The sequence below is a fragment of the Euprymna scolopes genome, chromosome 6 (assembly GCF_053919585.1).
Source record: "Euprymna scolopes isolate OS-2025 chromosome 6, ASM5391958v1, whole genome shotgun sequence".
Lineage (NCBI taxonomy): Eukaryota > Metazoa > Mollusca > Cephalopoda > Sepiida > Sepiolidae > Euprymna > Euprymna scolopes.
The window spans coordinates 83308658-83566406 of NC_136487.1; the positions used below are offsets into that span (position 1 = coordinate 83308658).

The following is a 257749-nucleotide window of genomic DNA, read 5'->3' on the forward strand; positions in this document are numbered from 1 at the left end:
CAATCTCCCCATGCTTTCAGAATAACCCCCTCTCAACCTCCCCATGTTAAGAACGGCTTTTGGAATATACACCCATATATCTCCCCATCTAGGAACGGCTTTCGAGGTTGGGGATGTTTATTCTAAAAGCCGTTCTTAACGTGGGGGGGGTGTATATTCTGAAAGCCGTTCTTAACATGTGGAAGTTGGAGATGTTTACACTATGTTGGAGCAGGTCATAAAAAATACCAAAATAACTTTCCATACACATACAAAACCAAAAATATATTTGTTCACTCATTCAAATAAACAAAACTTTTACTACCCCCCCCCCAAAAAAAATAACAAATAAACAACACAGTTATCATAAAAAAATAAAACAGTAAAATTTATGAAATTATTACGGTAGGTTGTTTTGCAGAATGTGGGTCAGAAGGTCACCAATTTATAATTGGGATTTATCAATTCATAGAACCAAGGTTGTGTGTGTCGCAATTGTATTGAACTTGAAAGTAAGAATATATCCATGAGACCATTAAAGATAAATTTAACCAGATCACCAATTAATAAAAAGGTTTCACCAATCCACACCTTTACATAAAGAAATAAAAATTAAATCCGGAAAATAATGACACTCAACAAAGAACACAAAATCACAATATTAACATGAAATAAACAACATTTATTTACGTGTTAGATATATAGATTAATTTAAATTGTTCCAACATGTGTTTTTTTGTGTGGAATGTTTATAATGAAGGATTAATGAAGTGAGGATTTGTGAGAATAGCACGATGCTTAAAATTACTCATTTTTTTTATAATAAATGCGGGCTTAAGGTCCATGGGGCTATTTTTTGAGAAGAACAATCCATAAATCATATAAGTGAATACATGTGTGTGTTTTCGTATCATAAGAACTGTAGTTCGAAATAGATTGTTTAAAGGAAAATTTAAGTCCTCACTCAATGTGGTAAGTTTCCACAAGGGTAATAAAGTTCATGTCTGTCATGTGCAAAATCATGGCTCCTGGGACAGAATTTACTCAGCCACATGTTGCACTTGAGAAATTGAAGAGAAAACTGATTTAATTTTTGGCAAGCAATCTTTATATACAGGTCTTCTCGAATGTTCCAGCCTGTTTACTGTATTTATATGTGAGGGAGCCTAACATAGTTCCTTTTATTTTATGTGTGTAGTGGCCACATCACGATGTCATGTACCTATGTGTTCTTTATACACGTGGGTGTATTAAAGTGATCGCTGTGAAATATTCCTGCCGGGTATTTGTTCCTGCTGGGCATAGAGGTTACTACAGCTTGTTTTATTTTCTTTCATTTTTGTTCGTTTTTTTATTGACTTCCGTTTGCTCAGTATAATCCGGCCGTTTTCATTGTCTGCCGGGCGTTGCCAAGCGAGACTCATGGAAAAACAATCTTTAAACTGCAAAAGTACCCAATTCACATTTACAAGCCAAACACACTTACTTACAAAACAGATGATACCAATTATGTTTGCAGTGTAAAATTAATAATTTAAATGTAATAAACCATAAAAGTATTCGACTCAAAGTCAGCAGCAAACGAGGTTATGTTAGACTTAATTCTTGATATTAAATTTCATCCATAACATCTGGCAAGAGCGTCAGTCTCCCACAGTTATTAATTTTTTTATTAAACTGTTAGCTGAAAGTACAGAATAATTAACAAAGCCTCCTCCCTATGTTAAGAATGGCTTTCTAAATAATAAAGTTATTTATTCTAGTACAGCCTATAAACTGCAGAAGATTATTTAGAAAATCATTCTTAACATGGAAGGGGGCGGGATTTATTAACTATTTTGGTCTCATTTTGTAGGGTAATCAATCTAGATTATAGTTAAATACATAGATAATGATAAAAGTAGCAGTCAAAGACTATGAGAATGAGGAAACAAATTATGAAAAAATATATATTTATAAAAAAAGGAAAAACACTATGATGTTTAATGTATGACTATTCCGCTTGTCAAGTGTTATTTGTGGGGAGGTGTGGGTGAGCCTTAGTAATCAAAACAAAATGTTTGTATTCCTTAGGATGACATGATATTTTTGTGATTTTGCATTTTTTTTTTTCTTTTGTCTGTGTAATTTTTTTGTTGCTATGTACAGAATAAACAACAAGATTTATTCAATGACATTTATGTATCGTATAAATGCGTTTCTTTTTATGGACAAAAAATCAACGTCAGAGTATTGTGCTAAGCAAAAATTCACATTGAGAAAATTATTGACCTCCAAGAATTTAATGAAAATTCCTGAGTTTTGATAACAAATTCTAGATTTGGTTGAGATATGCAGGCAATAAATGGCCGGTATAAATTTCTTATTTGTACCCGTTTTTGAATAAAAATGATCACCTAACCTCCTATAGCAGCCGAAACTCACTACAATCATAGGCAGGAGCTAATTCTCACGGCTCAAGATTTGAAATCCATTTTCTCCCTGGCTTGTCCAATCTCAAACCAGCTGTCAATCACGTGATCGAGTACATAAAAGGTGAAATCTGAAACTCTTAACTCTCTTTCTCACTGGCTCCAGCTGACAGCAGACTTCACGTGGAGCTTTCGCCCCAGGCTGAACGTGAGTACAAACTAACATGGCGACCTTTCAAACTCCCATTTATTTCCACATGCGTTACCCAAACAAACTTTGTTTATCATGCTACAGAACGGCTATTGTCGATACACCGACACACGCACACACCCATGATAACACGTCAACACACTGAAGACCTTTCCCTTTCTTTCTCCTTTAACCACTTTCCTTCGTCCCAACAACTACTAGCTATAAACACGTGTAAACGGAACTATTTTCTTCTTCAACAAGCCTGACTAATGTCTAATCTTTGTCTCCATATTAGGAACCCTTTTCATGACTACTATAAAAAACATGTGCGCACACGAACACTGAACTCTCATACTAAGCTGTTTCTCTCATGTACATGCTACTAACGAAGATGACAAATAAAGTTGTTTATTAAATGTTAAAATGAGACTTCCTTTATGTTGTCTTCATTTTTAACTTAACTCTTCTTCTCCTTCTTCTTAGACAACATCACTTCATACTAATTCTTTACCTTTTTCATCTTCTAATATTTTGTAAATATGTCTAAAAGGTCGAACGATAAAAGTATCACCCTTAACAAAACAACACTACAGCTTTATTTTAAAACTTTTATTGAAAAAAAATCAATTCTGGTAACTTGATTATGTAGTAGAGATGATATCTATTCAATATAGCCGCCTTCAGCCTCAATTACTACCTCGATACGAGTCTCGAACTCAAAGCATGCCTTTTTCACAAGCGCCGGTGGGAGCTCGGTGAATACTCAGCAGATGGCAACGATCAAGCTGGCTTTGGTGTTGTGGGAGATCATGTTAGTGATATTCTCGACGTATGACCAAATGAAATAGTCCAGCAGATTCAAGTTGGTGGAGGAGGCGGCTAATGAGAGAATGGTACAAAGTTGTAGTACTCCTTCTGAATTCAAGCCTGGGTCGCTTTGGACTTGTGGGCGGCACCGAGTCCTGCTGCCACACCCAGGGTATGGCAGCGGCCACCTGATTGCACCAGGGGATCACCACACTCTTCAGCACATTCAGGTACATTTTGGTGTTGACTTTCAAGCCAACTTCGAAAATGTGATGTGACATGATATGGTTCTCACTTGAAACCACACCAAAGACCATAACTGTGGCCGGAAACTTTGTTTTCATCACCCCGAGAACGTCCCTGTTATTCATGGCAATCCAGTGATACTTTTTGAGGGTGCTGGCAATGGTCCTATTGTCATAACTTGGATCGGATGAGAGCATGAGTTGTACAACAGCGCAACTCCGATCTCGCTCGTTGAATATTGTGTCACTTTCAGACATGTCAGATTGCTCCTATCGCTTTTGGGATTTCTACACAACTGGCTAACTAGTAGATAGTCCGCAATAAAAAAAGAAAACCGGTTTTCATCAAATGAAAATAAGATCATGTTGTCTTTTCTAGGGCAACAATTTTATCATTCCACCCTGTAATTACAATTTAGTAACCTTTGTCCTCCATTTACAGTTTTCCTTTCCCTAAAAAAACATTAATTCCTTTTAAATCTCTCTCTCTCTCTCTCTCTCTCGCTCTCTCTCATACACATGCATGTGATTTCTGTCTCGTTATCCGGTTAAATAAATTCTTTAAACCCAAACAGTCATCCGCATGGTTCCTGATCAACTGTTGAGGAAGAGCAAGCATTGACGAAACCTGGATTACAACAAAGATGCACGGATGTAAAATATTATACACCTGTGATGGTAAGTGTACACAATATCAGCATGAAGATCTGAAATAAAAACATTTATTCACGTAAACTAGCAAATTCTAAATCAATGAGAAGGATTTCCGCTCATTTGAAATGGCTTGTCTAGGATCCTTGAAGAGCTGGCGTGTTTCAATATAAATAACTACTTACTGATCAAAATGAGTTTTTTTTTTTCATATCGGCACACTCACATCACCATTACTTTAATAAGATGCTAAAATCAACAGCAAACAATAATAACAATAACAATATGCTTAATGACGGCAGAAGATGCACCAAAGTACCACTACCCATGCCTCTCTGAAGAGTCATCTACTACTACTACTACTACTACTGCCCTCACTACTATTACAGTTAGCAAAAAGGTAAAAATATACACATACAAAATGAAACTTAAACAAATGGATACCTAAACGCACATAAATTTAAACAAGTACCAAAATATCACGTTAAATAAACTTACACACACCATCTTCAGCTAACTTTCTTTGTAACAACAAACTATTATGTATTAACACAAATACAGCGTTGTTCATTTCTTCTAAATTATTCACTGTCATGAAGAAATAAAGTGAATTTATCACTTGCTAAATGGTGACCCTCAATCATCATCATCATCATCATCATCATCATCATCACAATCACCATCATCACACTAATCATCTTATATTCTTTGAAATTATCGATTCTTGATTAGATAAGAGTCTTAATATAAACACCTTATTTTTCAGCCAATTAGAAGCATTGGAATTATACTCCTTAGTGTACATGCATCCCTAAAATATGTATATGAGATTCATTTCAGGTGTACTGCTTTACAACGTAGTGTTGCTTGCATGTTGTGAAGAGTCTATAAATACAAATGTACGGTACATCTATGTAATTTTGTAGAAAATGTTAGTTTGTTATCTTGGAAGTAGAAAAGCAAGTGTAGATATTTTTAGAATCTTCTTCTCTTTCTTCTTCTTCAGACAGCTATCCAGGACTATGCTCAAGCTTCTATTTACTTGCTTCCCCACAAGGGTAAAGTAAACCCAAGATCGGTTTTTAATGTGGGAAAAAAGCCATCTCCTCAAAACGGAGATTCGGGATTGGATAAAAAAAAAAAAAAAATGCCTCAGTCTGGAAATACTTCTCCTTCACCGACCAAGGACAGAATAGATTAAGTGTAGTATCAAAACAGACACTATACTTTGTTCCCAGTCAAAAGACCAAGGAATTAGTTATCATAGTCTTTTAAAAGCTATAGGGTGACCATCAAAAAAATGCCACACATGGAATTGTTAATAAAATAGACAACCATTCCTGCAATCCAACCATATTTAGTACAAATAGGCTTCAATCTATTTCTGACTTGTCCACCAAGTTTCAATCATAAATGTCTAACAGTCTTTATTTTATTGAGATAAAGTTGTGCCAGGATAAGAAGAAGACAAGAAGTCTTCCCAATCACTGATAGCCATGACAAATAACACCTTACCTAAGAATTCTTTCTTTCAAACTCCTCGACTTAACACTCACAGGAAATATGAACTGGAACAAATACACGGAGGAAAGTTATTGCAGCTTTATTGACGATCAATCCTACGCACGTTCGATAGTCAGACTGATTCGAAACATTTCTTTCTTAACTTTCATATCTGTGATGTCATGCATAATGTCGACTGACGTCTCTTTGTTTTAATTCTACTTTAACCTATTAACCGCCACTGACCTTGCACAACATCTTTTCCTGCCCATCTTTTGTGGGAAGTGATTTATTTCCCAAACTACGTGTCACTTTAACCTGCACTTAGTTTGTCCCTTGTCAAGATTAACACTAGCTGAAGTAATTGTTATCCAACACAGAGCCATCTGTTATGTAGCATGCCAAACCTATAGATAAACGAGACGCTGTGTATAGTTAATTCTATTTAGATGCATTACTTTCAATAATAATTGTAAAGCTGATGTAAGTTTTCTGCAAGTTCATTTTCAGTCATTATCGATTATAAAGTTTCTTTGATGTTGATGTTAAGTTTATTTGTTTTTATCTCGTTAACAAAACTGATTTATCATAAATAAATGCATAATCTGATAATCTAAGTTTTTGTGCAGCAAAAATATCTACCACATTTTAAACTATTACCTATGTGTTATTAATGAAGTTATACAGCATAATCACGTTGACACACTGGCTCTCATGAGATCACTGACGTATCGGTGACCATTTCAGAATAGCAAGCACTGTATCTAAGAGGACATCGACACCTCCCTGCAAGAACTGCAAAATCATAGCATCGTCATCTCCCTCAACTGGGATAAACATGTAACTGGGGACTGCTTGTGAATTGAATATGCCCTCGATACTTCCTCCTTTGGAAAAAGTAGGTTCAATCTTCCTCGGATGAATGCCACTGGTATACATAAATATACATCATTAGCAAATGCTAATGATGTTTTCATTTAGCTAATGACATACAATTTTTTTTTTTTTTTTTTCCAGATAACCTCATTAAGCAATATGATTTGGACTGGCGTGCATCAAGCTTTTGCTGTAGAAGCGATTTTGAATAAATGTAATTGCAACACAAAGAGTTTTTTAAGCTTATTACATGTTAGGTCGGAATTATGCTGTTCCGGATAGAAAATCAATACTGCCATGAGTTGCAAATTTCAGAGTCATAGATTTAACACTTAAAAAAAAGCCACCTGGAAAACCTCAAAGTACTCAAACGCCAGACAGTGTTTAAGTTATGAGACTTTGTTTCTCAGTCTCCTACACATTCAGCTTGCACACATGCAACTGTCTGATCGAACAGTAAATAAAATTCCATCCATACAAATTAATTGAACCGACACGACTTGGTGCAATTGAAGAATTAAAAGATTAGCCCAATGATCTTCTTTTGTGAATCATTTTCTTCCCTTGTACTGGCCTTTTATTACTTCCAGCAACCCTTCCCTTTTCGGTGAACCACTTCCTAACTTCCTAGGGCTCTGCCATGGAAGCAGGGCAGGGTCGTCCGTAGCACCACAATTGATGCTATTCATCAAATGATTGCAGAAATACCATTTACAATGACTCTTCGAGTGATAGAAAACTTCAGGCTACCATTTAGAGGATATAATTTTTAAAACCAAATGAACAAATATTGTAAAAATTAAGGGTGGTTGTCGATACTCCCCCCCCAAAAAAAAAACACAAAAAATTTTTTATGATGTACATACTCGTTATAAAAAGAAAATAGTGTATACTAAAAATGAGGTAGATTGATCAAGCAATTTATTTCCATAAATGAAAACGTTTTTAAGTAATTAATGGGAATTCGTAGGTATTACAATGCTGATTTTACAAGGCTGATTTTAAATTATTTCTGAAGAGCTATTTTAAGGAGGAGTTCACTGGTGATGCATTTCAAAATGGCATTGTGAGATTGTCGATAGTCATTTAGTCATAAAATTTGATATTTTCTTTTTTTTTTCCATATAAAACTACTCGATTTGTGTGATTTTTGGTGTATGCTGTTTTCTTTCCATCATCAAAGATTTTCTTTATTTTTGTTTTTAACTGAAAATCAACTCTTTTTGGATTATTTAATCAATACAAAAACACAATGTTAAATATTCATGAATACATCTGCTATTACAAATATTAACTGAATATGTTGGTTTAAATAAATTTGGTGTAAACAGGATGTGTTTTAGAAAACGATTTGACTGGAATTGAAAAGCAATAAAAATTGGGTAGAAATGGCGTGACTGAGAAGATGACAGTCGGAATTCAGGATGGAAGCTTCAATGAGAGGAGATGCCCTTTTAAGATGGGCTAACACACGATTAGCTTAAAATAAGTCTTTCTCTTTTTCTATCTCTCTACTTTCCTCTGTTTGACTTTGCAGCTTACTAGACATCATGATTAGTGTTGGGGCGATTACTTAGAATTGAAATCGGGAATCATAAAAATCAGAACTCTTGGGAGGTACCGGAATCTGTAAAAATTTATGCTTATTTTCCGATGCCAAAAATTATTACTTTTTTTTTTTTTTAAATCTAATTTATTTGAAACTTAATTTTCCATTGCTGATTTTAATGATGGAATGATAAATATTTATTGATTTTAAACTAATCTGTAACACTAAAATCTAAACCCGCACCTCCATAAGTGTACTTTATGTTTGTGAAAATATATGCACATATTACATAGGTTCAACCTTCCTCGGATGAATTTTACTGAATATGTATAAATATAATGAACTTATGCAAATACCAAAAATTAAAAAACAACAAAAAAGTAACCTCTATAGCTCAATATTTAGAGGTTTCAAAAGAATTGGACATAGTAATTTTATTGGAATCTGGAATTTAGAACAGAATTGGTAATTGTATCGGAATCAGGAAAAATATTGGAATCATCCCATCACTAATCATGATAAATAAATCATTTATCTGCTAAAAATATCTTGTGAATTAATTGAATATACTAAAAGTACAATGCTACGTCTGTTTTAGCTAACACCATAACTCAGTTTGGAGGATAACAACACACATGTACTATGCCAACGATGGTGAGAAGAAAAGATATGATTTTGAATTTATTAAATGTTTTTTTTTTTAAAGTAAATGATCAAGCTATGCATCAACAATACTTATTGTGAATGATTCGTTGTATACGATTAATCAAACACAAGTTGCTATTTTTCTGATAGCTAGGAGGATTGTGGATTTATACTTTTCCTAAGAGTATCAGTGCATAAATGGTCGCAATATATCCGATAAGATTTGGTGAAAGAAGAAAGAAAAGTCAGATGTAATATAACAATAAATTTATTGCAATTATCACGATACATGTTTTAATGGTTTGATTTGTTGCTTTGGTGACATATTAATATTTTAGTGACTTACCTTTTAAAATTAGAGTGATATGCAATATTTATATTTTTACCATTTTCTTTTTATGCTTCCATGGGAATCTTATTTTAATCGATAATATCATTTCAATTTGAAAAAAAAAATATTTTAAAATTTCATAGAATCAACTTACTAAACCTGATTTAATCAACATTTGTTTCCCTATAGCTCCATTTCTGTATTCTTTAATCGCAAAAAAAATGCTAAAATATTCCTTGATTTTTAACTATAAGTAATAAAAAAAAACATATATATATATATATACATACATATTTCAATTCTTTAGCCATAATTTGCAAGGTAATCATGAATTCACTCACCTCTTATAAAGTTTCTATTACTCTCACCCTCTCTCAATTTATGATGTTTAACCCCATCCTCCACCCAACGTTCTTATTTTATAGTGTTTTAAGATTTTCACTTCTGTCACTCTCACTTTCTATTTATCAACAGTCAAAAAATAATTTAAAAAAAAAAAAAAAGAAAAGAATAAAATGATTCGAATAGTCCATTATAAGTAAAAGGGAATAGCAACACGAGTAGGTAATAGTATTTAACCCACAGTTGGAGTGATAAATAGAAAGAGAGAGGGAGATATAGTGAATGGAAAGATTAATTTTGTATTTTATTTTTTTATTTAACTAGCTTTACAAACTCACTTTTTCGTGATTCAGACAACCTAACCCTAGCCCAATGGATGACTTAGAAGGTCACAGATTTTTCAAGTATATACTATGAATATACAAATTTTCTCAAATATTTAGGTTTTTTTTACCATAATTTTCGCATTCATCCAATTCATTCTTAAAGTGAGTTACATTACAGTTAGTTTTAACTTAAATAGACAATCTATCCTCAAAATATCTTCATATAGATAAGCTAGAAAAATATCAGTCTTTGAATAGAACAGTTTTTCGCCACTTTTACGCCACTTGACAAAGATTAAAATCAAGATATAATGCTCCTAAACCTTATGTCTAGAATCCTTATTCCAATTTTGATCAAAATCCATGACATGATTTTGATTCTAGAAAGTGTCTAAAATATAATGTTTATGGAAATATTGCTTTATTTATGTTTAATGGCTACAGATCAAATTTAATGCAAATCTAAAATATTTCAATTTTCAAATAGAGGGTTGTGCCCATACTATATGCCCTAAAACCCCTTAAAAATAGCCCAAAAGAAACTGAAATTTTGAGAAATATTTATTAATTGATGCCTAATACTTATAAAATAATGAGCTTTTGGGCGGCCGGGAGGGGTTGTTGTTGTTATATTAGATCCTGAGAGATTCCCACCCATCTTCATTTTTGTTTTATTCACACCCCAACCTGGCAACTATCTCTAACTGTCCCCCTTCTTCACAAGCCCCCATTCTCCCCAAAGATAAGCTCCACCCCAACCAAGGAACTGACTGGCTTATTTTTGATGATAGAAAGACTCCCCATCCTCCCCCAGAAAACAGTGAGCAACTCATTCCTATCCAGATCGGATCAATTTAGGTGAGTCTTACTAACTAACTAACCATCTAATACATCTGTTTTATTGTAAATACTGCCTGCTTTTTAGTAGAAACCCCTAGCCTGACCTGATAGAATTGAAATTGTATATATATTTTTTTGTAAATAAAAAAACCTGTAAATTGGGGAGGGGGGCAATATTAAGTAGGATTGTCCACAGCGTGAATGCGGTATTGTGGTGAGTGAAACTAATTGAAGAGAATAGACCAAACGACCCGCTCCCACCCCACCCAATTTGGCCTTGTGCCGCATTCGTTGTGCAAGTTTTTCGATATTTTTTGTAAAATTCTCTTTTTGTAATCATTATATGCGAATAAATATAATCTACTACATGGAGAGTGTTCAGGCAACTGTTGACAATTTGAGAGCAACAGCATACAACACACATGTCCGACCAACACACTTGTATGCCAAGGGTTTAAAGATCAAAAGAATTAACCTTTGCAATCTCTAACAAACTATTCAGCTAATTTTGGGTCTAAACATTTGAAATTTTCATAAACGGTATTCAAACATGCAGCAAGCTTTTTAATCAGTTTTTCGGCAAAAATTTGACTTCCTAGAGGTCAAGGTTGAAAGAGTCGACCATTGCAGACTCTACCAAACTCCTCTGTCAATTTTAGATCTAAATACTTTAAATTTTAGATGTAGGTTACCTGGACATGAGTCAAACTTTTTAATATATATATATATGCACATAAAGTTATGAACAGTACATAGCGCTCAAGCAAAGCCGGGTTGAACTGCTAGTAATTAAAGAATAATATAATTACAGCTTTTGTAATATACACATTTTGAGTTTAAAACATTTAAAGTAAAAAATTATGATCAAAGAAAAAGAAAGAAAAACAAATTATGGTAAAAAAGAAAAGAAAAACAAATGATATTACAAGACCATGGAGATGGATATCTTTTTTATGAAATGTAAGTCTGGCTTTGCCATTAAAATGATAACACATATATGGATTTAGAATTTTAAGCCATGATGCCACAGAATGGAATTCATATATAGGCATAAAGATCAGGAGGGGAAGGATAGGAGAGACAAAGACAAAGATTAAAAAGAAATGGAAAAGATGCATGGCGATTAGGAAGTTACGCTCTACAAGCACGCGCGTCTGTTCCTCTTACTCCTTCGAAAGCGATCCAACCATATGGCCTGGCAGCTGTATCTGATCCAGTATATCGAGAGCCAGCTGTGCCTGGTGTTGTGCATTGAGAGTGGTTGACATGGTGATCTGAGAGAGAAAAGCAACACTACGGAAAGTGAAATAAAGAAAATGCCTGAAAGTGTACAAAACAATTCAACATTTTAAGAAACTACCACTTAGCGACTTGGATTTGGAGGGCGGGAAGAGAGGATTCTCTTGATTACAGAATGTAGCTGAGTATATGGTGGTGAGAATCCAGCAACTCAATCTGGTATTGTCCAGTCCTCTTCAGACTCTTTCTCTCACTTCAGATGGGACAGGTTCTTCCTTCACACTGTATCAAATTATTGCATCGTCTGCTTCTCCATCTCACTGTTATACTTTTTTCTAAAAATGGAATTTATTCCAATTTTCTCAATTTCTGGGAGGAAAAATGTCAGTCATTGGTGTCTATTAATCTTAGATGACCCGCACTAGATAGGAAACCAGTTGGACTGTTTGTAAACAGAAATTTATATTAACATGACGCAAGAAACAATTCATTTTGGTTCAAATTGATTTTGTTTTTCTCTTCATTAAATTGCAAGTTTGTTTGTTTTTTTTTTGGGGGGGGGGTCAGAAAAAAATCTGGATTAGAATCAACCCTTTTTGATGTCACACTTGGATCAAATAGATTCCACAGAATAAGCCATGACGATAAGGCCACATTGTTTCACCACACCATTTTTTTTTTTTTACTTCTGATTGAATTATAAACAAAACAATAACTTTGCAATTAAAGATTTTTTATTAAAAAGAATATTTTATTTTAAAAAAGTTTTACTGATGATCTAAAGACTACATAGTTTTATTTACAAGCATGTTTTGAGATAAAAAATTATTTGCAAAATGTTTTGTTTTATAAACTCTGGAAATTTATAAAATAAAAATATAAAAATACTATGTATTTTTAAAAGTTTTTATAAAACATTTTATAAACGAAACTTGTTTTTTTTTTCATTAAAAATATGGATATATGAAAACGTGCTTGCATATAAAACTAGTCGAAGAAAGAGGAAGCGAGGACGGAATTCCAAAGGCAAGTGATCCAAGGAAAATGTTATCCATGTAGAAAATCTTCCAATATCTAGGGACGTAGATTTTACTGCTAGTCAGATGAGTATAAGTTCAGCAAGTTCATTGGAGCACATTCCTTGGAAGTAATTGTAAAACAAGCATAGGGTTGCAATGTTGTGGTGATAGGCCCAGGTTTGGAGCTTAGTAGATAGTGTGGGACCTATCAGGTTAGAAATTCCTTTTTGCGACCTGTCCAAGGCTAATCGTTGGTGAACCAGCCCAGATGTGGCAACAAGACTTCATACACAAGCGAATAGTGGCTTTATAGAGATATAGGATACCAACAGATTTAAAAATATTTCTAGTCCGGTAGAAGGAGCCTACCTTCTTTGCAGCAAACTTGTGAGTCATAAAGACAAGCTTAGATCTGACGACCTCAGAGAAAATTAAATCTGAACAGTATAGGTAGATGGGTGCAGAACAAGAGACTTTGTTGGTTTGGTCACATTGAAAGAATGGATGAGTTTTTAGGTTGGTAAATGTAGGACAATTGAGGTAGCAGAGTCAGTTGGCAGTGGAAAGCCAAAGAAAACCAGGAACATAATATAGATTTTAAAGAAAGATAAATATATTAAGTTTAGAAGTCAGGTTTGACAAAATGTTCAACATATGGCAGAATGTAAACCGAATGTTAAACCGAATCAATATGATTAACTTGTATACTTTTTTTTTAATACACATCTAGTGTTATCGGACATTTATTTGTTGAATATAATGCCTGTACTCTTGTTAATGTATTTTCCATGATCACCTAAGTAGTTTTATATGAACTCCAAGTGTCGAGTGTGTCCCATCTAGAATTTCAGCATAGTGGCTGTTTTCTGTATTGAAATGAATTGATGACTATCTATATAATTATAAAACTTTGTGCACTATCCGGGCAGCCTTCCTTGCTTGCTTGAATCTTATCTTCAACAATCAGACGATTCCATATTTTAAAAAAGTGAAGGTGAATTTCCCCCCAAAATCTAGCCTTGATGGAGGGGAAACTAAAACTTGCTGCTATGGTTTCAAATGATCTGAAATAACAGCAAGGAGAGACTTGATTCCAAATATTTCTCATATGGTATATCTCCTCTCTTTTAGAAATAGGGTAAGATTATGAATATCTGCAGTATCAAATAATCCTTACACACTGGGAAATTTATTTTATGTATGAACACCAAAGAGAGGAGACATAACATATAAGAAATATTTGGAATCAAGTCTCCCTTTGCTGCTATTTCAGATCATTTGAAACCATAGCAGAAAGTGTTAGTCTCCCTTCCATCAAGGTTTTAGGGAAATATCAGATATTTTGTAATTCATATGCAAAACTAGGAACACAAATGACTATGATTGAAACATTTTATGGCTGTAAAAAAGTGCCAAAAATAGGCTCTGGATAATGGATGATCCAGTTAATGTGCGACCTTAAAGGTAAATATCACATAGCCCACTACACAATTCAGGTCATTACCTATCCAATGAGCTTTCATTTGTTAAATTCTGATCAATAGTTGCTGAGATTTCGAACTTATAAAATTGCCAAAAAATGTGGTGTCTGTATATATATATATATATATATATATATACACGATCCGCCATCCGCCTCTAAAAGAATTTCTACTCTTTCTGCCAATAAAAACAACTTTAATCAAAATGCTACTTTCTTCAATAATACCTTAAGGAATTCAGGATACAATGAAAAGATTAAATACAACCATTATGCCCCTCCTGCTGGCCGCCTTAAATCTGTAATCACACACAATATGACTTGCAAGAAACCAGTTCAAATAACAAGATCTGCCGCTATCAGTAGCAATGAACCACTCTACATATATAATCCAAACCAACATACTAATCGTAATACCTCTAACCCACCCAGTCGCATCAGGAGAAAGAAAAATATTTGTTTTAATCCTCCATTTAGCATAAATGTCAAAACCAATATACCTAAAGAATTCTTCAACATTGTACAAAACTCTTTCAAATACCCACACAGATATAGTTCTATTTTCAATAAAAACTCAATCTTAACATCTGATAACAAAAAAAATTAAATCAGCCCAAAAAATCCCTTTCCCAATTAAACCCAAAACTAACTGCAATTGTAATAACAAACATCTTTGCCCACTCAATAATGATTGCATCCATAAAGATGCTTTATATTCATGAACAATTACAGAGCTCCCATGCAACCCTTCCATGACAGACACTAATATTTTGTCATCAAGTTATCCCTCTTCCCACCCTCCATTTGATAGAGTTACTAATCCAAGAAACCATTCAAGCAGCCCCTCTATTTACAACTACACAACTAGCAATAATAATAATAACGACAACAATAATAATGAGAATAATAATATTTCTCCTAACAGCCATCCTAACACTAACAACACTCATTATCCCATCCAAAACAGTCCTCCTACAACATTGTCCCGCCCTTTGTTCATCACAATGAACAAAATTGAAACTGTTTCCCCAGTACAAATCAGCAAATTAATATTAATTTCAGACCTCGAGCTGTTAATAAAGTACATACATATATATATCAGCATTACCTCAACATTAATTAAGAAAAGAATATCAAACCACACTTCTTTTAACAACCAAAATTCTAATAATAACCAAGGAACTTTTCTAACCACTTTAATTAAAAAACTTAATTCTAATACCCCCTTTTCAATTAAATGGACTATCCTAAAAAAAGGTTAAGTCTTATACTCCAGGCTCTAAGTCATGTCGCCTCTACACAACCGAAGCTATAACTATGATTACTTCCCCTCAAGGTAGTAATATAATAAACTCTATAAATGAAGTTATCTCCTACTGCAAACATAAGTCTAAATTTAATTATGGTAAATTTGAAATTACATACCTATTAAATTAACCTTTCAGATATATATATTTTTTCTATAACATTATCGTTTTTTTCTACATACTTTCTTAACATTTGATAACTTTCTAATTTTGATTGTAATTCTTTATTTCTTCTTTGTTTGGCTGGTTTTACATCTGCAATCTCCATTTTAGTGTTTAAATATTCCTATCAATCAAATATATCCATCTACCTACACATTTATATTCTGCATGTATGTTTACTTATATTTTACTATGTGCATTTACTTACATACTTACTTGCCTTGTTCCGGAATTTGCAGATACCAGCCATCCTCTCCCCATAAATTTTTTTTAAAACTCTTTATTTATTTACTCATCTATTTATTTATATGTATGTATATATATATGTGTGTGTATATGTGGGTGTGTTCGTTGTATATATATATATATATATATATATATGTGTGTGTGTGTGTAATTGTATGTATTCGTATGCATGCATGTATTTATTATATACATATGTATGTATTTATCTTTCTTCTCAATTCATTTGCTTCCTTTAATAACTCCTGCTGATAATTTAATTCTGAAGAAATAACTTGTACATTTCAGTTGACCCCTTTTTTTGCTTTAAATTTGGCGCATTTTTCTTTGGTTCTATGGCTGAAACTACATAAAAATTTGCAGACTTTTTGAAGATTATAATACTATTCTATGGTTAAAATTTTTTATAACAATTGGTAAAAAAGAACCTATATTTTCCAACCAATAAAATATGTGTACATTTTTATATATAGTGTCCTGCAGGCCAGCTTCAGTTTTGCTACTTTGGTTTTCTCCCCTGTAGCCTTGCCAGGCCACTAATATATATATATATATATAAATAAAATATGCGTATAGGCGTGGCTCAGAGGCTAAGAAATGAGGGTGAAGTGTTGTATGTTTTGGTTTTGATTCTAGCTGATGGCACCCAAATCATATATATATTTTTTAGTTTTGATCTCACTATTATATGTTAGGTTTAATATAATTAATTATCGATAGACACCTTCTTTAGTAACATTACTTCCTACTGCATCTTCTAATATTTTATAAATATGCCTAATTCAACGCCTGTATAACAATATACTTATGCCTTTATTTGTGTGTACATTATCACTTTACACCCCCATTTTAAAATATGAGGCAAGGATTAATTTATAATCGGCTGTCCTCCATTTGCAGTCTCCCAACACCATCACCACTAATAAAAAATACAGGAACCCTGCTATTAACTGAAAGCTAATCTTAAATCCAGGTGGCAAACAGACGCTATCTTCCCCCAAAAAAACAAAAGTATGATAAAAAATAAAATATAATTTTCAGCCTCTGAACTTCATTTGCAATCTTCCACCAACCAACCAACCAGCCCCAAATATTAAAATTTATACATTGCGTTTTTGGGGGTATCAAAAAAGTCCCAATAAACAAAAAAGATAATTGTTTTCCAAATGTCCAGGTAGCTACATGCATCAGGACTCGGGAATCTCTGTTGTCTTGAAATTCTTGATCCTTAATCTGCATGAGCATTCCCAGTAATATTTTGGTGTATAGTTAAACACAATAGATCCGATAGGATTTCAACAAGGCAATGCAGAATTCCATTGTTTGTAATGGTATCATTAGGCTAATCGTACACCTCCAAGAAAGTGAAAAAAGGAAAAAAAAAATGAAATTGCAAGAATTGAAAGAAGGAAAATAAAAAAAACAGAAAGAAAAGGAAAAAAAGCGAAAAAAAAAAGAGAGAAAGAAGTAAAGAAAAACGAAAGAGAGAGAGAGAGAAAAAGAGAGAAAAGATAGTTTTATATTGCTATCTTCAATAATTTGCTTTACCCTATTTTCATTTTATGTCACAAGAAACAATCCACCCTCTTCTATTTATTTTCTAACTACATTAAAAAAAAAATTGATTATAGAAAATCAGTATTAAAGTTTAAAAAAAAAAAACAAAAGAAAAACACGGTTTTCGTGACAAAAGTTTGAAAAAAAAAAAAAAAAAAAAAAATCCCCAATATTGAAAAATAAAAAACAACAACTCCCAAATCAATATCTTACAAAAAACATCTATTTTCTTACCAAATTTGAGTTAAGAAAATATTGACCAAGTGTAAATTCATAACTCCATTTCTAACAGCCTTTGATGGTATAGATTTAACATTTATCATGACAATGGATCTAACATCACTTGAATATCAACAAATCATTTTCAAATTGATTTGATCAAGAATTTTGTTTTTAATTAAAAAATTCAAACATTTGTCTGAACTAAGATACTCATGAAAAAGGATTCATTTTTCATGAAGCATATTTTTCTTTTGAGATGAACAGAAATACATATGAAAAGTTTATACATAAAATATTGACTTTATTGAAAGAATAAAATGTCAATTAGTAGTAGACAATTGTAAAAAAAGTATGTATATTATTTTTTACTTGTGGCTTTTTAAAAAAATTCTCAACGTTTCATCCCCATTTTTGGAGGACTTCCTCAGGAGAATGATAAGAATGATTGAGGAAAATAAAACATATCAAAGATGATCTTTAGTATATTTTATTTTCCTCAATCATCCTAATCATTCTCCTGAGGATGAATGGGGATAAAACATTGAGAAGTTTCTAAAAAAGCCACAGGTTTTTCTTTCCCTTTTTCCATAATGCTATAATATCATACTTGTGTGTGTGTGTGTGTGTGTGCGTGCGTGTGTCAAAAAGAAGAAGAAAAATGATAATTTATTCCTCTCAGTGAATCAGGTTAAAAAAAAAAAAGCACAAAACAAAAGGAAAACAATTTCACTGTGATGAAGAAAAGACTAGACATAAAGGAGAGAAAAAAGACACAAAAATAAAGAAGGAAAGGGGAAAGCAAGTGCAACAAGTAAGAAGGCTAGAATGGTAGAAAGAATAAGATATACCTTGACAACCATCCCAGGTACATATATTGCAAAAGTGCCTAAACGCCTGTACAAAAAAATGTCTGGAAACTTATTGAAGGCACCTTGTATATACGTATGTATCTTCACTTTGATGAATTTAATCAAAACAAAGCACGAATAAATATTTTTACATTAAATTATTTAAAAAACGAGTGCTTCTTTACTATTAGGCACAATTGAAAAATAGCATTTTAAATAAAAAGATTTTGATATCCTTATCCTCAATAAAAATTAGAAAAAAAAATGATTGAATAGAAGATCACCTATAACTTTATATTAGAAATAGACATTGGTCTTATTGTATTTTCTCGATTCACCATTGATAACAGGGAAATACCGGAAATCACTGTAAAGGGAGGTAAGTCCTTCATTCATTAAAACAAGTAAAAATGAAAAACGTAAGATGATAACACTAAAATTTACAATAAAATTTACTCATAAATTAATCCTCTATTCGACCATTTTTTTTCTAATTTTTGGGGTGGATGCTTATTTCAGCATAAGACAGAAGCAAATCAAAATGTTTTTACTTGAAATGCAATTTTCAATTGTGACTAATATTAAAGAAGCACCAAAAAATGAATTCTTTTGAAATATTTTTTTGGGTAACGAATGTTGGAACAGAGTTATTTCCCATGGAGATCACTGGTTGGATATTGTTAAAATTGAGACCCTCAAGCCCCCACATAAAATGGAAAATGCTATTAACCTTCCTATTGGTGCAACCTTCAAATCGGATGGATGCTCTGACTGATGCGCTGCGCTTTAGAACTATTTTAAAACCCAAACGAACTTTGTAAATCTGTTATATTATAAATCCTTTTTAAGAATTCAAAACACAACAACCATTGGTGTAAGCAACAGTCCGTTTTTAATTTCTCCTGTTGTTCTTGCTTATGGTAGATAGAGAGTGGGGGAGCGACAGAGAGAATTATCGTGTCCACTCGGTTGACAATCAAATCTCCAACTGCAATCTTTTTCCTTCTGTCACTTTTTCCTGTCAATCTTTTCAAAACATCCACATAACCAGATTCCTTTCTGTTACATTTTTCATAACAATAACAAGGTTTGTTTATATTTGTGAGAAATATTGAAACAATTCCTGTTTAGCTTGTCAATTTCTGACATTTCATCCGCAGACGTGTGCCACATTTTAATTCATGAACATACATATATGTATATACACCTATACACATATATATACTAGCATGTCAACCCGGCTTAGACTGGGTCATTCGTGTAACAAATCCTCCTAGTCGCAATGTAAGTATGTTTACATTCTGTGCGTTCACATATTTTTCTTTCACCTCCTTGACAATTAGTGTGTTCAGTTTTGTAATATGCCACCAGCATTCATCCTAGGCAGGTTGAACTGGCTTCCTCCAAAGGAGGAAGTGTCAAGAGAATATTAAATTCACAAGCGACCCTCAGTTGCATCCCAGTAGGGGGGAGATGATTATGTCAGGTTTTTGCAGTTCTTGCAGGGAGGTGTCAATATCCTCCTACATACAGCACCTGGTATTCCCAAATGGTTACCTATCTGTTACTGACCAGGCTAAACAATGCTTAACTTTGGTGATTAAATGAAAATAGGTGTCTCAACATGATTATGTCGTATATAATGGGACAAATGTACTCTTTATTCCATGTTTTTTTTTTGAGTCACAACTACTACTGTTATTTATTCTTTGAAAAATTTATTCATTTCAGAAAATATTACATTTATCAAAACAAATTAGGCACAAGGTCATTCGAAAGTGTGTGGAGGGGGAAGGGGTCTATGGTCATCCTTGTCATTGTAGCTAAGATTTGTATTATCATCTTCCCAGCTAGAATCCTCAACCACCATAATACCACATTCACTGCAGCAATCATTCTACTTAAGATTCCCAAGTAAAATATTTTTCAAAAATAATTATATACATAAATTAAAAATCGATTTTATTTATAGCTTATTTCATTAGCGTGAGGTGGGAAACAAACAAAAAGTAAAAACAATTGTTCGTAAGACCCTCCCAACCCTTTCTAAATGATAGACTGCCCACTGTTTTCCAGCTTGTTTGGAACTGAAAACAAGCAGGCTAATCTTTAAGTGGGGCTGAATTCTAGGTAGGAAAAGAAAAAATTGGGGTGGGGGAGTTGGAGAGTATGTGATGTCCTTCCAAGATGAATACAGGAAGACAGGTAGTTGGATTTTTGACAGCAGAGAAAGAACGTTGGAGATGAGATTTATTGGTATTTATGGCAGTGCTGTTGAAAAGTTCTGTCAATTTCGTTACGAGATTACATATTTATTTTTTGTATGGCACATTTAAGTTAGTTTAGATACAGCATTTTATTCAACCTATTTCATACCGCAGAAGTGGGAGAAAATAATCAAATAAAACAATAAATCATTAACTAAGTTTTTTTGTTGTTGTTTTTTTAATTGTATGAAAGAAATCCTCCAATAAGTTAAAGAAAAAAAATATCTTTGAGATAAATAATACCACACATAATTGTGCCGGCTTTTGCCCAATTTTATTTTGAGTGACATCACATACGGTGTCATGCTATTCATTCCTTTCAGAGCCCAGCAGAAATACAGAATTTATACTTGGTCAAAAATAAGTTAAAGCAAAAATAAAACAATAAAATCATTAGCCCAACCCCCTTTCAAAAAAAAAAAAAAAATTATATTTAAAAATATTTTCCGATCATTAGCCCGACCCATTTCAAAAAATATAAAAAAAATAAAAATTATATTTAAAGATAATTCTCCAATAAATCAAAACAAAAATAATATTTGAAATAAATAGTACCATACAAAATTGCTTGGCCACTTTGGCATATTTTATTCTGGTGGGATAAAAAAAAAAAAGTAAAACATCACACAGAATCTTTCCGATGTATATGCTGATTTTTATGTATTTTTGCCCAATGAGACATGAGCTACAGTCTCGCTTGAGCAAATATCTTCCAGTTTATGTCCAAATAGATGGTTGTCATATGGTTGAATCCAAATCCATCTTCCACTTATTAAAAACAATGATTCATTTTGATGGAATAATGTTTTAAAATATGATGGGAAAATCTCTGGGATTTGAATTACTTATATAAAAGGAAGAAGAAGAAAAAATACAGGAAGTGATGTCATCTAGACAGGAAGTGGTGTCATCTCTTGTCAATGAGTTCTGCCATTAAAAGCATTCCAAATGTTACCCACACATAAAGTCCACCTGCCAAAGTTGTCCAGAAAGTACGTCCTTGCCGTTCTGCTACAAAGAACAAAGACAAAAAAAAAAAAAAAAATTAAAATAGTGAATAAAAGGATGCCTGACAAGATGAAAAAAAAAAAAAAAAAAAAAAGAAGATTACTGTCATGTTAACTGCCTTTCCTTCTCTCATTGCACTTCACTCTTTATTTTTTTCTTCCTTTTCTTTTCCCTGCTTAAATCAACACTCAAATAAAGGTGTAAATAAGAGTGAATGATTTTCAAATACAGGAAGATTGACATTTTATTTTAAGATCCCAAAGTAACCATAATTCTTGCATTATTATTTAATAAAAGGAAGACAACCAGGAAAATAAATCTTATTCAGCAGTAAAGGAGTGGGATTTTGCTGCTTGCCATGTTAGTCGGGAGTATGTACGCCAGAGAGACAGAAGTGTTTAGAGTTCATCAGAGCACATTCCATTTAAGTACTTGTAAAATAGGCACAGGGATGTGACATTGTGGTGATGGTCCCCTAGATGCCAGAAGGCCTTCTACTCTAATAGTTTCTTCACTCAGACCACTGAACTTTGGAATTCCCTCCCTGTTTACTGCTTCACTGACTATATTAACCTGCAGAAGTTTAAATGCAACATGAACAAACATCTTGCTGCTCAATTCCCTCAGTCCCTCATTAGACAAGGTCCCAAATAGTAGTTCATTATGTCTAAGTGGCAATATGCCTTGTTTGGAATGAAAATAAAATAAATTAAAATTTTTAAAATTCCAGAAATTTATGTTAAAAAAGAATACTGTTAACCAGCAAACCTTTATCTCGTAATTTAATGGCAAAAAAAAAAAAAATAGTATTAATGAACATATAAATTAAATGTGCTAAAAATTAGAAAAAAAAAAAAAGTATTATTTAATTTAATTTGAAATCTAATATATAAAAAAGGCTATATGTCTGTCTCCATATTTTCAAACTATCTCCTTCAAAACTAAAAGTCGTAGAACGGTGCTAAGGGCCTCAAATGATTGGATTTTTTACGGGCCATTCTTTTATGGTTCTTAAGCTAATTAAAATAGGGGTCAAAAATGAGTCAAAATTGAAAAAAAAAAACATACATTTTGTATATTCATCTTAGTTTATTTTTAATTTTTATTTAGTTCATGTGTGTGTCACAGTGGTAACATTACCAGCTTTGAATGCTACAGTTTCAGTTTGGATTCTAGCTGATGGCACCTACATACATTTTTTTTTTACTTTTGAAATCATGACTCTATAATAATATATACAAAATCTGGACAAATTAAAATATCACATTTAAGCATATTTTACGTCCGGGCAATGGCCTCATCCCCACTAGTTGTGAGTAATAAAACTCAGATTTTTTTTTTTTAATTTTAACTTCTTTTTCTTATTAATTTCTGAAAATAACAACAATAAAGATAAAACTTTATCTGATGAGAGATATTTTAAATTAATGAAAAAAAGTCAAGATTAAAAAGAAAAAATCTAATGATTTTTAGTAAAATATTTGCATCTTAAGCAGTTTTAAAGACATTTTGTCTGTTTATTCAAAATTTCAAATTCATTAAAGATGCTTTCATGGACTTTTATCCAATTTTATTATTTTAATTTATTTGTATATTAACACTTCGCAGGAGAGCAGGTTTTAATGTGGAACACTGTCATTTTTTTATTATGCTTATTATGCCGCTGTCATCAAAATGCTAATTAATATCTTGTCTAGACAACCAGTTAACTTAGACTTACAAAAAAGGGTAAAACGTTTTCCATTTTAAGAAAAACAATTTATTTCTCTCAATGAATCAGGTAATAAAAAAAGGAAAAAAGGGAGGTGAGTTTCGATGGAAAAATGAGTAAACGTTAAGGAGAGACAAAAATAAAAAGAAAAGAAGGAAAGGAGAAAGCAAATGCAACAAGTAAGAAGGCTAGAATGGTAGAAATATATACTGTGACAACCTTCCAAGGAATTACCATGCTAATAAGAAAATAGTAGCAAACCTAGCTAGCTTTAAATTGAATAAAAATAAAGCAAACATATTGTATTACAAAAGCAAAATATCATCAAAGACAGACACAAAAGGCTAGACAAGTAAATTCAACTTTAACAAGCAATGAAGAAATTAAAATAAAACATATGAAAGTTATGTAGGAAGGCAGAGAAAATGGACAGACGTCCATTTAGTGGAGGGAGATGAGCAGAAATGGTTGAAAATCCCAATAAGAAGAACCAAGTCTCGTAGCAATCATGTTGCCGAGAAATGGATAAGAAAAAAAATGTTTTGTGAGACTGAGACTAAAAACCTAGAAAGGAAAGCTTAAAGTAGTATAATGAAGTTTTAACACACAAAAGAGAAAAGGAACAGAAAAAAAAATAACGAGCAATTAGAAAAAAAAGAAAATAACGTTGCAGTGAGACAAAAAAAAAAAATCAATGTAAACATGAGAAACAGTGAAGAGTGAATTTTTCCCTGATAATAAAAGATATTGTTACAAAACATGGCACTCATAACACCATATTTTCTATTAAACTACATCTGTTTCGTCTCACCGCTCCTTTGAATATAGTCGGAAGAAACTAAAATTTTTGGAAAACTCTGAATTAAAGTCTTATGCATATAATTTAAATCTCATTAACGTCAGATAAACATGTTTGAAGTTTTAAGGAGTTTCTCCTCCCATATGCCCTTTAGAGGGGAACATAAACATGTGGCATATTGAGGAGCACAGAGAGATTTGGGACCATTTCCATTATCTTCCTTGGAGAATTTACACATATGATTTAAATTTTATCAAAATAGGATGTACTTGAAGTGTAAAGGAAGATTCTGCTCTCCTAGCTCCCTTAAGATGGTATTTAGAGATTCAGGACCATAAAAAAATAAAAAACCTCTGTCTCTTCAGACCTCGCCTCTAAAAAATTAGAATGTACCATAAGACATGACACAGGTACATTTTTTGAGTACGAGTAGTAGTTATTTATATATGTCCATATATAAATATATGCTCAAAAGCCATTACCTTGATTCATACGGGAATCAGAACAAGGGTTATGTATAAATGTGGGCAAAATATCATAATTTCATGTATTTATCTAAAATTTTATATATTGATTTTCAGTATACACTTAAACAGTGCTCAATACATGAGTAGAGCTAGGTAGTATATAGTAAGTTGTGAAAATATATGGTTATTTTCTGTATTTCATTCTTGTGACGATTTGCATGGAGTTGATATTGCTAGGCATTTTTATATATAGATGTGGAGTTAAATTTGTTAGCCAATCAGATTCTATGTTATTCCCAGTCTCATTTGCAGAAGTCAATGATCACACGTTTATCAGACAAAAGTTCACTTAACCTCTATGCAATAACCTGATGAATTCTCACAAAGATAAACCACAAAAATTCTGTGTAGCTTAACTGCCATATATATTTTTATAATACACACACACACACATATATATACATACTAGCTCGTCCACTACCACTTCAAAGTTTGCTAAATAAAATACTTGAAACAAAAATTTAAAATAATAAATATTTGCTTCTATCTTTACATCATCAATGCTCTGATGCCCATCTGACATCAATTTAAATAAAGGGCTTTCGTCTTGGGGAGGCTCCATGTTTTGACAAGCTTCTGGATTTGACCTTTACTCCTGATCTGAGATGGAACATGTACATCAAATCTGTTGCCAAGCCTGCTGGAAAAATGGTGGGATCATTCTACCGCTCCAGTAGATATCTCACTGTTGATGCAATTCTCTACCTGTATAAGAGCCAAGTATGTCCAAGGATAGAGTACTATTGTCACATTTGAGCAGGAGCTGCTAGAAACAGCTTATCCTGCCTTGACAAAGTTCAAAATAGACTTTGTAGCCTAGTGGGGGATGCTCTTTTCTCTTCCCTGCAACCTCTTTCCCACATAAGAAATGTTGCGACTGTCTTTGCTTTATTATTTTTTTTAATGGCAAGTGCTCGTCTGAGCTCCAATCTATGATCCCCCTGTCCTGACTTTCACAAAAAAACATTTGTCTAGCTGAAACCATTATCAATAATTTCCCCCACTCTTTATCTGTGCCTAAACCTAAACGTAGATTCTTTCTTAGAGCTGTACGCCTGTGGAACTGTTCCATTTTCCTGCTTTCCAACAATATGGTCGTCTTCAAGTCCAACATAAACAAGTTGTTAATGAGCCATCCTCTTAAGTAATCCAATTTACCAAATTTCTACTACTAATGATTACTACGATATTTTCCCATTGACTACTGTACATTCATCCTCGAGTGACCTCCGAGACTTGATAAGTGGTGAATCCTTTGTAAAAAAAAAAAAAAAAAAAATTCCTTCATAACTTTGTTATAAACATGAAACAGAAAAGTTGAATTTATTCATACAGATAAGCATTGATATTTTAATTTCAATACAAATTCATGAAATGAAATAAAAAATTGCCTGAGTGATGGTGTGTGTGTGTGTGTGTGTGTGTGTGTGTGTTGGGGGGGGGGGGTTCAACTTAGAAATAGATCACAACTTATTGGAAATCATGTCACTCTTCCTAAATTAAAATGGAGGAAACGAACAGTTGAACACAAATGATTAACTTTTTTTATACAATGTAATCAAACAATATGCTCAAACAGAACTATTTGTTATATTAAAATCAAAACAATCATAGAATTACAAAACATTAACAAATAATAATTAATTCATTAAAAGTTTTTTTTCAAAACTGGTATGCAAATTAGTTAATCTTGAGATTGATGTTGCACATACATAAGCAGTATATATAAAAAAAAGATGGTGTGATGCAAAGTTGAATCAACTTGAAATTGGATGGGGCCGAACTTTCACACTTATTTATTTAGTATGCAACATAGCAACGATGAGACAGGGGTTGGAGTTTGGTTGACAGTGCAGGACCTATTAGATCGGAGACTCTTTTTTGAACCCTGTTTAAGAGTGAGAAACTAGTGGTAGATGCACCAGTCCAGATGTAGCAATAGTACTTCATGCATGGATGGATAAATGATGGGTTTGTGGAGATATAGGATATTGTCAGGTGTGAGTAATTTTCTAGCACGGTAGAGAGAGCCCACCTTCTTTGCAGCAACCTTGGCAATGTCTTTAATGTATTTATTCCAATTCATGTTGCCTGTGACTTTCAAACTAATCTATCTCTGGCCAGGTTTTTATTCCTCTTTCTCTCCAAGACATCCTTATCATTTCCTCCCATGTTTTTCTTGGCCTTCCCCTGTCAATTGACCCTACCACCAAGTTGATGTGGTAGGGTCAGAACATAAGAACTCTCATTCATCCTTTCAATGTGACCCCCCCCCCCAAAAAAAAAAAAATGAAGTCTCCTGCTTTGCACACATCTCCCTCTTCCTCTGAGATCATTAAATCTAAGCCTGGATATAACTCTTATCTTGGTCGATAGGATAGAATATTTTGCAAATGTTTACTGAATATTATTCAAAATTCTATCAATTAAATAACACATTTTCACAAACATTTTAATGTCAGTAATCGATAAAAACAAACTTAGAAAAAAGGAAAATGTCATACATGTTTGCCAATGTTTCTTTTTTAAGTAATGCTTCTTTAAAAAAAAAAATTTCTTCTTTATAGTAAAAAAAAAAAAAAAAATTTCTCTGTAAAAAATGTCAATGAAAATAGCAAAAACTCATCTACAAAGATATTTTTTAATTAAACAATTTGAACAAATAAACATACTATTACTACTTTTATAAGTAAGAAGTATTTCAAACAGGAAAACTGTACTCATATTTTTTCATAAGAGATAAATAGTCCTACATTGACTACAGTTTCCAATATTTTTATCAATAATTTCTGCCAAATTCAATCTAGGCTGCTAACTTTATTCAATTTATGTAAATAATAATGGTTCTTTCATTTACTTCTATTTCATTGGATAATTTACTAAATTTAATCGTTTAACTAAATAAATGACAATTGTTTTGTTGCTTCATTTTCAGATGTATCCATAGAAATGAAAAAATTTAGAAATAATCATAGCTTTTTAATATCAGTTAAAAAAAAATATCAATGTTTATTAACTATATCATTCCCTTGGACAATCATGATTTCCTTGTATATCTACATTGAATTGATATTAAAGCGGATAAATGATGTGAATAATATAAGACATTACTTATCTATGATTAAAAATAAAATTATCTGAAATAAAGTTCAAGATAGTTAGCGACATAGATTTGGTTACAGACAGACAATCTTATAATAATAATAATAATAATAATAATAATAATAATAATAATAATAATAATAATAACAACAATAGTTACTTAGTTTAGGAGTGAATCCTATACATAATATAAATATATACATAAATAATTGATTAGTAATATCTACTAAAAAACATTTTCTTGTAATAATGTTAGTTATAAAAATGCATTTTATGTGTAGATAATTGTTTTCTTATAAGCATATAATTTGATATTAATCATCGATAAATGGCATAAAATTATGCAGATTTCCTAAAAATCTTTTTTTTTTTAAATCAACAAATTTGAACCATTTTAAGAACCTTTAATGTTTACAAAGTCTATAACTTTGTTACAGTAATTTACATAAAATCTTATGTAAAATCATAAGATTTTTTTTTTAAATAAAATATTAAAATTAAAAGATTTTGAAAATTATTATGAATTTAGATTATGCCTGTATGTGTTTTTAATAAATAAAATATTTGAAGTTCCTCATTTTTTGACATTTATGCCTTACCCACAGAATGTTCTTTTTTTTTCTTTTTATTTCTTGTTGAAGGAATATTTTGAAAACGATTTATAAAACTGAAAATTTGACAAGATTGGGATAAAATAAATTAAATAAAAAGAAAACAAAAAAGAAAACTTCTTTAATAAAACTTAGTTTTTGATAATAAAAATGGGGGAAAAAGGCAAAACAAAGGAAAAGTTTTTTTGAAAATTGGAAAAAGTTTTTAAGAAAAAAAAATGCAAAAAAAAAAAGTGTACAAACAAGAATACATAAAACGTGAATAATTAAAAAAATATTAAGTAATAATAATTTGTTTTTTAATTTAAATCGCTATGGAAAATAAGTTAATTTTAATAAATTTGTCTCACAATCAAATGTGATAGTCATTCATTCTCCAAATCTTTTACTTACATCATAAGGATGTTATCATAAAGATTGTCATAAGATTTTATGTATTATTTTTATCATCAGGTTCAATCTTACTCAAATTATAACAACAATCATAGAAAACATGACAAACTGTAAATGGGTTTAAGGGATCAAAAATAGCTTATAAATATTTGTTAACTGCTTGCCAAAACAGTTATAAGTAATTGACAAGCAAGCAAGAGTCATAAATTCAATTCTTACTGAAAGTATTTTTTGGATTGTTCCTTAGAGAAATTAAATTAATTATTTTTAAAAATAACTTTATTACTTTAAAACTGAAACAAAATAGCTTCTGATATAAAATTATTTGTTGAATAAATAAGATTTGAAAAGTAAAAATTAAATTAAAAAATGTCAGGAGAGCATTATGAAATAAAATTTCAAAAAAATAAAATTCTACAGTATCAAGTCTATAAGTAGGTAACCATTAGTGGTCAAGAATTAGGTGATCAATCTACATTGAATTTATAGATGAAAGTGATCTCCAATTAAAGCCCAAGTGTTTTTTTTTTCATCATATTTGATTTAACGTAATCATTATTTTGCAAATATTTTTCCAAACTGTTCACATATTCTTTTTATTTATCTGAATTTTATTATTTTATGAAAATGCAATTGTTTTTTACCTACTTCACAAGGATTGGATATGACATGTGGGGTGTGGCTATTTTTAAACACCATATGAGCATTCATGACCAACAATAATTTCAACAAAGTTATGTATGTGAATATGTTTATATATTTGTATATATAGGATTACTATTAAGTATGAAAACAGGATTTAGTTTGCAATCTTGAAAAAAAAAACTTGAAAAAACTCTGTGAAAAGTGGATACATCTTCAGGAACTTCTCAACACCAATCCAACACTCTCTGACCTAAATCTTTTAGACTCTTTTTATAAAAGACAATTGTTATCACTTTTCTTTATTTTCACATATTTCATCAGATATTTATTTATAGAGACAAACAATTTTAGTTGCAAGCATGAAAACCTTATGAAGATATGAAAAAAATATTTGAAAAGAAGTAAATATAAATTTTATCATTTAGCAAGTAATTGAAATCATTATGAAAATGAGAATAAATTTGATTATGTAATCAACCTTGCAAGATCTGATATATTTTTCCTGTAAAATAATGCACGGATCTTAAAAAAAAAAAATTAACAAAAAAGAAATGCATATTTAGTATGGTGATATTTCCATGTATAGTCTGGTGCAAGTTATTTTTTTTTTAGAGGTAGTTGATTTTTAATATTCTAACATATAAAGTTATTATTAAAGTCTCAAAGTTAGACCCAAATATCATTTTAATTGACATAGCAAACTTTGCAAATATTCATTTGTTATAGTTGTAGTTTTATTGACGCTATAACAACATACTTCACTACATGTTAAACATTAATCTGGCCCAGGTAACTACTACTAGTGACCCCCCACCTCTCCCCAATAATAAAACCTTACACAAACATATTTATTTCAAACAAAATATTATCATTAAAAGTAAATTATGCATATAGATGAAAGAAGGAAGTGAGGAATTTCTACAAGCCTCGCTAGTGATCATAATAATACACATTGTGTATATCTTTGTATATCTATATTTTGTATGTGACACTAAAAAAAATGAAATGATTAAAATATACTGTAATTTCTTCCAAAGTGATTTAAAACCTAACTGCCAAAGTATAGAGTTCGTTTCTTAAACATTACACCAATTCAGTGAGATATGGAAAGAAAATGTGCTTATTTAGAACATCGCTTTTTAACAAATTTCAATTTTCAAATATGTTCAACATTATTATATTATGTTTTCATTTTTCATCTTGTCTCATGCTGAGGTTAGACGCTTCCAACTTTTCTTGTCTGTTGCCATTTTGCTTGTACTGCCCACCAGGATCAGGTTATCATTAACTAATCCCCTCCATGTCTTAAGTGATTCACCTCATGGCTTTAGGCAATCGATGTAGGACACATTTTGAACGTTTCAGATGACTGACGGTGGGTAACATGGCTGTACCAGTACAAACGTCGTACAATAATGTCTCAACTAGTACAGTCACATCACCTGTCACCAACTTTAAAATGGTATTATCTATCAGTTTAATATCACTAAATTATATTCAAACAATTTAAAAAATATATCGAAATACGAATTCAGAACATGCTTTAAAGAAATATTTCATTTTCATATTTCCCAGCATGCCACATGCTGTTACAATCCTTAATTAAGAGCGGTTTCAAATAACACTGTTTAATGATAACACACAGATCATGACAATAATCAATGTGAAAAAAAAAAAGAAAAAAAAAAGAGCTTTACAAAAAGAAAAAAGTAATAATATTACTAATATGAAATAACTATGTCTTCTAAAAATTTTCCAAATACAAATCTAAAAGATGCCTCAAAGATATATTTGGTTTTCAGAAATAAATTGATTTTACTTGAAAATTAAAAAAAAATATCAATTGAACAAAAATTCTAAAGCAATTCAATAAGATTATTAGCTAAAGCTTTTTTTCAAATGGTCTAAGAATTTAAACAAATCTGTCATTATTGACAGTACAAGAATACAAGTAATAACTCCAGTAATAGTAGTAGTAATTAAAATAAAACAAAATCGAGGGTCAGGCAAAAGAAAGGAATGTCAATTTGGTTAAATGCCCCAGTTACCAAAAGGAGGAAAGGCAGTTTGTTTTAGATGAGCAAAGCACATAACCCAAGACGATTAACATTTAACCTGGAAGTAATTGCAGGCAAGATGATTTTTTTTTTCAAAATAATTACCTAATATAATGAAGACTAACATAAAAAAAAACCCCGCAAAATTATCACCTTGTTCATTTTTAATATGACTTACAAAGTGAACACTAACTTCTTTAAAATGTTCATTATTCCATTTACATATATCCTTGGAGAAGATTTTTAAGTTTTTAGAAGTATTAATTATATTTGATCCGATATCAACAATTGACCACAATTTGTCCATCAGGGAGATATGATTTTCTAAGCATTCAAATTTGTTTGAACAAACCATCCAAAAATGTGTGTTTTTTTGTTTTTTTTTAAAAAGGTATTTGAAGTATTTGGTAGTCAGCCATCTTAAAAATCATATTTGTTAGATTGTTGGACATTGATTAATTTTGGATATCATCACACTCATCTAATGTTATTGAAAACTAATTGAAAACTCTTTATATAATAATTATGCTACGGTATTTCATGTTTGTATGCAAGTTACCACCATTTGCACACAGAGATCATCTGATGAGCAAAGATGACGATTTATGATTAATTTGATCTGGTTATGGTAAAAATATTTCTGAGTTTATCCATTTTAAAATGAATTGTTCTAAAATCAAAGTATGTATAATTTTAAATACATTTCAAAAAGTGACATTTAACCAACAGTTATTTATACATTAAGAAGACAAAATATTTATTGCTTTAAAGAGCATTAAATTACTACAAAGGTCAAATAAATAAATATATTCATTTTATTTAACAGTAAATTATACAGATTGATATCAATATATAAAACACCATGGAATTTCTATATAATATTCTGCTTGTTCTTGCCTTAGTCCATATATTATGCCTTGAAAAAAAAACAAAAACAAAAAAACAAATACAATTTTTGAAGTTTAAATTGCTCCAAAAAAGGCCAAATTTAAAGAAATTTGGCTTTAAAAAAGCTAACCTGGCAATCCTGGACAAGAATATAACTGACCCCCACCCCCCACCCCCGATGTAGCCTCATTTTTAAATATTATAATAATATACGATCATTGTTGTCATGGTGTGAAAAAGAACTAATTTTTTTGACATGCAGCAGTTCTTCACCAAAGAAAGAAATTAGTGAAATATTACATAAAAAAGAAAAAAAAATTGTTTGCCAAGGAGTGCTGGAATGAAGGAGTAAATTAAAGATTGTTATGAGTCCTGCTATAAAGGAATAATAAATATTTTTAAGTAGATGGCATCCATAGACTTCACACACGTTGAAAATTTGAAGAATTTTAATATGCTATTCTTCATTATATTAGGAAATATTCCGGAAAAAACCCCCAACTTTGTCTGCATTTACTTCCAGTTTTTAAGACATTTTAGGTTTAATGATCTTGGAGTTAAGGTTATTCAAAAATTGCTTGATAGAAAAAAAAAAGACAAAATGGTGAAAAGCAACAAAAACAGGTTGTGTAGGTTAAAGAAAATAAGTAGAGAATTGTAGAAAGAGGTAATATGCACTTTAAGAACAGTTTTCTTCGGTGATAGACACAGTCACTTTAATTGCTTATACAGATGCACGCGTTATGTATGTATGTGTGTGCATGTATTTAGGATTCATCTTCACATTCAAACAAGTTTTCATTAAAGAAAATTGGCAACTTTTCGTGCATTGATCTTTTTATTTAACTTTTCAATTCTTCATTGACATCTTTTAATTACCAGGGTTACAAATATAAACCTATTTGTGCCCAAATTGTTTTCCTTGAATTTATTATTAAAAATTTTTTGTAAATACGATATTATATTTATAAACATGCATAAAGACCAGAATTTCTTGATTGAATAATAGATGAAACTGACTGTATTCTTTCCGCTCTAGATTTTTAGTGGTCTGATAATAAAAATACATCAAACAGGGGGTATAATATTTGAAATTAACTCCAGTCTTTATGACTAATATTAGATATCTCTGAAAAAGACAGAGGTTGCTGGCTGAAATATGGTTACAAAAAAGATTAATTGGCACTAATGTGTTAATGAAAAAAAAGTTTTATTTAAATACCAGTAAATACATAATTTAATATTTGATGAAATATGAAAATTAGAGTCAAATTTAAAAGTTCATGAAAATCTTTTACAATCAACAAAGTTAAAAAGTCTGCATTTGTAACATCAGGAAGTGTTAGAGCGTGTTCTTCTGGCTTGACAGGTTGGGATCAATACAAGGCGTTCTCTCAAATAATGGTGATGGAAAAGTATTGATAGAACTAAATCAATTCAAAATGTCCTCCAGCCTGGTGTAGCATATCAATAGTAGACCAAGGTGGTTAAGAAAGTCCCATGTGATTGATCAATCATACCATTCATCTTCATGGTAATAGGGTTGAATAAAAATCTGCTGAGAATTCAAAATATGCTGGTCTACTCGAAAGCTACTACATATCCATGGCTTCATTATTGACAAGTGTACAAAAGTGTCTACATAAGTCAAATTCACTATTAGTGACCTATCGTTTGAAAAGAGAAACACAGTTAGGCCATCAGCCTATTTGCCATCTCTTCTGTCAAGATCAACTAATTTGTGGATCGATAGAAAACGAATGATGTCTAGGGACTATCAGACATTTAAATACTTAGTATATATTGACTCCTAAAAAAAATGTCACTTATGGAACGTTAATAAAATTAACACGGTTTTCTGCAATCCAAACATATTGGGTACAAATAAACTTCAGTCTATGTTTGACTTGTCCACCAAATTTCAGTTATGAATACCCAACAGCTTTATATTATCACCATTTAATTATATGTTTCAAATGTGTAAAATTGTCAACACTCTTCTCTTGGCACTGCCTTGATTTGGGAAAACAACATTCTTCAGTTAGAAAAATAATCTGTTGATTGTTTTCATAGACATTATTTTTGAGATAATGCCACAAATCTGAGGAGTTAACATCTGAGTGTAAATCCCATTCAGGATTATATATACTGATGAGACGATCACCAAAATGCTCTGGAACTATTTCAATGAGTCGTTTGAAGTGTAGGAAGTTTCTCTATTCTATTGAAACCAGTTTATCTCTCATAACATTGCTTAATTTAGCCAAGGCTGTTCACAACTTCTTAATGACCATAAGTGTTTTTTTGTTTTTTTTTTTTGTTAGGAGTCCCTCCACATTTTCAATATTTATATTATATTGTAAGTTAATACCTTGAGGATGATTCTCGATTTAATTAAAAGTACTAGGTGTTTAAATAATCTTGATTTTTGTTTGTAACCCTAATATCAAAAGATATAAAATATTAAATAAAAACCTCAACAAGGAAAAGTTGTCTTTTTTTTTTAACGAAACTTGTTTGAATATATATATTTTATGTTTTCAAATATTTTCATGTGTATCCAAAATATGCGATGACTAGTGGCAATGTATATTCAACAATATATATTCAAAATTGGAAAACAAGTGTTCATTTTGTAATGTGTTGTCCAATTTGGACATTTTCAAACAATTAAATAAAAATGCTAAATATCTACTCAGTATTACAGAAAAATAAACCTTTCTTAAGTTAATCTTCATTGGTCTGTGTCCGAGCTGAGGCAAAACTAAGAAAAATGAGAATACTAACGCCTGATCTGCTTTGCAGTTGAAAAGAAAAAGAAACAGATGCTAATTTTTCCATTTTTTCCTCCCATATATGTGCTTTGACCATCACTTAACCTTTAACTTGATTCATTTTCTTTTACTTGTGTACTCTTCAACTTTGTATCCATTTAGATAAATTTTATCTGGTTTTATTTTTCATTTGCCTCACAAAAAGGTTGCTGACTTTGAACACTTTTACAAGCATATGTTCATTAAGAGAAACTAAAACATAACACTAAAGAAAATCTACAAAAAAAAAAAAACATCTATGACCTAGGAGTATAAATTGAAAAATAGTGTATAAAGTTTGTTGGTCTTCATGATTTTTTTTTTTTTTTGTGAATTTATTATGTTTTGGTTAAGATTTTTCAAAGACTTTAGGTTGGGGTTGAGACTTTTCAAAGACTTTAGGTTGGGGTTGAGACTTTTCAAAGACTTTAGGTTGGGGTTGAGACTTTTCAAAGACTTTAGGTTGGGGTTGAGACTTTTCAAAGACTTTAGGTTGGGGTTGAGACTTTTCAAAGACTTTAGGTTGGGGTTGAGACTTTTCAAAGGTTTTAGGAGAGTCGGGACTTTTCAAAGGTTTTAGGAGAGTCGGGACTTTTCAAAGGTTTTAGGAGAGTCGGGACTTTTCAAAGGTTTTAGGAGAGTCGGGACTTTTCAAAGGTTTTAGGAGAGTCGGGACTTTTCAAAGGTTTTAGGAGAGTCGGGACTTTTCAAAGGTTTTAGGAGAGTCGGGACTTTTCAAAGGTTTTAGGAGAGTCGGGACTTTTCAAAGGTTTTAGGAGAGTCGGGACTTTTCAAAGGTTTTAGGAGAGTCGGGACTTTTCAAAGGTTTTAGGAGAGTCGGGACTTTTCAAAGGTTTTAGGAGAGTCGGGACTTTTCAAAGGTTTTAGGAGAGTCGGGACTTTTCAAAGGTTTTAGGAGAGTCGGGACTTTTCAAAGGTTTTAGGAGAGTCGGGACTTTTCAAAGGTTTTAGGAGAGTCGGGACTTTTCAAAGGTTTTAGGAGAGTCGGGACTTTTCAAAGGTTTTAGGAGAGTCGGGACTTTTCAAAGGTTTTAGGAGAGTCGGGACTTTTCAAAGGTTTTAGGAGAGTCGGGACTTTTCAAAGGTTTTAGGAGAGTCGGGACTTTTCAAAGGTTTTAGGAGAGTCGGGACTTTTCAAAGGTTTTAGGAGAGTTGGGACTTTTCAAAGGTTTTAGGAGAGTTGGGACTTTTCAAAGGTTTTAGGAGAGTTGGGACTTTTCAAAGGTTTTAGGAGAGTTGGGACTTTTCAAAGGTTTTAGGAGAGTTGGGACTTTTCAAAGGTTTTAGGAGAGTTGGGACTTTTCAAAGGTTTTAGGAGAGTTGGAACTTTTCAAAGGTTTTAGGAGAGTTGGGACTTTTCAAAGGTTTTAGAAGAGTTGGGACTTTTCAAAGGTTTTAGGAGAGTTGGGACTTTTCAAAGGTTTTAGGAGAGTTGGGACTTTTCAAAGGTTTTAGGAGAGTTGGGACTTTTCAAAGGTTTTAGGAGAGTTGGGACTTTTCAAAGGTTTTAGGAGAGTTGGGACTTTTCAAAGGTTTTAGGAGAGTTGGGACTTTTCAAAGGTTTTAGGAGAGTTGGGACTTTTCAAAGGTTTTAGGAGAGTTGGGACTTTTCAAAGGTTTTAAAAGTATTGAGACTTTTTAAAATTTTTGGAGAGTTGAGACTTTTCAAAGTTTTTAAAACTGTTCAGACTTTTCAAAGTTTTTACGAATGTTAGACTTTTACATCTTTTTGGGTTAGCATAGATGCAGAAATTTTCCCCCCAAATTCATTCTTTGAGTACATTTTCTTTTCTTTTAATAAACTGAGCGACACAACAATCATTTGATATGCTGAAACAAAACTATGTCAGGTATGTCGACGGACACATGTAAAGACAATGATTACAAATAAACATATTTCCGCTTATTCTATAATATTTATAAAATATATTAAATTGCTTGAAAATGCTGCAATTGGTTAAAATATTACAATAAATAATAATTTTAAAACCAAAATTCTTTTCCAATTTTGAAATATACATAGACATTCCCATGCAGAGAAAATGGTTATTTTCTGCCAGCTTTGCCCCCATCCCCCTGAAAAAGGGGAGAACAGGGTTTCAACCTACCTCAAGTTGTGGAAATATTAGTTGTTTCACTCCCACTTGGAGAGGAACGTATTGTACCTGGGGAAATAGAAGATACATCCATAGATAATCTATTTCTGAACACCTTGGAGATTCTCTGACTTCGTGGCAGTAGAGGAAAATACAAATACAGTAGGTCTGTCTCTGTCTCCCTCTCTCTATATAAATGTGATCCATTTCAGAAACCCCTCCCCTTTTTTTTCAATTGAATCGTTCATTAAAAGAGTAACGGAAATGCAAAAAAAAAAAAACATGGATCTTTGGTTCAAAACACAGTTTGAGCTGAATATTTAGAAATAAAGAATGGATTCCCAAAAATCCACCCAAAAATCCAACAAATAATTATAAGAGCAACCTGACTCATGAAAATAGACTTCAAAAACCACCTGCTGAATATACCCAGTAAACCAAGTGCAAGAGAATTGCAAACAATTGCACTTAAGGGAACGGTTAGAACTTTAAAAAGATCTCTTGGTTGGAGTGACTGAAATTGCGGGTAAATGTCTGGCACCTGGTAGAATACCCCATACCCATGAAAAAAAAAAAAAAAAAAAAAAAAGAAAATTAAAACAAGAGTATAACCAGACATGTACATACAGACACTCATACATACACACACACATATGCACATCTACATATACCTACACACATCTCTATATATGCAAACATATACACACACATTTATATATGCAAACACATAACTATATATGCAAACACACATGCACACACACAACTATATATGCAAACACACATCCGCAAACACATAACTACATATAAAACCACACATATGCACACACATGACTAAATATGAAACCACATGTATTACATGTGTCACATTGTATAGTAAACATGAGTAACGCTACATCTGTAAGCAAGCAATTAAATATTTATTGTTTACTACACAATGTGGCACAATGGAGTGTGTAAATATATTCACTAGATCATCTGTAAAAAGTTGAATATTTAATGCAACAGCAAATATTGGAGACATATTCCAGAAAGAACAGTTGGAAAGAAGTCATACATTATCCATTATGACTATGCAATTCCTGCGGCTACATACCTAGAAAACGGAGCTATTAAACCTGACATTGTGATATAGAACAAGAAGGAGAAAGAAGCAACCTTAGTAGAAGTTAGTGTCTCCAATGATGCTGGGTTAAACAGATCTGAGGGAAAAGATAACGAAAATACCAAGGTCTTATGTATGACATGAAAAGAAACTGGAATTTCAGGAAGATCTTCATCGTTCCAGCAATTATAGGAGCAACTGGACTCATGAAAAAGAATTTCAAAAACTACCAGGCAAATATACCCTGCGAACCAAGTGCAAGAGAGATTCGAACAACTGCACTTAAAGGGAGGGTTAGAATCTTAACAAGATCTCTTGGTTGGAATATATGAGATAGCAAGTGAATGTCTAGCATCCAGTAGGATGTCCCATTCCTGGTTTGAACAAAGTAATAAAAAAATTGAAAAAAAAAAAAAAAAAAAGAGGTTATATGCACATACATATCTTTACATGCAAATGCATACATACATCCATATATGCAAACACACATACTCACACACACAACTGTAAATGAAACCACACATACACACACATTTATATATGTAAGCACACATCCATATATGTCAACACTTGTGACCTCTGACTCTGTCGAAGTTGCAATGGTCGTGATCATCTTTGCTCTGAGAGCTCTCTACAGGATTCTTCCGTGCCGCAGGCCTCCTTTATCGGGTTGATATGCCGGTGTCCGCTGAAAATAATTAACTTCTTATGCAGGCCAAAAGAAGACAAACTCAGATATTTCTATTCAACTCAAATTAATTCAAATGAAATTTACAAAGTGTGTTCACATATATGTTTAGTTCGATCTCATTACGTTCAAAGTGTGTTCACATATATTGTTCAGTTCGATCTCATTACGAAAACACTTTTAAATCTTATTCTCCATGAGCTATGGTGACAGTGGTCGAGGGGGTGGGCGTCTCTTTGGTTAGTGTTCACTTCTCTCGAGATCCAGCTCAATCTGAGATTTTTGACAAGTGTATTCGCTTATATTGGGAGGTGACAGAGTGGGTATGGTCGCTTGCCAGATCAATCACCAATCAGCTCGTCATTTCAGGGAAGTCCTGATGCCTTGCACGGCCTGAGAATCTGTGATCACAACTCCATTCCATTCACACGCTCAGAGAGGTCAACAATTTGACCTCCCGGTCTGGCCTTGTACTCAGAAGCCAGACATCCGTGAGTTGGGTTTTGCGAGGCCAAGAACAAAACGATATTTCGTTCTAGCTTTCAAAATGACATCACTTGTCGTTTTTCACAAACAATAAAAAGTGTATGTCTGTTTTACGAAAACACAATAAATTCATAATTTAACGCTTCCTGTCAACCAGGTTACTCGCTGCTGCCAGGGCAACCAATAATGCTTAACAGTTAATACCAGCATAGTTGCCTGGCCTTACTCAGCGTTTCGGGGGTCTCAATCTCCCCCCCAATGGGGAACTCCACTGCTCCCAGAGGCAGTCACGCCACACACTAATATATGTCAACATACATGCATGCATATATGAAGTAGAAATTTAACTAAATAATAAAGAATAAAATGACCAAATGTCATCTCTTTCTGCCTGGTCAATGGATCAATGATCCTGTAAACAGAGTGAAGCGTCTGATCTCAAGACGATGGAGAGGGAAGGGTGTGAATTTACTTTCCTACCCACAAAGGCAACATATAACACAAGACTGGTTTAAATGGAAGAGGCCTAATGCTATGACACAGCTGGAAAAAAAAAACTGGTCTGACATCTGAGAACCTATTTTTGAAATTAGTTTGGTTTGGTTTGTTTTATGGCATATCAACCCTTTTCCAGTTATTTCGTGCCAAATCCAGTAATTTTGAAAAAAAAATATTTTATGTTTCAAGTTCTTTATATCTATTAATATTTATTCATGATGTTTGGTTTGCTTTTTCTTGCATAAGAAAATTGTTTTTGCAAAGGGAAAGGAAAAAGAAACATTAACATTAATGTTTGGTGCATTTTAGGTTAAAAAAACGGTATCTTCATACAGTCTAATCTGGTAGCACAGACTATCTCAGATTAGTCAAAACATTTCATGGTTGCATATACAGATGAGTATATGTATGTGGGTTTGCATGTATGGAGTGTATGTTTAGTAAATGAAAACTGAGATTATTTAAACCAAAAATCCTTTCTCTAGTTTTAATCAACAAACCAACAGATGTCAGATGAGCGATCAAGGAGAGAAAAAAAAATCAATGACAATTCAGAAAACGAAGAAGGAAAGAGATTCATTGTGAAATGAAAGAAAAAAAAAATCACAATATATCAACAGTTCTCTCCCTCTTTTATATAACGGTTTCTTGACATATAAGATGGTGTAAACAGTAAATATTTAATTGCTTACTTACAGATGTAGCGTTACTCACATTTACATAGAGGACCTACACGTTGTAACAGAGTACGTCGCAAGGAACATAAGACCAGTAATAACTCGACTCTTTTTTTCGCCATGCATGACTTTTCTTTACAGCTGTGACGTCACCCACTGTCTCTTATGGAATTGTTTGCCTTTTTATAGTCTTTCCTTCTTTTTCCTTACCATGACATCATTTTCACACATGGCTTGGAATTTGGATATGTGCGTTCACGCTGTTACACAGAGACAAGATCTAGCAAAAAGCTAGTTTAAATGGTTAAGGTTTACTGCTGTGCCACACTCAAGATAGGTCACACCTTTCTCACTCACACGTGTGTGCATGTGTGTGTGTGAAGGGAGGGTAATAGGCATCAAAAGTTAATTCTTAGCCTTTTATTTAGGGTAATAACAAGGGATGCTTTCTGGGAAGTGTAGTTCTCCTGTGGCTGGTTACAATATTGGGTGTGTACCAGACTATCTGTCTTAACCATGAACAGGAAGAGTTCCTCAGAACCGGACCCAAATTCTTTAAAAAGTGTTTTTGTTTAATTCTGTGTGAAATTGATGATCTCATGCTTACATTTTTTTTATGAAAATCTATTATATAAATCTCACCTGTCTGTTTAAATGTATGTATGTATGTATGTATGTATGTTTTTAATCCTTCAGGGAGACTAGCCGCCCTCCTCACCAAACAAGTCTGGTGGGGGAACCCTGAAGGATTAAAAACAAGACCTTCCAAAGGGCGAATGAACTCTTTTTCTGGGTTAACGGCCAACTAGCACCGTGTATATTTGTGTGTGTGTATATGTGTATTGGGGTAGAGAGGGCTCCCGTAAGACGTGGTGAAGGCAACCTTTCTAGGAGAAGCAAATTTCTGATTTAAAAAACCATAAAGCGGAAGACCAGTACCCACATTAAGCTGGTCTGCAGTTTAATTTGTTGCTGGCTATCTTGCTCTTGCTTGTTGCTGGATCTCAACATTTTGAACCGAGAGAGAGACTTAGTTGTCGTACAAAGCTAAGACTCTGTAACATCATATTTATATAGATACTCCCTCAGACATTTGGGCTCATGGATTTTAAACGTCTGAGGGAGTGGCACTCGTCTGACAAGACGTTGCAATCATCATGTATGTATGTATGTCTAAAACTTTTGACAGAGGCGACGGATTTTCACAAGATCAGTATCATTTTGAAGCTCGACGTCTTGGACAACAAATGTTGAAAAATTGAGCAAAAACATTAATTCCTTCACTCTGAATTCGGCCGGTCGATTTTTTTTGACAACATTTTAGCAAGTCATCGTCACTGTTGAGTTCGGTTGATTTAAATGCTTTTGACTTCAGGTCACGGCTAAGACGTCAGATTTTCTTTCATTTTCTTTTCCGCCTTCATGTCACGGATTCGAGCCTGCCTGCCTACTACCACTTTGTTTTTTTTAACACCTCTCTTCAGCCTGGCTGCCTACTGTTGTTTTGATTCCCTCTCCACGCTACTACCATTTTTTTTTTAACACCTCTCTCCACATTCATGGGTTCGAGCCTGCCTACTACCATTTTTTTTTTGTTGCTCAACACACACCTCCAAACACCCGGGCAATGCTGGGAACTCAGGCTAGTTACATAATAAGTGGCAAAGAATGTGACTTAGTTTGTAAAAACTTGACTTTCATAACCAGACAGTAAGATGGTCATGGCATTTTATACCCAAAGGTCAAAAATTATTGTAACTTCACTTCTCTTACAGTAGCTACCCAATGATGGCTTGAGAATCTATCTTATCATTTCAACATGATGAGAAGGAAAAGAAATAGATCCATACAACTTTAAACTTTAATTTGAAATTAAAGACTATATTTTTCCAGGGTTATCTGGAACATCAAATACCTTTGCATAAATACTTTCTTTGCTTATATATTGCTATGGGATGAGCTGACCTACCATTTCAGGAATATTGGACTTACCCAGAGACAATAAATAATAAAGAATCACCCCCCCCCCCCATAAAAGGAGAACATAATACCTGTGAATGGCAACATATACTTTACTACTCCCACCCTACAAAAAGTGACATCTATGACAACAACAGAACAGATACATTACCCCAACCTGCTTAAAAGAGGAAGGTAATTTCTAGAAGGATGACTTTAAGACAACAGAACTAATATGACACTACCCACCTCCATTAAAAGATAATACAATAATAAATTAAACAATTTTTTTTTTACATTCATGTAAAAATCTCTAGCCATAAAAATATTTTTAAGATTTCTTGTAGTAAAGTGTAGTAGCTGTTTTCAGTATCTCAGCAACATCAGATGTTTTCCTATTGATGAAAAAAATGGTGTATGTAAACGAAAATATAATAACACAAAATTACGACTGTATATTAAAGAATGTTAATTTATTAGAAATTAGTTTATAAAATAAATATGCAAATTAGGGAGATCCAAATGTGTGTTGTGCGTGTTTGCAGCATACTATATAAGTAGTATTACAAAATATTATGTTGTTGTATCATGGAATTGAATAAGCACAACCTGTTTTGATGTTAATACAGCTCGAATAGATTGAAAAATACTTTTACATTTATTCATTTACTAGCTGTTAAAATGTGGTATTACTTGGGATTAAAACAATATGGATTTTCAAAAAAATAAAATAAAATATGCATCAAGTGCACTTGAAAGCCAAATTACAATGCAATTTGACAAAAATAAACAAATATTTTACTTGTTTGAAATTTATATTTATTTATAAATTTCAAACAAGTAAAATATTTGTTTATTTTTGTAAAATTGCATTGTAATTTGGCTTTCAAGTGCACTTGATACATATTTTATTTTATTCAAATTAAATCAATGCTTCCATAATGGAACTCACACTCCGACATTAAAAAAAATATATTGATAGAGATGGCTATGATTAAAAAAAAAATGGAATCTTAAGATGTTCTGTGCAATCTGCTAGCATATGAGCTATATACAGATGCTTGGTTATTCGGTAAAGTTAAGTCTTGATAAATGTAATTGCTGCTGCTGCTTCTATTGGTTTGTCAGTTATTATTTAGATGTGCTACGATTTAAAAAAATTTTTTTTTATTCTTTTTCACCCCAAACAAGGCATATTGCCACTTGGATGTGAGGGACTACTAATTGAGATTGTGTCCACAGGGAACAACATAAGGAGTTGAGCCACAAGGACTACTCTCATAACATTTAACCATCTGCATGTTAGTACAGTCAAAAAAGCAGGAAATGGGTAAATTCCAAAGTCTAGTAGTCTGTGAGGAAAAAACTATTAGAGTAGAAGACTACGGACCTCAATAGTAAAGAGGTGGGATTTTGTTGCTTGTCAAATTAGTCAAGAGTATGTATGTTGAGCAGGCACAAGTTCTATGAGTTCATTCGAGCACATTCCATTAAAGTAGTTGTAAAACAAGCACAGGAATGCAACATTGCAGTGATGGAACAAGGATTGGAGTTTGGCCAATGGTCTGAGGCCTATTAGATTTAAGACTCTTTTTTGGACCTTTGTGAAATAATAATAGGATACAACTTTATATGACAGAAAGTGAATAGAAATACACGTTTTTGCTACCACGGGTCAAGTTACCACAAAGTTTCCACAAAGAAAATTTAAGGATCAGAATAAAATATTCAGTTTATAGGTTGTATGTTATCAATGAAAATATGTGAAATAAACAGGCTCTCCCTATATGGGGGTATATATTCTTTTTAGCCCCCACTGAAATAGACAGGCTCTCCCTATATGGGGGTATATATTCTTTTTAGCCCCACTCCTAAAATTGAATATATAATGTGAAAAATAACAATTAAAAGATTATATGGTGTTATGGGCTGAATAAAAAGATAGGGTTCTCTATTCAATCCCAGGCAATGCTAGGTCACATACCCAGTGTAAATCATATTATTACCTCCCCTGAACAAACTTCTTAGTCTCTTTACCACTAGGCATGAAGATTATTTAATTTCCTATCCTCTCTACTGCCACTATTGCCATATTTGTTTGTGATTAAAACGGTCCCCATAGAATTTAATCACAAACTAACACAATAGTGACAATAGGGAAGAATTGGGAATTAAATAGTATCTCTGCAACTAGGCACAAGGACTAATAGATTGAGTTTTTAGTATTTGATCAAGGATCAAACCTCTGTTTAACTAACAAATTTTATTCTTTGAATTTTTTTTATTTCATTATTTTTCCTACATTATAAGAAAGCTATATTACACTGATTTTGAGCACTGTATATTCCTTGTTGATATATATTTTACTGTTTTTACTTAATGTGTTGAATTTTTCTGGAGGACTCAACATGATTTAGTTTTTGTAAAAAGAACAAAATGACAAGGGGTGATGATGATATTATAATAAACTAACAGGATTACCTGGCATAGTCTGGGGCAAAAGTGTAACATATCTACCTCTCTCTATCTGTCACTATCTCCCCGCTCCCTTTTTCTCCTCCTTTCTTCTTTGCCTATCTTATTTCTCTCTCATTGGACATATACACAAACAGCAGAAGGAGTCAACATAATAGAATAAGAAAAATCAGAGTTACTTTCCTTATGTAAATAAAATGACTGAAAAACCAAGGCCCCCTAACAAAACCTGGGTTAGTTAATCATCAAGGAATGGATTTTTTTTTTTAAATTTTAAATATTATTGCAACAACAATCAAGAAAATACCAACTTTATTGGTATTTTTTTTTTTATAGACCTTAAATTCTAGCTGGAAACACATATATATATATATGCATACGTATATACAGATAACTACCCTTTATATGATAGAAATCATAATTGCTTTTGTTATGTTGATTAATCGGATTATTGTTCTTATCAAAAGTTTTTCTTTGGCTCAATTTTTCGGGATATCTATATTAATTGTTAATATTAGTGAAAAAAAAAAGTGTTCTACAAAACAGAGGATCGATACCCATGGGTATTTTTTTTTTTTTTTTTTTAAATAAACATGATGTAAGGGTTAAACTCTAAGAAAAAAATTTTTTTTGTTATTGTGAAGTTACCTCCCATGGGATGGACATATATCATGTTTTCTTTTTCTGAGCCAATAGAAAACTTTTAACAAATATCTTAGTGATCCCTAATGATTGAATCTTCTTTATAATCTACGGAACCATCCCCAAACAAACGGTTCAAATTCTTGTAATGCAGAGCCAACCGTCTTTTCACATTAGTAGAAAAAGAAGCATGTTCTCAACACCCGAAGAAGGTCGCAGGTTGTTGTGACCGAAATGTGCTAATAACACCCAAGTTGAGAATAGTCCGATTAATCAACATAACACAAGCATAAATATAGATGTTTATTTAAAGTATTAATGATTTAATAGAAGCATTACAATAAAGTACTAACACTTATATACTTATATTTAGTTGATATTTCTTTCACGGTTTTAATGCAAGAACCCTTTTCTGAACTGATCAATAGCATGCCTAAAAGAGTTCTGACATTAAAAAATTCAAGAGATGTCAAATATTAGTACCCGTTTTGTAATTCTTTTGCTTTAATTACAATCTATTTTATTTGGTACTTGCATTTTTTCACTTATAGAGCAATTTATACATGGTTCGGTAAGAACATCTATTGCAGGACTTTCCATCCAAACCTTTCCCCCCACACTTCGTCAGTCAGTCAGTTTTTGAGAGTAAAATCAACAAGACATAATATTTCTTTTGTCGTCTCTCACCATTACTTGGTCAAGAGACAAGATGAAAGACTAGGACTTAACCATTCTTTTATAACACATGCATGTCTACTGACTCAACATATTTTGTATTTCTGTTTTTATAACTCTTTCCATACCATGTTTTATATGTTGATGAAACTCTAGTAATAAAATTGATTTAAATAAATGGTTCAATTCCATATGGATTCCCTGACTTCGACAATATGAACGTGAAGAAGGTTAGAGGTTACAGTAGTTGAAATGTTGCAAGAAGAACATCCAAAATGAGAATAATAGTCCAAATGATCCAAATGATCAATCCTCATTACACAATGTATAAAACAAATTTTTTTTTCTGGTTTGAATTACAATAATGTTTTCAAATAATTTATAAACTGACTGGTTAGAACTTCCTACATCTCTGCACACTCTCCCATTATAATTTGGGGGATTTGGCTTACAGCGTTTGTCTTCAAAGAATTCTCATCCAACTCTGAAAATCTTCCAGACTGCAGAGTTCCAAACAGTTGAACATTTTCTTCTAAGCTAGAATCGCTGTATCTGAATTTGGAAAACCACCTTCAAACTATTCATTCAGATGCAGGACTTTCACCATACTTTTCAAACAGTTTTACAAGTTTCTGGTTTCACCTTTTTCATCTCTTTCTGTATTTTTCCCTTGAGATATATTTTTATTAATGTTTTTTCTATTCATGAACAGCTTAAGGCATTTTGTGAAAATACTTATGTTACAAAATAAACCATGTAATGTGATGTCTTCTGGTTTTCCTAGCTTGCTGCATCATTCTGCCAGACACAAGAGTTGCCAAGAGAATTGTATAGCTCTGATAGTGAAGGGTAACCAAGCTTTTTTTTTTTTTTTTATTAATTTTGTTGGTTTCCACTTACAGCTTTCATAGAAACAAAAAGCTTGAAAGAAAAAAAATCTGATTCCAAATTAAACATTCACTAGAAAGAATTCATGTTTAAAAAAAAAGCATAAAATACTGAAAATGCAATTTTTGAAAAAAATAAATAAATAAAATAAAAAGTAATAAATATATTGACCTCTCTTTTTTTTTTTTGCTGTGGGATGTAACCAGTCAGGCTAATAAAACACTATAAGGTGTGCTAATATTGAGTTGAACCAACTTAGTTCAGACATGTTTAAGAAAGGGCTACCTTATTGCTAATTGCCTGAGGCGCCCTTCCCAGGGAATACCAGCAGGGTTGCTCAGGCAACTTTTCAACTTGATATCTGACCGTATGTATAACTTCCTGAATAGGTAAATAAAACAAGTTAGGCCAACATTACAGACATTATATAAATTATCTAAAAGACAGAAATGTCAAAATTTGTCAGCGCTTTCTATACAACCTAATAAAATAAGATGCAACTGTGTATGCATGCACAGCTGTTTATCTACAACTTACTTTTAGTAGGCTGTTAGACCTAGGAACATGAAACTTAGTAGGAAGGGTCTCTTACCTAAGCAGAATGTCTGAAGGTTATATAGATATATTTTTTTCTTATAAAGGAGTCGCCAAAGGAGCATGATGTTCCCTTCACCCTGAGTTTTTAATAGAAATTTATTTGTAGATAAATTATACAAAATTTTATAAAGTTTATAATTTTTAGATCATCTAGTGTGGAGCTAACACCAGAAAATTAAACATTTTCTAAAACCATAATTTCAGTTGTATGAACTATTATTTTTACTAATTCAAATTTACAATATAAACAATACTTTGAGATAAGGACACTAATCCTTATTCATTTGACACGGTCACATTCTTTGCTATTAACTCTTTCATTCAGTATTCACTTCCACACCAAAGGAATTGAAAACAACAAAAAAAAAAGATGAAAAAAGAAAAGGTATTTTACTATATCTTTATTTGAAATTCTGATGAAGTATATTTGAAAATTAAACCGAAAAATAAAATTAACAATACTCAGCTGCACTGTTTAGTGTTCTAACGGCTTATTAATTCTAATAATTCAAATTATCAATATAAACAATGTTTTCTAAGACGGGGATACTATTTCTTATTTTGACACAGTTCTCACCATAGCACTATATTTAGATTGTTTTGAACAATATTAGTGACTGATACTTCCCACCCACACTTATCTAGCCTTAATGATGAAGAAGGCTAAAGCAAACCACCCTCTAGAGGAGATGATCAAATGAAGATATTAATTGAGAATAACTCACACTAAACTTCTGAATTAGCAGAAAGGCTTAGGCATATCAAAATCCACCATTTAAGACTATTTAGGAACATTTCAGACAACCTGAAAATTAAAAGTGGGTGGAGGTTGGAAATCTTAACAGTTTACTATATTTTAAAAACTGGATAATCAGAAGCACATTTTTCATATAATTAGCATTACAAATCATCGTATGAAAAACAAACTGAATAATTTCTCAGTAAACGTAGAGTTACGTCCCTTAGAGAAGTCCCTCTGTATCATGTTTTTTTGTTTGTTTGTTTTTCTAACATTTTAAACATGTTTTTTTTATTATATTTTTTATGCCAACTTTGTATAACAACATTTGCCTCTGCAACAAGAAATATAAAAAGGAGTGATTAAAAAAAAAACAACAAAAATCACATGCATAAACTTACCTGTTGGAATAGGAGTTTCCAGCTTCCAACCTAATGAACGTTCCACAGCCATTTTCCACCGATTGAATCGATCGTCGCGATCTGAATTTAAAACAGAATATTATGTAATCAATTCTTTGTTTGAAGATAACTTTTTAAAATATAGCAAAAAGTACATTAATATTACTTGATAGTTATTAGTGTTGGGACGATTTATGAGAATTGGAAAAATCGTAAATTTTTTTAAGCATTGGAAAACAATTCTTGTTTGTTTTTGTTTAAAACTTAATTTTCAATTGCTGGTACTAATGATTAAAAAATTGATTTTAAACTACCAGTAAAATTAAAATCTATAGATCACACCCTCACAAGTGTAGTTCTTACATTTGTAAAAATACATGCACATATTACATGAATTTTTATGGTAGTCCCTTTTACTATCAACCAGGAAGGTGCAGACCAGAAAAGCACTATGATTTTGCCTTCTACCAGAAAAACACTAGGACTTCTACTAAGGATACTTAACAAACTTCATTATCAGTCAGTTCTCGAACAAACCAAGTCTGAAAGAGATCCTACCATCAGTGCTCAATCCCCTGGGCACCAAACAGGCTAACCAAAAGGTAAGCCCTTCAAGAGCTCAATATTGAAAGACTGGGTTACAAGGCTAGATAACAAAAAAATCTAATTAATTGGAATTCTTTTTGGAGATGAGTAATTTGTATTATTTATCCATTTATTTATTGTGGACTATTATCTTCATCTTTTAGTTGTTGTTTTATGATGTTTCGGTCAATTATTCCTCTGGCCTATTTCACCCCTTTGGAGCCTGTAGCACAGTGGATAGAGACGTTGAATCTCTATGGTTCCAGGTAAGCATTGTTTAAAGACAGCAGTTTCAATCCTACCCAAAGTCGGCCAAGACCAAAATGTGGGGAGATGACAACAACTATGGAAGGCAGTAATTGCTGAGGATAGAGTTAAGAGATTCAGCATTCCTATCCCGTCGTAGTTAAACACCTGATGAAGATCACCACCAGATCACTGAAGTTAAGCAACAATGAGTTTGACTAATACCAAATAGGTGACCATTTGGGAATACTAGGCATTATATAGTGTGGCAGGACAGCACTACTGTTAAAGGAAAGTTAGGCGCTTCTTTCCCTCTGCTAGTTTGTGAGAGACTCTTGGGTAAGGTCAAAAACCTACTTTAACCTCCCGATCAGGGTAATGTGAGGTCATGGAAAGCAGGTGACTGATGTAATATGGAAACAATCAGGAATAATTCTGTTCATGGTTTTATATCTAGTTGTGCTGGGCAGAAGATCTCTTTGGGTACAGTGGTCGGTTCAATCGCCCAGTATGTGCACTGCTCGGACAGAAAGAAACTGCAATCTACTGTCTGTACAATTGTAAAGAAAGCTGTGGCAACATATCAAACACTTTCGAGAAAACAGCGTGAAAGGGGTCGATCAACAATAAATTCACGAATGCCTCGAGGGAGAGAGATAGATAGAGAGTCATAGTCGTCGATACCTGAACCAGGCAGGACACCACTTGAATGAATGAATCTTTAACAAAATGGTAAAAAATAACCATAAAATTTGATATTTAGTGTTAAGTAACTGACCTTTAGATGGGATCGAAGGCACAAAGGTGTCAGTGATGGTTTTAGAGGCTTTTGAAGGGTCCAAATTCCAGACATTGATTTCTTCAGCAGAACCAGCAGCCATTGCAGCTCCTAATGCTGTAGTTTCAGGCATAGAAGGACGAACTAAAAAAAAAAAAAAAAAAAAAAAAAAAAAATGGATAAACTCATCATTTTTTATAGATTTGGGAGGAGGCAGTGAGATGGTTAACAGGGGATCGTTTTTAAAGTGGTAAAAATTTAATGTTTTTCCTCCAAATTCTGGATGCTTCTATAATATTATAAATTACATAATTTCTTGATACTCTTCAATACCCCCATGCTTCCGTTCATTCTTGAAAGACAAAAGATACCCCTTAGGAACAGTAGCGCGTGTAATTGTGAGGCAAGGGTTGTGCAATCCCCAACCACACCTCTCCTGAATCAGCACTGTTTGAGTCCAGTGGCAAGGAGAAGACCAGGACGACTGGAAACAATGCTGAGATAAGTGGAGAGCACATACAGCACCTGAAAGTCCCAAATGGTCACCCATTTAGTACTGACCAGGTTCAAAATTGCTTAACTTTGGTGATCCAATGGGAACCGGTGTGTCAACGTGACTATGCCGTATCTCTTCAACACAATGGATGAAGAAATAGCTTTTTTTTGTGTGCGTGTGCTTCCTATAATATGATGCCATTAAAATAATAATTTTTTTTTAAGAAAGAGGAAATACTTTATCCTATAGTGATGTGTTGAAGGAAGCATAGAAAGCAACCTATATTTTTTAATTTAATATTGGGTGTTTTTTATAATTTTATCAATATTTTTATTTTCAAAAATAAAAAAAAAAGAAATTAAAACTAAATAAAAGGTATATTTTTAGTAACATGAAAGACCTCCAATCTATGAGCAAGGATATTTTACCAAAAAAAAAAATTCAAGACCAAAGTTTAAAAAATTTTTTTCAATAACAAAAATTTTTTTTCAATAACAAAATGGCTTTATAACAGATTTTTGCTCAATTTTCAAATAAAAAATTTAAATGATGTCCGAAAAGAACTTCTCTATTTCCACTATATTTCTTGGCATGCCACTTTACTTAAAGTTCTGAATAATAAAGGATTGCTTCAATCACACCGTTCCATGACAACAAAGAAATACTACAACAAAAGTAGAAAGTGACCTTAATAAAAAACAAAGATAACTTTTCACTAACATGAAACACCTTCCGTCTTTGACGAAAAAATTTTTATCTGAAAAATTTAAGATCAAATTAAAAAAAAACAAATTTATTTTTGTACATATTTGCATGTTAATCATGGCTTATAACAGACTTTTCCTCAGTTTTCAAATTTTAAATTGTTCACTATCAAAAATCCAAAAACAACAAAATTATATCTTATATCTACCCCCACCTCTGCTACACACAGCCACATAAAAAAAAAACTTCAATTGGGGTAATGGTGTCTCTTATTGAAGTTTTCTTTTTCTATGCATATTTATATATTTAAAGTGTAACAGGTTATCTGTCTATCTACGCTTATTTCAAAATTCATTATGGTGGTTAAATTTGTTGAATATTACTCGTTACTGAACTCGTTCACTCCTTTTAATAATATTTTTAAAGGGAATAGATTGAGCTCATTGAATTCAAATGATTGAAATAAAAAATAGATAAAAATAAATAACAAACATACTACGAGGTGCCTTAAATACGCTTCCAGACGTTTTTTGTATGGGCACTTTTATGAAACTCTTGTCCCCTTTAAAGTAATCTTCTCTGGATGCAATGCATTTGTTGTACCGTTCCAACATCTTTTGGAAGGCCTCATAGAAATCATCTTGTGTGAGCATGTCAATGACCCTTCTCACAGCCTCTCATCTTAATTGTCTCATAACGACAGCCTCTAAGGTTTTCCTCGAACTTAGAGAATAATCAAAAGTCACAGGGAGCAAGGTTTGGACTATAGGGAGGGTGAGAAAATGTATTCATACCCATCTTGGTCAAATTGTTTGTAATTTTCTCTGAGCACCCCTGAGACAAACTTTGCACAAATCTTCTGCATCTTCAGCTCCTTGCGAATAATTGTGCGTACAGTTCCCACACTGACATCAAACTTTGCACTTACTTTTTCTATAGACACATGACGGTTCTTATCCATGAAATTCTTTATTTGGCCAATCAAGTCTGGTGTTCTGACTTCCTTACTTCTCTCACTCTTATCATAGTCCCTTACAGACTCCCTGCCTTCTTTGAATCTCTTATGCCACTCAAAAACTGATGCCCGATTCATGCAAGATGGTTCAAAAGCACTCTGAAGCATTCCATACGTTTCTGTGGCATTTTTTCCAAGTTTTAAACAGAATTTTATCGCATATCGTTCTTCTAAAGTGTCCTCACGTCCAGATTGCAGTTTTGACATTCACCAGCTGTGACAATCATGCCTTTAGTAGGGTGTATTCCAATTCCTGCTGTAGCTGTTCATTTGAACCTGAAATCATAAAAATTGGTCAGTCATATCAAAAGATCTATAGCAATAACATACTGAATTTTCAAGAGTCTACAACAATTTTAAATACCTGTACATAAAGTTCAGAAACTTATTTAAGGCACCTTCAATTTTTAAGCTTTTGAAAATTATCTTCATTAACAGAAAAGTATCTTTATTTCTTTTTTTTTTTTAAATCGCTTCTTGCTTTTTTCTTGAAAACTCACCGACATTCATACCCAATATGTCAGCTTGGAGTTGCATAAGGAGGGAATTGACAGACATGCCACCATCAACCTGTAAACTTTTTAGAGGAATTCCACTGTCACGGTTCATGGCATCAAGAAGCTAAAAATAAATTTTTAAAAAAAGTAAAATATCTTTTTTCTGTAAATGAAAATTTTTTTTGCAAAATGGGGAAAAAAAAAAATGGAAAGAAAAAATTAGAAATAAAAAAGAGAATTAATAGCAAGAAGAGAATAGAATATCAACTATTTTTAAATGTAGACATCACAAGTTTTTCCCTCGGCACCAAAATTAATAGAGTCTAAGTCATTTCAAAAATGGCTTTTTCCCTGTGGATTACAATATGATACTAGTCCTGTGTAGTTTTAAAAGGTTCACTCTCCTAGGCTTTGCCTTCTCTCTTAGAATATTGCTAATCACCTGAAGTGCTCCTACCGGGGAATGCAGACAGGGTTGTCCAGGTATTTTTTTGTGGGTCAGAGTGCTCCTCTTTGAGGGTGCTGACTTTTCAATCCCACTTTCCGACCCTTGTGTCACATTTCTTGCTGTAGGAGAGAAATAAACAGTAGTGATGGGACGATTTAAAATTTTTTCCCGATTCCGATACAATTAATGATTCTGTTCTAAATTCCTAAACATTTGATTAAATGGTTTTTAAAAAGTTCAAATGATGGTAAACCCTTGTGTAATGTCTGCATATATTTTGCAAAACATAAAAAATACACTTGGGAGGGAGATGGAGACATATATTACAAGAATAGATCTTTATAAATATTTTTCTCATATTTTCCTTATAATTGATTTTCATAAATTGGTATGCAAAATAAGAAAACAGTGTAGGAACAGAATGGTTAACAAAGTCTGTTCCCATGTCAAGGATGAATTTCTACATAATGTTATTATTTAGAAAACCATTATTAACATGGGGATGGAGAAGAGCTTTGTTAACTATTCTCCACCTTCCTGCTACGAATAGTGGGAAGGTGGAGAATAATTAACAAAGCCGTTCTCCATGTTTATATATTTTTTCTTAATTAAAAAGTTGTTTATATATTTTTTATATAATTTATATAAGTTATGTTTATATATTTTTTTATGTTTATATATTTTTTTACGTATAATTCTTGTATAATTCATATAATTTTTTATAATTTATATAAGTTGTTTAGTTTTTTTTATATAATTTATATTTTAATTCATAAAAATTATTATTATGGTTGATTATTAGATTGATTTACTTTACTGTACAAAGAAAACCAAGATAATAATAGTAATACTATCAGTGAGTTAAAGTGCTAAATATTTATTTCTATTCATTTATTTTTTTTATCTATTTCTGTTTTATTTATAAGTAGATTTCTTTTTCATTAATTTCTATTTTATTTATAACTTTTTTACATTTTATTTCATTTATAAACTGTATATATAAATACTTATTTCAGTGAGTGTGATGCAAAGCAAGATTTGATTTTCTTTAAAGTGGAGTATTTAGTTTGTATATTAAAAGCTTCTAAAATCCTAAGTCGTTTTTGCAATTAGACCTGTGTAATATTTGACTATCATTACTGATACTACTTGGATTTATATTGTTTATACATTTATATTGAAACTCCGGTGCTTTTCTTACCTCTCTTGTCTGGAAACAAACAGCTTCTAATGCAGCTCTTGCAATATGAGACTTTGTCGTAAACTGAGAGAGACCACAAATGATCCTAAAAAGAAAAAAAATGGGCATAAATTTCAACGGATAAATAATTATGCTTCTGAATATTTTAGATGTGGATTAATAATTTGTACTATATCAAGTGCTATTTTCACAAGGTTTTGGCCAATGTAATCTCCAATCTTCTTCAGGTGTCTTTTATCGGAAATCATTCTGTTGATCATCACCCCTGTGGATTAAATAAAGTGTTTTATTTGAAATTCAATGCAGATTCCCTAGGTCAACAGAAAGATTCTCTAAGTTCAACAAGAGACATCTGAAGAAGGTTGGAAGTTACATCAGCCGAAATGTAGTGAAAATAATGCTCAAGATGAGAACAGCAGTCAGAATAATCCAAATAATTGGAGATAAATAATTTCCTTACAGAAAAAGAGTAAAAAAGATACATGGGTTAAAAAACTTTTTTTTCTTTTGTGTCTATTCTCTTAAAAAACTAATGGAGGACATTATGAAAGAGACATCATTTTGTTTAGTATCTTTTGATATTATTTTTGGTGATTTGCCTATATCCTATATAAGAAAGTAGCCAAGAACTTTTTCCATTTTTTTTTTTTTTTTTTTTTTTGAAAAGAGAATAAAAGTGAAACGAAAAGAACAATTTTGAAGTTTAATTTAATGGGAGAAAAAATTCACAGCGGAAGTCTTTTGAAAACATATCTTTAATTTATTATTTATCACTAAAAAAGTATTTTGAAATGGGCAGTTGAAGACAATTGTATGAATAAAGATGTTTCTTTTTCTTTTTCTTTAAAACAAATTTAATCATACTTTTGTGCTTTTATTTTTCTTATGGTTATGGGTGTTAATTTTTCTAATCATAATGACATGTTTTTAATAGAGATGGAATATCTGAATAAAGAAGTGTCATTTTCGCAGGAGTCTAAAGTATGATTTTGTTTTTAAAACTAACAATCGAAGCCAGGTTTTATTTAAAAAAAAAAACAAAAAAAATAACCAGGTTCTTAAATCAAGAGTCAAACTTTTACAGCCTTCAACTGACTCCCCCACCTCAGGTTTTTATTATACGTTGGAAACAAATTGAAAACAAGATTGAACACTCACCCTCGTGCGTCTGATCGCCAGTAAGGACAGAAGAGACCGGAGAAAGCAGGAACAAAATAACAACCATGAGTACTGTCTACTTCACTGGCTAATTGTTCTGAATAAACCAAAATATAAACGTTATTTTTGTAGTTGGGACAATTAATTGTAATTGGGAATCGTAAAAATCATTTGTTTGGGGTATCATAAAAATTTGTGCCTATTTCCAATGCCAAAAATGATTCTTTTGTTATTTTTGTATTTATTTTTGAGGGGGAAACCTTATTTTCCATTACTGGTACTATAATAATAAAATAATAAATATTTATTGATTGTAAACTACCAGCGAAACTATAATCTATATATGACCTCCCCCCCCCCCACACATACACACTAGTGTATTTTTACGTTTAAAAAATTCTATACACATATTACCCGAGTTTTTACAGTAATCTGAAAATTTAAAAAAAAAACAACAACTTTATAGCTAAAAACTAAAATCGAAGATTGTATCAGAATCGGGAATTTACAATAGAATCAGTAATTGTATTGGAACCAGAAAAAAATATTGGAATCGTTGCATCCTAATTACTTCTTTAGTTTCATTAATATTACACTTCTCTTAGTCCATCAGATCCATTTTTTCTTGGAAACTACAAGACCAATTTGACTGAAATTTTGTATGGACCTTTGAAATAGTAAGGTGCAGCAAACTAAGTATTATGGTATTTGTTTGATACACAGTTAGAGATTAACAGGGATCAGTATTTATGCAAAAAATGAGCACAAATTTAACTATATCCAATCATCAAATTGGCACAAAGCACTCATTCTAAGTCTATGGGTTTTAATCTTTGCTGGTTTTTAATTGGCAGAAACTCTCGTACATCTATAATCACTCCATTCAAAAAGTAAGTAAAATTAGCTTAATCTATATGGCATTAATCATATTGCATTTTCATTCTTTAATTTTTCAAACTTCAGAATCATTTTTGTAAGCAAAGCTAGAAAATATTTCTACATTTTAAACTTATATTTTGTTTATAAACAACTCGCTTCAGCATGTCTTCTCTCCTTTTTAAAGAGCTTTATTATTTAATTAAATAATAATGATTAGAGTTTTTTTTTTAAAATAAATTCTTACTTTTTTTTTTTAAATTAAAATTTAAACATATCATGAAATACTTTTTTTCCCAATTCATATCTTAAACGGTCTTTATTGTTCTGGCTCCTCTTACTATATGAGGGATGTTCCAAAAGTAATGGCAACTATATTTTTTTTTATTCCATCCGAATCCTGAAGAGGGGATTGCAAATTGCATTGTTATGATGACTGAATTTATGCATTCATGTAGCAATACACATGAAAAAATTGAAATGGCTTAAAATATTTCAATATTGGTATACATAGAAAGAGCCTGATGAGCTAAGAAAGAATCTTTTTAAAATTTTAAAATCTGATTAAAACTAAGGAAGTTATGACTATTTTTGTGCCTCACACGTTTGGATATTTTCCCCCTCTTTAAGACCATATGCGTTTCATCACATTTTTTACACAGTAAAAATGTCATATCTTTGTTAAAACACAAGATTAAGTAATGAAATCTGCAATAAATGTGCATAAATATGCTGCAATTCCTTAAAAATGCCATGTATCCATAAACAGAAAAGTTTACAAGTTGAATTGTAACGTGCTTTATGTACAAAAGACTTGAATCTAAACATAGGACCATTTAAAAATGAATATATTGCAATATTTCTTTGGTATTATTGTAGATTAACACCATCTGTTTAACCCCACCCAACTCATTCTGACCACCCCTCCAAAATGTGATTCTACCTTTTTAGGCAATTATGTATGAAATGTCATGAAAAACTTTAATGAAAGATAAACAAATTATTTTAGAATTTAATGTAAAATAATTCCCCATTACAGGTCATTCTAGTGTTTTAGGGCAGTTAACTGTTTTTTTTTCTATGGGAGATAAATCCTGTATGCTTTTTGTTTTGTTAAGACAATTATTCCTGGTTTTAAGAGGGTTTCTATGCAATGAGAATATGGGGAGGGTTGCCATTTGGACTTTGAATTAATCATAGGGCTAAGGAAAATTATGTGTGAACATACTGAAGACTTGACAGAAACAAAACCAACAAAAATAATATTAGAGAGGGGGGCGGTTAGTTTCACAAAAATTTAATGTAAAATAATTCATCATTTCCAGGCCATTCTAGCATTTTAGGACAGTTAATTTTTATGGGAGATAAATCATGTGCATTTTTGTTTAAGGAAGGACCTATTGTTTGTTTGTTTTAGACGCTTGTATGTAGCTTACAGAGGTATTTTGTTGGGGGGGGGGGCTTGCCACTCGATCTTAGTGTTATTGTTAGGGCTAAAAACTGTTTTAGGAGGAGACTTGCCACTCATAACTGGGGTTAGAGGTGAGGTTAAGAGAGCTTTTTTCAAAGAGAGCATTCATCCATCACTCATTTACTGTTAGTGGTTCATAATTATTGGCTCTTGAAAATGTTATGGATTAAATTTGGAATATTACATTACTATTAAATATGTAAACTTGTGTCAAAAAAAAAAAAAAATGTGTGTGTATATATATATATATATATATAAAACAAATAAATGTTATGCAAAGCATTAAGCAAGATAAGTTACTTTTCTACCTAACTGAATAAGTTTTTACTGTTTTTATTTAATGTAAAATATATATTCGATTTGAAAAGTAGGTAATATTCAGCACTACCCGAAAAGAAAATATGGCCGCAATTTCTATTTACATTTTTCAAGTCCTGATAATCACTTCAAAGTAAGAAATGAAACAAAATGGTGAATGAAATTCATCCAATAAATGTCATGGTAACATTTATTGGGTGGGTTTCATTCACCATTTTGTTTCATTTCTTATTTTGAAATCTTTGAGACTTCAAAAATGTAAAGAGATATTGCGGACATTTTTCTTGTTCTTTGGTAGCGCTCGCTCAACACTAATTTTTTTTTTTTTTTCTAAATTACATTTTCACCCAAACAAGGCACATTGCCACTTTGTTGTAGGGGGCTACTATCAGGGATATAGGCATCAGGGGTACTGTGTAGGGAGTTGGGCAGCAAGATGTCGGTTCACGTTGCACTTGAATTTCTCCATGTCAGTACGATTGGGGAAGCAGGGACCCGGAAGAGAATTCCAAAGTCTAGCTGTCCTGGGGAAAAAACTACTGGAGTAGAAGGCTTTCTTACATCTAGGGATCTCTACTGTGAAGGGGTGGGATTTCGCTGCTTGTCAGGTTTGTCGTGGGTATTTACATCGAGGGGACACAAGTACTTGCAGTTCGTCAGAGCATTCACCGTTAAAGTACTTGTAGAACCGAATAAACATTTTACATTAAAAAAAAAAATAAAAAAATAAAAAGTATCCGGTTAGGTAGAAAAGTAACTTATCTTGCCTTTGATAAAATTTGTTTTCGACAACTTTTTCGTACCTCTATGGATTGTAATACCGAACCATTACTTCATTTTTGTTGTCTTAACTGCAAAATGCTGTTTCAATTTCAAATAAATATCTTACAGAAAGTGTATATATATATACATATATATATATATATAAATAGTGTGTACATTTGGCCGGTAAATAAGTCAGCAAAAGTTATATTTAGTTTTAATTTAATTACGAAATTTCGAAGAAAATTCCATAAATTTGTTGATTTCTATTTTCGAGGTTGAAGGTGTTTATTCCATAGGCCATTTATACTATGCTGGAGCAGGTCGTAAAAATACCTTTCGCTTAATAAGTAGAAAAAAAATAACGAAATAAAAAGCTTCTTAATTGTAGTTTGATGTGTTTTCTAACTGCTTTTAAAATAGAATATTGATATAGATTTTTAGGGTTTGTATTACTATACACAGATTCGAAAAAGTTGTCAAAAAAACAAATATATAACAAATAAATGTTATCAAAAGTAAGATAAGTTACTACATTTATATTCATATTTTCATGTCTTTCTTAATTCGTTCTTGAATAAAAATTAAAGAACGCGTGTTGTTTACACTGTGCTAATGCTACAGCTGCTGCTGCTACTAATATTAACTTCATTTGTCCAAATTCGAGAATTAGAAACGTTTTTTTTTTGGAGGTAGGTTCTTTTAAATTATTATCAATTACGGCGGTCCTACTCAACATACAATAATACTTTTAATTGATAAAGATAGTAAAAAGATTGATTTACTTACTAGTGGGTGTCCAAAGAAATTTTTTTTCAAAATGTTCGATACTCGTCATATTAAAGTCTTATTTTTAACATAAAAAAAAAAAAAAAAAAAGAAATGGTCAAAAATATTTCGGACACTTGACAGTATTAAGATTAACACCTCTTTTGATTGTTTCCCAAATTTCATGACGAAATTCTTCATACAATCACGGTAGGGGCCTTTAGAAAACAAGGAGAGTCATTACAAAACCTTACCGAAAATGCCATTTTATGATGACGTTCACATTTTTAGCACTTTATTTACTTAAAATTAAAATTCTTAAAATATATAATGTACATTTATTTATTAATTCATGTGAAAGTATATTCATTTCCAAACAAAACAGTAGTAATTTGAAGACTTGAAGTGCTTTGGTTTAAAAAATATGGCTATTTTAGTAGAACTACCTTGAAATCTGTGATTATCCAAAGCGTTTTTTCTGTCCGAGTATATTACTACATTCATGACCTGAACGTTTCATCCCTCTGTTGAAGATATTGACAATGTAAGGCTCTAATAAAGCAATCCCTGTCATGGATGTACATCAGAAGCAGAGATGTGTCATTGAATTCTTGGCAAAAGTGCATAGAGAATGGTGGTAATTATGTAGAAATAATCTGGAGCACAATAGGTTGCTCGTTTAATAATACCACTTCCGTCTTTGTAGTTCAACTTTAAAAAAAAATATATAGGAAGTTTTACTTTTGGAATGACCCTCATAGAAAATGATGTCATTTATAGCATCAGATCTATATCAATCTCTATTTATATAAAGTTAGGTATGTGCATAAATTTATATATTTCTATGTATAGGATTCTCTCCTAAACTAATTAACCAGTCATTATGAATTTTGGAACACAACTGCTAGGTGTAAGGGTGGGTTATTTGGGCTATATTTAGTTTAACTTGGTTTTTGGTTGGTATTTGATACTTCCAATTTTTTGTGAAATTTCAACAATAGGTATCTGACATTAATTAATAAATATTTTCCAAATCTTAGTTTATTTGAATCATTTGTAAAAGGTTTTAGAAGGCATAATATAGGTACATCGCATTTAAAAAAATGTTATTTTTAAATCAAACATTTTAGATTTGCATTAAATTTAATCCATAGTATTTAGATAACAATTAAGCAAGATTCTCTGAATTTTAATTTCTTCTTAGAGCTCCTTAAGCTTAAGCTTTAAATTTTAGACATTTTGTAGAATCTAATGTAATGTATTTTGATCTAAATTAGAATAGGGATTCTAGACATGAGGTTTAGATTTTAATCTTCATAAAGGGATATAAAAGTGGTGCAAAATGGTTATGTTCATGAAATTTATTTTACCCATCCTAGTTCAATATAAGATCAAACTCTTTCAGAGAATAAACATTAATGTGTCTATAAATATTCAGTATGAGTTATCCTTCTTGATGATATCTTGTTCAGAGGTGGCACTAGCAGCTAATTTATGATTTTTTTTTTTTTTTTTTTTTTTTACAAGGAAGTCACTACTTATCAAGGCCCGAAGATTACTTGAGGATAAGGTGGTAGTATAGTAATCGTTAACAGTGTAGATTTGGTAGAATTTGGATTATTTAAGAGGACAGCTTAACAAGAACTTGTTTACATTGGACTTGAGGGCTACTATATTTTAATCAGCAGGGAAGTAGGCCAGTGGAACAGTGTTTCTCAGGCAGTCAGTTCTAGGAAAGAAGCTTTATTCATGGAATCTGCATTTAGATTTAGGCACAGAGTGGAGAAAATTGTTGATAGTGGCTGTAGCTAGTCGAGTGTTTTTTTTGTGAAAGTTTGACAAAGGTGGGTATAGATTGGAGCTGAGACAAGCACTTGCTATGAAAATAATGATAGAGCCGAGCTAGTTTCACAACATCTCTTGTGTGGGGAAAAAAGTTGTAAAGAAAAGAAAAGGGCATCATCTACTAGGTTATGAAGTTGGTTTTGAACTATATGATAGAACTATTGGGTGATTTGAAGATAAATACTAACCTGGTAAAGTAGGTATATTAAGTGAATGTGCAGTTACTGAGAAATATTGATAGTAAGAAAGACGATGAGTAGTAAAATTAATATAACATTTCTCAAAGTAACAAAAGAAAATTACTGTTAAAAAATTACTTACCAATTTCTGCTGAAGTTTTAATAATTCCAAGATTGTCCCTTAACCATTGTACACAGGCGCCAGCAATAGCAATAGCCCCCTTTAAAATATCAAAAAAAATGTAAGAAACAAAAACAATTAGTGACTAAATGAATGAGAAATTGAATTACAAAAAATTCATTTTGTAGGAATTTGTAACTTATTGTATAAATAAAACAAAGTACGTAAAATTATCGGCACTCTTTCACTTATGCCTAGTAAAGTCGAAAGTAAGTTCTCTAAAAGGATCATATCAGTATTTTACACCGTCACTTGATTAAATAAAGTAAACGAACAAAATATACATGTTTATATACTTATAACTATTTAACAGAAAAAGGAAACAATTTTTAGAAAGTGTATTATTGTCTTAACAGAAAAACAAACGGTATTTTTTTTTAGATTAGATCCACCTCCACAATTTTCTTTTAAATGACAACTTTTATAGGTTTTCGACTATGCTAAATACGAAAATCACATTGAAATTTTGCAGAAATAAGTAGTTATCGAGATATAAAAAGTTGCATTATGCATCGTATTCTTTGGCGGCCATCTTTTTTACACGCATGCGTGCGATAAACAAATCTACTCATCTATGACTGCCACTGCATGCGCGGAAAAAGATGGCCGCCAAAGAATACAGTGCATAATACAATTTTTTATATCTCGATAACTACTTATTTCTGCAAAATTTCAATGCGATTTTCGTATTCAGCATAGTCGAAAACCTATAAAAGTTGTCATTTAAAAGAAAATTGTGGAGGTGGACCTAATCTGAAAATTTACCAAACAAACAAAATAAAACAAAATAAAATCTGAAGTAATGAACCACATAACAAAATATAAATTTATACAAAATAAAACAACTATGAAAATTAAACAAAGTGTATTGTTGTCTTATGCTTTTAATAAATAATAAAAATATTAAAACCACAAAACATTGCTGTGCGTAATAAAAGAAAACATAAAACTAAAAATATTTATATATTTTTAAATACCCTATTTATTTTAAGTTTTAAAACTTAAAAACTTTAATAATTCGTAATATCATGATTTGACGGTGTAAAATACTGATGTGACCCTTCTAGAGTTGTCAAACTTTGCCGGGCGTAAGTGCAAGACTGACAAGTTATCATAATTATTAAGAACAGAATGAGAAGGAGGGACAGAATGAAAGAAACAAAAAGAATGTAAAAAAAACAAAAAAAAAAAACAGATGAGTAAAAAAGGCGAAGAAAAATGAAATTTAAAGTAGAAATACTTTTTTTTTTAGTGTAGATAAAGGAATTCATATAAAAGATGGGAATAAGCATAAAAAGTAAAAAGAAGGAATTTGGTTGTTTGCTTGTTTTGTTTTACTGCATATTAACCCGTTTCAGGTTATCTAATGCTGAATCCAGTCATTTATGTAAAAGTTTTTATGCTTCAAGTTCTTTATATATCTTCAAACATTTATCCATGGTGTTTAGTTTGATTGTTTTGTAGAGGAAAATTGTGATCTTTGTTTTTGGCTTTGCACAACATGATTGAGTTTTGCAAAGGAAAAGAAGAAAAAAAATAATAACATCAATGTTTGGTACATTTTAGGTCACAGGAACCCAGTATATTTAGATAGCCAGATCTGGTAGCATCAGGAGAAATGAATAAGGGAAGGAAAATGAAATAAGTGTAAAAAAGAATAACCATGAAAAGGAATATAAAAAAATAATAATGAACAAGAGAGAAAAAAAAGGTGTATGTTAAAAAAGAATGAGCATAAGAAAAGCAATAAAGAAAGCAAAAAGGATTAGTAAAAAAAAAAAAAAAAATGAATAAAAAAAATAAGAAAAACAGGTGCTTATTCAGATTGGCACTTAAAAGTTTTTAAAAAAATACAGAAAAGTCTGTATGAAGTACATAGCAGTTATGGTACAAGATTAAATATTCCAAAAAGTCACATAATTTGATCAAGTAATTTTTTTTTATTCAAGAAAATCAAATTTTACCCAGTGTCAATAAGGGAGGAAAAAAGTAGTGGCGATAGTAAAATCAAGGGCAGATAAAAAAAAAAATTAATGAAAATTGTTTTTTTTTTTTTTTTTTTGATGGAGAGGAGATAATGTTGGAAAAACAACCGAAACATAAGATTTAAAACCGAACAATAATTTATTGACATAAAACATTTCTTTTTTCTTTTTAAGAAAATAACATTTTCAAATGATGAAAACATTTTTTTTAGAAGAATATTAAAATGGTTTTGGCCTTCACTTATTTGTAAAAAAACAGCAAATTTGTTTTTAGAAAATTTAAAAAAAAAAAACAAAAAAAACTTCATCAATGTTTGTAATTTTTGGAATGTACCATCTTCATTCCATAACAAATAAGTACACAATAAAAGTTTTTCTTCAGTTTTGTTTATTGCCATAAGTGCCAATTTGAATAAGCAACAAAAAACAGAATAAGTGTTAAAAGGAAAAAAGTATTAAAAAGAAAACAGTGTGAAAAAAATTGGAAATATGCTAGGAATAGATGTAAAATAGAAGAAAAACTTGTCATTTAAGGTAAGATACATTGCGGCGGGTAAGGATGAGAGACATAGTACAAATAAATAAAGGTTAAAGGAAATCATTTCTACCTCAAGCGCATAAGTAACCGGTTTTCTTTTGCCTAATTGATAAGCAACTGTGGTAAGCAGACCATGGGAAGATTCGATTGGCTGAAAGGAAGATAAAGCCATTGAAATACAAAGAAATTTAAGACAATGAAATCAATTTTAAATTATTTTGACTGAATTATGAGAAAAGTATTGGTTTTACATAGTAATTAAAATAAAAATAACTAATGAAAGAAATAAAGAATTCACCTGCGAACCTGTGTTGTATAAAAGAAAGCAACCAGTCCCATATCTGAAAAGCAAGAAAAACAAGAAAAAAAAATTAAAATTAAATACAGAAGAAAAAGAGAGAATAGTAAAAAAATGAAGTAAAGAGACAAAAAAAGAAAGAGACAAAAAAAGAAAGAGACAAAAAAAGAAAGAGACAAAAAAAAGAAAGACATAAAAGAGAAAGAGACAAAAAAGAGAAAGAGACAAAAAAGAGAAAGAGACAAAAAAGAGAAAGAGACAAAAAAGAGAAAGAGACAAAACAGAAATAAAAAGAGAGAATGGTAAAAAATGAAGTAAAGAGACAAAAACGAAAGAAACTAAAAAGACAAAAAAGGACAGAAAAAGAGACAAAAAAGCAGCAAAAAGAAAATGAAACAAAAAGAAAAAGAGACAGCAAAAAAGAAATAGATAGGAAAAAAATAAAGATAGAAAAAAATAAAGACTGAAAAAATAAGACAAAAAGAAAGAGACAAAAAAGAAAGAGACAAAAAGAAAGAGACAAAAAGAAAGAGACAAAAAAGAGGTAAAAAGTGAAAAAGAGGTAAAAAGTGAAAAAGAGGTAAAAAAAGATAAAAATGAGTCACAAATGAAAGATAAAAAAAAAATATGGAGTGAAAACAATTTTTTTTGAAAGGGAAAAGAATTTTTTAAGACAAAGAATATAAAAGTATTTCTTTCATTTCAGAATTTAAAACCAAAATAAAAATCATAAAACAAAACAATTTTGATTACAACCTCATCATCGTGAGTCTGAATTTCATGTGTTCAGAAACAGTAACATTGGCTTTTATATATAATAAAAAAAAATGTTTTTTGGTCATTTTTGTTCCGAAATATTTTGAAAAATTGTGGTTACTATGAACAATTCTTTAGCTGATTCGCTAAAGAATTAAAACAAAAAAGCAACTCACGTGTTTTTAGCAGATCCTTGCTTGAAGCACATTTGTCCAACAAGAGCTGCTTGCTGATCACCTAAAATCTATAAAGAAAGAAAAATTACGATAAAACAGGAAAATATTTGTACGATTTCATTTAGTTTCAAATCTTTTTTACATCATATAGTCACTGCTTATCAAGGTCCAAAGGCCACTCAACAATAAATGTTAATGGAAATTTGATAATTTATTTTAGAGGACAGCTCTTCAAGAACCTGTTCACGTTGGACTTAAAAACAACCATGTCATAGTCAGCTGGGACACAGCTCTGTGGTAGTGTGTTCCACAAATGAGCTCATAAAATTTTCGCTTAGATTTAAGCATAGACGGAGACTAAGGGAAATTGCTGATAGCTGTTATAGATAGTCGAATGTTTGTGGTGAAAGATTTACCAGTAGGAAATCCTAGAGTGAAGCTCAGTCGAGCACCTGCTATGAAAATAACAATAGAGCAGAAAGAGGCTTGCAACGTCTTTTCTATGATACAAAGGCTGGAGAGAGGAAAAAAAGACATCACCCACCAATTTCAAAGTCAGTTTTGTACCCTGTCGAGGCAGAAAAAGATGCTCTGAACAGCTCCTCCTCAAATGTGGCAATAGTACTCTCTTCTAGGATGTACTTAACTCCTATACAGGTAGAGGATTGCACCAGTAGTGACATATATTTTTTTAATTATTTTTTTATTTATTCAATTTTCACCCCAAACAAGGCACAGTGCCACTTTGAAGTAGGGGGCTACTATCGAGGACATAAGTTGCAGGGATATTATGAAGGGAGATGAGCAGCAAGATGTCTGTTCACATTACACTTGAACTTCTGCATGTCAGTACAGTTGTGAAAGCAGAATCCTGGAAGGGAGTTCCAAAGTCTAACCATTCTGGAAAAAAAAAACTATTGGAGTAGAAGGCTTTCTTACACCTAGAGATCTCTACTGTGTATGGGTGGGATTTAGCTACTTGGGTTTGTCGGGGGGTATTTATGTTGAGGGGCACAAGTGCTTGTAGTTCGTCAAAGCATTCACTATTAAAATATTTGTAGAACAGGCAGAGGGATGCGACGTTTCGTCAATGGGACAGAGGCTGAAGCTTAGATGGCAGTTCAGGACCTGTTTAGGAGTGAGAGACTAGTAGCAGATGCACCAGCCCAAATGTGACAACAGTACTCCATACATGGGCAAGTAGCGACCTTATAGAGGTACAGGATAATTTCAGGCGTGAATAGCTTTCTAGCACAGTAGAGAGAGCCCACCTTCTTCACAGCAGCCTTGGCAATGCTCTCAATGTATCTGTTCCAACTCATGTTTCCTCTGAATGTACTGGAGCAGTAGAATGATTCAACCATTTTTTTTTTTAGCAATCTTAACAACAAATTCGATATATGTGTTCTATTTCAGCTCAGGAGTGAAGGTCAGTTCTAGAAGTTTGTCAAGATATGGTGCTTCTCCAAGACAAGAGCCATTCATTTCAATTAGGGCCATGCCGGAGTCAGAGCATTAATGATGAAAAGAGAGAAGCTTGGTTTTAGATGCATTAAAATGAACCAGCCACCCCTTTCCCCACTGCACCATATGCTCAAGGTCAGAAGAGAGAGAGAGAATCAGTAAAATCATCATTGCTGGCCTTTGAAGTGTTGCCATAGATGGTAGTGCCGTCCACATAAATGTCTACAAATGATCTAAGAATGTGATTTGGGAGATCATTAATGAAGATTGGGAAGCAAGTTGGGCCTAGGATAGAACCCTGAGGGATACCAGTACTGACACTATGGGCTTCTGATTTCTGTCCATCAAGTGCTACTCTTATAAACCTATCAATGAGAATGGATTTAGTAACTGAGGACCTTTTCAGCTATTCCGTAGCTGGAAATCTTGTGAAGTAGACTTTTATGTCATACTTTATCGAAAGCCTTTGATATATCAAGAAACGAATCCCCCATCAAGAGATTCTCTAATCCTGTGTGATATTACAGTTAACACATCAGTTGTAAATCTAGCAGAATGTAAACCTTATTGCATGTCGCTGTGTAGGTTATTTTTGCTGATGTGGTTGACCACTTCTCTATTTATCACAGATTCCAGCAATTTAATCATGACACACAGGAGACTGATTGGACTGTACTGTGAGACAGATGACTGATCTCCAGAATTTTTAAATACAAGGCAGACTGATAACATTTTCCAAGGTGTTGGTAAGTATTTCTCCTGTGGGGCAACATTTAAACAGCTTTGAAAGTATGGGTGCTAGTTCCGGTTGAAGTTTTTTGAACACTATGATTGAAATGCTGTCAGGGTCAGTTGCTTTACTGGAATCCAAGTTTTTGCTAAGTTTAGCAACATCACGCACATATATTTGTATATACCATAGTGCTTTTTCAGTCATAGAAAAAATATGGCAGGTAGGTGGCCCCATGGTGGCCCTAATCACAAAGGGAAGAATTTTCTGCAAAGTTCTTAGCAAAGAGTTTGGCTTTGTTAAATGTTGATGAAATTACCTTCATTGATGATAGTTACAATAGAGGACATGCTTCTGTTCAGGACCGTGTTTGTTATCCGTCAAAACTCGTGGGCACCAAGCCACTGCTCAGTTACTTTAGACTTGACAGACTGAACATACAACTCTCGCGCATTCTTTATTACTCTTTTGCAGTGGCTACTAGCAGTCCTAAAGGCGGCTTTAGTTTCAGAACATCTATTTTGTTGAAAGCAATGGAAATAGTAGTTTATGTGCGCAATGGCAGCGGAACATTTTGGAGTAAACCATAGCTGGCTGTTAGGATTTTGCTGGAATTTCTTGAAGGTTATGAAGCGGTCTATATCTACAGTTAATCTGTCAGGCAGGTCTAATACTATAGAGGATATGTTCTTTTTAAACATGGAATGCAGAGATATATCTGATATAAATATTTGGAAACTATCTCAGTCAATCAGAGAGTATCAATATGCCGTATGATAGAGAGGTACATCTGAGGACATTACATTTTGCTCTTATCTTAATTGAGACAACCGAGTGATTGGCAGATTCCAGTGAAGACAGAACACATACTGTCCATCAGTGTCGGGCACACGGGTGAGGTTTTTCATTTTTAGTTATAAAATGTCATTATCTATTATATAATGATTAGTTATCTTTTTCTATTTTTTTTTCAGCTATTTTGAAGAGATCAAGAAGCTCCCTCCTGAGCTAAGACTTGATTTTTTTACAAGTTAAATTTATATCCATATTCAATTGATATAACTTTTTTGCGTTCAACTCTATTGAGGCCATAGATATTCAAAAGGCTACATCTATAATGAAAGCAATATTTTCAGGTTTGTTCCGAATGACAATGTCTGGTTTGATGGCCTTGTCTTTTATGTTTTAATGTATCTGCCCGCTTGTATGTCTTTGTCATAATACACTATCAGTTGTCCGTGTGTGAATTTTGGTTTTATTAGTTTTGTCTTCTTTTTCTCATCGCTTGGTTTTATCTTATTGGTTAGTTTTTTCTTATTTATTTATTTATTTTTGAGTAGTTTTGTTTCAATGATTTCAAGTAGTATATAGGAATTAGTTAACGAACAAAGCCAGCTACACTATACTAAATTTATACCGTCTCTGTGTCTGCTTATGAAATTGAAAACAAAGCCAAATACCAAAATCAAATGACTTTTTGTGCGTAAAATTTTATAATAAATCCAATGGTAATTTCAATTTTTGTGGTAACGGTGCAGAGAGAATATGCTTGCTGTAAGGAAACAGTGGCATGGGTACCTGGAACCATTAAGCAAGGGTGATTATGCAAATTGAGGTGCTGTTGGCAGTTTGAAGTGGCATAATGAAAGGAGACAGATTTTTTGCTTGGTTGACTTGTTTTGAGATGCCATGTCGTTTATGTGCATTTTTTTGTCGGTGAAAAAAAAAAAAAAAAAAATGCTGCTGCTGCTGCTTATGAAACTGCTTATCATTGTTAGTGAAGAGAACAAAATAATCCAGCTTGTGTTTACTTTCAGCAGCTACATAATAATCACCGTTTTCTAGGTTGGCTGTTGCTTTGAGTAGGTGATCTGAAGAGATTTTCAATCCTTTCAACTGTCAATCTATCTTATTCTTGAGCATATTTTAGCCTTGATAAGTGACTTTTTAGTAAAAAAAATATATAAATAAATAACATCTCTGTCTGCTCATATGGAGACAACTACAATATGTCAATAAGAAAGATGAACACTTGCTTCTATCCACAACATAATGCCAGACAATTGTTCACAATCAAGTCATTTATTACCATAGTAATGTTATAATCTCTTATAAATATAAAATCCTATTAAATTATCTATTAAAATCAAAAGATATTTTCAAAAAGATAAATACAAATTTCGTACATGCTTATTTACTTACACCAGAAATTGGAATACCTTTAAGAGAACCATCCATTATGTGACCATAGACTTCTGATGATGAATGGATTTCAGGTAGAATGGACATGGGAATATTGAAAAAGCTACAAAATAAATTTAAAAAAATATATATATGTATAATTTATTAATCCTGAATGTAATTCTATAGTTAAAATCAAAAAAAAGAAAAAAAATCATAGCCAAAACCAAATGAAAAGCAAAACAAAAAACAGAAACAAACATTGCGATGTTTAAATAAAAAAAGATTTACGTTTCCGAATTTTTTAGATGAGGATTGGTTATTTGTATTATTTGGATTCTTCGGACTACTGTTCTCAACTCGAGCGTTATTTTCACGTTTCAGTTGATGTAACCGCTGACCTTTTTCAGGTGTATCTTGTCAAACTCAGAAATGTTTCTGTCAAACTTGGGAATTTGGGACAGAATGTTGAGTGACAGAACGAGAGCATGCTATCCTCATGAAGTAAATAAAGGGTTATTCGAAATTCCATCCAAATTCCCGAGTTTGACCAGATACACATCAAGAAAGTCAGAGGTTACATCGATGTTGTGAAAGTAGCACTAAAGATGAGAACAAAAGTTCGAAGATTCCAAAAAAATATTTAAAAAAGAGCTTTGTGTTCAAATTTATAAGTAGTTTATTAGTTTAGGAGTGAATCCTATACATAAAAATATATAAACATATACTCGTACTTCTCTATTTACATAAAGTTAGGTAACAAAACAATGTGTGTTTGTGTAAATTGGACAGCTATCTGACAAAAATCAAAATAATGACAAGAAAAACAAATAAAAATAATGAAAAATATTCATATGATGTACATTACACTTGATGTAATTGTCTCCACAGTAATTTAATGAACGTGCATGAAGTGAGATGGGATTTGTTTTTGTTCTGAATTTTTTAGATGAAGAGTAATAATTTGTATTATTTTGAATATTCAAACAACTGTTCTCATCTTGAGTATTTTAATATTTTGCTTGATATAATCTCTGACCTATTTCAAGTGTATCTTGTCAAACTCTAGAATCTTTCTGTTAAACTCATGGAATTTCAAACCGCATCTTTTATTTAATTAATGGGGGTAACATACACTTATTTTGTCAGCCATGGTTTGGTAGAAATCCTAAGTAAATTGCAATTGTATTTTGAGTGTCGCTTGCACTAAGGATTGAACCTTCAATCTTCAGAAGAGTGTAACTTACAACTGAATTTTGCCAAGTACTTTATCCACTATGCAACAAATCCTTCCAGACCTGTAGTGTAATTTCCGAGATTCAACAAGAAGATTGACTGTTACATTGACCGAAACATTGTGAAAATGCCACTCAAGATGAGAACAATCATACAAATAATCTAAATACTATGGAATTTTTTGTTTTACATTTCATCAACACTGTAGATAACTATTACTATTGTATTTATAAAATAGTCATTTTCAATTTAAGTGGCACAAAAAAAACAAAAAAACAAAAACAGCCTAAAATCATTACAAATGGAAGTAAACCTTACGTGCAGAGTTTTTCATCCCATCTTAAAGAATGAATGTTCATCAACATTGTGCGGCTAGCATTGGTGACATCCGTGATATGAAAGCCATGATCTGGACCTCCAGTTAAGTTCTAAAAGGAGGAAGCAAAATATAAAACAAAAAATATTTAAGACAAAATTTGAATATGACATGGCAAAATTTTTTTTAATATAAAACGTCCACCATAGGTAACCATATAATAAATGCAACATTTAAAAAAAAAAAACATACAACTGTGATACAAAAATTAAAAGGTAACATAAAACATGATGCGTATTATTTGGACTACAGCATTTTGGCCGATGTAACTTCTAACCCTTGATGCTGAAATTGGAAATTTGCACAGATTTTCGAATGAGACCCTTTATTTAATCCACGAAGGTTGCATGATCTCATTCCATCAGCCGTGACTAGGTAGAAATCTCAATTCACAAGTGGATTCTTTGAATAGCCCATACTGAAGATTGAATCTTCAACCTCCAGAAGAGGATCACAACGGAATTTTACCTTGCACATTATCCATCATGCCAAGCATTCGACAAAATATGCATGAAAAAGGTCAGAGGTTACATCAGCTAAAACATTTAAACTTCTACAGATTAATGCAATCAGAGAAGCAGGAACAGAGGGAATTCCAAAAGAAGAAGCTATTAGAGTAGAAGAATTTCTGGCATCTAGGGACTTCAACAGTGAAGGGAGGGAATCTTGCTGCTTGTTGGGTGTATGTACGTCGAGGGGACACGTGCTATGAATTCATCAGAGCACATTCCATTATGTACTTGCAAAATAGGCACAGAGATACGACATTGCAGTGATGAGACAGGGAGTTAGAGCTTAGCCGATAGTGTGGAACCTATTAGATTTGAGACTTTTTTGGATCCTGTCTAAGAGTGACAGACCAGTGGTAGATGCACCAGCCCAGATGTGGCAACAATACTCCAGGCATGGCCAAATTGTGGCCTTGTAAAATATAAGATACTCTTTGGTATGAGTAATTTTCTAGTACATTAGAAAGAGCCAACATTCTTTGCAGCAGCCTTGACAATATCCTCAATGTATTTGTTCCAATTCATATTGCCTGTGAATGATAACCTTAAGATAAAGGATGAGCTCTTAGGTAGGATGTTATTGGTCATTACAATTGGTAATTGAGAAGATTTTTGTAGTTGTTAGAGGAACAAAGCTTAATCTCAGTTGCAATAAATGTTACCAACCATTTACATCCTCATTTCGCTACGGTCTGGAGATTGTTTTCTAAGTTTTCTTCCATTGTCTTGGATATGTGTACATTCGCTTCTTCCTCTATTATAGAGTATGGTGTCATCAGCAAATATACCCATCTTGGATACAATTTTATCAGGGAGGTCGTTTATGAATATTAGGAACTAGCGGGGGTGCCCGGCATTGCCCGGGTGTTTGTTGATGCGAAGGCGGAAAAGAAAGTGAAAGAAAAGCTCAAACTTAACCGTTGCGCCATGACGTGACAGGAAGTGAAAAATGTTCAAATTTAGAGATGTCAATCAAAAAGTTGACTTGCAGAAATGGATAGTTAAGTGAATAAGTTCACGCAGGTGCAGAAATGAACATCTGGCTGGAGGCCAGTTTATTTGTTTCCCCACAATGTTTGGGAAAACCAGCTCCCCCCACCCCCAAAAAAAGGGGAACTCTGGCAGTGTCTTAATGAATAGCAATTGTCTGATATGAAGGGTTTCCCCCACATTGATCAAAGCTGATTGCCTTCAAGACGTCCTGGCCAGAAGGCCAGGCGGTGTGTCGTCGCTTTGATTAGTTTCACTTTATTTATATGAGAAAGATGATAACGGCCCAAGGATTGAGCCCTAAGGTACACCTGCATTAATATGATGCTGTTCAGATGTATGGTTATTGAAGAAAACATGGACTTTTCTCTTGTCTAATCCAAATAATCCAAATTATCAATCCTCATCTCCAAAATTCAGAAATATAAAAAACAATGTTTATGTGAGCTCCACATGTCTGCCATAGAGCTAAATTTTTGTTAATCTTTCAGTGACTGAGCAGCATACTTTGGTGCACAGTTTCGATGGAATTTGAATAATGGCAGATCAGATTTTAATCTTAAATTTAACAATGATACAGGTTTTGTTAAGTAAACTCTTTTTGAATGCCTCACATGAAAAGGTTGAGATGGGTTAAATATGGTAAACAATGACCACTTCAGCAGTACAAACCATTAACTAAACAGGTTGCCATCCAGCCAGTTTCACAAAAATACATCATAATGATCTGGTGCTCCATCCTGCTGAAGGTACAAACCTTCTGCACTATCATGCTGTTGTATTAACAATAAAAGCTACTGTTGTACCATATATATATATATATATATATATATAAATAAACTTAATCATGGCAGACACATATTTTTCTTCTGAGAAATTTCTTTTACAGAATAGAGAAGTTAAATTGTCTATTTTTTTTCAGGTTTAACCAAGTCAAACCATTTTCCTAATCAGCAAAGATAAAACGAATAATGAACATGTTTAGTTTAAACATTGTGTTGTTTTTTTTGTCTATATTAATTTCTATGAAAAATAAATTTTTTAAAATTCTTGCTTACCCAAAGCAACCAGGTATCCACCGTCCCAAACAAACACCGGTCTTCAGCAACTGCTCTCTTTACATCAGAAATGTTGTCGAGCAGCCATCGCAATTTCACAGCGCTGAAATATGTAGTGATTGGAAGACCACATTGCGGCTAAAGACAAAAAAAAATTTTTTTTTATATATATATATTAATACTTGTATGGTTATGTCGAAATTAAGAATGTGTGTGTGTGTGTATATATATATATATATATATATATATGTGAAATTGGTAGATTTAGGCAGCATTTTTTCATGCATGAAAATAATCTTAAAAAATTAAAAATTCTTGAAGCGCTATACATTAAAACTCATCACCCTACTATAAATTATATTGCATTTGAGAAAAGCAGCAATATGCTAAAATGTCTTGTGCAGTGTGTAATGGACGGACTTTGCCAATAGTGTCCACTAACTTGCTGTAGCTGAAACATGTATACATATATGTAGCCAATAATGTATATTTGTTTTTTGGTAAAATATGTTTTTTCCAATTATATTTCACACTTTGTGTATACCAATCTTTTTCATTTAGAAGCTCGATATTTGTTGAATATAACAACAGATTATATATGAAATAATAACAATATAGCTATTTCAAGTTCTAAATATTTATTTTTCTTACCAAACAATTCTTTCGGTACGTTAAAATTTCAGTACATTTTTACAAATCTGTTTTTTATGCAAAAACAATCAATTATTATGATGTCAATATCGAATTTTTTCATATGCATACTCATCAGAAACAGGAATTTTTGATTAGAAAGAAAAGCATGATAATCGGAAAGAAAACTACATAGTAGATCCAGCAACATGCATTTATTTAGGTAGCCATCATTGCTGGGTTTTTATGTATGTTTCTTTCCAACATTATATTATCATGCTTTTTTTTTTTTCTAAGCAAAAATGTCTGTTTTCTTATAAGTATATGCATAAAATGATCTGACATTGACAGAATAATAACTGACTGTTTCTGCATATCAAAACAGATCTGTAAAAATGTACCAAAATTTTGATGTGCTGAGAGAACTGTTTGGTAAGAAAAATAAATATTTGGAACTTGGGATATAGCTATATTGTTATTATTTTATATATTAGATATTATATTTATAAAAACATTATTGGCTACATGTGTGCATACAAGTTTCAGCTGCAGTTTTCCAGGCAATACAAACACACAGCATAATCGCACTGACACACCAGTTCTCGTCAGATCACCAAAGTTAAGCAACATTGAACCTGGTTAGTACCAGATAGGTGACCATTTGGGAATTCTAGACACTGTATGTGCTCTCCGCCTGTCTTTGCATTTGTTTCCAGTCGTCCTGTACATACACTTCACTTACCACTGGTATTTAATAATGCTGACTCAGGGAAGGTGTGGTTGGAGATTGCTCATCTCCTGCCAAAAACATTTCACACGCAGACACCCATTCGTGGGTATCCATAGTCTTTCAAGGACTGAAGGAACCCTTCTTTATACACACACATAAATACATACTACTTTGTACATTGTTATCCAGAATTTTTTTACTTTAACTTTTGTTTCGGTCATCATTTAACATTAATAATCAACTTCTAGATCAAATAAGGAAATTTTGAATAAGTCAGCTTATTGTTAGAATTTAATTATTTTAACATGTACTCATAATGTAAATTAAGTAAAAGAAATAAAGAGATTCCAGACGCTATTTTGAATCTTGCAAATTTAAAAAAAATGGCGCAATTTTATTGAATGAGCATACTGGCAGATTATCCAATAGAAAATTAACAATGAATCTCTAAATTTCTATTGCTGAAAGATTTATTGAGTTGGATAGATGAAATCAGTTGGAATTTATTTTAATCAAAAAGAAAATGGACTGAAAGTTTCTATATTTCAATGGCTAATGAGAGCCAAATATCAATTTGTTAGAGAAATTGCTATTTATAGTTTAACTTGGAAAATTTGACCCACTTATATATATATATATACACACTAGTTGGTCACCCAGCATCGTACAGTCGTAAAATCTGCTTAAATATGAGATTTTGCTTAATGTGCATTTCATATTTATCATTATTATATTGGGCCCAAAATATAGTAATGATTCAAAAAGTTAAAGAAAAAAAAAATGACCCATGTGCCACTACTGAGAATCGAAACCAAAACGTTTAGCTTACGATTTACTTTCTCCTTTGATGTTAATGACTGTACTATGAGGACCTGTTTACTGTAAAACTAAAAATTAAAACATGAACCAATAGCTATTATGTCATGTATGCATATTTGTAAAGCCGTCATTCGACCTTCACCTAGCAAATTTCATTTTTTTTCAATTTTCACACAGATTTTCCCCAGGTAAAACACAAATATAAAGTTTCACATAGGTTCAAATACCCTATATATGAAGTTTCTGCAGACCAAAGACTGATGGAGGAGCTTGGTGGGCAAAATTTTTTAAACAAAAATATATATGCATACATAAATATATATAGAAAGAGGTTTGTGTTTACTATAAGCTTTTTACACAACTACTACGCAGTAATAGTTAACTAAAAATGATCATCCAATGAGAAAACCAAGAAAAACTAATAGGGAATTAATTAAAATGAATGTTTAAAAGAATATGTAAATTAGATAGATCTTTAGCAGATAAATGCAATTCAACGACCCATATATAACAAAGTTGTATTTTCTTTTTAAATTAATAGAAAAAAATGTTACTTTTTTTCCTGTTGTTCTTGGCCTTAAGTGTTTTTTTCGACTGGACAATGCCAGGTGGCCTGCTAGTATATATATATATATATATATATATATATATATATATAGAGAGAGAGAGAGAGAGAGAGAGAGAGAGATCGTTTCACTTTTATTATGTTTAAATGAAAACTGTTCATTTATTAATTTGGTAATTGTCCAGTAAATCAGTTTTTTCTTTATCCACTCACAGAAAATCCTAATATCTTCAGTATTGATGCAGCTTACAACCTGTGCTGAAACCAATATTTCATTGGCATCATCCAGTAGTTTATGGAAGCAGCCAGGAAAAAACAAATTAAAACTTTATGATCTCAAAATTCAAATAAGGATAAGCTATTAAACTGGAAAAATTAAGGAAACATTTAAATCAAGAAAACAAACAAACAAACAAACAAAAAACAGTCATTGTATGATAATTTTAATGAAAAAATATTTACTGCTGTAGCTTTTGAACCTGACTGACTTAGGGTTAAATTGTTTTTTTGTAAGGTTAGAGCGAAAAAGATCATGTTCTGCATCTTTTAGTGTATAAGTTTTGTTTTCTGAAAAAAATTCAATAATTCCTATCAAACTCAATGATATTTATGATTGTTTTAATCAAATTTATGATCATTTTAATAAAATTAATGGTTCTTTTAATCAATTTTCTTAACATATTTAATTTTAAATTCGCTATTGACAATTTTTGCCTGCTGCAATCTGATTGATTAAATATTTCAGCATCTTCTAGCTGTTTACATGCACTGCCAGAAGATGCAACCGAAATGTTGGTTTCAGCACAGGTCGTAAACTGCATCAGTACCATATCTTCAATAATGGTTTTTAGAATTCCTCTTACCCTCAAGAAATCCTTGCTTTTTCCAGGTACACTTGCCACCAATTTATCAACTGTTGCTGCTGTTCTCATATCCAACCAAACTACAAAATAAATTAAAGCAATCAGGTTTCTTTTACAACCACAAAAAAAAAAAAAAAAAAAAAAAAAAAAAAAAAACTGATTAATTAGAATAACTAAAAAATATATGCACCCTCAGGGTAAAATAAAATTTCAAAGTTCTATATATTTCTTATGACATGTTTTCATAAAACTGTTATATGCGTAAAAAAAAAAAAAAGAAAACGATCGTAAATAAATGACATCCAATATTTATTCAATTTGTGGTACTTATGCAGTTTAGCAAAGATATTAAAAAATGAAGATAAAGAAAAATATCTATAATGTATGTACACATTATGGAATGAAGTTATCATACAAGAAAAAAAAATTGCTTAATTTAATCGAGCAGTTTGTTTTTTTATAGAGGAAAATTAACTTTTAGTGCAACCCATTACGATGCAGCCATCTTGGCAATTTCAGTTACAAAGAGGAGGGGGCACTAGGGGAGATAACTGCATCTAATTATTGAAATTTACTAAAATTTGACGAGATTATATTTACAGTTTTGAATAATTTTAGATATTTCTCTTTTCCTTCTGCCTTTTCTTTCTTTAAAAAATCGTTCCCAAATTTTTTAATAAAATTATTAGAACTTCATATGTGTTTTGACAAACTTCAAAAATTAGATGGAGTTATCTTCCCTGGCGTTCATCCCTCTCCCCTTTACATAGCTGAAATTGTCAAGATGATTGCATTCCAATCGGGCTCACTAAAATTTGATTTTCCTATATAAAAAAAAACCCAAAAGACTTCTTGATCAAATTAAGCGATTTTTTTATTTGAGAACTTTATTCCATAACTGGCATGTACATCATTGAGATTTTTCTTTATCTTCATTTTTTTTAATATCTTTGCTAAATTACATAAGCACCAAACTTGTAACTACTTCCAAATCAGTTTGGGCTTGGAATGGCAGTACATGTCAAAGTCCCATTTATGGATTAAATAGAAACTAGAGAAATGGAATAGAATTTGGGGTCCTCCTCTTAAATATATTCCCCAAAAACGTTTTTTTTTTTTTCAAGTAGGATCTTGCAAAACTCTGGTCTACACGTGGTTGGTCTTTAATGGAATCTTCAGACTAGGGATTGATTGTTTTATGTCCTCACATGTGTAGTTTATCAGATTATATGATGCTTCTTTACTAATAGTCACAATTGAAATTCGCATTTTAAGTAAAAACACTTTCATGTGCTTACATGTTACGCTGAAATAGATATCTTCACCAAAAATTAGAAAAAAAAATGATCAAGTAGAAGATCATCTAGAACATTTTATTAAAGATAAACATTGGTATCATATTTTCTCAATCTACCATTGCTAACAGTGAGATTACTGGAAGTGCCGGTACTTGTACAGTTTAGTCAAGACATTAAAAAATGAAAATATCGAAAAAAGTTAAAATTGTATGTATCCGTTATGGAACGAAGTTCTCTGAAAAAAAATTTCACTTACTTTCATGAAGTAGTTTTTTTTTTTACAGCGAAAAAACAATTTGTTATGATACCGAGCAAAATGTTCGATTTTTAGGAAGAAAAGCTAGTATTAAAAATGGGAAGGGGTGTCAGCGCTTTAACTGGAGTTATCTCCCTTTGGCATTTCTAAAATTCAAACAAATTTTTTTTTTTTAAATCCAACATGGCTGCCTTCAACGCGCTCTCATAAAAATGTGTTTTTCCGCTGTAAAAAAAAAAAAAATTAAAAAAAACTACTTGATGAAATTAAGTGAAATTTTTTTTTGGAGAACTTTGTTCCATAACGGATACATACAATTTAAACTTTTTTCGGTATTTTCATTTTTTAATGTCTTGACTAAACTGTACAAGTACCAAAGTGCCTGTAAAGCAGAGGAGATACATCCGTCTGTCATTTAAGCAAATAAAAACGAATGATGTAATATTAGGTGGACATGAAAGTTCTTGCGGAATTTTAAATTTTGATTTCAAACTATGTATTTTCAAATAAATTTTCGTTATACTTTTATTTCATATATCATTTTAAAGAGCAATTTATCGCTCTATCTAATCCTTTAAATTACAATCATTTTAAAACAATTATGTCTTCTTATCAGAACGTTGAATACAAGATAGAAAAAAGCAAATTCGCACAATTTTCTTATTTCAATTCAAGCTAGGCTAAAAAGCTGTTGAAACAGCTCACACTATAATTCAAGCTAGGCTAAAAAGCTGTTGAAACAGCTCACACTATAAACAAAGTGTTTGGCCCAGGAACCACTACTGAACGCACAGCACAATGGTGGTTTAAGAAATTTTGTGGCAGTGACAAGAGTCTTGAAGATGAGCGTAGTGGTCAGCCATTGGATGTTGACAACAATCAATTAAATCAATCAACCGTTCAAGAACTTGCTTCTGAATTAGACATAACATATACAACGATTTCCAACCATTTGAGAGATTAAAAAGACAAAAAAACTTGATAAATGAGTGCCTCACAAATTGAACGACAACTAAAAGAAATGCGGTTAGGAAATGTCATTTTCCCTTCTTTTGCACAACAAGAAGGGCTCATTTCTCAACCAGGTTGCAACTTGCAATGAAACATGGGTTCTTTACGACAACGAGCGATGCTCAGTTCAATGGTTAGATGCTGACGAAGCTCCACAACTTTCCTAAGCTAGAATTGCAACAAAAAAAGGTCATGCTGTTTTGTGGTCTGTGACTGGTCTCATCCATTACAGTTTCTTGAATGTAGGTGAAGCCATTACTAGAAGTACTGTCAACAAATGGATGATATGCATCAGAAACTTCGACAACAACATCCGACATTAGTCAACAAAAAGGCCCAATTCTCCTCCACCACAATACCCAATTGCATGTTGCTAAACTGACTCAGCAGAAGTTGAATGAATTGGGCTACGAAACTGTCTCATCCATCATACTCTCCCAATCTCTCACCTACTGACTACCACTTTTTCAAGCATCTCAATAATTTTCTGCGTGAGAAATGCTTCAAAAACTTAAGCGATATCAAAAACACCTTCAGCGACTTCATCGCAACCAGAACACAAGAATTTTACGTTACTGGCATAAATAAACTTGTTTTGCATTGCAGAAAGTTGATTCTAATGGTGCTTATTTCGATCAATTTCTATTTTAGCCGAAATACGTTCATCTGAATTATAAAGTTAAAAACCACAAGAACTTTCTTATCATCCTGATAAGATAAAAATGTCATTTACATTAAAATTGTTTTTTTACTTTTAATTAATCTCCCACTCAATCATTTTTTCTAATTTTTGTGGAGAGTACTTATTTCTGCATGGCATGTAAATACATTAAAGTGTTTTTATTTGAAATATGATTTTCAATTGTAAAGAGGCACTGATTATTTTGAAGTACTTACTAAAAAGGTATCTTATTTTTTTTTTCAAATATTCATTTTCTTTTTTTTGCCAGGGATGGGGCATCCTATCAGATATCAGAAAATTCACCTGTTATTTTAGAAACTTTGTCAGAGAGATCTTTTTTAACTGTCCTTTTAAGCGTAATTGCTTTTATTTCTCTTGCACTTGGGTTGCCAGATAGTTTTTGGTATTCTTTTTCATGAGCCTGATTGTCCCTATAATTATTGGAATGATGGAGATCTTCCCAAGATTCCAGTTTCTTTTCATGTTGTACATATGACCTTGATATTTTGTTATCTTTTTCTCAGCACTGTTTAAACCAGCATCATTAGGGACACCGACTTCAGGTAGGGTTGCTACTTTCTCCCTCTTATCCCATATCACTATCTCTTTTTTATGTGTGTGTGTGTTATATTGATGTCAGTCCACATGCATGTGCTTGAATTTACTCTCTCTTGCACTTGGTTCACCGAGTATATTCACTGCTCACTAAAACAGCATATTTTCTTGTTAGGAATGATCTTCGGAGATGTTGCAATGTCAAAGCATCCGAGACGGGGGTGGGGAGGGGGTACATTTAAATGGCGTTTTCCCTGATCAAAGCAAGAATAACAAATTTTGAACCATGAATAATCTATAGTCTTTTTAATGGATTGGCTCACATGCCTGCATGAAACAATTAAAGATTACAATAATTAAAGACAGTACTAGAATAGATACTTACCAATTGCATTATACAACGGTTTGCCTGTGATTCTATCCCAAACAATTGTTGTTTCTCGTTGGTTAGAAATGCCCACAGCTGAAAAAAAAAATGAAAAAATTGAAAAAAAAAAATGTGTTTTGATCGTATAGTTTGAGAGAAGATACAAGAATAAATATTTATATGACTTGATTTTTTTTTTTATTAGGAGGGGTTACCACAGAGGGGTGAATGAATGTCGAGTAAATGAGGAAACAACATCATAATCGGTTATTGTGGAATTTGGGTAGGGTTGAATTATTTAAGAAGACGGCTCAACAAGAACTTATTTACATTACACTTGAAAACGACCATCCTATAATCAGCTCAAAAGCAGTCGCACAGTATTGTATTGCACAGACAGTTCTAGAAAAAAAAACTTTGCTCATAGAATCTTTGTTTAGTTTTGGGTATCGATAGAGAGCACAAGAAATTGTCGACAGTTGTTGTAACCAGATTCATATTTTTAGCAAATATTTTATGTGAAAGGGGTGGATAGACCGAAATTCAGTCGAGTACCTGCTACAAAATTAAGGATAGATTAATTTGGCAAAAATGAAAACAACTCAATGTGCATATCATTCCATAAACACACTACACATTTTGAATTCTAATGATTATGGTTAATAAAAAACAAAAAACATTCTTTCCACCATTCACCAATAAGAGCCATTGTCAAGAGACACTTGAAAGAAGTCAGAGGTTACATCATCTGAAACGTGAGAATAACACCTAAGATGAGAACAGTAGTCTGAATAATCCAAATAATATATATTACCAATCCTCATCTAAATCAATTCAGGAACATTTCATCAAATAAGTTTTTGTATTCCAAGTCAGTCGGAGCAAATTCCTTAAAGTAGGCATCAGAGTCACCAAATTTTCACTTTAAAATAAATGTGATAAAGAGAGAGAGAGAGATTTACCTTTAAGATCATCAACATTGATATTTAAGGCTCTCAGATTTTCCACAGCCTTACTCATGCAGGTGTAAACAGAATCTAGAATTTCTTTCGGATCTTCTTCAACCCAACTGAAAGTAAAAAAAGACAATACAATTTCACATCAGTTGTAAACATTCCTTATACCCAAATCATTTCACTTACAAAAAAAAGGGGGTGGGGTGGGAGGTTAGGTAGCAAAATTGTTACCATATAAGGATCTATAAGATTAATAAAGTACAGTGTGAATTTAGTTATATTGATTTATACTATTGGCAAAGTCTGATGAATGAAGTTATGAAATTATCGAAACTAAGAGAAATGGAAGTGGTCAAATGGATAGTCCTGACTTCCACAAAAAACACTCGTTAGCTGAAATCACTATCAATAATTTCCTCCACTCTTTATCTGTGTGTAAACTTACACGTAGATTCCATGAAAAAAGTTTTTTTCTTAGAACTGCACGCCTGTGGAACTGTTCCATTTTCCTGCTTTCCAACTGACTACAATATAGTTGTCTTCAAGTCCAACAAGAACAAATTCTTGATGAGCCATCCCCTGAAGTAATCCAATTTACCAAATTCCACTACTAACGATGACTACGACATGTTCCCTTTGACCACTGTACACTCATTAACCCTTATCCTCGAGTGGCCTCTGGGCCTTGATAAGTGGCGACTCCTTTGTAAAAAAATACCAGCACCAACTTGGCACATGATGTTTGAATCCTGTTGGATTCATAGTGCCACATGAATGTTGGCGGGAGGTGACAGTGGTTCAGTGGTTAACGACACAGATCAACAACCTAAATGTTTCAAGTTTGAGTTCAGTTTATTCCACAAAAAAATCACTTTCATCAAGGATGTTGGCAATTTCAACGTGATCGCTCGTGATCCTGATATTTTTCTAGAAATAATTCTGACTAAAAAAATATCGGGGAAACCAATGCCAACAATAAAATCTTCAGATTCATATGATACGATGATGATAATCGATGTTGGCAACCTTCACATAGTCCTTCTTGTCATTACCTGATTCTAAATAAGAATTTGTGTAAAACCAGTGCTAATAACAGAATTGAACAGGTTAAAATAAAAATAACCTAGCATGCTAGGAATTCTCATAGAAGTCATTATCAGTAATGATTCACTGATATCAGCAGACCATATTCCCTGGAATTCAAGTGACAAGAATTTTCCAAGATTTCCAGCATTTTCCGTTCCTTCAATCATTGCTGTAAATCATTTCATGTCCTGCAATTGTTTACCACTGAATTCTCATTGATAACAGTCATTGATCTTTCCTGGCAATATGTCACCTCAGGATATTAATAGTCTCCATGTCCTTCCAAGTGAGATCTGAATGATTTGAGGCGGTATTCACTCAAGATGGGTTGAGTCGGCAGCATGAGCTTAAACTACACACAATGGTCCGCAGCAGCCAAGATAGTAATGGGCAGCCAGACCTGGGACCAACAGTGAACACTGTAAACCTGTGAACCGGAGCTAAGTTCAAAGTTGGTTTTGATCGTGCACAACTACATTTTCATTAGGCCCTCCAGGTATCTTTGCCAACCTTGCAGTGGTTCTTGAGGTATTGCTTCATAGATAAACTCTCCTCAATTGGTGCATGCAGCATGGCCAAACCAGCAAAGTCTCCTTTTTAAAGAGATTGGCTGAAGGGGGATGATCCTGCATCGCATCCCAACTGAAGAAATGGTGCCAACGGACTAACAAAATCCGGCAGAGGTAGTATAGATTAAACACTTCTAGCCTTTTAAAATCCAAAGCTCTTATATCGGCTGGGTTTCACAGCCAGAGAAAAAGGCTCTGAATGGCATTCTTCTTCCTCTGTCTTTCTCTTGAATTTCATGATCATTTTGTGTAGTATCGATAGATGGCCTGCTCCATGTATTAATTTAGTGTTTCTGCCTCCATCAGCTTCATCCTGTGATCTGTTGGGTCGGCAAGATTTACAATATAACAAGTGCAAACATCTGAAGCATAATTTTTCTTTTATTGTCATATTTTGATAAAGGGTGTACACTAGTTGTATATTCTTCACAAAAAACTATTCTTCACATAAAACTATTCTTCATATAAAACTATTCTTCATATAAAACTATTCTTCATATAAAACTATTCTTCATATAAAACTATTCTTCACATAAAACTATTCTTCACATAAAACTATTCTTCATATAAAACTATTCTTCATATAAAACTAGAAATAATTTGATAACCATTCATAGATATAAATCAGTACTTGTAAAACTACAGCCAATATGCAACATAACCATGTTGGTACATCGGTTTTATTTACATCACCGAAGTTAAGCCACGTTGAACCTGATCAGTACCAGATAGGTGACCAATTTGGGAATACTAAGTGCTGTATGTAGAAAGACATCGATACCTTTGTGCAAGAACTGCAAAATCTTAACGTTGTTGTCATCATCTCCTCTGACCAGGATATACATGCGACTGGAGACTGCTTGTGAATATATATATAAATATAGTCATCCACAGATATTTTTTATTTTATTTAAATTTATTCTCTGTGTAGTCAAATGAATAAATAAAAAACAATCTTACTACTTTTATGCAGATGTCTTTATTTTATATTAAACTAAAAGAATACCTGTCCCAGGACAGATAAAATTAACTCCCCCAAATTGAACAATTTTGAACCACTTATGTCCCTTTATGAAAATTAAAGTCAACATACAATACTACTAAACCTTATGTCTAGAATCCTAATTCCAATTTTGATTAAAACCCATAACATGATTTTGATTCTAGACAATGTCTAAAATTTAAAGCTTAAGCTTAAGGTGTCTTAAGAAGAAACTGAAGAATCTTGCTTAATTAGTGTATTAATAACTATTGGTCAGATTCAATAAAAATTTGAAATATTTTAATTTTCAAATATGAGGTTGTGTCGATATTGTGTCCCTAAAAAGCCTTTAAAATATATCCCAGAAACAAATTTTGGGAAGATTTATTAATTGATGTCTAATATCTATTGTTAAAAATTTCACAAAAATTGTCAGCATCCTATTTTTCACAAAGGACTTCCACCCCCGTTTGTATAAAAGTTAACTAAATATAACTCACATTATCCACCCTTACTTAACAATGTTCCGAAATTTATAATGAAATGAATCCTATGCATATAAATATATAAACATATATACATACCTTAGTTTATATAAGTAGAAATTAGCTGTCTCTACTCAACTGTGGCAAGATGCAGTGAAATTATTATTTTTTTTTTTGATTTTTATGTTTACACCTATTTTAAACTTATACAGATAAAGAAATAAAATTGTAGTTGTAATTGTTTTCACTCCCTAATTCATATGCACTCTTACTAAACCCGAGACTATTTGGGGAGGAGGGAGACAAATAGTTTACTGAAATACTCAATTTTTTCTTGAATTTTAATTTTGCAACATGGTAAGCAGAATAACTTTTCTCAAAATATTTGCATGCTTGCATATAAATATGCGATTTAAATGTTATTATTTATTAATTACATTTTGCTTTGAAGAGAGAATAGGGCGTTATTTACTTCTTTCCCACTGAAGAAAGATTTGACAAGGTTGGAAGGTTGGGGAGAGTCAAGCTAGCAACCCTACAGGGGATGCACTCTGGTCTATTAAAAATTACCTGGATAACCATAGGTAGGAGTGCTTCAGGCAGTATGCAGTTAAGTTACTCTGTTTGAAAGATGGAAGGCAACAGCATGGGAAAGTGGACCTCCTAGAATTGCACAAGACATCAATCGTTCCTTAGTCAAAAATGACATCTGTTGGCTTTGGAGCTGAGGTAATTCCTAGCCACAGATTCTTTTAACTTTAATATTCTTTAAATTAAATCTCACTTTCTTATGGAACTTATTTGAAAAAAAGAAAAGTAAGTATAAATAAAGATACTTACCCCTCCTGAGGGTAAATGTGTTTAATGTCAACATTGTGGTAGGTGACAAGTTCCCCTGTACGACTGGCGAAAATCTAAAGGAAAACAAAGAAAAAGTTATATTTCTACATATAACTTGTTAGTTTATATGTGGTTTTGGAAATAGTTCTCTTTTTCTTTTTTACTGGAATCAGGATATACCTATTAATATATAAAATGAAGTTAGCCAAATTTTTTTTATCTTATACCCATATAGATTTTTTATGTTATTCCCATGCATCTAACAAATCATTATTTTGAAAAACTAATTTTCCGTTTTTATTCTTCAACCATGTTTTTTTAATATAGAAAACTGTTTTTTAGTTTCTTTCAAAAATTAATTTATCTAAAAATATTTTTAAATAGATGTTATCCTCATTAGCTATTCAAAATTCAAATGGGTGCCATCTTTATAAGCAAATCCAGCTGCTAATAGTAAATCTATAAATATTAATTTGATTCATAAATAATTTTTTTTTTTTTTTTTTATACAACTGCAAAGCATTGCTTGGTCATGTTAAAATACCTCAAATTTTTGTTTACCAACTTTTAATAAGAAGAGTCTTTCTATTTTTCAGATCTTTTTTATCACTTGTATTGCAGTAAAATTATAAATTTATAATGTTTAATATGGAAGGACTGAAGCTGCATATTCAATATCCAAGGTTATGAAAGTTTAAGAAAATTCTTTTCTTTTTCTGCATATTTTCCTTTTAGAGACAGCAAGGAAAATATGCAGCATATATGGTCGAAAGGTTTTGGTTTGAACTTTGAAGATAATCCTAGAACTGATCGTCCATCAGATGAAGTTTTAAACATGTTAGTAGAGAATGATCCAGCCCACCATACGCTACCACTTAAAAGAAAAAATGAGTAAAGTTAGCTGACTAGGCATCTGGGTTTCACATTCTTTGTGGGAAAAATGAGGCAGATTGTTTTTTCATCGCAACAAGTTATCTTATCAGGCAGTGAAATAATCACATCATAAAAGGTGAGGAAAAATGAGTTTCCTATGACAATATTTAACGCAAAAGGCAAGTGAGTTAAAAGAAAGGTAATTCTTCACAACCTATGTCAAAATCCAAGCTCCATGGAATAAAGATTTTACTGGGTGTTTGGTAAAATACTTGTGGAATTATCTATTATGTGTTTTTAGGACACAACCAAACACTAAATGCAAACTTGTGTGTTAAGCAATTGCTGCCTGTAGACTGTTACGCCGTATCCCAGCTCTACTGGGGATGGTAGAGATGGGTGATGTAACGAGATATATAAAAAAAAGAAAATTTCTCAGGTTCCTTGATAAGGCGTTGTTATGGGAAGGGATAACTGTCTCAAAAACAATAAAATGAAATGTACTGGACAATAAAATCACATAAGAAATAGCGAGGACAAATATCAATGAAAAATTAACAAAATTTTATTTATATAAAAATAAATAAAATTCAATTCAATTCAAGAAAAAGAAATATGTCTAACTAAATGAAATAATTTTATGTTATTCAAATTCTACCGAGAGAAAAATATATAATCGACACATAACACAGTCAATGTTCATGTCAAAGACAAAAGTCGTCTGCTCAATTTAAAATGGGTTATAGGATAAGAGAGAGATGTTAGAGAGATGAAAATTTTTGGTTGGAAAACTCACTGAATTTCTTTTGAAATGTGTCCTTTCTTCTGTTTTTATATCTTTTTCTTTTGGATTGTTTACGTTTCATTACACGCACATGTTAATTGCTCCAAGTCTTTGTTTCTGAAGCTCACCGAAGTCCTTGATCTATAGTTAATATTTTACAGCTCCTTTGATCCTTCGCTCAGCTATATTGCCACTGGGTTCCTTATTTTTTTTTTTTGTTCTTTGTTCAGTCAGCATTTTTGCTTTGGTCGCTAATCAAATCTCACTTTCGCCGTCATCGCTTACAGCCAGTACCATGCCGCCGTTGTCTTTTGCTGCTCTTGCCACCCCGTCGTTTTGTACCTATTTTTTATGAAATGTCAGGAATTAATGTGAAATTCTTGCCTTCAAAAGACTACTTAGTCTGTTTTTTTACCTTTTATATTTATATTTGTATAAGAAATAAATAAAAAAGCATGAAAACAATAGTAAGGGCTAGTCATTTTCTGGTGTTAGTTTATTATTAAACATATAGCTATTCATCACTACAATTTAAAACACCAAGAAAATGTTAAGCTGGCTTGGGGTGGGCCCTGTGTGGGCTTTCATGCGAAATTTTTATTTTTTATTTCTAATTTAATAAAGTTTTTTTTTTTTGTCAGGAAAAACGTTTATTTTTTTCAGTAATTGTCAGGAATAATGGACATACTTGTCAGGAAATGTCAGGAATTTTATGTATCGAAATTTTAATGTTGTTAAGCTGGATTTTAAAGATGATGGTTGTTGAATCCTCTCAGCAAGGTTAATTGTGTTAAACTGTTTTATCTGAAAGAGAGGTTATTCATGTCCAAACAGATTAAGTAGTCTTTTTCAAGACAAGAATTTCACATTAATTCCTGACATTTCATAAAAAAATAGGTACAAAATAAGTACAATTTACAATAAAGGAATGGTCAGTTGATTGAATGCTAGGGCAAGGCTCTTGCATAAAAAAACTTTTGTTAGCATTTTATTTGCTGTTCAGCCACATTTTGACTGGACTATTATATCAGTTATTTCCTACAATGCATCTTTCATAAATATTTAAACAGTTCATTTCTCCTCTGGCCGCATGTGACTTTTCATCTCTTCTATGAATACACCCACATATCTGAACACATCTCGAATACCTCTGCTTCTCCGAACATGTCTAACACATCCTTCTCTGAACAACCCTTCTCTGTCCAAATGTGTCCTTTTGTCTGTGGTGTCACATCGTGCAACCGGCTTGGTCATGTGTGTATGTTAGCTGCTGCTGCTACCAGCATCAGCAGCTCTGTTACACAAGCAGGTGCAACGAGCACATGGAAGTTTTTTTTTTTTTTAAATCAAAACTATCTTTGTTAGAAAGTTAATTAGAGCATTGGAAAAAATGGCAAATATAAAATTGATTAAAATTTGTTAATTTGATTTGTACAATAAATTGAATCAAATACCTTAAGACAGAAATTATTTAAAAATCAATCTAATAGATTCTTTCAAATTTTTTTATTGATTAATAGCATTTAAACATTATCAATTTTTTTTATTCCATATAGCAAAAATAGGTGGAAACAATTAGGAAATCTTTGGACTCTTTGAAATTTCTATGTACAGTCAAAAATCTTAATTAACCAGTGCATGAAAAAAAAATCTATTTTATTCAACATTACACTGTCTTTAGAATTGTTTTTATATGTAAGGCATCGTTTTTGCTACTTTTTGGTTTAATATTAATCAACATTTCCTTGTAAAAGTCAAACCATTATACCTTTCTATTGTTTTAGATGTTAAAAAATTACCTTTTTATTACCGTTATTTTACCTATGTAACAAGTGACATTTGAATAATTGCATGTAAGGTTTGTAAAAAAAAAAAAAAAAAAAAAAAAAAAAAAGAAAGATCCTTTTTTTTTTTTTCTTTTACATATATTTTCAATGTTTTGGTAAAAAAGTTTATTTCATTTATAGTTTTCGAACCCTTAGAATTATAAAATATCCAACTCAGAGTCCTATGAATCCAAAGAGATTGTCTGCTGTATTTTGCAATAAATATTAGAATCTTTGTGAAAATTGTGATGAAACATTTATGTAGCATTATCGATTGCTAACATTTTTTGCCATTGTAAACAGCTGACCAGCAGGTGCCATCTAGTGTGGTTGTGATGTCTTATAGTAATAGCAAACATATGAGGGGCATTCCAAAAAAATGCCTCCTTTTTTTTTTTAATTCCACCCGAATGGATCAGATGGAATTGCAAATTGCATTATGATGATGACTGAACTTATATGCATTCATTACATTTCTGAATTTTTGAGATGAGGAATGATTATATTATTTGGATTCGTTGGACTACTGTTCTCATCTTAAAACGTTAAGACAAAATTTTGGTTGATGTAACCTCTGACTTTCTTCAAGTCCGCAAGGACCCATGGCGCAGTCGTCAAATTACTTGAAAAAAATCAATTGATACTGTTCTGAAGGCTGAAGGGTTCAATTCTCAGTATGGGCGACAGAAAAATACAATTGCAGATTGCTTAGGACTTCTATCAAGTCATGGCTGATGGAACGAGAGCATGTTATTTCTGTGAAATAAATAAAGGGTTTGTTTGAAATTCCGCCCAAATTCCCGAGTTTGACAAGATACACCTGAAGAAGGTCAGAGGTTACATTGACTGAAACGTTGTAAAAATGACACTTAAAATGAGAACAGTAGTCCGATGAATCCAAATAATACGAATTATGCATCCATGATCGGAAAGTTTTATCTTTCTGTTGGAAATACTGACTGTGTTAGATTAAGAAAGCAACACCTGTTATGAACGTGCATCAGAAGCAGAGATGCATCATTGAATTCCTCCATGCAGAAAAATTTAAACTGATCAATATTCATCAATGCCTGCTGAACATTTACAAAACTGATGCAGTTAATATCAGAACAGTTAGGAGACAGGCTCGTCGATTTCAGTGCAAAGTGCACTTCAGATGTCCATGTTGGTAAAAAGGCATTGAATATGGTGGTCACCATGTAGAAGAATAAATTCTGGTGCACAAAAGGTTGCTCGTTTTAATGGTACCATTCCTGCCTTCTTAGCCCTTCAACTTTTTTTAGTTAAATAGGATGTATTACTTTTGGAACGACTCATAGTTATCATATATATATATTATAGTAGTCGTCTGGGTTTCACAGTAGCCGAATATGTATAGCAGTCTACATATTAAAACATACTCTGTTTACATTTGCAGGCTTATTTATTTTTTTTATTACATTTTCACCCCAAACAAGGCACATTGCCACTTTGATGTAGCGGGCTACTATCAGGGACCTAAGCTACAGAGGTACTATGTAGGGAGTTGGGCAGCAAGATGTCGGTTCACGTTACACTTGAACTTCTGCATGTCAGTACAGTTGGGGAAGCAGGGACCGGGAAGGGAATTCCAAAGTCCAGCAGTTCTGGGGAAGAAACTACTGGAGTAGAAAGCTCTCTTACATCTAAGGATCTCTACTGTGTAGGGGTGGGATTTAGCTGCTTGTCGGGTTTGTCGGGGGTATTTACATCGAGGAGGTACAAGTGCTTGCAGTTTGTCGGCGCATTCACCATTAAAATACTTGTAGAACAGGTAGAGAGATGCAACATTTCGTCGATGGGACAGAGGCTGAAGCATTCCATTTTTTGCATTTATCTAAAAGAATTGTTGAAAACATTTTATGGTCATTATTATAAAACTCTTCCATATCCTAAGCCTCCCACTCCACTCCACCAGAATGCTTTTCAGTAAATTCAAGTGAGAGAGAGAGAGAACTAATCTTTCATTTTTTCCACATACTTCTGTTTTCAGATATAATTTTCTGAGAAGCCATATCAAAATCCTATTATTATACTTAATTTAGGAGTAAAACTTCAAAATAAAAAAAAATATTTAAAAATAAAAATTTCATCTATATACTATTATAAAGTTATAGTACTTTTGAAGTTTGTTCTTATGCAAACAGAAATGCGAGAGTTGAATAGGAATAGGCAGAGTATAAGGCAGCAGTTTTTTACAATGTCAATAGCAGAGTTCGAATCTGACATAGATCGAAAGAATCTTCTTTTTTTTTTAAAAAACTGGATACATGTTTTATAAATTTAAAGAAATTAAGATAAAAAAAAAAACATTACATTTTTTTAAAACTGAGTGACCTTTGTTTATAATCCGTAAAAATACACACAAAGGGTATCTGGTATTAGTTCAAAAGCAAATTATTTTTGTTTAAAAATAATTTCTAAATTATTTTAACCAACAAAAATGACACATCATTCATCATAGTTACTTTCTCTCTGATGCAAATAGTAAGTAGCATATGTTTTTTCCACAAAATTATACCAATATGGAAATTGACATGTGCAGATACTGTAGCAACACGACTGTGTAAATAATTATACAAATTAATTTTGGGATACATTTCTCTTGGAATCATACACAGAAAGAAAAGAAGAGGAAAGAGGAAAAAAAGAGCTTATAAGAGACTGAAATTGACGAAGCCGATGTATAAATAAACATTTAAAAATATTAAGTAAGAAAATAAAGATCTATAGGCTCCAAAACTATCGGATAGAAGAACATCTGGGACATTGGATATACTAAAATTAAGAACACTAATGATGATGATGATTAAATAAAGCACTAACAGCCAAGCACTAGGTTAAAAGCCGGCCTTTCTGTATGCAATACACGAATGATCAAATATTTTAAAATCAAGAAAAATAAACAAGTAAAAACCATTGCTTGCTAAAAAACCTGCTTAACATCATTCCTGAACAAGTGACCTAAATAATAAAAGTTCAAGATTGTAAATATCAGATTTTGTTTGCACACAGACGTTTGAGATTTGAGTGATGGGATTTTAATGTAAATTAAAAAAAAAAAACAAATGAAGTATGCATGGACCTCCGTGAGTGCACAGTGAACGAGGTGTAAAAAAAAAAAAAAAAAAAAAAAATAACTAAGTTCAGCATTGTCCCCACCCCTCCATTTAGTCACAAAAGTCCTTGGGGGACGTCAAATCCTGGTGAAAATGAACAAACGGTGCAGTTTTAGGCCTTAACATATCAATTTGAGTTCTGCACCATGCAAAAAAAGAAATGACTAAGTCCATCATTTGCCCCCCTCACTCCATTTAGCCCCAAAAGTCCCCAAGGCTTTTACCTATTTAAATTTGAGTTCAGCACCATGCAAAACTTCTAAATAGGCATACACTAAAAATTTTGGACAAATATGGTAAAACAGTTCCAAAACTGGAGTGTTTTTATTATTATTTAATTTTTATTAAAAGAGCTCAGAGGACACACCTAAGAGTTATCGCGAAGTATAGACAAACAAAATTGTATAGAAATCAGTTAGTTAAAACTTTTCAAAAATTTTTATAAAAATTCAAAGCATCAATTTTGTTTAATAAGCACAAAAGTGTCAATTTTAGTCATTTAAACCTGAAAGGCATCAGGAGGGGGGGGGCACCTGAGTTTTCCTGGAAAATCTGTTCGGTTAATTTTTTTTACTCATATCATGTTTAATGTTTTTCCAAAAATTCCAAGGCGTAGTTATTGAGAAAAGTGTGACTGGACGAATGGACAAGGGTGAATTTGTTGGGGGACCAATGATTAATATTATCTGCAATCTGAAGTTAACAACTTTACTATTGTCAGTTTTTTGTAACCACGCGCAATGCTGACCCTAAAGACACACAACTCCTCCATCCTTATTTATGACACAAGCAATATAAGGTACAAAATATGTCTTTTTATATTTGGGTCTATTTTTGCCTTATTATTGCATTGTATTTAGACCTATTTTTGCCTTATTATTGCATTGTATTTAAACCTATTCTTGCCTAGTTATTACACTGTAGTTAGACTTGTTATCGGGTTGTATTTATACCTTGTTCTCGGTCTCCATAGCAAATGGAAAAGGGGGGAAGTAACTTCACCTGAAACAGAAAAGGAGTTAGTGCCACATGATTGGTGTTCTATCAGCCTAACAATGTTTTTGTCTGTTAGAAAAGAATTCTTCTTAGTCTTTTGAATTTCTGTCTTTGATTGGCCTCAAACTTTGGTGCTTCTCTCAGTCTGTCTATCTCACTGAACAGATGGATTCTTTTCTGGCAAATTCTCCATGTGTCCGTTCTTTTACTGAGAACTTTTATTTGAGAGGAGTTTTATGGTTTATTACTCAACCACAATTTATATCATATTTTATGCTTTCTTATGATTGGTTGAGCAATGAAACTCCTTCATTTTACCTAAAACGGATGGGGTTTAATTATTAGCTCTGATATGGTGCTGAGTCTTATTTCGAAATTTGCACGTCTTTGTACTTGTTTATAGGCAATTATATTTATCAGAAGTAACTGTACTCTGGCATTTTTAATTTGCCAACCTAAAATTGTTTTCCCGAAAATCATTCCTTGATAATTTTATCCAAGTCAGATGATTTTTCCACTTGTGGCAGATTTTAACCTTTCAAAATATAAGCATAATTCAAATTGAGTGTTTTCTCGTAGCTGTATTTTAGACCTGAAAATACAATATCTCAACATTACGACCTTTTCAGCCTTTGTTATTTACATAATCAAAAACAGGTGTCCTTGAGTTGTCTGTCACTCTAATAGGACCTTTTAATTCATATCATTTGGTGTTATTTTGTCACCCCAAAATAACATACTATATAATAGGAACTAAAATCTGAACTCTAGATAGTATTAAAAAAAGGAGGAGGCAATGCCTGGAAGAATGGTATTATGGCAACAGAACAGATACTACACTACCCTCACCCAATACGATGCGAGGATAGAATTATGACTAACAAACATATGCAACACTAACACTACCCCTATAAAGGAGAAGGTAATACTTAGGAGAATGGTCTGACAATAGAACTATACTATGGCGTTTTCTTCAAAAAAATAAGGAGAAGGTAATCTGTGAGGATAGTATAACAGCAGAATAGTTACTACACTACTCCTTTTTAAAAAAAAAAGTAATGCCTGGGAGGATAATACTTTAATGAACAAACATATTACACTGCTCTCTGTCCAAAAAATAGAAGGTGCTAATGCCTGGGAAGATGGTATCATGATGAATGAACATATATTACACTACCCCTAAAGAAGGGAAGGTGATAATTCTTGGAAGGAGGGTCTCATAACAACAGAAGAGATACTACACTATCCCCTGTACAATTTCAAACTATTGTGAAAAGATGTTGGTCTGTCGGAATAATTCTACAAGGATGATAGATGGCATGCATTGAATTGTGAAGTAATGGTTGTTCAGTTTTCTGACCACTCCTCTCTGCTTGATTCTGACAGCAAGGAGAAGTACAGGACAACTGGAAATAATGCCAAGATAAGCAGAGGGCACATACAGCGCCTGGTATTCCCAAGTGGTCACTCATTTTAGTCTTGACCAGACTTAGTGATGCTAACTTCTGTGATCTAATAGAAACTGGTGTGTCAATGTGATTATGATGTATATTGCACATTAGTTTAAAACTGTATAGTTACGATTTCAGACAGATATAAAATGCCCATTATTATAGGGTGACCCCCCCCCCAAAAAAAAGCTAAATGGAGGCCATCTAGAACATATACTGTAGAACGGAGAAAAAAAAAAAGGCCAAAGACCCTAGTGTTTTGATGTGAGGTCTTGAATATAATAAACTAGTTATGACCAAAGTTTCATTTCATTCAGACAAAACATTAAGAAACGGGGCCTAATTAGAGTTGGAGCCCATTTTTTTTTTTGGTCACCCTGTAATAGTTTATTAAGGCTATATCCATGCAATTTCTACTAAATCTGTTACTAGTAAAACGTTGCTTGTTTATTATGTTGTCCCTATGTACACTTGATGTCACTAATGACATCATCCATTAAAATAGAGAAAGTGATAACCATCCATAAAATAAAAGAAGGTGAAAGAGATCCTTTATCTAAGCGATTTATGACCTGAAGGGTTGGAGGTCATCCAATAGACAAACGTCTAGACTCCTGGGGGTCTGCTTGGTAATATAGTTGTGTAGGGACAATGGTATTAATATGCAAATGATCATTCTAAATTTAATTCTTAAAATTTCATGCCCATCATCATATACAGTTTAATGTCCATTTTACATGATGGCATGTGCTAAACAGCTTTTTGAAAATCAACTTCAAAACTAACCTATCTTGGATCAGATCCTTATTTATGCCTCTTTCTCTCAAATCCATTTTCATCATTTCCTCCTGTTTTCCTTCGCCTTCCTCTGTGAACTGAACTTTCTACCTCAACTTTTCTACATCTACCAATCCAAAGAAACTACATTACAGTATCTCCCTATACAGTTCAGATTTAATTACCCTCCGAGATCATCAGATCTAAGCCCATCTCTAATATTCACATTACACATACATCATATCATTCTCATAGCATTTCTCTCTCCATGCAATATATATCCTCAACCCTTACTGGCCAAGCTTCACTTCTGCTATATTCTTCCCTTGATCGACAATGGTAATGCTCTGTTGGTTAGTAATTGCAGAAGTTTTTTTTTTTTTTTTTTACAAAGGAGTCACCACTTATCAAGGCCAGAGGCCACCAGAGGATAAGGGTTAATAAGTGTACTGTGGTCAATCGGACAATGTCGTAGTAATTGTTAGTAGTATAAATTTGGTAAATTGGATTACCTTTACCTTAAAAGGGAAACAGCTCATCAAGAACTTGTTTACGTTGGACTTGAAGACGACCATATTGTAGTAAGCCAGAAAGCAGGCAAAAAGAAGACAGTTCCACAGGTGTGCAATACTAAAAAAGAAGCTTTTTTGTTTAGGAACAGATAAAGAGTGGGGGAAATTATTGATAGTGTTTTCAGTAGACGAGTGTTTCTCGTGTAAGTTTGGCAAGGGGGGACCATAGATTGGAGCTCATACAAACACTTGCAATGAAAATATCAATAAAGCAGAGACAGGCTCACTTCTCTTCTGTGAGAAAGAGGTTGCAGGGAAGAGAAAAAGGCACCCCCCACTAGGCTACAAAGTCTATTTTGAACTCTGTCAAGGCAGGATAAGGTCTTTCTAGCAGCTCCTGCCCAGATGTGGCAACAGTACTCCATCCTTGGACGTACCTGGCTCTTATATAGGTAGAGAATTGCATCAGCAGTGAGATATCTACTGGATCGATAGAAGGATCCCACCATTTTCCCAGCTACCTTGGCAACAGATTTGATGTACGTGTTCTTCAAACTTATTCAATTCACTCTTACTATCACTCCAGGACTAGCTCATCCCTGTGTTTTAAATATGACTCAAACAACTTGGATGTTGTTGAATAAGCATAAGTAAGTCGCCCCCCCAAAGTGGGCGTTTCATAGCAAAATAAACCTGACAGATTCTTGGGCATTCTGTGCTTGGGTAGGCTGTTCTTTGTCAGTCTGAAATATAGTCCTGTACAATGTAATAAGTCCCCAGACGTACCCCTCCACCGTACTGTATACCGGTACTCCATAGCTGACTGGGATAGCTTCCGTACATTCATATCCGATCTACATCTGCATTCCATGTTTAAAAAGGATGTGTCCTCTATAGTATCAGACCTGACCGAATGGTTAATTGTAGGCATAGACCGATTCATACCATCTAAAAAATTCCAACAAAAACCTAACAGCCAGCCATGGTTCTCCCCAGAATGTGCTGCTGCTATCACACACAGAAATCACTTTTTCCACAGCTACCAACGTAGTAGATGCACTGAGACTAAAGCTACTTTTAGGAACGCCAGCAACCATTGTAAAAGAGTAATAAAAAATGCAAGAGAGCTATATGCCCGGTCTGTTAAATCCAAAGTAGGTGAGCAGCGGCTTGGTTCCCACCAGTTTTAGCAAATAACAAATAGGATCCTGAACAGAAGTGTGTGTTCTATCCCAACCATTATCAATGGACCAGAGGTCATCTCGTCAGCATCAGACAAGGCCAAACTATTTGCCAAGAATTTTGCAGCTAATTCTACCCTATACGACTCCCCATATTTCCTCCTATAACACAGAACACGCTAGGTAACATACAAATATCTGTGCATGAGGTCGCCAAGCTAATCAAGAACCTTGATTCCAGTAAAGCAACTGGCCCTGACGGCATCCCAATTATAGTGTTAAAAAAGCTTCAACCAGATCTTGCCCCCATACTTACGAAACTGTTTAAGCGTTGCCTTAACGAGAAGTGCTTTCGAACACCCTGGAAAACCTCATCAGTATGCCCTGTATTTAAGAATTCAGGTGATAAGTCATCTCCTCCTCAGTACAGACCAATAAGTCTCCTGTGTGTCATGAGTAAGTTGCTGGAATTCATATTAAATAGAGAAATAGTCAACCACCTCAGCAGGAATAACCTTAGTGACACACAATATGGTTTCCGCTCTGCAAGATCTACTGCAGATGTGCTGACGGTTATATCCCACAAGATTAGTGAATCTCTTGACAAAGGCTTCCTTTCTAGGGCAATTGCTCTTGACATATCAAAGGCCTTCGACAAGGTATGGCATAAGGGTCTACTTCACAAGATTTCCAGCTACGGTATAACTGGAAATGTTCTCTCTATCATTAAATCATTTCTCTCTGATAGGCTCATATAGTAGTGGTTGATGGACAAAAATCAGAGGCCTGCAGTAATAATGCTGGAGTCCCTCAGGGGTCAATCCTAGGCCCAAGTCTCTTCCTGATCTACATCAATGATCTCCCCAAACACATACTTAAATCATTCGTTGACATCTATGCTGATGACACGACCATCTATGGCAACACATCAAAGGCTGTAAATGACAAAGTTCTCTCTGATTCTCTCTCCTCTGATCTCGAGCGCGTGGTTCAGTGGGGGAAGTCGTGGCTGGTTACTTTTAATGCATCTAAAACCAAGATCCTATCTTTACATCATCAACGCTCTGATCTCCATCTGACATCAATTGAAATGGATGGCTCTCGTCTAGGAGAAGCCCCATGTTTTGACAAGCTTCTGGGCTTAACCTTTACTCCTGATCTGAAATGGAACACGTACATCAAGTCTGTTGCCAAGGATGCTGGAAAAATGGTGGGATCCTTCTACCGCTCCAGAAGATATCTCACTACTGATGCAATTCTCTATCTAGATGTTGCGAGCCTATCTTTGTTTTAGCATTATTTCCATGGCAGGTGCTCATCTGAACTCCAATCTCTGGTCCCCCCACCTCGCCAATCTTTTATGAAAAACACCCGTCTAGCTGAATTCACTGTCAAAAACTTTCCCCACTTTTTATCTGTGCCTAAATCAAAACGTAGATTCCATGAACAAAGCTTCTTTCTTAGAACAGCACGCCTGTGGAACTCTGTTCCGTCTGCCTGCTTCCCACCTGACTACAACCTGGATGTCTTCAAGTCCAACGTAAACAAATTCCTGATGAACCGCCCCCCTTAAGTAGACACTTTATTAAATCTCCACACTAACGTACTGTACTTACAATAACCCTTATCCCTGAGTGGCTTCAGGGCCTTGATACGTAGTGACCACCTTGTAAAAAAAAAAAAAATAAATAAAAAAAAATTATAGGAGGTTCACCCTCTTAAGCTTTGCCTTCATGTCTTTTGAGAAGGGGATTAGTTTATTGCTAATGGCCAGAGTCACTCTTACCAGGGAATGTCAGCAGAGCTGCCCAGGCAGTTTTTGCCTGGTCAGAGTGCTCTTCCTCGAGAGTGCTAACTTTTCAAATTCCACTTCTTGTCATGGGAGGGAAATAAATAAAACCAGTTTAGATATGTATACGAATAGATAAATTAATAGATATATAGGTACTGGCAAGGATATTAATATACTTGTATAATTTTATTACTACTGTTGTTTTCTAGATTAAACTGATGTATAAACATCAGTTTAATTGTGCTCAATAACAAGGAGAGCTATATTATTGTATAATTTTTTTATTTATACACACATTATTGGCTACATATGTGCATACATGATTCAGTTGTGATTTCTTTCGAACGCCAGCATCATGAGGCCACTAGTCTCAACTAGTTTCAAATGTGAATGTCAGAGTTCATTTTTTTTTTCAAACCTTTTCTATTTCTTTTTTTTTTTCTAATATATCATTTTTTTTCTGTATGCCAAATTATCACCATTAATAAGTAATTGAATACTTTGCCAGAATCACCCTATTTTTCTTCATAAAAAAAAAAAAAAAAAATGGGGCAAAAAAAAAAGAACCCTGACATTTGCATTTTAAACCAGTTGATACTAGTGGCTGAATGATGCTGGATTTTGAAATAAATAACAGCTGAAACATATAATAAGTAGCTAATAATGTTTGTATAATAATAATAGTAATAAGTAGCTAATAATGTTTGTATAAATAAAGAAAATTATACTTCATAGAGAGAGAGAGAGGAAGGGAAAGAGAGGGAAAAGAGAAAGAAAGGAAGAGCGAGAGAGAGAAAGAGAGAGATAAGGAGAGAGAGGGGGGAAGGATAAGAAGAGAGAGAGGGGGGATAAGAAGAGAGAGAGGGGGATGAGAGAGAGAGAGGGGGGATAAGAAGAGAGAGAGGGGGGATAAGAAGAGAGAGAGAGAGAGAGAGAGAGAGAGAGAGAGAGAGAGAGAGAGAGAGAGAGACAGACAGATTCCTAGATAAAAAAACATGTTGAGTAAAGTTAATCTGATTTTCTTAATCCAACTGAAGGATCATCACAAATGAAACGGTGGATTATTACAGAAATACAGGGTGGTCAAAAAGTCAGGTAACATTTTAAAGAAAAACGATATTAGCAATACACGTATATTTAAGTACCATACATTGAAATATAAAATGAAACAAACATGAAATATGTTTATTTTGTTAATTGTCGTCCATTTCTCTCTATCAATCGCTGGAAGCGATTAACCACTGATTGTGTAACACGTGTAATCATGTCAGCTGATATCCGCGCAATCTCCTCTTCAATAAATAACTTTAAAGACGCTATTGTATCAGGCTTCTTGCCATAAACGCTATCCTTTACATAGCCCCAAAGCCAGAAATCAGGAGAGGTAAGATCCGGAGATCTGGCTGGCCATTCAACTGGGCCATGGCGACCAATCCATCGTTGTGGAAAAATTTCATCCAAGAAATAATATTAAACGAATAGAGATTATAATGGATCATATTGTTTTTTCTACCTTTAACATGTTACCTGACTTTTTGACCACCCTGTAGATATTAAAAAATGATTATAAATTACAATAGAAAAAAGGTTTCTTGTAATAGTAACAGTTCCAAAAGGATTGGAAGGGAGAGCATGAAAAGAAAGAAAGGAAAAAGAGATAGAGAGAGGGAGTGCATTTACTGAAGAAGCCTCTATGTTTGTAAATCCGTATAAAAACAATATAATGTTGTTTTTTTTTCATTTACAGAGTTCTTATTATAATAGTTCTTAGTCCTTTTGACAACATCTTTCTGAGAAAGTATTTTTTGTTGTATTCCCTTTTAGAGGTAATCCGCTTTTCCTTTTAAACACTTTCAATATTCATTTTCGCTTTTAACGTTCTTGCATGTATTTTCACATGGTTGAGAGAGCAAACAACGGTCAAATAAATCTTTTCTAATATTCTTTCTTTCACAAGGATTAAAATTCCATGTGCCGGCAGAATATCTTAGTCGATTTTTCAGTTTTCTTGGAAAAACCTTGAGACGAATTTTCTTCATTTAATCCTTAATTATCTTTTTCTTGATAATCATGTTCATGTATCTCTGCCATATTCTTCCCTCAACAATTTTAATGTTTTGTTAGAACAGAATTGTAGATCGTCTTCAATAATCCTTCAGATCTCCTTTTCTCTTGAAACCTTAAAAAAAGGTATTCGGTAAATTGATACATCTTTCATGTTCACTCCACGGTGTCTTTTCTGCAACTAAAAATATTTCTTCAAAAATACACCTCATGCTTCAATTTGGCGCAAAAATCTCCTTGTGCAATTAACGAGCAGAATGATATCACATGACGTAAAGAAAAGGAAAAAAAAGGCACGGATGCTAGAGAGGAGGCAGGAAGGAAGGAAAGAAAGAGCAAAAAAAAAAGAAAGAAAGATGGTGGAAATAATTTCCACAAGTATTGTACATTTATGAAAAGAGAAAAAAGTAAATTACGTCTGTTCAAATTTTATCAAAATGACCCCCAGAATGAATCAGTTATCACAAGTTGAAATTTAAAGGAATTTCACTATATTTACCCATTTTCACACTTTAAAATAGGCTGGTTTGTGATATCCAGTTTTAAATAGTTATAAAAATTTAAGATATATTCATATGCCTATGTCATTTTTTGTTTACACATTAATGTTTACTTAATTTCCATAGTAAACAGATGGTCCTGAGTATGATATTAAAAGACATCCAATAGTGAGGTCCCATTTGGAAAATATGAAGTTGCCCCTTAATTAATTGCTCCTAGGTCGATTTTGGCCCAAAGTGGTAATACTTGTGAGGGTATCTGGTGCTACCAAATCAGGCTGTCTGAAGATACTGGCTTCCTGACCCCAAAATTCACCCAACATTGACGTTATGATTTTATTCCTTTCCCTTTGCAAAACTCAACCATTTTCTGTAAAGTTAAAAAGCAGAAACAATATTTTTTCTATAACACGATCTAACCAAATGTCATGAATAAATATTTGAAGATACAACAAACTTGAAGAATATAACCTTTTCCTAAAATTACTGGATTCAGTATTTTTATTTAATAACTCGAAAAAGGTTGATATACTGTAAAACAAAACAACCAAACTAAACTCCGTGAATAAATATTTGAAGCCTAAGAACTTTCTCCAAAATTACTAGCTTCAGCATTTAATAACCCAAAAATGGTTGATATGTTCTAAAACAAAAACAATCAACCACAGCAAAAAGGGTTTAGTGGCAGCTGCCACCAGACTTATTCAAACAGAAAGGAAAAGTGCCCAAACATATAAGGGAGGGTAAAGGGAGTAATTCACATATGATGATATCTGAGAAAGAGTGATCAGTAGAGAAATAAAGCAAAATAATTTTATATTTACAAAATCAACAGAGTCTAAACCATTCTTGTAATGACCTTTTCCTTGCTGATTGAGGGTGTAAAAGCTGGTTCTGTGCAGTTCTAGGAGGTTCACACTCCCAGGCTGTATCTTCTCTTTTTGAGTAGGGGGTTAGTTTATTGCTAATTACCTGAGGCGCCTCTACTGGAGAATGCCGACAGTACTACACCGGCATCTTTTGCAGGGTCAGGATGCCCCTCCTTGGAAGCGACGACTTTTTAATCACACTTTCCAACCCTAGTGTCATATTTCTCTCCCACTGGTGAGAAATAAATACAATAAAATGATCTTACTTTTTCCTTTTCTAGATTCTGCAATTATATGCAGATAACCGAAAACTTCCCATGTACCTATTTACTATGCCTCCCCACGGGACAGAGTTAGACACCAGGGTCGTTTTTTAACGTGGAGAAAAGGTACAAAAATAAAAATTGTCTCAGTCATGAAGGATTTCTCCTCCACCGAAAGAGAACAAGAAATGGAAGTGCAGCATCTGAAGAACAGATGGTATTTATTTGCTCCCCCACCGAGCAAATTAGGCACAAGGCCGATTTTTAATGTGAGGAGTGAAGGGAGGGGGAAGGGGAAAAGGGGACCAGCTCCCGAGAGGTGGGAAATGGGAGCTGGTTAAAGGTCAGACATGTGGGGTTGCCCCCACATCTGGTCTTTGCTAGTCATAGCTAGTCATAGCTTGCAGTATCTGCCGGAACAGATGGTATTTATTTGCTCCCCCACTGAGCAAATTAGGCACAAGGCCGTTTTTAATGTGAGGTAAAAACCAGCTCCCCTAAAAGGGGTCACTCTGGTTACCAAAAATAATAATTGTCCCAGTATAGAGGGTTTCCCCTCCATTAACTGGTACAAATTATCTTAAGTGCAGCATCTGCCGGAACAGATACTACACTTTGATCTTGTTTATATATTTTATTGAGAAAGAAAAAATTGAACATAAAAAACGTACAAAAAATTCAATTCAACAAAATTAGGCACAAGGCCCTACAAGAAATTGGGAGGGGGAGGGTACAGGGTCTTTTTGACTATGTAACAGATGAGACTTTGAAGTCTTACTCTTGACTGGCGACATTTACCAAAATACCTCAATCACTCTGTGGATCCTAATCTAACTAATAACCCCAGCGTTCAATGTAAAATTTAACTATGTACAATTTGTATATTCATTTCTGTATGTTGTGTGTGCATTTTTTTTTTTTTTTTTTTTTTTTTTGTGTGTGTGTGTGTATGTGTGAGAAAATAAAGTTCGATTTCATTAGAAAGAGTTCTTGAATTAATTGGCAGAAAATGTTCGTGGAGTGGGAAAAAACTAATGAAAATGTTCATTTAAAAAAAAAAAGGAAAATCTACTAATGTGTTGTTAGTAAGACCCCCCCTGTACTATTCTATGTGGCTAGATCCCCCACTGTTTTCCGGGGAACCGAAAACAAGCAGAGCATCCCTAATGGGGTTTGGGGAAGTGGCCTTAATGGAGGTGGGAGAAAATAAAGCAACGGATGGAGGGGGTAGGAAGGTGACCTCTGAGTAGGGGGATGATCGGGGGCATCAGAAAATAAAGATGAGGAGCAGGGGGGTTGGGCAGACTCAGAGGTTCTCTAATACCAAAAAATAAAATCAGGAACAGGATCTCATTTGTACCACCAGTCAAGAGTTACTTTACTGAACTTATAATGCTAACCTAGGCGGGATGGGTTCCGTAGGACCCAGCACCGCCCATGCCATGCCTAAGGAGGGAACACGTATTGAAACTTGGCTCCTCGACGGATGCACAAACTAGTGCTGTGCACCCACCTCTTGTCAAATTCCACTCTAGGCAACCTCTTCCAATCGCATCTGATCTTTACTTTAAGCAAATGTTTAAAGTAAACGATCAGATCCCGATCAGGAACAGATGTCCCTTCGTGGACCAACTTGAGGCGCGCGATCCAAATGGTCATGCGCGCTACTGCTAGGATCGCCAGGAAAACCAAACTTTCCTCCCTGGGGAACGGCGGCTCCATGTTGTACACAAAAGTTCCTACGTCGAGATCGAGCAGACACTCGGCATCGATGCGAGCTGTTACCCCCTCGACGTACCTTAATAGGGGCTGTATCCGGCTGCAACTAAAAAACGCGTGCTCGATTGTTTCGGGCTCGCGTTCGTCACAGCACGGACAGAAGCGGCTAGTATGTTCTTTATACCGGAAAAGTACGTCGAAGAGGGGCAGCGCATTTCGGACCAGTCGCCAAGTCAGGGAGAATTCCGAGTTATTCAGAATCTCCCGTCCCGGCGCCCAACGCCATTGAGAACGGACAACCTCCATCGACCATCCCATCCGCCTACAAATCCTTCGCGGTCCCCTCCACTAAATCCCGATACAGTTTCTTCCTTGGCTGATCGAGGACATTGGTCCCCGGCAAAGCTCTAAGAGCGGTTCGGCATTCGGAGAAGAACTTGGACTCCCCCTTCGGTCTACGACGACCTTCTACCGAAGGGTTGGGTTTGAGGTTGGGAAACGAGTTCTCAACCACAGGGACCCAAGGAGCGTCTCCTTCAAGCGAACGACCCAGGAAAGCCAATCTCTCGGCGTTTCTATGACACAAGAGACTGGGCTGACCCAGGCCTCCCTCGCTCGGATTTTGAACACAGACCTCTCTGCAGACATAATGCTTACCCTCGTTCCACAAAAGTGAATCGAGGCGCCCTTGTAAGCGGGTTAGTCGTTCTGCAGGGAGAGGAAGTACAGACAAACGGTAAAGGATGAGCGGAAAGACGTATGTAGCACACGCCTCCGCCCGACCCTTCAAGGACAATTTCCTTCCAATCCAAGTCTTTACTGACGATTTGACCTTAGACTGTACTTCCGACCAATTCTTTTCCAGCTGAAGTCCCGGTCCAAACCAGACACCGAGAATGCGGACCGGTCCATCGGTCCAGCTGAAAATACCTGGAAGCGAGTTTACCCCGGTCCAGGCCCCCAACCGCAGGCCAACAGACTTGCTACGGTTGAAGATGGCCCCTGTTACTTCTTCGTATCGAGCGAGCGCCTCGACCACCGCTTGAACGTCCGTGAGGCAAGACACGAACACGGTGACGTCATCGGCGAACGCGGAAACCCTGGCTCGTGTGCCTCCAGGGAGAGCTATTCCGCGCAGGACTGGTGTAGCCGCCTCGTCCCTTAACTTGCGAAGGAGGGGTTCCAACGCCAGGACATACAACAGAGGCGACAGCGGACAACCCTGTCGCACCGACCGAGAGACAGCGAATGACTCCGACAGCTTACCGTTGATCTGCACCGCTACCGTCGGCCTGTCATACAGAACAAAGATCCACTTGCGGAAGTCCGGATTAAATCCGGCAGCCTCTAGCACAGATCCTAGGAACCGATGGTCGACCCTATCGAATGCCTTGGACTGATCCAAACTGATCAGCGCGGCTTCGGCGTCGTCTTCTGTCCCCTCTATGATCGAGCGTATCAAGTGCAAATTGTCTTGAATCGATCTCCCCTTCACAGCATAAGTCTGGTCCGGTTCGATCAAGTCAGTGATGACAACCTGCAAGCGATTCGCAAGAATCTTTGCCAAAATCTTTAACTCTGTGTTTAGCAGAGTCAAGGGCCTAAAATCATCAAAGTTTTCCCTCCCACCATGCCGTTGACCTTTCCTCAGCAATGTGATCACACCCTTGGTCACCTGTCCAGGGATGGAACCCTGGGCAAACCAATGGTTGAACATATCCTTCAGAATAGGGACCAACATGGGCGACAGCCTCAAGTAAAACTCGTAGGGTAAACCATCAAGCCCCGGGGATTTGTTATAGCCGACCTGCTTCAACGCAGTAATGACCTCATGTTCAGTAATAAGACCATCACAGCTAGCCGCCCGAGCCGCCGTGAGGCGGGGCGAGTCAGCCAAATAGCTGCCAAACTCATCAACCCTGAGTCCGGGTAGTTGGGTGAAGCGCACCGATAGATGCTCCCGAAACCCCTCGCAGATCTCCCGAGTCGATACTAAGGGGTGTCCTTCCAGGTTATGTACTTTACGAATGTACCCATCCGAACCGCGCCTTAAAGCAGCCTTACGCTCAACAGCGTCAACATTCACAGCCTCGTTAGAAACTTTGTTTAACCTAGCCCTAACTACTTGACCTTCATACCGCTCGCTAGCCAAGCGGTTGAGATCTTGTTTAGCTAGTGCTAACTCTAGGGGGTCCCCCCCCTCCACCGCCCGGGTCAGCTTATCCTCTAAACGCTTCTTTGCCTTAGCCTTATCTATCGCGAGGCGTTGGCTATACTGGACAGAGAAGCGCCTAATTTTGGCCTTGAGACTAACCCACCACTTACTCCCTGTAACCGCCCCCACTAAAGCCCGCTGAATTAGCTCAGTGACCTTCAACCGGTAGTCCTCCAGCTCCAACAAGGTGCTGTTGAACTTCCAGTATCCGGCCAGTTTAGGCCTAGCGCTTAAGCTCAAACGGGCCATAACAAGTTTATGGTCCGAGTGTCCTAGCAAGTGGAACGTGGGGCAAGATAGGAAGTCTACATCGCCTCTTCTAACTAACATCCGATCCAAGTAAGTGCTTGGATGGGAAGGCACTACAGGATGCCACGTCCACATCTCCCGCCCCGGATGATCCAGACGAAATCTGTCGACGAGATCGCACGAGGCCATCAGGTCAGACAGACTGCTGTCACACCACGCCGACCCGCTAGTCCCCCCGACCTTATCTATTTTGGGATCAAGGATTGCATTCCAATCCCCCATTAAAACTAACCGTTCCGGATCCACTAAGAAGCCCTCCAACCGTCGAAAAAAGGTTGCCCTCTCTACAGCAGCATTGGGAGCATAAACAGCAACAATCCGAAAAACACTACAATTAACAGCAACATCAACAACAAGCGCCCGCCCGTCCTCGCCTGCGTGAACAACATTCACCGACGCTGACAGGGTGCGACTCACTAGCAAGGAGATTCCACGACTATAGGTATTGCCATATGCTGAGTAGACATCGTAATCGTTTACCAGCACCTGACAATCCGCGTCACAAACAAAGTGGGTCTCCTGGATAGCGGCAATATCTACCTTGAGGGACACCAAGTCTCTCACAACGCGCGAGGCCTTGCTTCGACACCTGATGCCCCTCACATTCAATGTAGCCAAGTTCAAAGACATGATCACTTACCTCAAGCACTGTCACAGACGGGTCTGAAATCCTGGGCAGTGAGGACATGGCAGGCCTGGCCAAGGCTGCCGGTAAGTAAATCCGATGAAGGTGATCCATCCTTGGCCACGCCCCCCACGTCCAGGGGGAAGGTTAGTTTGAGTGCCCTGTATAGCGATGGGTGTACATACATGGGGATTCTACCCTCACATTTAAAGAAAATGTTGGTCAGTGAAGGATGGTCCCTATCCACCAGCTGCTGGCCTGGGATCGCATTCTTCGCTGCCTTAATCATTGCCCACATTCCTCCAGTCCTACCGTCCTTGTTGACCCTAACGAAAGTGGTCAACAAGGGAGCGTCCTTGAATTTAGTGGGGTCTGTTACTAGGTCTCCACCGACTTTTTCAAAGTTTTTGAGTTTATTGTACCGGACCTTCTGTTGTCCTTTAAGGTCCGGAGCCGGTTGGAGAGGGTCTGTTTCACAAATCCTGCTTCCTGGCAGGAAGGGGAGCTTTTTGGTCCGTTCAGTGCGGACTTTGGGAGTGGGGGAGGGGACCTCTTTTGGTTGATGGGGAGGCTGAGCGCTTGGGGAGGGGGTAGCCTGCTCGTTTTCTTCTTTTTGGCTCCTGTCACGGGATGAGGGGCGGGAAGAGTTTCTTGGGGCCTTTATAGGAGAGGGGGAAGGTTGTTCGGGTTGCTGGGGTGTTGGGATCACAGGGGGCTCATCCTGTGTTGTTGTTGCGAGGGAGTCCTTCTCAGTCTCAGTGGGGGTAGGAGGGTTTGCGCGTGTCTTGCGGCTTTTCCTCCTCCTGGCCCTCCTGATCTCTGTTGCGCTCAGGGCCATAGAGACTGTTGTTGTCTCTTCCTCTGCCTCTGACGCGGCCTCCTCCTCAGATTCTGGTAGTTTCCTCTTGTTTGAGGAGGAGGGTGTCTGTGTGTCCATTTTCTCCGTCTCGCTCTTCGGTTGTTCTTGGTCTTGGGTGACTGTCTGCAAGGATGGCTGTTTGTTGATCTTGCCTTTCTTTACGACCGTCACCCAGCCTGTCGGTGCCTCTGGAGGATTTGCGGCCGGCGCGGGAGCAGCGGCTTGATTTGTTGTCACGCTTGTTCCCGCCGCTTTTGTGGGCTTCTTCCCTCCATTTCTCTTTGGACAGTCCTTCGCCATATGCCCTTGTTGTGTGCACAGCCAGCAATGAGGCCTCCTCCCTTCCACTATAAGGGAGAGTGTCCACTCTCCGAACTTGAGTGTGGCTGGGATGGCGTAGAATCCAGCCTTGTCCAGGACCATCTGTACTTTGTAGTCCCCGGTCATGATGTTTCTTAATCCGCGGACCGGGGTGACTTCCTCTACGTCTCCATACTGGCTTAGGATAGCCCCCAGTTGTTTGGCCTCCATATAGCAGGGGACGTTTAGAGCAGAAACATTTGCTCTCCTCTTGTTCATATAGATGGGTTGGAGCTTTATGTTCCTGCTCTGATGGCAGGTCCTGGACAGCCTGACTGCGTCTTCGGAGGTGGGGAGCAGAACATCCCACTGTGCGTAACTCCTTCTACAGATGTAGTTGGCGGGAATGTTCTGCTCCAGCAACACGTTCATCATAGTGTCCTTGTTGACGCCCGTCAGACCCCTTGTCTTGGTGTCTGAAGTTATCAGCGAGAGCACTCTTTTCTCCAGAACTTCCACTTGACCCGGGAGGGGTTGGATGTTGTTCCCCTGGGTATACTCCTTGTAAGTGGAGTCGAAGAGTGCTCTGTAGTCTTCGGGCGTCAACTTCCCTTGCTGCTCTTTGGGGCCCCATGCCGGTCCTCCATCCTGGTGGGTGTCAGCTGGACTCGGGTTGGGGGGCGTAGCTGGTGTTGTGGGGCTCTCCATTGTCATGGGCATTTTTGGTTTCGGAACTGGCCCGTTACCAGGCAAAGTAGGCCATTGTGTTTTTGGCGTTGTTTCGTCCTGGCTTGGTTTGCTCTCCGGGCCGCTCCCCTTTCTTATTTTCTTCCTTTGCTGGGTGGCTGTCCCCTTAGGGGATGGAGGTGTCTCCCCTTCTGGTGCCGTGTTCCCAGCTGGAGCCTTGGTGGGTACTGTCAAGGGTGTCTCTCCTTCCAGCTTGCTTTTGTTACCACTGGCCGGAGAGTCACCCCTTTTCCGTATTTGGTCCTCTTGGGGAGTGTTGGGGGGCCAATCACTGTCTTCCCCGCCGAATAGTGAGCAGATGGAGGCTATTACGTCTTCATCCAGCGCCTCGGTTTGGTCCGCGGTGCTGTTTTCCTCCTTTTCTGTTGGGGAGTCGCCCTTTGGGGGAGCGGGGGATGGGTTCCCCGGTCTTCCTCCCTTGGTTCTGCCGTCCTGGGGTGCAGCTGGTTGGCTGGGTTCTGCACTTTCCCCAGCTAGTGACTTAACGGCAGCTTTTTCCGCTGGGTTGCCCTCGTGGGGAGCGGTTGCAGGTGCTTTTCGGGGGGTCGCCGCGGGCTGCGGCCCTACCCTCCCGCTTTCTTCCAAGGTCGCCGCGCGCCGGGGCCCTACCTTGTTTCCTGGCGCCGTCTCGCCGGGAGATGCATCAGCTCCCTCACATAGGGAGTCGTTAGCAGTTGAGATGCTGCGCATTTGGGGTGACGTACCCCTCCTGCCTGGCATCGTGGCGGTTGCACTGGCCGCTGGCGCGGACCAAAGTGTAGTGGGGGAAAAGAAAACCCAGGGGAATGGAGGGGGAGGAGGGGGAGGAGCGGACTTTGAAGAAATTAGAGTTTTTGACTTCCCCTCACGGGGATGTCGGGTTAGCAGCTCAGATCCCCCCGCGAGGGGGGAGAGCAGAGAAGAAAGACGCAGTGGGTGCTAGCGGGTCAGAGTGCCGCGTCGCAATTAAGAGAGAGAGGGGATAGGCATCCCTGCCCACAGAGGGGAGCAGAAACGAAGCACCCGCCCTACCCCACGTCACCCTACCCACTAACTTACCCCAACGGAAGCGAGAAAGAGAACCCTGTCTGCTCGATCCACTGGGAGAGCAGCGAAGATAGACAAAGTTTGGGCCTGGCAGGTCAGAGTGCTGCTCAGGCAATTAAGTGTGGAGAAATTAGACCATCCCCTGTCTCTAGAGGGAAGAGACCGGAACGAAGAAAAAAACGCATGCAAAAAACAACAAAAGCAGGTCTCAACTACCAGCTAGTGGTGCTGGTCCCGAGATTCCAGTCTCCCAAAAAAGGGGATCGGTTTCCGGGTCCAAGCTCCCACAAATGTGGAGTCGGTCCTTTAGGTCCTGACTCCCCAAAGGAGGGGGTCGGTCCTTGCTAACCAAGGTTAGTATGAAAACACCTTAACCTAGCCCGAAAGCCCGGTGGCGGAAAGTTTAGTAACTGAGAGAACAGATACTACACTTTGATCTTGTTTATATATTTTATTGAGAAAGAAAAAATTGAACATAAAAAACGTACAAAAAATTCAATTCAACAAAATTAGGCACAAGGCCCTACAAGAAGTTGGGAGGGGGAGGGTACAGGGTCTTTTTGACTATGTAACAGATGAGACTTTGAAGTCTTGCTCTTGACTGGCAACATTTACCAAAATACCTCAATCACTCTGTGGATCCTAATCTAACTAATAACCCCAGCGTTCAATGTAAAATTTAACTATGTACAATTTGTATATTCATTTCTGTATGTTGTGTGTGCATTTTTTTTTTTTTTTTTTTTTTTTTTTTTTTTTTTTTTTTTTTTTTGTGTGTGTGTGTGTATGTGTGAGAAAATAAAGTTCGATTTCATTAGAAAGAGTTCTTGAATTAATTGGCATAAAATGTTCGTGGAGTGGGAAAAAACTAATGAAAATGTTCATTTCAAAAATAAGGAAAATCTACTAATGTGTTGTTAGTAAGGCCCCCCCTGTACTATTCTATGTGGCTAGATCCCCCACTGTTTTCCGGGGAACCGAAAACAAGCAGAGCATCCCTAATGGGGTTTGGGGAAGTCGCCTTAATGGAGGTGGGAGAAAATAAAGCAACGGATGGAGGGGGTAGGAAGGTGACCTCTGAGTAGGGGGATGATCGGGGGCATCAGAAAATAAAGATGAGGAGCAGGGGGGGTTGGGCAGACTCAGAGGTTCTCTAATACCAAAAAATAAAATCAGGAACAGGATCTCATTTGTACCACCAGTCAAGAGTTACTTTACTGAACTTATAATGCTAACCTAGGCGGGATGGGTTCCGTAGGACCCAGCACCGCCCATGCCATGCCTAAGGAGGGAACACGTATTGAAACTTGGCTCCTCGACGGATGCACAAACTAGTGCTGTGCACCCACCTCTTGTCAAATTCCACTCTAGGCAACCTCTTCCAATCGCATCTGATCTTTACTTTAAGCAAATGTTTAAAGTAAACGATCAGATCCCGATCAGGAACAGATGTCCCTTCGTGGACCAACTTGAGGCGCGCGATCCAAATGGTCATGCGCGCTACTGCTAGGATCGCCAGGAAAACCAAACTTTCCTCCCTGGGGAACGGCGGCTCCATGTTGTACACAAAAGTTCCTACGTCGAGATCGAGCAGACACTCGGCATCGATGCGAGCTGTTACCCCCTCGACGTACCTTAATAGGGGCTGTATCCGGCTGCAACTAAAAAATGCGTGCTCGATTGTTTCGGGCTCGCGTTCGTCACAGCACGGACAGAAGCGGCTGGTATTTTCTTTATACCGGAAAAGTACGTCGAAGAGGGGCAGCGCATTTCGGACCAGTCGCCAAGTCAGGGAGAATTCCGAGTTATTCAGAATCTCCCGTCCCGGCGCCCAACGCCATTGAGAACGGACAACCTCCATCGACCATCCCATCCGCCTACAAAGTGGATCCTTCGCGGTCCCCTCCACTAAATCCCGATACAGTTTCTTCCTTGGCTGATCGAGGACATTGGTCCCCGGCAAAGCTCTAAGAGCGGTTCGGCATTCGGAGAAGAACTTGGACTCCCCCTTCGGTCTACGACGACCTTCTACCGAAGGGTTGGGTTTGAGGTTGGGAAACGAGTTCTCAACCACAGGAACCCAAGGAGCGTCTCCTTCAAGCGAACGACCCAGGAAAGCCAATCTCTCGGCGTTTCTATGACACAAGAGACTGGGCTGACCCAGGCCTCCCTCGCTCGGATTTTGAACACAGACCTCTCTGCAGACATAATGCTTACCCTCGTTCCACAAAAGTGAATCGAGGCGCCCTTGTAAGCGGGTTAGTCGTTCTGCAGGGAGAGGAAGTACAGACAAACGGTAAAGGATGAGCGGAAAGACGTATGTAGCACACGCCTCCGCCCGACCCTTCAAGGACAATTTCCTTCCAATCCAAGTCTTTACTGACGATTTGACCTTAGACTGTACTTCCGACCAATTCTTTTCCAGCTGAAGTCCCGGTCCAAACCAGACACCGAGAATGCGGACCGGTCCATCGGTCCAGCTGAAAATACCTGGAAGCGAGTTTACCCCGGTCCAGGCCCCCAACCGCAGGCCAACAGACTTGCTACGGTTGAAGATGGCCCCTGTTACTTCTTCGTATCGAGCGAGCGCCTCGACCACCGCTTGAACGTCCGTGAGGCAAGACACGAACACGGTGACGTCATCGGCGAACGCGGAAACCCTGGCTCGTGTGCCTCCAGGGAGAGCTATTCCGCGCAGGACTGGTGTAGCCGCCTCGTCCCTTAACTTGCGAAGGAGGGGTTCCAACGCCAGGACATACAACAGAGGCGACAGCGGACAACCCTGTCGCACCGACCGAGAGACAGCGAATGACTCCGACAGCTTACCGTTGATCTGCACCGCTACCGTCGGCCTGTCATACAGAACAAAGATCCACTTGCGGAAGTCCGGATTAAATCCGGCGGCCTCTAGCACAGATCCTAGGAACCGATGGTCGACCCTATCGAATGCCTTGGACTGATCCAAACTGATCAGCGCGGCTTCGGCGTCGTCTTCTGTCCCCTCTATGATCGAGCGTATCAAGTGCAAATTGTCTTGAATCGATCTCCCCTTCACAGCATAAGTCTGGTCCGGTTCGATCAAGTCAGTGATGACAACCTGCAAGCGATTCGCAAGAATCTTTGCCAAAATCTTTAACTCTGTGTTTAGCAGAGTCAAGGGCCTAAAATCATCAAAGTTTTCCCTCCCACCATGCCGTTGACCTTTCCTCAGCAATGTGATCACACCCTTGGTCACCTGTCCAGGGATGGAACCCTGGGCAAACCAATGGTTGAACATATCCTTCAGAATAGGGACCAACATGGGCGACAGCCTCAAGTAAAACTCGTAGGGTAAACCATCAAGCCCCGGGGATTTGTTATAGCCGACCTGCTTCAACGCAGTAATGACCTCATGTTCAGTAATAAGACCATCACAGCTAGCCGCCCGAGCCGCCGTGAGGCGGGGCGAGTCAGCCAAATAGCTGCCAAACTCATCAACCCTGAGTCCGGGTAGTTGGGTGAAGCGCACCGATAGATGCTCCCGAAACCCCTCACAGATCTCCCGAGTCGATACTAAGGGGTGTCCTTCCAGGTTATGTACTTTACGAATGTACCCATCCGAACCGCGCCTTAAAGCAGCCTTACGCTCAACAGCGTCAACATTCACAGCCTCGTTAGAAACTTTGTTTAACCTAGCCCTAACTACTTGACCTTCATACCGCTCGCTAGCCAAGCGGTTGAGATCTTGTTTAGCTAGTGCTAACTCTAGGGGGTCCCCCCCCTCCACCGCCCGGGTCAGCTTATCCTCTAAACGCTTCTTTGCCTTAGCCTTATCTATCGCGAGGCGTTGGCTATACTGGACAGAGAAGCGCCTAATTTTGGCCTTGAGACTAACCCACCACTTACTCCCTGTAACCGCCCCCACTAAAGCCCGCTGAATTAGCTCAGTGACCTTCAACCGGTAGTCCTCCAGCTCCAACAAGGTGCTGTTGAACTTCCAGTATCCGGCCAGTTTAGGCCTAGCGCTTAAGCTCAAACGGGCCATAACAAGTTTATGGTCCGAGTGTCCTAGCAAGTGGAACGTGGGGCAAGATAGGAAGTCTACATCGCCTCTTCTAACTAACATCCGATCCAAGTAAGTGCTTGGATGGGAAGGCACTACAGGATGCCACGTCCACATCTCCCGCCCCGGATGATCTAGACGGAATCTGTCGACGAGATCGCACGAGGCCATCAGGTCAGACAGACTGCTGTCACACCACGCCGACCCGCTAGTCCCCCCGACCTTATCTATTTTGGGATCAAGGATTGCATTCCAATCCCCCATTAAAACTAACCGTTCCGGATCCACTAAGAAGCCCTCCAACCGTCGAAAAAAGGTTGCCCTCTCTACAGCAGCATTGGGAGCATAAACAGCAACAATCCGAAAAACACTACAATTAACAGCAACATCAACAACAAGCGCCCGCCCGTCCTCGCCTGCGTGAACAACATTCACCGACGCTGACAGGGTGCGACTCACTAGCAAGGAGATTCCACGACTATAGGTATTGCCATATGCTGAGTAGACATCGTAATCGTTTACCAGCACCTGACAATCCGCGTCACAAACAAAGTGGGTCTCCTGGATAGCGGCAATATCTACCTTGAGGGACACCAAGTCTCTCACAACGCGCGAGGCCTTGCTTCGACACCTGATGCCCCTCACATTCAATGTAGCCAAGTTCAAAGACATGATCACTTACCTCAAGCACTGTCACAGACGGGTCTGAAATCCTGGGCAGTGAGGACATGGCAGGCCTGGCCAAGGCTGCCGGTAAGTAAATCCGATGAAGGTGATCCATCCTTGGCCACGCCCCCCACGTCCAGGGGGAAGGTTAGTTTGAGTGCCCTGTATAGCGATGGGTGTACATACATGGGGATTCTACCCTCACATTTAAAGAAAATGTTGGTCAGCGAAGGATGGTCCCTATCCACCAGCTGCTGGCCTGGGATCGCATTCTTCGCTGCCTTAATCATTGCCCACATTCCTCCAGTCCTACCGTCCTTGTTGACCCTAACGAAAGTGGTCAACAAGGGAGCGTCCTTGAATTTAGTGGGGTCTGTTACTAGCTCTCCACCGACTTTTTCAAAGTTTTTGAGTTTATTGTACCGGACCTTCTGTTGTCCTTTAAGGTCCGGAGCCGGTTGGAGAGGGTCTGTTTCACAAATCCTGCTTCCTGGCAGAAAGGGGAGCTTTTTGGTCCGTTCAGTGCGGACTTTGGGAGTGGGGGAGGGGACCTCTTTTGGTTGATGGGGAGGCTGAGCGCTTGGGGAGGGGGTAGCCTGCTCGTTTTCTTCTTTTTGGCTCCTGTCACGGGATGAGGGGCGGGAAGAGTTTCTTGGGGCCTTTATAGGAGAGGGGGAAGGTTGTTCGGGTTGCTGGCGTGTTGGGATCACAGGGGGCTCATCCTGTGTTGTTGTTGCGAGGGAGTCCTTCTCAGTCTCAGTGGGGGTAGGAGAGTTTGCGCGTGTCTTGCGGCTTTTCCTCCTCCTGGCCCTCCTGATCTCTGTTGCGCTCAGGGCCATAGAGACTGTTGTTGTCTCTTCCTCTGCCTCTGACGCGGCCTCCTCCTCAGATTCTGGTAGTTTCCTCTTGTTTGAGGAGGAGGGTGTCTGTGTGTCCATTATCTCCGTCTCGCTCTTCGGTTGTTCTTGGTCTTGGGTGACTGTCTGCAAGGATGGCTGTTTGTTGATCTTGCCTTTCTTTACAACCGTCACCCAGCCTGTCGGTGCCTCTGGAGGATTTGCGGCCGGCGCGGGAGCAGCGGCTTGATATGTTGTCACGCTTGTTCCCGCCGCTTTTGTGGGCTTCTTCCCTCCATTTCTCTTTGGACAGTCCTTCGCCATATGCCCTTGTTGTGTGCACAGCCAGCAATGAGGCCTCCTCCCTTCCACTATAAGGGAGAGTGTCCACTCTCCGAACTTGAGTGTGGCTGGGATGGCGTAGAATCCAGCCTTGTCCAGGACCATCTGTACTTTGTAGTCCCCGGTCATGATGTTTCTTAATCCGCGGACCGGGGTGACTTCCTCTACGTCTCCATACTGGCTTAGGATAGCCCCCAGTTGTTTGGCCTCCATATAGCAGGGGACGTTTAGAGCAGAAACATTTGCTCTCCTCTTGTTCATATAGATGGGTTGGAGCTTTATGTTCCTGCTCTGATGGCAGGTCCTGGACAGCCTGACTGCGTCTTCGGAGGTGGGGAGCAGAACATCCCACTGTGCGTAACTCCTTCTACAGATGTAGTTGGCGGGAATGTTCTGCTCCAGCAACACGTTCATCATAGTGTCCTTGTTGACGCCCGTCAGACCCCTTGTCTTGGTGTCTGAAGTTATCAGCGAGAGCACTCTTTTCTCCAGAACTTCCACTTGACCCGGGAGGGGTTGGATGTTGTTCCCCTGGGTATACTCCTTGTAAGTGGAGTCGAAGAGTGCTCTGTAGTCTTCGGGCGTCAACTTCCCTTGCTGCTCTTTGGGGCCCCATGCCGGTCCTCCATCCTGGTGGGTGTCAGCTGGACTCGGGTTGGGGGGCGTAGCTGGTGTTGTGGGGCTCTCCATTGTCATGGGCAATTTTGGTTTCGGAACTGGCCCGTTACCAGGCAAAGTAGGCCATTGTGTTTTTGGCGTTGTTTCGTCCTGGCTTGGTTTGCTCTCCGGGCCGCTCCCCTTTCTTATTTTCTTCCTTTGCTGGGTGGCTGTCCCCTTAGGGGATGGAGGTGTCTCCCCTTCTGGTGCCGTGTTCCCAGCTGGAGCCTTGGTGGGTACTGTCAAGGGTGTCTCTCCTTCCAGCTTGCTTTTGTTACCACTGGCCGGAGAGTCACCCCTTTTCCGTATTTGGTCCTCTTGGGGAGTGTTGGGGGGCCAATCACTGTCTTCCCCGCCGAATAGTGAGCAGATGGAGGCTATTACGTCTTCATCCAGCGCCTCGGTTTGGTCCGCGGTGCTGTTTTCCTCCTTTTCTGTTGGGGAGTCGCCCTTTGGGGGAGCGGGGGATGGGTTCCCCGGTCTTCCTCCCTTGGTTTTGCCGTCCTGGGGTGCAGCTGGTTGGCTGGGTTCTGCACTTTCCCCAGCTAGTGACTTAACGGCAGCTTTTTCCGCTGGGTTGCCCTCGTGGGGAGCGGTTGCAGGTGCTTTTCGGGGGGTCGCCGCGGGCTGCGGCCCTACCCTCCCGCTTTCTTCCAAGGTCGCCGCGCGCCGGGGCCCTACCTTGTTTCCTGGCGCCGTCTCGCCGGGAGATGCATCAGCTCCCTCACATAGGGAGTCGTTAGCAGTTGAGATGCTGCGCATTTGGGGTGACGTACCCCTCCTGCCTGGCATCGTGGCAGTTGCACTGGCCGCTGGCGCGGACCAAAGTGTAGTGGGGGAAAAGAAAACCCAGGGGAATGGAGGGGGAGGAGCGGACTTTGAAGAAATTAGAGTTTTTGACTTCCCCTCACGGGGATGTCGGGTTAGCAGCTCAGATCCCCCCGTGAGGGGGGAGAGCAGAGAAGAAAGACGCAGTGGGTGCTAGCGGGTCAGAGTGCCGCGTCGCAATTAAGAGAGAGAGGGGATAGGCATCCCTGCCCACAGAGGGGAGCAGAAACGAAGCACCCGCCCTACCCCACGTCACCCTACCCACTAACTTACCCCAACGGAAGCGAGAAAGAGAACCCTGTCTGCTCGATCCACTGGGAGAGCAGCGAAGATAGACAAAGTTTGGGCCTGGCAGGTCAGAGTGCTGCTCAGGCAATTAAGTGTGGAGAAATTAGACCATCCCCTGTCTCTAGAGGGAAGAGACCGGAACGAAGAAAAAACGCATGCAAAACAAAAACAACAAAAGCAGGTCTCAACTACCAGCTAGTGGTGCTGGTCCCGAGATTCCAGTCTCCCAAAAAAGGGGATCGGTTTCCGGGTCCAAGCTCCCACAAATGTGGAGTCGGTCCTTTAGGTCCTGACTCCCCAAAGGAGGGGGTCGGTCCTTGCTAACGAAAGTTAGTATGAAAACACCTTAACCTAGCCCGAAAGCCCGGTGGCGGAAAGTTTAGTAACTGAGAGAACAGATACTACACTTTGATCTTGACCAAAAGGCCAAGAAGCGACGACTTTTTAATCACACTTTCCAATCCTAGTGTCATATTTCTCTCCCACTGGTGAGAAATAAATACAATAAAATGATCTTGTTTTTTCCTTTTCTAGATTCTGCAATTATATGCAGATAACCGAAAACTTCCCATGTACAGATTTTTCACTCAACACAATCACCACTTCTAACAGCATGTCCACGGAAAAACATTATGCATTTTTACTTGATATAGAAAATGACATTTTTTTCTGACATTTCTGCCTATCCCAAAATCGTCTTCCAAAGAGAGAGTAGCAACAATTTTTACTCCATATACTTAATCACCTTCCACACAACCAGTTAACATCACAGCAGAATTTTATAGAGGGGATACAATTTCAGAGCATTGTCACATTCCATAGCAATAATTGTAAGAGTTACCTCCCTTATACTCTTGATGAAGCCGAAACGGGTTACCTCCCTTTGAACACATAACGTGAGTTGCACGAGATCTCATTTTTGGAAGAACCGCCTCTTTGTTTTCTTGATAATGTAACATTGCCGTGAGCACGTGTAAAATAAATCTACTTTTAATCTACACACATCAGTGTTGCTTATTTCTTTCATGGTAGCAGAGCTACCGATATGGCATCTAATTACAAAAATCCACCGGTTTTTAAGGAACAATGCTATGAGGAGTGGGAAAATGAGCTACTTATCTGGCAGCTCATGACGCATATTGACAAGAGGAAACAAGCTCTAGCAGTCACATTATCTTTAACCAGGAAATTCAGGAAAGCTGCATTAAACTGCGACAAAGATGAGTTGCACCAGGAAAATGGCATCGATACCCTCATATCCGCACTATTCTTGCACGAAAATACTGACACAGCCTATGAAGCATACAGAAACTTCAAAAGATTCCGGAGTCCAGAACACATGGCAATTTCTGACTATATTACAGAGTTTGACCAACGATACCAAAGGAGTACAAAATATAAAATGAGTCTGCCGGATGCTGTACTAGCATGCAAGCTTCTAGACAATGCAAATTTACCTAACCAGCAAAGACAGTTTATCCTGACAGCATGTACATCAGATGAATTACATTATGACAGGATGAGGTCTGCCATGAAAAGAATTTTCGGCAACGTCTTGAACCAACAAAATCCGGTCACACAACCACAAAGTCAAAATAATATTGAGCAAGAGATGGCACTATTCACTGACCAAGGTAAGATAAGAGGCGTAAGCCACGTCATTTTTTTACAAAATCTAATGAGAAGGTGAAAGGAACCAATCTGCCCAACAGGTATGGGAAAACGAGTAGATGCCGGATTTGTGAAAGCGTGCTTCATTGATGGAAAGAATGTCCACATAGGAATAAGTCAGTAAAACTTACTGAAAATTTTAATTCAGACAAAAATGATTCTCCAATAGATAAATGTAATACTACACTTTTCATGCAGAACAACGCTTCTGAAAATGAAATTTTTGTGGTGGAATCATTAAACACTGCAGTTATTGATACAGCGTGTACCTGGACAGTCTGTGGTAAGAAATGGCTTAAACATTATACAGACAGTATAAAATGTGATATTATTTCTACTAAAAGTCACAAGACTTTTCGTTTAGGTGATTGAAAAATCATAAACTCTTTAAAGGAAGTTATTGTACCAACCAAAATAGGGGATGCCAAATGCAAAATAGAAGCGGAAGTGGTTGATGTAGACATCCCTCTTCTATTAAGCAAAACCTCATTAAAAAAAAGCAGGAACTATTCTAAACCTGAATTCAGACAAGGCTGTAATGTTTGGAAAACCAGTAGAACTACAATTCACATCTACTGGCCACTACTGCATTAATATCACTGACACTTCTATCTGAAAAGTGTTAATGACAGTTGAGAACATAGCTGACAGCAGTAAAGTTAAGATGCTGACTAAACTGCATCAACAATTTGGCCATGCATCTGCAGAGAAACTGAAGCAACTTTTGAAATCTGCAGGTTCAGATAACTTAGATATTTTCAGTAAATTGGAAGATATTATCCTAAAATGTGACACATGCAGAAAACATGAAAAACCATCGCCTAAACCTATTGTTGGTTTTTCATGGGCTAATGACCACAATCAAACAGTAGCTGTAGACCTGCATCAGTTGGATTCTAACCTGATGAATTTTCTCGGTTCAGTGCTGGATGCATAACAAATACTAAGCAATCATCTGTGTTTGTTAAAAATTTTATAAAATATTGGATAACTATTCATGGGGCAGCACAGCGATTTCTCAGTGATCTTGGGGGTGAATTTGACAGTGATGAGGTGCGAGACATGGCTGAGAATTTCAACACAAACATAGTCACTATTCTCCCTGGAGCAACAGTTTGCTAGAAAGACATAACCAAACATTAACAGAATCTTGACTGGGAAACAGCATTGAACTGTGCACTGATGGCTAAAAACTCCCTACATAATGTACATGGATATAGTCCATATCAACTGATATTTGGGAGGAATCCAAATATTCCATCAGCTCTCAGCAATCAACCACCAGCTCTAGAGGGTACCACCGCCAGTGAAATTGTGAGAAACCACATAAATGCATTATACTCTGCGAGACAAGCCTTCACTAAAGTCGAATCATCTAAAAAAATCAGAAGAGCTCTCCGTAAACAAGTACGGTCCACACCAGACGCCTGTGTGGCTGGCGATAAAGTCTATTATAAGAGCCCAGATAACAGAGAGTGGAGAGGACCTGCTGTAGTAATTGGCCATGATGGACCTGTTGTGTTTGTCCGACATGGAGGAATACTGGTGAGGGTGCATAAATGCAGACTACGACTAGTTCCCCCTACAAATGAAAACAGGAACTCCGATCTATTGTCAGATGCACCAAACAACCATGAGCCTGAGGGGCAAACCGACCCTACCAAAAATGTTGACATTGCTTAATATCCATTGCTTAATATCCATTAATATTGCGGAAAATTCAAATGTGATATTCGCTTTCAGCATACCCGAAAACTTAAAAAGGTAGTCATTTTAAAGAAAAATGTTAAGGTGGAAACAAGGTAAAAATTTACAAAATGTATAACAATGAAATTCTTTATCCGCCTAATTATTATTATTTTGATATCCTCAGTTACAAAAAAAAAAAAAAAAAAACAGGTTTGTTTTACAGATTCGAAAAATGGTCTTGACAATGAGTTAAAAATAAATTCAAGTTTCACAATATCTTTTTTATTTAATGGTTAAACTACTTGTTTCCTGGAATTTTAAATGTCATTTTCGTTTTCAGGACCCCTGAAAACCTGTAATAGTGATCATTTTAGAGGATATTTTTTATGGTGAAAAGACATTGTACCTTTACCGAAATGTCTCAAGGAATATATATATATTTTATATATACTGGGCCAGTCAAAAGTCCCGTTGCACTTTTGTATTTTAGAATTTAAGTTAATATTTTCATATCTAATTTTTGTTTCTGCATTACAGATTAAAGTTTGTGCTTTAATAAAGTGATATTAGCATTTACTGTACAATTATTTATCAAAATGGAAGCAAAAAAAATTGAAATTGATACTATGCTGCGTGCGTCCCATAAAATAACAAACATTGCAAAGCTCCTTGATGTGAGTTGTATGATGGTGCATAGAGTTGCATGTCATATAGCCAATGGAGAAAACTTTAAGGATCGCCCCCGTAAAGGAAGACCCTGAGTTGTGAAGACCAAGATGATCTTCAAAGCATTCGAGAACAATCCAACTCTTAAAATGACACATCTTGCTAACATGAAGGGGATCTCAGTGCCCACTGTCAGGAGGGCTGTTAAACTAGAAGATGGAAAGAGCTTGAAAATGATAAGAAAACGCCTGTTGATGGTTGGGATGAAAAAGAAGCGCCTTGAATGCAGTAAAAGCTTCTCAACAACATCAAAAGCCATGGAAACCGAATCATCATTTTTTTGGACAAAAAGACCTTGACCGTCGATCTTGTTGTGAATAAACAAAATGACAAAATAGTGTCCTTCAGTTAAGATGTCTCTATGACAAAACATCTGGCGTCAGTTATGATGTTTGGAGTTCAAATGGGGAGTGGTTCCCCACTGGATACTGGCTTACCGCCCATGACTATAAACATGTCCTTGAGACAAAACTGCTTCCTTGGATCAAGAGGGTTCTCAAAAAGTCTGATTATGTTTTCCAACAAGATGGGGCACCATCGTACATTGCCAAAATCGTCCAGGACTGGTTGAAGAAAAAACATTAATTTTTGGTCGAAGGATTTTTAGCCCCCACAATCACCAGATTTGAATATGTTGGACTGCAGCACCTGGACGCATGTTGCGAGCAAGGCGTGCAAGTGTCGTCACAGTAGCGTAGAAGACTTGAAGGCTGCCGTGAACCGTATGTGGTCCTCAATGAGCAAGGAGTACATCCGTAAAGTTCACATCACAGCTGATCATATTGAGTAAATATACAGTTTGAAGATCATATCACACGTATTTAATGATTTTTGTTTTAAAGTAAATCAATACAACTTAAACCAAAGATACAAAAGTGTAACAAGACTTTTGACCAGCCCGGTATACTAAGCACGGTACCTTCTCTGTATAAGCACCTTTTTTGTTGTTGACATCATGGGTCGGAGCAATTTTACCCATTTCGGCACTTCTACACTATTGAGACGAAATTTCGGAAATCGTAATACTGAATTTCACATGAAAACAATGGTATCTATGTATTCCTCGTATTTCTAAGATGATTATATCCCAAAATTATGAAAATCGATAAGGTAGAAAATTATTTATTAAAGAAAATAAAAAATAGAATTTGATGAAAACGACACAGGAAAGTTTAAAAGGGAGGTAATTTTCCGTTTCGATTTAAACAAGATGGCGGCAATTTTTCACCTGCTACCACGATTAAAGTTGTTGTTTTTTTTTTAAATAATAATTCAGTACTTCCGACTGCATAAATTGGAAGCTACCATTGTAACTTATTAGAATTGACAAAAAAAAAAAGTCAGTTGAAACCATTATTTTTTTTTCTGAAAACTCCATTTATCGACTACAAAATCTCGTCCCAATAGTGTAGAAGCGCCTCCATTTCTTTTCTTTTTTTAAATTAATATTGTACCTATTTACTATGCCTCCCCACGGGACAGAGTTAGACACCAGGGTCGTTTTTTAACGTGGAGAAAAGGTACAAAAAAAAAAATTGTCTCAGTCGTGAAGGATTTCTCCTCCACCGAAAGAGAACAAAAAATGGAAGTGCAGCATCCGAAGAACAAATGGTATTTATTTGCTTCCCCACCGAGCAAATTAGGCACAAGGCCGATTTTTAATGTGAGGAGTGAAGGGAAGGGGAAGGGGAAAAGGGGACCAGCTCCCGAGAGGTGGGAAATGGGAGCTGGTTAAAGGTCAGGCATGTGGGGTTGCCCCCACATCTGGTCTTTGCTAGTCATAGCTAGTCATAGCTTGCAGTATCTGCCGGAACAGATGGTATTTATTTGCTCCCCCACCGAGCAAATTAGGCACAAGGCCGATTTTTAATGTGAGGAGTGAAGGGAGGGGGAAGGGAAAAAGGGGACCAGCTCCCGAGAGGTGGGAAATGGGAGCTGGTTAAAGGTCAGGCATGTGGGGTTGCCCCCACATCTGGTCTTTGCTAGTCATAGCTAGTCATAGCTTGCAGCATCTGCCGGAACAGATACTACACTTTGATCTTGACCAAAAGGCCAAGAAGAATATTGTAGAAGAAAAACAAGACCAGAAAAAGCAAAAGGGGGAAGGGTGGGAGGAATGAAACTTAGCAACTCCAACCAATACCAACAAGATATAAATAAAGCAGATGTGGAGGGGGGGGGGCAAAAAAATTAAGTTTCAAGAAGGAGTTTAGATTGATTAATTATTGAAAAATAAAAATTAAAAAAATAGGGGTATAAAATAGGGGTATATGAAATGCAACAGGCTAGCTAAATTTGCAATTCGATCGTGCTTTTTATTAGGTAAACGCAAAATATGTTATCAATTGACAAACAAACAAACAAAAAAGGTCAAGAAGAGAGATTTTCCGACTTTCCTGGCTTAAAAAAAAAAAAAAAAAAAAAAAAAAGATCGATTTGGAAATCTAAAGTAAGACGACTTCTGTAGCGATTGAAGAATAGCTAAGATAGTTATAAAATACAAAAATACAGTGACAGGATGACTATAGAACCCCACCCCACCTTCTCACGCTTTTGAATGGCCTTGTACCTAATTTATTTATTTATGTTTAATTTTCGTAAATAAATACATTTTTCGAATTGTATTTTTCGTAAATAAAATTGATTTAAAACCATTGGAGACATTTTAAGTCAGTAGTCTATGGAATAAATGTGGTATTTTGGTGATTGCTGAAATGAAAGTGACAAATAGTGAAAGAGAAAGGGACATCATCTTTTCTGCCTTCGGTCAGTGGTACTTGCGCATTTTAACATTCCCGTGAAAATTTAGAAAGCCATTCTTAATATGGGAAAGTATGAGAAGGTTTTTGTTAGTTCTTCCTTTGCCACGGATGAGACTCTTAAAATGAAAACGAAAAAATGTTAAAATGCATAAGTGCTATGAAAATTTTATTTTAGTGCTTCTACAGAATTTGAACCAAACCAAATCAAATCGATATTTGTTGAATTAAACCTAAAACTTAGGTTAGGTTAGAGTTTGGTTGGAATTTTAAAAAGGAGGGGGTAATTTTCATAGAAGTACTTTTAGTTTTGTCTTAATCTAGCATAAATAAATAGGGACCGCGACCCGTTGAGATTATTGGGTCTAGTTTGTTAACTTTGTTTCCTGTTTTATTTTCTAATAAATAATTCAAAGTGTAGCATTTGTTTCTGTCCTCAGTCAAGAGGGAAAGAAATCCTTCACGACTGGGCCAATTTTTGTTTTTGTCTTTAATCAAGTCGAGCCTCAATTTGGAAGAGCTGGAATTGGGGGTGGGGTTGCTTCAGACAAGGCATGAAGTCACTTTATGTAAAGGAGCTTAAAAAAAAATAATACCTCTCATACACACACACACCAAAAAAAAAAAATCTAGAGAAAAAGAAATACTACTTCAAGGTAAAAAATTAGCCAACAATAAGTGTTAGATGGAAAGAAAACAGCAATTTTTCCTCCTTTGTCGCTCATGGAATGTGAGGATTTAAATAAAAGAAGTGAGTTTACGAGGCTACCGAAAGTAACCCAAGGTCCACTTAAAAACAAATCTTCTGTCTAAATTTGACTCCATGGGGAGGCAAGTAAATAGTGTACTACTTCCTCTAAAATAATGTTTATTCTGAGTTTGACAGTTAAAGACTTTAATTAGTGACATCATCAAAATCATTACATAATGCACTTTTAGCAAATCGTCCGTATTTTTTGTTTGTTTTAGGTAATTAGGGACGTTCCAAAAGTAGTATCTCGTATTTTTTCCGCCTGAATGGATCAGAGGGGATTGCAAATTGCATTATGATGACTCAACTTATGCATTCCTGACCTCAAAGTCTCATCTCTCTGTTGAAGATTTTGACGGTGCGAGGCTAGGCTCTTAGAAAGCAATTCCTGCAACGTGCGTCAGAAGCAGGAATACGTCATTGAATTCCTCCGTGCAGAAAAAATTGAACCGATCAACATTTATCAACGCCTGAACGTTCAACAAAGCCAATGCAGCTGATGTCAGTACAGTTAGGAGATGGATTCGTCGATCTCAGAGTAGCAACAGGGATGTTAGTGAACACTGAACAAGTGCGCTTCGGGCTTTTACAGCCGAGTCATCAAAAGAGGCTGACAAAAAGTGCATCGAGTCAGTGGTGTATGTAGAAAAATAAATTCTGGGACACGAAAGGTCGATCGTTTTCATGGTACCATTCCCGTCTTCGTAGCGCTTTAAGATTTTAGTTTTCAAGTTAAAAAATAGGAAATCTTACTTTTGGAACGACCGTCCTATATAAAAAGTAAAATAACGTAAATGGATTTTTCAAAACTTGATGTGATGATGCATCAATTTCTAGTTTAAGTTGGTTTATGTGTTTATACGTTTTACTTTGTTGTTGCTTTTTTTTTTAACTTTTAACAAATACAAAGTTTCTGATTTTTTTTTTTTTTTTTTTAAGATGAAATTTGTTAAGTATTGCTGGATTGTTTCAGACTACTGTTCTCACCAAAGATATCCGAACAAACTAAATAAATACAAAGTAGTTTAAAAAAAAGCAAAAAAAAAGCTCTGTTTTCACGTATTTTCTTAAAATAAAAAAAAAAGGGAAGAAACATACTAATTTTGGCATTTCTGTCTCTTCCGGTCACATGTTTATTTATTTATTTATTTTCTGCCCTTTCTATGCCTGTCTCGAACTTGTATTTAAAAAAATAAAATAAATAAAAACTGATATTAAGCCAGGTAAAAAGATCAAAGCAAAAGGAAAAAAAAAAGTAGGAGCCGTATGAAATTATTATTTTACCGTGCGTCTAAAACTATACCCCCACCCGAAAAAAAAAAAAAAAAAAAAGATTCATTAAGCTCAATGTATATTTATCAGCATTTACGTTAAAACAAATTAATCTTTTTTCTTTTTGTGTACTTACCAGGAACCTAGTACTACTTGTTCCTTGGTCTACAGCCCCGATCAAAGGACCATAAGACGTGGGAGGGTCGATGGACATGCCGGACGGACTTATCCGACAATATGCGGCTTTTTGACAAGAGGGGACACTCACAGATTCTTGTCATAAAATGCCACCCTCAGCAAACTGAAAAGACTAGCCAGTCGTGTACTAGTTACGTAATAATGTGTAAGTGTAGCGTGTCAATTTTCGTTCCACATTATTACATTAGTCTCCAGTAATTTGACCTTGGCGTGCTTTCGTAACACAACGCGGCGGACGTTGTTAATGTTCTACAACTTGAACCGGATAAGAGAGAGGGGGGGGGGTACAAACCAGCCAATCGCAACCTTTCAATTTCTACACCGCCTCCTTGAATCATTTCTTCCATTCATTCATTCTCTCTATCTCTCTCTTTCGTATTGACAAATGTATACTCTCCGTTAAAAATAACGAGAGGAGAGGGGTATTATACTTCGCCAGTATTCGCACTTACCGTCTCACTACCCAGTGAACCAAGTGCAAGAGTGATTCAAACAATTACACTTAAAGGGACGGTTAGACTCTTAACAAAAGTTGGAACGTATGAGATAGCGGGTGAGAATGTCTGGAATTTGGTAGGATATCCATATCCATCCCCATCTAGAAAAAAAATGATAAGAAAATTAAAAAATAAATAAAATACCGTCTAAGTCGGGGAAGTCAATAAAAAGAAAGAAGAAAGAAAGAAAACGTCTCAAACTGCAAAATTGAAAAAAGAACGAAAATCATATCAATCGGTATATAGAAAAAAGAAAATTATGAAAATAAAATCTTTCTGAACTTGCTCCCCTAAACACTTAAAATAGTTTCATCCGACAGTTTTTTTTGTTTGTTTTTTTAAATTTTTTTTTTATCATCAATTAATCAATTTTCACCCCAAACAAGGCACAGTGCCACTTTGAAGTAGGGGGCTACTATCAGAGACATAAGTTGCAGGGGCATTATGAAGGGAGATGAGTAGCAAGATGTTTGTTCACGTTACACTTGATCTTCTGCATGCCAGTACAGTTGGGAAGGCAGAATCCCGGAAGGGATTTCCAAAGTCTAGCAGTTCTAGGGAAGAAACTATTTGAGTAAAAGGCTTTCTTACACCTAAGGATCTCTACTGTGAATGGGGTGGGACTTAGCTGCTTGCCGGGTTTGTCGAGGGTAGTCACGTCGAGGGGGTACAAGTACTTGTAGTTCGTCATAGCATTCACCATTAAAGTACTTGTAGAACAGGCAGAGGGATGCAACATTTCGTTGGTGGGACAGAGGCTGAAGACTAGATGACAGTTCAGGACCTATCAGGTTGGTGACTCTTTTGAACCCTGTCCAGGAGTGAGAGACAAGCAGCAGATGCACCAGCCCAAATGTGACAACAGTACTCCATACATAGGCGAATGGTGGCCTTATAGAGGTACAGGATACTTTCAGGCATAAGTAATTTTCTAGCATGGTAGAGAGAGCCCACCTTCTTTGCAACAGCCTTGGCAATGCTCTCAATGTATCTATTCCAGTTCATGTTCCCTGTAAACGTTAAGTCGAGGAGTTTAAAGGAGGTACTTTCAGGTAATGTGTTCTTGGCCATTGCTATTAGTGGCAGAGAAGGTTTCTTGTAATTATTGAAGGAAATAAGTTTAGTCTTGGCAGCATTAAATGTGACCATTCATTTTTGTCTCCATTCCACTACAGATTGGAGGTCATGCTCTAGTGTTTCTGTCATTTTCTTGGATATGTGTTCATTTGTTTTTCCCCTCGTGACTGTTATAGAGAGTGCTGTCATCAGCAAACAGACAGTTTTTTTTATTCGCTAACTTTTGTGTGCCGGAAAAGATATATATTTATTTATACACATCTTTATTATAAAGTATTAGTAGAAGAAGAAGAAGATTATTATTTTTATTTTTTTTATTATTTATTTTTGCTCACTCACTAGGAGTAGTCACACAAGCCATCATCAAAGATTGCTCTTTGAGAACAACGTGTGGTGTTCCCTGGAATCTGAGTGACAACAAGCCTCTTCTGATTTCCAGTAATCTCTACCTCTTTCGATAACCTTTGCAAAAGTATTTTCGTTATCACAACAGACACTTACCATTGGTTTCTCGTTGGCAGCAACCATTGGTCTTCACTGGAATTTGGGTGGTAATTAGCCTCCCCAAGGTCCCAGTCCTCTTTGCACTCAACCAGCAGAGGTCTGGTTAGTGCTTTCTCTCCTCTGTCTTTCCATCCTGCTTGACCCTCATTTATTTGGTGTGGTGCAAGTTTATGGTGACACACACTGCAAAAAAGGGGAGGGGCAGGATCTTACAGTTATACCGTTGATTCCATAAGATGTTCCTTTGCCTTTTACATCTGTAGTCATTTCTGTGTGTCCAATTGTGTCTGTAGTTCGTGTGTATTAGTCTCCACATTCAAGAGCTTTTAAGATTTCTGCAGTTTTCATTATTGCTATCTGTTGTATCTTCTCAGCCATCCCTCTGATTTCGATCTCTCTCATTCTTTTTTCAAAGTTTTTCAGTATTGTTCCTAGCACTCCTACTATTTGTGGTGTTATCTTAACTTTCTTCATTTTCCAGATCCTTTTGAGCTCTCTGGCCAGTTCCGTGTATTTGCTCCACTTCTCCGTGTCCTTCATCTTCATTCTGTTGTCTGCTGGAACGGCAAAATCTACAATCTGGCAGGACTTTTAGTTCTTGTTAGCTATTATATCTGGTCTTGTTTGGATGGGTTTATCTGTTTGTATATCCATGTCCCATAGGATATTGTGATATTCATTTTCCAGTACTGCTGCCAGTTTGTGTTTGTACCATTTGTCTGGGTATTCAAGATGCAATTGTCTGCATAATTGCCAGTGTACTGCCTTCCCCACTTGATCGTGTCTATTTTTATATTCTTTTGGGGCTAGTTTGCTGCATTCACTTATTATGTGGTTTATTGTTTTGTTTCTTTGTCTGCATTGTCTGCATTTGCTGTTTTCTTGTATCTCATAGATCGTTGCTTTGATGTGGTTAGTTCTAATCGCATTATCTTGTGCGGCTGTTATTAAGGATTCAGTTTCCCTGTTTAGGTTTCATTTTTGTAGCCATTTGTAGGTGTTTACGTTAGTCTTATCTTTTGTCATCCTTATGAATCGTCTGTGTAGCTGTTTCTCTTCCTATTTTTCTTTCCTGATCTTATTCCTTGTCTCTTTTTCTATTTTGCTTGTTTCTTCTGTGTCTCTTGCTGCAGTAATTATTCTTTTGGTGTTTTGCATTATGTATTTTTCTAATTCTTTTTTGTGTCATTTACACAATCTTCTATACAAAGCAGCCCTCTTCCTCCGTCTTTCCTTTTCACATATAGTCAGTCAGTATCATTCTTTGGGTGTAGTGCATTGTCATAAGTTTCCTGGTCTTCTGGTCGAGATTCCTTAGTTCTTCTTATAAACGGTCTAAAGGGTCTTACTAGTGATACTACCCACATGTTTATTCTTTTAATTAGGTTTCTACTATATTGTTTAGTTTTGAGGAGTTTTCTTGTTCTTCTGAGGTATTCCTTTCCAATTTTCTCTTTTATTTCTTTTGCTTTGCTGGTGCCTGCTTCCAGCACTTCCAAGTATTTATAGCTATCCTGTTCATTTTGTGGCCTCATCTCTAGTACTATACCTTCTGTTGCTTCCAGTTTTCCCCTCCTCATGGTCAGCAGTATGCATTTTTCTATACCGAATTCCATTCAGATATCCTGGCTAAAGATTCTGGTCATGTTTATTAGTATCTCTAGTTCTGTCTTAGTTTTTGCAACCAGTTTCAGGTCATCCATGTACATTAGGTGGGACATTCTTTCTTCTGTGTTAGTGAACTTGTATCTGGCTTGGCATTTTCTTAATATATTATTCAGAGGCATCATGGCGATAATGAACAGGAAGATCTCTCTTTGTATTTTGATTTCAGTTATGCATTGGCCACCAGCTGTCAGTTCAAGTCTTCATGTTCTCATTGCAATTTCTATCAAGTTGATTATTTTACCTGGTATTTTGTACATTCTCAGGCTTTCTATCATTAAATCTAAAATATACATATATTAAATGACAGTTCCTTTTTCTAAATAAATTATTTTTATTGCCACATTGTTTTAACTAAAATAGTTTCATGAAAAACTGTTTTTGGTACATAAAATATTTTAATTTATATATTAATACGATGGCATGTGTGTTATTTTGTGTGTCACATTTAATTTTTTTTTTCTTTCGAGTGTCTGTCGTTTAATTGATATGCCTTTCCATTTCTTGTAATAAATAATTTTACCAAGAATTCTTCATAAGTTTTGGTTTCGGTTTTGATTATAGCTGATACACATAAGCCTTATGGATATATATTTTTATTTTTGAAAGCACAACTTTATAATATATAAGAATGGATCGAAAATTGACTCTATAATAATATATACGAAATCTGCATAAATTAAAATATGATATTTAAGCATATTTTATGACCAGGCTATGCCAGGTGTCCCTGCTAGCTTAGATATATACTTTTGCAGTTTTAACAAAAGAGCTTCAATAATATCAGAGCATCTCCATTTATGCTGAACATCCACAGAATGCCAACATCAATATATTACATATGAAAGAGTTCACTGTGGAATTTCCACAGGTCCTGCTAGTTATTATTATTATTATTATTATTATTATTATTATTTCATAATAGTCTCAAATTTTTATGTTTTTAGTTGAATTTTTTTCCTTGAATCTCTTTGCTTTTAGACATTCAAGCTGTAACATGGGGTTGCACCTAAAGAAAGTCGTAGGTTTCATCGACCGAAACATTGTGCCAATAACAGCCATGATGAGAAAAAGTGCCCGAGCAATCAAAACAATGCAAACATTCAAGTTGTACCTCTTTCGCCATTCCTAATAAACAACTGATTATGCTATTTAGTTAGGGGTTACTCTGGAAAAAATAGCTTGGATATGACTCAACTGTATTTTCCTGTAGGAGGTTATGCCTGAGGGTGTGGGGGGGGGGTGCTTCTGAGTGGGAGCAGAATCATTTGCCTCTACTTCTCTTATTATTCACCCTTAGTTAATTCATGTTCTGTGACATCATCCAGTGTGAAAGTGACAGGATAATGAGCAAAAGCCACAATTTTAGTAGTACATATTAGAGCACCCTTGAGCCGTTGGGTCAGTAATTTTTTTTTATTTTGATATTCACCCAAACCAAAACACATTGCCACTGGGGTATAAGGGACTACTCTGAATTAGGGATCAGGTCTACAGGGATGCTCTAAATAAGGAGTTGAGCAGTGAGATGTCTGTTCACATTACATTTAAATTTTTTGCATCTTAGTACAGTTGGGGAAGCAGGAAGCAGGGAGTGAATTCCAAAGTGTGGCAGTTTGAGGGAAGAAACTATCAGAGTAAAAGGCTCTCGGGCACTTACAGAGCTCTACAGTGAAAGCGTGAGATTTTGCTCCTAGTTGGGTTATTCGGGGAGGGGAGTATTTACGCTGAGAAGGCACCAGTTCTAAAAGTTCATCAGATCACGTTCCATTAAAGTATTTATAAAACAAGCATAGGGATGCAATATTGCAGTGATGGGACAGAAGTTGGAGCTTGGTTGATAGTTCAGGACTTATTAGACTGGAAACTCTTTTTTAGATTAAAGAAAGACTAGTGGTTGATGCACCGGCTCATATGTGGTAACAATATTACAAGAATGGGCAAATGGTGGTTTTGTACAGACATAGTATACTGTCAGGTGTGAGCATTTTTCTAGCACGGTAGAGGGAGCCCACCTTCTTTGCAACCTATGTATTTGTTTCAATTCATGTTACCTGTGAATGTTAGGCAGAGAGGTTTGAATGATGCAGCTACAGTGTTGGCAATCGGTAGCTGGAGGTATTTTTTTTTTTTTGTATTTATTGAAGGAAAGGAGCTTTATTTTAGTAGCATTAAATGTTACCATCGGTTTACGTCCCCATTCCACTACAGATTGACAGTCATTTTGTAAAGTTTCAGCCATTGACTTGGATCTGCATACATTCATTTTTCTCACATCTCTGGTATAGCGCATGGTGTCATCAGTAAATGTATGCATTTCAGACACAGTTTAATCATGAAGATTGTTCATGAATATCAAGAATAATAAAGATCGAAGGATTTTGTAAAAGGTAGATGAGGCATTTAAAATGAGTGTGAATCTTTCTCATTTGGTTGAGAAATCTCGAGTTCACATGATTTAATTTTTTAAATTATTTTTGTGTATGTGAGCATGAGTCAGAGAGAGAGAGAGAGAGAGAAAGAGAGAGAGAGAGAGAGAGAGAGAGAGAGAGAGAGAGAACAATTGATCTGAGTGCATCCCATTTCCACTTGGTACAGAAAGAGAAAGAAATGAAAAAGAAAAGAAGAGAAAGGACCAGTGGGGTGCAGAGGTCTGTTGATTTCTGAGAACTCCTTAATTGTACCCCCCCCCACCTTAAAGGTTCAAGTATAAATCCAAGTATTGAGAAATATTATAAAAATTGTCAGATAGTTTGGATACGTTTGGATGCCCATCTTCCAATTTGAATGCCTAGTCGCCCCGGCCCCCACGTCCTGCATGTCACTGGGAAGGAGTAAGCTGAAGTAAGAGAGTAACTTAAATAAGCTGGTCGTTCATCTCCAATACCTATTTACACCATAGATTCTCATTCAAATATTTACTAAAGATGAAAATTAGGACGGCGAGGGTGAAACTCTATTAGAATTCGGTAAAAGGTGATGGAGAGGTTTATGACTGCGTTAAGTGAATGGTGATGACTTTATGTAATATTTAGATGCCAAATAGGCATGAGGAATTAAGACTGCCTAAATGAATAAGACATTTTTTTTTACATGTTCAAACTAGTTTAGAGGTTTCTTTGTAATTGTTGATTGGAATGTTTGGCTCCATGACATGAGTTAGTAGAATGGAAAGAGAAAGAAAGAGAAAAAAGAAGAAAACTAATTGGTCTCTAGCTTTATGGTATGTGTTCTAAAATAACAATATCATATTCGCTTTCTTCTTCTTCTTCTTCTTCTGTAACACGTCTTTTTATTACATCAGATTAGCGTTACACGTTGGTAGTAGCAGTATGAAATGATTTTATGGTGCTTCTACAGAAGTGGGACGAGATTTTGTAGTCGATAAATGGAGTTTTCAGATAAAAAAAAAAGGATGGTTTCAACTAATTTTTCTTGTCAATTCTATTAAGTTACAATGATAGCTTCCAAATTATGCAGTCGAAATTACCCGAATATTACTGAATTATTAAATAAAAAAAAAACAACTTTAATCATGTTAGCAGGTGAAATTTTTTTAAAGCAAAACGGAAAATTACCTCCCTTTTGAATTCTCCTGTGTTTTACGATCGCTTTTTATCAAATTCTATTTTTATTTTCTTTAAAAAATAACTTTCTACCATATCGATTTTCATAATTTTTGGATTAAATCATCTTAAAAATACAAGGAATACGTAGATACCATTGTTTTCATGTGAAATTCCGCATTATGATTTCCGAAATTTCGTCCCGATAGTGGAGAAGCGCCGATTTTATTTATGAAATTCTGATTTCAATGTGGATATCAATTTGACATTCATGTCCATTTCATTATGACGATTTTGTTATTAATTTATTGACTAATATGCTCCTCTTTTGATTTTTAGCTTGCGTTTGTGTATGAGTATCTTGTGTAGGAGACGGGGAGTCTCGTCGTGGGCGACGAAGCGTTTCACTGAAGAACCACGGCAACACACAGCAAACCAACAAACAATGACAGCCACGGCGCGAAGGTAACTAACAAAGCTCAGCTGACTGCACGAATAGAAACGGAACCCAACGGTCACTAACGGAACCCAACGGTCACTGTACTGATTGCCACGAACGTCAGAACCCGACTGCCTCGCACCTCCAATGGACCGATTTTTATTCCTCAAGATGGCCTAGCTAATTTGCATCCTCGCGCAATCCTGTGAGATTCCGTCTCTAATAAAAGCAGGCAGGCGCCATCTTGAAACTCTTTCTTCCGCTGCCTCGACCACAGGATCAGCCACCACCCCACACGCCAGGCACACACGGACCCTCTTGCGCCGAGGGCTACGGTTAGTCTCACACTCCCCCCTGGTCTCCAGATCACATACGTGACACGGCGGACGTGACCGTTTGATTCGAGCACTCCTGCGGAGGGGTATTGCTGGGACTTCCTCATCGGAGCTCTCAGAAGTGGCATCGGAAGCATCAGCATCAGCATTAGAGCTCGCAGTTGAGTCATCAGGTTCGTGGGGCACAGGTTGGATCCATCGCTCATCGTTGGATGACTCGCTCCTTCCACTGCTCGCAGTTGAGTCACCAGGTTCGTGGGGCACAGGTTGGATCCATCGCTCATCGTCGGATGACTCGCTACTTCCACTGCTCGCCGATTGGTCAGCGCTTAGAGCGGGCCGGACATCCCTTACGTGGCGCGGAGTATCATCGACTAGTATGGCCTGTTCACTGATGACGCCGGTGACCCGCCCCCTCCAAAAGCTGCTGGTGCACCGGCCGCCGGGTGGCTTCACCCAGACGGTGTCTCCCACTTGGTACGTCCCCTGGGGTTCTTGTTGGTCGGGTAGACTTACTTCAACGTCCTTGACGCGCACGTGCTAGTGATGAATCGCATCAGCGGGCGCACTGCCGCCAGTCACGGCGTCCTTAGGCGTTGTGTTGTATCTGTAAACCGCCTCCGCGATCGTACACTTCTTCCTGGCCGTGATCCTCTTCACGGTTCGGTGGCACCGCTCCGCTATGCCGTTGCCGCTCGGCACATACGCGCATCGGTGTCGAAGGCGGATCCCCCAGTTGTCCATAAAATGCCTAAATTCCCTGCTGCAGAACGCCGTGTCGTTATCCGTGAGGATCTCCTCAGGCGGCCCCCTTTCGTAGAATATGGATTCCAATTCATGGATGACACTGGTGGAATCCTGCCTTGCTAATTGGCGCCAAATCGCGAACCTCGTTGGCCCACAGTCTATCAGCGTGAGGAAGTGTTGGCTGCCGTAGTGGGTTATATCCATACCCAACCGACTCCAAGTCGCGTCCACTCCCAGCTGTCCTTTCCGCCATCTGGCTGGGGCGGGGTCGATGGACTGGCACGTTTGGCACTCCCTGACCACTGCTCTTACTGCGCTTTTTGGTATTGATGGTCTAGCCAACTTCACAAAGTAGTAGGTCCGTTGTACTCCGGGGTGCCCACTGTCGTGATGTATCTTCCTGATTTCGTCCTCCTCGACGGAGGCAGCACACAGAGGCAATGGCTTAGCTTCTTTCTTCATAGCCTCATACCATCTCCGTGGTACCCGAGTGAGCTTGTCGGCGAGGTTGTAGTCCGAGGTGACGAGCACTACGTCTACGGACAGGTTGTACTCCGTCACCAGTTTTTTCACAGTCTCCAGCCTCCGTCTTATCAGCATTTCGCTGGCTGCCTTGGTGCGTGCCCTGGCCTTGCTCGTGAGTGTGTCCGACACCCAGTGGTGCATGCAAAGTGAGTCAGTGTGCACACACAGTTTCTTCACTTCCCATTGAAGTGCCAGGTTAATGCCCTTTATTACAGCGTCGAGTTCTGCCAGGTTGATATGGGCAGCATCATTCGCCGGTCGCAGCCAGCAGGCATCCTCAACTACGGCCCCATCTTTCTCCAAAACTACACCGATCGCTAGAGAACTTGCGTCCACCCACATGCTCAGTTCGTCTCCCAGCACGCACCAGTCCCCTGTGGCGGGGTCATTCTTTTTCACACTAGCGATGGTCTCCTTTAACATTCGAACCAATAGTTCGTCGGTTATCTCATCGTCCCAGCCTTTGGTGACCGCATTTGCCCTCCTTTTTATGACGCCTGTCGCCGCACGAACCCATCCGCATACTGGAAGGTGCCCCACAAGTTTCCCGCACAGGGAGAACACCGCACGTCTTGTGTAAACGTCGGGTACATCGGGAACTGCGGTTCCACGCCTCCACTTCAGGATCCCTCGCTCCTTTTGAACGCTCAAGCCCAATACGCGGGCGCCATCCTCAAGCCGCTCAGAGTCCTTGCAGTTTAGACCAAACTCGGCAAGTTTGGATCTTACGCGCGAAGATGACACGATATCTTCGTTCACGTATATATCGTCAATATACGCTGATGTTCCCTTTCTGATCCATTCTTCTTGTGACAACACGGCATTGACGATAGCCTTCATTATCTGGGGTGCTACGTTTAGCCCAAATCCGAGTCGTGTAAGACAGTATCTCTTCCCGGAAAACATCACTGTCTGGAAAGGCCACATCGCCTCGCCGATCCGGACCTGCAAGTATGCTTTTCTCAAGTCCAATAGGGACACATTGGACCCCTGCCGGCGCCACTCTCGCAGCTTGCTGGCACAGACGTCGGCGTCCGCTGTGAACGCATCAACGTGCGCATTCAACTCGCGGTAGTCCATTACCGGCCTCACCTTTGACTTGTTAGGTTGGGCAACTGCCATCAGCGGTATCAGGCCCTTGGGGGGTCCAAGTTTGTCGTAGGGGTATGGAATCAGCCAACCGTTCTTAATCCATTCACGGAGCTCGCTTTCGTATGCAGGCCTTATCTGGTCGGGCATACGGTACTCTGCCACTTTGTTTTGTAGTTTGGCCGGTTCCTTGTCTTCTGACCACCTCCAAATGGCAGTCCACGCCTTCTGTTGGTCGTTGAATTCCGCACTGAAGTCCGGCTGGTCGACTCTTAGTGCTGCGCACACCGGGGGCCTATCCTGAAACTCTACAACGCCAGCGCGCGTTATGCGCACGCCACCCAGGGCTTTGATGGCATCGTAGCCTAGCAACAGTCGAAACTCAGCGGCTTTTCGCGTGTCACCAGCGCTTCGACGTTGGCCGAGTTCCCAGTTCTTGTGCGAATGTGTACCACACCCACGCCGCAACACATTCGTATTTTTCCAGTAATGGTAGTTATCCTGACGTTCTTCTTTTTCCATGCCCGACAGAAGTCCGCACACACTATGGTGCGGGAGCAACCGGAATCAAGGAGGGCTGAACATAACGTGTCATTAACTCGGACCTGAATGACAGGGAACGCCTTGTTTATTTTCTGTTCGGGGAAGAGGTCGGCACTGGCACCTTGTCCCCGTCCCCGTTTCCCGCACAGTCTCGGGCCATGTACCCAGTCTTGTTACAGCGGTAGCAGCGAACAGCCGTCGACCACCTTCTACAATTTCTTGCCATGTGGCCCCGCCCGTTGCATCTGTAGCAGATGACATCACCTTGCGGGCTGGGTCCCTGAGACGGTCCTTCGCCACTTGGTGGGGCCTGTGCGACGGCGACTACCGGTTCCTGCACCGTCGAGTCATCCTTCATTATTGTCCTGACTCTGTCCACTAGGTCACTCAGCGGTAGTGAGGACATGGTAGAGGTTGCTCGCAGGAGCTGCTTTGCTCCAGCGAGGAGTCCTGACAGGAATTTGTAGGCTAGGGCCCTCTCGGGAAGACCGCCGAACAACACCGCCAGCTTCTTAAGTTCGGCGAGATACACGTCCACAGTTTCGCCCAAGCGTATAGACCTCGTCTCAAACTGCTCCCATGCAGTGGCGGGGTCAGTGGCGAACGCCCTGTACAACGCCGCCTTGATACTCGAGTAGTCACACTTCTCAGCGCTGAGTTGCTGATATACAGCGAAGGCCCCGCCGGTCAGCCGCAGAGGAATCACGCGCTCGACATTTTTCACGCCGGACAACTGACAATGTAACTCGACCTTCTCAACCCAGCTGAGTACCGGGTCGGATCCGTCGAATTCCGGTATCAACTTTATATCGAACCTATCCGCCATTGAAGAAAAGAAAACCAAGTTCGGAGTGGGGGGGGGGGGGCGAAATAGCTTGTATGAGTATCTTGTGTAGGAGACGGGAAGTCTCGTCGTGGGCGACGAAGCGTTTCACTGAAGAACCACGGCAACACACAGCAAACCAACAAACAATGACAGCCACGGCGCGAAGGTAACTAACAAAGCTCAGCTGACTGCACGAATAGAAACGGAACCCAATGGTCACTGTACTGATCGCCACGAACGTCAGAACCCGACTGCCTCGCACCTCCAATGGACCGATTTTTATTCCTCAAGATGGCCTAGCTAATTTGCGATCCTGCGAGATTCCGTCTCTAATAAAAGCAGGCAGGCGCCATCTTGAAACTCTTTCTTCTGCTGCCTCGACCACAGGATCAGCCACCACCCCACACGCCAGGCACACACGGACCCTCTTGCGCTGAGGGCTACGGTTAGTCTCACAGTTTGTATAAATTAAAAAGTAAAAAAAGAAGAATTTCTTTATTTTTGTCGATGGAAACTTTCAAATGTTTATTAAAATTACATTGGGCCCGAGCAAAGCCGGGTGGAACTGCTAGTCTAAACTAAAATTAAAGTAATAGGCAAAAATAGCTGAAAAAAAAGCAGGCCTCTATGCTTCTTAAAAAAGGCTTATAATTATTTTTTATAGTATATGTTAGAATAAATTGCTTTGACTCTTCCAGAAATAAAGGATCGTAGTTATTCCTCTTGGCCGGGATTAAGGATTCCGCCATATTGATTCTTGAAAACACGTGTATGCTTTTAAGTTGATAAAACCTTTACGAAAGGCATTCCTGTTTACTCTTTTTTTATCTCTACTTATTTCAATTTTATCAACTTAAAAAAAAAAAAAAAAAGTAAGCAAACAAACAACAGAAAAAAAAAAAATGGACAAATTACTGCGACTGGACAGATTCAGCTCCGAATTTGGAAAAAAATCTATAAACTCTGGAAATTGACGTTTGAGTATTACTTACGCACTTTAAACAACGGGGAAATAGAAAATAATGCCCAAAATCTCTTCACCTTGATTAATTCAGTTTCAGCGATAATATTCAAAATAATAAGCGATGCTACAGATTACAACGGCGCTATAGAAACGCTAGACGCTGTTTACATAAAACCAGCAAACGTTATATTTAACCGACATCAACTTCTGACGAATAAACAGAAACCAGCACAAACTATCGACGATTCCATGCAACAACTGGAAGTACTTGCCAAATCTTGCGAATTTCAAGCAGTAACCGCTGAGAAGACCAAAAAGCAATATATCCGTGACGCTTTCATTAGCGGCATCTCCTTCTCGTCTATTAATCAGTACCTACTCAAAAAAACATTCTCAACTCTACAAGAGACCGTTACAAGTGCTAGGTCTCTAGAACAAGCGGAGAAGCATACGATAAACTTCGATAACCACCCAAACGTAGCCGCTACCATGGAATCTGTCCAGTCGCAGTAATTTGTCCATTTTTTTTTTTTCTGTTGTTTGTTTATGGTATACCATAATTAAACCAGAAGACACTCCCTTAGCCACTATAAAAGGAAATACCCTACCAAAAGCTACTATATATTGCATCCAATCTATCTACCTATATATATATATATATATAAATGAAAATATCTGTCTGTCTTTTCTCTATGGTAGTTAAGGAAGACTTATACAGAAAGGCATTACTTTACATATTCACACTTTTTAATGTATACATATGCACATAACCTTATGAACAGTACATGGGGTCCGAGCAAAGCCGGGCGGAACTGCTAGTCTAAACTAAAATTAAAGTAATAGGCAAAAATAGCTGAAAAAAAAGCAGGCCTCTATGCTTCTTAAAAAAAGCTTATCATAAGATCATGGGAACACACAACATTCACGGGCCATGTGTCCTGCGCGTAACGCCGAGTGTATGAAATGTAAGAAAAATGGCCATTGGGCGAAGGTATGTAAATCTTCCTCCTCCACTGCTGCTGTGTTATACGACCCAAACTCCCCCCACCCAATCTCTCCTGACTAGGAACGGGTGCCAAAGACATTACATACACGAAATGCAAAATAAATGGGCAAGTAGTGAACACTAAGGTGGACTCCGGCAGCGTGGGGACGTTTATCAGCAAAAATACAGCAAGAAAGCTGAAACTTTTTATTATTCTCAAACAGAAAACCGTAGTATTGGTGGACCCTAATTATCATGCCAAAATCATCGCTGAAACTATTGTTGACATATCCCTAAACAGTAAAAACCACCACGCCATCACAGTGGAAGTAATTAAGGACCTGTTCATTGATATGATTATCGGAAAAGACCGCTTAAAACAATATAAAACTGTGACCCTGAAATTCGACGGTCCTGGGGAAGAACTTGTTATCGGAGCAATGGGTAAGAGGGACAGTTTTTGGTTCTTCCTGAGCACTTCTTCGATCTTTGGTTGGATACAGTTGAGAAGCATGGCATTATAGATTTTTGCTGCAATTGGAGTGAGTGTTATTCCTCTGTAGTTGCTTGGTATGCTTAGGTCACCCTTCTTGGGGAAGGGAAGTATGCATTCTTCCCTCCATATATTAATAATTTTTTGATTATATACAGAATTGCATGAATTAAGAAGTATGTCATTGAAACCACCTGTCTTCCATACTTCAGGAGGTATGTTATCTAAACCTGCAGTTTTATGATTCTTGGTCTTCTTTAGTACATTTAATAGATCGAATCCAGAATGCAGCAGATAACAAACAATCCTATCTGGCTTGGCAAGTAGTACATGAGAAAGTGTCATATATACTGTCATAAATATGCACTAACAATATTGTTATACACACCCAACGGCTACATTACAATAGGATTGTATAGGACCAAAGCCAACATCTCAACAATGGTGGCTTTGATGACGAAAGAAAAAAGCAAGCTGGACTGTCTCTATTTTTTTAGTGTAATCTTTCTTTTGAATTTTATCATTTCTCTCCCCCCTCCCCGTTCTTAATGTGCCTGAGTTTTGCAAATAGATATGATTTTTTCACAAATATTAATGTGTTGCTATTTAGACTCAGTCGGAGGTTTTGCTTGTGTAAGTAACAAATTATGAAATCACAATTTTTATAAAAAATAAGTTGTTCTTGGCCAAAAGAGGTCTGGTCCTGGATATGACCTTAAACTATATCCGATGGTGAAGTCCCAGCTTGCGGGCTTTGGGGAGTGTGGAGCCATCCTTTAATTGGCATTGCTCCCAGGTCCACTCTGACCCAGAATGGTAGGACCTGTTATGTTTATGGGTTAAATAAAAATCGACTTGAAAAAAAAACCCCAAATATATTCTATTAAAAAAGTTTTCTTCAAAATCACTGGATTTGGCATTAAATAACCTGAAAAGTGTTGATATGCCGTAAAACAAAACCAACCAACCAACCAACCAACCAACCAAAGAGGTCTGACTATTTTTGACCAAAACATATCTGAATGTATATGTAGGGGAATATGGGCAAAGAACACTGGTTAAGATATACACCAGAGAGTTACTTCCCTTGAGACACACATGGACAACGAGTCCCGGCCTTGACAAGGGAAGGCACGTTTTTACCTCTCATGGGAACTATGCCCACTTGAGAAACTGAGTAAAACTCTAACCACTTCTAAAGTGAGTACCGAATTATTGTTGTTCTATATTGTGATGTTAATTTATTCTTTACGTTTGTCAGTTCGTAATAAATGTGTATTTATGTACTTGTGAACTATTTGCATTTGTTAAGTATTTGTGTTTGTTAAGTATTTTTAGTTTCAGTGAATCAATAGACTATGAGACCCCTAACACTTGCTACATATGTATCTAAATATCGTTTGCATGTATAAAATTTTATCCAATATATAAACTTAAATAAACATATAAAGTCGAACGTGCTTTTGTATAGAAAGCGACCAATGCATGGATAATAACTATTTGATTAAGAAATTTATAATTTTTTTAGAAGAGAATTTACGACGCTAAAACCGACTCATCTTAAAAGAATTGTACTTTTTTTTATTAAAGAAATGTCAAGATCTTTAATATTAAGAGAAAAAAAATGAATGAAAATGCTATGACAGTTGCAAAGCAATTAAAATTTTTATTAAATAAAACTGAGACGACTGGTATTTTTTTAATGGCACCTTAATAAAATGTGTTGAGGTCTTTAACATTACAGATCAACCCTCTTAATCATCCATACTGACTGAATAAAATCCGGTAACTAGTTATGATAATTGAAAAGCGTTCACACAAAATTAAACTATACCGATTTATTTGTATTTTAATTTTTCTGATTTATTTATTTATATATTTTTGTAAATCGTTACCTTTTTGGGATAATTATTGTTTTTCAGAGTTATTTCAAAGAGAAGAAAAAAAAATTTCTTGTCGAGTTATAAAAATAAATATAAACTACCTGCATGAAATGCAATAATTTACTGTACTTCTATAGTATTTGAACCAAACTGTTTCCTTCTATTCATTTATGTTAATAACCTTAACATTTTTATTAATGTTATAAATTTTGTTACATTAAAAAAAAAAAAAAAAAAAGAATTGCAGGTTTCTTTTAAAAAAAGAAAAATCCAATTTGTCACCAATTGTTGTCGCATTTGCATTTTTTTTTTATGTTAAGACCTTAACATTTTTAAAAACAAATTGCGTTAGTTTCAGCATTCGAAATTCAATTCTGAGATTATGATCAATCCCTTAGTCACACAGAATTATTTCTCTGGCATTGCTGAATTTCTATACAAAGCGCTCATTCGAAACATTCTACGCATCTGTCATATGTCTGTCACATGTGTTTGAATAAATGAGAGTGGCCTTCTACTCGTATGCAAAAACTAAACTACATGCGGGGGTGGTACATGCCCTGTGACGGACATTCTTCTAGTTTGATGTGAACTTTACTTTGTAATAAATATAACAAACGAAGGGGAACTAATTTATACTATATGAATAAAGAGTTATTTCCCTTGTACGATTGTTACACCCCTTTATGAATGACCTTTTTAATTACCTATCATTTTCTTCCATCTATACAGTACTAACCCAGTCTACAAACATTAAACCAGCAGCAACAGTTTTGGTAAAGGCGGAGAATATTACATTTAAATTGAAATATGTGAAGCTAAGAAAGACGTTTATATATCTACTAGCGGGGGTACCTGCATTGGGAGGTGATATAGTAAGGAACCCCGAAAAAAAGTGGTAGTAGCAGAGGCAGGGTGAGGGGAATCAAAACAACAGTAAGCAGCCAGGGTGGAGAGAGGTGTTGTTAAAAAAAAAAAAGTAGTAGCAGGCAGGCAGGCTCGAACCCTTAACACGTAGGAGGAAAAAAAAAATATAACGTCTTAGCCAAGACGTCCATGGCGAAAACGGAAGTCAAGAGCACTGAAATTAAGCATAGTCAATCCAATGGAGACGATGATTTGCGAAAATGTCGACGAAAAAGGCAATCCCTCCTTGTAAAAAACGGAAATATTGAGGGCGAAGGAATGAATGTTTTTGGCCAATTTTTCGATATTTGTCGTCCAAGACATCAAACTTCAAAACGATACCGATCTCGTAAGGATCCCTCATGTGTCCAAAGTTTTTGCAACACACACACACACACACACACACACACACACACACACACACACACACACACACACACACACACACTTTGCCTTTTATATATTAAATATAAAATAAATAGTATTGAAGAAGAAATGAAAATTGCAAATTTTCAAAGTGAAAAGAGCTAGTGTCAAGAATAGGATAGCTGATAAATGGCACTTATATCGTATGGGACTAGGAATGCGGTTTCCATATGTGTCCTAGGTAAAAATTCATGGTACACTTACGTATTAGGCAAAAGATCCACACAAAACATTAGGAAAAATTATCGAGTAGAAGTTCAATTAAAAATAAAAATCAGTTTTCATATTTTGTCGAGCCACCATTGGTAAAAGTGGAACTTCCTATGAACCAGGGGGAGATAAGTCAGTCTGTCATTTAACTAAGTAAGGATGAATGGCAGCTCAGCAAAATATGAAAATTGATTTTTATCATAATTAAAATTATATTCAATAATTTTTCCCAATTTTTTATGAGTATACTTATTTTTGCCTGATATGTTAGAATGCTGAAGAATTTTTACTTAAAATACGATTTTCACGTATGTCTCATACTGTATAAGCGCTGATGAATGACTGTTTATCCCTACAAAAGTAATTCATGTTTGCTGACAACTTGTTAAAGAGCGAAAGATGATAGGTTAAGAAATTAATAAGATTTCAAAGGGCCAAGAACAGTTTGTATGGAAGGGAAGTTGTTCTGTCTACAAAAAAAAAAAAAAAAAAAAAAAAACTAAGTAAATATCTTCATCCAGTGTTTACAGCATGTAGATAAGATAGGCATGAAAATATTTGTGTGTGTGTATTAATAAAGCTGTTTTATTAGTGGTGAGAAAGCTTATATGTTAATACTCTATTTGTTGCATCTACAAAGGGCCTTTCACTTCCCAAAGGGGCTAGGCTAGTCTGACACGTGCACATGCATTGTCTGCAGAAGAAAAAAAAAAAAAAAAAAGAGACAACTGTATATTTGGTTTTTTATAGTATGTGCTGAGAATTTGGGATGAATATTCTGTGCATCTGTGATTTACTGAAAGGAACTACAAGTTGGCAAATTTCGTCCAATACAATCCAATGCAATTACAGTACAATCCAAGTCGATACATGAAAAGAAAATAGCATTCGGTTCCACTGCTATTTCTAACACTACAACAAGACATTTAGAGTATATTTATATATTAATGTAACTACAGGAGCTAATCTTAACATAAAATATAAGGCTATCTTTATAATAATCTGTAACAAAAGAGTTACCAAAGGAAGAAAAACAAGGCCTTTATATAAATAACAAATGAGCTATTTATTTGTATGATCTACACAGTTGGGTGTAAGTTGCTAGAAGTTAAGACAGTGAAGAGAAGAATTAAAGCAAATTAATAATAATAATCTATATATTAATATGATAGCATGTGTGTTATTTTCTGTTTCAGGTTTACATCCGGGTCGTTTAATTGTTATATACTTCCATTTCTTGTCACAAATAATTTTACCGAGAATTCTCCATAAGTTTTGGTTTCGGTTTTGATTATAGCTGATGGTACTTAAGTCATGTATTTTTTTAATAAATAATTTTATCAAGAATTCTTCAAAAGTTTTGATTTCAATTATGGCTGAAGGAACTCAAGGTATATATATATATATATATATATATATATATATATATATATATATATATATATATATATATATATATATTCATAAGTTTTTATTTCGGTTTCAATTCAAGCTAATGCACCCAAGTCATGTGGATTTTTTTACTTTTGAAATCGCAACTTTATAATATATAAAAATCGATAGAACATTAACTCTATAATAATATATACGAAATCTGCAAAAATTAAAATATCATATTTAAGCGTACTTTACGACTGGGCTTTGCTGGGTGTTCGTACTAGCTTAGATAGATACTTTTGCAGTTTTAACAAAAAAGCTACAATAATATCAGAGCGTCTCCATTTACACTGAACATCTACAGAATGCCAACATCAATATATTACATATGAATGAGTCCCTTGTGGAATTTCCACAGGTCCCGCTAATGATAATAATAACAATAAAAATCATGAAACGTCAAGAAGGATGGAAGAATTAAGGAGTGAGAACCAGACATCCGTTAGACGATGCGAAGAGTACTGGGATCTTCAGGAGGCTTATTGCCACTCAAATTCCACTGAAAACCAATGTTTATTGCCAGTGAGAAATCAATGATAAACGACTGTTGAAATAATGCAAATTCATTTGCAAAGGTTATCAGAAGACATGGAGTGTGCAGAAAATCTCGAGAAACTTGTTGTCAACCAGACTCCAAGGAACACCAGTTATTGTCAGTAAAAAATCTCAGATGATGACCTATGTGAGAACTCCTAGTGAGTACACATAATAAATGTCGGGCTGTCAAAAGTTTTTTCTTGGAGTACTATATCTTCAAGTGAAGATAACCTTACTCAGTGTATCTATTTGACAGGAGTGAGAGAGAATGTCGCCTTTCTTTGTGACAACCTGAAAGCTCTCTGATTGCCTGGCAAATCCCTAGAGGTCTCCAGATGGATTCCATAAAAGTTCAGTTAGAATTGATATATGTCCAAGAGTCTGATTGGTCAGGTCTACCAAAGGAAATAAATGGGTGGTTTTGTATTATTAAACTGACTTAATGTTCCAATATGTAAAAAAAAGAAAAGAGCCAATAGGCTACGTTCCCTTATACATTATTTTATGAAATTATCAGTATCTCCTTTGTTTTCTAAAATCACCCCATTTGATTGACAAAGAAGAACATTCTTTTTAGTCAATCCCCAAACACTTAATTTTAGAAGAATAAAGGCAAAAAGCTGAATTTTAGGTTTTTAGAAATTAATTATACTTATCCTGGGACGGATATTCTTATCTAACTAAGGATATTAGTATTTGCAAGATGGCAACATATCATGCTTCCATCTTGGAAATATGTGCACTGTACTTATTTAACTGTATTTACTCATTTAAAATGTGTCGTTTATTTTCTTCTTCAGATTTCATGCATAGATTTTAAATAGATTTTAACTCAAAAAAATGTTCACCATATCATCATATTTTTAAAAACATATAAAAGCCATTTTTAGTGTCAGTACATAATTTTTTATCACATTGTTCAGGCTGCTAAACGGCAGTTTTACCGTTGTTCCTTATTATGTGCCCAAATTGTATTTTTAAATTAACATTATAGATGAAGGGAGGTAACCTATTGGCTCTGATTTTTAAATCTACTGAACAGTCTAATAATACAAGACCGTAACTAAAAAGAAAAGTCTTATTTTCATAAATAAATGCTTGTACGAACAACAAACTGCTTATTATCACAGTCATTGATAATTGATTGTTGATTTCAAAAGATAAATTAGTGAATTAATAATTAAAAGTTAAAGTAATGCCAAAGTTTATGCTAATATATTTTATCAACTTTATTCCAAGGTACAAGAATTTCGAACACATAGGGGAATTTAGAACACATTGATTGGTTAAGGTTGTTCCGATTTACTTGCACCTCCCCCCCCCCCCACGAGGGCAGAGTTATACATAAGGTTTGGTTTCAATGTGGGGAAAATCCAGCTCCTCAGAATGGGGCACTCTGGATAGGAACAAAAATAAAAATTACCTCGGTCGTGAAGGATTTCTCCTCCACTGACCGAGGACATAAAGGTGAAGTGTAGCATCAGAACAGATACTACACTGAGATCTTGTCCAAGATTGGTTAGTGGTTGTTGCCTTTGTCTCTTTAAGAGTCGCATTGATTGGTCCACAGGTAAGCCATGTTTCCTTAGTGGTCATATGATCAGGTCTGTATAAACCCAAGCACACTTCTTCTTATTATTATTATTGTTATTGTTACTACTACTACTACTACTACTACTACTACTACTATTACTACCATAGAATAATTAAAAAACATAAATATATACTTGCAAAGTCAAGTACTCATTATGAATTATAGCCTATCTTGAAGTAGTTAGTTTCTAAAGAGCCTGCCGTATTTTACTGATTAGCTTTGACTATTTTTCATAGTGATGACAGGTAAAATTAATTCACTCTGCAAGTTAATATTCTGCGCTCTTTTCATATACTTTTTTCAGGATGGAGGGTACAATTGATCAGTTGAGGATTGGGGGCTATTAGTTTTACTTTTGTCTTCATGCTCATATTATACCAAATATAATTAATTGGAAATTGTATTTCTGAAAATGTTGTACCAGCCTTCAAACTTTGTTTTCTAAATCTTTTCTAAGCACCACTATATTAAAAGATTTCTTTGGCAATATTCTACATCAGATACACCATTATTATGATGTTTAATTTGTTATATATTTCAATTTCATTTTTTTATTAAACGCTGCTTGATTTTATTATTTATTTCTTGTAAAACAAACACACCTTCCTTCTGACTAATCCTATGTTCAAGTGGCAATATCCTTACCCTAAAAAATCCTTTGAACGAACCAAGAAAGAAAGAGAGTAGTTGCCACCAAAATTTTGCATCAATGGTAGTGTTAAGGAAATCTTTTTTATTGCTTTTCAAGTAAATGCTAATATTTAATCATAATTCAGGATATTTGAAAAATAAATAAGAAATCTGCAAAATTCAGAAAAAAATGGAAATGTGCAAAAAAAAAAAAAAAAAAAAAAAAATCAATGAAAAAAGCAAAGAAATCCACAAAAGTCAGAAAACAAATTATTAGGTTGGTGCAAAAATTATATCGTTTTTTATCAGATATAAATACGTCTAAAAACGACATAATTTCTGCAGCAACCTAATAATATTTGCATAAATAAAATTTAAGAGATAATCGATTCAAGATAGCCAAGTTATGAGATTGTTAAAGGGAGGTAACTCTTGCATATTCTGAGCCCACATTATGAATTATGATTTGTGTATTGAAGATAAAAATGATTAATAAAATTGCAAGGCGGTAAAGAATATGTATTATAAAGTCATGAAACAAATCAGTTTTATAGTGGTTTTGTTGGTGTCGATTATTTCCTATATATTTAACATAATAGAAATTTTTCTTCCTTTTTCCATGTTTTTTAAGCACATAGTCAGTTTCACAGTTTTTTTTACACAGTATTCTGTATTCTGAAAAACCTTTCAAACTACACCGGTTAGGTAGTAAAGGGAAGACAAGGCAGTGTTGGATCGTATGGTCCTCCTCTCTACATTCACAGATTATTGGGTCAGTTTTGTAGCCCCCCCCCCCCCGAGTCATAGCAACTTTTCATCGTGCTATTCCTGTTCTCGAGTGGTTGAGTCTTTTTCACTGAAGCCAGAGTATTACTGAATCAAGAGATAGAGCTTCAGAAAGGGGGATTCCCATATTAATAGGAGGGAACAGGCATTCTCTAGCCGTCTGATTCGCAGTTGTAATCTGGTCTTTTTCTGAGCTGTTGCTAGGGATTAGACATGGCTGAGGAAGCTTCTTGACTTCAGTCATTGGGTTGTCTGTTTGTGTCAATGAAGGAGTTAACATTCATCACTGATAGTCTTTGTGATCTCTACTCAGCTGGCAACTTTTCATATCACATCTGAAGGAGCAATGCTAGTGAGAACATACAGACTGTTCAGGTTGATAGGTTTCGGGCAACCAGGTTTTGAAGCAAGTCATAAAATGAATGATGTCTATAGTACAAATTAAATATAAACATGCACCAGTAATGGTGTTCTATCTCTTCTAGCTTGAGTAGGTACTATTTCTATGAGTCAAGGATACATCGTTGGCAGTCAGTCCAATAGAGGATAGGCAGCTTTCTTCTGCCCTGCTCTGTTAGGCTGAGGTATTTGTTCTGAGTGAGCTGAGAAAGTCTTATCCTTCCAGGTTTTACCTTCTCTCTTTGTGAAGGGGTTGGTTCATGGTCAATCACTTGAAATGCTCAAACTAGGGAATGCTGATGGAACTGCTCAGGTATTTTTTGCAGGGCTAGATTGCATTACCTCTTATACACTTCCTTACCATTTCTACATTCCAGTCTTAAGCTACATCTTCCCCCAGTGCGAAGAACATAAACACTATGTCTATGACAATCAGTCTGACAGTGGCTTTGTTGCTATCAGGCTGAGGTATAGATCTGGTTAGTCCTAGGAGGTCCATATTCCCAGGCATTACCTCTTATACACTTCCTTACCATTTCTACATTCCAGTCTTAAACTGCATCTTCCCCCAGTGAATAATGGATTGATTAGGGCCTTCTCTTCTAAACTTAAGTAGCAGCTTTAAATCAAATTTATGTCATCACACAGCCGGAATAGATTGTAAGATGCACATGTGCAACACTGTGGAGTGTGTGTGTGTGTGTGTGTGTGTGTGTGTGTGTGTGTGTGTGTGTGTGTGTGTGTGTGTGTGTGTGTGTGTGTGTGTGCATACGTGCACTGGATTGCTACTTTCACATTTATGTGTAACTTTTTTGTGATTTGGAACGATTTTCATTGGTTGAAAATATTTTGAGTTCACACGTTTCTGTGAAAACTTCCTTGCTCCAGAGAGTGAAGAGGAAAGTAATTGCTACCCACTCACATGCACCTACAAGAACCAGTGCACACATGCCGCAACGTGATGAAGAGAGTGAATCTCAAAAAAATGGAGAAAGAAATTTATTTTGTGTGTGTTAGTATTTACTGCTAGAAAATCCAAAATGTATTAATGAAGAACTTCATTTTCTTTACTGGCTTGTACTCACTCGTATGTATCATAATCCTACTGACTCCTGTCTGGAATACTTCCTGTTTTCTCACATAACCAACAATATATGTAAAAGGTAATATGAAGTAGCTAAGATATTCACTAGTTAACACATGCATTTTAATATCTAACACAGCCATTAAGCTAACACGGGATAACCTTAAATTCTTTTTAGACAGATTTGAAGCCATATATTTAAACAGATAAACTTGGAATAGAGTTGTTGGCAGCATAATTAGTTGTGTTAGTAGATGCAGGACAGTGGCAAGGGGAAGCCAAGGAAAACATGGGAGGAAATGATAAATAAGTACTAAGATTAAGAGCGATAAATAAAGACCTGGCAAGGCATAGGTTACTTTGTAGGTTAGTTGGTATAGGACAGTTGAGGTAATAGTTGTTAGGGGGAAGGACAAGCAAAAACATGGAAGGCAGTGATAAGGAAGCATTTGAGAGAAAGAGGGATGAATAAAACCTGGCCAGAGAGAGGTTAGTTTTTGAGTTAGTTGAGGTAGCTAGACCAGTTGGCAGAATAAGGACATGCAAAAGTATGGAGGGAAATGATAAGGATGACTTTGAAAGAGGAAGAGAGATAAATAAAAACCTGGCGAGACATAAATTAATTTGGAAGTTAATTTTTAAAAGCTATCCAATGCATGACAGCATGTAAAGCGGACATTAAACCAACTATGACAACAGTGATGAGAAAGAGTTAACTGATGATGATGACGACGATGATGGTGATCATCATCATCATTGTTGAAGAAATAAGTCAGCAGAACTGACAGAACCTATCCGCAAAATAATAATAATAAAAAAAAAAAGAACAAATTAGAAAGTAGCCAATATGTTGGTGTTGTCAAGGCATGACAATGAGGCTATTAATTATTTTCCATGGAAGTGAATGCTGTCTTTGTTTTGCACCTTCAGAAATACCAACAACCTGTCAGGAAAGATGTACTCACTGTCAATATGCATTACATTATGCATTTGTTTGTGAAAATCAGACTTTTATAAATACAGATGGCTCAAATAAGCTACAATTGTCTCCTAGACAAGTATAACAATACTGAACGAGTAGTGATTAATGAGGATATTAGCATAGAATATCTCTCAATATCTATATAAAAGTGATCTTATCTGTCTGTCTGAAGAAAGGTCTCTATTAAACTACTCTGTCAATTTTTGGTTGACAGACTTGAAACTTGATATATAGAAGATTTGAACTTGTGGAACAAATTCGATTTGATTTTTAGCTGGTAAGTATAGCTACTAATGTATCAAAATCAAAAAAAAAAAATCTGGAACTTGGCAGGCGTAAGTTGACTAAATGTGTTATTTCTATGCATGCATACATTTATATCTTTAACAACGTTATTTTTATTTTTTTCAGTTTTTGTATGCGTATGGATTTAGGTCAGGCAGTAACAAATAAGATTGGAGAGCTATATATTTTGGTTTCGATTTTAGCTAATAGCACCAAAGTCATATATATTTTTTTTTCATTACTTTTGAAATCACTACTATATATTGAGTACAATATAATAATCGATAGAAAATTGGCTCTATAATAATATATATGAAATCTTCATAAATTGAAATATCATATTTAAGCATATTTTACGACTGGACAATGCCAGGCGGTCTGCTAGTAAAATATTGATTCAAATAAGTGACATTAAGACAGACATCTATAAATGCATTTATATCAAGACTAGCCTGGATGCTCGGCATTGCCCGGGTGTTTAGAGGTGTGTGTTGAGCAAAATAAAAAAAAAAAAGAAAAAGTGGTAGTAGTAGACAGGCAGGCTTGAACCCGTGAAGGAGGAAAAGAACATGAAAAAAAAAACAAAAAAACGTGACATCTTTGCTGTTGCACCAATCGCCAAACCAGAAATTACATAGGTTTAAATTAAGGCTAGTTAATCAAAAAGAGGGGGATGATTTTTGAAAAAAGCGACCCCTCCCTGTAGAAAAGTGCCCAGTTGAGGATGAAAGAATTCATGTTTTTAGCCAATTTTTCGATAATTGTCATCCAAAGGGTCGAGCTTCAAAACGATACCAATCTTGTGAAAATCTGTCGCCTCTGTCGAAAGTTTTAGGCAGACATACATACATACATACATACATGACGATTGCTGCTTCTTTCCAGATGATCGCCGTCACATTAAGTTCTCCCAATCGTGTCGTCCATGCCATCTCAGATGACTCTGCACTCCCACCGCAGATTTGCACATCTTGAAGCCGATGTGACATACAAATTGAACAATTTTCATCGAGTTGACTTCCTCTGGAGGTTGAAGGGTATTACTATGAACAATCACGTCTTCTCAAACTAGCAGTAGACTTGCAAACTTTTGCTGCATGTTAAACAGATATTTTGGTTCGGACCAATAGGTGCAAAGTTGACCTGAACAGGAGTTTTGTGCGAATTAAGGTGGTTGACGTAGCCAGCTTTTGACAAAAGCACTCGTTCACAAGTGTGGCATTTCCAGCTTTGTGTGCCATGGTTAAGACCATCAATTAAACCTTTGCAAAGCTCTCGCTTCAGATTGCTGTGGGCCTGCATACATACATACATACATACATACATACATACATACATACATACGCACTTAAATTCTGGCAAAATATAAAATGATATCTGGCCCCCTAATGGCTTCCTAATATAATTTGATTTTCTTAATTAAAATAAAACAAAAAAAACAATAGATCAATTTGGATGATTTTTTTAATGTTTTTGTCCTGTGATGAGTACGGACATCATAAAAAATTTTTTTTTTTCGTTTTATAATCAAGTGTAATTCTAAATAAGCAACATATAAGCAACATTATGCAGAACATATAACATAGTGCAAATGAATTATCTAGATATGACCAGCGTTGGAAAGGACGGGGGGGGGCAAAAAAGATCTTGCACCAGCAATTTTTTTCTTCTGAAGGGACCTGTAAACATTCCTGGGGCCATGCCAGAGGGACTTATATTTTGCTGAAACCATGTAACCAACATTTTTGTAATTTTTCAAGTTTTATAGGTTTAAACATCTATTAATTGATGAAAAATTCACAAGGTGTTTCCATTATTTTGTGCGACTCCTATATATATATATATATATATATATATAGGGGTCGCACAAAATAATGGAAACACCTCGTGAATTTTTCATCAATTAATAGATGTTTAAACCTATAAAACATATATAAATTATATTAGGAAGCCATTAGGGGGCCAGATATCGTTTTATATTTTGCCAGAATTTAAGTGCGACAATTAAATTTGACTACAGAGATTTTGTTTGTATTCAAAATAATTAAAACATTTTAATCGCTAAAAATGGTAATTTATATATATATATATAAAATATATTTTAGTCATCGACATACAGTCCTGTTTCGTTGTATCACAACTCATCAGTGCCGCTAGACTAACACCTATCCCAAGCCGAGGATCGAACCTAGAACCGTCGTGATGACAGTCGGCAGTTCTACCCCCTGACCACGGAACCGGTGCTATATATATATATATATTAGCAGGCTGCCCGGCATAAAATATTAGATTTTAATTAATGCAGAATTCTTATCTATAATATAAATCTCACCTGTCTGTTTAAATGTATGTATGTATGTATGTTAGGGTGGTTTGGAGTTCTTCCTGAACTTCGGGGAGTTTTAGCTTGTTGACATTCATTCGTTTGGCAACTTTTTGACCTTGTGGTCTTCTTTTGGGCTTTATTTGCAATCTGATTTTGGAAACAATGAGGCGGTGGTCTTTCCAGCAGTCGGCACTGCACAAAGCTTTTGTCACGAGCACATCTTGCTTGTCTTTAGCCCTGATGATGAGGTAGTCAATCATGTGCCAATGCTTGGAGCGAGGATGCCTCCATGTAGTTTTGTTTCTGGTTGGGAGACGGAACATTGTGTTGGTTAAGGTCAGTCCATTGGTGGCACAGGTCCTAAGCAGTAGAAGACCATTGCTGTTGCACTTTCCTATCCCATGATGTCCGATGATACCTGACCACGCTTGGTGATCCTTGCCAACACGGGCATTGAAGTCACCGAGGAGAAGGAGCTTGTCGGTCTGTGGTACAGAGGAGAGGATGGCTTTGAGGTCTTCATATAATTTATCTTTGGTTTCTTCGGGGTTGGTCATGGTTGGAGCATAGGCACTGATGATGGTTGCAAATGTTTTCTTACTCAGCTGGAGCTGTAGCTTGAGAGTCATGAGGCGATTGTTCACGTCCTCAGGAATGCTGTCGAGTTTGCCCACAAGATGATTTTTGATGGCGAATCCAACGCCAGCCTCATGGCGCTCTTCATTGCTACGTCCGCTCCAGAAGAATGTGTAACCACCGCCAGATTCAATGAGTTGACCAGTGCCGGGGAGCCGCATCTCGCTGAGAGCAGCTATATCTACTCCATATCGTCCGAGTTCTCTGGCAACTAAGGCCGTTCTCCTTTCTGGCCTTCTGGTCTTCGTCGTGGTTGAAGTTGGATTGAGTAGTGTTCTGACATTCCAGGATGCCAGAATGAGTTTTTGTTTGTTCTTTTTATTTCTACCGCAAACAGGGAAGCCCACCAGCCACGGTAAGCTGGCCAGGTTGCAGTGGAACAGGCCATGTTTGGAGCACCTTTTCTATCTCCGTCCTCAGGCTAGGAGGCAAGCAGAGCTGATCCTAAAAAGGACTGCTTGGTCGCTCAGGTGGCTGCCGGACCTCGCTGCTGTTCCGAATTCAGAGAAGAACGACCATATGGCCTGAGCCGCCTATGTGCAGGTTCGCAGCTAACAGCTTCCAGTGATTCCGCACCTGCTACCACCACTGCTCACCCATCACCACAGGACTTTTGTAGTAGTTGTCAATGACTAGCGCTGGAAGGAGATTTAAGTGAAGGAGGTTTGCGCAGGACCAACCTCACTCTCTCTTCCTCGCCCAGCGGCAGGGTCGAGACAGCTGGAGACCTATCCGGATGCAGGAGCTGCCGGAGGGATGCGCAGTGCACTGGCCAACCGCCTGAGGGGCCCCACTCCTGATTTTCTGTCTGGGTTTACTCCCGTAGGTGGACTGTCGTCCAGGACTGATGAGCTCCATCTGCCCAGCTGTAACCCAGCGAAGGGAGGCTTATGGGTACTGCACCTTGCCCAGAGGTGGCCCAGCACAGCAGCAATCAAGAGGTAGTGACATTCTCCTCAGACACCAGATCTCCTGATCTGGGTCTTGCTGCCGGATGTAGTTTAGTGTCATACCCAGAACCGAAGTTCAGGAAGAACTCCAAACCACCATAACAAGGCAACTCTCTGAACTCGAGTCCAACAATTGGGAGTCTCTCAGCAAGACAGTCCACGCCGCTGCTCTCCAGGTACTGGGTCTAAAAACGAGAAACCATCAAGACTGGTTAGATGAGAATGATGCAGAGATACAGAATCTGCTAACAGAGAAACACCGGCTCTTCAAGTTCCACCAAAATGACCCAGACTCCACTTCAAAGAAAGACGCCTACTGTGGTAAGCGAAGTGAAGTCCAGAAAAAACTGCGCATCATGCAAGATACCTGACTCAGTAACAAAGCCGACGAGATCCAAGGCTATGCCGATAGGCACGACATGAAGCATTTCTACGAGTCCTTGAAGTGTGTCTATGGACCAACGACATCAGGCACATCTCCCCTGCTCGGTGCAGATGGTTCACTCATCACTAAGAAAAATGAAATCCTCGAGAGATGGGCTGAACACTTTGACAGTGTCCTGAATCGTCCTTCAGACATCAATGATGAAGCCATTCAACGACTACCTCAAGTGCCAATCAACCATGCCCTCGACACACCACCCACAGAGGAGGAGGTTGTAATAGCTACCAGGCAAATGTTGACTGGCAAGGCACCTGGCTCCGACGCCATCACAGCCGAAGTATTCAAGTCTGGTGGTCGCTATCTCATCCTCAAACAAACAGAACTGTTCCAAGAGTTGTGGCAAAGTGAAACTCTACCTCAAGACTTCAAAGACGCAACAATTGTTCACATCTACAAAAGGAAGGGCAACAAACAGTCTTGCGATAATCACTGAGGTATCTCTCTCCTCTCAATTGCAGGCAAAATACTAGCTCGTGTTCTTTTAAACAACCTTCTGAAACACCTGGAACAGGGTCACCTTCCAGAAAACCAATGTAGTCTTTGCACAGGTCGCGGAACCATCGATATGATATTTGCCGCTCGCCAACTCCAAGAGAAGTGCAAAGAACAATATCAAGACCTCTACATGACTTTCGTTAATCTCATGAAGGCTTTCGACTCAGTGAGCAGGGAATGCCTGTGGAAGATCATGTCAAAGTTTGGTTGCCCGGACAAGTTCGTGAATATTGTAAGATAGTTCCATGACAGCATGATGGCATGAGTAACTGATGATGGTGACATCTCAGCCCCTTTCCCGGTAACCAACGGTGTAAAACAAGGTTGCGTGCTAGCACCAACACTTTTCAGCATGACGTTTTCGGCAATGCTGACTGATGCCTTCAGGGAAGTTACTCCTGGCATCCAAATCCGGTACTGGTGTGATGGGAAGCTCTTCAATCTCCGCCGTCTACAAGCTGTCAGTAAAGTCAACGAAACAATAATCAGAGACTCCTTTTTGCTGACGACTGTGCTCTCAATGCCACCAAAGAGCATGAAATGCAACTGGAAGTGGACAAATTTTCTTCAGCATGTGAAAACTTCGGTCTTACAATAAGTATGAGCAAGACAGAAGTCATACACCAGCCTGCTCCTGGCAACACGTACCAGGAACCGAACATCCAAGTAAATGGTCAGAGCTTGAAAGCAGTTGACCATTTCATCTACCTTGGCAGTACACTCTCTCATGCTGCCAACATCGACATTGAAATCACCAACCACATTGCCAAGGCCAGCAGCTCCTTTGGCAGACTAAGGAAAACAGTCTGGGAACGAAGAGGAATTCAGCAGTACACAAAGGTCAAAGTGTACAAAGCAGTTGTTCTGACATCTCTTCTATATGGTTGTGAACGTGAGTCCTCTACAGACGTCACAAAAAACAACTAAACCACTTCCATCTTTGATGTCTTCGAAACATCTTGAACATTCGCTGGCAAGACAAGATCCCAAACACTGATGTTCTCCAGAGGTTCAAGCTCCCAAGCATCATCACTATGATCCACAAAGCGCAAACCCGCTTGGTAGGCCACGTGTATCGGATATAACAGACTCACGCATACCAAAACAACTGCTCTATGGTGAACTCCGGTATGGAATGAGAAGAGCTGGTGGACAGCGCAAACGGTTCAAAGACACTCTGATGTCCTATATGAAAGACTTCAACATTGACGTGAACTCATGGGAAAGCAATGCTTCCGACAGGCCAACCTGGCTCCGCTTGGTACATGAGGGCTCTCTGCTCGCAGAAGCAAGACGAACTGAATCTGCAAAAGAGAAGCGCGCTGCACAAAAAGCCCAAGATGCTGAAGTGGCCGTCTTCAGCCACTGGTGTCCAACATGTGGCAGGGGCTTCCGTGCCCAGATTGGACTGATCAGCCACCTGCGGACAGACAACTAGTTATCTATGGTCATAATCGACTCCAATTGACGAACACACACATGTATGTATATATGTATGTATGTCTACTTAAAACTTTTGACAGAGGCGACGGATTTTCACAATATCAGTATTATTCTGAAGCTTGACCCTTTGGATGACAAATATCGAAAAATTGGCCAAAAACATCAATTCCTTCACCCTCAACTGGGTACTTTTCTACAGGAAGGGGTCACTTTTTTCACCAATATTTTTGAAAGCCATCTCCTCTTTTTGATTGTCTAGCCTTAATTTAAACCTATGTTACTTCCGGTTTGGCGATTGATGCAACAGCAAAGACGTCACTTTTTTTTTCATGTTCTTTGCCTCCTTCACTGTAAGGGTTTGCGCCTGCCTACTACAACTTTTTTTTTTTTTGCTCAACATACACCTCCAAACACCCGAGCAACACCGGGCACCCAGGCTAGTTTATTATAAACAGAAATAAAGTAAATATTAACGTAGCTATAACTTCCTTAAAAAAATAAATGAAGTAAAAAAAAAAAGAAAGAAACTAAGACCTGTACATGCGAGTATTATGTTTTTTACTAAACAGTCCACTTCTTGTAAGTAAAAAATAAATACTCAAGTTGAGATCGAAACCAAAACCTAAAGACAGTGAGTCAAGCACGATCTTTGTAAAAATGTTTTCAAACTTACTTATCCTTAACATAAGTAACCTATCATGTGAATGATTTATGCATTTACATTCATGAAACAGTTGACAAATAGATAAAAATCTGACGACCTCCACACATACCAATTTAACAATTTTGAGTCCTTAGCAGCTACTTTTTCTGGATGAAAACCGATTAAAAAGTTTTCCACATGTTTGAATAACTTATATACAAAGTTTAGAGACGGGCCTATTTCTGAAAAATCTGAACAGTTAGGTCACGTGACATGTGACACCGGTGCTTCTACCATTATTGATCCTTTGAATGAATTGTTCGTTATGTTTCACTTTTCTTTGTTTTGTTTATAGTAATAAATGTTCGAAATTTCTTTGAACTTTTTCTTTCTTTAATTCTTTGAATTGTTTTTTTTTGTTTTGTTTTTTTTAACTTTTAGCTTAACTTGTTTTATATTGTATATTTCACCAATAAATGCTCATCTTGTTCAGCTTGGCTAGGAGCAAAATGTTATTTATACTACACTTCACCTTTTCTGTCCTCAGTCAGGGGAGGAGAAATCCTCCATCCAGAGTTCCCCGTTTTGGGGAGCTGGATTTCACCACATTAAAAACTGACCTTGTGTCTAACTCTGCCCTCATGGGGGAGGGAAGTAAATAGGAAGAAATATGGCGGCTGAAAAAAACGTTTTTCGACCCCAATAAAAGCATTACAATACATTTAAACCCTGAAGAATTTCCGCCATGAGCCCTTTTTGTTCTAAGTTAACAACTAGGCACTACTTGTGTTTCAAACTTAAAAGAAATCACTTTAAAATAATAAAAACACTAAAGCTTTTTCAGTTTGTTGTCTTTTTTGGAAGAGGAGGGGGGGGGGTGAAGTGCCTCTATTATCCCAAAGAGCCAGGTATGTAAGCACTTTCAATAATTATACACAAAAAATTTTCTTTATGTTTACAATCAATTTTTATTTAAAGTTAAGAAATTATTTTCTAAAATATATTGTTCATATACGTTTACATTTTTTTTCGAAGTAACATTAAGAAATTAATTTAAAAAATATTGTTTATATCCATCTTCATTCAAAAGGGTTACTTTTCGGTAGCTTCACTGGTTTTTAGTTTAAATTTTCCGAATTTCAGAATGAGGCTCGTCTGCGGGACCTACTTCTTTAAGCTGCACCCAAAATTTCAAGTTTGTAGAAAGTTCATTGAGTATATAGGTTGAGAAGTGCCCTCACACACACACACACACACACACACACACACACACACACACACACACACACACACCTCACTTTATATACATATATATATATGTATGTCCACATAGATGACCATAACCCGTTTACCCTTCATGTCACAGGTTGTTTATGTGGATGACATTATTCCTTTGTAATGTCCAGTAACAAGCAAGAAAACTCCACAGTATTGTTGTAATATATTAGTCGTTCGTTCCTCCCATTCTTCCTTTTCTAATTTGATGGTTGACATTTTCTGACATTGTTCCACATTTGTTTGAATAGATGACGTCATCTCATTATGACTTCATCAAATGTGCACGAGAACAAATAGCATACTAAACCCTCAAAGGTCTAGAAGGTACATTTAGTAGGCGTCTCATAGTTCTTCTAGTCAAGGGTCGTTTCTCACGTAATAAAAATCTGGTCGATGTCCCCCCCCCCTCTTTAATATGTGCCATCATTCACCATGCCTGATTGCCTCTATCCTTGTTTTAATGGATGACATAATTTAGTGACATCATCGTTTTAATATTGTCGTCCAATATAAATGGTGACAAGTAAGCAAGATCCACAATTTTTTTAATATACTAAATTTCCGGGGATCCCGGATCCAGAAGATCGTCTAGTAGATAATAACCCTTCGCGTCACGTCTGTTTGAATAAAGGATCTCTCCCCCCTTCTCTGAGGGATGGTGGCATCATTTTATAACGTCATACTCTCCACTGCGTCTCTGTTTTATTGGATGACGTCATCATTTTGTGATGTAATCATTTCGATGACGTCACTCAATGTGCAAGCAAAATCTACAGTTTTAGTATAATATAGGCTCCTATATGGTTGACTATTATAGAAAACTGATCACATATAATGATAGAAGATGTATCAAGACACAGGAATGGGCATGTTTGATCTGACATAATGATGATTCATTAAAATTGTGGGGTCTGCGTATGCGCCTGGTCCACAAAGTATGGAAATAAAAAATTTAAAAATTAAAGAAAAACGTTTACAAGTGTTTTCGATATAGATGTACATAATAATACTTTGATAAGTATGTTTTAACTTAAATAGGGATGGTATAATGAAATTGTGGGGTCTGCGTTCGCGCCTGGCCTCCATAGAATTGAAATAGGCACAAACTTTAATAAAGACTTTTCATATCTATTTGCGTAAGTATATATTTGATAATTATGTTTCAGTTTGAAGAAATCTTGTATAATAAAATTATGGGGTGTTCGTTCATGCCTGACCTCTATAGAATGGAAATATGTCACAAAGTTTAACAAGGTTTTTTAATATAGATCCACAGAATATTGTGATAAGTGTTTCAGTGTGAACAGGTATGGTATAATAAATTATGGGTTTTATCTATTTTATTTTTACTTTCATCATATTTTTGCTTTGGTTTTGATACCCCCAAATTCAATCCAAATTTACAACCCTTCCTTTTCATAACCTATCATACTTTCATAAATCAGAGTCCATTTTCTGTAGGCTGTTTTTGAACTCAGTCAATGACAGGTACTTTTGCTAGTATATATACATATATACATAAAGAGAGGGTACTCTTGCATAATTTTACTCGGATTCTCTAGAATTCCCGTCAAGCATTGATCGGGCAAGACCGGCAATCATCGGTTTAAGCCGAGTGTTGTAACAGATGCGGACTAATTTAAAAACAAACCGGGGGTGGGGTGGGGGATGCAAATAATAAAAAAATAACAAAAACCTACCTTTAAAGGATTAAAGAAATATATTTAAAATTTATATATATATATATATATATATATATATATATATATATATATATAAGAACAAATAGTTAATAAAACATGTAGAAAAACACTTTGAAAAGGAGTTAAAAACGTATTTAATCTGAAAAGGAAACACTTAATAAGTGGATAGTCTTTAATCCTCCAATCTGTAGTGGAATGGGGACAAAAATGGATGGTCACATTCAATGCTGCCAAGACTAAACTTGTTTCCTTCAATAACTACAAGAAACCTTCTCTACCATCAATAGCAATGGCCAAAGACTTTACCTGAAAGCACATCTTTTAAACTCCTCGGCCTAACGTTCACAGGAAACATGAGTTGGAACAATTACATTCCGAACATTACCAGGACCGCTGTGAAAAAGGTAGGTTCTCTGTACCGAGCTAGAAAGCTACTGATGCCTGAAAGTATCCTGTACCTCTATAAGGCCACCATTCACCCATGTATGGAGTATTGTTGTCATATTTGGGCCGGTGCATCTGCTACTAGTCTCTCACTCCTAGAAAAGGTTCAAAAGAGAGTCGCTAACCTAATAGGTCCTGAACTATCATCCAAGCTTCAACCTCTGTCCCATCGACACAATGTAGCATCCCTCTGCCTGTTCTACAAGTAACGGTGAATGTTCCGACGAGCTGCAAGCACTTGTACCCCCTCTACGTAAATACCCCTGACAAACAGTAAAATCCCACCCCTTCACAGTAGAGATTCCTAGATGTAAGAGAGCCTTCTACTCCAGTAGTTTCTTCCCCAGAACCGCTAGACTTTGGAACTCCCTGCCAGGTTCCTGCTTCCCCAACTGTACTGACATGCAGAAGTTCAAGTGTAACGTGAACCGACATCTTGCTGCCCAACTCCCCATCTAGTACCCCTGTAGCCTGTGTCCCTAATAGTAGCCGCCTACATCAAAGTGGCAATGTGCCTTGTTAGGGGTGAAAATGTAATTAAAAAAAAAAAAAAATCCGCAGAGTTTTGAAGAAATACTTTCCTTCTCATCAGGGGGTAGAAATTAACAAAATGCGGGATCGGATTTTGCATACAAAAGTATTTGATGAAACTGCAAGTAAGTCAAAGATCTTACTTAATAACAAAAAGTGAAGCAGAGGGAATATGGTGAAGAAAAAGGTGGTTGAGATAACTTTATAAATATTAATTCTTTAATATTTATAATATACTTTAGTTTTACCATCTTGGATCATTTTGGTAAATTTAATTGTAATTTTTATTTTATATATATTATATGGAGGTCACCACTTATCAAGGGCCGGAAGCCACTCGAGGATAAGGGTATGGCAATAACCCTTATCTTCGAGTGGCTTCCAGCCCTTGATAAATATAATTTCTGTTGACCCCCTCCCCCTCCCCACAAAAAAAAACAAACTTGACAGAACAAAGTCTTTAAAAAAAATACTTGTACTTACACCTAACAATTTACGGTTAAAGAAAAAGTAAAACTTATCTTTTCTTGAAGAAAAGAGAAAGAAACTTTCTTTTGATAAAAATACAGATAATCAAAAATAACAAAAACCTACCTTTAAAGAACTAAAGAAATCTACTTTTTAAATAAATTTTATTTTATACATATATACTAGCAAAAGTACCCGTCGTTGACTGGGTTCAAAAACAGCCTACAGAAAATGGACTCTGATTTATGAAAGTATGATAGGTTATGAAAAGGAAGGGTTGTAAATTTGGATTGAATTTGGGGGTATCAAAACCAAAGCAAAAATATAATGAAAGTAAAAATAAAATAGATAAAACCCATAATTTATTATACCATACCTGTTCACACTGAAACACTTATCAGAATATTCTGTGGATCTATATTAAAAAACCTTGTTAAACTTTGTGACATATTTCCATTCTATGGAGGACAGGTGCGAACGAACACCCCATAATTTTATCATACCATATTTCTTCAAACTGAAACATAATTATCAAAGTATACTTACGCAGATAGATATGAAAAGTCTTTATTAAAGTTTGTGCCTATTTCCATTCTATGGAGGCCAGGCGCGAACACAGACCCCACAATTTCATTATACCATTCCTATTTAAACATACTTATCAAAGTATTCTTATGTGCATCTATATTAAAAACACTTGTAAACGTTTTTCTTCAATTTTTAAATTTTTTATTTCCATACTTTGTGGATCAGGCGCGAACGCAGACCCCACAATTTTAATGAACCACCGTTCTGCCAGATCAAACATACCCATTCCTGTGCCTCGATACATCTTCTATCATTATATGTAATCAGTTTTTTAAAATAGTCAACCATATAGGAGCCTATTCGTGACCAGACACACACAGACATTCAGCTTTATATATATATATATATATATATATATATATATATATATATATATGGAGGGCACCACTTATCAAGGCCCGGAAGCCATTTGAGGATAAGGGTCATTGTCATAACCCTTATCCTCGAATGGCTTCCGGGCCTTGATAAGTGGTGACCTCCATACATATATATATAAAATTTATAAAGTAGATTTCTTTAGTCCTTTAAAGGTAGGTTTTTGTTATTTTGGGTTATTTGTATTTTTATCAAAAGAAAGTTTCTTTCTCTTTTCTTCAAGAAAAGATAAGTTTTACTTTTTTCTTTAACTGTAAATTGTTAGGTGTAAGTACAAGTTTTTTTTTAAAGACTTTGTTCTGTCAAGTTTTTTTGTTTTTTTTTTTTGGTGGGGGGGGGTCCACAGAAAGTATATCTTTTAAGAAAATATGTAAAAATATCTTTACGAAAAGCGTAAATTGTTAGATGAAAGTACAGGAAAAAAAAAATGGTAGAATCCATTGAAAGCGGTCGGTGGTTCTATGAGAAAATAAAGCTGTGTACGCATTATAAATGTTTCTTTTCTGTGTCTTACGTTATACATTAGTACATTAGGGGTCATTTCGAGTTAAAAGTTTATTTACTGCACCCATCTGGACTAGAGAAAATCATGATTTAAATGTGTATGTCTCGTCTAAATGACTAACGATAATTCTCGGATATGGCCGACCAGACGGGTGATCAAAAAGTCAGATCGAGCGTACCGCGTACCGGAAAACGAAATGAGACTAACGAAATGAGCCAAATCGAAATTGAATTTTATTTACGTTTGAATAAAAAACAGTCGAGTTATTTTTTTTATTCAAGACCCCCCTCCCCCCCCCCCAAAAAAAAAAAAAAACGTGCAAAAAAAACAAAAGAACACGGCCAAAAAAAAAATTATCCAAGAAAATAAAACATAACAAATTAATCTGAAAAGCGCAAAGTTCAAGCCAAGCAAAAAAAAAAAAAAAAAAAAAAAAAAGGCAAATTTTCAATTTGATCTCATTTCGTTTTCCGGTACGCTCAATCTGACTTTTTGATCACCCGTCTGGTCGGCCATATCAGAGAATTATCGTTAGTTATTTAGACGAGACACACACATTTAAATCATGATTTTCTCTAGTCCAGATGAGTGCAGTAAATAAACTTTTAACTCGAAATGACCCCTAATGTACTAATGTATAACGTAAGACACAGAAAAGAAACATTTATAATGCGTACACAGCTTTATTTTCTCATAGAACCACCGACCGCTTTCAATGGATTTTACCAAAAAAAATTTTTTCAAGAAAACTTAATATTTTTATTTATTTATTTTTTTTTTCACTTTTTTACGGTCGTTGTTCATTGTCGGTGGAAGACGAGATGAGGAATCTTTATCTTCGGTCGACTGTTGAATGAACGGGCATGGCATCGACGGCATAGAGGGTGAGATGGGGATAGAGAAAATGGAAGGAAACTCTTCAAAATCGGGTAGCTTTCGGAAATGTGATTTATGATGGAGACAAAAGGATCGTTTCCGAATTTTTTGTCTCCACATAAATTCAGATAAATATGTACCCAGAAGCTCCCGGTTGGTCCCGCATTCTTGCTTGTTTCGCTGTTTTGCTTCCTTTCTACATCCTCTCGGTGTGGTTCGTTGTTGCTTTTGTCGTCTGCAAAATGCATACTTATGATTCACTGTCAGGTGATTAGTGGAATCTTTTTCCTCCCTACTTTGTTATAGGCCCTTCCAACAATCGGATATACGACTGTAGTCCCCGGCAGAATATATTTATTATTGGAAGGAGGGTTTCGGCGTTGCGATTTGGTAAGGTTGGTAAGGTCACACACACACACACACACACACACACACACACACACAAAACTCCTTGTCGGTGATGTACTATGCCTCCCCACGGGACAGAGTTAGACACCAGGGTCGTTTTTTAACGTGGAGAAAAGGTACAAAAATAAAAATTGTCTCAGTCGTGAAGGATTTCTCCTCCACCGAAAGAGAACAAGAAATGGAAGTGCAGCAAAAAAACTGCAGCATCTGAAGAACAGATACTACACTTTGATCTTGACCAATGTAAATAAAAAAATAAAAAGTCGATTTAGCGTTTCAACATTTGAACAACGAACAACGCTCGGTTGAAACAAATGATTGCAGATGCAGGTCTCGCCCGATTCATACTTGACAGGAATTCCTGAGAATCTGGGTCAAATTATGCAAGAGAGAGAGAGAGAGAGAGAGAGAGAGAGAGAGAGAGAGAGAGAGAGAGAGAAATGATAAGCTTGAATAATAAAGTCGCATGCTGTGCAAAAGCATTTTATATGACTTGCTGTCACTTGAATCCCACGAATTTAAGCAATATACGTAACGTAGGTATGCTAATTGTTGTAATAACCCACACACTGACGATGATACTATTTTTGCTTTATGATATCATTATTGAATTGCTTGTAACGAATTGATTGAATAAATTTAGCATCGTAAGACTTCTTATATAGAGAATTAGAATATTTTCAAAACTTGGAAACGTGTGCAGTTAGTTGAGCTTTTAAAACAAAACAGAAATAGGTAATAATCAACTGGTTGTTAATAGAGTCGTAAACCACATTTTTCACGAATCAACTCAAATTTAAAACAAAATGTAAACTCCTTTACTTAAAAAGAAGAGGAAGAAGAAGAAGAAGAAGAAGAAAACGTGTCATATACATGTACTCGTACAATACAAAGATTGTCATGTGATTTTGTAATGATAATACTGGGGAACGTTTATTGATTATTATGGTGCCTGGTATAGAGTTTTGATTACAGCTGTCGTAAATAATAAAATATTTGTGGAAAAATATCTATAGATATTATTTCATTTGATTTCCAACAAAGCAGTAGTATATCTTTGAGACAGTTTGAAAATTGCATCATTTCAATTACTTTATTTAAATCGGAATTTTCTTATCAAGCGTCGTTAGATTCGTTGGGTGGTTTGGTTTGTGGCAAGTAGCGTCTGTCACGACGCTTGCTTCTCGCTCTTTTTCTATTCAAAAATGGTAAAGTAAATAAGAAGAAGACTACGCCTGGATTTTTTTTTTTTTTTTACAAAAAAAGGGAAGAAAGAAAAAAAAATAACGCAAGGACTTTTACATTCACATTGGTGGCGTTAGAGAAGGTGTAGCTGTGGTGCCGGGTAACACCTGAGGTGCTCACCCCGGGGTGTTTAACCCGGCATGGAGCGGCTGGACGGAAGGGATAAGAAGAAGAAAGGACCTCATCACCAACAACATAACATCATCCCCACAAATGTCGGATTGTTAGCAAGGTCAGGGACAGACAGAAGTCGTGGTTGTGTTTATAAAAACATTATCTCTCTAATGATGAGATTATTTTATCATTCAAAGTTCTCACAGTCAAACAATGAAGCCATTTTAATTGCAAAACAAATCTCCCAAGCTTTGATTGTTTTGTTTGCGAAATCATTGTTTACAATATCTAAGGATATTAGTTTTCCCAACTTTTGTTGTTTTATAAGGTTATGGTAAATGTTACTATTGACGACATGAATTATTTTTAAGGAAATGGAGTTGTGAAATTAGTCAAAAACAACTTATTTTAATTTACTTATTCATTCGTGACATAGTGCCTTATTTATCTTCTTTTTTTTTTTTTTTTAAGCAAAAAGAAAGTTATAAACAATAAAAGTTTATGATTGTTGGTTGCACGTAAAGCAGTAAGGAGTCATATTTTTGGTACTTAAGTTATGCAATGCAGTAATGAATGCACTGTGTTGAAATAACGTTATTATTTATAAACCCATTCTTAACACGGGGAGGGCAGGGCGTTTTGTAACTAACTAATCTGTTATTTCAACAAACATTTTAATAAAGTTTATTAAATAAGAATACCGTAAAACTTTAATTTAACTTGAAAAGACTAATATATATATATATATATATATATATATATAGCAATGTGTACCTTCTCCGCATAAACACCATTTTTTATTTTATTTTATTTTACCCCGCAATATATTTGGCTTTTTATTATTTTACTTAGTATCTGTTCTTCAGATGTTGCTGCACTTCTATTTCTTGTTCTCTTTCGGTGGAGGAGAAATCCTTCACGACTGAGACAATTTTTATTTTTGTACCTTTTCTCCACGTTAAAAAACGACCCTGGTGTCTAACTCTGTCCCGTGGGGAGGCATAGTAAATAGGTACAATCAATAATTACGGAACAAAAAAATACTTATAAGTTTTGTTTATTATTATTATTATTCTGTGTAGGAGATGTAGGTGTAGACAACTTCTACACAATTTGAACCAAACTATTTATTTATTTTTTTTTTAAATTCCTACGTTTTAGGTTTAGTTCGACAAAACTCTGAAGTAGTACGGTGCAAATTCTGCAAATTAGTAGGTAAACATTAAAAAAATTAATTGCCTTTTGATTAATTTCTCAACTGTATTTCTTATGTACGGGCAAAAAATGTCGGTAAAAAGATAGGGGGACATATTTCTATTCTATATAATAATTTTCTGTATAATAATTTATGTCCCCAATAGTAATATTGTTACTTTTTAATGCTTTATTTAGATTGACGGTTTTCGTTTTCTAGCATAAAAAATAACCACAAAACGAAAAGGTTAGCAAAAAGCGATGATTTACAGTCAAGATTGTCTGAATTTTTGGACATGCGGAGCCGGAGCACGGAGCAAACGTGACGACACAGATGGTCCCTTCTGATTAATGATTAGTATAAAATCTTTACCATAACCGTAATTGGTACTAGTGTAGAGAGTGCCGGACGTAAATAATAAAGTTATTGTTTAAAAAGCCATTCTTAAAAGGGGAGGGGAGGATGTTTTGTACCTATTCTATACTTCAACCTTACGATTGAAGAAAAAAAACATATAAAACTTTAAATAAACTTGGAAATACGATTTAAAAAATAGCGCGAATCACTCTCTGCACTGCATGCACTAGCACCCCGTAATTTTATTACAAATATTTTTTTTATGATTGAAAATGTAATAGTTTTTTTAGCTGACGTATACGAGCCGAACGAGTTTTTTTTTTTTGGGGGGGGGGGGTACCAAATACTTAAACGTCTGTTAGTCAGAATTTAATTAGTTTTTTTTTTTTTTAAGATTCTATAACCAACCAAATTAGTCTTTCTTTTTGCTGATCACATTTTTTATGGAATGTTTTGTAATAAAATATATTTTCTTAAAAAATAGTTTTTAAAAGTTCTGAATAGTTAAATAGACAAAAAACAAAAACACTTCCCAGGTTAAGAAGTGCTTTCTGAATGTATTCTTTAGAAAGCCATTCTTAACATGGAGAAAGGGAGCTTTCATGTTAAGGGACCTTATCTGGGTCGAAACTAGCGTCCCCCTGTCCTTCCCCGCATAAATCTAGTCAAAAAGAGCAGGCAATCTGGATTCTAATCCTAATCCAAAAGTACAAAAAAAAAAAAACACTAGAAATGTAATGTTAATCAATGTTATTGTGTTTACTGTTACGTGTTACGTTACACTATACATAACAACACTAGACATTTTTTTAAAGTGATAAAAAATAAACAAAACAAATATATAACAAATAAGTGTTATCAAAGGAAAAATAAGTTACTCTTCTACCTAGCTGGATACGTTTTAGTGTTTTAACTTATTTTAAAACGCTTATTAAGTTCGGACAAAATGAGTAGTGTCGAGGCCACCGAGGTAGCCGTGAGAACAAGAAAAAAATAGCCGATACGAGAGGGTCCTCAGGGTCACATATTTGGAGTCTAGATAATCGCTGAAAAATAGAAAATTAAGCAAAATGTCACGGTAACATGTCTAAACAAATCTTTAGAAAATTAATTTATTTGGTTAATATTAACTTTAAACTAGAGGAATCCTAGTAAAAAAAAAAAAAAAAAAAAGTACAGGGGATATTATAAAATAGGCTTATCATTGCATCAATATTATTTTTACCTTGTGTATCTGCTTTTCAGTATTTGTGCAGTTTATGGACCGTGGTATTAAAAACAAAAGTTTTGTTGTCAGATAAGATTTAAGTTAAATTAATTTTTTACGGTATCTTTTGTTCATTAAATTGTTAGGTGAAAGTATAGAATAATCAACAAAGCCCCTACTCGCTCCATGTTAAGAATGGCTTTCTAAATGTTATTTCCGCACTGTTCGTAAACTGCCCAAATACCTACTTTTTTATATTCACTTTAAAAATACAAATTTTGATTATTATTTTTATTTATTTTCAATAATGTTAAAAATTTATTCACGGTATCATGAGTAAAGTACAGAATAGTTAACAGTTTGTAAACAAAAGATAATTATAGCAAATGTAGTAGAATAAAATTCTCTACCGACCAGTATACTTTTAACTTAAAAAAAACAAAAAAATACATACTAAAAGTTAAGTTGTTTGTAAAGCAAAAACGAACTCACACTTCTCAGCGGTTATTGTTTCCTGTGTTCTATGCGACTTGAAAACGAAATGATTTTATTTATTTTTTTTATGATTGTCTAATCTTATTTTATTTTTTCTAATTAAAATATGCGTGCAGATTAATTGGAATTTTATTTCTATTTTAAAACTATTTCTTCCTTAAGTAAATAACTACCTTGTTAATAGCAACAGGTTTTCGACAATATAACCCACTGTCGTGTCTCGTAAAAAAAAATCTACCTGTTTTATTAGTATTCCGAGATACGAAATTGGGTTAATGTCATTCGGTTGATACTTACCATGCCTCATATTGCAAGAAATTTTTTTAAGGCTGTAATGAATTGAGATTTTTTTTTTCTATTGTCGCTTAACACCTTCCGTTAAATCCCTTCATTATGAGATTCTGCTTTTTTAGTTGATTGCGTGTGAAACCCGAAATAAACATTTTAAAGTGGAGAATCGGTTTTGCATATGAATACATATTTTCAAGTCATTCTAGCGTTTTAGGACAGTTAACCATTGCGCATTTTTTTTTGGGTGGGGGAGGGAATTTAAGGGCTAGTGTTTTGGAGCGATTACCTATGGCTTTACGACTTTGCCATTCGAAATTAAGCTTAGCCATACAACTTTTGGTTAACTGCACAAAAAAAAAAAAAAAAAAAAAATAGAATAGCCTGGAAAAGAAAGATCATTTTACGTTTAATTTATATATGAAAATGATCTATTTTAAATTCTAAAAAATTTTTTCCTTCTGCCAAATTTCTTAGAATGTTCAAATGTAATCACTTAAAAAAAAGAAAAAGAAGTATAATTTCATTTTTCTTTGAAGAGGGATGTCTACCGAATGATGTTAATCTACAAATTTACCCTTTTTCCTTTTAAATATAATCTGAGCCATCTGTATCTTTATATGTATATTCTTTCTGTATATTTATAAAGTTGAGCCATTTTTCGTACTAACAGTGAGATTGAAAAGCCAAATTAATCTCCACAATAGAACAATAGCTTTCCAATATATTGATCATATGTATATGATCGATGTTAAAAAAACCATTAATCTCGTTAATTAAAGTAAGATAGTCTATATAAATGGGTTGACGACCCAAAGGCTCCTATTTCTATGACTACTATGCCGAGATGTAAAGGAGGTTGCTACTCCTTTCCCTGGATTGCTCCACTTAACCTTGATCTTCACTGTATAATACTGAGAGTTTAGACAAGAGGCATCAAGTATAAATTTTTCTAGATATTTGTATGACTAACAAGGACTAATCCCCCAATCCCAACGATCCATTATCAAACACTATAATCATTGATCAAATTATTCATTCTTATTGTTATTTGTTACAATTAAAAAAAAAATTTTTTTTTATATTGCTTAGCATTTAAAGTGAAAAAAGTCTTTCCAGTTAAATTACATTTAAGGGATGTTGCTTTCCTCAATATTCTCTGGCAACACTAGATCACGAATCTAAAAAGTTTCTAATAAAATAATTATCTTTACAATTAGTTGTAATTCTAATGATCCATTTACTATAATTGGTTCAATGTGATATGAATATAAGATCTCCTTTGTCTTAAGAGACAATGGATACCCTCTGTAAACATGCCTATCCAAGGACTTTATAATGAAGCAAGGATTGTACCAATCTGCAACCACATTGCTGGAGTCCAGTGACAAGGATCAGTTCAGGATGACTGGAAAAATAATGCCCTGATAAACAGAAAAACTGATGTTATTTCAGTTTTCCTTCTAGTTTAGTTGCAAGGCATGAAAATCTACTATTTAATCCATAGTTGGAGATGATGGGAATAATCGATATCGTTTTGGTATGATATCTACACTTAAAATTGCAATTTACATTTTATGAATTTACTTTGTTATGCAATCTGCCCCACATACAGTAGTCACCATGATACAATAACAAGGAAAACAGTTCTTGTTGATTTCAAACGAATGTGTTTTTGAGTCCACTTTCCTTGCAGCAAACTTGACAATATCTTTTCTGGATTTGTTCCAATTCATGTTCAAAAGCTTGCTGAATGTATGTAAAATTTCAAATGTTTATACCAGAAATTGGCTGAGAGGTCAAATTTTAACTTTGACCCCATTTTTGACCCCTTATTGTTTTGGGCTCAAATCAAGTTAAAAAGTTTGATCCATGTCCTAGGAAGTTGCATCTAAAATTGCAAGTGTTTAGACCCAAAATTGGCAGAGGAGTTTGGTAGAGTTTTCAAAGGTCAAATTGTTGAACTTTGACCCCTTGACAGCCAAATTTCTGGCCGAAAACCGATTAAAGATTTTCCTAAATCTCAATACTTCTTATTACAAATCTTGAGTCTGTAAAAAGTATTTTCTGGGAGGAATTAAATCGAATTACATTTTGTTCTTAATAACATGCTGCAATGATCCACAAAAAGAACAGCTAAACTGGAATCAAATATTGATTTTTGTAGGAAGAAAGTTATTTGATGGCAAAAATCGAGAAAGTGTCTAACTTTACATTATTGTTTAGATACAAGAAAGAAAGAAACTGACTTTTTTATATAGATGTATGCATGTTTACATTTAATTATGATTGCATTTTTAAGTCGTTAGGAATGCTTGTTAGTAATCTTGGTAATTTTTACTTTATAATGTAAAATTTAAATTTATTTTTTAAATTTTGATCAGATCTGTATTGAAATATTTCATAATTATATTAATATAGGAAAACAATATGATTGAAATCCATTATCATTATTTTATATATTCTAATCCTTTATCATGGTAATTCTGAAATTGTTAGTATACTGATTTTACCTGGTTATTTGCTAATCAATTTTCCTTGTTTGTTTTGTTTGAAATTCATCAACAATAATATTTTTTCATGTTAATGTCACCAAAAAGACCACAAATCGAAATCCTCTTTCTATTGTTGTCATTTTTTTTTTTTTTTTCAGACCCAAGGTATATAATGCAGAGAGAGACAACCTCCCTGTAGCTGCCCCTGCTGCAAATCGATGCCTCTCTTTGGAACCTGTTTCTACTGCCAAGACGAGAAATGAGTACAAATGTCGACAGACATCCATCAATAAGTAAGTTGAAAATGTTTAGTTGATTTAGGAATGAATGATCTCATTGATTTTTATAAACATTCTGGAAAAACAACTTTTAGTTAGTTCTTGACTCTAACACTGGCAAAACCCACACACATATATGTACTGTAAAATTACATTCCAATTACCACAAAAAGTTAATTCATAATCATGATTTTTTTTTATTTATATTGATTTTTTATTTTTTATATAAAAAAATTATGTTTACTTCTACCAAAAGTGTTTTGCTCGTGTTTCATTGCACATATAGCCGATGTTGCTGTCTCACAAATCATTAGAGACAGTCACACATAAGTGGATGGAAAAAAAAGGTTTGCTTCAACAAACTACTAAGAGATGATATTTGAAGAAAAGATATCCCCACAAGACTACTACACTCAATCACACGCAGAAACCATTCCACTGCCCCAGTTTTGTCATTTTTATATTCACTATAACAAACAAAGAATGTCTTTTAATAACATCAGTAAAAGACAGTATATTTATGCGTTAAACATGCATATCATTTGTTTGGTTTTGAAAGAAAAACAACAATAGGGAAAGAAAATATTTTTTTTATTAAGCATCAGTAAAGAGCAGATCAAATGCTCTTTAGCCTTGGTGGGCAAGCAGCTAGAGATGGTGGCTTGATAAAAACACGAAATGACTTCCAAAGAATCATGACCAGAGATAAGTTTGAAAGCCAATTTCTAAAAGCTGCCCAACACATGCCAGCATGTAAAAAGAACTTTAAACCAAATATGATGATGATGATGATGATGATGATATTCTGATGACTGGTAATATTGGACACAAATTAACATTTATATTCCATTTGGAATTCATTTTGGATTAGGATACATTTCCTGAGTTTGAAACTGATGTCTACAGGGAAACACATAGGATAAGAAACTTATTATAAAAATGATGAACTCACAGATATGATTTATAATAAACAATTTAATGTTAAAACATAATCGTAAATGCAATGAAAACAAGTGAAGCATGCATGATCCCCCGTGAGTGCACAGTGAACGAGACATAAAAAAATGACTAAGTTCAGCATTGCCACACTCCCCCTCACCATTTAGCTACAAAAGTCCCCAAGGCCTTGACATATTTAAATTTGAGTTCAGCACCATGCAAAACTGCTAAATAGACATACACAGAAAATTTTGAACAAATGAGTAGAAATATGGTAAAATTAGTAATACACACGGACAAAAAAAACGCTTTGGATAATCACAGATTTCAAGGTAGTTCTACTAAAATAGCCATATTTTTTAAACCAAAGCAGTTCAAGTCTTCAAATTACTACTGTTTTGTTCGGAAATGAATATACTTTCAAATAAATTAATAAATATGAATGTACATTATATATTTTAAGAGTTTTAAGCAAATAAAGTGATAAAAATGTGAACGTCATAAAATGGCGTTTTCGGTAAGGTTTTGTAATGACCCCCCCCTGTTTTCTAAAGGTCCGTACCGTGATTGTATGAAGAATTTCGTCATGAAATTTGGAAACCAATCAGAAGAGGTGTTAATCTTAATACTGTCAAGTGTCCAAAATATTTTTGACCATTTCTTTTTTTGTCGTGTTAAAAATAAGACTTTAATATGACGAGTATCGAACATTTTGAAAAAAAAATTCTTCGGACACCCAGTAGTAAGTAAATCAATCTTTTTACTATCTTTATCAATTAAAAGTATTATTTTATGTTGAGTAGGACCGCGGTAATTGATAATTTAAAAGGACCTACCCGAAAAAAAAATTGTTTCTATTTCTCGAATTTGGTCAAATGAAGTTAGTATTACTAGAAGCAGCAGCAGCAGCTCCAGCCTGTAGAATCAGCGATAGCACAGTGTATAAACAACACGCGTTCTTTAATTTTTATTCAAGAACGAATTAAGAAAAACATGAAAATATGAATATAAATGTTCTTATATGTTTAATGAGAGCTATTTTGTTATCAGAATAACATTAGTTTAGAACTATTCGGTTTTCAGAATGTATAATGACAACAATCCCAACCAATTCGGCATTATGAATCTGTTGCAATTTCTCACATTGCTCGTCAAATTTAAAAACATGGTTAAAAAAACAAAATAAACTTTTGTAGATATATAGCTTGCATGCACTTTTATTCTTTAAATTAGTTTTGAACAGCGAATTAAAACAATGTTTTACTGCGAACAGCCACAAATGTTTTTTTTTCAAAATCAAAATAAGTATCAAAATCTCGTTTATACATAGATTCGAAAAAGTTGTCAAAAAACAAATATATAACAAATAAATGTTATCAAAGGCAAGATAAGTTACTTTTCTACCTAACTGGATAATTTTCTAGTGTTTTTATTCAATGTAACATGTTTATTCAGCTCGAAAAACGTACAGTGTTTACCGATGTATTGGAAAATTAAAAATGGTGCCCGGCCCGACTCTCTTTGACACGGTAAGTTTGAGAAAAGGAGTTAAAAATAAAAAAACTATACAAAATACTGTTAAAAACTCACCGAATATATGTCAGCCTATGTCACGGTAACATACATTGAGCAAGTTTCTAGCAGTATTTTGTCTACTTTTTTATTTTTAATTCTTTTCCCCAAACTTACCGTTTCAAGAGAGTCGGGCGCCATTTAAAATTTTCCAAAACATCGGTAAACACTGTTTTCAAGCTGAATAAACATGTTACATTAAATAAAAACACTAAAAAGTTATCCAGTTAGGTAGAAAAGTAACTTGCTTTTGATAACATTTATTTGTTATATATTTGTTTTGTTGACAACTTTTTCGAATCTATGTGTATAGTAATACAAACCCTCAAAATCTATATCAATATTCTTTAAATTTTAAAAGCAGTTAGAAAACACATCAAACTACAATTAAGAAGCTTTTTATTTTGTTATTTTTTTTTTCTACTTATTAAGCGAAAGATATTTTTACAACCTGCTCCAGTGTAGTATAAACGGCCTATGGAATTAACACCTTCAACCTCGAAAATAGAAATCAACAAATTTTTGAACGCTCTCTTTGAAAAAAAGCTCTCTTAACTTCACCTCTAATCCAAATTATGTGTGGCAAGTCTCCTCCTAAAACACTCTTTAACCCTAATAATAACACTAAGTTCGAGTGGCAAGCCCCCCCCCCCAACAAAATACCTCTGTAAGCCACATACAAGCATCTAAAACAAACAAACAAAAAATAGATCCTTCCTTAAAGAAAAATACACATAAAAATAAATTGGTTAACTGTCCTAAAATGCTAGAATGGCCAGGAAATGGTGAATTATTTTACATTAAATTTTTGTGAAACTAACCGCTCCTCCCTCTAATATTGTTTTTGTTAGCTTTGTCTCTGTCAAGTTTTCAGTATGTTCACACATAATTTTCCTTAGCACTACAATTAATTCAAAGTCCGAATGGCAACCCTCCCCATATTCTCATTGCATAGAAACCCTCTTAAAACTACACATAATCATCTTAAAAAAAAAAAAGCATGCATATTTTCCCATAGAAAAAAAAACAGTTAACTGCCCTAAAATGCTAGAATGACCTGTAATAGGAAATTATTTTACATTCAATTCTAAAATAATTTGTTTATCTTTCATTAAAGTTTTTCATGGCATTTTATACATAATTTCCTAAAAAGGTAGAATCACATTTTGGAGGGGTGGTCAGAAGGAGTTGAGTGGGGTTAAACAGAAGGTGTTAATCTACAATAATACCAAAGAAATATTGCAATATATTCATTTTTAAATGGTCTTATGTTTAGATTTAAGTTTTTTTGTACATAAAGCACATTACAATTCAACTTTGAGTTCTCCAACTTCTTTTCTGTTTATGGATACATGGCATTTTTAAGGAATTGCTGCATATTTATGCACATTTACTGCAGATTATTTGGAAACCATAAACTTTGGGAGATTTTCAGTTGCATATTCTGATTCCTTGTACAAAAATACACTTATATGGTAAATTTCATTTCTTAGTCTTGTGTTTTAACAAAGATATGACATTTTTACTGAAAAAGTAGTGTAAAAAATGTGACGAAACGCATATGGTCTTAAAGAGGGAAAAATATCCAAACGTGTGAGGCACAAAAATAGCCATAACTTCTTTAATTTTAATCAGATTTTAAAAATTTAAAAAGATTCTTTCTTAGCTCATCAAGCTCTTTCTATGCATACCAATATTGAAATATTTCAAGCTATTTCAATTTTTTCATGTGTATTGCTAGTAAAATACTCCCAAAAATGGAGTGTTTTTATTAGCCCTAAAAGAGCCCCTGAGGTACACCCAAGAATTATCGCAACGTATAGACAAACAAAATTATATAGAAATCAGTTAGTTACAATTTTTCAAGAAGTTTTATAAAAGTCAAAAGCATCAAGTTTTTTTTTTTAATAAGCACAAAAGTGTCAATTGTAGCCATTTTAATCTGAAAGGCACCCCTAGGGGGGCAACCGGAGTTTTCTCGGAAAATCCTTCTGTTGCTTTTTTACTCGTATCATATTTAATGTTTGTGCAAAATTTTAAAAATTTCCAAGGTGTAGTTATTGAGAAAAGTGTGGACAGACGAATGTACGAATGTGACTTTACAGGTCCACCCTCCTTTTGTCAGGGGACCAATAAGAATATAAGTAAAAAAAAAAATTTTTTTTAAGACGGTGCATGAACATTGTTCGTAACAGTTAACACATACTAGTGGGGGCATAAAATACGCTTAAATATGATATTTTCATTTGTCCAGATTTCATATTATTATAGAGTCGTGATTTCAAAAGTAAAAAAAAAAGTATTTAGGTGCCGTCAGCTATAACCAGAAGCAAAACTGTAGCATTCAAAACTGGTGACATTACCACTGTACCAACGTGACATGCATATAAACCAATTAAAAATAAACTAAGATGAATATATAAGTTGTTTAATGATTTTTTCAATTTTGATCCCTTGAAAACAATTTTAACTGGCTTTAAGACCCATAAATGAACGGCCCATAAAAAATTCAATCATTTGAGGTTCCTAGTGTCGCTCTGCAACTTTTAATTTCGGAGGAGATAGTTTGAAAATATGGAGACAGACAAACATATAGTTGTTTATATATTAGATTTGTTAGTCAGCATACAAATTTTAATATTCACTTATCTGTTTACATGATTTTTCATCTGATAGGACACCATATATTTTTTTCTTACACAAGCATCTCTTTCTTCTTCAAATCCTTCCTCACAATATTGCCCTTTAAAGCTTTCTCAGCTCTCTTGTTTCTTATTCAATCATCTTTTCTGCCAATATCTCTTCTTCCTCAACATTGCACTCCAAAAACTCAAACTTGACTGTCAAAACCTTGCACTTCAAAATTATGTTATCCTCTGCTCCCTTTCAATTTAATTTTCCTCCTTATTATTTTGTTAAAAGCTTACCAAGCAAAAAGGAAATAGAAAGAAACAAACAGCCACAGCTAAACCACATAGCCTTCATTCTCCTCTTCATCTCTCTCTCTTCTGCCTGGTAATGTTAAGAAATAAGAAAGACAGAGAAGTAGACAGCATAATATGCTGTGATTGCTTTATCTTCTCTCTCTCTCCCTTGTTCAATTAATATAATATTATCACATGTCACGGCATTTGTGTTAATATTCAAAGTTTCTTGTGTTTTCTTGTTTTTTATTATTACTCCATTTCAAACACAATTGCCTAACAGTCCTCCTTTGATATTCCTGATTTATGTGCATACTAGCCTGGGTGCCCGGCGTTGCCAGGGTATTTGGAGGTGTGTGTTGAACAAAAAGAAAAAAAAAGTTGTAGTAGGCAGACAGGCTCGAACCCATGACGCGAAGGCGGAAAAGAAAGTGGAGGTGTGTGTAAGGGTGTTGGTTGAGCAAAAAAACAGGAAAATTGCGAGCGCAAAAAAAAAAAAAATAGTGGTATTGGCAGGCAGGCTCAAACCCGTACCGCGAAAGAGGAAAAGAAAGTGAGAAAAAAAAAAGTGACTTGTTAGCTGTTGCACCCATCGCCAAACCGGAAATGACATAGGTTAAATTAAGGCTAGACAATCGAAAAGAGACGATGACTTTTAAAAATATCAGTGAAAAAAGCGACCTCTCCCTGTAGAAAAGTGCCCAGTTGAGGGTGAAGAAATTAATGTTTTTGGCCAATTTTTCGATATTTGTCGTCCGAAGTGTCAAGTGATAATGATCTTGTGAAAATCTGTCGCCTCTGTTGAAAGTTTTTGCAAGACATACATATATACATTTAAACAGACAGGTGAGATTTATATTATAGACTAGCGGGGCTACCCGGCATTGCTCGGGACCATATAAACAATGAGAAAATTGAATTTGATTTTGAATATATTTTTTATTCTTAGGAGAGAGGAATTTTTAATATCTATGTATCATTTGCTCTTTCAAGCAAAAGAATATTTTACCTAACTAGGACGGGTATTAGACATATGAAATAATTGTATCTTACCTAGTGTAGATAATTTACAGCATGTATATGAAATAATTTTACCTTTGCAAGGACAGTGAATATACAACACATATTCAAAATAATTTTACCTACACTAAGACGAATAATTTAAATACATATATGAAACAATTTCACATACTTTTTGACCCCAAAACGGACATTACTCTCTCCAACCCAACCCCCAAAAGAGAACTTAAAATTAACATAATCATGCTTCTTTCTACCCACCTCTCCAACCCTCATATCATACCCGGATGATAACATAAAAAATTTAAAAAAATATAGATCACCCCCTATAGAAACTGGCCTAGTAAACTTTCATAGTAAACCAACAATATATATGTATTCATCTAATTTTGAGGTTGTAAACTGTTTAAGCCATATCCGGAATCGACTTCACAAATAAAGTAATTTTGAGATAGAAAATTCTTTAAGCCATTTCTGGTACAAACTTTATATTCTACCACCCTCATTTAATCCAGACTGACACTGATTATTCTGCTAGTATAAATTTGCCCCTATCTCATTCAATACGGGGCAATGCCAGGAATTTTGCTAATAGATATTTCCATCAATATCCTTCAATCCCGGGTGACGCCGGGGATATTGCTAATATATTTTCTCACCTATCTCATTCAATCTAGAGTGATGCCGGGTATTCTGCTAATATATATTTCCACCTATCTCATTCAATCTAGAGTGATGCCGAGTATTTTGCTAGTATATATTCTAACCTACATTATTCAATCCAGGGCAACGCCGGGTATTCTGCTAATATATATCTCCATCAATCTCATTAAATCCTGGGCGACGCAAGGAATTCTGCTAGTATATATTTCAATCAATCTCATTCAATCCCAGACAACGCCAGGTATTCTGCTAGTATATATTTGCATCTATCTCATTCAATCCCAGGCACCCGTGTATTCTGCTAGCATACATTTGCATGTATCTCATTCAATCCTGGGTTACTCTGGGTATTTTGCTAGTATATATTTGTGTCTATCTCGTTGAATCCTATAATTCTTGGATACGTTACTAATTTTGACAATCATTTTTCATGATTTAACCCACATTATCATCCTGCTCTTACTAAAATAAAAACTTTCATACATTGTCTGGGCTGTTTATTTCATTGCATACTCACCAATAAAATAACTCACATTTCATTACTTTACATAATTCTTGGATATGTTAATAATTTCTACCATCATTTTTTACGATTTAACCCACATTATCGCCCGCTATTACTAAAATAATAAATTTGAGACATTTAAACAGACAGGTGAGATTTATATGATAGATTACATGGCAATATATAGAGTATTTTTTAAAATCAGTGGCATAACTTTGGGATTGTGTTTTATATGTGCATATTGATTTGCCATTAAAAGTAATACTGATCCATTTATAAACATCTAACATGTAGAGTGCATATGATAGTGCACTTTTATTTGTACATATGAGATGAATACTCTGTTATGACAGTCTCACAAGTAAAATAAGCTTGGTTCTGATGTTGCCACATACACCAACAAAACTATGAAAAAATGACACCAAACAAATATAAAAACCAAAAAATTGAGTGCCATGATTGGCAAGGGTTCCTTTGGATGTCCAACCTGGAGGACTTGTTCAATATCCTGTGAATGTTGGCCTTTTTTATTTCAGATAATATATTACAACAAACCAGATATCTCTATATAAATAAAATGAACTCATTTTTTCCCGTCGGATTTTGACCTTAATAGGATTAAAAATCAAGATATTTCATGCAAATATAATATGCACAAACGGCAGAACAATATCTGAGGTGTGTTATAAGGCTTATTATTTCTCAAATTCCTCGATAATCTTAAATTTCTATACTTTTTCTGCTGAGAAGTCACAGCCAAAATCGGTTAAGATCAATGGAAGTGGTAAAATATTTTCTCTCTAATAAATTCCTCCTCCCCCTGCCACCACTTAACACCGTTTGGGGATCGTTCACAAGGAACAGTTGAGAAGAAAACACCGGTTTGGCTTCGTAGTTCTTTCATGTGAAGTTATTTAAAATCACTAAACTAAGCTGCAGTGCTCTGTGGCGTAGTGGTTAGCGTGCTGGATAATTCACATTATATTTTCACGTTCGCGCCGACCTACCGTAGTCGTTTTTTTTTTTTTTTTTTTTTTCCTAAACAACTGGAATGGACTTTTCTTGGTAGCCGAACTGTTAACGTTGCAGATGGGTTTTTTTTTTTTTTTTTCACACTTTATTTTCCTACTTTTACTCATGACTCCGGGTTTGATCCTTCCTACTTACCTACCATAACATTTTTTAAAACTCCCCCCCCCCATCCCGGAAACAAACACTCGGGCAACGCTGGGTACCCCCGCTAGTAGGTAAATAAATATGAGCAGTAGAAATCAAAGACCATACTGAGGAAAAAGCCTGGGAGGATGGACCTCCTAGAACTGCACAGGATCAACAATACATCGCAGTCAATAAGGAAAAGGGTATTTCAGAAATGACATAGACTCTGTTGGTTTTGAGATGGCACCACAGCTAAGGTGATAACATACATATATAGAAGTGTATTTTTTTTTTTTTTTACATAGGAATCACCACATTATCAAGGCCAAGAGGCCACTCGAGGATAAGGGTTAAAGAGTGTACAGTAGAAATTGGACAATATAGTAATCATTAGTAATGAAAATTCGGTAAATTTGATAACTTATATGGAACGGCTCATCAAGAACTTATTTACGTTAGACTTGAACACAACCATATTGTAGTCAGCCGGAAAGTATGAAAATGGAAGACAATTCCACAGGCGTGCAGTTCTAAGAAAGAAGCTTTGTTCATGGAATCTACGTTTAGGTTTAGGCACAGATAAAGAGTGGGGGGAATTTTTGATAGTGTTTTCAGCTAGACGAGTGTTTCTTGTGAAAGTTAGGCGAGGGGGGACCAGAGACTGAAGCTCAGTCGAACACTTTCCATGAAAATAACGATACATCAGAGACAAACTCGCAACATCTCTTCTGTGAGATAGAGGTTGCAGGGAAGAGAAAAGGACATCTCCTACGAGGCTACGAAGTCTAATTTGAACTCTATCAAGGCAGGACAAGTTCTTTCTAGCAGCTCCTGCCCAGATGTGGCAACAGTATTCCATCCTTGGACGTACCTGGCTCTTATATAGATAGAGAATTGCATCAGCAGTGAGATATCTACCGGATCGATAGAAAGATCCCACCATTTTTCCAGCGGCCTTGGCAACAGATTTGATGTACGTGTTCCATTTAAGATCAGGAGTAATGGTCAAGCCCAGAAGCTTGTCAAAACTTGAGGCCTCCTGAAGACGAGAGCCATTCATTTCAATTGATGCCAGATGTGGATCAGAATTTTGATGATGTAAAGAGAGAAGCTTGGTTTTAGATGCATTAAAAGTAACCAGCCACTCATTTCCCCATTGTACTACGTGCTCAAGATCAGAGGAAAGAGAATTGGAGAGAACTTGGTCGTTTACTGTCTTAGATGTGCTACCATAAATGGTAGTGTCGTCAGCATAAATGTCTACAAATGATGTAAGGATGTGATTTGTAAGATCATTAATGTAGATCAGGAAAAGAGTTGGGCCCAGGATGGACCCCTGAGGGACATCAGCATTAATACTGTGAACTTCTGATTTTTGCCCATCAACTACTACTCTTATGAACCTATCAGAAAGAAATGATTTAATAATTGAGAAGACATTTCCAGCTATACCATAGCTAGAGATCTTATGAAGTAAACCTTTATGCCATACCCTATCAAAGGCCTTAGATATGTCAAGATCAATTGCCCTAGAAAGGTTGCCTCCGTCGAGAGATTTGCTAATCCTATGAGATATAACTGTAAGCACATCTGCTGTAGATCTAGCAGAACGGAAACCATATTGAGTGTCACTAAGAAGGTTATTTTTGTTGAGATGGTTGATTACTTCTGTATTTAACACAGATTCCAGCAACTTACTCATGACGCACAGGAGACTTATTGGCCTGTACTGAGAGGGGGATGAGCGATCACCTGAATTCTTAAATACAGGGCATACTGATGAAATTTTCCAGGGAGATGGGAAACTATTCTCCTTAAGACAACGTTTAAACAGTTTTGTAAGTATGGGCGCTAGTTCAGGGTGAAGTTTTTTGAGTGCTATAATTGGAATACCGTCAGGGCCAGTTGCTTTGCTGGAATCAAGGTTTTTAATTAGCTTGGCAACATCACGTACAGATATACTTATATCACACAGCGTGTTTTCTGATACAGGAGGAAATATTGGGGGTTGGCGGCCTTGGTCGCAAAGGGTAGAATTAGCTGCAAAGTTCTTGGCAAAGAGTTTGGCTTTGTCTGATGCTGACAAGATTACCTCAGGTCCATTGATAATAGTTGGGATAGAGCACACGCTTCTGTTCAGGATTCTGTTTGCTATTTGCCAAAACTGGTGGGAACCAAGCCGCTGCTCAGCTACTTTGGACTTAACGGATTGAGCATACAACTCTCTTGCATTCTTTATTACTTTCTTACAATGGTTGCTGGCAGTCCTGAAAGTGGCTTTAGTTTCCATACATCTATTACGTTGGAAACAGTGGAAAAAGTGATTTCTGTGCGCAATGGCAGCAGCACATTCTGGAGAGAACCATGGCTGGCTGTTAGGCTTTTGCTGAAACTTTTTCGAGGGTATGAAACAGTCTATACCTACAATTAACCATTCCGTCAGGTCTGATACTATAGAGGACACATCCTTTTTAAACATTTATTAGCTATTATGTTTTAGCTATATTATTATACAGCTAAAACAGTCTTTCATTAAAAATTAAAATATAAGCACCAAGCAAACATAATGTTGTGGCTAAAATGGTTATAATTTTGAATATTTTAAAACTGAAGAACAATTCAATTATGCTGGTCCTTCTCCCCTCAACAACAAACAAATATGGCCAATATATCAAATATCTTTTGTAACAATTACCAATATCTGTTTACTTTTCTGTTTTTGCTATTTATTGTGTGAACTTCACTTTTTAAATGATTTTTTTTTTGTGTTTTTTTTTAGTTGTGTAAACATTTCTGAAAATGTGTATTTTTTTTTTTGTACTCATTGTAAGTGTAATTTCATTATCTTAAATGAAAAAACAAATCCAATTTTTTTAGGAATTATTATTTATTTATTTTTATTTGTTTTATGGAGTAAACTTTAGAAAATTTTCCATACCCTATCTATTTTCACATACACAACTTTAAAACACATTTTTAAAATTATGTTTTGGAATATTTCAGATAAGGAATGATAGTCTGTATTATTTGAATAACATGGACAATTGTTCTCATCTTGGATGTTATTCTTATGTTTTGAATGATCTAAACTGGAGTAATGGATAAAATGCTAAATAATAATCATTCCTCATTGACAGTCTTCTGGAGATTGAAGATTTAATCTTCTGTGCGGGCAATACTAAGAATTCAATTATGAATTGTTTATGACTGATGAAACAAGAGCAAGCTAATCCCATGAAATAGTGTTTCATCGAAATTATATATAGATTCCCAAGTTTGACAGAAATATTTCCGAGTTTGACAAAATACACCTGAAGAAGGTCTGAGGTTACATCAGCGAAAACATTGTGAGAATAATATCTAAAATAAGACAGTAGTTTGAATAATCCAAATAATCATTTCTAGACAAGAGAAAAATCCAGGTTGTTCTCGATGGCTGTACATCTAAACAATGTAATATTAATGCAGCTATGCTGCAGGAGTCAATCCTTGAACCTTTATTATTTCTGATATTCATAAGCTACCCTGATAAAATTGTGTCTGAGATGAATATATTTGCTGATGACATCATGCCTTATAATAGACATGAGGAAAACATGAATGTACATATATCCAAGCTAATGACAGAAACCCTAGAAAATGACCTTCAGTCTGTTGTGGAATAGTGGTAAATAGATGGTAACATTTAATGCTACGAAGATTAAGCTTCTTTCCTTTAGCAACTATAAAAAAATCTTCTTAACCACTGATTGCCATGACAAATAACACCATACCTGAGAGCTCATCTTTCAAACTCCTGCTTTACAAGTACTTTAATGAAAGGTACTTTAATAAACTTGTAACAAAATCACACCCCTTCATTGATGTCCCTTAATGCCAGAAAACCTTCTATTCTAATAGTTTCTTCTCTTGGACTGCTAGACTTCCCTTCCCATTTCCTGCTTTTCTGACTCTACTAACCTGCAAAAGTTTAAATGTAATATGAACAGGCATCTCAACTCCCCACAGTTCTGTGTTAGAAACTATTCCAAATAGTAGCCCTTTATGTTCCAAGTAGCAATATGCCTTGGAGTGAAAAAAGAGTAAAAATAACTTCTATTTGGTCATAGTTGATGGAACAAAAACAAGATATTCTCATAAAATGTTAAAGATTGCTTGAACTTTTTCACTTATAAATATAAAAAGAGAGGGAAAATTGCTTTAGAATAAGTTCAAACAGATATTTTTCTATCGGTTTTTCATAGAAAATGAGGATAATTTAAAATATGCTAATTTTTTCACATCACCATAAACATCACATTTACAAAAATCAACTTTGAATCAAAATTGGTGTTTCTTGTTTTTCCCTTTTCAGCTTACCTGATGAAATTCTGCTCAAAATTCTCAAAACTTTGCCAATCCTTGATCTGCTGACTTGTTCGGTTGTTAATAAACATTGGTGTGCCCTTGCCAGAGACAAGTAAGTCAAGACTTATTTTGATTCTTGCCCAGAATTCTTCAAATATTAAAAACAGAAACAAAGAAAAATCTGTATAATGTATGTACCTGTGACAAAACGAAAGTATTGTATTCCAAAAATCAAGTAAACTGATCAAGTAGTTTTATTTTTATAAAGAAAATCATTTTTAAACGGTTAGTGGGAATTTGTAGGAATTACAACAAAAATTTTGCAAGTTAGAATTATTGTTGAGTTATTCCCTTTGTTTCTGGAGATTGTTTTCAAAATGGTGGTGCAAGACAGTTGCTCATAAGTTACTCATAAGATTTAATTTTTTTATCTCTACATGTAATAAAATGATAATATTTTTCTCCCCAACAGTTGACACTATAGGAAACCCAAAAAGGCCATTCTTATGCAAATCTTTTGCACTCATCATTCAAAACTAATACTGCAGCATATTTTCAGGCAAGAGTACATGCATTTCGTCACTGTTTTAAAATATTATAATTTGCCCTTCTTGCTTTACTCTCTCAGCTACATAATTGCACATAGATACTAGTAAATCTTTACACCTTCTTTAAATTTAGTCCTCCCATAAAACTACAAATTTATTGGGTCTTTTATTTTTCAAAGTCATGCCATCAGGAAATTATTACACTTCTTACATGCATTAGTTTTGTAAATATTACCCTGGCCTAAAAGTAGAAAATAAGAAATGCTCCCATTTAATTCTTAGATTAGCTGAATAGCTAGCAATCACTAATTGGACAAATACCTTAATGTTAGAACCAGTAGATTTTCAGATTAGCAGTTTATATTTCTGAACACGGCAAAACATTTTCTCAGTCTTGCTTTTGAATACATGTCCCAAAACATAAACCTTTTCTTCTTACGGACTGTATTGTAACTTTTATGATGGTTCTTTTATTTTTATCAACTATAAAATAATCCTTCACATTACTCATTCAGCTTACACATCAGAAAAACACGATTCCAAATTATTCACGCAAAATAATTTCACACATCTCAAATTTCACTTGGGCAGTCACGCATTCACACATATGGTAGCACAGAACAGCAGAATTATGTTTTTTCTTATTTACATATTCCTCATTACACAAACCATTAAGACACGATTTTTTATGACTTCTAGCCATTCATACTAACAATGTAGATTGCCTAATTACTATTACTACTTCTAATGCTTTTGCTGTTATTGTTATTAGTTTTATTATTACTATTAATACTTCTATTAATTATTATTAACAGTATTTTATTACTAAAGCTACTACTAGGGAAGAAGTTGGCATGAATGTTCTTACCTATTCTGTACTTTCACAATGTTAAACAATATTGTATCTTCACTTTTTTTTAATAATAAAATTACAACATTTTTATTTTTTGAAGATGCTTAGTTGGATATCTAATACTGATTTTTATGACTCTTCCATACCTTCACTTAACACCTTTAAAAAAAGATATTGCATTATTTTTATTCTTTTATAATATAGTCGTCACGTGTCAACATTTGGGACCCACACATTGTATGCAAACAGTCATAAGGAAACAAAGACAAGGAAAGTTGAAAGTTTTTTTTTAGTTGAAACAACAGACATTTATTTACAGCTACTTTCAGAATAACAACTTGTCTCTTGTTTAAAAGTCTTCTAATACTCCAATATACTTAACAAGACTCTGCTGTATTGAACACGTAATACTCTGTTTTGTCCGACTATGTTTAGGACACGTCTTTCCCTGTCACTCTTGTACCATGTATGTAACACATCTATTTCTGTCCCTCTTGTGTCATATGCCTTGTTTTATAATTTTTTCTTTCTTTCTTCTTCACTGTGATGTCACCTCGCACACAGCTTGGTCATTTGCATACATTGACTGTTTCTGCCGCTGCCATACGCATGTCTGTGCTCTGTTACATACCTTCATATGCTAAAAAAATTCTTTACAAGAATTTAGTAAAACCTGCTCTGAGGTAAATTAAAAAAAAAAGAAGAAAAGAAAAATAACTGAAAAGTTTATGCAAAAACATGATTAAATAAATGCAAATAAAATGTCTTAGCATATAATTTGTTCAACTTTTTTATTTTACTTTCCCCTCCGTCAGAAATTCCTTCCTTTATTTATTCTTTCTTTTTTCATTTGTAAAAAACAAGGAATTCCGGCATATTTTTATAAATATTTAAAGACAGCATTTTAATACATTAAAAGGGAAAAATTTCTGCTAACTATTTAGATAGTGCAAACATATTTTTTTTCAGAAATTGCTTAAATCAGTGCCAAAAGTTTCAGATCTGTTTATCAAGAATAAAATTTTGAATGTTAACATGTTACAAAGCCAGTTAACTTCAGGCAGGACCAAATCAGAGTTCTGTTGAACAGTATTTCATATTTGTTGGTTCTCAATCTGCAAATTCCCCAAACTGAAACCGGATATTTTTATTTTAGTAACAAAGTCAATTTCTTGTTTATTGACAGTCTTCATAACAGATATGTTATACTGTTAATTGTATTCCAAGATTTGTTTATAATTTATTTTGGTTGTGTGAGTTAGATATATTTTTTCTTATTTTATTAAATAACCTTGGAATTTCCTCTGCCCAAGTCGTATCATTTATATTTCTCTCCTTGTGCTCAATAGATTTCCACACCGACTGCCCAGATAGTTTTCTTTCAATTAAAACTTCCTCTGAAATTCTTGACCAAACTAGTTAGCATAACCCTTGGTCTAGTTCTGCGACTTGTTTCTTAACTGTTCAGCTCCATATTATGAGATTATTTGAGATAACACTAGATAATCTAACCTTTTGTTTAGTTTACGAAACCTTAACTACTCTACCACTTTTTATGAGATTGCTCAAGACAATTATGGTCCATTTTGTTTCTTAACTGCTCAGCTATTTTTAACAAGATAATTTAAAACAATTACAGTTGACACCTGACCTAAAGGACCAGTGGCATTATTTGTACCCTCGACTTAATCAGATATCAACATATTATGCAAAATTATTGCATTTTTCCCTTTTTATCACATTTCAGTACTACTCCCCAGTACTAGAGTTAACCTTTATTATTTATCTTCGACAGTGTCTCCATCCAACACGAGCACTCTGTGTATTCACCTACCACTTTTAATTTCCGCAATTTTCTAAGCTACTTTGTTCATAAATCAAACCATTAGAAGTCTAGTCACTAATTTCTGAAGACTAAATTATGTTCCATACCCAGAAATTTGCTTCATTGTCTGAATTTTGTCTGCAATTTTTGGACTGTCTATGAACAAATTCATCTTAATCCACATCCTCCATTTTTGTATACATACCTTAAATGCTTACGGAACACATATCCTTCTCCTACTGTCGCAATGCAACTGCTGCGTTTTTCTCATAAAGAGCTCTAGTTTTAGGATCAACAGATATGCCATTAATGTCAAGTGTCTTACTTGACCACCAAGCAATTTCACATGCCATTAGTTTTAAAATTAAAGATGACTTTACATCTTAATTGCTCATGCTTCTGCTTCGCCTGTTCTTTCACTTAACAATTTAGAAAATAGTATATTTTTACTTTTTACTAAAAAAACAGTTATATTTTGCTCCATATGATCTTATATAGATTGTGGACATGCATTTTTATTCTATTTAGTACTTTCATCTTACAATTTAATAAAAAGATATAGTGTTATTATTATTATTATTATTATTATTATTATTATTATTATTATTATTATTAGACCATATAAAGTTACATTTAATTGGAACATTATATCTAAAAAAAATAGCATGGTAGCAGTAGCCCCAACTAACAACTGTAGTTTAATTTATTTTCGAGGGTGGAAGGGGTGGTCCTTTACCAAATCTTTTCTGGCTTTGTGTCATACTTCCACCAGGCAATGCCAGTACATAAGTCCTGCTAGTTGAAAAATAAAACTACTTAATTAATTTACATAATTTTCGGATTATGATATATTAATTTCATCATGGCTACATACATCAATACAGATTTTTCTTTATTTTTGCTTTTTAATGTTGGGAGGAATTTTGCACAAAAACCCTTATTTTATACTGGCATTGTTTCATATTGAATGAGTACTATTCACTATTCTCATAACACCATATTACTTTCTTTGTTTTTACTGCCTCCTTTCCTTCCCATTTTACCCTTACAAGGTAGAATGATAAAATTGCCGCTCTAAAAGCGAGACATAACACATCATCTCGAGTAAAAAAGATGCTATCTTGAAAAATAATTTTTTTCAAAATATATTTCCACGTCTGCAATAGAATTGCTTATGGAATAATTGTATTAAAGTCTTATTTTGTATATTTATGTTATCATATTCATAAGCAATAGAAAGATTACATCATTTATTTTAGGTGGGTTCAGTGAGGACGACCCAGAGATTTTATGTCCTCTCTTTGACTGTCTACATTTCTTTGTATAACAAATTTTCGAACACTAAAAAACTTATTGAAGGTATTCTTGTAAATGATACCCTTTTATTTTTAATTAATCATAATTTTACAATGGAAATCAAATATAGACACTTGAGTATACTGACAGCTTTTTTTTCTTTGTATTAAGAGTATTTCTTTATGAACATCAATTTACTCTCAGCTGTGAAAAATACCTTTATCAGATTTCATAATTTGTAGAGTTACACATATTTCTGATTTCCAGTTCAGTCGCTATTTGTAAAATTATCAGCTAAATAATTGTATCGAAACCAGAGTTCAAAAAAAGAGATCAGATCCTCAAATCTTATGGTGAACTCAAGATTTTGTTAGGAACTTCTGCAACACCATGTGATTAACAAATAAGACTGGATTTCATTCTCATTTATTCTCCAGACACACTACAAGAAAATGCAAGTCTTTGCTTTCTACTTTGAAAATTTTTCTCTCTTATTTTTCGATGAATAGCTGGTGCATTACTCTGTTGTTTGGAAACAATGTATTGTGTATGCTTATTCTGATGTCTAAAAGTTTTCGTTTACTGTTTTTTATAGTTTGTTGTAGACAAACTATTAATAAATGAAATATCATTATCTTCCTTCTCTACAGCTCTTTAATCATCTTTTACCTTCCAACACTTGTGCAATATTGTCAACCAATATATGGCGATTTTTATCTTTCCTTAAATGTATCAAGAATTTAATTTCTCTATCCACCTGTTGCCAAACTTCATGAAATAGAATATCAAATATTCTAATTTGGTTTCATCAATGTTAATTTTGGAGCATATTCAGTATGTTTTCATAAATAAGACCAAATTGCATCCTCATTTGCTTTCCAGACATGCTATGGGGAAACTATATGTCTTTGCTTTGTGTTTTGCAAATCTTTTTTTTTATTTTCTTTTTCTTTTACATTTTTTTTTGTTTTTACTCTTTTTTATAAAATTTTGTGTGTATTCTTCTGTTGTATAGGAACAATGTATTCTATATGTTTATGCTGATGTCTAACATTTTCCATTTACTGTCTTTATAATGTGTTGTAGACAAACTATTAATAAATGAAATGTTTTGAACCCTCCACAGCTTTTTTTAAACTATGTTTTACTTGTCCATATGTATTTTTGCCAACTGTTGGATATTGGTGACTGAAACTAGGTGAACAAGTTGAATATCAGAAAGGATTGCCAATTTTATTAATGATTCTGTTAGTATCATTTTTTGAGGAGAGGGGTTCATGCTGTAAAAAAAAATTGGAATTGATCAGTGAAAATAAATATTGTATAAATATTTATATACAGCGTAATCATGTTTGACACACCGATTCCCATCAGATCACCAAAGTTAAGCAACGATGAGCCTGGCCAGTACTAGATGGGTAACCATTTGGGACTTCCAGGTGCTGTATGTAGTCTCCATTTATCTCAGCATTGTTTCCAGTCATCCTGGACTTCACCTTGCCACTGGACTCAAACAGTGCTGATTAAGGAGAAGTGTGGTTGGAGATAGCGCAACCCTTGCCACACAATTACATGCACAGCTGCTCCTTTGTCTTTCGAGACTGAACTGGGGCATCGAGTAAGATCTGACATTTACATCCCCAAATTAAATTGCAGTGCCTCTTTTTATGCTTACATCTATTTCTTTTGTAAGCCAGTCTAATATAACCAATTCTTATGAATCTGTTTTGAGTTTTGTTCTATTTATTTCTTGTATTTCAGTTTGATCTGGCAAGACATCTATTGTCGTTATGTAAGCACATGTGGCAAGAAAGAAATTGGATTACATCAGGTACATGGTTACTGGAAGAAACTTTGCATAAGCAAGTGAGTGTGACTTTTTCAAACTTCTCATTTTGTTTAACATTTTTTTTCAGAAGAGATTTAAATATTTCTATGATTTAGTACAAAATCTGATTTTTAGTAAACATTTAAAAAAAATAATTTCAAAATATGAAGGTTATATATATATATATATAACCTTCATATTTTGAAATTATTTATATATAAATATTTTTACAAGGTGATCACCACTTATCAAGGCCCGGAAGTCACTCGGGGATAAGGGTTATTGCGTGTACAGTACGTTAATGTTGAGATTTGATAAAGTGTCTTACTTCAGGGGGCGCTTCATCAGGAATTTGTTTATGTTGGACTTGAAGACATCTAGGTTGTAGTCAGGTGGGAAACAGGCAGACGGAACAGAGTTCCACAGGCGTGCACTTCTAAGAAAGAAGCTTTATTCATGGAATCTACGTTTTGGTTTTGGCACAGATAAAGAGTGGGGAAAATTTTTGACAGTGGTTTCAGCTAAGCGGGTGTTTTTCATGAAAGATTGACGAGGGGGGACCAGAGATTGGAGCTCAGACGAGCACTTGCCATGGAAATAACGATAAAACAAAAACAGGCTCGCAACGTCTCTCCTGTGGGAGAGAGCTTGCAGGGAAGCCACGAAGTCTATTTTATACTCTGTCAAGGCAGGATAGGCTGTTTTTAGCAGCTCCTGCCCAGATGTGGCAACAGTACTCCATCCTTTGATGTACTTGGCTTTTATATAGATAGAGAATTGCATCAGCAGTGAGATATCCTCTGGAGCGGGAGAAGAATCCTATCATTTTTCCAGTGACCTTGGCAATAGATTTGATGTACATGTTCCATTTCAGGTTAGGAGTAAAGGTCAAGCCCAGAAGCTTATCAAAACATGGAGCTTCCCCTAGTCGAGAGCCATCCATTTCAATTGATGCCAGATGGGGATCAGAGCATTGATGATGTAAAGATAGAAGCATTAAAAGTAACCACCCACCTCTTCCCCCACTATACCAGGCGCTAAAGATCAGAGGAGAGAGAATCAGAGAGAACTTTGTCATTTATGGCCTTTGATGTGTTGCCATAGATGGTCGTGTCATCAGCATAGATGTCAACGAATGATTTAAGTATGTGTTTTGGGATATCATTAATGTAGATTAAGAAGAGAGTTGGGCCCAGGATGGACCCCTGAGGGACTCCAGCATTAATACTGTGGGATTCTGATTTCTGCCCATCAACCACTACTATATGAGCCTATCAGAGAGAAATGATTTAATAATTGAGAAAACATTTCCAGTTATACCGTAGCTGGAAATCTTGTGAAGTAGGCCCTTATGCCATACTTTATTGAAGGCTTTTGATATGTCAAGAGCAATTGCCCTACAGAGGAAGTCTTTGTCAAGAGATTCACTAATCCTATGAGATATAACCGTTAGCACATCTGTTGTAGATCTGGCAGAACGGAAACCATATTGTATGTCCTTAAGAAGGTTATTTCTGTTGAGGTGGTTGACTACTTCTCTATTTATTGTGGATTCCAGCAACTTACTCATGATACACAGGAGACTTATTGGTCTGTACTGAGAGGGAGATGACTTATCACCTGAATTCTTAAATACAGGGCATACTGATGAGGTTTTCCAGGGTGTTGGGAAGCATTTCTCTTTAAGGCAATGCTTAAACAGTTTTGTAAGTATGGAGGCATGTTCTGGTTGAAGCTTTTTCAACACTATAATTGGAATGCCGTCAGGGCCAGTTGCTTTACTAGAATCAAGGTTCTTGATTAGCTTAGCGACCTCACGCACAGATATTTGTATGTTGCATGATGTGTTGTCTGTTATAGGAGGAAATATATATATTTTAAAGTAGTAGGTTTTTTGATGTATAAAATAAAACATAACATGAAATAATTAGATAATTTTCTTTCCTTGATGCAAACGTTGTGTGAATTTGAATTAGAATTTGTTCATTAAAAAGCCAATACAATGCAGATTTAAAAAAAAAAAAAAAAAAAAAAAATTTAAATAAATTAATGTTTACTACATTTCACATCATGAGCCATGCACATTTCCCTTGATTGGAAAAACTGGTTATAGTCAGCTAACGTACTTCCGGCGTAGCGCTACCGGAAGTGGTGACAAATCAATTTCTTCACTTTTTTCTCTCACACCTATATCTCCCCTGTTCATGTACTTTTTTTTATTACGTTTTTTTTCTGATATTTTCTTTTTTTATTTAATAATCATTGAAAAGTTTTTGATCTGATTTTAATTAAGAATTATTAAATTTTTATTTTTTATTTTTTAAGAATTTATTGAAAACACTTTATGAATATATTTTAAAACTATTTTGAGAATTTTATGTATTGGATACATTATTTTACGTTTGAAATATTTTTTTATTTTGATTTCAATTATTTTATTTGTATACTTTCATAAACATATTTTATATAAATTCAAATAAAAACCATGTTTATTTTTAAAATAAAAAAAAAATTATAATATCATAGACATTTCTTAGAAAATTTCAAATAAAATAAAAACTTTTAAAAATAAGACTAGTTGTGTTATTTTTATCTGTATGATTTTGTTAATTTTTATTATATACTTTTCAATGACATCCTTTCCTTATATTTCAATAAATCGCTTCACAATAGAAATACTGAAGAACAATAAAAGTAAAGGAACTGATTTGCCTTATCACCGATTTTTGGTCACGCTACACTGGAAGTTAGGAGTATGTTAGCTAACTATAGCCAAAAAGCTCATTGTTTAGGACCACACAGACTTTGATTTCTAGTGACACCAAGTCAAAAGGGAAAAAAATGAAAAAACACAAACTGATTCCATGCTTGATAAAGAATTATATTGATGAAACTGAGTTGTTTTTAATCCCTATCTTTACCATTATATAAAAGGAACTTTGTGAGTTTGTTCTCTATGGATTTGAAAACAGCTGAGCCGATTTTTATGAAATTTCACACAAATGTACCTTATGTGTCTGGGAGTGTTTTTAGATAGATTTAGTACTGAGATGAAATAATCCGATGAAAGAAGGAACAGGCGATTTTGACCAAAGTTAACACCTTACACAGCCTAACATCACAAGTGCATTTGAGAAGTTTTATCATCACACAAGCCGAAAGGCTCAACATATATGACGAGTGCATTAGAAATTTATATTTCTGTTTAAAGCACAATCGAAGCATGATGCTTGTGTTTTTTATTTCAAACTTGAATTCAAACCATTATATATATATAAATTAGTTTATAAAATGAACAGTATGGTCTCTACAGTGCAATTTTTTACTATTAATGTATTGTGGACTAAGTCACTGTGGGGAGGTATATGAAGCTTCCTCCCAGTGCACCGCATCAAGTCCCCAACTAGACCAGGCAATCAATTGATTTGATTGAAATAAATTGGCAATTTTACCAATTTCAATGACAATAAAAATATAGGAGTGTGAAACATGCATTGATCATCATTCAATCCCAGGCAACGCCGGATCTCCTTGCTAGTTTTTAAATAAATCAATGTTTATTTTTAAAAAAAAAATTATGCATTGTTTTCTCCTAAGTTACAAATTCTAATCATGTTAAATAATAACTGAAGTTAGTTTTCCTCCCAATGTTACAAAACAAATAATACAACTTGTTCTTAGAATAAAAAATATACTCCAAAAATGTTTGAGTATTTATTACTAGAACCATGTTTGGCATGTCTGAGAGACAGAGAAAAAAAGGTTGTGTTGGTGTTACTACATTCCATTTTTTTTTTTTTTTTACTTATTTAACGTATTTAATTTATCACTGGTTGATAGGTATGAGGGTAGTTCCTAAAATAAAGCCTTTTTTTTTTTTTTTTACAGTTGAAGAGATATGAAGATGGAAGTAGTACTATTAAAATGAGTGACCTTTTGTGCTCTAGAATTTATTTTTCTATATTCACCACTATTCTCAATGCACTTTTGTCAAGAATTCAATGATGCAGTTTTATCTCTGATGCATGTGGATGACGGGTTGCTTTTTTATAGTCTCACACTGTCAATATTTGTAACAGAAATGAAACTTTCAGGTTATGAATTCATAAGTTGAATCGCCATTATAATGCAGTTTGCAATCTCCTTTGATCCTTTTGAATTTCTTTATAACAACCAATTTTCTCATTTAAAAACGTGTATTTTTCAGAATGAATCATTTTACAGATGTAGATATTTTATTTTAAATATGAATTTGTCTTTACTTATTTTTCTAGAACAGTTGAGCTGAGAAATCGCAAGGTTCTCTCTCTTTTAAGAAAAGTCCATCTATACACAGGCTTAGTGAAAAATACCGAAGCTGCGATCCGGTAAGTATAAATATCTACTTTCTATCTACATTACTGCCTCAATCAAATAATTATGTATGCAAATTTATTTTAATCCGCAAATCCTAATGATAACTATTAATAGTAAATAAAGCCAAGAATAATCACGTCTGCAAATTTAAGTTTTATGAGCAAAGAAGAGGAGGCTTAATCTTAATAAGCAATAATAATTAAAAAGAATTTTTGCTTATAATAGACACAAAAAATATTTCCATGTTCATATTTTTGTAGCTGAAATAGAAATTAATCTATGGGCACACAGGCTTTATTTGCAGATTAGGGAGAATGAGAGAATAGATTAGTGTATTGTTTTATTAAGTAAAACTTGTATTTTTTTGTTTTATAAAACTATACTCATATAATTGTTTTTGGTATGTTTTACTGTGATTAGTTGTTTGTGTTTTTCACAATAATATTTACCTTGCGTTTAACAATAGTAGGAAATCAATTGTTATTGATACAAACAAATGACTCATGTCCAGAATTTCCCCCATATTAAAAAAACAAAAATAAAGAAAAATCTGTATGATGCACGTAGCTGGGGCTGAAAGAAGATCTCATATTCCAAAATCATTTAAATTGATCAAGTAGTTTTATTTTTATAAATAAAATCATTTTAAGCGATTTAATGGGAATTCATAATCATTGCAATATATATGCATTATTGTTAAGTTATTTCTCTTTGTTTCTTGTGAATTATTTTCAAAATGGTGGGCAAGGCAGTCATTGGCTACTCATAAAATTTTATTTTCTTATCTATATAAATAAAGTAGATATATCTGTGTGTGTGTCTGTGTGAAAATATTTAACTGTTAAACTCTTAAAATACTGGTCACATAACACTGAAATTAACAGGAAACAATGATACACCAAGGATAGTTTATAATGAGTAAAATCTTTGTTTGGATGATCCATCCGAATCATGCATACAGAAATATGTTGGCAAGTTTAAATGCAAAATGTTCATTTCAACTTACCGACATATTTCTATTACTTTGGCGTATGTGCAAATTCATTCATAGAGTGAAGTGGTTTAATTTTAAATCTTTGTTAAATTTGTCGATAGCTCAAATAGTAGGTAACACGGCTGAAGCACTAAATGCTTTGGCTTTGATTCTAGCTGATGGCACCGAAGTCATTTTTTTTTTTTTTTAAATCTTTTGAAATCAGTACTATATATTAGGTACAATATAATATAATATTCAGTAATAGAGAATTAGCTCTGTAATAATAAATATGAAATCTACATTTGAATTAAAATCTGAATTAAAAAAAAAATTAAGCATATTTTATGACTGGGCAAGGCTGCCCTCACCCTCACTCATCCCCATCCCACTAGTTTAAAAATAAAACTACTTGATTTTGGGAATATATTTTTATTTTGTCACATATCATATTATATGGATTTTTCTTTATTAATATAGGAGAATTCTGGACAAACAAATTACTACTCTCCAAGGCAATGCTTGGTAGCCATGAGAGAGAGAGGAAAGATATATGATTTAACAGTAAAATTCAATTATGACGTGAGAAAAACAAATTTTCATCATTCAACTTTCTAACTGAATGCATCTTTGCTATCATTCTTTTTACATATACAACTTTATAATGTTGCTTGTAATATATTTTTATTATAAAGTTAATTTATAGAAGGCAATACAATGCAGAAGTGTAACAGACTGACACAAACTGAAGCAAATTTTTTTTTTTTTTTTTTTTTTTTTTATTACATTTTCACCCCAAACAAGGCAAATTGCCACTTTGGTGTAGGGGGCTACTATCAGGGGCAACAACTACTGGGGTACTATGTAGGGATTTGGGCAGCAAGGTGTCGGTTCACGTTACACTTGAACTTCTGCACGTCAGTACTGTTGGGGAAGCAGGGACCTGGAATAGAATTCCAGAGTCTTGCGGTTCTGGGGAAGAAACTATTGGAGTAAAAAGATCTTTTACATCTAGGGACCTCTACAGTGTGGGGGTGGGATCTAGTAGCCTGTCGGGTTTGTCGAGGGTGCTCGCGTCGTGGGGGCACAAGTGATTGCAGTTCGTCAGAGCATTCACCACTAAAATACTTGTAGAACAGGCAGAGGGATGCAACATTTCGTCGATGGGACAGAGGCTGAAGCTTAGATGCCAGTTCAGGGCCTATCAGATTTGCGACTCTCTTTTGAACCTTGTCAAGGAGCGAGAGACTAGTAGCAGATGCACCAGCCCAGATGTGGCAGCAATACTCCATACATGGGCGAATGGTGGCCTTATAGAGGTACAGGATACTTTCGGGTGTTAGTAGTTTTCTAGCACGGTAGAGAGAGCCTACCTTTCTTGCAGCGGCCCTGGCAATGCCTTCAATGTAATTGTTCCAACTCATGTTTCCTGTGAACGTTAGGCCAAGGAGTTTGAAAGATGGACTCTCAGATAAAGGGTCGTTGGCCATTGCTATTGGTGGTAGAGAGGGTTTAATTAATTAAGACGTAACCATGGAATAAGCTATGCAGATTCACCTTTCATTAATACAATCTATATATATTGAAAAAATATTTTTTTTTATTACATTTTCGCCCCAAGCAAGGCACATTGCCGCTTTGATGTAGGGGGCTACTATCAGGGACATAGGCAGCAAGATGTTGGTTCACGTTACACTTGAACTTCTGCATGTCAGTAAAGTTGGGGAAGCAGGGACCTGGAAGGGAATTCCAAAGTCTAGCGGTTCTAGGGAAGAAACTACTGGAGTAGAAGGCTTTCTTACATCTAGGGATCTCTACTGTGAAGGGGTGGGATTTAGCTGCTTGTCGGGTTTGTCGGGGGTATTTACGTCGAGGGGGCACATGTGCTTGCAGTTCGTTCACCGTTAAAGTACAGGCAGAGGGATGCAACATTTCGTCGATGGGACAGAGGCTGAAACTTAGATGACAGTTCAGGACCTATCAGGTTGGCGACTCTCTTTTGAACCTTGTCTAGGAGCGAGAGACTAGTAACAGATGCACCAGCCCAAACGTGACAACAATACTCCATACACTTTTAACATTGCAGTGTGTTATTACTTATATGACACAGAACTATTATCAGACCATACTGAGGCAAGTAAGCCATAATATAATCTATAAATCTATAAAAGTGAAAATGTCTGTGTGTGTGTGTGTGTCTATCTGTCTACATTTCCCTACTAAATAATTCTGTCAATTTTCGGTCTACAGACTCAAGATTTGGCATAAGGAGTATTGAGATTTGGGAAAAAAATTTTTAATCGGTTTTCAGCCAGAAATTTAGCTATTAAGGGGTCAAAGTTCAACGATTTGACCTTTAAGAACTCTGCCAAACTCCTCCCCCAATTTTGCATCTAAACACTTGAAATTTTAGATATAGGTTACTTGGACATGGATCTAACTTTATAATTTGAGTTGAGCCCAAAACAATAAATATTAAGGGGTCAAAATTGGGGTCATAGTTATAAAAATTACTCAGCTAATTTTTTGAAATTTTACATAAAGTGTATACAGGCATAGGGTAAGCTTTTTAATCATTTTTTTTTCTGAAAATTTGGCTTCCAAGGGGTCAAAGCTCAAAAGATTTTACCTTTGCAGTCTCTAGCAAACTATTAAGCCAATTTTGGGTCTAAACATTTGAAATTTTACATAAAGAGTATTCAGACATGCAGCAAGCTTTTTAACCAGTTTTGGAGCGAAAATTTGACTGGCAAGTGGTCAAAGTTTACAGAGTTGACCCTTGCAGACTCTACCAAACTCCTCCACTAATTTTGGGTCTAAACACTTGAAATTTTAGATGTAGGTTACTTAGACATGGGTCAAACATTTTGATTTGAGCCCAAAACCAAATGTTAAGGTGTCAAAGTTTAAAAAAATTCGACCTCTGCAGTCTCTACCAACTTTTCTCTATGATAGTTAAGGAAGCCTATTATATAGAAAGGTATTACTGTACATATTCACACTTTTTAATATATACATATGCACATAAAGTTATGAACAGTACATAGGGTCCGAGCAAAGCTGGGCTGGACTGCTAGTATAAAATATATTAAAATATATATATATATATATGGCAATTAAGCTACACAGAATATTCCATGTTTCATCCATGCTAGGATTCTTCAGGCTTTTATTTTATAACTTACTAACTAGCTCTACCTATGTATTGAGCACTGTTGAAGTAAATACTTAAAGTTTACGCATAAATTTATACTTTTGTATATTAATTTATGTAAGTAAATGAAGTAGTTATATATATATATATATATATATATATATATATATATATATATTAATAAAAAATGAATCTGCATAGCTTATACCACCGTTATGTTTTAATTTGCTTCAGTTTGTGTCAATCCATTGCTCCTCGGTATTATATTATTTTTTTTTATGGAAATTGCTCGAGACAGGGCATGAAGCCACTTAATGTAAGGAGCTAACAAGAATGAAAGCTGATTATTGCAAAGACAAGATATGCCTATTGACCTTAGTCTTGAAAAAACCAAAGCTGTAGATAGAAGGAAAACAATGAGCAGGAAAGGAGTTCCACAACCTTGCAATCCTTGGAAAGAAGCTTCTGGAGTAGGAAGTTGTATTATAATGTGGTATTAAAACAACAAATTGATGGAGACCACTAGAATAGTGAGTTAAAGAAGCTTGAACAAAGGAAGCAGGGAATAAATCGGACAATTCTGAGGAACCCATACCATAATAGTATTTGTAGAAAAGACTGGGACTAGCAACAATTACCTTTATATACACACTAGATAATGCTTCAAGCAACCTCTCATGTTTTTATTATTTTTTTTCTAGGAAGGCTGGTATAACATGGGTTCTAAACTTGATTGGTTCAAGTCTGGGCAGCTCATCTCGCAGCAACAGTCGAGGAGGCCAGTTCTTTGAAATGCGATGCCAAGATATGTTCTTTCATTCAATGGCTGTTGTGGTACCTTTTTATTGCCAGAATGCCCCCATGCTGAAATCTATAAAGACTTGTCAAGTGTTTTCAATTAATCCCATCTTCTTCCGCAAAGATGGACGTCCACTGCTTGATGGGTGAGTTGTAGAAAAAAAAATCAACAAGTTCATATTTTAAACATATTTTGGTATGTAAACATTTTTCCAACAAAAATAACATGAAAGTCGTATGAATATTTGGTTTTTATCCAGAATTTTTCCTATATTAATAAACACAAAACTTATATGAGCTCTGTACCTGTGCTGAAAGGAAATTATCATATTCCAAAAATTACATAAATTGATCAAGTAGTTTAATTTTTATAAAGAAAATCAAATTTTATGAGTATATGATAAGTGACTTTCTCATCTACCATTTTGAAAAAAATTTCAAAAAACAAGAGAAATAACTGAATAATATTTCATGCTTGCTAGATTTAAAGATATAATGCCTACGAATTCCCATTAATTGCTAAAAAATGATTTTTTTCATAAAAATAAAACTACTTGATCAATTTATGTGATTTTTAAAAATATATTTTCATTTTATCACGGGTACGTACATCATACATATTTTTCTTTTTAACATAGTGTAATTTTGGCCAAGAACTGAATATTTATTTATTTATTAGCAAGGGCAAGATGTGACACAAGGTAATTTTAATTATTTGAGTTTCTAGATCATTATTAACACTCAGATGTTCCAAAAATTGTGGTGATCCATTCAGCATCCTATCACAAGTAAAATATCTCAGGCAGTTGGTAACAAACCCATTCTTCCTTCTTTTGTACAATAGGAAAGGTTCAGCTTGCGAAAAAGATCTTGTACTTTATAAGACTTGTTGGATCCACAGCACTATATTCACTATGGATGTTGACAACCTTTACATGGTTCTTTTTGTTAGCACCTGATTCTGAAAAGGAATCAGAGAAGCCAATGCCAACAGCAGGTTAAAAATATTAATATTCTGATTCATATAAAAAGAAATATTATTGACCATTTTGGCTACTTCAGAGTGTCAGTAGTTTCTATGATGGATATTCACATAAAAAAAAAAAAGAAATAACTGCAGGTAGGTTGAAATGTACATGAGTAAATAAATCATTAATGACACTACGTGTTATTAGAGTTATAAATTTTGGAAGCATAATCTCTTCATTTTTAAACTACTTGTATCTCTATTTATATAAAGTTATTTAGATATTTGTGTATGTACAGGATTCACTCCTAAACTAATTAACCCATCATTATAAATTTTGAAACACAGCTGTTTCCATGACCGGTGCACGACTGATTTCCAGTCTCTGGTTCTTTCTGATAAGATATTCACAATAAGAACTAATCCTATTGCCACAACTGCAAACCTTTATTTCTTCTATCATGTTTTTAACATCAAATGCAATTTACATGAAATTTTGTATCTGTGAAACACATTACTTTGAGATTGCTTCCTTGCTAATTACAAAATGGTTGCCTTAAAGTCCAATGTTAACCAATACTTGTCAAGCTGTCCTCTTAAGTAGTCAAATTTTATACATTCCATTCATTTTTTCATGGTCGTTTTCAGCTTGCAATTTCATTAACTTTTATTCTCTTTTTAGCTTTTGGCCTTGATAAGTGACAATTCATTATTATATGAAAAAAAGATGTGGAAGTAATGGCTAGTAGGAATTATCATGGTTGTTTTTAAATCTAATGTCAACAAATATTCATGATCATAACTACTCAGATTTTATTGATTCTATTCATCATTTTTTATCCTTTTTAACTCTTATGCCAAGTGGTTTTTGGCCTCGTTAAGTGCTTACTCATTAATAAATAAATATAAAGGGGCCTCTGTCAATAGTCTAAGAACAAGATGAATAAAATCTACTTTTATATGTACTCTAAAAATCTGCAATTGCTTTACAAGCATTTATTTTTATTTTCTTTTGTTTCTTTATTATTTCACTAAAACGGCTTCTTTCCTAGCTTTTTATTTATTTTGGAATTTTTTTTAGCCCTCATCAGAAGTCTTTGTTATTAGAAGCTTCTTTTCCTGCTGCCGGTTGGTCATCATTTGTCTCTGCAGATTCTATGGTTGGAGAAGATGCTCTTGTCAGCCTCCATCACACACCTCTTCGTGGACTAATGATTGCTACGTGGAAAGTAGGTTATCTTTAATATATAGTAATATGCATCCTATTTGTTGCAATAGTTACATGTATAAAAAATAAATCCTTTGTGTGTAACACTAAGGGAGATAATTCAGTATATATTTAAATGAATATTAGTATTATTTATATTGTAAACAAATCGGCTGTATTATTTCTTTTTTTTTTTTTTTTAAAGGAGTAGGGTGAATTTAATTAAAAAAAGTTGTTGGTGAGGCGGAAGTTTTGCTTCACAATGTTTACAAAATATGCTTGTTTTTTTTATAAGTTGAGTGAATTTGCTATTAAAATATGTACATGGCATTTAGAGTAGCAAAATTTGTTATTATTACCATTGTTACCTGTTGCAGTTTATTTAGAATCATAGATTCTTCAAGACACTGGTGTTCATTGGTCTATAAACTTTCTTTTTTAGTATTATTTTTAGTGATAGGACAGTACCAATATTTTTCCTAATTCTGATTCTTTTTATATTTCTAGATATAAAGTGTTTTTTTTTTTTTTTTTTTTTTTTTTAGAGTAGGAGTCAGATTACAGTAAAAACCTATGTAATGTGTTCATATATTTTTCAAATGTAGAAATACACTTGTGGGGGTAATCTATATATTTAATTTTACTAGTAGTTTAAAATCAATAAATTCTTATTTCATCATTATTATGAGTTCTGGAAAATTAAGTTTTAAACAAAAATAAAAAAAAATTAAGTAAAAGAATCGTTTTTGGAATTGAAAAGAAACAAAAAAGAATCAGAAAATAGATTCAAATTTTTATTTTACTAGTTCCAAAACCCTCAAAAGTTCCATTTTTTTTTAAATATTTTTTTTTTAATTTCTGATTCCAATTAATTATCCCAACATTACTTATTTTTAAATCTAACATTTCACAGAGTTAATATTTGTTTGTTTTTCCAAACAATATTTTTTAATCGCTATGTTACAACATAAAATAGGCTAGATAAAAATAGATTTTAAAATATTAAGAGAAGAATATATAATCTCTTTTGCACAGTCTAGTTATGTAGACAAAGATAATTTTTTTAAAAAGTCATCTCAGACACAGATGAAAAGAAAATAAGAATAGTGTAATTTACACAGGTCCAGCCATATATACAGGATGAATTATAAAAGTTGTTGATAATTCGGAAGATTTGTTTCACAATAATTCTCTTAGTCTGTTTATTCGTTCCACTTTTTCTTGGAAACTACTAGACTGATCTTTTTTTATAAGGTGTACCAAACCAAGCATTATGGTATCCATTCAGTGCACAGTTGGTGATTAATAGGAATTAGTATTTAATGCAAAAATGAGCACAAATTTAACCACATTCAAGTATTTATTTGGCATAAAGCATTCATTCTTAGTCAATAGGCTATAACCTTTGCTCGTTAAATGGACAGAAAGTCTAGTTTATACATAATCAGCTTTGATTCAAAATTTTTCTTTTCCCAAGATCTAGTTCTAATAATGTACCTACTTAGTATTGCCTGGGAAGCTGTGAAATGATTTGTTTTTAATTTTCATTTGTTTTCACATTTTCTAAACTTATACAGAAAAAGAAAAACAATTTTAGTTATAAAGGAGATAAGTCTTTTTTATATTCTTGCATTAAATATATGATTTTTTTTTCTCATAAATGAAAAAATACTTTTGCATTAATTGTCCAAAAGGAATTGCATAGTTTCTTAAACAGACTGTAATGATGTATGATATTATAGTGTTAATAACATGAAAATTGGCTAGACAGAATCAAAATTTAATATGTGATGTGAAATCATAGCAAGGCTAAAATGCATCAATAAACAGCCCTTCCCCCACCCTAATTGAACTACCAGGCAGTGATTTTTTTTAGTCATTTGTTCACTTACATTTTTGTAGCTATGTTACTTGTGTTCACCCCCACCCCAACCCCACCCACTTTGGTCTATTGAGTTGTTTTGTGGAAATTCCACAAAGATTTTAATAAATTCATCTATATATATAAATCTGTGTTTAACTGTACTGTTTTATTGTCTTGCCATCCATATGCAGCACTTGGGAGTATAATATGGAGAGCTTATCTTGAATCAAACAATGTGTTACAAGAAAAAATCTAAATCTCATGGCTGACATATCTCTTTTTGGCCCCCGATTTATCGAAGAGAGACCTATGTATTCAGTGGCATCGATGTACCTGGACGATTGCCAGATAACCGTCCATTAGTTTTTCCTGAAATTTTGCCACAAATTGTATTTCATTAAGTAGATGTGCACAGTAAAAAAAATTTTTGTGAAAATTCCCCTTTGCATCCCCAGGGGCTCAAAAGAGGTCAAAAATGCCTCCAAATGGTCAAAATGACACTTTTTTTCCCCATAACTTTTGATCCATCGATTAGATTTTTCTGAAACTTGGCTAAAATATGAAGCCCATTATTCTTAATATAAATCCAGTATGTGTGACCATGGTGAAATTCTGGTTTGCATCACCAGGGATTTTTAGTGCTAAAAACCTTTTTGTGGCTCTTTTATCATATTTCTCAACAAAAACTTGATATGTCTGACTGTATAGTGGTTTTTCACGATGGTCAACTTAAATATACATGTGTTAAGGCCTGAGACTGCACTTATCCATTTACACTGGGATTTGGCATCCCCAGGGGCTCAAAAGAGGTAAAAAATGCCCCTTTTTGCCTTATAGCATTTGATCGATCTATTAGATTTTCCTGAAACTTGGGCAAAATGTGGAGGCCCTTGTTCTTAATATAAATTCAGTATGTGTGACCCTGGCAAAATTCTGGTTTCATCCCTCTGGGACTTTTAGGGCTAAAAAAAATGCCTTTTTGGAGCTCTTTTTTCATATTACTCAAAAACTTGATATGTATGTCTATATAGTGGTTTTCCATGATGCTGAATTCAAATATATGTCTTAAGGCATGAAACTGCACCGTTTGTCCATTTTTACTGGGATTCAGCATTAACATCATTAGCAAACGTCTGTTTATATTTAGATTGTAACCTTATTCTTTCTTATAATGAATTATTCATCAAATGTAAATCCAAACAAACTATACAGAAATCAAGTAAAAAAAAATTTAAAAAAACAACATTTATTTAAACAAGTAAATCAAAACATATCAATTAAATTCTTTTTTATGATTAAGTGTTATTAAATTATTTGAAACAATAAGAATAAGCCATTGAATTATATTTTTGAATTTATTCAAACATAATTAAACATATTTCATATTTTTTTATTAATAATTTAATACTATGCTCAGCATTGATGTATTTGGGAGGAAAATCAAACATTGACATATTTAATCCACAATATTAACATGAAAAAATTTTCTTATGAATGCGACTTTGGTATAATTGTCATTAACAGCAATTCGTGTTGGACAAAACACATCTTTAAAATTATGAAGGTCTTGGTATCACTCAGCAAAATCTTTATTAGCTGATCTCCAGTCATTTATTTAAAACCGTATACAGTTATTGTGTGACCACAATCGGAATTCTCATTATTAATCTGACCCTCTTATTTTGTCAGAACATTAACCGTGTAAAATGTTTTTGACTCCTAATGGGGGTATGAGACGAATAAATTCGCCAATCATTTTTATAACCATTGGCTGTGCTAAACAACCAATGAAAATCTTCCAAAGTTAGTATAAAAATTGTCGAATTTTGGATTCAATCAGTTCGCCGCTAAATACATCATGGACCGCATTTGATTTTTGGCCGCCATCTTGGTTACTGCCAATTACAGTCAGGATCTGATCTGAACTATGCCACCATCTTTGTTCAACATAATGTCACAACACTTAACAGGTTATACGCCCAGCCATCATCTTTTCTTTGATGGATCGGAATCTAAATTCGAATTGTGGCAGGTAAAATTTCTGGGATATCTAAGGATTCGAAAACTACACAAAGTGATACAATCTCCAACAGAGAATCCTAACGACCCCAAATTTCTCAAAAAGAATGTGACTGTTTTTGCAGAACTGATTCAGTGCTTAGACGATAGAAGTCTGTCTCTGATTATAAGAGATACATTGGATGATGGACGGAAAACATTAAACATATTAAGAGAACATTATCTATCAAAAGGGAAACCGAAAATCATATCACTATATACAGAACTAATGTCTCTGAAACGTAACGAGGATGAAAGTACATTATTTATCAAAAGGGAAACCGAAAATCATATCACTATATACAGAACTAATGTCTCTGAAACGTAATGAGGATGAAAGTACATTATCTATCAAAAGGGAAACCGAAAATCGTATCACTATATACAGAACTAATGTCTCTGAAACATAACGAGGATGAAAGTACATTATTTATCAAAAGGGAAACCGAAAATCGTATCACTATATACAGAACTAATGTCTCTGAAACGTAACGAGGATGAAAGTACATTATTTATCAAAAGGGAAACCGAAAATCGTATCACTATATACAGAACTAACGTCTCTGAAACGTAACGAGGATGAAAGTACATTATTTATCAAAAGGGAAACCGAAAATCATATCACTATATACAGAACTAACGTCTCTAAAATAGACTCTGTAAAAAACGTTGAGAACTTTGAGGAAGAACATACATTTCTATTCACATGTAACTTTGACAATACCACAAATGGTAAAAATCTCCTTGTAGACTGTGGTGCTACAGCACACGTCATCACCAAGGAATCTGATTTTATTAATTTTGATTCAAACTTTAATCCACAAAGTCATTTTGTCGAACTTGCCGACAGTAGTCAAATAAATGATATAGTCTTGAAAATGGCCGACTATATTACTTAAAAAGTATGGTTCCCTCAGAAACTGCCTGTCACAACTTAGAAACCTGGCATAAAATTCTAGGACACTGCAATACGGCTGATATTAAAAAATTACCAAATGTAGTCGAAGGCATGAAAATAATACCTTGAGACGATCTCCCAAATTGTGATGTGTGTGCATAGGGGAAAATGACAAAATATATAAGCCAAACGCCAGACAAAAAAGCTACGAAAATTCTCTCACTTGTGCATTGTGACTTAGCAGGTCCGGTTAGCCCGAGGGGGAGAAATAATCTAAGAAACCTAAAAAGAGAAGCATGAACAGTTAAAATCACACCAAAAAAAAGAAAAAAAGAAATTGTAAATTGTCCTGGGCACGATGTTAAACTGCGACCATTTCTACCTTACTAACCAAATTAACCAACTAATACCTAACATAATGTTTCCAGTTTTTGTTAAAAAAAAAAATTTTAAAAATCACTTGTTAAAAACTTGTTGTAAATTTCCTTTTTATCAAATAATATTTTTTTTTGTATCTTTTTTTTTGGCAAACATTTGTTAAAAACAAAATGTATATTTGTGAATTTTTGTGCATATGTTTATATGTATTTGAAAAGTATTCTATTAATATGTTTATATATATTTGAAAAGTGTTTATTTTTATATGTATAAAAAAATGGCTTCTTTTTGCACACATTATACCAATATATTAACAATTTCTTTTGACCAATGAGAATAAAGACAAATTCTCCCAAAACAAAAAAAACAAAAAATATTTTATTGGTTTATTTTTATTTGTTCATTTATTTGTTTGTTTTATTTTTATTTATTTTTCTTTCCTTTTCTCAAGTCAAACCAAAATTGAATCCGAAAGAATTTTTCCATTCTATTAAAAAAAGGGGTGTGTAAAATGTTTTTGACTCCTAATTGGGGTATGAGACGAATAAATTCGCCAATCATTTTTATAACCACCGGCTGTGCTAAACAACCAATGAAAACCTTCCAAAGCTAGTATAAAAATTGTCGAATTTTGGATTCAATCAGTTCGCTGCTAAATACGTCACATTTGATTCTTGACTGCCATCTTGGTGACGTGAAATTGTTCAGAGATGTGCAACCAAGTGAATATCATTCATCAGATGCTTGACATATTCTGAACACCTTGTTTCCCAAATTCAGTGAAACTCTGACGTCTAATAACTGACTTAGTAAACACTTAAAGCATTATTAACCATCTCACCAACAAACAACCTTGAAGTATCAAGAAGTTTTCTTGTGAACATAAACTGTCAGCAGCGATTTTCATTGAACAAAACAAATTTTTTTTAAATTGTTAAAAAGTCTAGGATATTTGGAATCATTGATTGAGATTGTCGGACTGACTTCCTCCTCTTGGTTGTTATTGTCACAACGTTTCGGCCGTTTTGCCCTCCGGCCTTCGTCAGGTGTTTTGTTTCGAACTGGGGAACCGTTTCGATACAAAACACCTGACGAAGGCCGGAGGGCAAAACGGCCGAAACGTTGTGACAATAACAACCAAGAGGAGGAAGTCAGTCCGACAATCTCAATCAATGAAAACACCTCATCTCAAAAATACAGACAATTACTATTTGGAATCACTTAGCAAAAACTTTGTTAGCCACTCTTTAGTCATTTATTTAAAACTTTATACAGGTACTAGCGGGGGTACCTGCTGTTGCTCAAGTGTGGAGAGGTGATATAATAAGGATATTGAAAAAAATAAATAAATTAGATGCAGTAGGCAACCCAGGTGGAGAGAGGTGTGTGTGAGGGGGAGGCAGACAGGCTTGAACCTGTAATGTGAAAGAGGAAAGAAAGGTGAAAAGAAAGCTAACTGCTTAGACCCTTCTAACAATAAGTAGAAATGCTGTATCTATTAATCATGGTGAGGAAACCCATCTGTTTTTAATAATTAATTTGTTTTAAAATAAGTGAATAAAATATAGTTAAAAATACCTGAAGAAAATACAAAGCAAAAAAACAAAAACAAATAGATTTGATTTGCATATAATCTATCCATACAAAAATGGATAGATAAAATTTACTTAGCTTCAAGTCCTTCCAACTAGCTATAGTGCTCTACCTAGCAGAAAGCTAACTCCATGTAAAATAAATTTAGAATATGAAGATACCATCTATAGAAGAGTAGAGGGGACAGATTTAGAGGGCAAGGGCATTTTTTTTTTTTTTTTTTTTTTTTTTAACAGTCTGTAAAAATGTTTTTTGTTAATTCCATTTCTTTTTTTTTTTTATAAATTTTGTACATTCTCTTTACTAACTTTTTCTCCATCATGGCAAAGAAAAAAAAGAAAAATTTATAAAATTCTAAAGATGGTGTCTATCGGCGAAATATTCATTTTAAACAAATAGATATTTATCAGGGTAGTTTTTTTTGTGTTAGAAGCGTTTACTGAAATTGAATTTTAAAACTTTATACATATTTCATTTTAAATAAATATTTTTCATAATATTGCGCTGTAATTTGGCTTATAAACCTATTTCATATGTATTTTATTTTAAAATTTAAACAATGCTTATATCCTGGAAAATTCAACTCTAACTTTCATAACGGCAAGCATATTCTTACGGCATTTGAAAATAACACTGCAGACGAACAACGCATGGACTCTTTACTAACTTTTTCTTCGATTTACCATAAATAAAATAAAGAAAAAATATATATAAAATTCTGAGAATGGTGGCTATTGCCGAAATATTAATTTTAAACAAATATTTGTTTATTTTTCATAATATAATATAATAATTTGACTTATAAATGTATTTCATATGTATTTTATTTTAAAATTTACACAATGCTAATATCACAGAAAACACAACTCTGATTTTTATTTATTTATTTTTTACAACTAGCAGCAGTCACCACAAAAAGTCTGTTGGTAGATGGCAATCTCTTCCTTTTTATTTCACTCAAACTAGTTCATATTTAAAATTTATCCTTTTAAATATATGCATATATACATACATGCACCCACACACATGTATATATTGCTAACAAAATGACAAGTGGGACGAAATCTGGAGCTAGTACATAATAGGAAGGGTTTTGAAAATAACGTTTTGCTCTCTTTTAAATAAATTATTAGCTGGCATATAATGGTTTGATTTAGTTTACAGCATATCAACACCTAGGTGGGTCACTAAATGCCAATCAAAAGTAAATATAGAATAATCATTTTTTTGTAATATTTTTAGTAGAAAGATCTGATTTTGTTATCATTTGTTAAGGAATTATCTATAGAAATCAGGTAGAGTATTTATATTTCTTTGTACAATTCCTTTATTGTTTGTTTTAGATGTACATATTAAAATTGGGTGTTTGTTTTTAAACTTTATCTTCTTTTTGTTTCTATGAATGTTATTATTACTCCAACAGAAGATGATTGTTTGTGTGTTGCTGAGGTTATCGATTATTTTGCAAAATGAAATAAATGGATTGGTCATAGGTTTTTCAGGTTCTCAAGTTAGGATCTTGACTCTGTATAGACTATAAATTTCCTTGACCTGTTGTTTTTGACTGTCCAATGCCAATAAAATGACTGTTTTCTAAATTATTGCAGTTCTTTTAGAGTATTACTTGCTGCCACAGATGGCAGCATGTCTTCATTCATTCTTATATCCATCTACGTATGGGACATAAATACTTGGATAATAAATTTATTAACTGCCGCACTTTAATAATATAAGAATGCTAAAAATATTTAATGTTTCAGTTAAGTGTAAAAATGAAAAACAATAGTTTTTTTGCTTTTATTTATTATTTGCTTTTCATATTGCAAAAAAAAAAACTACTATTGTTTTTATCTGATTATTTCATCTTTATTTGGGAAAACATTTTATGAAATGATGTTTCTTTTTTTTTTTCTTTTTATTTTTAGGATGGTGGAGAGTTGTCATTCATTGTTGCATGTTTTCATTTTCATAAACTTGTCCAGAGATGTTTGCTTGGCACCAGCTCCCGGTACGTGAAGACTCATTTTTTTAAACTCCAATAAAACAGCTTTTTTGTTGGGTTGTCAGACAAGGTGGAGCATATATGTTTGAGTGTTCTATGCCATTATTATTGTTGAATATTGAATGCTAGAAATAAATAGTATAATAATGCATGTTGATGTCTTTTGTAGGAAACTAGCAGACTTACCTAGCATTGCCCAGGTGTAAAATCTGAACATAAATTACAACTTTTGTATATAGATTAGCATGATTACCTAACATTGCCTGGGGGTACAGACAACAACATAGAGTTAAAAAGTGTGTGTGTGTGTAACATCTTTATTTCAAAACTTCTCTCTCTTCCTTATCTCTCTCTATTCTTGGCTTATCTCCTGCCCTCTCTATCATCACGCTCTCTATCACCTCGCCTCTCTCTCTTTCTATGGCACCAGAAAAAACATTATTGATGGATTACTACATTGTACATCAAAAAATTACTCCATTGACCCCCCCCACACACACACACACAAGAATGAATATTTAAAAAAATGTTCCTGTATTTTGTTCGAAGCAATAAGAAAAAAAATATATCAACTTTGTAGGTATCTTATATTGTATGTAACTTTTATTTGAACACACACATACACACACATAATGCTTACTAGACACTATCCTTGAGTGTCTAAAATCTCTCTGTACAGGGGTTTGTCAGAACAACCTGGCATTAGAATACTTTTCCCTAGAAGTAAACCCTGACCAAATATTTAAAATCACATAGTATTCGCAGCCCAAATAAGATCTCCTTTCTATGGCTAACCCACATTAGCTTTTACGAGGAATGGTGTACCTTCTTCAAGTGATGTTACCTCAAGTAATAGCATGAAGCTAGATACTCCACCAGACTAGATAAATTCTTGTCCTAGAATTCAGTAAGATAAAGAGACTAAAACGAAAGTTATACTACAACATATGAAAATTGTTAATTGGGGAGAGGAAAATTATGTTTCCAATTTCTTTACTAACTCAGTGTTTGAGAGATAAAGAACTTTAATGAAATATTTGAATATCTATGTATCTCATATAGAATTCAAGTGTTAGCCCCAGGTGTAGTGGGCTCCTTAATTTCTGAGAATTTCAACTGAAGTAAAATAAAAAAAAATTACAGTTTGACAGATTGCTGAACATCTGGGAGCATGAACCTTCACCGATAACATCAAATCGAAAAGTGACAGTGTTCTATGATAAAGATATACAAGCGGATAGATACATAACAGGTAAAGCCCTCAAACCAGACATTGTCATATGGGACAAACCTGAAGGGACTGCTCTCATTATTGGTGTAACAGTCTCTAATGACTATGCTTTCATTAAAACTGAACACAATTTTTTTTTTTAAATATCAGGACCTTAAGAATGACTTGAAAACAATATGGTCCCTGAAAGAAATAAACATTATACCTATTGTGCTAGTGGCAACAATCTTAAAAAATACTTAAATTTGATCTCTGGTAGACCAAGCATGTTAAATGTTTTTGACTACTAATGATTTCGATGATCTGAATTTACTAGTAAAGATTTTGAACTTCTATTAATTAACCATCGTATTAAACATGAGAAATCTGTGCTGTATTCCTTATTTCAAAATGGCACCGCTGAAAGAGCATGGCGGACCCTTCTTGAGATGGCAAGATGTATACTTATCTTACTAACCAAATTAACCAACTAATACCTAACAGAATGTTTCCAGTTTTTGTTAAAAAAAAAAAAATGAATATTTGTATGTGTGTATGTATGTATTTGAATAGGATTATATTTATATGTATTTGAATAGGATTATATTTGTATGTATATGCATTTGAATAGGATTATATCTGTATGTGTGTAATGTGTGTGTGTGTGTGTATATATATATATATATATTTGAAAAGTGTTTTTTATATGTATTAAAAAAAAAAAAACTTAATGTGATTTATAAAAAGAAACAAATAGCTTCTTTTTGCACACATTATACCAATATATTAATAATTCTTTTTGACCAATGAAAATAAAGACAAATTCCCCCCCCAAAAAAAAAAATTTATTTTATTTGGTCATTTATTTGTTTATTTTTATTTTATTTATTTATTTATTTATTTTCCTTTTCTCAAGTCAAACCAAATTGAATCTGTTGTGTCTGTACAAATAATTAACAAGAACATGGAAAGTAAAGGTATAACAATAATATATTAGGCAGAAAAGTTATATACATATTTACATGTCTTCAGATATACTTCAGTTGGAGATATTCCGGCAGGTGGCGTGTTGCATATCTTACTGGAGGCAACGTATATGTATATGTATTTATATATGTATATATAAAATGGAAAATAAGATATACATTACTTAAAAGTAATTATATAATTTTTCTCTTTTCAGACCCTACATTCCATCATACCCTAATGTGATAGAAGATGATATTGATCCATTATTTGGTGAGTAATGGATTTTTCAAATAGCCACAAACTTCCAAGAAAGTTTGAAATAAATGTTTTTCATTTTTGATGCAAGAATGTGTTTGTCATCATTAGTTGCAGTAATAATAATTTAAACATCAGTATTATTAGTAATTATCTTATTAAATGTTATAGTAATATTTAACCTACTAACATTTAATAATCATACTAGGTTAAAGTAATTGTTATTAATCATAATAAATATTGTATTACTTATTTTTAGTATTAATAATAGTAATTGTTATTTTAGTTTTTAGAAATTTTATCAGCATTGAATTACTATGTTTTAGGATTTTTGAGATGAGGATTGATTTATATTATTTGGACTGCTGTTCTCATCTTGGATGTTTTTCTCACAACATTTTGTCTGATGGTAACCTCTGACCTTGTTCAGATAAATCTGGTCAAACTTAGGGATCTGTATGCATAGGATATACCTGAAGAAGATCAGAGATTATATTGGACAAAACGTTGTGAGAATAGCATCCCAGATGAGAACAATAGATCGAATAATCCAAATGATATATATATTACTATTTTGATAAATAACTTTTTACCATACAACATAGTTTTTATTCAAGTAGAAAACAGTTGTTTACTAAGGAAATAATATTTTCTCAAATTAAAATATTTTCTCTCGTTTCTGAAATTTTTGTTTATATATTTTTTAATGTGACAGAAAATGGAAATTTACACTTTTTATTTTTTTAAGATAGTCTTTTTAATTTATATCATTCAATGCAATACATTTTACTTAATGTTACTGTTGATGATAATGATGATGATAACAATTACAGGAAGAGCCTTTTTGTCCACCACCCACCAAAAAAAATGTTCCCTATGGAATACTTAATATTTGCAATTCTTGCTGCAATCCAGTCGTATTTAGTATGAATAAACTTCAGTTTATACCTGACTTGTCCACCAAGCATCAATCATGAATGTCCAACAGTTTTTGCTTTAATTGCCATTAATGACAAGCACATCTAAATACAATGTCTAAAATTTTCAATAACTCTGACACACTCCTCTCTTGGCATTGTCCTAATTTTCGGTTCAAGAATAATCTGGGGATTATTTTAATCAACATTATCTTTTGAGAGAATCTTAAATATTGGGAAGTATTGTTTGATAAGTGTGAAGGCCATTCAAGATCATAACTTTTACTAATGAGACTGTCACCAAAGTTTCCACGAACATTGAGCAGTCGTTCATCACTTAAACTTGGTGGGCATGTCAGACATTGACTAAAGTTTATTTGTATTATCGGATTCCAAATTTTATTAACAATCCCATGGGTGACAATTTTTTTTTTTTAACAGGTTAGTCAGCATATTATATTACTTGGTTACTAATCAAGAAATTCATGTTATTTTTTTTATCAATGAATAAAATGTATTTAATTGACTTTTGTTGAGTTTCTAATTTCTTAAATTTTTAATTGGGGGAAAAAAACTTTCATCTTCCAGGTCTTCATCATTACCAATTAACCTTGGAACTTTCTGGAATGCAAACTTCATATTACCTTGAACATTTCAATGGATTACAATGTCAACTTGGAAATATCAGTAAGTAATTGATCAACAGGGAATCGATTATTGTGAATTATTGTTGTCTTTTATATGGAAAGTATTCATAATGAATGAGAAGATACTACTCACAGAAGCAGTAGCACGTCTAGTAGGCCTGTCAGTTGGTGAATTGAGGAAAGAAAAAGGAATAAAGAATTTGGGTTTGTGGGTGAATAATGAATTGGAAGAGGACAGAGTGGAGTATTTGACAGCTAAGAGAAAATATCAAAGCTGAGAGTTGTGAATTACATTCATTTAAGGGAACAAGGGTTCTGTCAGTTTTCCTTTTGAGATTACAGTAATGAATGTGAAGAAATTTCCCCAAAATGAGTTTGTGTCTTTCTTGTCTTTTATATCGTCTGTCATGGGTGTGAAGTGAAAAAGAATAAATGTTATTAACACTTTTGTTACAAATAAATGATGATATTAATTTTCTTACTATCTCAACTGTTCTACATCTAATAACCTAAGAACTGTCATCCATTCTTTCAATATAGCCATACGAACAACATCTCCTGTTATACATCTTTCTATACTGCCCATATTTAATCTTCCTCTAAGGTATCAGATCTAAGCCAGTCTCACATTACATGTCCATTGTGTTATTCTCACATCATTGAAAATTAAAACAAATTTCTATTGAGAAGTAAAGTATAAAAATGTAACAATCAGTTTTTGATGTGTATTTTGTGTTAACTTTTTTGTTCAGTTTCTACTGATTGTTTCTTACTTGATTAATTTGAAATGCTATTCTGTGTAGGTGATGGACACGCCCATTTCACAGTGATCAGAGAAGAGAACACTTACGATTACACTCCAGTCTCCACTAAACTCAACATAGGATGGAAAACCGAATCATTAAAAGGAGTCATACAGGTAAGACAAATGAGACTCTTTATATTTAAACATATCCTCCTTATTTTGTGCATTGGTATATTTATTTGGTAGTGGCTAATTTCTAATAATAGTCACTTCATCAAAGTAAACTTGTAAATCACAGATAAAGTTACTAATTTTTCATGGCATAAATAAATATGCATGAAATATCATTTCAAAATGTCACATATTTTTCACAAGTGTTAGGCTAAAAAAAATTTCAATATATTTAACAAACAGATAACTATGCCAGCCTCTTCAAGAAATTTGTGTTTCAACCGATCACTATGGAGACGAGTGGAGTGATAGGCTCTACAATGCACAATTCTTGAACAGCTTGGGTCTGTTAATGATGAGCTACATAAGGGACTAATGTGATTTGACCTGGATTTACAAGCACCTTTTCATCACCACGATTAGTAGAAATGCCTTGAGCTTTCTCTTGGTCTGCCAAGCCAGCGGGAGATCTGATAGAAACTTTGCATAGAAAATTTTCATGCTGGTTTAAGGAAGAATCATTTTGTTAATTATTATTTGCCTCCTCATTTTTGTTTTTTTATTAGTTAACTATTATTTATTGTTGTTACATTCCTGAAATACTATTAACGTTGGACATTTCCCCACTTTATATACTTTTTAGTGTTTGTAATTTTAACTATAATCGAAAGTTTAATTTATTAAATAAATTTATATTTGTGATGTTAAACAGTTTTTCTTTTCATCTATATATATAAAAGGCAAAATGTGTGTGACCATTTCATGTATGTCTGGCAAAGGCTTTTCTCGCACACGCTCCCGGGTTCGTTACTATCGCTTACAACTGTTTATATACCCCCTATATCATAATATGTAGGATTTGGGAACGCGGGTCGTCTTTAGATTTATTTACGTCGACTTTTATGAGATTCACGCTATTTCGCTCTGTCCCCTGTTTGTCCTGCATTTTAGTATAAATACAGTGAAATTAAATTAAAACGTTGTTCTCGGCTTTCGCGCTGCTTTCTGGGGTTGGGGGGAAGTGAAAACTAAAAATAACGATCCCGCGATGACCTCATTTAGCGTCTTCCTGTCAATCAAACCTCTTTTACTAGCTTTATAAGCCTTAACTTAACACGCTAATCAATTACTCTCACTCGTGGTCGAGACGGTTAAGCAGTTTTTTTTGTTTTGTTTTTTTTATTACATTTTCACCCCAAACAAGGCACATTGTCACTTTGGTGTAGGGGGCTACTATCAGGGGCAGCAACTACTGGGGCACTATGTTGGGATTTGGGCAGCAAAATGTCGGTTCACGTTACACTTGAACTTCTGCATGTCAGTACAGTTAGGGAAGCAGGAACCTGGAATGGAATTCCAGAGTCTAGCGGTTCTGGGGAGGTTGGCTTTGGTTTCCACCTCCGCGTCAAGGCTTCCGGGTTCAATCCCTTTTTCCGACCAAAACTATTTTTTTTCTTTTACACCTTTAAACACCCGGCAAATGTTTTTTTTTATTACTTCGCTTATTCTTTAGTTTACCTCTCCCCCATACACAGGTTTATTTATGCCATTTTTTTTCTGTTTTGGTTTTGGGTTTTTTTTTTTTTACATCGTCTTTTTTATAATATTTAAGCAGGGTTATTAATTACACCCCCCCCATACACACACCTACAAACATCCGGGCAACGCCGGGTACCCCCCCCCCTAGTATAAAGGAAATCACAAGAGCTAAAATTGTAAATTAACGATTTAACAGACAATAAAATAAAACAAATTGATGTATGTAAATGCTGAAAAAATTATTGTATTTCTAAATTTCCTATTTGATTTTTTTTTTTTAATAAATAAATACTGTATACATTTATAAACTTAATGGTCCTGGGTATGACCTTAAAAAACATCCTGTGGTGAAGCCTCATTTGGGGGCTGTGGGGAATGTGGAGTTGCCCCTTAGTTACCATTGCTATCAGGTTCATTTTGGCCCAGAGTGGTAAGACATGTTAGGACATCTGGTGCTACCAGATCATGTTGCCTGAAGATACTGGCTTCCTGACAAAAAAATACATCAAGCATTAGTGTTATTTTATTTCCTTTCTCTTTGCAAAATTCAATCATGTTCTGCAAAGTCCAAAACAAAAATAACAATTTTCTTTTACAAAACAACCAAACCAAACCAAACCAAACACCATGCATAAATATGTGAAAATATAAAGAAATTGAAGCATAAAACCTTTTTTCCAAAATTACTGGATTCAGTATTAAAAAAAAAACGAAATAGGTTGACATACCATAAAACAATCAAACGAAATAAACTTTATGAAATACACTCTTCTCATATTTTTTTTGTAATGTAAAAAAAAAAAAAAGCCCAAATCCCCTTAAAGCTTGTTTTATTTCTTTTAATTAAATTTATTTAAGATTATTCTTTTAATGGTAATTCTGGTCACCAGATGAAAGTAACTGAGGCCATTATTTTCAGCATAACACTGGTGGGAATATGTGACATCATCTTTGACAGCCATGACAGAGTGCAGTATTCAACATAATTTTCAGTGCTTAACTATGAACTGCACACATAAAGTTGGTAGTTAAACTCTTGCCACAGATGCTGTAGTATTTCTCCAGTATGGAAGTGATTCCTTCAGACTCTTTGTTTTCCCCTACGCCTTTATCTTACAGGAGTGTGTTTGAGACACCTGACATGACCATACCACTTCACTTTCCTTTGTTTTATAGATCTTCATATGATCCAACTGATCATACTAAATCAAACTAAGGCCTGTATGAAATGGCAGAAATGTTATATAGCTCAAAGATTAGATTGAATCGCTCTCTGGTCATCTCCATATTTCTGTATGTGAGTTATAAATCCTAACTGTAGACCTGGAGAAAAGGATACAGGCCACAGAGATGAAACACTTCCAAATGATCCTTAACATTTCATACATGGACTACATTACTAATGAGGAAGTGAAGAACAGATTTACAGAGGCAGTTGTGCCATTTAAGGATCATTATGTAAAAAATCTAAAGTTAATTCAATAAGAATTGTGAAAATTATTGGCTTGTGAAATTATGTCCAGCATATCAAACTGTTTCTATTTTATCTGATTTAAAGAATGCGAATGAATGAGTTGATTATAAATTATTTTTTGCTGTCATAAAGAAAGGTGGTTATTTTTACTAAAACATTTTCAACTTCTGCATTCTGTTTAGCAGAAGTCTTGCCATTTTCGCCAATGTTTACAGAGGAAAAGTCTTTTCTGGTTAATACTTATGTAGTTTTAAAATTAATCTGGAATTTACGTAAAAAAAAAGTTTTTACTTTGAAATGATTGTATATTTTGATTATAACATTTTTTTTTTATATAAAAAATTTTATAATCCAAATATATTTTAGTCATTGCTTCAAAGAATTTTTTTTTTTTTTTTTTTCAGAATAATTTTATATAGTAAAAAATATATTTTAAAAGTTTACATAAAAATAGTCTTTACTTTGAAATTTAAAATTAAAAAAACTATTCTCTATTTGTCTGATTTTAAAACTAGATGAAATAATGTCTGCCATTTTTTTTTATTTTACACAGAATGCTTGTCTGTTACATGCAACGGTTTTGGAAGAAAGAGATGAAATTTTCTGGAGTGTCAGGTAAGAGGCATTCTTGAATTACGGACAAATCAAATTCATTGTTGAAGCCATTGTAATAAGAGTTTTTTCGTTTTTTTTCAAAAATGGCTCTTTGAATGTTTTTAAGCTTTTCTTGTTAGCATTTGTGCCAATTAGTTAATTAAACTAATAGTAACACATCTAGTGGGCTTCTTTCTGCATTCTTTAGTTGTTTGAAAAGATAAAGTTTCCAAAAATATTTCTTTTGAAACTGTCAGGAAAAAAATATAAAAACTTCATCCTACTTCAATCTTATAGATTTTTTTTTTTGATTTTTTATTTATTTTTTTTAGAAACATCAGCTTGAGGATTAAAAAGTGTCCAACAGTAGAAGTAACTGTGTTTTTTTTTGTTTTTTTTTTTTGTTTTTTTTTTACTATTATTTAAACTGGAAATCATTCACTAGTTAATTGTATGCAATTTTATACTTTAAAAACTTTTCTTTTACATTCTCTATTTTGACACTTTTTCTTGGAAAAAAATAGAAAATACTTGACAATTCTGCATCACATCTCGGTTTTAATTTAAAATGAGTGCGAACATTTTTTTTTTTTTTTTTTTGGTGGGGGGATTTATCGCTGCTATGTTGCCATCAAAATGCATTACTATTAATTTAATCAATAATGCAACATAATATATATATATATATAAAAAGCAAAATGTGTGTGTTTGTATATCTCGCAAAAACTTTCCACACATACTCACGAGATCGGTATTGTTTTTAAGCTCGATCCGTCAGATGATAAATATCGAAAAATTGGCTGAAAACATTCATTCCTTCACCCTCAACTGGGCAGTTTTGTACAAGGAGGAGTCACTTTTTTTGCAGTCATTATACATGCTTGCAATGACTAGTCTTAATTTGAACGGTGGCGAAGTCATATATTATGGTGGTCGTGAGGGTTAAGCAGATTGCTTTTTTTCACCTTTTCCTCCTTTACATTACAGGTTCTAGCTTGCCTGCCTACTCCGTTCCCTACCCCCCTCTCTCCACCCAGGCTGCATCTATTTTTTTTTTCTGTTTGTACTGACTCCTTACTACACCACTTCTCCACACCGGGCAATACCGGGTACCCCCACTAGTACTCTATATATCATAGTCAAAAATGTCCAAAGATAGTTATTTCAATGCATAATTTACCTATTTTTTTTAAACAATTCATAATAAATTAAAATTACAAATTAATGACACTAAAAATTATTGCCATATTTTCCAATATACGTGCAACGATGATACCTTCTGTCTCATAAAACAATGGCGTTCTGCATTTAATCTGTTGTGGCTATACAGTCAAATCTGGAATTACGTCTCCAGATGAAGGCCTGGGCAGGTGATAAGAGACCTAGGTTTGCCCAGTTACCAGGAAATGCAAGCCAATATGGTTAGAGCCAGCACAGCTGCAGGATAGGTGTTGCAGTGCTTCACGATCTGCCTATCGGAAATTCAAACCAGATTTATGTTAGGGTTTACTCCATTAACCTTTTCCAAGGAATCCACAAAGTAGTGGAGATAAATACAATAGTTTTGTTGATATTAACTAAAGTGATATAATAAAAACAAAATGGATAAATTACAAAAACATTTCCTTAAATCACTTTTTCTTTGCCCATTTTATAATTTTTAAATTCAATACTTGTTTTGATTCATGCTCAAAATATTTTGCATTTCTATTTAAACATTCCTTTGCAGCCTATTGAAGGCTTGACTTGATTTTTATATAAATTTCGAAGCTTTAATTTTATGTTTACATGGAACTTAATGTTTATTATTCCAAATTTTGGTTTCAAGTATTTCAAGTAACAAACTTTCTGCTGGCCAGTTAGTGTTTAAGCAATAGAATTTTCTGTAATTTACAAAAAAAAAATTCCTCAATAAAATGAATTCAGTTGAAATTAAAAAAAAAAAAAAAAGAAAACTTGCTCCTTTAGTATTATATTCAAAACAATAAGTTTTTTTAAATCCTGAAAACTACAATTCAAGATAAATCATTTTAAATAAAATAACTGTTTTTCCCATTCTAAAGAGCATTAAACACTTTTTTTAAATCAACTGTTTGATATAAATCAAGCTAGTTTTCTTGGAGTTCATATATTAGATCCATTGCTCTTTCTGTTTCTCATAAAGTCTGTTCTCGCTATTGCTGTAAACGTTTTCTCACACCTGAGACTAATCTCTATCTCTACAAATCTATTATCAGACGATGTATGTAGTTCTGTTGTCATATTTGAGTTGATGAATCTGTTCCATTCAAAGGTTCTTAATGAAGTGTAGAAATGTATCTGTAATTTAATTGGTCCCACCCTTCTTCTCTGCAAACTCTCACTAAAGGGGTGTTGCCAGTCTCAATCTTTTCTATAAACACTATTATGGCATGTTTTTTGGAATTGACTGCTTCTTTTGTTCCAGCTCATTTAACTCATTGGTCTAGTGGTCTCCATCAATTCACTGTTTTCATACACCATTGTAATACAGATTCCTATTCCACTAGCTTCTTTCCAAGAACCACAGGCTTTCTGCTGACTGTTTTCCTCCTACCTCTATTATAGCCTTGGTCTTTTTAAGACTAAGGTCAATAGACACTTTTTGTCTTTTCAATATTCTTTCATTTTTGTTAGCTTCTTACATCAAGTGGCTTCATGCTTTGTGTGAAGGGGCCTACTACATGCACACACACACACACACACACACAAAAAAAAAATATCAATATTTTATTTATTCACATAAAATTTTATAAGGAGATAATATATTTTATGTATTGAGTTTCAGTAGTTAACTAAATAGTGCTTAATGTGTGATTAGAGTTAGGTAGGAATTTATGAAAATATTTTTATAGTGATCAAGCAACAGAAGCATCCATGACAATTCCCTACATGAATAAAATGTAAAAGCCTCTGTGTAGCTTAAGTGCCATAAATATATTTTCATAACTTGTATATCATTTAAACAAAAGATTTCTTGTGATTAGGATTTAGGATTATTACCAAGTACCTATTTATTTTCCTCCCCACAAAGACAAGAGTTAGACACAAGGTCAATTTTTTAATGTAGGGAAAATCCAGCCACCCTGAAAGGGACATTTTGAATTAGAACAAAAATTTAAAATTGTTTCAGTCTGAAAGGATTTCTCCTTCACTGATTAAGGGTAGAAAACATGAAGTATAATATAGAAGAGATACAACACTTTGATCCTTAATGAATGACTGTTTTTGAAATTGCCTTTGAATAAAGTAGATTTAAAAAGCACATGCTAATTATTTAGCTAGAGTTTTATAAACATCGGTTTTTGAATAAGATTGCATTTCTTTTCATTGTTAATGAGAAATGACTATGAATTGTGTAAATGAATGAACAAGAAAGAAGATTAAAACCAAGTTCAATTTTAAAGTTGGTTGTTTATAAATTTTATCAACCATAAAATGATGAATTTCTTAAATGAAGCTGCATTCCTCAGACGATTGTGTCATTAACAATTTGATTGCTTTTATTCAGCTTTTTTTTAATCTTTTTTTTTCTGCAGTTCTCCTGTGAAAGTCCACATTAAAGAAAATTGTAATTGTAAGTAAACATTCTTGATTGTTTTTTGTTTTTTTTTGTTATTGTTGTTTTTTTGTTTACTTGCCTCTCCACAAAGGCAAAGTTAAACACAAGGTTGGTTTTTAATGTGTGCGTGTGTGTGTGTGGGGGGGGGCAGCTCCCCAAAAAGGGACACTCTGGTTAGTAACAAAAATAAAAAATGTAGCAATCATGAAGGATCTCTCCTCCATTAACCAAGACCAAAAAAGTGAAGTGAAAAAAGTGGAGTGCAGCATCAGAACAGATATTACACTTTGATCCTAGTCCGAAAGCTAAGAATACTTTTTTCTATTCTTAAACATTCCTGATTATTTCATTTAAACTTTTTAGAATTGAACCATTTCTTTTCGTTTGTCAATAAGAGGGGGGGGGGGAATAACCCCTTTCAATGTTAGTTTTAATAGAAGAATCAGGTTCAAGGCCTTTTTACTTTGGAATGTGTAACTAGAGTTGATTTGTACAGAGAGGGGTAGTGATAGCATATAAAATAAGAGTGGGAAAGGGGGATCAAACAACAATTTTTATCTATGCTTCTCACTCTTAGTGTTGTCATATCTGGGATGGTGCATCTACCACTAGTTTCTCCTTAGACAGGGTATAAAAAAAGAGTCTCCAACCAAGCTGTTCTATTGCTGCAATGTTGCATCCATGTATTTCCTGTATTTTTTTTTACTGTAGGTATTTTAATAAAATGTGCTCTGATGAACTCATCACACTTGTACCTCCTCAACATACATCTAGCACCAAAATCCTACCCTTTTACTGTAGAGATCCCCAAGAGATCTAATTGTTTCTTCTAGACTGCTAAACTTTGGAATTCCCTTATTTCCTGCTTCTCTGACTGTACTAACATGCAGAAGTTTAAATGTAATGTAAACAGCCGTTTCGCTCATCTTCTTACATAGTTCCCTGTACACATGGTCTTAAATAGTAGCCCCCTTATGTCCAAGTGGCAATATGTCTTCTTTGGAGTGAACAAGAGTAAAAGAAAAAAGTTTCACCAGATTCTATTAATGAGTTTGCTTTGATCTGATAAAGTTATAACCGAAATTATTTAAATAAAAACTTGACAAAATATTTTGTATAACTCTTCTTCAGAACAATGGGAATTTCACATTTAATTACAAAATGGTTATGACACATTAAGTTTATTTTTGAAAAACATTTGATTAATTTTATTTGATGAAATAACTTTGTTAGAACCAAATGTTATTTATTGCAGATGTCCAATTTGAAATGAAACCAAAATCCACTCGTTACATTTCTTATCAAGATGAACGTGGCCAACTACATATGGAAATCAATGAGGTTAATAAAATTAATTTTTTACTTTCAATTTTTTATTTGCCATTCATATGCAAAGAAATAAGATTTCATTTTTTTTTTAGATGAAACCTTTTGAGTGCATCTAGCAGCAGCAGTTGAATCTGGCTACACTCATAAAGACATAACAAATAGCTATAAAAGATTTCCTGTAGAAAATCCTGAGACCTGCTTTTCATGAGCTCTGTGCAAAAATCAACAGCGCTTAAGAAAAAGTAGCTAATTTTTCAACAGATTATATTTACAAGTTTGATTGGGTCTGAAAAATAAACTTATTTTGTCAAAATTTTAAGTTGGACCCAAATAGCATTTAAGCTGATAAATCAAACATTTGACTAAATAATTTTAATTTATTGTTTTTACCATGTTATTGGAATATAACCTACTTAGCTACAATTTAATTTTATAATTTACATAGTCCAACCCAGACGACTGCTAATATGTAACATTTCTAAATAATTACCTTAAAAAAAATTAGTATTGATTAATAGTAATTGTCTATCTTGAGTTTCTAAATATGCAAACAAATAAAAACTCCAATGACTTCATTGCATTCTGGGTAATACCAGATAATTACAGCTAGTTTTAAAATTTAAAATTAAATTTTAAAAATTTAAAAATATTTTAAAGGGCGTTTTTCTCAGTGAATTTTACTGCAAATTTATTCAAGAGTATAGTTTGATTTTCTTTTTTTCTTTTTTAAAATATTTGGAAGAGTCAGCCTAACTCCTGAATTCTAATAAATTATGAATTGAGATTTAGAAACAAAATCTCTTGAAACTTTAAAATCTATTGTGACTATTTTTGAAAAGCCATTTTGTATGTTTTGAATTATTTGGACTACTGTTCTCATTTTGAGTGTTACTTGCACAACATTTTAGCCGATGTAAAATTTCCAACTTTCTTCAGGTGTATTTTGTCAAACTTGGAAATCTGTATGGAACTCTTTATTTAATCCATGAAGGTAGCATGTTTTCATTCTGTCAGCCATGACCAGGTAGAAGTCTTAAATAATTTGCAGTTGTATTCTGAGTATCAGTCACATTGAGGATTTAACCTTCAGAAAATTTTTATTTTACAACCATATTTTACCTAGTATTTTATCCATGCCACAGGCAATTCTAGTATGAAACATTTTTTTTAAAATCTAATTCTACTTAAATATAAGGCTTGCAAATTGCTTATAAAAATTTTCATTCTTTTCCAGGTTGAAGATGGTAGAAATTATGTGACACGACTGGAATTGTCACTTTCATTGAGTGCCATTAACCAGTGGTTCGGTACCGCCTATACGTGACCTTTAATGCTTAGAGATCATCTTGAACAGACACAGACACATCTACAGGCAATGCATCCAACCCTATATATATATATATAAAAAAAAAAATTAAAAAAAGACACAATTCTTATTTTTTCAATACATTTTTATACTTTCTATATTGTTAAAGTTTATTTAAGGTTCTTCCCATTGACTGAGTCAACCACTTTTCCCCCCTCCCACACACTTTCTTCCCTATTTGTTAATGCCACAACACTTTTAATCTGCTTTATTGAAAAACAAATATGTGTTACCTATTATTTTTTACCCATAAATGAAAATCGATAATGTATTAGAGGAAGAAATCATTGAAAACTCAAGAATCCTTAGTTCCCAAAAAGATGTTAAAGTGGTGTCAAATTTTAAATAAAATGTGCTATCCATAGTAAAGAAAAAAAAAAAAATTTTTTTATTATTTCATGATTCTCATTCTATTATTACACTGCCATGACATCTATTTGTTTCTTTCGCAAATCCAAAACAGATTATTGAAAGAGAAAAAAAAAAAACCCTCCTCTTCCTTTGGCATGAAAATTATCCGGACAAGTTCTTGCTTTTTTATGTCATTGGCTTCAGTAATATTCTTTCTTAAGGAAATTTAAATGTGCTCAAACATTTTTATACTTTATAATACATAAATATATATATATATATATACATATTTCTTTCTTCCGGCCTGTGAAAATGCGTAAATGCCTATAGCAACATTTTAATTTATATATATGATGATGATGATAAAACCTTTATTTGTGAACATCGAGTGAAATGGAATAGCTTCAAATACACAAGACAAATCTAATTGAAGAATTATGTATGCAAATATTCAAATTGATGACTTAATAACAGTTAAATTGTGAGTACATTTTTTAAACACTCTTTATATATAATTTTCTAAGCCCTCTCACTCTATTCACAGAACAGAACATAAATCTGGTTTTCTTTAATGGCACGATACTTCCCTATTCCTCCCATCGTATGTGGCTTAACTGCACCAGTTTTCCTCCCATATGTCCAGATTCCATATCCAACTCCTTATGGACATTCCCAATTTTTATTTTTTTATATTACTCTTGATTGATTTGGCTCTGTTGCCTGCGCTCTTTGGAAATAAAAATTCTTAACATTTTCACACCTTTCTGTCACCTTCTACTCAAAACAGTGAATGTTACAATTACAAAATAAGAATTAAAAAAAATAATAAAATGTTATTTAAAATCATTTGAAAAAAAAAATTTTTTTTTAATAAGAGATTGTAAATACAACCACTTGTTCAAAAATATTTTTTTGTTTTGCTCAAACGTAATACAAATTGAAATTCTACAAAAAAAAAAAAAAAATTAACACTTGAGGGTAAAAGGTTAATAAAATGGATAGACTGTCAGTTGAATGATGAATATTTATTAGGTAGAAAACGATTAATGAAATGTACGAAATTTGATTGCTTATGATAAGTATTTGTTGACATTAGATTTAAAGATGACCCTATTATGTCTGCAGGGAAGTGGTTCTATTTATGGAAATTTTACTTGATTTTTATTTTAGTTTTCATTTGTGGTAAAAAGCTAAGTTGTTTGAGATTGTATGTATCAAATGTATTAGAATAAGAATTATCTTCATTATTTATATTGTGTGTGTTACAGTGTCTTAGATGTGTATTTTTGGTTCTTGTTCAGAATTCTCCCTATATTAAAAAAAGAAAAATCTGTATGATGTATATACCTATGAGGAAATGAAAATATATTCCAAAACTCACATAAATTGATCAAATAGTTTCATTTTTATAAAGAAAGTAATTTTTAAGCAATTAATAGAATTTGTAGGCATTAGAACATAAATCTCACAAGTTTGAGGTATCTCACGTTTTTTCTTGACTTTCTTTTTTTTAAATGACAGGTAAGATAGTCTCTCTTTGGTTATACATGAAATTTGATTTTCTTATTTAAAAATAAAACTACTCGATCTAGTTATGTGATTTTGGGTATATATTTTCCTTTTGTCATGGGTACATACCTCATACAAATTTTTCATTTTTGTTTTTTTAATAGAGGGAGAATTCTGGACAAAAACCATATTTTTTTAGTGGTTCTGTGTAGAATTGATACTAGCCTAATTATAAATAGTTTTACTGAAGTTTTTTTTTTGTGTAATTATTATGAACTGGGAAAAATCCAAAAAGAAAATAGTAAAAGAACACGTATTCATGACATTTTATTATTTTTTTTAATATATATATATATATATATATATATATATGTGTTACTTTAAACCCTCTACTAGTTATCTATCTACATGCGCAGTAAATTGCAAAATAGATGTAAAACATGACCAAAGAAATTTGGTTTATAAATACAGGGTGATTTGAGCATTTTAAAAAATTTTATTTTGTGCATAAATATTTTAACAAATCAACGTGATGATCTTTTGTACAAATAACTTGAACGACCAGAGACTGACACATCATCTGGACAACTCTATTGTTGAGAGAGAGAGTAAAAAAAAAAAAAAAATGGTTTGTATTTTATGCTTTTATTTTCATTTTTTGATATATGTATATATATATATATTTTTTTTTCTTTTTAAACAGGGTGGGGGGTGGGGCAAGATTTACGGAAACTTTCTACAACAGCAGCAGCATAATGAAGTCCGATGACAGCATCCTGAGATGTTGGGACAGACGTTTGAAAGAGGGATGGGGGAATTTCTTTTTTTTTTTTTTAACTTCACATCTGAGTCTCTTGCACGATGTGTCTATGTACAGCCAAACATCAACACTCCTCATTAAATGTGGTACATGCGACAAATGAACAAAGTTTCTGAATGGATCTTGTTTTAAACAAAAATGTCCTTTGTGGCCAGAGGAGCAATAATTTTTTTTACTGTACAACTCTTATCATCCTCTGACACATTACACTTGCCTGCATTTGCACGCTTCTCAAGAATAGTTATCATCTCTTGTATGAAAATATCAAGTGCATTATTTTAAAATTCATATCAACCTGTTCAGGTAAATAACCATTGTTCATGAAGTTCAACACAAAAAAAAAGTCAGTCAAAAGATTCTCTTCTTTAAAGATGGACATGATGTCCTTGTTGGCATTTAAGATTTCTTATGGAAATGAAAATTCAGACATTTTTTTTTTTGTTTGTTTTTTATAATAAAAAAAATAAGTTTAGAAAACAATTTGGATACAAAAAAAAAACAACCTTTCTCTTCCAACAAACTCTTTTGGGGGTAAAAAAATAGAGGAGTCAAGACTGAAGACATATTGAGGTTCTGTCAGTTGGCTACATGTATACATTCACTTCACTCACCACTCACCAATTAAAAAAAAAAAAGTGGGACATCTTAAATTATCCAATTTACGGCTGAGATGGTCACAATAAATGGATGATTTTAATATTATGATGGAAACTGGTGAGATTGGAAAAATGGATACCAATATGGACTAACAACATACATTTTCATTTTGGATGTTGGCAATCATCACAATGTAGTTCCTTGCACAAATATCTCAATAATATATTCCAAGAAAGGGGATCTGTGGCTAAAGTAAACAAAATCAAGCAAATCAAAATATAATTTGTTGGATTCGTACACGTTGCCTGGAGGGGGGGGGGTGATCACTGACCAAAGAATTGAAACATTTGAGAGTAAATTGTAGCTTTTTATCATTGATCTTGTCAAATACTGCAAGTTCATGAAAGCAGTCAGAATTTATATTTAAACATCTAATCTATATATCTATAAAAGTGAAATTGTGTGTGTGTATGTACATTTCCCCACCAAACTACTGTCAATTTTCAGTCTACAGACTTGCGGTTTGACATAAGGGGTATTGAGATTTAGGAAAATCTTTTTAATTGGTTTTCGGCCAGAAATTTAGCTGTAAAAGTTCAACGATTTGACCTTTTGAAAACTCTACCAAACTCCTGTCAATTTTGGGTCCAAACACTTGAAATTTTAGATGTAGGTTACTTGGACATGGATCAAACTTTTTTGATTTGATTTGAGCCCAAAACAAGAGGTCAAAAAAAAAAAAAAAAAAAAATTGACCTCAGCAGTCTCTAACAAATTACTCAGCCAATTTTTGGTCTAAACATTTGAAATTTTATAAAGTGTATTTAGACATCGGGCAAGCTTTTTAATTGGTTTTTGGCTGAAAATTTGGCTGCCATGGGGTCAAAATTCAAAAGATTTGACCTTTGCAGTCTCTAGCAAACTATTCAGCCAATTTTGGGTCTAAACATTTTAAATTTTAGATAAAGGGTATTCAGACATGCAGCAAGCTTTTTAATCAGTTTTTGGGTAAAAATTTGGTTGCTAAGAGGTCAAAGTTGAAAGAGTTGACCTTTGCAGACTACCAAACTCCTTCACCAATTTTGGGTCTAAACACTTGAAATTTTAGATATAGGTTACCTGGACACGATTCAATCTTTTTAATATATATTGCACATAAAGTTATGAACAGTACATAGGGCCAAGCAAAGCCGGGCTGAACTGCTAGTATACTTAATCTAAAAAAACCTTAAGGAATTGACAATTGTTGACTTATTTTGAAAAATGCAAATTATCAAGAAATGTTGATGTTAATCCTCCTTCTAATAATACATGTATTCAATCTAAATCTTTTAAAATAAAATGTTGACTGGGAATACTGGAAAAAAAAGTCAATAAATGTTTCTAAATTAAGGATTTAAATTTAAAAATCAAACCACTAAATTTATTAACAAGATCCACCCTTTTGGGGTTATTTAATGCCAAAACAAGTCAATTTATTAAATGCAAAGAGCTATTTTTTTTTACCCATGGGGAGAGGTGGAGGAGATATGCTTTCAATAGCATACTGCACAAATTATGATACATCTGATAAGAATTGAGCATCACATAAAATAGAATTTGTTTCACTTAGTAGTTTCTTTTTGTTTTTTAAAATTAAAAAAAAAAATAGATTGATGAGTATCCGTCACTAAAAAAAAAAACAAGAATGTAACTTGATTAAGTAGTGTGTATATATATATATATATATATATGAGAGAGAGAAATTATTTTCTTTTTAATGATTTTAAGGGATTGTCTAACTGAAAACAAACAAAATCGTGGAAGTTTGAATTAAGTTATCTCCCTTTATTCAAGGCAGCAGAGCAAGACACCCAGTCCTCGTTTCCTCATAAAATTTGATTTTCTTAGTTAAAAAAAAAAACAACTACTTTATATACTTACATAATTTTTTAGAAAATAACATTTTTGTTCTGTCATGAGGATGTACCCACAGCCTACTAGATACTGTCCTCGAGTGTCTTTGTCAGTCAGGACAACCTGGCATGAGGATACTTTTTCCATAGAAGTAAACCCTGACCAAATATTCAAAATCACATAGTATTCGCTGCCCAAATAAGATCTCCTCACTATGGCTAACCCTAATTAGCTTCTAAGAGGAATGGTGCACCTTCTCCAAGTGATGTTACCTCAAGTAATAGCACAAAGCTGGATACTCCACCAGACTAGATAAATTCTTGTCCTGGAATCCAGTAAGACCAAGAGACGAAAATGAAAGATATACTACAGCATATAAAAATGGTTAATTGGGGAGAGGAAAACTATGTTCTCAATTTCTTTACTAACTCAATGTTTGAGAGATAAAGAAGTTTAATGGAACATTCGAATATCTATGTATTTCATATAGAGTTCAAATGTTAGCCCCAGGTTGTGGGCCCCTACATAGACTGAAGTAAAATAAAACAAAAAAGGGAATTCTAGACAAGAGACTATGAAAACCCAAGAAAAACAATGGTTAGAATGTTTCAAATACTCCAATCGTGAAAATTTGTCAGATTTTAAGTTTGTTGGTTCATCATTCCAGAAGTAGAATAAATGAGGCACAAGATGCGGATGACTAATTTAAGTGCAATTTTTTTAATCATAGAATTTATTAATGAAAGGAAACTAATTTGCATACACAAGTTTTACTTGGCTGGCAGTAGAATCTTATGCAAACAGGTTTTGTTCTAACAAAACTCAAAGAAATCACCAAAGGTAGCATGTGTTTTTGTATAAAGAATTGGATGAGAAAACTATTTTAATATTTAGCTGGCAATTGTTCAGTTTTTGTTGATTGTTTTTTTTTAAATACAAAAATAAAAAAACTTCTCAACAATTTAATCTCCATTTTTTTTTAATGAAATTGATAGAACAAACATGGAGATATATATATAAAATGTATTTCAATTTTTGCATTCATATCCAAATGCTTTTAGCCAAAAAATGTTTATAAATGGTTTTATACCATACATATATATTAAAAAAATACATTAATTCAATCTGGCAGGGATATCTTTGTTTTCACAGAAATACTGGAAATCCCACTCATAAAGCTAATGAATACCAAATATACGAGTGGGATATCTAGTGTTTTTGTAAAACCGCAAGTATTGATGGTTGATTAAAATAATGTATAGTACTATTTATAATGATAATTGAGCACTTTACTCATTTCTACTGTAGAAAACATAGCATTATACTAGTATATCTTGAAAGTTTTTCAATCTTAAAAATTATAAGTAAAAAAAAAAAAAAATGAAAAAAAAAAATTTCAATCCAAAGTTAAAACTCCTTTACTTATAAGTAATGTCTTGCAATCACTGCATTTAGTTTGTTTTCAATAATTTATGCTAATTCCTAATATTATTGTAGGGCTGATCAGCTGTTTACCATTAAAAACTGTTTCAGGAATATATATACATCTTTTATCAGGAATTATTTGAGTTGATAAGCCAATATATTTCTTGATCTCCTAAGAATGGAAGACCTATTTATATATACTCTTTAATATATTTTTTCTTCTCATATGAGTTATATTAAACATTAACCTATTAGTGTGTGCACATATAAAGGTTACCTTGATGAAAGTGGCATATTATAGGAGAGTTATCCACTTAAAATATCAACATTCAAGAGATTTCTTTTGAATTGGCAACCAACTGAGATTTTTTTTTGTTTTTCCTGTGAATGCTTTTGCTCAATTTTTAAACAACAAACAAACCATAATGATTGGTTAATTAAGAATATCAAAACAGCAAATTTCCTATTCTGGTTTGAGAAACAATCTGGAATGTGTAGGCTGTTTGCAAAAATAACTTTACTGTGGAGGGTGGGAGAGTGAAAACATTAATTTAGAATAACAACACCTATTCATTCTACAAGGAGATCTCCAAATATTTATTTGGGAAAATCCTTTTGAAAATACAATCATTTTTATGGACATTGGAAAATTTAAAGTGACAAAAAAGAAAAAAGCAAAGAATAATTTCAAGACTTGATGTGAATGCTAAGATCAGAATTTATCTAGTGTGTACTTTTTTTTTTTTTTAAATCAAACTGGTGTTGTAATGTTGGTTGTTATTGAAACAATGTTCCAACTACTGTACTCTTTAGAGCCTTATTTAGGTGTATAAGCAGTTGAAACTTTCAAACTTGTATTCACAGCCTATTTATTTGTAAACTTAAAATAATTCAAATTGTATACACACACATAATGCAAAATTAAACAGTTTAGAATCTGTTAATTTTCATAAAACCTTGGGAAAAAAAGCATCTATTTACTTTTTTATTTTGCCAGATTAATTTTATTAGGTATTATGTCTATTATATATTATATATATATATATATATATATATACATATATTAGAAAGAATGCTTTGTTTAATCTTCCATTGATACCTTTAGTTTTGTGGAAACTCAACTCAGGGTTAAAGATACCAAATGTAACTGATGTGTCCGTCATCTGTTATTTTTTTTAACCCTAGAGGTTGAGTTTTCACAAAAAACAAAGGATGATCCTTGGATGAGTAATTGAGTTCTCTTGTTATTTCTCCTATACCAGTGAATTAAACATGCATGTTATGAAAATATATATATGGCAATTAAGCTACACAGAATTTTCTGTGAGCCTGACAAACCCTCATGAGGATGAAACAGAAATTCTGTGTAGCTTAATTGCCATATATTTTTTCATAACTCACTACCTAACATATTGAACACTGCTAAAGTAAATATTTAAAATCGATACATAAAATATTATATTTCCTTATAAAATAATGATTATACATGAGTAACAAATATTAGAAGCTATTGAAAAATAAATTTACATAAATAAGAGCAAACAAAACCAGAGGAGAAAGGGAGTGAGATTTGAATGCTCACCTGCCGACAGACAATGAGGAAACAGAAAAATAAAAAACTTAAGAGAAGAAAAAAATCAAACATGGTAAATAAAAAGACATCCCCCATACACACATGCATGAACTTGATTATCCTTATATTATGTGATCTCAGTTCCCTTCTCACCAAGGACATAATGTGACCCCCACCCATATGCCCTTTCTTTTAAATGTCTTTAACCTTAAATTTGGAATTTGAGAAAATCAAAAATATAACTGCTGTGGACAATATTTAGCAGTAAAAAAAAAAAAGAAAAAAAGTCAGTCTGTGATTTTCTTTTTTTCTTCTATTTTCCAAAGAAATAAAAAAAGAAAAAAAGAAAGTAAAGGGAAAAAAAATCATTTTGTAGATGCTCATTATTTCATAGTATTTTGCAATCTGCTTCTTTGCTTTCAAGAAGACAATTTCTTCAAGACATGAAAAACGATGATTGAGGAGGATATGACGATATGCATGGAGTATGTCAATTCAGAACATTGCCTTGGATGTTTGTGTTTTGTTTTTTTTATTTCTTTTGTAAACAGAAAGAAAGCATTCCATTTTATTTTTTTGGAGAGAGAATGCGAGGTGTTGATCCCTGGAAATATTTAGTCGACCCCTCTCCCCCAAATATGATCCTTTCTTATTAGAATTATACACACATTATACTTAATGAGAGTGTTTTTGTTTTTCTGTTAAGATAAAATATTAGAATGAATTTACAGCAGTAGAGAAATTGAATCTCTCAAGGAAGGGTCAAATGTTCACCTGAGGAAAAAAAAGCACAAAGAGAGAGAGAGAGAGAGAGATGAGGAAGGAAAAAAGAAAGAGAGAGTGATCATAATGACTGGCTCTAAATGTGTTGATCATGTACCTGAACATATTTGAAGAAACAGAAAGAATCTCTGCAAACAGTTGATATCAAAGAATTCAGGAGTTCAAAAATAAAAAAGAAAATAAAATGTGGGAAGAGACTTGACATGGATATTTATTCATTTTTTTTTTTTTTGGGAAAATTATTTCAAATGTTTTAAGTGTCTTTGTTTTTTTGTTTTAACATTGTGTGTGTGAGGAAAGTAATGGGATAGGAAATACGAGAAAGGTTTTAATGTTTATTAACCATTAGAGCACCAGGTCCATTGGAATCACGTCAAGTGCAAGTCAATTCAAATGTTTTATCCATTGCTACCTTCGGAAGCATCTAGAATGCTCCATGGGTTGGGATAATAATAGAGAAGAATCCATGAAACCACCCAAGAATCCTTTTCTTTCTTTCCTTGTCTTTAATAAAAGGGAGCCATGTCAGTTCGTATTTTGTATTTTTTGTTGATGTTTTTTTTTTTTGTTGCAAATCGACCAATTGCTGCTGCTGCTTCTTCACTGATATCTTTCGACTTTTATTAATTTTGACTTTTCAGTTCACAATCACTAGGCTTCATAGTTTTATCCACTTGGGAGTAGGAGTAAGATTAGGAGGAGGAAGAGATCTGTTTTACTGTCATCTTGGTAACTGTAGATAATAATGCTTCAAAGTGTCCACACTACTACGAAATCTTCGATACTCTTCCTCGTCATGGCTCTTGCTGTCAAGTAAGGTCTGAAAGTTTATAAAAAATATTAAAAAATTTAGAATATTGTTTTTTCACTTTTACACAATAACATTAGAAATATTGGTTGGATTAAAAAAAAAAAAAATTCATAGCTTACAATAAACTAGAAAACCTGTTCAAGGACAAATAAAATTAATTTCCCAAACAGAACAATTTTGAATCACTTATTTTCCCCCCTACAAAGATTAGAATTAAAATATTATGATATTAAATCTAATGTCTAGAATCCTTATTCTAGTTGTGATCAAAATCTATTATATAATTTATTCTAGCTTTGTTAAAATCCAATATATAATTTGGAGTTTGGAAAATGTCTAAAATGTAGGGCTTAAGTTTAAGAGGTCTTAAGAAATAGAAATAGAGATTTATAAACTGTGAAAAGTGAAAATATCCACTTAAATTTGTAAAGCTATTAACTAAGGAAAGTGGATTCACTCCAGTTTTTTAGAAAAACATACAAATAAAAATACACTTATTCTATGAGAAACAGATGACTTTGGAACATTAGGCCCAACCTTGGCAACCAAATCTTTTTAAAAATTTGTTATACTAAACAATTTTTTCACCAATTTTCTCAAATTTTCCCACATTTTACATAAAAAATCTATTTATAGGGCAATGATCAAATTATTTTAGGGATAATATGAAAATCTTACCCAAACGATATAGGGAAGAAATTAATTTTATTTATTATTAAAAGTCTACTCAATAATTTTCTATAAATTTTAGTATATACAAATAGTTTTGCTTGATACTTAAATATATCAAATAGTTTTTTTATTTTATTTTGAACTGGCATATTTCACTTGTGTATTAATCAAAACAACCACCATAGTTTGTTTTATAAAATTTTTAATTTAATAAAAAAAAATAATATAAAAGATTTGGGTCAAATAGTAAATTCTCACTCCATCAAATAGTAAATTCTCACTCCATCATGGCTGTTGAATCTGAAATCAGAAATTTTGACCAGAGTTTCTCCTTTCCACCCCAAAAGAAAAAAAAATTTTTTTCAAGTAATTTGTTTTTGACAATTTGTTTGATTATTAGCAATTAATAAACTCAAACTTTTTTTATGATTGAAATTTGCAAATTCAGTTTTATATAGCCTAACAAATTACACATAGTAATGACGTATTCAATTCAGAATATTGTTGAAGAAATTGTTTAACATATTAGGGATTTTCATTTTATTAACACAAGTTTAGATTTTCTTATTTCAAATTTGATGGTCATGACAGAGTGGGAATTTTCTATTTAATCAGAAAAAGAATTGTCATAATTTTGTAAATAATAGTTTTATTCATTTTCATCAATTAGTTTCGGGATTTTTAAATTTGCACTCTATTCACAAAATGGTAGCTTTCAAACAAATATCATTGTAAAAATTCAATCATTTAGAGACCAGGAACTCAAAGTTGTGACTTATTTCAAATTGAATTTGGCTTACAATAATGATAAAAAAAATAAAAAAGATAACTTACTGAAACTTTTCGGCTTAATTTCTCAGCTGTTTTCTTTAAATCAAAATTATCTGTTTTTAATTTCTGGCATCTGTCGTGGAGAATAATTCGTTCTAATTTTTGTTCTGTAAAAAAAAAAAAAAAGGAGGAATAAAATATCGAAAATAATTAAAAACATGAACAATATCTCCAAATTCTCATAATCTCATCTGAAAGCCCTCAATACTGTATGCAATCCATTCTTTAGACCAAGTTTTTTTCCCAACTTCATTTTGCTTGTGGATCCCATATATAATTTAAAAAATTAAATATTTGCTTGTAAAAAAAATGTTTTTAAATAACAATCAACCCATTTTGTTATATTCACAGCATAAAATTCAAATGCAAATCTTAAAAATTTCAATAAGCATGCATACATTTCCAAATAAACAAAATAAAATGGAATCTCCCCCTGTCCTAGTTCCTGTGAACCTCAGTTGCAAATCTCTAGTTTGTACCATTATCACAAAGTCGATCTATGTTATTTTAAAAACTATACTTATTCAATTTTCTTCCATGTTTGTGATATAGAAAATAAATTACTTTACAAAATTCATGGAAATTAGATCAAAGAAAATTGGTTCTTTATTTGATTAATGCACAAGTGAAATATGACAGTTCAAAATAACAGGAAAACTATTTGATATATACAATGCATGAGACAATCAAGGTATACCATCATTTTCGATCTGAAACCCTCCAGTTTCTTCCCATTACAATCAAATCTCTCGATTGTCTGCTTCTAGTTCTTTTTGGTTTTCTTTTTCTATCAGATGTCCATTGGAGCACTTGGTTGGCAATTCTCTCTGGGGCCAATCTTAAGATATCATTTTTATAATCTCTACATTATTTTAAGCCAAATTCCATTTCAAATAAGTCAAGTCTAGACAGTTTGCAGATTCTTAATGATACTATCTGTTGGTTTGTGCGGTCTCTGACTTCTTGGTTGGTAATTCAATCACTCTATCTGATCCTTGGAATCCTTCTAAGACACTTGGAATTAAACACATCTAATTTTTTCTCTCGGTTGATTTTGAGATGTCAAATTACACCAAAAGTTCCAGAAAATTATTGAGTAGAACTTATAAACTTATAAATAAAATTCATTTATTACTCATATTTTCAAATTAGTGTTGAAGCGACACCATTATGTGTCCTCAAGCCAGTGTTCCTTAGAAGATTATCTCCCTTCTAATATAAAGACTCCATGTGATCGTGTGGTTTGGAGTTTATTGACTCTAAATAGTAAATTAATTTTTGAATCTTGTCCAAAACCTTGCCTCATTAAAAAACGAAACTAAAGATGACATGTATAATGACGAAACAGAACTATCATATGCCAAAAAAACTGATCAAGTAGTTTTACTTTTATAAGGAAAAATCAGTTTTAAGCATTAATTGGATTTTATAGGCATTAGAACAAAAATCTCCCAAGTTTGAATTAATACCGAGTTATTTCCTTTTCTGTTTTGAAATTGTTTTCAAAATAGTTGCTCTTCAAATATTCATAAAATTTAATTTTTTATTAAAAAATAAAACTACTTGATCAATTTACATGAATTTTGGAATATGATATTTCCATTTCATTACGGGTACATAAATCATACAGATTTTTCTTTCTTTTTTTTAATATAGGTGAAATTCTTGATAAGTATTTTCTTTTTATTAAAATTCTACTCAATATACTTCTGTAATTCTTAGTGTACACAAATACTTTTTCCTAATATGTAAGTATATCAAATAATTTTCCTGCTATTTTATTGGAAGGGCCATATTTTATTTGTGCATTAATCTAAATAAAAATCAGAAAATCCGTAAAAAAGTAAAAAGGATCAGACACTATTGGAACATAAAAAAAATCATACCATCTAAATGGCGTTGATATGCCTCTAAGATTGTCTCTACTCCGGGCCATTTAAATGACACGGGGCTGCCTGTGGATTCTGTGGATTCCATACGGCCATCATCTGACCGAGAAGACACAGCAGTGTGATCATGAGACGACAAAGATGACGTCTTCTGCGTGTGTAAGGAGGGGACTGAAGAAATGGACACATCCGTTGTGGACACCGGCTTTATACTGCTGCTACTACTACTACTGCTACCAATATCCATCATCTTCACCCCTGAAAGAGACAAAATAATTTCAAAAATTCTGACCATCTTGGAAATAAAACAAAAAGTCTAATTATATTTGGCAAAAGCTCTTCTTAGAAGCATCTTTAAGAAATTAAAACCATGTTTAAGTTGCAAATATTTTATTAAAATTCATTAGATATTTCTTGGATGCTTCTGAGAGCTTTTGCCAAATCTAATTATGTTATAGCAACCATACACCTAAAAAAAAAAGGTCATATTAAAGAGATTGTTCTCCATCTTACATCGTGTAACATTTAATCACTATCTTGATAACAACACAAGATAAAGCCATTTCTAATTACAGAACAAAAAATAACTTTCTCTGAGGATGGATATTTTATTATCCAAAATTAATAAAAAAATTTACAAAAAAATAATAAATAAATCTTATGATTTTTAATAAAATATTTGCATCTTAAATGTGGCATTTTGCCTATTATTTTTTTTTTTTTAATTTAAAAATGAAATCAGTTTTCAGGGCGCTTTTCAACATCTTGCATTCTTTGCAACTTTTTTTTTTTTTTTATACTTGTATAAGAAAATTCTATTTAGAGTTAACCATACGAATCATAATTATTATTGGTTTTACATACTGGCATGCATTGTATGGCTTTAAGAAATCGTCTATCCAGGTCTTTTATCCTTTTTTCTCATTTGTATCACTACTTCCCAGGTTTTCATTAGCATTTCTCTGTGGACTGGATCTGCTACCTTTAAGGAAAGTAGACCTTTATTTGCAACAGCCCTGTAACTCTTGCATCCCTTATTTTGTCCTTTAATTCTCACATTCCATGAGCAATGTTTCTGACAAAGGGAGGAAGAATTGCTGTTTTCTGGGTCAGAGTGCATGTATCAAACATTTATAGTTAACTATTTTTTGACCATGAAGTATTTTTTTTTTTAAGTCCTTACATTTAAGTGACTTCATGCCTTGTCTGAAGTGACTTCCATAAAATAAAAACTGTTTTACATATATTAAATCAAGAACTCTCATCCATTGGTTCAATATGGCCATATCATCAAAGTCTCCTGTTCTTCACATATCTCCCTGTACTGTCCAGATTTAAGATTCCTCTGAGATCACCAGAACTAAGACTGGATATAATCAATTCCAAATTGCTACGTGAAAACTCAGTTTCCAATATTCAATAGAGCTTAGTAACATGTACTCAAATATTTATAATAGCGTTTAAATCAAGTTTCGGAATGAAAAGCCTTAGCAGAACATAAATTTTACATATGCCTTAAGAGGAATAACTGTAAAAGTTTTCATAAATGAGTCAGTTTAAATTCAAGGCAAATCACATTCAGCTCAAATGTCATACATAGAAATACATACATAATTTTGCATGTGAATATTAGTGATGGAACGATTCCAATATTTTTGCTGATTCCGGTACAAGTCCAGATTCCATTCTAATTACTAATTCAGATTCCTTAAAGATATCTAAATATTAAGCTATGTTTCTTTTTTTTAATTTTTGGATTACGGTTCAAGCCATGCAATATGTGCCTATATTTTTGCAAATATAAAAATACACTGGGGAGAGCGGGATCTATAAAATTTAGTTTTATTGGCAGCTTAAAATCAATCAATATTTATCATTTTAATATTAGTACCGGCAAAAGAAAATTACGTTTTAAACACAAAAAAATTAATAAATAAATTAAAGGAATCGTTTTTGGCATTGAAAAATAGACAAACTTTTCTGATTCTGATTCCCGAAACAATTCCGATTTTTACAATTCCCAATTCTGATTAATCATCTCAACACTAGTAAATATTATACAGACAAAATTCGAATAATCCAAATTGTATGATTACTAATTTAGATGAAAAAAAGATGACGTCTGATAGCCATTTCTATGTTGAGAGTTTTTTTCACATTTCTCGATTTAAATACTATACAAGAGATATATTTTTTCTTTGCATCGATATGAGTCCATCATTCTGCATAGGGAGTAACAGGTGATAAGTCATTTTTATGTCTGAAGTGATCCACCATAGTCAAAGGCCCTCGTTTCATTTGCTGCTACATCAAGGTGTAGGGGAGTGCGCAACTCCATTCCCAGGATTACTGCACTTGCTCTTGATCCTCCCCTTATAATGATGAGTGTTTAGCAAGGGGGAATTAAGTATTAATTTCAAGTCTTTGGTGTGACTCAACTGAGAATTGAACCTGGATCTCCTGACCCATTAGCGAACACTCTTACCATTTTGCATAAATAAGTCAGTATAACATATGAAGGCTATTCTTATTCCATAGAGGATGAATACACAAGTTTTCATTGCTTACCTGTTCGACCATTGGCCGATTTATTTGAGAATGTAGAAGCCAAAACCGATTCATGAAATTCTTGAGCAAACTTTTCACTGAGACGTCTGTGGTCGCGATTATCTCGGTTTTCAGGGAATATTAGTGTACGAGAAGTTTCCTGACTGGGTCTGCTGGAATTAACTCCTGTTTGACTTGTTGCAGCTGGGGGTGGGGTTGATATGCTGGCTTTATGGTAATGTTGCTGAGATGATGATGATGATGATGAGGTGGAGGAGGAGGATGCTGCTAGTGCTGCTGCTGCTGCCAAGTGACGCTCTTGTAATTGACTCAGTGATATCTTTGGGCGTGTCGGTTGTTGGTCAAGTTTGTTAGGTACCTGAGATGTGCCATCCATTTCACTGTGTTTCCGTTTTGTTCGCTGAGGCAAACTATCAAGTAAGACTGAAGAAAAGAAAAGAAAAAAATCAACACATGTATATGTGTATACACACACACACACACACACACACAGAGACATGAAATAAATATACACGTTACGAAAAATAATTCATACATGTTTAAAGTCTTTTTGTTCCTCCAACTCCATATAAAGCAGAAGTTTAAAACATTGATATTTTATATTAATTGACATTTGTGTTTCTGATATCAATATATATACATTTCAATCATATATTATGATTTGAGTACGACACTGGTAAAAGAATATATATAATTAAAAAAGTTCAAATGTATTGAACTAAAAGCAATATTTTTTCATAAGTGCTCACTACATATCTAGAGCTATTGTAAGTGATATTATTTAAATTATATGTAACCTTATATATATGTGCATGTGTGTGTATACAGAGTGGTGCATAAGTCACTTTGCCTTACAAAGAACTTAGGATTGCAAAGCTGAAAATGGAGGCCATTTACGTGAATTTGTTTTTCAGGCATAAATTAAAATAAAATTCCAATCTTTAAACTATGCAAAAAAAAAAAAAAAAAAAAAGAATTGATAAAGCAGACTCATTCACAAAAAAGAAATTTTATTTTAAAATGGTAAAGTGACTTGTGAAAAAAAAAAAAAAAAAAAAATATATATATATATATATATATATATATATATATATATATATATATATATATATATATATATATATATATATACTAGCAGGAAAACCTGACATTGCCCAGGATTGAATGAGAATCAATGAATGTTCCATATTTCCAATACTTTTTTTGTCATTGAAATTGGTGAGATCGCCTATTTTGCAATAAAATCGATTGATTGCTTGCTTTAATCAAAGACTACTGTGGTGCACCAGAAGTTGGCTTAAAATATATATATATATATATATATATATTGCTATTATGAATGAAAGGCTTATAATTCACAATTAAAAGTGTTTTAAGGTGAAGAAAAGAAGAAGAAAAAGTGATGGGGGAATTAACTGACCAATTTCGCCCTCGCTTTCTTAAAGCTGTATCAAGGGATTTTAAAAAGGAGGAATCGAAACTATATACATTTAAAATAAAATTACATTGCGGTCCGTTATGTGTGTGTGTATGTGGGGGGGGGTGATTAAAATAAAGCAACATTGCGATATTTCTCAAAGATCCTGGAGACAAAAGAGGCATTCCCTCTGTTTACAGAGAGAAGACCTTCACAACCGAACCTGACCTTCTCTCTGTAACCAGAGGGAATGCCTCTTGGGTTTGAGCATGCTTAGTTTCTAGGATCTTTGAGAAATATAATGTTGCTTTATTTTAATCACCCCTCTCCCACATACATAACAGAATGCAACATAATTTTATTTTAAATGTACATATTTTCGATTCCCCCTTTTTAAAATCCCTTGACCCAGCTTTTAGAAAACAAGGGCGAAATCATTTAGCTGACCCCGCCCCTTTTTCTTTATTTTAAAACGCTTTTAATCATGAATTATAAAAGTTTTCCCTTCGTACTTGTGATATTTAAATTCTGTGCCCCTCAAATAATCATAATATATATATATATATATATATATGACAAAGAGTGTTTCTATACCTTTTTTTTTAATACACAAATTCTATTCCTGTAAGAAATCGTCTGCTTTCACCCATTTACCAATTTATGGGTGATTATTTGTTAAGCTTTCAAAACCCAATAAGTAAATCCTTCTAAATGTTGCACAGAACATTTAAAAGAACCATATAAAAAGACATAAATTCAAAAGCTCTTAACTATTTTCAGAATGAATTGAAAAATATATTAAAATGTTTTTACTTCCAACTCTCCAATTAAAGCAATTTGTAATATGGGTTTTTTTTTTTTTTTTTTTTACTTTCGTTAAGGCTACAAAAGTTTAGAAAATAAAAATATTTATTGTACCGTGTTTAGGTCTTTTATGAGTTTCTTGGGGATGTCGTTCTCCCTCTGTATGTTGTTGTTGCTGCCCTGATGTGTTATTATCTAATACAAGACCCAGTCGCCGTGCCCGTTCCTCTTCGCATGCCTGTTGTATTGCCTGCAATTCTAGAAAACAAAATAAAAAAATAAAACAAAGACTTAGAAATGCATTTACCAGCATAACTTGGATGGAGAGAACATAACCAATACAAAAATTCAGTAAGAAACATTTATTTCTTATACATTTATTCATTTGATTTGTCTATTTCTTTTTCAGAAAGGGATCTTACTTAAATCTTTGGTTCTTGTCCAGAATCCCCAATATTAAAATCAAAAATAAAAATCTGTATGTACGTACTATTCCAAAAATTAATCAAGTAGTTTTATTTTTAAACAAGAAATTCATTAAGTGATTACTGGGAATTTGTAGGCATTATAACAAATTCCGCAAGTTTTGAATTATCATTGACTTATCTCCCTTGTTTTGGAAGAATTACTATTTTGAAATGGCAGGTAAGACAATGTCTTGAATGCTCATAAAATTTGATTTTCTTATTTAAAAATTTAAAAATAAAACTACTTCATCAATTTATGCAATTTTTGGAATATGATATGTTCATTTTGTCACAAGTATGTAGATCATACAGATATTTTTTTAATCTTGTTTTTTTAGTATATGGGGATTGTGAACAAAAACCAAACCATAATTATTTTTTTATAGGAAATGTTTTTTGGCTGGACTGTTTTACAGCATGTCAACGTTTTTTTTATTATGTAATGCCTATTGTAGATGATTCATCAAACACAAGTTGCTATCTTGCCTGTAGCTAATGATGGTTGTTCATACTTTCTCAATAACTTTACTGTATAAATAAGTGTAATAGATCCAACTTTATTTAAAATTGACTTAGAATACACTAGTATCCATCGGTATCCATTGAACTACAAAGTTGATTTTTTTTTGTTCACAGAATTATGTTCCTTGTGTCAACTTGAGTAATGTGTGTGTGTGTGTGGGTGTATGTCTAGAGAAAAGGAATGAACTGAGTGAAGAAGAAAGACGAGGAAGAGTGGAAAAATTTTGTACAGAGGAAAAAGAGTGGGATAGAAGTTATATTACCTGGCAGTAACAGGTAACCTTGCTAGTTATTGCTTAAAACAGAACACAGATGTTTTAGGATCACCACTGACCAAAGCCAATCACGTGACCAGATTCTTGAAGACAATGTCCTAGGTCTTTTTCATTGATTCTGGCAGCAAAAACAAAAAACGTTTCAGCCGAAATTTATTTTCTTACCTTTTTTCTTTTCTGCTGTTAATGCCGATAGGTTGAGACTGTGTAGGAAGCGACATTTGTTTCTGTAGTCTGGCTGCATGCACATTTGTTCTGACAAATAGGGTGGGGGAATAGGCAAGCTACCAGAAGTGGCCGGCTTCTCTTCATCCTCTTTCTTCTTTTCCAAGGGTAACGGACTCAGACTACCTTCTCGCAACATGTGTCGCCGCTTTCGATGACGCTCAAGCTCCAAATCTGAAAATAGCAAAATTAAGTTTCTTTATAAATAAATAGTAGTCAAGTCTGTATATATTAACAAAAATTATATATATATATATATATATATATATATATAAATGTTCTTTAGATTTTTATCCTATGAATACATTCTTTACCCGGATTACTGTGTATGTGTATATATATATATATATATTTTTATCCTATGAATACATTCTTTACCCGGACTACTGTGTGTGTGTGTGTGTGTATATATATATATATATATATATATATATATATATATATATATATATATATACACACACACACATAGTAGTCCAGGTAAAGAATGTATTCATAGGATAAAAATCTAAAGAACATTCACTGGGTTTATATAATAGTACTCAAAAAATAAAATTATTTATATTAATAATTATTTATACAGACATGTACAGGCTTCACCACACTGGCATGACAATGTTTCGATCTGTAATTATTAATAACTAAGATCTTCTCAGGTGAAAACTATTCATTTAGATGTTCAGTTCATATTGAAGAATCTTTTTAATATGAATACCTAATTCCAGTGTAATCTCTGTACATTTCTGTATAAATAATTTTTTTTTTTTTTTTTTTTTACATGGGGGTCACCACTTATCAAGGCCCGAAGACCACTCAGGGATAAGGGTTATTGCATGTACAGTAATCAATGAGATAGTATTGTAGTATTCATTAGTATTGGGGGTTTTGATAGAGTGTCTTAAGGGGGGCGGTTTTTCAGGAGTTTGTTTATGTTGGACTTGAAGACGTCCAAGTTGTAGTCAGGTGGGAAACAGGCAAGCGGCAGAGAGTTCCACTGGCGTGCGGTTCTAAGAAAGAAGCTTTGCTCATGGAATCTACATTTGGATTTAGGCACAGATAAAGAGTGGGGAAAATTGACAGTAGTTTCAGCCAGACGGGTGTTTCTCATGAAAGATTGGCAAGGGGGGACGAGGGATTGGAGCTCAGACGAGCACCTGCCATGGAAATAACGATAAAACAAAGACAGGCTCGCAACGTCTCTTCTGTGGGAGATAGGTTGCAGGGAAGAGAAAAAGGCATCCCCCACTAAACCACGAAGTCTATTTTGTACTCTGTCAAGGCAGGATAGGCTGTTTTTAGCAGCTCCTGCCCAGATGTGGCAGCAGTACTCCATCCTTGGACGTACTTGGCTTTTATACAGACAGAGAATTGCATTAGTAGTGAGATATCTTCCGGAGCGGTAGAAGAATCCCACCATTTTCCCAGCATCCCTGGCAACAGATTTGATGTACGTGTTCCATTTCAGATCCGGAGTAAAGGTCAAACCCAGAAGCTTGTCAAAACATGGAGCTTCCCCAAGACGAGAGCCATCCATTTCAATTGATGCCAGATGGGGATCAGAGCGTTGATGATGTAAAGATAGAAGCTTGGTTTTGCATGCATTAAAAGTGACCAGCCACCTCTTCCCCCATTGTACCACACGCTCAAGATCAGAGGAGAGAGAATTAGAACTTTTTCATTTACGGCCTTTGATGTGTTGCCATTGATGGTCGTGTCATCAGCATAGATGTTAACGAATGATTTAAGTATGTGTTTTGGGAGATCATTGATGTAGATCAGAAAGAGAGTTGGGCCCAGGATGGACCCTGCTCATCAACCACTACTCTTATGAACCTAATAGAGAGAAATGATTTAATGATTGAGAAAACATTTCCAGTAATAACGTAGCTGGAAATCTTGTGAAGTAGGCCCTTATGCCATACCTTATCGAAGGCCTTCCATATGTCCAGAGCAATTGCCCTGGAAAGGAAACTTTTGTCAAGAGATTCACTAATCCTATGTGATATAACCGTTAGCACATCTGCTGTAGATCTTGCAGAGCGGAAACCATATTGCATGTCACTAAGAAGGTTGTTTCTGTTGAGGTGGTTGACTACTTCTTTATTTAATATGGATTCCAACAACTTACTCATGACACACAGGAGACTTATTGATTTGTACTGAGAGGGAGATGACTTTTCACCTGAATTCTTAAATACAGGGCATACTGATGAGGTTTTCCAGGGTGTTGGAAAGCACTTCTCCTTAAGGCAACGCTTAAAGAGTTTTGTAAGTATGGGGGCAAGTTCTTGTTAGAGCTTTTTCAGCACTATAACTGGAATGCCATCAGGGCCAGTTGCTTTACTGGAATCAAGATTCTTGATTAGCTTGGCGACCTCACGCACAGATATTTGTATGTTGCATAGCGTGTTGTCTGTTATAGGAGGAAATACAGGGAGTTGATGGTCATTGTCACATCGAGTAGAATAAGCTGCAAATTTCTTGGCAAATAGTCTAACCTTGTCTGATGCTGATGAGATGACCTCATTCCATTGATCATAGTTGGGATAGAACGCACGCTTCTGTTCAAGATCCTGTTTGCTATTTTCCAGAACTGGTGGGAACCAAGCCGCTGCTCAGCTACTTTGGATTTAACAGACTGAGCATATAGCTCTCTTGCATGTTTTATTACTCTTTTACAGTGGTTGCTGGCAGTCCTGAAAGCAGCTTTAGTCTCAGGACATCTATTACGTTGGTAGCTATGGAAAAAGTGATTTCTGTGCGCGATGACAGCAGCACATTCAGGAAAGAACCATGGCTGGCTGTTAGGTTTTTGTTGGTATTTTTTGGATGGTATGAATCGGTCTATGCCTACAATTAACCATTCAGTAAGGTCTGATACTATAGAGGACACATCCTTTTTAAACATGGAATGCAGAGGTAGATCAGCTATGAATGTACGGAAGCTATCCCAGTCAGCCATAGAGTATCGATATACAGTACGGTGGAGAGGTACGTCTGAAGACTTATTACATTTCATTTTTATCTTAACTGCTACAACAGAGTGGTCAGAGGATCCCAGAGGAGATAGAATGGAACATGAACACAGCTCAGGGGAAGTTGTGAGGAAAAGGTCTAGAAGGCTTGCATATTGACCGGGTGTATCGGGCACACGGGTGGGTTCGTGAACAATCTGAGTGAGTTCATAGGCAATGGCAAAATCATGACAAAACCTCCCCTCGTCATCGTTTTATTTGAGTGGGTCAGTCATTCCACATTATGGACATTGAAGTCACCGCAAATGTGAATGTTAGCCAAAGGATGAGCAGACAGGATGTGGTCAATTTTCTCAGATATGCTCTTAAAGATAGTAACCCCACTGTTGTGGGGGCGATAGAGGGCAAATATAAATGCAGTGGTGTAAGCTAGTGCAACCCGGAAGCACATATAAGGTAAATTAGGGTCTTCTCTGGAGATATCCCTACCACATGGAAAGCCATCTTTGATGTAGGCACATATTCCATGCCCATGGTGATCTTGGGGGTCAGATTTAGATGTTAAGTTGGAGTATCCTTTAATTATGAATTCGTCTAGAGAAGTGGTTGGCTCTATGCCAGTTTCACTTAGAAAGAATATGTCCGGTTTCGTCTCCTGTAAATATTAATATATACATGACATGCATTATTTATAAGTTGGAAACACATTCTATTAATAACTACTTTAAAATAAAACATTTTTTGCCTACAAAAATATGGATACTATCTCAATGCAACAATGTGAATTTTTCCCCCTTAAGCATCAAGAAAATAATTGCTTCTTGTACAGTATAATAGGATTTCAAATAAATGCATTTTACGTAAAACTGTGATTAGATACTTACGTGTCATGTCGAAATTAATAAACATGACAAAATTATGAAAAATGATCAATAAGAAAAATTACAATTAAAAATAAAATTTTTTGAATTATAGAATTTTATCATTTTGGTGAATGTGGAAGAGTTTTTAAAACCCATAGGAGGTAACTGCAATCTATGATTTTGAAAAATCTGCCATTTGAGAATAGAAAAGTACAGACCATTAATATCTATGTTTGTTTTTGATTGAGTTGAAGATTTGCTAGAAGTATTTACTTCTAGCAAATCTTCAACTCAATCATTTTTCCTAATTTTTGGAATTTTTACTAATTTTAACATGACAAATAAGTCCATAATAGCGTTTTTATTTGAAATGTAATTTTTGAAATCACATTATATTGTATAATGGCCAAATAATTTCCTGTTTTAAAAAAAAAATTATATGTTAATAATTCTTTTTAATATAAGTAAAAACAATCTAACAATTTAAATTAATAAATATTTTCTTTAATAGTCAACAAAGAAAAATTTTTCACCAGTTTCTTGAATTAAACCAAGTGTCTAATGATTACAACTGAACTTATCAAGGGTGCAAGGATTAGAAATTGAAAATGTTCTTCCTACATTTTAATTAATAAAGTGTTACAGACAAACAAATACATAAAAGATATGCACATGTTATCAGAAGAGACTGAAAAATTCATAGAGATGAGAGAAAAGAGAGAGAAGAGAGAGAGAGAGAGAGAGAGATGGGAGAAAAGAGAGAGAAGAGAGAGAGATAGGAGAAAAGAGAGAGAAGAGAGAGAGAGATAGGAGAAAAGAGAGAGAGAGATGGGAGAAAAGAGAGAGAGAGAGAGAGATGGGAGAAAAGAGAGAGAGAGAGAGATGGGAGAAAAGAGAGAGAGAGAGATGGGAGAAAAGAGAGAGAGAGAGAGAGATGGGAGAAAAGAGAGAGAGAGAGATGGGAGAAAAGAGAGAGAGAGAGATGGGAGAAATGAGAGAGAGAGAGATGGGAGAAAAGAGAGAGAGAGAGATGGGAGAAAAGAGAGAGAGAGAGATGGGAGAAAAGAGAGAGAGAGAGATGGGAGAAAAGAGAGAGAGAGAGATGGGAGAAAAGAGAGAGAGAGATGGGAGAAAAGAGAGAGAGAGATGGGAGAAAAGAGAGAGAGAGATGGGAGAAAAGAGAGAGAGAGATGGGAGAAAAGAGAGAGAGAGATGGGAGAAAAGAGAGAGAGATATGGGAGAAAAGAGAGAGAGATATGGGAGAGAAGAGAGAAGAGATATGGGAGAGAAGAGAGAAGAGATATGGGAGAGAAGAGAGAAGAGATATGGGAGAGAAGAGAGAAGCGATATGGGAGAGAAGAGAGAAGCGATATGGGAGAGAAGAGAGAAGCGATATGGGAGAGAAGAGAGAAGAGATATGGGAAAGAAGAGAGAAGAGATATGGGAGAGAAGTGAGAGAGAGATGGGAGAGAAGAAAGAGAAAGAGAGATGGGAGAGAAGAAAGAGAGAGAGAGATGGGAGAGAAGAAAGAGAGAGAGAGAGATGGAGAGAGAAAGAAGAGAGAGAGAGATGGGAGAGAAGAAAGAGAGAGAGAGAGAGAGATGGGAGAGAAGAAAGAGAGAGAGAGAGATGGGAGAGAAGAAAGAGAGAGATGGGGAGATGGGAGAGAAGAGAGTGAGAGAGATGGGAGAGAAGAGAGTGAGAGAGATGGAGAGAAGAGTGAGAGAGATGGGAGAGAGAGAGAGAGAGATGGGAGAAGAGAGAGAAATGGGAGATATAGGGGAGTAGAAAAGTGAAAGAAACCAAAGAGAAGACAGAGATAGTAACACTATTCAACAAAGCTGCTGTTAAATGGGAGACAGGCAACAAAAACCAAAAAAATAATAATATAACTCACCTCTTCTACGTGAAAGGGTCGTAAGTCCCATAGTTTTGAGGATAGCGCATCTTGTTACGTGACGTGTCAAGAGGAATTGGTGGTCCATTGACGATAATAGTAAGTTGTTGTTTTCGTTCCAGTTCCAGTGCTGCCACAATCTCTTCGTCTTCTTCACTGTCACTACAATACGTGCCATTTAAACGAGATTCTCTCATCTTGCGTTCTTCCACATCCAACTTGCTCACTACATTTTGGTCGGAGAAGACATGGAAGGAAGCATCCACCACAGAGTTGATGTGACCTGACAGCGAATTGTCATACATGCCACTACGGAAATAGTGGCTATAGTGGTTGGACATTTCATTATGATGTGGTTGGTTCTTTGTCACTACCTGAGAACATATACTAGTATTGACATCAAACTGCGGTTCGTCATGCAAGCTTCGATGTCTTGTTGAGGAGGCGGCTGTATCATTGGAAATGTCTGGTTTTATAACCGAATGCTCACTACCCCGATCACTGCGGCTGCTTGCATTGTCGTAGGAATTGACTCTTTCTGTTTTGGTTGGTTCCGGGTATTGATGATTGGAATAGCGGTAAGGTAAGAGGACATCGTACGGCCGGAATAAACCGGTCTCTACTGCCGTTTTCTCTGCACGGTCAAGATCGTTGTGTGATGACCGATTTGGGGGAATCAGAGGCGGTGGTCTGGAAGGTCGGTGTTCATCCCGTTGGTTATGGCCCTTAGTGTCCACTGACCTTGGCTGGTTGTTCAAATGAGAGCTGCTGCTGCTACTAGTGTGGTTGTTATTAATGATAGTGTTACTGTTGTTGTTGTTGCTGTTGCTATGCTGCTCCTTAGCAATGCGAGATATGGTGAAATCATTCTGGAAAATAAAGGTTTAACAAATATACAAGTTATTTAAATTGAGTAGTTTAAATTTGTACATTTTGTTAGTGGCTAGTAAATAAGTGAATATAAACTTGAGAAAAAATAAAAAGTGAATATAAACTTAATAAATATAATAATAAAATAAGTAAATATAAACTTAAGAAAAAAAAGGTAGTCAACCATAATAGAGAGTAACCCAAAGCTTATGTTAATGTTTAAAAAATAAAAGAAAATAAGCCCATGTTACTGTGTTGCCTAGAATATATATTCAAAAATTCATAAATATTTAAAGGAGATATATATATATATATATATATATATATATATATATATATATATATATATATATATATACACACACTAGCAGGTAA

At 34.6% G+C, this 257749-nt stretch overlaps 5 protein-coding genes, 1 non-coding gene and 2 pseudogenes across 15 annotated transcripts in view; 3 read left to right on the forward strand and 5 right to left on the reverse strand.

Moving 5' to 3' along the window:
* Window positions 1–21606: 21606 nt before the first annotated feature.
* On the reverse strand, window positions 21607–173819 carry LOC145277737 (glycerol kinase 3-like). 9 transcript variants are annotated; one of them, XM_080129444.1, is made up of 19 exons: window positions 129549–129913; window positions 88061–88134; window positions 84105–84211; window positions 83161–83238; window positions 78974–79053; window positions 75367–75504; window positions 72752–72861; window positions 71219–71321; window positions 66823–66890; window positions 65891–65933; window positions 65663–65743; window positions 63031–63109; window positions 56670–56766; window positions 55512–55596; window positions 53866–53986; window positions 51150–51293; window positions 49541–49621; window positions 37726–37782; window positions 21607–22053 (listed from the first exon to the last, which is right to left on the reverse strand). In XM_080129444.1, the coding sequence occupies exons 1-18, from the start codon at window positions 129624–129626 to the stop codon at window positions 37727–37729; spliced, it is 1623 nt and encodes a 540-aa protein (XP_079985570.1). In that variant the 5' UTR covers window positions 129627–129913; the 3' UTR covers window positions 21607–22053; window position 37726. The 9 variants fall into 9 exon arrangements, with proteins under 9 accessions (XP_079985570.1, XP_079985571.1, XP_079985572.1 ...); XM_080129445.1 differs by having other exon boundaries at window positions 21607–22050; window positions 129549–129901; XM_080129446.1 differs by lacking the exons at window positions 37726–37782; window positions 129549–129913 and adding an exon at window positions 173749–173819.
* LOC145278458 (U2 spliceosomal RNA) lies at window positions 120786–120982 on the reverse strand. The gene has a single exon (XR_013868363.1). It is a non-coding gene; the product is annotated as a U2 spliceosomal RNA (small nuclear RNA).
* On the reverse strand, window positions 126531–126694 carry LOC145278582 (U2 spliceosomal RNA; annotated as a pseudogene).
* LOC145278194 (protein CFDP2-like) lies at window positions 147717–158147 on the reverse strand. Its single transcript, XM_080130478.1, has 2 exons — window positions 157466–158147; window positions 147717–147760 (listed from the first exon to the last, which is right to left on the reverse strand). Exons 1-2 carry the CDS (start codon window positions 158145–158147, stop codon window positions 147717–147719), a joined length of 726 nt encoding a protein of 241 aa, XP_079986604.1.
* On the forward strand, window positions 159356–159814 carry LOC145278195 (uncharacterized). Its single transcript, XM_080130480.1, has one exon. The coding sequence runs from the start codon at window positions 159356–159358 to the stop codon at window positions 159812–159814; it is 459 nt and encodes a 152-aa protein (XP_079986606.1).
* Window positions 170154–231717, forward strand: LOC145277738 (F-box only protein 15-like). The gene is made up of 15 exons (XM_080129452.1): window positions 170154–170615; window positions 176693–176827; window positions 189948–190052; window positions 196224–196328; window positions 200565–200657; window positions 205475–205717; window positions 207620–207767; window positions 216462–216544; window positions 218932–218987; window positions 220478–220576; window positions 221340–221455; window positions 225019–225080; window positions 228617–228654; window positions 229895–229980; window positions 231203–231717. The coding sequence occupies exons 1-15, from the start codon at window positions 170524–170526 to the stop codon at window positions 231290–231292; spliced, it is 1551 nt and encodes a 516-aa protein (XP_079985578.1). The 5' UTR covers window positions 170154–170523; the 3' UTR covers window positions 231293–231717.
* LOC145278617 (5S ribosomal RNA) lies at window positions 195796–195913 on the forward strand (annotated as a pseudogene).
* A 12771-nt stretch (window positions 231718–244488) lies between the features above and the next one.
* The window catches only part of LOC145277735 (uncharacterized), a 404820-nt gene continuing 391559 nt past the window's right edge, over window positions 244489–257749 (reverse strand). For both annotated transcript variants that reach the window (XM_080129441.1, XM_080129440.1), the window contains 5 exons: window positions 256505–257373; window positions 250710–250943; window positions 249395–249538; window positions 247060–247482; window positions 244489–244749 (listed from right to left, as the gene is read on the reverse strand). In XM_080129441.1, coding sequence (XP_079985567.1) covers window positions 256510–257373 — 864 coding nt within the window. In that variant the 3' untranslated portion in view covers window positions 244489–244749; window positions 247060–247482; window positions 249395–249538; window positions 250710–250943; window positions 256505–256509. The remainder of the gene's footprint in view (window positions 244750–247059; window positions 247483–249394; window positions 249539–250709; window positions 250944–256504; window positions 257374–257749) is intronic.

Excerpts from the sequence above, each read along its gene's own strand:
- LOC145277737 (XM_080129442.1), bottom strand. The coding sequence starts at position 129,626 with ATGTCCATCGACCCTCCCACGTCTTATGGTCCTTTGATCGGGGCTGTA. Across the intron at positions 63,110-65,662 it reads CGGTTACTTATGCGCTTGAG|GGGGCTATTGCTATTGCTGG; the intron begins GTAGAAATGATT and ends GATATTTTAAAG. Across the intron at positions 56,767-63,030 it reads TAAAACTTCAGCAGAAATTG|AACAATTAGCCAGTGAAGTA; the intron begins GTAAGTAATTTT and ends TGGTTTATTCAG.
- LOC145278194 (XM_080130478.1), bottom strand. The coding sequence starts at position 158,147 with ATGCGGCTCCCCGGCACTGGTCAACTCATTGAATCTGGCGGTGGTTAC. Across the intron at positions 147,761-157,465 it reads GCCCAAAAGAAGACCACAAG|ACAGAACAACTTCCCTTCCA; the intron begins GTCAAAAAGTTG and ends TTTTTTTTGTAG.
- LOC145278195 (XM_080130480.1), top strand. The coding sequence starts at position 159,356 with ATGAAGCATTTCTACGAGTCCTTGAAGTGTGTCTATGGACCAACGACA.
- LOC145277738 (XM_080129452.1), top strand. The coding sequence starts at position 170,524 with ATGGAGCGGCTGGACGGAAGGGATAAGAAGAAGAAAGGACCTCATCAC. Across the intron at positions 190,053-196,223 it reads TGTGCCCTTGCCAGAGACAA|TTTGATCTGGCAAGACATCT; the intron begins GTAAGTCAAGAC and ends CTTGTATTTCAG. Across the intron at positions 200,658-205,474 it reads AATACCGAAGCTGCGATCCG|GAAGGCTGGTATAACATGGG; the intron begins GTAAGTATAAAT and ends TTTTTTTTCTAG.